Genomic DNA, 242777 nt, shown 5'->3' on the forward strand with positions numbered 1-242777 from the left:
ATATATATATATACACTATATACATTATGTACTGTATATGAAGTGTTCTTAACCCTTTTTATTGTACATACTGTATACAGTATACTGTAATATTTAATTTTTTTGAACCTTTTTTACCCTTTTTGCTCAGTTCAGCTGCTGCCGCTGTTACCTTGTGACTCATTTTTTGCTGAAGCTCACTCTCTAGGCTCTTGCCATTTTGATGCCGGACTATCAGGAGTGCCGGACTATTGGATGCTGGACTATTGGAGTTTTACTGTATTTTGGCACACATTCATGTTATATTTAACTGTGAAACAGAGTAAAAATAGCTTTAAAAGTAGCGCCATATCTTTTATGTTGGAGAAACACAGTTGGGATATTGCTCATGCATGCATACAATCAAACATGCAAATTAACCAGGGCTATTTCCAAGACTGAACTGAATTGAGACTGAAAGCAGTCTGTACTATATAGCCAGCAAATGATGACACTTTTTTTTTCATTTCGGTCAGGCTCTGTCCAGGAAAGAGTTCTAAATCATTCACATTCCCATGGCTATTTCAAGAGCTACCTGTGACTTACATAACTGGTCCAATTCTTTGGGACAGCTGTGATATTTTGCCACCCTGACCTTCCTTTAGCATATGGGGCTGAAGAATAGAAAGGACAACGTTTGTGTTTCACTACAATTACTGCATATTCTTATAGAAAAGTGCAGTTCCACAGGGAATGTATTCAAACTGCTTCAAATTTGGGCCCAGTAAAAAACATTTGGGAATCAAGAAGTGGATGCTTCAATATTATAAGGACCATTTCTGATGGTCATATCCTTTTTTTAATTGTAAGAATGGCACGGCAAATAGTGGCAAAAACCAGAGAAGCCAAAACTCTGTCATGGGGAGGGAAAAGGGCAAAATTCCATATTCAGGCCCTGGCCCTGCAAATTGTTTAGTGAGACTTTATATAAGCAAAAGGATCTGAGCTTACAGAACATATGGGAGGCCTTCAGTTTGAAATAACTGGCTTCTTTCTCTTTAGTGTTTTACCAAAGAGTCAGGACAGTGATGCCAAGTTTTTTGATATTATAAGAAACTTGCATGTACACATACCCCTGGTTAATTTGCATGTTTGATTGTATGTCCAAGGTTGTTTAGTAAGCCCAACTCCTGGAATCCTGTGATTGCATGAAGAATCTTAGCTCCCATTAAGAAAATAAATGTCTAGCCCTTGTGCTTGCGGAGGAAAAGCTTGAAAATATATTTAAGGGCTCAAAAATCCAAAGGAAAATAAAAACAGTCCCAACCTTATTATTTCTTTGGTTTCAGATTGGAAGGTTTTGGTTTTTTTTTAATTCCATGATTCTTGAAAACCTAATAGTGTTTTTTGTAGATTTGGGTTTTGTAATACAGGAGCCCAGTCTATATTCCTCATGTACTCTGCAGTCAGACAGATTTTTTTTAACATATGGTTTAAACATTAAACAAGTTATAAAATAGACTTTATCTGGACAGAAGTACAACTGATTTCTTTGAAAGATTGTCACTTTTTTTTTTTAAAGCAAATTAACATCTGAACTTCTAGCTTTTGAGAGAGAGATTTTTTTTTATATGTCCCAATTCCAGATGGTGCTTAAGAGTGTGCTTATGTTTTTTTCTGAATCCCAATTTATATACTTGTTAATCTCAAAATGTGACAGAGCGCCTTTAGAAGGTATTCAAGTATTTGAAGTATATGCATACTTATGTAGGATTTCTTCAGGGATTTTTTTAATATATGTCAAAGCAATCATTATTTACTTGTTAACACAGAACAGTTCCTTTTGGAGGTCTTGTAGTCTTCCAGTTAAAAATCTATGTTACCTATTTTTTAAAATGCATATTTATTTATCTATTAGATCAGTGGTCCCCAACGCGGTGCCCGCGGGTGCCATGGCGCCCACCAGGGCATTTGTGTGCGCCCGCCGACAACCTGGGCTGGCCCCGCCTGCGGCGCACAGGAGGCGCCGGCCCCAGGTGCACGACACGCACCAACGCCAGGTGTGCGGCGCTCGGGCGGCCCCAGCCCCGGGGCACATGTGGGCGCTTGGGCGTGCGGCGCTCGAGAGGCGCCAGTGCCGGCCCCAGGCGCGCGGCTCGGGTGGCAGCGCCGGCCCCGGGCCCACAGCACAAAGCGCTCGGGCAGCCCCAGCCCCGGCCCTAGGGCACATGCCGGCGCCGGGTGCAAGGGCATCCCAGTCCCCTGGTGTGCCCCCGGACGCGCGTCCCCGTCCCTGGGCGCCCGGCGCGTGAGTGGCCCCCACCTCCCGGGCACCCGGAAGCCTCTAAAGGTTGGGGACCACTGTATTAGATTCTGGTAGCTCTGTCCCTGCAGGTGGTTGTTTATGTACATAGGACTGTATACAGTATAAAAATATCAGTGGCTTCTGAGACCTATATATCCTGGCAAGCTATGGATGCTGACTTCATGGCAGGCTGAACTATGCAAGAAGGAGAGTCAGCCTGCTGTTGAAGTTTTTAAAACAAGACAATATATAGTTCCAGACAGAGGTGAGATGCAGAGGCAGGGACTAAACTGCAGTAGTTACTACAGCCTGAAGGCAGCAATTGGCTTGCACAGCCATGGATAGAGGAGCATGACTCCAGCTGACCAGGCTTGCAAATAAATTGCCTGGAAGTGCTGGGGAACCTTGTGAGAAAAGAAAATGGTTTTTTGGGGTAAAGTGTAGGATTGAGTTCAGAAATATGGGCTGTATTCCTAGGCCTGACACAGACTATGATGCTGTGGCCACTACAGGGACATAGGTGTAGCACTTCAGTGTAGACCAGTGTTTCTTAAACTTTTTGAGGCCATGGAACACCAAACAATAATTTTTTTTTACACGGAACACCTATGAATTCTTAAAAATTGTTGTCAAACAAAAAAAGACAATAACAAAGAAGTAACAAAATTGAGAGAGAGGTTGTGGCACACCTGTGAGTTGTTCACAGAACACCAGTGTTCAGCGGAATATAGTTTAAGAAACACTGGTGTAGACACTGCTACGATAGGAGAAGCTCTTCCTTTGTTGTAGGTAATCTGCCATCCTGAAAGGCTGATTACACCAGGTCAGTTTACCTGCAAGATTATCTATTCTTGAAATGCTACAGCAGCATAGGGTTCCCCTGTTGGATTAGGTAATCCATCTCCCTGAAAGGCAGTAGCTAGACTGAGGATAGACCTAGCACTGTTTACACAGGGAATTAAGGTATGGATTTTTCACACCCCTGAAAGATATAGTTATGCCACTTTCAGAAAGCTGCTTACAGGACATTCCGGTTTATTTGTCTTAAGGCTTCATAGCCACAGAGCCTCGCAGCTCTCATTGGCTCCAGTTTGCCCTTTCCAGTCAAGGGGAGCCACGGGAAACACTGACCTGTGACAATGTAACTTTTTAAGTGTAGATTAGCCCTTAGTTTTCCTGTAACAACTTTCTCCATCTGCATAGCAGGGGCAGAGTGAAATTTATTTCATCTTTGGTTACAGAGCATTTAGATAGTCTCTGATGGATGGCTCTATAGAAGTGAAAAACACTTAAGGTGATATACAAAGGGGGAAAATCATGGGTTTTTGTGTCTCTCTTAGAGCATCTTCCCTTGCAGTAAACAAAAATATGGGTGCTTTTTTTCTTTTAATTTCTTGGTTTCCTTAATTTAGAAATTAGGTTCATTGCTACCCTGGTGATTGGCGTGCTAATGAAACGTTGACATCACAAGAGCCAAGGCCTTGTATGCACACAAACTTGCATCTGTTTGTCTGTGTGTTTATAAACTGATATAGTTATTTGGCACAAGCCCTCTGTAACAGAGTGCAGGGAGTTGCATGCTGATCCTTTGGACAGCACTTGCTCCCTTGAGAAAGCTGACTGAGGTAATTTAGATGATCACACTAGCAGGCTGGGGGAGGTAAAAAGCCTACCAGCCCAAAAAGATAAAAACATAGGAAGGAAAAGTAGAAAGAGAGGAACTGGGTTAGCTGAGCCAGAGGTGAAAGTAAGAGGGTTCGCCGTGATGCACAGCTCTGGCAAGTGGGGAGCTGTTTAAAGAGTTGGCAGGGACTTGGGTTGCAATAGGACAGTACCGGTAAGAAAGTTTAAGTTACTTTCACCACTTAGCTGAGTCCAGTCACATGCAAGCTGCATGGAAGGAAGACCTCTGCTTCTCTCAGATCCTGAGGAGAAGGTCTCAAGCACAGAGACTATTGTAAATAGCCCTGTTGTATGGGTTTGTAAGGGAGTTTGTGGAGCATGGTGGATCCACTACCAGTAGAGTCTTAAGTCAATTTCTGTTGTGCAAAGGTGCATCAACTGACCCTATCCTGATACATCCTCAATAGACACTATTAATTCCATTTAACAGTGGCCTGTTGCAGTTTAGCTTAGGCCTTAAAACTGATAGGCATGGTATTTGGGGTGTGAAAAACGCTTTCTCCTGAGAAGCTTAACTATGCCGACCAAGCCCCCTGTGTAGACAAAGCTAGGTCAGTGGAAGTCTGTTTCTATTGTTCAGGAGGTAGAGTTCTTACAGTGATGGGAAAACCCCATCCATCACCATAGTCTGCATGTACACCGCAGGATTATGTTAGCAAAGCTACAGCTCTATAGCTGTGCTGCTCTATTTCCTGTAGTGTAGACATGGCCTTAATATCCTTTTTTTATAGGGTTAAGCAAAACCTAAATAGTAACAATTAAATCTAAAATAAGAGACTATACAAGGGTTTGTACCAGTTTAACTAGTTTAGTTTTAAAACACATCTTTAGTTAAACAAGCACAAGTTTGTGTGAAGGAATGACCCTGCAAAGTGATAGTTGTATTCCAAAGAGGGGAAGGGATTTTTTTCCCTTATGCTGACTATAGTTCTTGAGGGGACGGTTGAGTTTTATAGACACCTATTTGTCTTCTAATTAATTAACATTTAAGAGACAGAAATATTCAACACCTCCTCTCTTTCATTGAAAGTAGGGGGGGGGGAACTGTTTTTTTAAAGATTCAGGCCCTCTCTACACAACAAAAAGACACAAATATGCACAAGTCATATGCTTGATTGTTAAAAGAAAAATCCTTTTCAGATCATCTTTAAATTTCTCCTTTCTCCCATCCCACCCCCAGCCTCCCACAGGGGTAAGGGTTGAGGAGCTACAAAAATGCTTTTCTGTACCTGATAGGAAACCTCTTTAGTCCCATAATCTCAATTTGTGGCAGTAGAAGGAGTTACTGTGCCGTGTGCCTCTTTCTCCATTCTGCTATGTAGCTTGCAGTCGCAGGTAGGGATGTTACAGGTCTGTTAAATAGGTAACCCAGTAACAACTGAAAATCTCAGCAGTTACGTGCTGCAGGCTCTGCAGTATAAAGCTTAAATAAGCCCACAGAACCCACAGCGAAGCCTCTTGGGGAGCGAGGCCATGAGCCCCTGCCAGCTGGGCTCCTAGGGAGGCAGCTTCCCTGCACTGCTGCAGTGAAGCTGCCTCCACAGGAGCCAGCTGAGTGTAACCAACACCATTAACCGATAAACTGATGCTTATTGGGTTAAATGGTTAGTCGGTTACGCTCTAACATCTCTAGTCGCAGCCAACAACATTCCACTACCCTTTTAAAGTTTAAACAATCAACTGGGGAAGGCCTCTCCCTAGCGCTATCTCACTTCTGTGTTCGCATGTTGAGCTTTCCCGAGAATCTGACAGCTATCTGTGATTTCCTTGGAAATGGGGGTATTGCAGGATATTTAATCTTGCTTGGAAAAGCGTGCAGCTTCTGTGGTTGTGGAGAATGAAGCACTTGAAGGACTGTGTTTACTAGCTATACCTGTGGTGCAGACATCGTACTATGGCAGTGTTTTCCTCAGAATGACAGCTTAAAAATATCACCTGAATTCTTTGAGGAAAGACGGGTCCAATGAGATGGACTGATAAAAAATCTTGGCTGTAACTTGTATAATAGCAGTATAACTTGTATCTTATCCTGTCTGCTCTATATCTCACTTTTTAACTTATCTTTCACACTCTAATTTAATACTTATGCAACAAAATAACCGATACCATCAGTAATTCTGTTTACTTTTATCAAAATGTTAGTAATTAAAAAAAAAAATTGAGTTATACAAGCACCCAGTTATTTTCCCAAAAGTAAAAACTGATCATCCAATTTGAATGTTCTCTTACTTTGAGAAGTGTTTTAAAAGCTTTTTAAAGCCTAATTTTTTGTAATTTATTTATTTTACTTTGGTTAAACATTTTTTTTTCCTGGATAGAGAGATCTTGTGTATTTCACATGACCTCAGAATGAATTTTTAAATCCTATTGTATAAATTCCGTTTATATTGGAAATGCTAACTCAGCAGTAACTACATCTATATAAATATAGGGATAAATGAGCTTTTATAATAAATGTAGACTATAATACAGATATTTTAGGTAGATATTGAATATGTTTCATATGTATTAATAAGATTTTTCATGTATACTGGTTGTAAGTACGCATTGATTTCTGGAAGAGAACAATACATGTTTCATTGTAAATCTTCTGAATATATGTAAGAAGGGACCTTCTAGTTTTACTTTAAGATTAGCTCATCATAAGAATACATTCCCAATTAAAGTTCCCAAATAATGACATTCAAGATTTTTCTAAATAGTTAGCAACAGTATAATGATTTATTTAATGCTCTTCTGTTCATATTTTTAAGAATAGGCCTTTCTGAAGATTCTTTCTGGCAATCCCTTAAGCACACGATTAACTTTTTTCACCAGACTTGACTGGTACTACTTTGGTCTGCTGGTTAAAACAGTTCATTTTGACAAACTGGGCAGCAAGCTAATAACTTCCAAAATGTTGGGATCTCATTTTACTTCAGTTATAAACAATAGCATATCTGCCACTAATTTCAATGGAGCATGTTTTGATCCTTATGTTTTTAAAATTATTTTTCATGTTTTCTGACTCAAATCTCTATGAGTTAATGTAAATACAAGTCTTTCTAGAAGATAACTAAATAGTACTTTATGCCAAAATACTTACATTTTAGTTTGATAACTCTAAGGAATAACTATATTGTAAAAAAATTCTAAAAAGTTCAGGAGAAAATGACAAGAAGTGATGTATATGCATATAGAAAAATTTAAAATATATAATCCAAAAAATGTATACCTTCTCTATGACCAAAAGTCGCATCAAAATTACTTTGACTTCCATGGACTTTCTCCGGTATTGTATTGGCATCTCTGAGAACAGAATTTGGCCTGTAAATAAGGTCGGTCCAGTTGTTCCATATGAACACAACTCCAATTGAAAAAATAATTTGTCAGTACTGGTCTCCGTTATATTCAAATAAAGCTAATTGAGTGATTCTCAGACTGCGGGTTGGTAACGACCTCTCATGGGGTCACCAGGTTATTTAAGGGTTGTGAGTTGTCGGCCTCTTCTCCCAAGCCCCACTTTGCTTCCGTGGTTTATCATTTAAAAAGAGAGGCGTTCATCACGCCATCTGTCACAGAGAACACTTGAGAATACACTGGAAGACTTGAGAAGTCTGGGTCTGGGATGGGTCTAATGAATAAGGTGTCAGCCTCCAGAACCTGTGGCTGTAGGTTTGAGTCCTGCCCCAGAAGCAGCTGGGCAGCTGCCTCCAGCATCCCCAGGACTAGACTAGAACTGGCACCGGCTGAAGGTAGGGAAGTGGGTTACCAGCTTCCCCGGGGCTGGAGCCAGCAGGTGTGAGCAGCTGACTGTGCAGCTAGAGGAACAGTGACTAGTCGGGGGAGGGAGGGGCGAGAGCTGCCCCAGTTCAGGTGGGGGGCAATGCTGGCACAAGGGGGCTCCTAATCCTGGGAGGGGGAGGGTTGGTGGAGTGGAGACCCGCTGCAGCTCCTGATTCCCCCCAGGTCCCTCCCACCCCAGCCAAGACAGCTCCCAGGGTGTATGTTTAATTTATAATGCAGGGGGTTCACGCTCAGAGGCTTTGCTGTGTGAAATGGGCATGCTTGGCATGCTGCCCCACCTTGTCCCCTCCCCGTGAGGGACAGGGCCTCAGAAGAGGGTGCGGGGCTGTAGCTGGGGTTGGGGTCCTGCCTCCCCAACCACCCATGCCTGGGATCATTCTTTATTTGTCCTGGGCAGAAATATGGAGGGGAGGTTCCTCCCAGGAAGTTGCAGATGTCACTGTTCATTCTGCTTCGTCATGTCTTCTGTAATACAAGTTCTCCTGATCAGGTTCTCTCTGTGTTTTAAGAGAGACATTCAGGGCATTCCCTTCTGCACTGATTTGAGTTTTTCTGGTGCGTGTAAGTGCACAGTGAGCCAGACTTTGACCCTGTCTTTATCCTAATTTTTCAATTTGTTAAAATACAGTTCTGCTAAATTTGACGGTATTGCCTAGAGTCAGCACATAAAGGTGCTTGGCAAACATACCCATGATGCTCCACCAGTGACCTCCTCTGCAATATCCCATTCAGTTCTAGATCTCTGATAAGCAAAGCTTGCTGGTTACACCATATCTTCTATGATATGGGCAAATATCCATTAGGTACTAAGTGTGGAATGTTACAATGATTACATTTATAGTGTGATGTAAAAACTAGATTTCACTTCAGGGGACGGAAGGAGACAGACGTGAAAGTCACCATATCATCTAGCCTTCTGTCTAGTTGTATAACTAGCTTTCTGCTTATAGTTTAAGACCTCAGTCTGTTTGTCTTGGCACAGAATTTTAAAAACATGTATAAAAGGGGCCTCATCAATTTAAAAATGTCTAAAGTTCTGCTAATCTGGATAAGTATAGTATGTTTACAAAGTCTAGTCCTATGGAAATTATTTGAACCATCTGGCTTTTTCACAGATTTCAAACAGGTTAATATAAGGTGTCCTGCTCCATACAGTAAATACAGCATGTTTATTTACTTAGAACCCAGTCCTGAAATTGTCTTCCTTTGGGAAGACTCATTACAGTCTTGCGGCCTCAGATTCTACAGTGATAAATCTGGGACAGAATTTTCAAAAATAGAAGCCTAAAGTTAGGCTCTTAAATCCATACTTAAGAGACTATGGCTGGGATTTTCAAAAGCATCTAAATTACGTAGGAGCAAAGGTCCCATGGAATTGAAGTTGACTTTAATGGTACATTTCCTCCTGGGCCATGTAAGTGCCAGTCCACTGATGTCCACTTCAACTCAGTTGGACTTTCACCGAGGTGACTTAAGTGCTTTTAAAAATCCCGCTCTTTTTAAGAAAAAGTTGGCTATTTTGTGGTCATCTGCAGAAGTGGGTTTTGCCCATGAAAGTTCATGATACCATATATACATTTTTGTTAATTTCTAATGTGCCACAGGACTACTCGCTGTTTCTAAAATAGTATATTAATCAGATTTAAATCCATGGAGACATGTTAAGTCCTCTAGTTTTCAGGCTGCAGGTCAGAGCTCTAGGTGGGTGGTTGCAATGAGATTATCAGGGAGAGTGAAGTAGGGTGCTTGCCAGATGGGCAGGGCAGCCATGGGGAGATCAGGCAGGGAATCAGAGGAGTGTGATTCTGAACCAGCCTATTGAACTTCCCCTCCTGATTGCTGGGGGCTCTCTGTGCTCTGTCCCAGCTGGGGCTCTGGCCTGCTACACCCTATTTTAAATCATCTGGAGACCTGTGGAGTGAGAGGCTCTGGAGTGGGTGGAAGGAGTATGAGGAGCCCTTATCCTCTCTACTTCCATGGGCTCATCCAAGCATGGATCGAACTGGGTCCTGATGCCACCAAAGGTGTGAGCCTCCTGCTCCCCTCAGAGAGTCAGTTTCTATCCTGGATGGGTGAAACTTGGGTTGCAGGGACAATTATTGTGTAACTCCTGAGGAGAAGGTGAGGCACAGCAAAACTAAAGGTTTGGGAATACAGGCTCTATACTGCATCCTTTAACACAAGCTGTAAAAGACTTGCTTGGCTGAATCCTTACCACTAATTTTCTCTCTCCACAAATGGGAGTTACTCTACTTTCTCTGTTACTACAATTTATAAAACACCATACATTTCTCACCCTACTGAGCTGCTACAGATGCAGTGTCCCTCAGTGATGTGTATAATATTTTTTAGGTAGCCAAGAAAGCCATGAGGTAAAATTTTAAAAAGCACCTGCTTCCTTTTTAAAAAATGTCTTCGATGCTTAGAAGCCTAAATCACATTGATTTTCAGTGAGATTCTGGAGGGCCAGATTTGTAGGGTATTTAGGTAGCTGAAAATGGAAAGAGGCACCTACAGGGGTTTTCAGAAGCACCTAGATGTCTAAATTCCATGTCCATCATCCTTGAAGACCTTTACTCTTGGGTCTGTCATGAAAGTTGAGTTCTTCACACAGTAGTTTTGAAGACTCTGACCTGCCCAGAGCTTGCAAAATACCAATACTACAAAAGGAAATGGAAAATATGCCCCTAAACCAATGACAGTGATGAAAACAGAGATGTTTCCTGAACAGATGAGAGTGTTCTATGTAATTTAGATTGTGTTGACCACCAAGATGCACTAGGTTCCTTGGCACAAAGGAGGACACAGACCTTGTTCTGAATTATGTATAATCCTAAAACCCAATAATTAGCATTGCCAGTAGGCATGTGTGCTGCCTCCACACATATCTCAAACCCAAGTGCTAATTAAACACTCTTATCTGTAATACTCCCATATTTATTAAATAAAACCATTCTAAATACTGATTCCTAAATCAAGCGCTATTAAAAAACAAAGACATTCCTATTTATACAAGTTCATTGCCAAAGCCCAATTATCCAGTACACTCAGGTCTGCTCAGATTGATCCAGACTATGCTCTAAATTAAAGCCTAATATAGGAGTCCTCATGCAAACAAAGAGGCTGCTTGAAAGGTAGTTTTGTCCATAGAATTGGCCTGTTTCTAGCCAGTTGGAGCAGGAAAAGGTTCTGCCAATGGACACACCTTTGTGATAGGAAAAATAATGTACTGCCCTTTTACGGGGTCACTTGTTTGTGGGCATCCTACATTAAGTCTCCAGAAAGGATGTGAATGAAGAGCAGGCAGTGGTGTGGCAGAGTACAGCTGGGCAAGAATTCTGTGTATGAGCAGGGTGGAAGAAGGGAGGGTGATGTTTGGGGGAGAAGTGAATGAATGAGGCATTGAGATTGGTATCTGTGACAGAGCAGAGAGGGCCAGGGTGGTGCAGTCAGACAAGATTCAGGATGTAGGGGGAGACCCAATGATGCAATGCCTTGAAAGTGAGGACAAGCAGTTTCAATTTGATGTGGAGAATGGGGAGCCAGTGGAGCCATGTATAATTGTGGAGTAGGTAGAAGTGGGCATATCTGAGTAGGAAGTTAATGTTAGTGATGACCTCTTGAATAAGCAGGAAGGGGTGAAGTGCCTATCAGTGACGTCAGAGAAGATGGAGGTGGCATTTTTAAGTCATGGATGCAATTTCTGTAGCTGTCAGGGAAGAGAGAGGAATTTTTGGGACTTTAATATGTCTTGGAGGGAGGACAGAATTTGGATATTGCTTTTTCTTAATGTAAATCAGTAACTATTTCTCCCTCCATTTATCATGTCTCCTGTCTTTAAACCTTAGCAGCAGCATAGTCTGATCCATCTGAACCACACCCCACCACTGGGTCTGGGAAGGGAGGCTGTCCCCTCACTTGCTTAGCTCACCTATGCACCACTTTTGTCCTTTGAGGAGCTTGCATGCCAAGTAGTTATGATATGAAATTAGGAGCTTGTATATGTTAAACAGCATGGTGGTAAATTCTGTTTATAAAAAGTACTTCTAAGCAATGGCATTTTGTGAAGAGCAGTTCCTGAAGTCTTGGCCATCTAAGCAGAGAATGCAAGATATCACTTAAGATTGTAGAAGATATAACATCAGAAGTCTGGTGATAAAAGCCCAATTCTGCAGCCTTTGCAAAAGGCAGAGTTCCCTTTAGCATCAATGGTGGTTTGCCCTACGCTGCAGGAGTGAGTGCTGAACACTGAAGCCTTCTGACTTTCAAAGAGATGCAAGAAGAATATCCGATATGAAGCAACATATATAAATCAATAACTTTTTCCTTTCTTCATTAAGGTGAACACACGCAAGAAACCAATTCACCTCATTCACTAAAGAAGGATGTAGAAAACATGGGGAAAGGTAAAAAAAAAAAAAAAGCAAACGCAGCTTTGATGTTATTAAAGTGTTCTTTGTTTTAATAGAATATAAGGATAATAGGGAAGAATTTTTGTTCAGCGCCATATTTTAAGCTTGACAAGTAACATATGAATAATATATGGACCTTTGGGTGGATATAATTGAGATTAATGCATACATATCAATCAATACATGACACTGTAATACAATACTTTAAAATAATATATTACATTGATTTATATTCATGGATTTCTGCACAAAATCTATCCTAGGTCTATGCAATGCCTTTTTTTTTTAAACTACTAAAATATTTTTCTTATAATAATGAATTGCCACACATAACAGTTCTCTCAAGAGTTATTTATACACATTAGTAACACAGCTCTTCTTTTCTCTTTGTTAGAAGAACTTCAGAAGGTTTTGTTTGAGCAAATAGATTTACGGAGGAGATTAGAACAGGAATTCCAAGTGTTGAAAGGAAACGCTTCTTTCCCAGTATTCAGTAAGATACGTTTCTGTGTTTTCACTGTTGTATGTAGAATGTTATTGTTATTTATTATCAGCCTATAAAAGTATAGGAGTGATATTCAAAGTTGTGTTTGTCACTAGACATCTAAGATGGCCCCATAGAAATAGATGGGAATTTTACCATGATGGGAATTCTACCAGATTTCAGTGCCAGTAGATCAGGCCCTTAGTCATAAATTTGAATCAAGGTTATGTTTATATTTGCCAGAATACACAAGAATTTTGTCACGTTGCTTTTCGTAAATTTCCTCTACCTGAAACATTAGGGGTCCCCAAAACCGGATCCACTGCTTGTATTCTGACCAGGAAGGCAGCATAATTAGCCACACCCCATTGAAGGGGAACCTACAGCATTAGGGCCTGTGCCACACCTGTTCTTCTGGTAGCTGGCTAAAAGGAAATGGCTGGGGCTTCACTCTGCCCTGTAATGCCTGTCTGTTGCATCAATCCCATCAGGTCTTTATAGCCAGTGGCCTTCAGGATGTTCTAAATGATGCTGGGGGGGGGACTAGCCCCGCCTAAATTTGAGGCACGCAAAGGCCACTGCTGCATTTTCCATCCTGAGGTGGCTTCTGTGTTCCTTGACGTTGTGGAGGATCGGGGCCAGTAAAAGGTGATGGAATATGCCATATAAACAAATGATTATGAGGAACTTCATAAAACCATTGTGGAATTATCTCACCATGGGTGTGGTGAAAAACCAATTGCTTCAGGTCTTTGAGAATAGACTGAATGAAGCAATGGAAAATACGCTGCAAGGAAAAATCCTGCACTGGCCAGGGACGGACTAGACGACACAATAGGCCTTTTCTCTTTATGACTTCTATGATTCTCTAGCAGTGGGCAGGCCAAAGTGCCTCTGCAGCTCTCTGCTACTTCTAATGCCAGGCAGCACAGTGCTCAGAACTGCAACCCAGCTCTCTCCATGTACGGCCACTGTGCATAAGGAGATGTCACTGTTGTGCAGCTGTTCAAGCACACAATCCTCTGCTGCCATTTGCTCCAATGAAGACTGATGGAGCCAGGCTCAGTGTTAAAGGAAGCTTGAAAAGGAAAAAAAGAAACTGTGTGTGTCCTTTTCTGCTTCTTTATGTTGGTTAAGGAAGACCTGCAAGTTTGGTTGCATTTTTGTTTGCATTTTGGTTGCATTTTTTGTTTGCAAACTCTATTAGCTTTTAACTTTAATATCAGGTCTAGTCTATGCCCCTTTTGCTATAGGCTTCTGTAGATTGACAGAGAATTATTTGAATAGGATCTCACCAGAATCTAAAAGCTGAACCTTAATCAGCTGGGAGAGGAAGGCTTTTTAGTGGATGCTTGGTTTTTTCTTATCACTTATCTGGCAATTACTTGGGCAGAAAGCTCTAAACACACTACTGTTTCTTGAGCTGCAAACCCCTCCAGTTCTTTGTTTCTGCAAAGAGACCTTCCACAAATATCAATGAAGACAAGACTTGATATGCCAGATATTCACATTAAAAAAACAAGGAGAATAGGTCTTTGCACATCACAGAGAAGGGAAAAGGGAATATAAATAGTATTTTCCCCACCTTTAAGTAGAAAAGAGTAGAATTTTACCTAAAAAAAGGCATGATATTGGGGAGAATACAGAAAAGGAAAGGAATGCAAGTTAAGTCTCCCTAAATGTCTCCCATCTTTAGCCTGGACATAAAAAGATGTGCACATCTTCATAAATTAAAACAAAGAAAATCCTGAGACTATGTGAAATATGCCATAAAATAAGGGTGTCCCAATATGTAGTGCAAATTTAGCTACTGGGCTTGGAACTTGATGATTTTAAAGTAATTCGTGTACTTCAATTCATGTACTTGAAAGCATTTATGTTCCTGGGGTTGTAAAAATGGCATCTTGGAACCTTGCCATTCAGGTCTCACATTTATCCTTTTGTTCTGCAGTAAAATTAATACCCTATCATTGCCATGTAAATAAACACTGCAATTAAACCGCATGAAATACAATTCCAATGAAAGAAAATAATGCATACTTCTGACCAAGGAAGTGGCATCTGTGCGCACCAGCATGAAAAATAGGTGGTTTCAATATACCGCAAAGCAGTGGTCAACTTTACTCTGGTTTAAAATAGAAAAGAAATAAATTCTTGTGCTATATGCACTAGATATCAGGAACTGTAATACCTATTTACAAATTTAAATGTAACAAACAGCCCCCCAACGTAGTAAAATGAGAGAACAGGCCTTTCTAAAGCAAACATGTGTAGTACAATACTAGCTATGTTTTCCCCATCCCTTCCCCTCCGCCTTTGCTCTGCTGCTATCTGTGAAAGGAGCTGCTCTTTCGTTCTAGGTCCTAGGTTTGCTCCTCATTGATGACTGGTGCTGGGGCCATCACAAACGGACCAAGTGGTCTTATTAAAAGGTAGTTGAATTGAAAATGGAAAGGAATTAAAAGTACAGAAAATGAGTGGTTGAAGGAAGATGGACCTCTTCTTTCTGTCACTGATTCAGAGGCAGTAGAGTTGGAGAAAGAGCATGGAGCTGTGAAGCAGCAGGCCCTGATTTCCAATACCCTCACTATGTGATCTCGAGCAACTTGAAGGGTTAAATGGGCCATGGAGGTGAAACTGTGCTCCCATCTCTAGACCTGGCTGGGGTGAAGGTATACTAAGGGGGGCCTTGCACCTCCTTTTGCAAATCAAAGGAAAGGTATAGAACAGGCAACAGCAGCTCTGCCAGTCTAACAGGTCAGCACCTTCAAAAATCAAATGAATAAAAATAAAGAGGAGTTTATCATCTTGTCTCTGGCAACACATGAATTTGGAAAACCACTTCATAACAGCCAGGCAAGCCAGCTGAAGTTCTATCCCACAGCTTAGATTGTAAAGCCCACGGCTTGTATGTCCATAAAACACTGAGCGAATTAAGAGTACTGGCAGTGCCGTTCAGGGCAGTGCCAATATTCACATTGCTTCTCCCTGGTATTATGCCAAGTCCTTTGTTCTAGGTTATACAGGGAGTCCATGGTAGAGGAAGAAATGGAATCTGGTTTCCCGAGTCTCAAGCTAGTGTCCTAATGGCCAAGGTGTAAGCCTACTTCCTTTACTCATTAAGTCAATCCCTCCTCTGGTATGTTGGCATCTCTGTTGTTGAAGTGGTGTATGCAGTAATCTACATGCAATCTCACTTGTGCAGGGGAGGACTGTCACCTCCAGGACGGTGCCTTAGGTTCTCAGTTTAAAATGGCATATGTTTTGGGTTGATTTTTTGCCACACTATATTGAAAGTTCCTATCCAGTTGTCCCTTGTACTCCTGAGGTCATCTTCAGTGTTAGAACATAAGAACGGCCATACTGCGTCAGACCAGTGGTCCATCCAGCCCAGAATCCTGTCTGCCAACAGTGGCCAATACCAGATGCCCCAGAGGGAGGGAACACAACAGGTAATCCTCCCGTGATCCCTCCCCTGTCACCCAGTTCCAGACAAAATAGCTGTGTTACAACTATCTAAGTATTTCCCTTCTCATAAAGATCTTTATTTTCTGTTGTAATTCGTCCAATTTAGAATCTCATTTTTTCCCTTCTAAATTATGTGGCCTTCTAAATTAGCTGCCTCTAGAAATTTCCACTACATGCATCTGATGAAGTAGGTCTTTGCCCAGGAAAGCTTATGCTCCAATACATCTGTTAGTCTATAAGGTGCTACAGGACTCCTTGTCACTAAAGTAGGTAGGACTCTTAATCCAACAGCAAAAAATAGTTTATATCCTGGTGAGATTTTTCTTCAAGAGCTTTAGTGTGATCTGGTTATCAAGAAGGAAACCAAACACTGTTGCTTTATCTAAGGCTATGTCTATACCACAGCCAGGATCCACAGTCTGAGATCAATCCACTAGTGGTCGATTTAGCGAGTCTAAAATCAAATCAAGCACAGATAGCTCTGCAGTCAACCCCTGTACTCTATCTCCATCAAGAAGAATAAGGTAAGTCGATGGGAGAGTTTCTCCTTTCGACCCTGTACAGGATAGACCCTGTAGCATCTATGTAAGGTACGTCAACTCCAGCCACTTTATTCACACAGCTGGACTAGCTTACCTTAGGTTGACTTTCTGCAGTAGTGTAGACATAGGCTTAGAATCAAATAAAGGAAAGCCAGCTTGCACTGTAACTCAGCTGTCTACAATATGGTGTTCTGCCTCTTCAAAAATCTCCCTTCTCGTTATTTTATAGAGTTTGTTCTGTTTCCTGAGTCTTCTGGTTGGGATTTTAGTCTCCAGCCCTGCTTTATAAAGATGCAATGCTTATCTAATACATTGATTTAGAGCGTGGTGAGCTAAGTGTGACTCTTTAGTGCTAAACTGCCATGTGCTAAGCCATGTACTACATGTTCTGTAGTAGTCTTAGTAAGTTAGGGTACATCTAAACTACATGCCTCCGTCGACGGAGGCATGTAGATTTGTGTATTCAAAAAAGGGAAATGAAGCGGCGATTTAAATAATCGCTGCTTCATTTAAATTTACATGGCTGCCGCGCTGAGCCGACAAATAGCTGATCAGCTGTTTGTCGGCTCAGCGCGCTAGTCTGGACGCTCCCCTGCCGACATCAAAGCCCTTTGTCGGCAGCCCCGGTAAACCTCATCCCACGAGGAATAACGGGGCTGCCGACAAAGGGCTTTGATGTCGGCAGGGGAGCCAGACTAGCGCGCTGAGCCAACAAACAGCTGATCAGCTGTTTGTCGGCTCAGCGCGGCAGCCATGTAAATTTAAATGAAGCGGCGATTATTTAAATCGCCGCTTCATTTCCCTTTGCCTATAACCCTAATCTACATGGCTCCGTCGATGGAGCCATGTAGTCTAGACACAGCCCTAGTGTGCACTACGGTAGGCTAATGTTCTGTAGCCCACTCCAGCTTGCCACACACTAAGCTGCCATAGCCCTGAGTCGAATCTTATCCTATAACTGTTCTCTTATTGAATATCTCTATGGAAGTCATACATTTATACCAGTACATCTGAGAGCACAGTTTGACTCTTTTACATGATTTTGCTCTTCCCATTCAAGCCTATGGAAATTTTGCTAAGCAGTGCCTTAAGAATCTGGCCCATAGAAAGAATTACATGGGATTTCCAATTTCTTCTTTCCAGTTAGTACTGATTTGAGCACCTGAATGCTAGATACCTAGACGGAGCACCTAAACTTCGCTGCTAGCATTTGAAAACTCAATCTTTAATACAATGACAAAACTTAATTCATCCAAAACATTTCTGTAATCATCCTCCATATTCTGTCCCATCGCTAGAGGTGGATAATTTTCAGACACAGGACTGTGCCACATTTAACAAATTCTTCAGTGGCACTTTGACTTGATATGTGCAAAATCTGTGGCGCAGTTGATAATTTTAATTCATGTACGTGAACTTTCTCCCTCCCTTCCCCTATCTACACAGATAATTTTCAAGATCAAATGAAACGGGAGCTGGCCTACAGAGAAGAAATGGTGCAGCAGTTACAAATTGTAAGTTGTCCTTCTCTATAGGAAATGTTAAGAACCATCCTGTACTCTCTGATTTACACTGATAAATATATTCCTCCCATTTTGTTTAAACCATACAAGTGTGCTTTTACTGAACTCATATTAATTTCTATACAGTCAAGCTTGAGTGTGCAGTTCTCTCAGCTGGTTTGAAGTCTAATTACTAGGAGATTTACTGAGCAATACAGTCAGCAGATGTATCTGCACAATTCAGATAAATTGAACTACTTTCCATGGGTTGACTTAACAGAGAGACGTACATCTTCAGTGAAACTGAGGATTTACCTATACTACTAGCCTGGTGAAGAGCAAGCAATTAAATGTCTGCATATTGTGCTGGCAATGCTCCCCCGGGCATAGATGCACGCTGGGTAAAATTCATCCCTCTGCAAAGGGTTGGCACCAGGCCTAAGCTTTAAACTGTTTATAGACTTGTGGCGGCTGTTTGCACAGTGGATGAATTTCACCCGTTTGCAAAAAGTGATTAACTGTGGTAAGGGTCAGGTTTTGAAAACACAGCAAAATGTATGCGCATGTAACGGTTAAACCTTACTGATTCATGTAAAAGTGAATTATTCATGACTGTGGGTATCTACAGATCTGCCTTTAAATCTTTCTATGCAATGGGTCTCATTTAAAAATTTGACCCCAAAGCTCTAATTTAAAGTGACACAAACAAGGATATTAGAAGTTGAGGTTGCTCCATCCTTAATTTACAGAATTCTGCTTAGATGGTGCTGAAATCAAAGAACCATCTTTCACAGATGAAGAAGTATCTAGTAAATGGAAGGGTTTTAGTTAATGTTCATCTTGTAAGTGCCAAAACTTCTTAATGCAGTCATCAGTCTGGTGTTGTTTGACACTTCCATGAGGCAGGTTTCGCAGATATCCCTGATGATTTGGAGTTGTTCTGCAATAGATGATCTATATCTGGGGTCGTCCAACCTATGGTTACTGTCAAGTGCCAAAAGATGTATTGGAACTCTGAAGTGAAGCTGAAGGCCAAAACGATCAAACTCTTGTTAAATACCTTTGGGAGTGGTCTGATTATTATTATTATTTTTTTGACAGAGAGAGAGAGAGAGATGCTGAGTTCCCAAACTCCAGCTAACTTTAGAGAGATTGCAGTGGAAGCTGGGGGTACACAGTATCTCCAAAAGTATTGCCACTTATGTAGAAGCCCAAACTCTGGTAAAAGAAACCATGATGATGATTGAGATTATTTTCATGTTTTAGGGTTACTATTATTCTCCATCCCTTTCCTCCTCCTTCCCCTCCCCCACACATTTTGGAGGGGTGATTTGCTAAATACTCTGATCTTTTCCAGGAGACTTCCATTGAAGTCGGGCAGGATATTTGTCAGACCTGTATATAGTTTAGCAGCAGTAGCTGGAGATCAGTGCCCCATCTGGTTAATGCTTAAGCAGGTGCTTTTATCTTTAACACTTGAGTAGTCCCATTCAGCTCAATGGGACTAAGCTTGGAAATAAAATTTAAGCAAATGTGTAAGTGTGTGCACGTTGGGGGCCCAATTAGCTCCACTCCCAGCAGTATTCCCTATAAACTAGGAGGCAGCCCAGCTTCACAGGTGATTCATCAACCCCACCCAGTCCGCGTCTCAGGGCTCCATGCACAGAGCTGACTGGCCTGGGCTGATTAATCATCACCTGTGAAGCTGTGTTGCCCTGCCTCTTAGAGGGAACACTGAGCCCCAGTATTCTCTTCTTTTGGATGTACTTGCAGCAGACTACTATGGCTATTGATCTGCAGCTAAAAGAGCACCCCCCCAAACCAGAGTCTGAATGGATCACTTCTATAGTGTTCCTAATTATTGAGGAATCAGAGTTCTGAAGTTGTATGAAGAAGTAGCTCTTCTTGATTTCCTTCATCCATCCATCTAACCGACTATGGCAATTTCCTTGTTACAGCAAATGCAAAAATCACGAGGTTGAGTGCTTTGTAGTTTTGGGGGAAAAGGTTTGTTTTGGTTTTTTTATGAACAGGAATAGAAGTGTCGTCATGGTAATTTGCATCATCTTTGTTTCCCAATGCCTGTTAGAGATATACTAATAGTAACTTAATAAATGGTTAAATAGCACTGCATGGATGTATTTTTAGTGACAAGCTCTAGTCTGCATTTTTAAGTCCTGTGTGAAAATGTAAGAGTCTCTTCGCTATTCATGAGACTGTCTAAGTTCCATTGTTGTTTAATTTTGTCAGAGCTTTGGGGAAAGAAAAGTAACTGTTTAGGCCAAATTCTGATCACATGTGTAGCCCCATTGGTATCAGTGTGGCTGCCTTGGTACAACTTGGCCTTAATTGTACCAAGTATTAGCATAAAATAAAGTATTAGCATAAAATAATGCAGCAAATAGCTGATGATTTCTCTAAATTCAGTGTAAAAATCTTCATTAATGTTTTAATTGAGAATTTATACATCCAGTCAGTACATTTGAAGTTAAGCTTTCTACAGGAATGGTAAGCTATTTGCATACCAATGCATTCTGTATTGTTTACATGTTAAGTCCTTAAGGGCCAAATATATCCGTGATATAACTCCATTAACTTCAGTGGAATTACATCATATATTTAGTTTAAATATATGTACATTATCAGAGAATCATAATTGGAATTTCTTCTTTTTTTGCGGGGAGAGGGGTATATCCATTGATGGTATTGGATTAATGTAGTTGTCTGCACTGACAAGAAGAATATAGATGAGAACTATTTGTGGCCTATTCACATTATTTTCACTGGAGAATTTTTGTTAACTTCATAGGAGTTAGTCCAAATTTACACTTGTGTAACTGACTGCAGATTTTGACCAGCTATACTCGTTTAATGTAACAGTCACAGAAACACATCGAACAAGTTTTATATGAATGTTCTCACATGTATAGGATCATGTCATTCAAATATATTATTTGTGCATGTGTATTTCAATGGGCAGAACTCCAGAAGAACATGGTTACAGCTTTAGTTTCACACATCATGATATGAAAACAGTTCTTGGAAAATAATGTACCATGAATGCACTGTATGCTTTTCAAATATTTATAATTTTGCTCATTCTAAATCAGTGGCTCTCAATCTTTCCAGATTATTGGAAAGAATCTGATTTGTCTTGAATATTACCAAGTTTCACTTTGCTTAAAATCTACTTGCTTATGGGCTGTGACATTATTTAAAAAATTAATCGTAATCGTAATACTTTGATTTCAATAACAGTACAAAGAGTACAGTGATCACTTCATATTGATTTTTATTACAGATACAGCCACTATCCAAGTTACGAACAAGTTACGGACCAACACTTGGTCCGTAACTCTAACTGTTCGTAACTTGGACCCCATTGAGTTACACGCAACTGCGCTGTTCGTAAGCGTGGGTCGCGTTTGTAATTCGGGGACCGCCTTTACGACCGCTCCTTGGGAGCTTTGGTCGTAAGTGCGAATGGTCGTAACTCGACCGTTCGCAACTCAAGGAGCGGCTGTATTCACATTGTAAATGTAAGCAGGGGCTGAACTGGGGTTACAGAAAAAAAATAGTATTTCAATACAAGTAGTGTAGGGCAATTTATCATGAAAGTTTAATTTATAAACGTAAAAATACAGTTAACTCTCACCATTTGCAGTGGATGTGTGCCTGGTATCACCATGAATGGCAAAATCCGTGAATACTGGGGATAGCGGCATCTAGCCCCTGCAGTGAGTGTGGGTGGGCCTTGACCACTGCTGCTGTCCAGCAATATCCTCCCACTTGGAGCTGTGATCCCCACCCCCATCCTGGCCAGGGGATGGAGTGCAGTGGGTGGGGGGGACAGAAGAGACCCACAAATACACAACATCATGAATAGCAATTCCATGCAGAGTCTCCTGTATGTACAAAAAACTATGCTGCACTCAAAAAATAAAACAATGTAAAATTGTAGATTCTACAAGTCCACTTAGTCTGATTTTTGTTCAACCAACCACTCAAACAAACAAGTTTATTTACGTTTATGGGAGATAATGATACCAGCTTCTTGTTTACAATGTCACCTGGAAGTGAGAAAAGGTGCTGAAATGGCAGTATGGGATAGCCATCATCACAAGATATTTACATGACATATGCACTAAAAATTCATATGGTCCACCGTCCTTCAACCCCCATTACAGAAGACATGCATCCATGCTAATGACAGGTACTGCTCGATAATGATCCAAAGCGGTGCGGACCGACTTGTGATAATTTTCAGCATCTGAGTCAGATGACAACAGCAGAAGGATGATTTTCTTTTTTGGTGGCTCAGGTTCTCTAGTTTCCACTTGAGAGTGTTGATTTTTTTAAAACCATGTTCCACTGAAACCATGTTCCACTCCTCATCCTGCTCAGATTTTGTAAGGCACTTCAGATTCTTAAACCTTAGGTAGAGTGCTGTGGCTGTATTGAGAAATGTAACAGTGGTACCTTCTTTTGTGTTTTGTCAGATCTGCAGTATAAGTATTCCTAAAACAAACGTGTACCGGGTCATCATCCAAGATTGCTCTAACATGAAATGTATGGCAGAATTCAGGTAAAATGCGAAACAGAAGACATGTAGTTCTCCCCCGAGGCATTTAGTCAAAAATTTAGTTAACACATTATTTTTTTAAGGAGTATCATTAGCATTGAAGCATGTCTTCTGGAATGGTGAACAAAGCATGAAAGGGAATACAAATGTTTAACCTATCTGGCACATAAATTCCTGACAACATCAGCTACAAAAGAGCCATGTGAATGCCTGTTCTCACTTTCTGGCCTCGGGAGGCAGGCCAATCCTTGCCTACAGACAAAACCCTAACCCAAAACCATTTTTTCCAGCAACCACACATCAGACCTCAAACATACTTGCCCAGGAAAACTACCCCTGCAATAAACTCCATTGCCAACTCTGTCCACACATCTATACAAGCAACAGGACCTAATCACATAAGCCACCACATCAGAGGCTCATACAACTGCTCATCCTCTAATGTGATATGTCATCAAGCACCAGCAGTTCCCCTATGCCATGTATATTGTCCAGACTGGACAGTCTCTACAACAAAGGATTAATGGACACAAGTCAGATATTTGCAGTGGTAACATGCACAGATCTGTTGGGCAGCATTTTCACCTGCCTGGGCACTCATTAATGGATTTAAAAGTAGCCACTCTATTGCAAAGTAATTTCAGGAACCAACTAGAGAGAGACTGCGGAACTGGCCTTCATAAATTCAACATGTTTACCCAGGGATTGAACAAAGGCATGAACTGGATGGGCCGTTATATTCAACACCCAAATGGCATCTAAAGCTAAGTATCTGACATGTACAACCCACTCTATTAGCCTCATTTAGCACAGACCCTATCATTGACAGGTTTTTTTCCTCCTCCCCTCTTTTTCTGCTTCATATTTTGGGGTTTCTGTGCTGCTTCTCTTTGTCTATTGCTCCATTCATCTGAAGAAGTGGGTTGTGCCCACAAAAGCGCTTTTCCCCCCCCCCCCCCCATTAGTCTCTAAGGTGCTACAGGACCACTTGTTTTGTTTAAGTCGCTTTCAGGAGACTTTGTAAATAAGAAGTGGACAGCATTATTTCCCATACATGTAAACAAAGCTGTACGTCTTAGTAATTGGCTGAACAAGAAGTAGACTGGTAGGCCCTAAAGTTTTACATTGTTTTGTTTGAGTGCAGTTGTAGATTTTTTTTTTTTTTTTGGTTAAAAATTTTTAAATTGCACTTGTATAATATAGAGATTGCACTACAGTACTTGTGTAAGATGAATTGAAAAATATTATTTCTTTTATCATTTTTACTGTTGTCAGTAATTGTGATAAAGTGAGAACTGTACATTTTGTATTCTGTGTTGTAGTTGAAATGAATATACTTTGAAAATGTAGAAAACATCCAAAATATGTAATACATTTCAATTGGTATTCTATTGTTTAACTATTCAATTAAAACTGCGATTCATCACAATTTTTAAAGTTAATCATGTGAATTAATTGGGATTGACAGCACTGTCTGAAATAAAGATATGAAAGTGTCATAGCACACCATTACTAAAAAATTTCTTTCCAATTTCTATTATAGAATTATAAAATAAAACAGTTGGAATACCAATAGTGTATTTACATTTCAGTGTTTAGTTTATAGATCTGTATAAACAAATTTTGTATGAAATTTTAATTTGTACTGAATTCATTAGTGCTTTTATGTTGCATCTTGTAAAACTCAGCAAATATCTAGATAAGTTGATGTGTACCTATTGGAAGGACTCTGCCTATCCCCAGTCTACATGTGCCCTGCTTGAGAACCACTGTTTTAAATCTGAGGAGTTCAGGTCTGGTCATTGGTGACTAAGCCAGTGTTCATTTGGAATTTTAAAAATAAGTTCAGTTTGAGTTATTCAAGTGCAAAAATAACATTTTTGTGGGAAAACACTACTGGGCTGAGAACTAAGCATGAGAAAGTTTGTCTGAGTATTTTGGGGAAAGTTGTCAATTAAGTTTTCAGATGCCAATTATTATGACAGTTGTGTTTTGTTAGTTAATGTAGAAACAGTATTTGAAACTAGTGCTTCACAAATAGCTGGTTCTTACATTGACATACATTCTTTTACCACAGTTGTTGAATTACATTGTGAAACTGCAATGCAGAACCCATGAAATAAATTCCTAACCCAACAACACTGGATGAACTGGAGAGAGACGGTTATTGTGGAGCTATATATCAGTCTTGAAGTGCCCTCTGCTGTTTTCACATGATTCCTGCATTTTATAGCAGTCAGAATACTTCATCATTTTAAAGTTTTCCATTGAAAATTTCACTTAAATAATGTTCAATCAATGCATTTAATTTTTGTGGGTTTTTTCCTGCTGTGGACTTGTAAAGATTATTTTGACTTTCTGATAGGCAGGAGTAAAACTCCTAATTGCTGGAAAAAAATGTGGGCCCATTTCAGCTCTCAGTTACATTCTCTGCAATGAGTAACAACTTTGGAGGGAGTAATTGACTGCAGAATTTGGCCTAGTGTGGGTGGGTTTTTTTTATAGCAATTCAAACCCAGTGTGAGGTACAGCAACTTTTTTGATGAGAAGAGTTGATTAGCTTCACTATGTGCTTTTTGGTTAGTGGGAAATGTTCCAGTCAGATTGTTCCTTCTGCTGAGAAAAAATTGATGATCATCACTTCGAATGCGAAACTGGATTTTGAAACCCTGGATTCCTCCCCCTTGCCAAAAACTGACCTAGCATAGTAATTATGTTTGGAGAAAGAATACATGCTTGGTATAAAATACTCTGGCTTTAGCCAGAAGGATCATCATGCATTACCATCATGGCCCAGGAGAATGAAACTCTATGGAGAAGGGTGGAGTCAATTCATATCTAGTGTAAATGGGTGCTAACCCGTTGAGATGCTCTGGCTTATTGTAGGTCTGATTGTGGTGTAACTTGACCAAATTGATGGGCATCTCCAGACTTCAAAAATCTAACCTGGTACAGTCTGAGCAACTGCTTGAGACTCCAGGACCAACAAGTCTAATATATTCTTCTGAGCAGTTGCATATGTATTTGTGCGCCAACTGAATAAAGCCTGGGCAGCAATAAACAGTGGGAAACATCAAGTGATCCAAAGAGGGAGAAACCCCCAGTGGTTTTCATCAAATGCATCCATTTTTTTAAATTTGACTGTCATGTTTTTGCAAATGGTTTCTGATCAGAGTCTAGTATGGTCTTGCATAGCCTTGGATGTTTTGTCTGTCAAATGCATCCTGCAAGTGGGAGAGAATATTTCATACTGCCTTTTCAAGTGTGGAAAAGATCGGAGGTGACATTTTAGTCTGTTCAGTGCAACAGAAGATGTTACTTCATTATTATTATTCAGCTCTCCAGGAGTTCTGTTGGGTTACTGAGAGACTCTTCTTCACCCTACAATGTAACACAGAAATGCTTTTAAGAAAGTTAGAAATGTAAATCATTCAAATGGTGACCTAACTCTTCCTGTTTGCTTTTTATTTTATTTTATTTTATTTTATTTTATTTTATTTTATTTCAAAGTGACTCTAGCAAACCCCCTTCTCTTTGTTTGCTTAACTTTGGGCTGGTCACAAAGTTTAGATCCATAACTGGAGCCAACTTGAATTTCCTCAACGTTTTGAGATATCCTTTCCAGGGTATTTTGGAGTTGTGTCTATTTCTGGTCCCTTTGAAGAACTGAATAATTCAGTAACTATTTAACTGCAGAATCTGGTCTACCTTTCAGTCTTGCCATTCCTGCAGGTTTTAAAATGATCATGAGTAACTAAAAACCAAAATTCTGTTGAACATTAGATTTTTGAGGGAAGGAGACCGCACTTCTCATTGGAATCTTAAGGGACTACTATAATTTAAAAAAAGAAACACCAGTGGGGTTGCACTAAAATTAAATAGCTCACAATTTTATGATGTATCACAGATAGCCCCTTTGGATGATCAAGGTTCTCGGTATACATGTGAGTATATCTAGTTGTATGTGAACGAGTTCAGTTAGAGCCTGCCTGTCTGCCTTTCTGCCGTTCGGGATTCTTTGACTAGAAGCAGAAATTCAAATCAATGTGTCATTGGCAATACGAGTTTGTTTCTTTGCTTAATGTTTTTAGAACAGATTGACTTAGGTAAGGATATTAGAGGTGGAAATCAGTCTTAGAGTGGCTCTAGATTCCTTGAGCTCAGCCCTGTCCTCCCTCTGTTGGTACTTATGTCCATTGAAACACAACTGTGTAAAAAGTGGTTTTGTGGGGCCTATAGTTGTTTCTTGCTGATTTCCAAGACAGATTTCCTCACTTTAAAAATGAAAAGATGTTTCTCCTGCCTCCCCACGCATAATACCAGCCAGTCATGCAAGCTCAGCTCTCTCCATCTCATGCATTATTGTCAGTAATGAAGATACCATTGGCCAAATTCTGTGTTTAGTGACACAGAACAGCTCTGTTGTCTTCAAGTTCTACATCGAAATGACCTCTTTGGAGAGACACAAGTCTAAACAAGAACAGAACGTGGCCCCAGAGCTGAGCTTAATTAAGAGTTTTGCTGATTGAGCCAAAATAGAATCCAGCTCTCTCATCCAGAGTTGGTTTGGCTCTGCATGGTTATAGTTAAAACTTCCTTTTGTTACTGATGTCAGCATATATGACTCCATGCTCACAGCAAGCTGCTTTGTTGCGTGGGCAGGTACTATTTTTTTTTAGTTCTTTGGTTGCCAGGGGCCACTGTTTTATGAACTAACCTGTTACCTACTTATGTCCCAGAATGTATTGGGTGAATAAGAGGGAACAGTGCTGCTTCTCCATGGTTTAGTAAATCCAGACTGTAAAAGGATGTCATTGTGGAGTCAGTTGTTGCAAAAATAAAAATAGAGGGACAAACCAAATAACTTTCCTTTTAAATAATTTTGTCATAAGGTGACCCACACTATTTCAGTTGACTGAAAAATGTTTGTCCTGTGTATCCAGAGCCAGATTTCCAAAGGGGCCTCAAACTAGCGGCTGCTTGAGCATGTATGCAAAATCCTATATGCATGCAATTTTGTGTTTTATTACTTATATTTGAGAGATTATATACATACCATATCCAATTGTCACTTTTTTGCACTTTGTGCAATCAGTTTGCACTAATATCGGTGTATATTACTACCTAGTCATAATGGAAGAGTTTAATGCTTACTCTCCATAGTAGTTAAATGATTGCACAAGGTGGAAGACACTGGAGAAACACTCCCTTCCATTGCAAACCGATTTGCACTGAATTTGTTCAAATTGTCACTTGCTAAATGGAAGTTTGTGAATGGATCTTTTTTGGTTTGGATACCTGGTTTTAGGCAAAAATATCACATGCATAAATAGAGACTGTATTGAAAGTCTGCCTCTTAGAAACAATTTTTGCAGCATGTGTTTAAACTACACGTCACTTTCCCTCTGAATAGTCTTTGTGGAGGCTGGCTCTGTTGGCTAACCCATGTTCTCACTAATTTTATGTCTGGAGCAGTTTAGCTAAGCAGATTATTCAGATATAGAGTTAAAACAAGGGCATTGGACAAGTGGAGATTCCAACTTTGAACCAAACAGGTAGCAATTTCAAGTCAGCACCACGTGCATTTCACATGGTATTAAGACACAATGATGGAGCCACCCTCAGTGGATGGTGCACAGAAACGTCTTTACTGTTGCTGGTGCAGGTGCACATTCTTGTGCCCTTGCATGTAAGAAACATACCGGATCTTCATCCCTATTTAAGGGTCATTCCTGCTCTTCTTATCACTATCATGGCCACCATCGCAAAAGCATAAAAAGAGAACCCAGTTGTCAGAGAAGAGCATTAAACTCTGTTGACTCCACAGCTGCAGTGGAACTTTGAAGGAGAATCTTCCAGAGATGAAAGCAGAAGAAGGTTCGTTACTGGCCTACAGCTGAACAGAGGGTGTCCCTAGCCTCTGTTTGCTAGAAACTGGGAATGGACGACAGGGAATGGCTCCACTGATGGTTACCTGTTCTGCTCATTCCCTTAGAGGCTCCTGGCATTGCCACTGTCAGAAGACAAGATACTGGGCTAGCTGGATCTTTGGTCTGATCCAGTCTGGTTGTTCTTATGTTCTAACAAAATGAGAATTTCCTGGCCTACAATCACATTTTTAAATGTTAAGCTAAAATGGACAGGCTTACACACGTGGAGGAAAAGCTGGTAATTACAAATATATCTGAGAAATGATTTAAGAACAGGTAACTTGTGACAATATGAAACTGTTATGCTGTCTTGCTCTGTAAAACCTTGCCAGAGCACCTGCATTCCTGTCAGCTACCCAAGGGGATGTTGACTACTAGCAATGACATGTGTGGCCAAGATGTCTACACCTTCTCATGAGAACAGTGCAGATTAATTACTTATGAAATACTTATTGTATTAGTGTTTGGATATCTCACAGTCAGTTTAGCAGCATTGACTGTGAATCATCCAGATAAGTCACCCATTAAAGTATATGTATATAATTCCTGTCTTGAAAGGCTGCTAATTTACCAGCCTGGGTAAATAAGGGAAGCCTTTCACCCTATGCTGGAGATCACTAGGTTCAAATAGTACAGAGCCAGTGGAAAGCTCTCTACTGTGATCTGAAAGTAGGACATTCCAGTAGCCTTCTCCTGCCATGAATGGTAAAAGAAGCTTTTAAGACACCTCTTCCTGTCCGTCCGCCCCCTTATGTTGGGTATACACACCCTTCTCATGCAGTTTGCACCTGGGTGGGAGCGAGATTACTTCTTGAGTGACCAGAGCTAAGAAGGCTCATGCATTTGTTCTCTTTGATAGCTCATTGTCGTAACTTCTGGGCACTTTATGGTAGTATCCAGCCACTTTCAAACTGGCTTCTCTTCATCAGTTTCCAGGGTTAGCTCTTGAGATGAGGAAGCTTTAATTTGGTCTTGTCATGGGAATTACCAGGTCATTCATTTATTCCTAGATATGATTACAGTACAGGGCACATTCGAAGATGGATAACACTGAGGTATGGTAACTTTCCCAAGTACACTGATACCCTGAATATAAAACATAGAGATAATCTTGGATGCTGGGTGTTCTGTGTAATACCAGAACAGGGCCTAAATTAATACAATTTAGGACAACTGAGAGGGTCATATTTTTTTTCAAAAATAATTTCATAATTTAAGACTACAAAATGTATGTATTGGAGTGTAAATCCATGTCTTCCTGTGTCAAATTTGCAGATGCAAAGTGGATCATTGACTGCTCTCATACATTTGCACAGTTAGTTACTCTTTTGCTCATGTAACTTCAGGCCTGACTGATCTATCTCACATACACTGGTTTATTTGAAATTACTCTTGATTGTCACTAGTGTATCTGAAAGCAAAAGCAGGTCACTTCATGTGCAATTACCTGTTGGTGTCCTTACATGGCACATTTTGCAATCATTAGGAATACACTTTAAAACATTCCAGCCAATGTCAAATAATGGTAACCCTCTAATAGTTTTAATTTCCAAACATGACAAAATGTTAATGCTGGCTGAGTTTTGCTGTATTCTAAAGCCTATTGCACAAATCGTTCCCAGCCACAATTTCTTCTCATGTGTATCTCTTTATGTTCTCTTCCATTTTTCATTTAGTTATGGATTCCAATGTAAGGCCAGTGGTGTAAATCAAGGAGTAACTTATAAAGTCAAGCAAGTTATGTTGATTGAGTAGAGAATGAGACCTATGCTCTTGTTTGTTCCAACTGTAAAGAGGTAAATAGTTTTGTCCACTTTATTACACAGCAGCTGATTTTTGCTGCAAGGTTGGTTGGTGGTTTTTCTAGATGACTTGCTATAACTTAAAAAAAGTCTCTGATCTTATATACTACATTGATTTGCTGTAAGACATGGTATATTGTTTTCATTTTGTCTCTGCCTTGTATTTGTACCAACTGCTTAACAGCTTGTCCTAAAATATTACAGTGAGGCGCAAAATAAATTCGCTTCCAAGGATTCCATCGTATTGAAGGATCTGTCTTTGACACCTTATTATCAAATTTTTGGCTTACCACATTGGTTTTGTCTCTGTATTGTTGCAGATTCCCTATGCAGCAAGCTTGATCAGGAAAGAAAAGCTCGGTGCACACCTCAGCAAAAGCTAAAAGGTGAACTTTTTCAAAAGGAACATGTATTTTGGCAACTAACTCACATTTCTGATTGCTGCCTATGCAAGTATTAAAGAGATTTATTGTGTTAGGCAGAAGTATGCTAGCAGTACTATCCTGAAAGTTCTGACTATGACTTAGTCACCGCTCGGACAGTATTTGTATAGGGGTTCACCTATACATGTGGGATTTGGTCAGGATTTGGGTTTTCCTAGGGATAGCATGCTATAAATGCCTGGAAGGAGAAGGAAATCAATATATTGCTAGGCTACATGTGGTCTTTAAGGACTTCCAAAACTTAATAATTTTTTAAAAATAATTAACATTTGCAGTGGTGCTTTGTACCTGGCTAATTTAATTCCACCGTCTCTTCCTGATGTTGATCACAATGTTGTCCTGGTTTACGATTTTCCAAAGCCATTGCTAGGTGCTGCAATGTTCTCTAATTGTCAGTCTTGAACATTGCATAGGCAGAGTGGAGAGGGATTTGGACTCAAGGGTGCAGTGTAGACACACCCTTTGTCTTGAAATTAGCGATGCAATTTAAGCACACAAATTGTGTAGCTTATTTCAAGTTAATTTAGAAATAGAGTGCTATTCCAAAATATCCCTTAATCCTCATGGAACGAGGTTTACAGAGACATCAGAATAGCAAGCCCATTATATTTCAAAATAAAAGGCTTGCTCAAAAGATGAGGAATAGCTATTTCGGGATACGTCTACTGGAGTAGGAGACCTCTACTAGAGTAATTCAATAAAGGATTGATCTAAAAGAAAAGCCATGGCATTAGCCCTGTAACTCCTGTATGGATCTGAGAGAAAGGCAGTGCAGGATGAATAACCTTCCCAAAGTTGTGGGAAGATGAGGCAGCTTTGGAGATTTCATTACCAGGTGGTGGATGCCCCTAGCTTCTTATTTTTCTGGCAAAGAAACGAAGGCTGGGAGGGGGACAAAGCATGTAGGATCGGTGATGAATTATCATGTCACAAATTCTGGATTGTGGTGCTGCTGAACAAATCCCTAGAGAGGGAATAGGAAGATTAGAAAAAAGAGAGCTTCTATTTACACACAGCGGTCATGGAAATCCTCAATGGAAAGGAATTATGGCGAAAGTCTGGGGCATTTGAACAAGGTTTTGATAACATAGATTATTTAAAGCTTGCCAGTTCTTTGCTGGAAAAAACTGGTTTAAAAATAAAAAACTTAGACATAATCAGAGAGTTGCTAGACAGATAACTCATGCGCCCTGCCCCCAAGCAATTGCATAGCTGGTTACACAGGTTGATGTAACATTCATATTCTATTCTATATAGCTTCTTCTACCACTCTCATCATCATATTGAGTACCTTCCAATAGATTCTGTATGAAATACCAATTTAAAATATAATTAAAACATATTAATACATTTAATACTAAAAAAAATCCTTAAGTGGAGGAGACCTCTACTAGAGTAATTCAATAAAGGATTGATCTAAAAGAAAAGCCATGGCATTAGCCCTGTAACACTCTGGTGCTAGAGGTCATGTAACCCTAAACATTCCATGCACAGAAGCTCTTGGCACCAGTGAGAGGATGTTGGCATCAGAACAAGCATCACAATTGACATGCAGAAAGAGCAAAGGCCGGATGCATTTCTCATGCCGTTTTTACTTTCTGTGACCTCCCTGCAGACAGCAGGGATTTCTGTAAGTAGGCCCTAGCGCTTCTGAAAGATTAGCAGTTACTTAAATGCTAAGCTAAATCAGCCAAGCAGAGAATCACAATCATATTGGTAGAAGTAATTTCTGATTCTCTGTGTGCCAAGCCAAAAGGAGTTGCCTCAAAAGGAAATGCACACATGCAAAAATTGCTCTGAAGGAGGTGAAGCAACTTTGCATTGCTGAGCAGCCCCTGGCTACTCAATTAATGCCCAGTGTGTCTGATGAGGGTGGCCCTTGAAGTATCAGCTTTCCTTCCACTGCTGGCAGGTGTATTGTGAGCCTCCAGGGGGGGAAAGCTTCTTATAACAATGTTCAGCCTCCTTCCAATAAACCATCCTACAGTATTTAGAGATTGCTCCATCTCTTTTAGCAAACCTTTGTATGCTCGGTAACACTGCTACCTTCACCTGCCCTGAAATGGAAAAATTTCTGTGCTCTGTACTGTGGTGTATTGGCCACATGTTGTTCACAACTCTTTGCACTTCTCCTTTAGTGAGAGGATCTTAAAATGTTTTACAGACATTAACAAAATGCCTGTGAAGTGGGTAACTTATTTCTATCCCCCTTCATGGATGGCTTTAATTGAGGCATAAGAAAGGTAGCAGCTTGCCTGAAATCACATAGGGAACCAAGAATAGAACCCAGGAGTTCTAAATCCAGTCCCCTGGTTTAACCACTAGATGACCCCTGTAATGAAGAAGTGCGGTTTTACATGTTCCATTGTTGAATTTACTGTTGGGGAAATAAAAGGGATAGAGACATTTTTTGAAACTGAGTAAAGAAATAAAGTGCTGACATCGATAAATCCTCATTTTCACTCTCTCTCTTTTAATAACAGAAGTACAGGATCTTCTGAAGCTGTTATCTTGTAAGATACAACCCGCTACTCGGAAATCTGATTTGTATAAAGACTGAGAAATGGAAGGGCTTGGGAATTTAAAATGCAAGCAAAACATTCAGGTTCCTGTGAGCCCAAGGACAAGTGACCTCAAAGCATCATGGACAACCATGTTCAATAGAATGTAGCAGCCATTTATTAGTAAGAACAAATGACAAACATCAAAAATTGCCTGTCCTGGATCTTTTTGGTGGTACCAAAGTTTAAGTCTCGGTGTTTTTAGAAGGACAACTGAACTTGACAGTCTGAGAAAATGCTTCTGAATCATGTGGAGAAGCCGTGAAAGGAATTGCTGAACCTTTCAACGCCACAAACACTGGAAGCATCTGCAAGTTCATCTTTTGCTTTTGAATAGTGATTGTTTTGATGGAAAGAAATACGTGTCTTCTCAGATGGGCCAGAATCCCCTTTGGATGAATGGAAGGAAAAGCATTAGCCATACACAGTGCTTTTTAAAAGCAGACTGGAAATTCTAACACTCCCCACCCCACTTCCTCCCAGTCCCCCCCTCCTCATCCTCTGGTACTTTGCCTGCTGTATGAATTAAGATTGTACTCTTCTGGAAATATTTTACAATTTAATATTGAGTGTAATTAAGAATATAATCACTGTTATCAAAAAAGGTATTTAACTCTGTTGTAGTTTCTTTATCATTCATGTGGATAAAAAGTCTATAATAAAAAAAGAAAACTATGACATAATAGTTGTGCTTCCCTGTAGTTTCATGGTACATTGATTTGCTAAAACCATGGTATGCCCACATCTTGAATGCTGCGAACAGATGTGGTCGCCTCATCTCAAAAGATATATATTGGCATTGGAAAAGGTTCAGAAATGGGCAACACAAATGATTAGGGGTTTGAAATGGGTCCCATATGAAGAAAAGAGATAAAAAAGACTTGGACTCAGAGAAGAGGATACCAAGCAGGGGATATGATAGAAGTCTATAAAATCATGACTGGTGTGGAAAAAGTGAATAAGGAAAAGTTATTTATTTATTACCACAATATAAGAACTATGGGTCACCAAATGAAATTAATAGGCAGGTTTTAAACAAACAAAAGGAAGTGTTTCTTCACTCAGCACACAGTCAACCTGTGGAACTCCTTGCAGATGTTAGCAGATACTAAAGTTGTATTCTTTTTAGAAAGAAACAGCTTTTATCCTGTCATCCAAAACAAAAACATGCCCTCTGTGACGTAGTGGGGGTACTTGCTGGGCTGTGGTGACCTCTGCTGTCTGGAGCAAGACCCAGCAGGGAAAACCTCATTATGCAAAGGTGATGCCAAACCTGTTGAACCAGACACCCCCATGGAGAGGAACAAAGGAAGGTGGAATGCTACCCTGGCTGGGGGGCAGGGCTGGAAGAGTGTGGGTTAGTTGCTGTCTGGGAGCATGGAGGAGACAGCCTAGGGAAAGGGGCTGGAGTTTAGGGGCCCAGTCTCCCCCCATCTCAAGGGGGCCTGAGGCATCCTAGCCCAGCTCTGTGACCAGATTACATCTGTGCTGTGCTGTATCCTGGAGAGGCAATAAACTTCCTCTATTCCACCGGCTGGTACAGTCTGTTTGTGCCATTTTGGGGTGCAGGAGACGGGGGACCCCCAACGCGCCGTCACACCCTCTGCTTTGCAAGCTGCATTATAAACCAGTGCTCTCTTGTTTACTCCAAATGCACTGTACTTCTGACTTGCCAATGACCTGCAAGTTAGTTAGGTTTTATGTACTTTGTGGAATCATAAAATCTGGGAATACCTGATTGTGGGAGCATCATGGTATAAATATAACAAAAAGGCATCTTCAATGTAAAGTAAAGTGCTAAGGTCTTGCTACTGGGAATACTATCTTAAAACAAACCTATAAGATTTACTAGACCATAACAGATAAATGGATTCAATGAAGGATTCAAAAAACCTTATAAAATGCCTGACCAGTTGCATATGAGGGCATAATTTTTCCTGAGTCCAGCTTCTGATCATATTTTCTTGATTTGAAACTTGCCATATTCTATTGGAATTGACAGGTTAGGATGACATGGCACTAGCCAAAGAGGTCTGAATAGAGTTGATCAAAGATTTTGACGCAATACATTGGCATGGCTGTTCCAGCTACTGAATGTGTGTTGTGGTTTGGGCAAGAGGATTCTTCAGTCACAAATCCCATTCCATCCTGGAGTTTCAGAGGAAATGAACTAACCTTTCATCCTTCAAGAAAACTGTCACAGTGTCTGGAATGGTTCATCTGCATGAGTGCCAGCCTCAGAGAGATTATCAAAAACAGGACAGACACTCCAAACTGGCAGGTATGTTCCAGTAACAAATGTAAATTTCTGGATCTTTTACAGACCAGTCGGCTTAACTTGTGTACCAAGAAAGATAATGGAGCTAATACTTAAGGAATCCAGTTACAAACGTCTAGAAGATAATAAGATAAGAAATGGCATGGATTTGTCAAGAACAAATCATGTCATACCAACCTGATAGTTTTCTTTGACAGGGTAATGAGCATTGTAGGAAAGAGGTGGAAGAAGTAGACATGGTATAGACTTTAATCTAGCTTTAGATCCAATCTCATATAACCTCCTCATTAACAAACTAAGAAAATATAACCCAGATATGTACCTCTCTTATAGTAGCTATAACTAGTTGGATAACTTATCAGTGGTTCACACTCAAGCTGGAAGGATTGAGTGGCGCCCTACAGGGATCAGTTCTGGGTCTGTTCAATATTTTCATCAATAATTTAGATAATGGCATAGAGTACACTTATTAAATTTGCAGATGATACCAAGCTAGGAGGGGGGGTTGGAAGTGTTTTGGGTCTGTTTTGGGATTAGTTCTGTTCAATATATTCATCAACAATTTAGATGATGGCATAGAGAGTATGCCTATTAAGTTTGCAGATGATACCAAGCTGATAACAAGTGCTTCGGAGGATAGGGTCATAATTCAAAATGATCTGGACAAACTTGAGAAATGGTCTGAGGTAAATAGGATGAAGCTCAATAAGGACAAATGCATAGGACTCCACTTAAGAAGGAACAATCAATTTTACACGTGCAAAATGGGAAGTGACTGTCTAGGAAGGAGTACTGATGAAAGGGATGTAGCGGTCATAGTGGACCACAAGCTAAATATGAGTTAACAGTGTGACATTGCAAAAAAGCAAACCTCATCCTAGGGTGAATTAGCAGATATGGTATATAAGCAAGACACAAGAAGTAATTCTTCTGCTCTACTCTGTCCTAATTAGGCCTCGTGGTGTAGTGTGTCCAGTTGTGGGCACCATATTTCAGGAAAGATGTGGATAAATTGGAGAAGGCCCAGAGAAGAGCAACAAAAATTATTAAAAGTCTAGAAAACATGAGCTATAAGGCAAGATTGAAAGAATTGGGTATGTTCAGAGTAGAAAAGAAGGGACAAAACAGTTTTCAAGTACATAAAAGGATGTTACAAGGAAAGAGAAAAATTATTCTCTTTAACCTCTGATGATGGGACAAGAAGCAATGAGTTCAAATTGCAGCAAGGGAGGTTTAGGCTGGACATTAGGAAAAATGTCCTGTCAGGATAGATAAGCACTAGGATAAGTTACCTAAGGAGGTTGTGAAATCTCCATCACTGGAAGTTAACAGAAAGTTAGGCAAACAACTGTCAGGGATGGTCTAGATCAGTGTTTCCCAAATGGTGCTCCGCGGAACCCTGGGGTTCCGTGAAGCGAACGTAAGGGTTCCGCGAGAACCCGAACGCTCCCCTCCCCCCGCCCATAAAGAGACAGAGGAGCCTGGCGCGCAAAGACGCTGGCTCCTTCCCCGCTCCCCTTCCCCGTTGCCGCTCTGCTTTTACCACTGGACCTAGCAGCACCAACAGCTGCTTGTCCCGCTTCTGCCCAATCAACCCAAAATCCCTCTCCCACGTCCCCTGCTGCCGCTCTGCTTTTACCACCGGAAAAAGCAGAGTGGCAGCGGGGGATGCGGGAGAGGGATCTTGGGTTGATCGGGCGGAAGCGGGACAAGCAGCTGTTGCTGCTGCTAGGTCCAGTGGTAAAGGCAGCATGTGTGTGTGTGGAGGGGGCGGGGAGTACTATCAGTGAGTGGGACACCGGAACTCCTACTCACTGTGAGGATCGGAACAAATCCCCATACACACTGTGAGGACACGTGGCTCCTGTGTGTGACTTTAAGTTTAAAATTCAATCTAATATCAAAATTCCCCATGGATCATTGGTTAAAAGAAGGAACTTTAAAGAGAAAAGTGAGTACTTCAAACTCCAATATTTTTACTGAAACCAGCAAGGAAAATACTGAGGCAGCTCAAGTTAATTATGAAAAATTTCAGCTGACTAATAAGAAACGCAGGTATTCTGAGGACTATTTGGCATTTGGATTCACAAGCAATGGAAATGAAGATGCTCCCGGTGCCCAGTATGTAGTGTGCAACAAAATATTATCTAATAGTTGTTTAGTACCTGCTAAATTGCGAAGACATTTTGAAACAAATCATCTAGAATACAAAGATAAAGACATTAGTTTTTTTAAGCAAAAGCTTGAATTGCTTGAAAAAAGTAAACTCTTCATGTCAAAAATTGCCAAATCTGATAATGAAAATGCAACAGAGGCATCTTACAAAGTAAGCTATCGTATATCGCTCGCCGAAGAAGCACACACTATTGGGGAATCACTCATAAAACCACGCGCAAAAGATATTGTGATGTGTATGTTGGATCAGGAGTCTAGTAAAAAAGTTGAGGCTGTGCCACTATCAAACAATACTGTCACACGTCGTATTCACGATCTTGCTGCTGACATCGAGAAGGAGCTTATTTTTCGGCTGCATTTATGTGATGCATATGCATTACAATTAGATGAGTCCACTGACGTTGCAGGTCTTGCAGTTCTGCTTGTATTTGTCCGTTATGATTTTAATAGTTCTATTGAAGAAGACTTACTTTTATGTGAATTTTTGCAAACCAATAAAACTGGTGAGAATATATTCAATTGTATCAATAACTTTATGAAAACACATCAAATAAGCTGGGAAAAATGTGTTGATGTGTGCAGTGATGGTGCCAAAGCAATGGTAGGAACAGTGGCTGGTGCTGTAACACGAATAAAAAATGTAGCACCAAACTGCACCAACAGTCACTGCATTCTCCACAGACACGCTCTGGTAGTTAAGAATATTTCTCCCTCTCTTAAAAATGTGTTGGATGAAGCAGTACAGATTATTAATTATATAAAAACTCGACCATTACAATCAAGACTGTTCAAAATTATGTGTGAAGATATGGGTAGTCAGCACACAGCCCTGCTTCTACATACAGAAGTCAGGTGGCTATCATGAGGAAAAGTGCTGGTTAGATTATTTGAATTGCGTCATGAGCTCTCCGCAAATCTGATGGATCACAAATTCCAAATGTCTGATCGTTTAACAGACTTTTTGTGGTTATCTAGAGTTGCGTATCTTGCAGACATCTTTACAAAACTAAATGAAGTAAATCTGTCGCTGCAAGGAAAGAATGTAAATATTTTTAATGCGAAAGACAAAATTTTGTCATTGTCACGGAAGCTACAGTTTTGGATCTCATCTGTAGGACGAAATGATTTGGATTGTTTATCAACTCTGAATGATTTCCTTGAAGAAAATGGATACAAACTTGATGAAGATATTCGCAGCGACATTGCAGATCATCTCTGCGATTTATACACGAACATCATTAAGTATTTTCCAAACATCAATGACAACAATAACTGGATTCGAAATCCATTAAGTTTAACAGAAAAGCCAGTCAGTTTTTCTACACAAGATTATGAAAACCTAATTGAAATCGCTTCAGATGGCCAATTAATACAAAAATTTAAAGAAATTTCTCTGATTACATTTTGGAGTGACTTATGTCAAAGTCAAGAATATTCATCTTTATCAAGACACGCAATTCGTCAGCTGTTACCCTTTGCCAGTACATACTTGTGCGAAACTGGGTTCTCGAACTATGCAGCAATGAAAACGAAATACAGAAATCGACTGAATGCTGCGCCAGATATGCGAATCCAACTTTCTAGTATTAAACCAAATATAAAAAGAATTTGCCAAGAAAATTAGAAAAACCACTCTTTGCATTGAAAACTATGAATATAATTAATATTATTTGATAGATTTATTTTTTGTACATATTTAATATGATTTTTGTTGAATATAAATGAATGGTGTTATATTCAATATGTTGAATTTAAATGAATGGTGATCTCATGACCGTATTTAGCATCTTGTTACTACCAATTGTGTACTGGCAGTCTGTGTGTGTTTGTGTGTGTGGTTTTTTTTTTTTTTTGCTCGACAAACTTAATCCCTGGCTAGGGGGTTCCTTGACATTTTTCTGAGTTTGAAAGGGTTCCGTGGTCAAAAAAAATTGGGAAACACTGGTCTAGATGATGGTTGCTACTGCTATTAGTGAAGGGGACGGGACTTCATGACCTGTTGAGGTCCCTTCCATTCATATGATTCTATCTCTGTAACAGTCTTCTCATGGAATCACAGACGGTCCTCTTGGGCATTCCAGTCTATTTTGGTCCCTGGTTAAGCAGTCACTTGCATCAAAAATCACTAAATATTCAGATTGTTCCCCATTCCAAGAGACCACTCACCCCAGATAAATTTGTACTTTAGATCTCACACCAGAGACAAAGCTGGTATACAATCTAACCAAGGCGTTATTAACTAGGAAGAAGAAATGAGAGTTATTTAAGGTACATCTACACAGCAGGGCAAAAGTCAAATTAAGCTATGCAACTTCAGCTACAATTGCATAGCTGAAGTCAAAATAGCTTAATTCTCCTTTTGGTGCTGTCTACACAGCAGGAAGTCAAAGGAAGAACACTCTTCCTTCGACTTCCCTTACTCCTCGTGAAATGAGGGTTACCATGAGTTGAAGTAAGAAGTCCTCCAGCTTAACATTATTTTGAAATAATGGTTTGTAGTGTAGACCTGCACTATGTTATTTCAGAATAACGTCAGTTTTTCCAAAATAACACTGCTGTGTAGACATGCCCTTAGGGTACATCCACACTGCATCCCAAGTTCAGACTAGGGATGCAAATGGAGACGACCGAAGTAGTTAATGAAGCGGGGATTTAAATATCCTGTGCTTCATTAACATGATCTCGCTGGCGCGCTAGTTCGAATCACAGCTGATTCGAACTAGGAAGTGCGCACCAGGACGCGTTAGTTCGGACTAAAGCCCTTTTGGGCATTTTTTGAGGAGTAATGTTAGTTCGGACTAAGGGCTTTAGTCCAAACTAACGCGTCCTGGCGTGCACTTCCTGGTTCGAATCATCTGTGATTCGAACTAGCGCGCCGGTGAGATCATGTTAATGAAGCACAGGATATTTAAATCCCCGCTTCATTAATTACTTCGGTCGTCTCCATTTGCATCCCTAGTCTTAACTAGGGATGCAGTTTGATGTACCCTTAGAGATTAACGCAGGGAATATATATGCATGAATTAGTTCAGTCTGTAGTTCCAAAAGGTGATGTAGCTGAAATGTAGTAATCTGTCAACACTGAATGTCTTCTCAAGGTTAACCCAGAGTGACCCTCAGGATCTCTAATTTTTGTATCTTAGCTCCAGCCCTTGTAAGAATCCAAACAGCAAAGAGATGAAAAATTGTCACATCAGCTATCTTTATTTCCCTCTTCCAGCATTCAAGATGAGATGAGGCCTTCTGCACGTACTTCTCCATGGGCGGGTGGGGCAATCAACAAAGCTTTTGTCTTACAATGGCCCACTGAATTTTGATCATTCTCCAGGATGGGGAAAGGGAGCCACTCTTCCCATCTCGTTTCACAAGTGCAGAACAGGCTTTTTTACAATTATAAAACAAACTTATATTTTACCTTATAGTTTAGAATACAAGCATTATAAGTAGGATTAAGGAATGCAGCAACTTACAAGCATTTTATAGAGTCTGAACATTAAACACATCCTTATAAATCTACCCTTATCTTAAACAATATTAACATAGAGGGGAGCTGGTCTGGTTTCCAGCTATACATTTGTCAGTGCTGAGCTTGTGCCTACAGGCTTGGTAAGAGCTGTCACCTGATTTACCAGCATGACAGAGATACATCTGGGACCACCTGAAGTTATCTAGTTAGAAGAAAGTATCTAATTTGCCTATAAACCAGTGGTAAAAACCTAGGTAGCAAATGAGGAATTGGAATTGCTTATTTATGAATATAAATTTGATCTAGTTGGTATTATTGAAATCTGGTGAGTGATTTGCATGATTGAGATGTTAAAAATAATGGTTATAGCCTATTTAAGAAGGATTGAGTGGGCAAAAGAGGAGGGAAGTAGCAATCTATTGTCCAAGATGGCATTATTTGGTTCCAAGTCACTAACAACTCAGAGGCAAATGATCCTGAATGCTTATGGATCAGTGTTCTAACAGATAAACCAAATGATAGAGTACTAGCAGATGTCTGCTACAGAGCACCAAATCAGGATTACCAGGATAAACAGCTCCTTAAGCACCTACCTGTAATGTGTAGGGGAAACAATGCTGCCTTATTATGGGAGACATCAATCTGAGTGACATATGCTGGAGGGCAGATACTGCTGTCGTACTAAAATAGCCTCAGAATTTCTAAAAAATTATAGATGACAATTTCCTAAGTCAAAAACTGTTGCATCCATCATGGGGGGAGTCTGTATTAGATTTCATCTGGACAAAGGAATTGATCACTTTGCAAGGGTCTCCTGTCCTGGTCTGCAAGCAGGGTGGCGGGCCCAGGAGCCACGAGGAACTCATTGCAGCTGCCTGGAGCCACAGTGTTCCTGCAGCTTCTAGAAGTTGCAGAGAGTTCCCACATGACTCCCAAACTTGGGGTGAGTTCAGAAGCTGCAGGGAGCTCACCACGAGGCTCTCAGTATTAGTGAATTTTGCCATTCGCGGTGGTGCAAGAACACAGCCACTGCAAATAGAAAGGGTTTCCTGTACTTTTATGTGATTGAATAAAGTACAAAGTAGTCTAGACACTTGGTACTTTTAAAAGGCCCAATTTTACAAAGTGGAAAGTGAATTCTGAACCCCGTCAATTGGGAGAGGGATTTGAACAGCAAAATCGGAGTGATTATTGGGAAATGTTTAAGCACATTTTACTGGATACCCAGAACACTATAATCTAACAATTAGAAAAGAAGACTGCACTTGTGAAAGTAGGAAAGTGAAAGCAGCTATAAAAATAAACTAAACTAGCCCATTATATAATAAATTAAAAGGAATGTTGATAGTAAGGAATACAAATCAGAAGCTAGGAATTGTAAAAAACTGATGAGAAGAAAAGGACACAAGGATAAACTTAATGTCCTTGATTCTGTTGGCCATAGAAGGAGCTTTTTGAAATATATTAGAAACGAAAGGAATCCTAAGCATGGCATTGGTCTGTTGCTAGATGGCAATGGTAGAATTATCAATAATAATTCAGAAAAGGCAAATGTCTTAAATAAATATTTCTGTTCTGTATTTGGGAAAAAGATGTCATATCGTATGATAGCACTTCACTGGATGCCTGAAGGATGACGAAAACGTGGGAGGCCCAAGACAACATGGCGGTGTACTGTTGAGGCCGACATGAAGAGAATGAATTACAACTGGGACACACTGGAGAAAATGGCCAAAGACAAACAAAAATGGAGAACCTTCATTGCTGTCCTACACGCCAGCGGGCTTAATAGGTATTAACTAACTAACTATATTGGATGATGATGATGAAATACTTTCCATTGCAACAGTAACTCAGAAGAGCTCTCTGACCCATTAATGTTAAATTTAAATGTCTTGGAACACTTAGGAAGTTTCAGAGGACTGGAAGGAAACTAATGGTGTGCTAGTATTTAAGAAGAGTAAAAAGAACAACCCAGATAATTCTAGACCTGTTAGCTTGAACTTGATTTGCACAAAAATAATGGAATGACTGATACAAGACTCAATTAATAAACAATTAAAGGAGGGTAATATGCCAGACATCATGGGTTTATGGAAGCTACAGTTCTTTAAACATATATATTTTTTTTTTTTGAGACAAGAAGTTTGGTTGAAAATGGTAATAATATAGAAGTAATACACTTAGAACTTCTGTAAGGTTTCCGACTAGATAATGCATGACATTTTAACTAAACGATCAGAACAATCCAAAATGAACATGAAATACATTAATTTGATTTAAAAAATTGGTTACACAATTTGGCTCAATCTGTCTATATATTTTAGAAATGTGTGTTTGTCTGTCTATCCATCCATCCATGAGTCCTTTTGTTCAAGAACTCCTCCCAAATGGTAAGAGATAGGACCACCAAATTTGGTGTGTAGCTTCCTCTTGTCAAGGGTTGGTAGTGCCAGGATAATGGGATGTGCGTGGAATGTGAGTGTTTCATATCAAATGGAAAGAAGGGGGTGTGAGAGCAGGGGAGGTTATACTCACCTATGACTACAAGGGATCAGCAAGCACCCCAGTTAGCAGCTGCTGGACCCCACTGGCCAGAGCTCATCTGAAGAAGTAAGTTTTGCCCATGAAAGCTCATGATACTATATAAAGATAGATAGATATATTTGCTAGCCTCAAAGGTGCTACAGGACTACTCGTTTTCATCGTTGATAAAGTTTGCAGGTGACACAAAGATTGTGGGAGTGATAAAAATGAAGACGGCAAGTTATTGAGAAAATGATTTGTGCATGCAAACAATATGCATTTTAATGTAGCTAATGCAAAGTCATAGAACTAGAAGCAAAAAACGTAAGCGAGACTCACAGGAAGGGGAACATTAACCTGGGAGACAGTGGCTCTGAAGAAGACTTGGGGGTTGTAACATGTTGCAAGCCATGCAGTATATTTTGAGACCATTATGAATAGTATGAATAGTTTATTTACAATTGTATTCTACTTTATTCAAGAGTTACCACTGCTCCTATGGAACCTAAAAATAGTAGGCAATGATTACTGCTGTGATTGTAAACAACTGCAGAGAAGCACAGTGGTTAGCATGTACTGGTTCAGGATGGGTTTTCCAGAGACCAAGAAATAAATAACTTGGGCAACATAACATCTGAGGGTAAACAGACTCAGTCTGGGCCTTCATTTTGAGTGAGCAAATGGACAGACCATTCCGTCCAACAGGAAGCTCCAGTGAAGGGTTGAAATAACTTTAGCCTATGGGGGCCCAGAAGACTGATGGGCAATTTCGGGTATGTTTATTAATAAGTGTGTAGAATCTGTTATTGTTGTTATGTTTTCTCTATAATTCTTTTGCCGTCTAAATAAATGTACTGTGCTGAGAGAGAGCTTCATGGTGACTTGTAACTCAGAAAAGCAAAGTACAGATGCTGCTCTTTGGGCAGTCTGGCTTGCTAGGGATATCACAGCATAAGGCAAGGAGCTGTGCAGCCATAATACCTCTCCTTAGGAGGAAGGAGACACATGTCTCTGGCCAAGAGAGATGATGGCTGGGAGCCTAATGCCTTAAGTAGTTGCCTTTGAGCAGGGGTGGGCAATAAGTGGCACTGGGGCTGGATGTGGTTCATCAGAGTTAGCCTCTGTCTGGCTTCCAGACCCTTTATTTACATGAGCATCTGCAAGTATGGGCACTTGCAGCTCCCGAAGGTTGCGGTTCACTGCTCCCAGCCAATAGGAGCTGCAGAAGTGGTGGTCCGGCCCATGGGCTGCTTATTGCCCGCCCCTGCCTTTGAGGGACCATGTATGAGAAATACAGGTGCAGGTATCTCACACACTATGACAGGAGTCATGGTAGGAAATCATTTGAACATGAGTTTCCAGTACAATGCTGTGGTCAAAAGGGCTAACACCATCCTTGGATATAAACATAGAAAGGAGCATACAATCTGGCACATCAAACGTCAAAGAAAGCCAAAAACAAAGGACAAATACTGACTGCAAAATGTTTTTAGTACCTCAGAAACAAGAAGTCTGCCGAACCATGAATGGGACCGCTGGACAATCAGGGTGCATCTCGGGATGCTATTTCGGGATACTTCAGGTATCCCGAAATAGCATTTTCTGCATCTTGACTGCGTGCCTATTATTTCGAAATGCTTTTGAAAGAACGGGTGTACTATTCCAATGTCTCTGTAAACCTTGTTCCATGAGGATTAAGGAAATAGTTCTCTATTTTGGAATTAACTTGAAATAAGCTATGCAATTTGCATAGCTCAAATTGAGTAGCTTATTTCGAACTAAGGGTGCAGTGTATATGCACCTTCAAGGTGCTAATGAAGGAAGAGGAGGCTGTTGTGGAGAAGCTTAATTAATTATTTGCATCATTCTTCACTGCAAGAAGGTCTGAGAGAGATTCCCAATGATAAACCATTTTTTTAGGTGACAAATGTAAAGAACTGTCCCAGACGAAGGTGTTAGTATAGGAGGTTTTAGAACAAACTGATACTAAAAAGTCCCCAAGACCACATGATGTTGACTCAAGAGCTCTGAAGAAACTCAAATGATATTGCGGAACTACTAACTGGGGCATGTATCCTATCACTTAGCTCACCCTTTAACTAAAGAATAGCTAATGTAAGGCTGATTTAAAAAAAAAAAGTCTTCAGAGGCAGTCCTAGCAATTACAGACAAGTACCAGCCAAACTGGTTGAAATGATAGTGAAGAACAGACAGATCAGACATACAGATGAACACAATAAGTGGAAGGAAGAGTCAGCACAGCTTTTGTAGAGGGAAATTGTACCCCCCCCCCCCCCAAGCTGTTAGATTTCACTGAAGGAGTCAACACATAGGTAGACAAGGGTGAGGCCATGAATAGAATCTCACAATGTTTCCATTCCGCAAGATAAGGTGGGTGAGGTAATATCTTTTATTGGATCATTTTCTGTTGGTGAGATAGACAAGCTTTCAGGGGACACAGTTCCCATCTTCACTCTCAGTACCTTTCCCAGACCTGAACATTTGTTCTATTTATAAAACAATGAGTACAATTTTCAAATGTGCCTGAGTGACTTAGGAGCCTATGTCCAATTTTCAAAAGTGATTTAGAGACAGATTTCCAAAGGTATTCAGGTGCAGAGAGCATCTCTTGGGATTTTCAAAATCACCGACACAGGTTCCTAATGCAAATTGAAATCTATAGGAATTAAGTACCTATTCTGCTTGGGCACTTGTGAAAATCCCACTAAGCTCCTATCTGGAACATAAATATCTTTAGAAAACTGGCCCTTAGTCACTTTTGAAAATTGAATATAAAGGCCAGTTTCAAATATGGTGACCCTGGATGCCTAAGCCACTTAGGCAAATTTGAAATTTGTACACAAATTGTGTTATTTCTCATGATACAAATCTTGTCAACAAAATTTTCACTGGGTCATCATTCTAGGATCCTCGGTCTTTCATCCCTGTGTTCAGTCTATCAGACTTTATAGCATGTTTCAGAGGTAGTGCTGGCCTCTTCCTGATGTGGGGGGGGAGGCTGAAATGGGCTAGATAGAAAACGTGGGTCTGTGCCCCCCTCACTATGAAGCCCTATCCCCTTGTTTTTATCCCACCTCCTACTTCTCCTCAGGTAAGTACAAGCCATATCTCCTTCTTCTCCTATCCCCTGAGGCCACACCATACAGCCAGGTGGGAGGCTAGAAGCCAGCCAGCTGCTGTGCTGGCTGGTGTCATGGTGTGGGCAGCCATGGCACTCCCCTACCTCCTGCTGTTGGTCGTGTGGCCACAGGACTTCAGGTGCTCTTCAGCTCCCTTCTGCCCTTCAACTGTTCAGTCACCAAGAGCTGCCCAGAAGAGAGGAGTCATCTCCAGAGCCAGAAGAGCCCTTAGGAAGCAGTGACTGCAGGGGTGAGGTCCAGGAGCCCAAACTGAAGTGGGTCAGTCCAGGCCACTGTGGAGTGCCCCAGACCTCATGTAAGGACTTGGGCCAGGGGCTGCACTCAGGCATTCTACCCCCCTCCCCACCTGGGCTTACTCCTGCAGCAGCACTGCCTTCAGAACTAGGCAACCAGAGAGTGGCAGCTGCTATGAGGTGGCTATGGTGGAATTAAGGCATATTTTGAGGTAGTTACAGCCCATTCAGCTACCCGCCCTCCCTCCATGCTGGCCCTGATTCGTGCTCAAATTCAGTGGCCTTAGAATCCACATGGAGCATTGTTCTGACTTTAACCACAGGACTGGGACCTAGGTTCTGTTCCTGACTCTGTCCTAGCATTGCTATGTGGCCTTAGGAAAATGACTTAGTATCTTCATCACTTGTTTTTTCCAGATGTGGTAATATTGCTATGCCACACCAAGATGTAAAATTAATTAATAGTCCTAACGTGTATTAAGATCCCACAATGGAAAATGCTCTAGAAGAATAGTGCTAAGTGAAAAGATCTCTCCCTTTCATAAGTTCTCTCTCTCTCAAGTCTTTCTAGTTCTCTCATACGCTGAGTGTGTTTTATGTATTCATTTTTATGTTGTTACGTTATATAGTAATACGGGTGTCAGATTACTGAGGATTAAAAATCTCAAGAGAAAACTGTGTCAACAGCAATAATTAATTTTTAACTACTCTCTGATAGTATCTCACTTTTGAACTGTTTAGATGTGTTAATTGAATGAAAAAGCAACCACAACAAGGGTGTCATACCTTTGATCATAGGCCATAAACAGCATGGTCAGGAATTGCAGTTACAAGATAATTGAATGGTATTTTCCTGCTGAGCTTCATTGAGGAAGTACTGCCTGAAAAATAAATGTTGGTTAGAACTCCTCTAAAATCCCCAATTTGTGCTATGGGCTCCAACTTATCAAAACACTTAGAGCTGGATTCAGGAAATTTAAGCATGTACTTAAGTGTCATTGACTTAATAATGTAATGACAGCTGTATCCTGGATTTAATTATCAACATCACAGCCCAAAATCAGCAGTTCATCCATGTTTAGCAAAGCACTTCAGTATATGCTTACATTTAAGCAAAATACAAAAGTTTAAAACTTCTAACTGAAAAGCATTTTGATTTTGACAGAACCGCGTATTCAACCAAATATGCAGTTCTGCCAGGAATCCATTATTTAAAGAGAAACATGAGATTTGCCCAAAGACAACGTGGTGGGGGAGCCATGTGGAATCACTACTCCACCATAGTTGCTGCTTGCTCAAACACTCTGGGCATGCTCAGTAACACTGCTGAAGTTGGCTACCCTTTCGCAGTTCCCCTGCTATGAGCAGGCATGGATTGTCTCTGGCTTTGCCCTAACAAATCTTTTTTGAGTTTAAATGGTAGGAACTGCTAGAGCTCAGTTCCAGAATACGTGTCGCAATCCAAAGTTTAGTATTTGCTATGATTTCTTCCTTCTGACTGCTCCGCCACAGAACAGAATTGAAATCCTGTTAGCTAACACATGGTAAAATGAACCTTTTTTTGCTAGTGTGGACATGGACTGGGAATCCAATCCTGCATTCACAGGGCTGTCCCTACCAAAACTGGTGTCCTATGCAGCCTGAGCACACCTCTGAAGGGGGGCGGTTCCTCCACAGGGCGGGAGCTGCAGGGGGCAGAAGCAGTGGGGAGCAATGTCAGAGGTATGGGGGGCAGGAGCAGGACAGGGAGAGAAGCCCACCTGATATAGCCTCAGAGGTGCAGGCAGGAGGCACAGGCAGTGGTGAGTGGCATGAGCATGGGCCGGAGGACTCAGGCGGGGCAGGGGGCAGCCGGCTGCATGTCCACCCCCTGTTCCTTCTGAGTCCTCAGGCCTCCCTTCATATGCTTTCCACTGCTTAGTGAGCAGCTGCTGAGCACAGCCTGTAGTGAAGGGATGGGGCAGCCAGAGAATGGGGCTGGCCATGGGAGCCAGTAAAGGAGACAGCTGGGGGACAGAGCTGACCACAGGAGCCAGCACCTGTACACAGTTACGTAGTTGCCTAAGGAATCACAAAATTGGGGGTAATTTGGTGCTTCAAATTTCATGGTGCCTAACAGAGCTGCTTGTTTTGCATATCGGTAGGGATGGTCCTGTGTGTTTGTAGTGCCAACAGGCGGGACCAAACCTGGGACCTCTTGAGCTTAGAGCATGAGCCTTTATCACTTGAGTTAAAAGCCAGCTGGCTCTCAGCTAAAGCTGTAGAACATACTCAGGGTATGTCTACAGCAGAGCTAACGTCGAATTAAGCTATGCAACTTCAGCTATGTCAATTGCATAGCATATGTCGAAATAGCTTAACTTGGCTTTTTGCGCTGTCTACACAGCAGGAAGTCGAATGAAGAACATTCTCCCTTCAACTTCCCTTACTCCTCATGAAATGAGTGTTACCATGAGTTGGAGTAAGAAGTCCTCCAGGTCGACATTATTTTGAAATAATGGTTTGTAGTGTAGATGAGCAATATGTTATTTTAGAATAACGTAGGTTATTCCAAATAATGCTGCTATGTAGATGTACCCTCATTCTCTCTCTCTGTTAGCGGTCTAAGTGTCACTCCGTGGACAGTGAACAACACCCAATAGGTGTGTGGATCACACGTGCATTACATGACCCAAAAATCCCACCAAGGTCAGCTAGTTTTTGGTGTGCATGAAATGCAATCCCAGGCCTCCAGATGGAGTGTCTTTATTACCACATCCTTTCATATAAAGGAATGAGAGAGAATTGCCCAACAAAAAAGCTGTGAGTAAAGAATGTCTGTGATACACCTCCATATTTTATTGCTCTTCAATAAACAGCATAGAGCAATAGACCCTAACATTAACACTGATTAACAGAGGCCAACAAAATGAGTAATCAAGCCAGGTATACCTCATATGATACTCTCTTCTCCTCAGTCTGACAGAGAGAAGCCAGCCAAAGTATCATCTACAATAACAAGGTAATTCAGAAATTTACAAAATCTCTTCATGTTTTTTTCTAGTTGTTAGTTTTGAAAGTAAACGATTTTTCTTTTGAAGCAATGGGCCACCGGCCTCATCCTGAGAGGTGATTCTCCATTTAATGTCAGTGTTATAATAGAAAAGGAGAGTTTGTTCGGATATGAACTCACATTCACACTATGAGCCAACTGGAAGGGCAGGTGATCATTAGCTCTCAGGATCAAGCCTTTTAGTTGTGCTCTTCTTACTCATCTAAGTAGTTCTCACAGGATTCCAGGGAATTTCTCATTAGAGTAAGCAAGGGAGATCTGGTGCAACATTTCTTTCCTCAGGGATAGTCACACCTCCCAGTGAAGCCAGTGAGAATTGGTGGTGTGTTTGAGGGCAGAATTGGAAGACCATTGCAGAATCTGACCTATGTGATACAGCATTTCGCTATGAACAGGGTTCTTTATTCCAGGTTTCAAATCTGGTGTGTCAGATATGAAAGAGGATTGTTTGCTGGTGGTGTTGTTTTTCTCCTGTGGGCTTTTCCTCAGTCACTTGTTTCTTTAATATGTAACCTGTTGTGAATTGATTTTTTCACAATAAATCTATTTTAACTTAAGTTTATTGTTGCAGAGAGACTATTATTTAAAGTGCTACTTGCCTAACATTATGTACAAGCTCTTCTGATACCTGAGGATATACTGCAGACAGTTGATTAACATATTTATTAAATGTTGGATACGCATTCTGTGATTCCACAACTTATTTATATTCTGAATAAGAGGCTGCATAAATACCGGATGGAAACCAATATATTAAAAACACAAGGGAAAAGATATGTGTAAAAGAAAAAAGCAGCTCTGGAATTGGTAAATGGGGAAAAATGGGCTTTAAAGCCAGATGATTTAATAGAGGATCATGCCTGTGTCTGACTTAGGAATTATTTTCTATAACTTTTACCTGGTGTTTTATCAAATGTATTTTTCCAGTAACAAAATGTTATTTTAACCCTATTTTGAGGGACGGGGGGAGGGGGGAAAGCGGGGATGGTTCAGGATTAAGGCACAGAAGTGGAAACAGGGAGATTGGGATTTACTTCCAGGCTCTACCACAGATTCCCAGTCTGATGTTGGACAAATCACTAATAGCACTGTAGGGGCCATAATGCCTCTATACATTACAGGGATATTGTGACGCTAACTTCAATAATGTGTTTGAGCTCCTCATATCTTGGTAAGGGTCATGATAGCAAACAGATTCATTGGAAGAAATGGTATTTTGTTATTCTGCTGCAAACATGCCTTGTATATCACATTATCTCCAATGTGTAATAGTCTCTTCCATGATGGCTGAGATTGTCAAAGGAGCCTAAAGGAGTCAGGTATCCAACCACTGCAAAGTTAACAAAAGAGATGGCCCAGTGTTAGGGTGTTAGTCTAGGTCTCAAGAGAACAGGATTCAGTTCTCTTCACTATCACAAACTTCCTGTGTGACTGTGAGCACATCCCTCAGCCTTTCTGGACCTCAGTTCCCCATCTTGACAAAGTCCCGGCTTTTTTTTTTAAGTCTCGCCTTGACAAAGCCCTGGCAGAGATGATTTAGTTGGAGTTGGTCCTCCTTTGGGCAGAGGCTGGACTCGATGACCCAATGAAGTCTCTTCTAGCCCTAGGATTCTGTGATCTGTAAAATAAGGATAGCAGTACTTCCAGTCATAGATGGGGATTATTATGAGGATAAATACGTTGAGGCTGGTGGTGTGCTCAGATGCTGTATAAGTACCTAGGACCGACAGACTGAATTTCAACAATAACACCTGGTCTAAATGTCCTGTTTCATTTTGTTTTGCAGTATGGCCGGTGATAGTGAAGAGACGCTTCAAAGCACGATGGTTCTCAAGAATGCAGGTGCCTTTCTCTAAATTGTTCTCATAAGATCTTACTATTATTATTATGTATTAGTATTACAATAGCACTCAAAGGCCCCAATCGCTATTTGTATAACTGGACCACTCGGTGCAACAAAAAGAAGTCCACTCACAGGTTTGCAGGCTGGAAATTTGCTGCTATATTGAACAGCACTGCAACGGGGGGGGGGACCCTCTCACTGACTAAAATTTTAAGTAAGGAAGGAGTGAAACATAGCTCCATCCCATAACAGTCGGGGTAACCCACTTAACCCTCCCATGACTGCTGTACAACAAGTATGCACCCCATTCAGCTAGATGTTGAGCAAACACAAAGAGAGGCATCATCTGTGCCCTAAAGGGCTTGAAATTTAACTAGACACAAGAAATATATAATGTGTGGGCAGAGTGATTGGGTCAGGAACATGCTACCTTAGCCCCACATCTGTTGAGATTTTTATGGTTGGGGGGGAACGAGGAGGAGGAGGAGAAGGGAATGTTGGAAGAAAAGAGAGGAGTGGGGAACATGACCAGGAAGAAGACAAGGAGCCTGATTCGAAGCTCACAGAAGTAAATGGCAAGGCTCCCAGTGATTTCAGTGAGTTCTGGATCAAGCCCAAGCAGCCAAATGGGTGGAACATGAGGTTAAAGAGCAATGGGTCTACGGTGGCAAGAGATGAGTTGCTGTGGCTATTTAAAGGGCTTCCAGATACAGCACTACCCTTTAAATAGCTGCAGCAATCCTGGGCAGCTGCCAGCCAATGTGGTAGTGGCAGGGCCAGGAGCCACGAGCCCTTTGCTGTGTTTTTAATTCAAAGCCTCCGGCTTCAGATAACTATGGGAGTAGGCTAGTCTGTGGCCCCTCCCCTTACGCATCAGGCCCCACCCCTTTTTGGGGGTGGAGTTGGCCTGTGACCACCTACCAAAATTCATCAAGTGGCCACCCTGCAAAAATTATTGCCCACCCCTGGACTAGGGGCTTGGCATTGCCATAGTCTGTTCACTGTGATTTCCTCCTAGCTGCCACTGCTATACACAGAGAGGTTGCTAAACCTTGTGGGTTTTTTTACTTCTCTCTCTGACTAACCATCCTCTAAGAGAAGCAAGTTTGGGTCTCCAAAGCACCTTTTACACCAGGGGTGGGCAATAATTTTTGCCTGGGGGCACTTCAAAAATTTTTGAAGTAGCCCCAGGTAGGGTTGCCAGGTGTCCCGTTTTCACACCGTCTGTCCGGTAGAAAAATTCAGAAAATACCGGACATGTGCAATGTCTGGTATTTTGTGAATTTCCAGCTGGGTGCTGGAGGGAAGCCTGGCGGGGGCGAGGGAGCGACTGGGAAGAGGAGTGTGATTGGCTTTGGGAGCCCTGTGGTCGCACGCAAAAGCCGGGTGGGGTGGGGCGGGGGCCGGGACTTCCATCCACCCCACCCTCCCGGCTTTTGCTTGGGACCAGAGACTCCCAGCGCCAATCGCGGCCCGCCTCCCAGCTGGGAGCCTCTGGTTGCGAGCAGAAGCCAGGCGCGGGGAGTGGCTGGCCAGCCCCCGGAAGCCGCCCCCGCCAGCTCTGCTTCCCGCCCCCCTTCTTCCAGGCCCCCCCATCCTGCTCTCCAGCCCCACAGCCCCCGATCCTCCCCCAGCTCTGCTTCCTGTCCCCTCTTCCTGCTGGCCAGCCCCACGGCCCCCGGTTCTCCCCCCCAGCCATCTCTTCTTCCTGCCCCCCTCCTGGCTGGTCTCCACCCCAGGACAAGCGTGTCCGTTTTTTTAGCGGGGTCTACCTGGCAACCATAGCCCCAGGCCAGCCTGGAAGGGGTAGGGCTACCCACCTCCAGACCAGTTATGGTCTGGGGGTGAGGGAGCCCCTTTGCCTCTCCTTCCCACTAGGCACCCATGCTCTGGAAGAGGCTTGGCATGCTCCCCCACCCTCAGGCTAATCAGGGCCTGGGGGCGGGGGAGCACGGGAAGCCTCCTCCTGCCCTGTGAGGAGCCCGTGGCACTTTGAAATGCCGCGGGCTCCTTACAGGGCCAGGGCAGGGCAAAGGAAGTGTCATGCAGCTCCCCTGACCCGAAGCCCTGATTGGCCTGGGGGCAGGGGAACGCATGAAGTCTCCTCCACTCTCTCCCCCACCCTGAGAGCAGCTCGTGGTGCTTCAAAGCTCGCAGGCAGGGGCAGAACAGAGGCGGCTTCGGGTGCTTCCCTGCCCCCAGGCCTTAATTAGCCTGGGGTCGGGGGAGCAGTAGGGCCTCCGTGGGCCGGATCCACCCGCTTGGCGAGCTGGATACGGCCATGGAGTCTGTTTTGCCCACCCCTGTTTTACACTCACAAAGAAATGAGTTAACAATGAAGGAGACTGCTATTTACACTGCCAAACCAAGGCTGAAATTACCCAATAATGCACATGTGAAGAGGCTGTATGTCTAAAGGTTAGAATATAATCTGGGGAACTGGGTGCTGCTCCCAGCTCTGCAACGGACTTTCGGTCTGACCCTCTGGGCAGGTCTCTTCACTGCTCTGTGACATCTGTAAAACATCTGTCAAACTACTTATTATAGTAGTGAAGTGTTAATTAATTAAGCTGTAAAGCAAGTTGATATCTTGAATGAAAGGTACCAAAATCATTAAAGTATTCTTAAAAATGCCTCTTTACTATCTAAAATGACCAGCTTTTCAGGTGTTTGGTTGGCTGCAAAACTTACTCATACTTTTTATTCTCTGCAAGGTCCTTCCAATGCAATTTATGAGATCATCATGGTGTCTATCAGTGGAAGTATGTTATTGTTGGCAATGATTTATATTGCTGTGAAAGTTTTCAGGAAGTAAGTATTACAACTTCAGATGCATATCAAGTTACTGACGAAGTTCAAGGAAGCCAGTTAGAGTCCCGCAGATATAAAATGCAATGCTCCATTAGGTACTGGGAAAAGGCAGGATTTGGGTAGCCCATGTTGAGAGTTTGCCAACAACTGTAGTTTGTGGCACATAATTTCATAAAGGCTTCTGTGTTCCCGTGCAACCGTCTTTAAACTAAAGCTGGTTGAAAAACTTTGTGTGAGAATTTTTTTTTTGTACAATGAATTTTGTATTGTTTTTATTTGTTTTTGTTTTCTCATTTTTGTTGAAAAATTCTCTTAGAAATGTATTGTGTTTTGTTCTGGAATAACAGAAAACTCAGAAAACAATTTTGTTGTTCATAGCTGAAAATTGTTGGTGTTTTCAGGGTTTTTTAAAATTTTCCACAAAAATGTTCGTGTATACTTTTTAAAAAGCTGTTTTCTTTCTGGGGAAAAATGAAATGAAACAAAAAAAAAATCAGCCTTTTCAAACCAAAAACTCTGACCATCTCTAGTTTGGACAGGAGACAGGTGTAGCCAGTGGATCTATCATTATGCTATGAGGTAGAAAAATGTAAAAGAAACGGCGTTGTTGGTGGTCATGTCCAGAATAATATGTAAGCCAGATATCTCAAGATTTCTTCCTTTCCTAAAAGTTCACAGTTGAATAAATGACTCTCAGACGTATCAAGTAGTTAATATTTGTTTTGTTTTATTTCTGTTGTTCCAGGCAAAATAAATTATGTTGTTCCTCCAATGATCCTAGTACAACTGAGGTGGTTCTGGAAAATAGTACCATGAAACACAATAGCTGTGACAAGATTTCAACAGTAGATATTACGGGTCCTGCATGTATAAACTACTTCTCTGAACGGGAAACTCTACCCAGGGAGCTTCCCAGCTCCGAAAATAAATTGTCCAGTTGTGTGTTACCTTATTCTTTATTCACATTCTCTAGTAAACTCCTTGACAGCTTGCTAAAGCAATGATGGCAACAAGGTTTCTTCCAATAGTGAAGTTTTCATTTGGAAAGAAAAATGCCTGGAAAGCTCTAGGTATACATGAGCAAACTATTTGTTGCATGACACAGGCCATCTTATTTCCTTTGTCATAAGGGCAAAATGCTCATACATTGGGATGTGAACCCTCAACGCTCCAGGATTGAAAAATGCAGATTCTTCTCAGTGGTGGAGTGCAAGTTCCAACTTTCTTTATATGAACATATATATGGATGGTATCTCTGTCCACAGTTGTATAAATGGAGGTATAAATATATTACTAGAGGAAACCCAGGAATTGATCACTCCAAATAGAAATGCAAGCCCTCCTTTGCTGATATGTCCAGAGGTTTCTCCTAGGGTGTGTATAGACTACATGGCTCCATCAACAGAGCCATGTAGATGAGGCAGGACGACAAAGGGAAATGAAGCGGCAATTTAAATAATGAAATGAGGCTTACAGCATCTGCCGACAAAGGGTTCTGGGGTTGGCAGATCCCCATCTAGACTGATGCGCTGTGCCGACAAACAGCTGATCAGCACAGCGCAGCGGCCATTTTGATTTAAATGAAGCAGCGATTATTTAAATCGCTGCTTCATTTCCCTTTGTTGAGTAAACTAATCTACATGGCTCCATCGACGGAGCCATGTATTTTAGACGTACCCCCAAGGTTCAACTTGCCAAAATGCTGCAGAGCTTTGGGATTTGGGGGTCTGGCCCCACTTTGTAATATCAGTTCCTGTAGGATTTCTGCCCAGAAATCTAGCTTTGAGTACATACAGTATTTGCTCTAGCTAGTTAGCGACCACAGTTGCTCCTGAGTTGCCACAGAGGGACCCAGACAATGGCAGCAGGGCTTCTTTGGACACCAGAGTGGCTGGAGGCAGGAGGAGAAAAGGAACCAATCTGAAGGCCTTAGTTCTTTGCAAACTCTGTCAAGATCTATTCCCTTCTCTCTTCTGCAGGACATTTCACAGGAAAATATGCAACGGAAGCTTTTCTGAATTGCCCTGCCACTCCTCACGGGCTTTTCCCTCCTTCTCTCACACATGCATTATTCCCACACTTTTGAGTCAGTCTCAATATCCTATGAATGGTTTCTCATTGACTATAGCTGGCTGAATCTGTTGTTGTGCTAACAGGCATTTGCACCTCCATGTATTGCCTCAGTGCGAACAGCCACTGCCAAATGCTCTATTTTTTGAAAATCTTCTATCTGTCTGGATTTATGAATCTAATGTGATATGCTCTATTAATCTTTAAACTGAATCCTGTGACCTCCAAAGCACAAATGAACTATGCTCCCAGTTAATAAAGCTTTGCTGGCGGTTGCATAGCATCAGCTTGTTAAGGATGAAACACCCATGATTTCTTCTCTATCCAGGTGATAGTTACAAAGAGCTTAATTCATTCCTGAACTGTCACTCAGACAGGCATTTTTGGGATCAAGTGGGGCCCTTGGCCTAGACTGTGGTAGATCTATCTTGTGTTCCTGCTTCACTGGCTTTTCTGTGGGTCATTGCAGAGGCGCAGAATGCCCCCGGCATACCCCTTCCTACTAGGGCCTGTCTGGGACTGCCTGTCACATGTATCCTGGGCCTGGGAAGGTGGGTTCTTTCGGAGGTGGCACAGAGAACCTCTGCAGAAGCGTTCATACAAAGGCTCTTATGTCCAGTAGCGCCTTTACACCAACATGCCTCAGGACCCTGAAGGCCTGTGTGTACTTATGAAGAAAAGTATTAATCACTAATAGACAAAAGCTCACCCTTTGTGTGGCTGTGACCATCAGCGTCAGCGACCAAGGCGCACACCTTTATTTTTTACCATATCATTCAATATGTGGAACTGGTAACTCCAGGGAATGATGGGCTGTGGCTACCATAGTTTCCTTGGGATTTTTCCCCAGTGGGCTGATCATGTCACTGACACCCGCCTTCTTGATCCCTGGGGCTCCCCATCACTCTGTCTTGCTGGACCAGATACTCTGGTCTCCCCAGAGTCACAGGATTGGGGTTACTTCCCTCCCTAAGAACAATGCAGACACTGAACCTTTTATTAAGCACAAAAATATGATTTAAGTGGTTGCAAGTGAAAACAGACAGATCAAAGTAAGTTACTAAATTAAAGTAAATAAAAAACACATAGCTAGTTCTAAATTACTTAAACTTGTTAGATACAAATTCTTACTCTAAGAAGCTGTTCTTATTTCAGGTATCAGCTTCAAATCAGATAAACTCTTTTACTCTGATTTGGATCTCCAGCCTATCCAAATTCTTCAAGTGTCCTTTAAGGGCAGGCCTGGGCAAAATACAGCCCATGGGCCAAATTCAGCTCTCCAAGCCACCAGATCTATCCTGTGGAAGCAGTGGGGAGCCCCAGGCAGGCTCCTCTTCTTGCCCCGCAGCACTGCATGCCACTCAGAAATGCGGTTGCTGGGCTCTTTCCCTTATGAGTCCAGAGGGGAGGAGGGAAGATTAAGGCACTGCTCCTGCCTCCAGCACAATCCCATTGGACAGTTTAATGAGAACTGCCTGTTTGAATATCAGGCAGCCACGAAGCACAACCCTCCTGCTCAGTTACTCACTTAAGCACATTGCTGACCAGGCAGAAACATTTTAAGCTTTGCACGCCTTGAGCTTTGCAGGCAGGCAGGCTGGTTTGGTATCCTGTTACAAATCTGCCTCTGGTACCCTGTTACAAATCTGTCCTTCTGGGTGTGGGTTATCAGACCACTCCAGGGATCTTATAGAGGAGAGCCGAAGGATTGAGGGCACAATGAGAGCAGTATCCTTATATTAGTTTTATTCCGTATATATATCAACAGACAAAGATGTTAAGATCTCTTATATGTAATTGCGATATATTCTATTCCCCTTTTCAAGCATACTTACACAAGCGTACTTATCAGATGGCCAACCCTGATAGTAGCTGGAAGAGGCTGGAGATCTGACAGTGCATGCGCTGCCTCAGCTTCTCTGTTGATTCGTCTCTACTGATGTCCCGGGTGCGAAGGACCCTTCTACACTTCTAATCAGTAGTTCTGTTGATGATTCACTGAGAAACTGCTATGTAAAACTTTCCTCCGAAACTGCTGCATAGGACTTTCCTTTGGGTATCACACAAACAGTCATTCTCCTTAATCTTGCTTTTTTCATGTTGATTGTCCCATGGTCACTTTGCACAATCAGGTCTCCTGATGTTTTGCCTCTTTGCCTTCGGCCTCTTCTATCCACTCCACAATCATACCACATCTACACTTATTAATTCTTACTCCCATTAATTCATTATAATCAATATACAAATAAATAAAATCTGCGTGAATCATATCAACCCTAGCCCCTCCCTTCCCCAACCCTCTGCCCTCCACTCCTGCTCCACTCCTCCACATGCACCCATTACCTCTCCCAGATTTGGTACCCCAATCTCCTGCCCAAGATCACAATCGCCTCCTACCCTAGGTCACATCCCAAAACTCTGCACCCCAGTTCCCTGCCCAGTTTCCAGACACCATTCTTCTTCCTATACCCCAGTCCCTCGACCTAAGCTCCCTTGTGCACCCAATCTCCATTCCAGACCCTGCACCTCCTCCATTAATTCTATGGAAGAGTGCTGCCCTCTACCACTTTCCAAAATCTTGGAGTGGCCCCCTCCCTCCATCACAAATTATTGCCTACCCTGTCCTGGGATGTGTCATGAAATTTCAAAGGCAAAGGGCTGATAGCTTCCCATTGCTTAAACAGACTCTCACAGAGGGTGGGAATCTTTTGTTTGGCAACCCTCCTCCCCCTTCTCATGGAAAAACATCAGGCTCAAAATGGATTCTAGGATCGGGTAGTTTGGTCACATGTCTTTCTAGACCAACCACCTTTGGACTTAAAGAACAAACAAGGCTGTTTCCACATTGTTGAGTTGATCATCAAGCCATTAGGCTTCCAGGGCACCAGTAATGGCTCTCATTACTCTCATTAGAACATTTAAAACTATAAACAGATTCACACTTCATATACAAGAATGATACATGAGCAAAAATAGGATCTACAGACCAGCAGGCTGTAACTATAAAATTGATATGTTACACGAGATATTTTGCATAAAGCATCTTCATACCCATAAGTCAATATTCACAAAGCACAGGGGGTGTCATACAGGGTACATTGCTTTCGCCAAACTAGAGGCCTCAGCCCCAGCATGATTGTCTCATGCAAGAAACTAATACAACATTTTCAAATTGGCTGCATCTAGACTGGCAAGTTTTGCGTAAAAAAGCCCCAATGGCAAAAATGGCAATCGGGGCTTTCTTGCACAAAACCGTGTCTAGATTGGCACAGACGCTTTTCTGCAAAAAGTGCTTTTGCGGAAAAGCGTCCGTGCCAATCTAGATTCTCTTTTCCGCAAATGCTTTTAATGGAAAAACTTTTCCGTTAAAAGTATTTGCAGAAAATCATGCCAGTCTAGACGTAGCCATTGTGTATTTCCAAACATCCCAGTCCCAGTGGAGATGAAATGGAGAATAACAAAACCTTGGATTAGCTATCTTTGCATGGCCTTAACTCCATGGTGAAAAAAACCCCAATTGGGGACATTGCAGTGGGAAGCCATTAGCTGGGGAGGCCCTGATGACATGACTCCAGTGGAACCACCTTAAAGAAGGGCACTGGACCCAGAACTTACATACTGAAATCCCCATAAATAGTGGGAGATTTGCAGGTTTGAGTGCAGACCTATTGCCTCTCCCATAAGGGTTAAGTCAGCCTCTACCTTAAATCACTATTGTGTCCCGTCTCTGTTTGACCCTAAGAAACTAAAGTCCAGATCCTCAAAGGTATTTAGCTGCCTAACTCCTATTGATTTCAAGCTTAAAAGCTTGTGTAATCTTTCAACGAGAAGGGAAGTGAACTAGGTCTGATTTAATTTCTAAAGATACTGGAGACATTGCAGCCCAGCAGCATGGCACACACGCCATGGGAATGCAGGCATTGTGGTGGGGTATGATCACGGAAGTGCCCTTGGCATTATTCACTGGTGTGCTGATCATGCCACTGACACCCACCTTCTTGCTCTCTGGGGCTCCCCAACACTCTGTCCTGCTGGTCCAGATCCTCCAGTTTCCCCCAGACAAGGCACAGAGTTGGGTTTACTGCATCCCTGAAGAGCAATGCAGGCACTGAACCACTTCAGCTCTAGGAGGATCCAGTTCTAAAGCACAGCACCCAAGAAAACAGCCCCCAAAAGGGATCAAAACCCCAAATAAATCCATCTTTCTCTGTGTAAAGTTTTACATAGGGAAAGCTCATGAAGATGTTCACCCTCTTTATCAATGAAAGAGAGAGAGATGCACATTACTTGTTCTTCCAGGTAACAATTATTTACACTCGGCCTGATGATAAACCAAAGTATTTTTATGAAGTACAATCAGTAGGACATAAGAGGTTGCAAGTAAAAGCAGACGGATCAAAGTAAGTTACTAAATTAAAATGAAAAGTAAATGCATAGCTAGTACTAATTCACTTAAAAAAAATATACTGCAAGCAGATTCTTACCCTAAAAAGCTGTTTTTATTTCAAGCATAGCCTTGAAGCCAGAGACAAATTCTTTGACTCTGATTTGGGTCTCCCAACTTCTTTGTATATCTTTGGATTATTCCAGGCTAACTGAAGACAAAAGACTGATTATTTAAGCTTGTGGTTCCCAACACAGTGCTTGTGGGCACCATGGCGCTCACTGGGGCATTTATGTGCGCCCGCCTAAGGCACACTCTACCGCAGGGGCGGACTGGCCTGGCAGGACAGAGCCACCGGGCTCCGCACTCCTGCACTGGAGCTGGTAGGGGCGCTGCTGGCACTTACGGCCCCGCCAGAAGACCCCACCGGGCTGAGGGACTCCAACGAGGAGGCCGGCAAGCTGACCCCGGCCGGGGAAGGTACCGGGCCGGGGGAAGGGAAAGTGGGCATGGCTGCGAGAGGAGCAAGCGTGCGTCATCAACCCGGATGGAGCCAAGGCTGCACCGGGGGTGAAGTCATGTGCGGCGCACCGGAGGGGGTGGTGCCACGTCGGTGTGGCGTTGCGGCACCATTTTTTAAAACAGCCAGCTGTGGATCGGGGAAGGAGGTGGAAAGAGATGTGCAGAGTGGGGCATGGGGGAGCAGAGGCTGGCTAGAGGCGGGATGGCAGTGAGCGCACCTGGCGGGGAGGTCGTGTTGTGATGGGCTGGGGCTGTGAATGCTGAGCGGTTCGGCTCCAGGTCCAGCACATGGTCTGAAGCCCAGGCTGCAGGGACTTCTAGGGCCCAATCGCAGCAGACTCCAGCCCTGCAAACTGGAAGGCAGAAGGGAGGGGATGGGAAGAATAGGGGGAAAGGGTGGGAGAGGAAGGGGCTTGTGCTGAAGGGAGGGGGGCAGGTCAGGAGAAGAAGGGGGAAGGCACCAAGGGACAGGGTGGAGGAGATACAAATGCCGGGGGTGGGGGGGCAAGTGGAGACAATGAGGAAAAGGGCAGGAGGGGAGGTGTCAGTGGGAGGGGGGACAGGGTGATGCTGGGAGAGGAGAGGGTAAGGGTGTTGGGGCTAGAGTGGGGAGGTGCTGGGAGAAGGCTTGAAAGAAGGGGTGGTCATGAGGAAGGCGGGGATGGAGCAAGTCATGTGTGAGGGCACAGGGGCATGAGGGGAATGGGGGCAGAGGGTGGTGAGGGGGTTAGCATCAGGGAAAAAGAGGGCAAAGGGGGCAGAGGCAGTGAGGGAAGGGGAAGGCACCAGGAGGGTGCAGGGGTAAGGGAACGTGCAGGTGCCAGGGGATTCTGGGGGTGAAGCAGAAGGGCAGACACCTGCAGGGGAGGGACTAGCACCAGAGGAGAGAGGCAGGGCAGGTGTGTAGAAGGAGGTGTTAGGAGGGGGCTACTGGAGGAGTGGGCACAGGGGGGAGAGAAGGGCTGGTGGAGGGGGGCAGGTCTCAGGAGGGCTGAGGGCAGTGAGAAGGGCAGGAGTCAGGACAGCAGAGGAGGGTGAGAGGTTGGGGGGCAGCAGGCACCAGGGAGCTGATGGAGCAAGGGGAGGAGACATGGTGGGGATGGGAAGTGTGAGATTTAAAAGTGCCATGATTTTTTTTGGAGGGGAGGGTGCTTTTTTTGCTCAACAACATTTGGACATCCCCCCCTTTTTTATTAATGCAGAATTTTGTTTAAAAATGAATTACAATATAATTAACATAAAAATTATCCAACTAAATTAAGTTTCTATCAAATTTACCCAATTCACATTTAATATGAAAATAGCAAATTCACATGGTAAGGTGAAAGAGTAATTGCCTAATAATTTAATTAATACCTTTTACATGTAAAATTACCTTTTTTATCTTATGGATTCATATATTGAAAAACATCATATTTGTATTATTTAAATGTACAAATACAAAATAAGCCTTGAAAAATTGTTGGCACCTGCCACACTCTTCTGAAAACATGAATGTGCTATTGGCCACAAAAAGGTTGGGGACCACTGATTTAAGCAATGGGAAATTGTCTTTCCCCCAGGGAGGGAACCCTTTGCTCTACATCCCCCTTTCTGTGGAAATTTACCAAGTTCAAGATGGAATTCAGCGCCAGCTGATTTTCCTAAGACAAACCACTGCTTCAACTTACAGAACAAACAAGGCTGTTTACAAGTCCTTAAAGCCATTACTTGTGATCAACTTCATTAGCACATTTATAACTATAAACAGTCTCATACTTCATATTTCTATCTTTACATACAAGAATGACACATGCACCAAAATAAGATCTAGCAGACTGTAACATTAAAATTGAAAGGCTGCATGAGATATTTTGTCTAAAGCTTCTTCAAGTTATTCATATTTATATTCATAAGACAATTTTCATAAAGTATGGGGGGGATCATCACAGACACAGCTCAGATTGTTTAAAAACTCAGAGCCGTGTTACTCCCTGTCCTTCCCCCTACTATACACGGATGTGAATTCATTCAAAATATTGCTGCTGAGACCATTTTCCTGGGTCCTTGCTCTGAGCACAACACTCCCATCTTTGCATCTCAATTGCACCAAACATAAACTCCCTGTGTTGGCCTTTAAAGCCTTTCACATTTACCCAGCTATATCTCTCTGATCTGCTGATTGAGTTGTTGATCCTTGCCTTTGTTCTGCCAGTGATGGCCATTTCAATCACACCTCCACCACCACCATATGCTTTTTCTCTCTGCATGCCTCCGTTCTTTCTCCCAGACTGCCTACTGTGCATGGGAAAAGCTCCCTGCCAAAATTTGTAAAGCCACCACTATATTCTCCTTAAAACCCACTGCTGCTGTGATGCCTTCAAATCCTTGCTGTCTATTATTGGCTAAGCAGGTAAGAGCTGAGACTTTCACTTCTCTCATCAACTTTGTTCATATTGTTACCTCATCCTCCCCCGCTTTTCCATCCCATTTGTCTGCTTTGTTCATCTGTTGTAACATCTCTGACACCTAGACTGGGAAAAGACTGTCAAGTCTGCAAAGTATCTGTACAACTCACGAAATATGGACTGGGATACCTTAGCCCTGTCATAGTACAAATAAATAACAATAACACGTAAAGCAATAGATAAACTTACATATTTATACTATACACAAAAATGGCAAATGAGTGTTAAGGTTGCAAAGTCAAGCATGAACAAAATAGGAACAAAAGACAGGACTATGCAGCACTTTAAAGACTAACAAGATGGTTTATTAAGTGATGAGTTTTCATGGGCCAGACCCACTTCCTCAGATCAAATTGTGGAAGAAAATTGGCATGACCATATATACCAAAGGGATACAATCAAAAAAAGCGAACACATATAAAATAGACAAATCAGATTTTAGAACAGAGAGAGGATGGGGGGGGGGGGGGGGAAAGGCGAGTGTCTGAGATAATGATATTAGAGGTGATAATTGGGGAAGCTATCTTTGTAATGGGGAAGAATTAGCATCTTTAAAGCCCATTCATAAAGTATCAAATTTAAGCATGAATGTATTATGTCACAAATTACAAGCTTTTTCTGTATCCCTTAGACAACATTTAAACAAATATGTACCTTCAGACTTGGTGACTATTTGTCACCTACATAATGTTCAGAGAAGGTGGTTATCATAAGTGTTTGAAATTAAAGATGTGAAAGTGCAACTGTGTGTATGGTTAACTGATGAGCCTGAGGGTTAACCTTCAGGTTACACGTAGGCTCCCGGTACACATGGAGAGCTGGCTCCCTGAGTGCTCCTTCCCCTCCACCCCCAGCTGCTGCCTCTGATATAGAGGCAACAACGCAGGGAGAGGGGCATAGGGCTGGAGCCAGTAGGCATGGGGAGCCATCTCCCCACTCGCATGTAACCATACAACTGCTGGAAATTTCCAGCAGTTACACCATTACTTCTTTAAATGCATTTTAACATCCCTAAAAGAAACAAACTAAAAAAGCTGAGAGCACAAATAGATGAAGAGGCCAATCCCACTCCCAAATAAAGCCAACGATAAGGCCTCTTTTGCAGGCAATAGGTTCTGCATTTCATTATAATACGGATACAATGGGGCTGTAAGTGATTGCTGCTGGATGCAGAGGAAATTCCCATTCTAGAGCAGTGTTTCTCAACCTTTTTTTTTAATAAAGTACCCCTTTAAACAAATGTGTTGCAATAGTAGAAAATTGTGTGTCTGAAAACTGTAGGTACTGGGGGTACTTATAATTTTTTTTAAAAAGTGTTGTTTTTTTAAATTATAAGTACCCCCAGTACCTACAGTTTTCAGACACACACAATTTCTACCATTGCAACACATTTGTTTAAACAACTTAATCGTAGCTGGGAGGACGATGTAATTGTTGGGTGTAAAAAGCACAAAAAGAGTAAAGCGCTGTTAAAACTTAACACACACATTGGATGTGTCTAGACTGGCAAACTTTTGCGGAAAAACTTGCCAGCTGTCTACACTGGCCACTTGAATTTCTGCAAGAACACTGACGATCTCATGTAAGAAATCAGTGCTTCTTGTGGAAATACTAATGCTGCTCCCATTCGGGCAAAAGGGCCAGTGTAGACAGCTCAGATTTGCTTTGCACAAAAAAAGCCCCGATTGCGAAAATAGTGATCGGGGCTTTTTTGCGCAAAGGCGTGTCTAGATTGGCACGGACGCTTTTCCACAAAAAGTGCTCTTGCGGAAAAGCGTCCGTGCCAATCTAGACGCTCTTTTCCGTAAATACTTTTAACGGAAAGCTTTTCCGTTAAAAGCATTTGCGGAAAATCATGCCAGTCTAGACGTAGCCATTCAGTTTTCTCCACATTTTCAGTAGACGTACCCCCCCCAGACTTCTCTCTCCTAGCACTGGTTGAGCCACGCTGCTCTAGAGCACCAGCGTCCAGCACTTGCGATTGTATTAAAAGCGGACCCTTTGGGCTGAATTTTTTTTCAGCCGGCAGTCGGTGCGGCGTGAGGAGAGAGCCCGAAGCCGGGACGCTGTGAAGAAGAAAAGCCTCCCCGGCCCGGAAAGACGGACAAGGGCAGGGGGTCTCTCCCTCGAGCAACGGAGACGTCTCCCGAGCGCCGGGCCGCGCCGTCCCCTCAGCCCGCCCGGCTCCGCCCCCCGCGCGCAGCGCGCTCCCCGCCCAGCCCTGCCACGTCCCGGCCCGGCCCCGCCCCGGCGGCAGCGGGCTGAGCGCGGAGGCCGCGGCGATGGCCTTCACCCTGTACTCGCTGCTCCAGGCCGCGCTGCTCTTCGTCAACGCCATCGCCGTGCTGCACGAGGAGCGCTTCCTCCGCAACGGTGAGCGGGCCCGTCCTCCCCTCGGGGCGTGGCCGGAGCCCGCTGCCCCCGCGGGCGCCTCTCCCCGCCGGCGGGCGCCTCCCTTGGGCTCCCGGCTCAGCCCGGGCGGCCGCTAGCGCATCTCTGGTGCCTTGGGCCCGGGGGGAGCTCAGCGGCCAGGCCTGGCGAGGCGGCAGGAACGGGCCGCCAGCGCGGCGCAAGAAGGGGGGCGCTGGGCTGTTGCTTACCTGTGCAGTGCCCCCGCTGGCAAGCGCCGCGCGGCAGGGAGGCGAGATAGCCGTTAACCGCCGCGTCCAGGCGCCCAACGAATTCCTACCGGTTACCCGGCTAGTCTGGAGTCCTGGGGGCGGGGCCGGCAGCTGGTGCGCTCGTGCCCCACTCCCGAGGAACCCCCCCCTCCCCCTCACTCTGCCCAGGGTGCCAGGCGGGAAGTGGTGGGTGAGGACAGCCAGTTTAAAAACCAACTCCCCTCGTGGCCGCAGCCCCTGTCCAGAGGGGCGGGGTGAGGGAAAATCATGTCCTCTGTAGCGTTAACCTATACGCTTTTGCTTATTGGATAATCGATTAATCGACGACACTATCGACTACGTCCCTACTGTGTGGCGAGGGAGGGAATAGCTGATCTAGCACCAATATTGCACGTTGAAGGCTATGGTGATGCCCCTCCGGGAATCCAGGACTGCTAGACACTGGGGCAGTGTAGCTGCCCAGTCACTAGCTGGGGGCTCTCTTGCAGCTGGCGGGGGAGACCCCAGGACTCTCCAGCTGCCAACAGCAGTGCTGGGACCCAGATCTCTCCAGTCACTGGAGAGCGGGGATCCTCCCTCTCCCCAATGCTGGAGCTCTCCAGCTAAGGCAAGCAGTGCCCATCCCCTTCCCCCAGCTCTCAGCCTTGCAGCAGTGACTGGAGTGGCCGGGAGAGGCACTGGTGGCGATGGTTGGGGACTAGGGATGTTCAGATGTTTTTATTTAGGTAAATGTGTACCTGTGGGGTTACATGTTTACATGCAAGGGGGAGGTGGTTGCCCAGAAAGAAGGTGTGCATGAGGAGCTAGCTTTTAAGCCAGGGGCGGGGAACCTTTTTTGGTTCCGGGGGCTACTGACCCACAGAAAAAGCAGTTGGGAGTGGCGAGGAGTCCTGTGGCACCTTATAGACTAACTGAAGTGTTGGAGCATAAGCTTTTGTGGGCAAAGACTCACTTGTCAGATGCAGTTGGGAGTGAGAAGTAAAAAAAAACCCCTCACTGTTTTCCTGGACTGAGAAGGAGAAAGACATTCCCTTGGAATACCAGATCCTAAGGGGGCCCAGCCTAGTAGATTTTGTATGTTCCAGCTCTCAGGGGGACAGCTGGGGGACTTGAGCATCAGCACGGGATCCTCAGTACTGTGGGGGAAGAGCCCTGAACCTCAGGGACCAGACCCAGGCAAGCTGAGGGCCGCATCCAGTTCTTGGGCCTGCGGTTGCCCACCCTGGCATACTGACTCCAGCGGAGTCACCTGCCCCTTCCCACTGTCTCTTCTGCCTCTACATGTGGCAGGAGGGAGCTGATGCTCATGGGGAGCTGGTTTAAAAGCAGAGGCAGCAGAACAGGAGGCAAGTGGCTCTGGGGGATTTGGTATGTGCAGGGAGCCAGCTCCTCCTCCTCCCCCCCCCCCATTGCTGCCTCTTTTCAGAAGCAGCAGTGCTGGGGGGCAGGTGACCCTGTGGGAGTTGGCTCCCTGGGAGTACCAGCTCCTGCCTTCCCCACCCCCCTGCCTCTGATACATAAGTAGCGGGAGGGGGAGGGTGCGTGTAACCATTAGGGTTAACTCGTAAGCCCAGGCTTATCAGTTAACCATGCTCACGAATACACATTAACATACCTGATTTTCAAAGACTTTAGGGATATCAAAGGATTTTATATCTTAGTAAGGTTTGATTGTGGTGGAGAGTTCTCTTTAAACTAGTTCATCAAATAGCTGGACAAATGACTTTCCCTTTTACTTTTGACTATCTGGAAGAAATGGAATGTTGTCCTTTTAAGGGCTCTCTTCAACAGGGGAGTGAAAGGAGAGTAGGAATGGATAGGAAGGACAGGAAAACTTTGGAAGCAAGTTTTTGTAATACGGAAAACTTTGTTCATATGGAACATTTTAATTATTATATTTTAGATAAAGATGGTCTTTAGGATTTTTTTTTTTAATTCTATGTCTAAAGAATCAAGTACTTAAGGTCAAAGCTGAATACTCAGATTGTGCATCCAAATATCTATGCGTGGATTTTTGAGATGTGATTTTTATCATTTTGGCCACAAACTCATGAAATATTTAAAGCAAATTGTAAACTGAGGCTTTGTAACGAGTAGTAATGCACAACTGTGTTTTGTCACTAAATAGGGTTGGCATATGCTGTTAAATGGTTTCATTACTACTTAATGGTTCTTTCACAGGTTCAGTGTATTTTAATAGGTCTGGCATGCTGAAAGACTTTTCACTTTTAAGATAACAAATTCACTTCAGAAGAGTCACCAGTCTTCAAACTGCAGCAGGTGCTGTGGCAGCCTTCAGGAACCCTCAGAACAGGGATGGTAGGAAGAGGGGAGAGGTTGAACACTGGAACCTAAGGGAGGTTTGCCTCTTATACTCACCACCTGTGGTGGTTGGGGATCCTTCCTTATCTGCCAGCTGATGGGGAGAGGCAGGGGCTGCAGCTCCTGTTGCTGGAGGCACTATGCTGGATCCGATCCTCCTGTCCAGTACTCCCTATAAGCTGAGTGCTTGGGTGGCCACACAGGAGAGATTCAGATGTGCCCACCAGATATTCATAGCGCCCACAGCCACAGCATATGTTTCTGCTGGTAGTGCACATCCATCATGCCTTGATGCACATAAAATTTATACACATGAATGGAAAAAAATTAGAAGGAACACTGGTCCTGACACACTCTTGACTTCAAGAGTTTCTTGTGGCAATGGATTCCAAAGGTTGTGATGAGTATTTTCAGATCCTTTTACAAGTTTTAAATTTGCCTTTTATTCAGTCCCCCCCCTTATATTGCAATTCATTGCTTTTATGTGCTTAAGAGGTACCTCCTTTTGTGTTCTCTGCAAACTAAAAAGACCCATTCTTTTCAAACTTTGTTCATATGGAAGTATTCCATTCCTCACTTATTTATATCACGTGTCTCTAAACCCCTCTGTCAGCTATATTTTTTATTTCTGAGTGACTGATTCCAGATTTTTTTTCTGTTGCATTCTTTGTTTTAACAACTTGTTCCTTTATTAAATACTACTGCATGTTGAGCTGAGGTTTTTATTATGTTGTCCTCAGTGATATGCAGGACTTTTCTTCTAAGTGGGTAGTTCATTTAAAGTCCAGCTATATGTAAGAGCAGTTCAAATTATTCCTTTCATGGGTTCTGCCTTGCATTTGCATGGGTTCTGCCCAGAACTAAATTTCATTTGTCTTTTTGTGCTATGCATTTATCTGACTCTTACTTCTGGGGGAATTTTGTGTCATTGCACAATGCAGTTTTTCAGAGATTAACATGCTTGCAGAATTTCCTTTCTCCCATAGAAGTGGGCTGTAGTGCTGCTGGCCATCAGTAGGGGCTGCTGGATCCAGCAGAGCCCATCTTGTACATAGAAGATGCTGCTGGGTGGGGGACAGGGAGAAGGAGGAAAAGGAGAGAGAGGGACCTAAAGGGTACCTGACCGCTACAGTTCCCAGCACCTCCTGGGGAAAGGAGAGGACAGTGCACAGGAAACTCCATGCAAGCTTGGGATTAAGCATCAGGCTGTTTCACCCTCAGGATCCATGAGCTTTGTCAGGGGATGGGTGTGGATGTCTGGACTCAAGTTTGGGTTGGGTTCCAGGAGAGAAAGGGGACATTAACATCCGTAGCCCAGATTCAGATCCCTACTTTCCACACATCATTTCATCAGGTTTACCTGGTCTGGAAGTAAGGCTTACTAGTATGAAATCGGTTTTCATCATAATGTTAGGACTTGACTCGTGGCTGAAAGTCATCTTTTTTTCAAGATGCATCACTTTTTAATATTGCTAATAACATAAGTGTGTGGTTTTCAATGGGGTTTAATTATCTTTGTCATACAGTTGGCTGGGGAACAGATCAAGGGATTGGCGGATTTGGAGAAGAACCAGGAGTTAAAGCACAGCTAATGAATCTTATTCGATCTGTACGAACAGTCATGAGAGGTAAGGTGAAAAGAACAGTTTAGTTAGGTACTCACTGTGTGTTTTTATTGAACCAGGCACATGAATGAGGGTTTTTGCCTATTTAATATAGGCTTTATTTGACCCTTTTACTATTATACCTTACCCCCTTGTTACTGTTTTTACTCATTATTTTCAATCTGTCCTCTCCAATCCTCTTTTTCATGAAAAATGCATGGTCATCCTTCTGATTGTCTTGAGAGGGAAGGTGCAGGTTACATGGTTAATGGCCATGTATGGTACCCAAGACTTAATACAGCAGAAAATACCCACTGCCTTCCAGCCCATGCAGGCTTGTAATGTTGGCTATCCAACAGGTCATCCAAACCAAGTATTCCACCTATCATAAAAGCAAGTTTTCCCCCCTTTCCTATACTTCAGAATCCATGTGATGGAAAGCTCTGGAACTACCTCATGTAGAATAGTAATAGAAATGTAGCTGTGTTAGTCTGGTGTAGCTGAAGCAAAATGCAGGACTATGTAGCACTTTAAAGACTAACGAGATGGTTTATTAGATGATGAGCTTTCGTGGGCCAGACCCACTTCCTCAGATCAAACAGTGGAAGAAAATAGTCACAACCATATATACCAAACGATACAATTTAAAAAAATGAACACATATGAAAAGGACAAATCACATTTCAGAACAGAACACATTTCTGGTTGAAATGGCAAGAAATTGTTTTTTCTTTTTGATCCTGTCTGATATCTGTTTTGTGGGCATTAATCCTTTGGCGAAGTGTCTGAGACGTTTGTCCAATGTACATAGCAGACGGACACTTTCGGCACATGATAGCATAAAATATATTTCTGGATGCGCAGGAATATGTGTTCTTGATCTTATAACTCACTTGGTTAGGTCCAATAATGGTATCAGCATAGTGAATATGTGGACAAATCTGGCAACGGGGTTTGTTGCAAGCGAAGGTACCAGGGTTGGTATTAGTGTGGTATGTCCTGTTGGTTGTTGGTAAGAAAGGACACTGTCTCAACGACTTAACTACCTGCATTCTGCTACAAAGACCTTTCAGATCTGCACTTGAAAGGGAATCCTCTGAACTGTCATTCATGCTAAAATTCGATACTCTCCGGGGGGATTGAACAAAGACCCCAACTACCTTACCCATTACAAAGATAGCTTCCCCAATTATCACCTCTAATACCATTAGCTCACAGATATCTACCTTTCCCCACCTCTACTATCATTAATTCACAGACACTTACCTTCCTCCCCCCCCCCCCCCCGGCATCCCCCTTCTGTTCTGAAATGTGATTTGTCTTTTTCATATGTGTTCATTTTTTTTAATTGTATCCTTTGGTATATATGGTTGTGACTATTTTCTTCCACTATTTGATCTGAGGAAGTGGATCTGGCCCACGAAAGCTCATCATCTAATAAACCATCTTGTTAGTCTTTAAAGTGCTACATAGTCCTGCATTTTGCTTTACCTCATGTAGGACACCTTATTTTTCTATCTTATACACTTCATAAGTTGTGACCATCCAACCACCCTTAATTGGGGTAGCTGGAATTATTGTATCTCCATCCCCTGTATAAAATTAAACCATAACTGAAAGAGCTTATCCCACCATGAGCTGGATTCTTCATTTCCTCCCTTCTCTCCAATTCTCTTTTTGCCTTCCTCAGATCTGCTTTGGAAGTGGGGTTTTAGGACTCAGGAGATCAACAGGCAAGGAAATTGGCCATGTTACTGACTTCAACACTTTCAATGACTTTTCATTCATGAGGAAAAGAACCTACCTGTTTATTACTGTCATGAGTTATATGGCAACAAGATGACCTCAACTAGTTCCTAGTAAGAGGACATTTGTAGAATTCTAGGCTAGTAAGGGGATAGTCATAATTCAGTTGATTCACATACAAAGTGTGAGTGGTGAATGACATCAGAATAATTCATAGCAGACTTACATATAAGTGGAGCCTGTATGGTTAATGAAAACATAGGATTCCTTCACTTCTAGTTTACTGATACATGGACTGGGCATGTATGTTTACTGATACATGCCCAGTCCAGAGGCTATCATTATTTGATGGCTGTGAGGCTTGTACTGCTTCCTATTTTGTCCTTTGTATTTTGGGTTGTTAGCCCTCAGGACATTTCACAAACCCTGAATTACAAAATCAAATTAAATTTGAAAAAAGCAATAACTGTAACTCCCTGTTTCCAAGCTCAGTGATCATATTCCATTCTGTGTCTGTCCAATGTAAAATGAGAATTTCCATAATTTTCTGTTTTTGTTTTTGTTTTCTTCACAGTGCCCTTAATAGCAGTGAACTCCATTACAATTGTGTTACTCTTGCTATTTGGTTGAAGACCGTCTGTTGAAAATGAGTTTTTGAACATCTGGAATGAAGAGACTGCCAGCCACCATCATCATGAGTTTATTGGATCCAACATGGATTAGCTGTCAAACTTGGCATTCGATTTAAAATAATAAAGACACAATTTCTATTTATCTTATTTCTTAATGTTCACTTGCAGTTTCATTACACAAGATAATGTGATCAGTGCAACAATTCTGTAAATATATTGGACTGAAACAAGTTTTATTGCTGATGGTTAATAGCGCCAACTGTTAGTATGTTGTAACATGTAATGATTACAAAACTGCACCCTTTTAACAAATGTCTTATCACTCAGGGATGAATTTCCTGCCAGTACACTTAAGTTTATTTTTATTTAAAAAATAAGTTGTAGAGTTTTCAGTTTCGTAGTTAACTCAGTATTATTAAATAGACAGTTTGGCTATTAAGATGTGTTACAATGTCAGGAACAGATTTTTTTGTGTGAGTGCGCATGAATGGAGATAGGTGAAATCTGTTGAAGGCAGGAAGAGTTTGTCATCACTAGGATTTCATCCATGGTACATAATTTCATCAGATCAATGACTGTTGAAGCTAATGGCAAACAGTGTTTTGACAGTATGTGCAATAACTATGCAAAATCTAAACTGTATGTACCTAAGGCAAGGAAACCCAGTACCTGAGTGTTAAAATTTAGATTAGGAAGTGAAGTGCTCACTAGTATTTTTGTTTTGTCAAAGAGTTCTCAAAGTATTTGCTAAGCATATATGTAGTAAGTAGTATGCCTGCTGTGGTGATCTGTAGCAGTGTTTGTATTCTAAACTGCTTTGGGTAATACTGAAGGAAAATACTGCATCCTTTTTTTTTTAAATGCAGTTTAGTTTTTAAAAAGTCACACCACAGAAACAAACTTTGGAGGCAGTTATATTATTGTCTTGTTTTATTACTTATTCAAAGTGAAACACTGCAGTGCTTAATCAAGTAAAATTCCGAATTCAGTAAAGATCTTGCCTTGAAGTAAGATTAAAAGATCAGGCCCGTGTTCTGTAGTAAGTTTGAATTAAAAAAGACTGATTCTTGTATACCTTTAGAAAAGCCAAATGTGTATTTTGCTTTTCCCGTTTTCTAGAGTGTGATCCAAACTATTTTAACTTAAAAAAAATGGGGAAGAAAAGAAGACTGCAGAAACCTGGTAGTTACATTATTGTTTTAGAACAGTTTACTTTTAGTTTTATCACCTCTTCTTCTGTCATTGACTCAAGATAAAATATTTTTTATACAAGGATAAATCTGTAAAACAGCATGTGACTGAGTTTGGTGATCTTCAGTTGTAGGGTCTTACAGAAGCAGAGTTTATTTAGGAGAAAAAGATTTTTGTTAGTGAACATTTGTAAATAAATTTGAATTTCTAAACTAAGCACTCTCTCTTTCATAACTCACTTTCCATAAAGTGGAAGGTTCTTAGACCAATCTATAGCTTGTTTCAGGTAATTAAGATATTTATTTTGTATGTACTGTCCATTCTCAAGGTTCATAAAGCATTTGCTTCTACCACCATTGAAATACAGTTTCCTCTGTGTGGAAGGGCAGTAGTCAATCCAATGCCAGCTTGCTGTACAACTGTAGAGGAATGGCATTTTTGGCCAGAGTGGGATCAGTTCCTACAGGCTTATCTTGGAAATTCCAGGGAACAGGGAGAACATCATTTTAAAAAGAGATTAGCTGAGATCTTTAAAAATTACACAAAGGTATCAAGGTTTTTTTTATTACACCAATTTTATACAGATACCTTCCTTCACTAATGTAAACTGGATGACACTGGGCAATGACAGTGCAAGTCTCCCTACACAGCACTACCATTCTGTCAACTATGGCTACTGCTTTTGCTAACCAGAACAGGGAGTTCATGTAGAGTTGGTCATTTCAAATGTATATTTGGATCTTAATGTAGAGGTAAGTCATATTTTGGCCTTAACGAGTTCCAAGTGTTATCTATCTATCTATCTATATATATATATATATATATATATATATATATATTGATATTATACCCTTTATTGACTAAGGTTGTTATAGAACTCTAGTTTTAATTAAAGCAAAAAATAAAACTGCAAGTAGCAGCAGTATTTAAGACAAGGGGAAAGAAGCTGCCCCTTGCCCCCCAAAAAGTTATTAATGGCTTTCACTCATAATAGTTTCCAGTATGAGATTAAACATTAATCTGAAAGTAGGTGATTAGATGTCCTATAATTTAAAAAATTGAAAGCAATTGTGGCTACTTAAGAATGAAATTAACTTCCTGTTATGTGCCTGAACTGTTGCCAACTGAAGTCAATCAGAAGTCTCCAGTTGATTTCAGTGGAGCTGAATGAGGCTTTGAGCTTGAATTTTTTTAATACAGCATTTCTCCCTCTTCAGTTTCGTAATGAGAAACTGATCTGCCTGAAATTTCACATGCGTTATCTAATCCTCAAATAGTGCTCTTCTGAAAAATTAAGGAGTTTTAAAAGTATATGTTAAGTGTACAAAGTGATGTTTAAGCTATCAGCATACATATGTATAAACACAGACCTGCTGAGTACAGCTGGATGCTACAGCAACTGTTGGATTGAGCCAGAAGTGGGAGAGTTGTACACTTGGGGGTTATGAAATAAGGAAATTATTCAAGAGAGGAGGATGTAGACAAAGTTGTGGATTGGAGAGCAGGACATAGGAGCACGATGCCCAATCTGCAAACTGAGGAAGGCTATGATGGTTTTGTCAGTAGGATACTTGCTAACAGAAGCACAAATTGGGACATGAAAGCACAGAGGACAAAGAATGACAACTGCAAGATGATTGAAAAGGATGCTGCCATCATAGAAAAATAGAATCAAACATTTTGCTCTGAGTAGACAACAATGGGAAGATAAGTTGCCTCGTACCTCTAGGCACAGGAGATTTTAAGTACAGTATAAGTTTGAGCAATTCTGCAGAAGGCCCATAGGATCTATTGAGGCAAAGTTCCACACAATTTACACTTCTGTTTATTAAAAAAACAAAAAATAGTAGAGAGATTTCAAGAAAGTATTTTATTTAGCAGAGTTAATGTTCAAACTATTTTGATGGAGTTAAGCTAGCTCTAAAAATATGTAATACTAAAGAACAATACCAAATAAATCTTTCAACTCTTTTTTTTTTTTTTGGTCATTTAAATCAGTTTTGGGGGTGGGGATGAGTTCAGTATGGATGCTGCCCTGAGGAAAGACCATCACATCAGCAGCTAGGGACTAAGTGAAAAGTGCCTCACCAATGCAGTTCCAGTGGGCACAGCCAGGGGAGAAATGCATTTTCTCTGGCTGGGATAGGTCCAGGCTCATCTGCTCCCTGCATCCTCCAGCCAGAGTGAGGAATGCAGCAAATTGTGCGCTTTTCCCACACTCCCTTACGAAGGGGAAGAGCCAGCAATGTTCCTGTATGAAAAGGGGAAGGGGGAAGCTTCAGTTCCCCCTCCCCTGTCCCTAAAGAGCATCTGGGTGGGGTGCCCCAAACCAGCCCCTTTCACCTACCTGGTGATTTTGTGTCTCTTCTGTATGGTTTTATGAGAAGCAATGCCATTCCAGGTAAATACATACTTTCCCGGCACAACCAAACCCTTACCTTGCTTTAAGTTTTAGGAGTTAGCTATATACTACATCAAAGTATTTGTGCAAGAAGCACTGATTTTGTACATTACAAAGTCAGTGTTCTTGCGCAAATTCTCACGGCCAGTGTAGACAGGTGGCAAGTTTTTGTACAAAATCAGTGCTGCTTGCACAAATACTTTGATGCTCCCGCTCAGGCACAAGCCCTCTTGTGCAAGAATACTTGTGCAAGAGGGACAGTGTAGACAGGAACGTTAATTTCTTGCGCAAGAAAGCCTGATGGCTAAAATGGCAATCGGAGCTTTCTTGCGCAAGAGAGCATCTACACTGGCACGGATGCTTTTGCGCAAAAGCAAATCTTTTGCGCAAAGGCACATGCCAGTCTAGACGCTCTCTTGCGCAAATACTTTTAACTGAAAAACTTTTCCGTTAAAAGTATTTGCGCGAAATCATGCCAGTCTAGACGCAGCCCAAATAGTCTAGTAGCACCTTAAAGACTAACAAAACACAGGGACGGTATCATAAGCTTTCGTGGGCATAAGCCACTTCTTCAGAGTTCTTGAACAGACAGACTTGGACAAACTCTCTCAAATTTATTATATAATTGATTGTACAGGTTTTTATAATGAAGAAAGTGCTTAACTTTTCCCCATGTCCACCGAGAGTAGAAGTAGTAAATATTAGTTTGTAGCAAGGAATAGTTAGGTTAGTGTGATGGGCCGAGCCCATCCCTGACCCCGCTCAAGAGCGCGCCCGCAGCCGGCGATGCAGGGCGAGACCGGTGCAGCCTCCTCTGCAGCTGCTGTGTATGCACCCTCCTCCAGGCGCAGCGCTCAAATCTGGCGCCGGCTCAGCTGAAAGGGAGGAGCGCTGAGGCCGGCAGACGGCCACAAGGTGAGGGCGGAGCCGATGCAGGAGAGGAAAAGGACGCCCGGACCGGCACACAGAGGGGGGAGGAGGCGGTGGCAGGCTCTGAGCCGGGTGAGGACACCGGGACCGGTGTGAGGGCGACCAAGGGCGCCAGAACCTCCGCAGACTCCGGGAAGGACGCCGAAGCTGCGACCCAGGCAGGTAGGCACATGGGGGACCCCGCGTCGGGGGAGACGAGCCACCAGACCGGGCCAGGACCTTACAATGCTGCCAACCACGGGGGACCCTCACACGAGGAAAAACACAGGTCAGAGACTCGGGTCGCGGCAACGCCATCCCAGGGGCGAAGATCCCGAAGACAGAGCGTATAGGCCATATAGGAAGCGGGCCCAGGACGGGGATGCGGTGGCAGGGTCAGCAGGAAGCCCCCTTCACAAAGGTCCCCAAGAGTGGTGGTGAGCGAGATACACTGTGACTCGCTATTCGGGTAGGGGCTCGCAGGCTTTACCCTAAGGGTCCTGGGACCGGAGTGCAGGAGGGCCCGAGTTCCACTACTTCAACCCAACGTCCTGTGTTGTGACGCCATGGATAGCCCTCCAGAAGGACTTAAGCCTGGGGGCAGGGAGAAGCGTCCGACGGTGCATGGACTATAATTCAGGTCAGAGACTCTGTAGAGGCCTGAAGGTGAGGGGTCCGTGCCATGGACCTGATCTGAGTGCACAGGGCCCCTCCCAGCCCCTAAGGGAGAGGCCTAGAATAAACTAGGAGCGGGGGCTCTGTGAATCCAACGTGAGCATCCCCGTCCCCACAACCCCATGGTATGGTGGGAAAAGGGGGGAGGGAGTTGAGCCTTGACAGTTAGATATTAGGAATATCCTTCTAATTTTATGGATAATTAAGATGAACAGGTTACATGGGGAAATTGTGAATGTCTTGTTATTGAAGGTTTTTAAAAACAGACAAACATGTCAGGCAAGGTCTAGGTATACTCATCCCTTTATTACTGTGGGGGACCAGATTCAATGACCGCTTGAGACCCATTCTAACACTACATTTCTATGATTAACATACTCATGATAACGGAAAATGATGACTCCTGGATAAAGCCACTGAACATATGAAATCACAACAGTCAATAGAGAGTTAGGTCTGATGAAACCTGCTGCTCACATAGGTTTCACCATCATATGAGTATGCTCCTAGCACAGTAGCCCTCCAAGGTAGGGCCTGTTGTTTTGGCCACAATGAAATATGACACTACTCTAAATGGTAGACCACGATAGCTGTGATCTGTCACATTTGCAGTTTGCCCCTCCACCATCACCACCTGATAGTGCCTGTAGCAATACAGTACAACATGTGAGGGTCTTCACACTCTTGGCTCATATTCAGCTTGCAGTCCACTCTGATATCCAGATCCCGTTCCACAGTACTCCTTCCTAGGCAACCATTTCCCAATTTGTATATGTGCAGCTAACTGTTCCTTCCTAAGTGGAGTACTTTGCATTTGTCTTTATTGAATCTCATCCTATTTACCACCATTTCTCCAGTTGTCCAAATCATTTTGGCACATGCAGTGTGGGGACCTACCCGCATTACAGTTCACACTGCCTAGTTGCTAATCCTCTAAGATGGGTTCTGTATCACCAGGAACTACATATTATGCCTTGGGATTAAATTTGTCCACCCAAAATTGGCAATACTAGCACCGAAGGCTGGGCTCTGTCCCTGCTTCAGGCTGAGTGCCCTTGGCAATGCAGCCTGGCATGCTGTCTCTTGTGTGGATTGCACCGCCTCTGGTGATGCAGACCAGCATCCATGGACCACACCCTCCACAGATTGCCCCGCGCCCCAGACGAGCAATGGCAAGGTGCATGGCTGTAGGTTTCCCATAACTTCCTCCAGGGTTCACTTCTGCTTGCCTCTACTCCTGGGCGTAAGGCTGTCCCTCAAAACGCCTGTCTGTAATGCCAAAGTCCTTCGAGGGAGGCTGCATTTTTTTAATGCAGGAATGTGCATCATGGAGCCGCAAAACTGCAGCTTGTGAAAATAGCTCACGTCGCTTTGGTCTTTGGGGGGGAAAAAAATCAGGCGCTTGGCGTGGTCAGCCGCTCAGAGCTCGCGAGGACCTCGCCGCGCCAGGGCAGGTAGGTCCCTCAGGCACAGGCGGCGGGGTTCGCTCTCCCCTCCCCCGCCTGTGCTCGGCTGGAGTCGGGTTAGTCAAACAGCTGGGTGGGAGAGGGGCTAAAATGGGGATACCCTGAAAAACCTGCCTTCCCCCGCCTCCGCGAATGGACCGATCCAAATCCCGCTGCCTCAACGGCGAGGGCGGGACTAACTGCGTGATGAAGGGTGAGGAGCGAGGACGCACTTGCCCCTCACACTCCGTGTCACCCTCCGCGAGAGAATAAATCGATCCACGTCCCTATGTTCTGCGGGGAGAGGACGGTACCATTTCCTTGGCGTGGGGGGGGGGGAGGGGCTTCGCGCTGCTGCTTTTCACCCAGGGGTGCGGAACTGAGTCTCCATCGTCCGCCTGCTTCCTTTCCCTGTCAGGGGTGTCCGGTCCGCGAGAAGTTGGCGGGGCACTGAGTGGTGTGGGGATTGCAGGCGCCACCCCTTAGGGGGCGGGGCTCCACCACGAGGCCCCGCCCCGCCTTCCTGTCTCCGCCCATGTGGGATCTTCCCCGCGGGCTCTGATTTCCCACAATGCAGTGGGGAGGCCTGGTGGGGGGTGGTCTTGGCAACACGCCCCAGGGGCGCATGAAGGAGATGCCTGAGCATTGGCTCAGTGTGATGCTGAGTGGCCCACTCACCTGGGGCTCTGGCTCGCTGGTGCCTGTATAAACAGGCTTTTCTGAATGCTAATCCTCACTCTTGGCAGAGGATGTACCGTGGAAAGGGCCGTCTTGTGCACAGCGCCCTTCAAGGTGCATAGGGCGGATGTTGCGTCTTCTCCAGTCTATTATAGTAAGCCCCCTGCTGTGTAAGTCAGTGAGCATTGATGTCCCCCTTGCTGCCTCTATCTCAGAGGGAGCAGGAGGGAGGGAAGCAGGAGCTGGTGCTGGGGGAAGCTGGTTCCCCCCAGCACTGTCTCTGCTGCCCTCCTCCCCGCTGCCTCTGTCAGAGACAGTGGGGGGAGGGTGGCTAGGGAGGCTACTTTGGCAGCAGCCCCCTGGCTGCAAGGGTCCCAGCAGGAAATTGGGACCCTCCCCCCACATTCAGGGGCTGCTGTCCGTGAAGCAACCACTGTCTGCAAGGGTCCCAATTTCCTGCTGGGACCCTCCATGGATAGAGGCTGCTGCTGCGAAGCAGCCCCTGTTCGCAGCCAGGTGCTGCAGACTACTAGCTGGGCAGACAGCCCTGCTCAGTACCAGCTTGCACTGGGACTAAACCCTGCTGCTGCTCTGCAATTTAAAAGGAAGTAGGTGCTGGGCAGCTTGCCCCTTGGCTCTTATGGTGTTTTAAATTGCAGAGCCGCAGCTTTGGTCACCGACCTGGCGCGAGCAGGGACAGAGCTGGCCTGCCTGCCAGCCTGGTTCATGCTAAATTTAGGAGCTGGGTGGACAGTCCCTGTTTGTGCTGTTTCAGCAATTTAAAACACAGTAGCAGCTGGGCGCAGGCTACCCAGCTCCTACTGCCTTTTAAATTGTAGAACCACAGTGGGGTTTGGGCCTGGCGCAAGCCGGGAGTGACCTGGGCTGCCTTCCACTGTCGAGTAATTGATAAAAATTCTATCGATTACTTGATAACTAAAATAATCTAAATTTAGCATCCCTGATTGATGCCTGGATTTCAAATGCCATAGGATTGACTGGATTTTGAAACTTATTGTTAAATCACTCTACTTTTAGGTTACATTGAAAGGAGTTCTGTATATAACCCAGTTTATTAATTATGGGGAAAGCTTTCTGTCTGAGCACAGCCTGAGTAAATGGGATGCATACAGAGGAGTTAACAGGGATCAAAGGTGAGGGGGAGGGAAAGGTATTTCCTCCCTCTCATCAGGTTCTGGAGTGGCAGCATAGCCACTGTCTTTTAAGAGCTGCTGTTCATATGGCATGAGATATGGCTTATCAATTCATGTAATTACACTGGCAGATCCACCAATCTGCTTTTCTGTCTCCCTCAAAACCTCCTGTGCTAGGATTGTAGGGCCTCATGGAAAACAACTCTTTGGCACTTAGGTAGTGTGAAGTCATGCTAGTTCCAGTGTATTCAGGAACATTCGTGGCCTTAATTTGGGTCAGAGGATCTTACCCTTCGAGAAAGTCTTGAGTTACCCCCAGATGCCTGCTTTATAATGAAACTGCCAAAGCTCCCTAACTAGCTTTGCCAGTGTAATCCTTTATCAGCTTTTCATCATTGCAGTTCAGCCTTGGCCTTCCTAGTATCAGACTTATTTTTAAGATAGCATCCAGGAAGATTAAGCATATCTACCAGTGTGTATTAAAGAAAATTTAGGCAGATCATAAAATCATCTGTAGAGTTTACTTTGTACCTTAGATGACAGGCTCATTACTGATTTGGTCTCAGTTAAACATAAACGAGAGAATTTTTAGCCATCCAGATAGCAGCCCTTAAACAAAAAGCACCTGATTTCCATTTTTAGCAGGTTGGAGAAAATACCAATCAGGTACGTATTTTTTTTTTAACACTGCTGTTTATTTTCTATATAAAGAGGCCCATTTAATATTATGAGTAATGTTCTGAGGACTATCCGACATGGCACAAATGAGATGCCTAACAGCATTCCTTGTTTTTATTGTCCATTGTCTCCTAACTAGGTTTTTTGTTTGTTTCATTTGGTTTTTTCCCCCCTGCATGAAGGATGGCAGCGCGGCGCGTGTTGAAAGCAGTCTTGGTTGATCTCAGTGGCACACTTCACATTGAGGACTCAGCTGTGCCGGGTTCTCAGGAAGCTCTTAAAAGGCAAGTTCTCTTTCATGTTCCTCTGAAAGACAAAAATGCATGCAAGTCTGTTTTTATACAGATATCTCATTAGCTGAATGGGTGTCCTGAAGCTTGTGCCTCAGAATTGTATTCATACAGGATCTTTTGAAAAAGTGGGGGTTTTTTTCCCCCAAAAGAACAGTGTTCAAATGGCGGTTTAACTTTTGAAAAGCCCTTTTTCAAAAGACTGTGTGGCCATCATTATGCAAATGAAGTGCGGGAAATTCAAATCCCAGCTTTATTTGCAATTTCGATCTGTCTAGACATCCCTCTTTCGAAAGAGGGATGTAAATTAAACTACATCCCTAAGTTACATTGGGCTGGCTCCATAGTAACTTCACTGAAGTCACTGGAATTACAATGGTACACATCTAGGCTATGTCTACACCTGCAGTTTCTTGTGCAAGAAATATGCAAATGAGGATGTGTGGAATATCGCCAAACCTGATTTGCATACCTAATGAGCTGCCATTTTGCAGCAGAGGCTCTTGTGCCAGAAGGAGCTGTCTACACTGCCCCTTCTTGCACAAGAAAAATGCTCTTGCACAATGCCATTATTCCTGAAAATAATCAGCGTAGTGGCATTGCGCAAGAGGGTTTTTCTTGCACAAGGAGGGGCAGTGTAGACAGCTCCTTCTGGTGCAAGAGCCTCTGCTGCAAAAATGGCGACTCACTAGGTATGCAAATGAGGCTCTGCGATATTCCACGCTTAGCCTCATTTGCATATTTCTTACTCAAGAAGCTGCAAATGTAGACATAGCTTTAGAGTAGATTTTGGCTCATAGGGTAATCTCTGGGGAGCTTGCATTTAATTTGGCCTTTCTGCTTATTTTTTGTTTCATTGTATTATCTCTCTTTAAAAACTTGTACTGCAAAGAACAAAAGGCCAACTCTTCAGCAAATTAATTTACCATGCTATGGAAAAGTTAGATAATACAGCCATTGTTTTCTGAGAATGCTAGAATGTTAATGAATCCTCCCAACACTCCTGATAGACAGTATCATTATCCCAAGCACTCAGATGGGTGAGCTATAAAAAACCCTCTGTAAAGTTAGTGTTATAGCCACGTTGATCTTAAGATATCAGAGACAGGATGAGTGAGGTAGTATTCTTTTATTGGATCAACTTTTGGTGAAAGAGACAAGCTTGTGAGCAACACAGAGCTCTTAGTCAGCTCTTTTAGTGAGGTATATGCTCTCTGTTCTTACTCTAATGACCTGGAGGTAGGAATAGAGAGTGTACTGATCAAATCTGAAGATAATGCAAAGCCAGAGGGGTTGAAAATGCTTTGGAACATACAGCTAAACTTAAACGTTATCTTGATCAATTGGACCCCTTAAATAGCATTCAAGCCCATATGTGTCCATTCCTCCTGCGGTCTTTCCCAACCGTCCAGAGTGTTGAGCCAAGCCTCTAACCAGGCCTCTCTCTCTGGACAGTATGGCCTAGAAGCCGGACTCTATAACAACAATCTTCTCTCTATGGGCAGTGTGGATTTGCAGCCAGAATCAATAACAATGGATGTAGTTCCCCATGTGGGGTTGGTGAGAGTGAGGTAGGAGGACCTGGGCCCAACTTCTCCTTCAGGTCCCAGCCCAGGGCCCTGTCAGCAACGGAATGCACCACTACTAGCTTAGCAGGGACTCCTAAAAATACATGCTGAGTTCCCAGGGTACAGCTCCTCGTCCTGGGCTGTTTCCTACCCATCTCTGCCATGCAGTCTTCTCTGGCCCTTCCTTCCAGACTGAGGGTTCTCTTGCAGTTCCCTACTGATTAGCCTCCATGGCTTGGTCTGTTGTTGGCATCTCCTTCCCCAGTGGCAGTCATCCCTGACTGAGCAGCCCTTTATACCTGGCCTCCAGCTGGAGCATGCCCAATAGGGCTGTAGGGGTGGGGTCACCTAGGCCAGGTGAGCCAGATTAACCCTTTCTGCCCAGTGTGGGGTTGGTACATCCCATCACGCAGCATCACAGATGCAATACTCTGCTATGTGTCCTATCACCCTTTAGAGGCTGCCCATACAGAGAATGAAAACGCTGTAGCTACTGGCACATTAGTCCTTTAGATCCAGTGGAAGAGGTTATTTTTCTATTGAGCACTCTCGTTTTGTTGGACAGTGGGCTTAAGACTGATTATTAATCAAACTGAATGAAAAACAAAAAATAAACAAGCTAAATGATAGGAGGTTAACCAGCTGTTTGCAGTTCTCTTGGCATCAATAATGTAACATGCATCAAGGGAAGGGGATTGACTTTTAAGAGATTGCTTATATACAGGTTGACCTCCCTGGCTCAGCACCCTTGGGACCTGTCCCAAACAAGGGAGTTTGCCAGACCAGGGGAGGTCAACACTGGCCACCCTGCACTTGGCCTGGATGGGCTCCTACTCCTGCTGTCACCACCCTGACAGGCTCCCAACCCCTGCAGGACTGCCAGCCTGTTGCTTCCACCCCGGCAGGGCTGCCAGCCCGCAGCTGTCTACCTGGCTGAGGTCCTGGCTGCACTGTCACCACCCCTCCTATATCCCAGCCCTGGCAGGGCTCCCAGTTGCTTGTCCTCCTGCCGCCAGACTCCTGCCTGCTGAAGCTTTTCTGCCCAGGAACATACGTGGTCCAGCAGGATGTAGCCGGACTAGAGAGTCCCAGTTTAGAGAGGTTCAACTAGTATTGAGTGTTCCTTGGAGGAATGAAGATAATCAGTGGGACTCAGTAATACCAGGATACAACATATATTGGAAGCACAGAACAGGTCATGCTGGTGGGAGAGTGGCACTGTATGTGAAAGAAAGCATAAACTCAAGTGAAGTAAAAATCATAAATGAACCAAACTGTACCATAGAATCTCTATGGATAGTAATTCAGTGCTCTGATAATAAGACTATAGCAGTATTATCAACCTGAACAGGTTGGTGATAGTGATTGTGACATGCTCAGGGAGACTAGAGCAGCTATAAAAATAAAAAAATCAATAATGCGGATTTCAGTTACCCCTTTATTGACTGTGTACATGTTATCCCAGGATGGGATGCAGAGATAAAGTTTCTTGATGCCTCAAATGACTGCTTCTTGGCATAACTAGCCCATGAACTAGGGATGTAAAATAGTGGCTAGGAAGCTAATCAAATAGTTGATAGAATTTCCATTCACTACTCAGTTAGTCAATTAGGGGGCTCGCTGTGGCTCTGCTTTTAAAATGTAGTAAGACTGGTGGCTTGCACCATTTCCCCCATGTGCCTTTGCTTTCCCTTCCCCCAGCAGAGACAGTGCTGGGAGGAACCAGCTTTTAAGGCAGCAAGTGGGGGGAGCTACTAGTTGAGTAGTGACTCGACTACTGGATAAGCCTAGGCTTATCGGATAGTCGACTAGTCATTCACATCCCTACTGGGAACCCCCAAGAGGAAAGGCAATTCTTGATTTAGTCCTAAGAGAAGCCTAGGATCTGATCCGAGAGGTGAATCTCACTGGACCATTTGGGAACATTGATCATAATATAATTAGATTTAACACCCCTGTGGTGGGGAAAACATTACAACACTGTAGCATTTAATTTCAGAAAGGGGGTGTCATAATCAGGTGTGGTGACCAAAACCTGGGGACTAAGAGGTTAACTATGTCTCCTGTCCCCAGCCAGGTATCTGGTCAGCCAAGAGCAGGTTGGGATTTCAAACGGACAAAGGAATATTTATCTTTTCCCTCCTTTGTCTGGGTAAGAGTGGTTTCTTCCAAGTAACAGGGAAATGGGAGGTACGTTTCTCTAAGAGAAAAGACTTCTCACAATGTGTAAATAGGGCAAAGTTTAGATAGTCTGTCAGGTTTTATTGTTTTATGGTTTGGGAATTTGGAATTGATGTCTGAGCTGTTAAAAGTGTTTTCTCTCTCTCTTGTAATAAAGGCTTTCTAACCCAGGGACTTTTTTCCCCCCTGAGTATCTAAATCCATTGGTGGCTCTCTTTCATCTAGCCACTTTATTATGCTTGCAACTGTAGTTTTGTTTTGATAATAAAAGTTTGTTTTCTTTTTCTAATTAATCACTATTGAGGGATTGTTGTGTCCTTTGACTCAGTTCCTAGGTATAAGGGCAGAGTCCATTACTGTCTGTGTTTTTCCAACTCCAAGTAGAACAGAGGTTGGGGCAGGGGAGAGTTTTACCTTAGGGAGGAAGTTTCCCAAGTGATTTCTTCCCTGATTTTTCATGGAATTACTTGGGTGGTGGGAGTGGATATTCTCCAAAATCCGGGTATTAGGATTTTGGGGGGAAATTTTTGTACCAAAGCCTGTAGAGATACGGCTTTGGGGTGCTTTTACAGGCCCTCACTTCTGCATTTGTCGTACCAGTGTGGGGAACAGCTTTGACAGGGGGACTATACAAAAAATGAGTAAAGTTAGTTAAAGAGAATGGGCGACAGGAAGAGTCAATAATTATCTGTTCTGTTGATCCCCTCTGGGGCACCTGGCATTGGCTACTCTCAGAAGTCGGGGATATTGGGCTAGATGGACCTTAGGTCTGACCTGGTATGGTTGTTCTTACGTTCTCTTTAAACTAGAAGGAAAATGGTGAAAGGCACATTAAAAATGTATGCAGTACGTAACAAAATTCTCCAATCAGCTCAGCTTTGCTTTCCCTTATTAGATTGCGCAGTGCTCCAGTTGCCATTAGATTTGTAACCAATACAACCAAAGAGAGCAAGAGAGACCTTCTGGAGAGGCTGAGAAAACTGGAATTTGACATAGCAGAAGATGAGATCTTCACATCTCTGACTGCAGCCAGAAACCTCTTGGAGCAAAAGCAGGTCCGGCCCTTGCTGCTGGTAGATGACAATGCTTTGCATGATTTCAGAGGTAAGAGGGTGAACAGCTAAACTTGGAGGCAGCTAAACTGATGAGTCTTACTGAAAGAGTATTAGCTGATAGAACTTTTACGATTGTCTGTTCCACGTGAATAGGTGAGATCCCCATCCCTATCATTTTAGATGTGCAGCTGAAATTTTCAGTTGTTAAAGAGCCTGCTGCCCTTTTGTAAGAGTAATTTATGTAATTGTCATTTTGACTAGGGATGTAACCGGTTAACCAGTGGCCCGCCGTGGGGTGGAGGCAAGGACTGTTCCAGCCCGACCAGGCCCACCACATCATAGGCATTCCAGCCCAGCCGGACCCACCATGCCACAGGCATTCCAGCCCGGCTGGGCAGGAGCAGCTCCCTGCCCACAGCACAGTGCAGCCGACCCAGCCTGAGCAGCCACCACCCTCAGCAGGCTCAGCCAGGTCTCGCCGGAGCAGTGTGTGGGGGGGGGGGCTGGCCCATCTGGAGCAGCCCCCGTGCCTGTACTAAACTAGGGGGGGCAGGTGCACTCCAGCAGGGCAATCCCTCTGCAGCCTCCCACCCGCGGGATCTTGGTAACTGGTGAAATGTAACATTTAACTGGTTAACTGATTAGACAGGATTTCACATCCCTGATTTTGACCACCTTTCTAGCTGAGGAATTGCATTTCGCCTACTTACAATAATCCTTAGAGAAGTTTATCTCATTGATTATCTTCCTTTCCTGCAGTGTTGCTGCACCCTTAAAATAGCTGTTGTGTTGTTTCCAGAGTATGGAGTGCCTGTTCTTTCTTTATTCAGATGCATGACCATCTTTACCCAATGCTATAAATTGACCTAGTGGTACTTTTCTGTGTCATTTGTGTGTGCATCTTGAGATATCATCAGCCTGTGCTACCAGGGGCTGAGACTAGGTGATTTTTTGTTTCAGAGCTGTCAGGGTTTGGAGGCAGTGTAGGGTTTGAAAGATAGTGGTGGGAAAGGTGGTATGCTAAGACTTATGTAGGGTGAAAGATGACTGTGCAAGGTTCTCTTGGACAAATTCAGGACCAAAATTGGACCTTTGGCCCCAATAGCATCCCACTGTCTTCTTCAAAAAGAACAGGTGTGACCATTCAGGGCCTGTAAGTAGTGTAGGGATTAAATGAAAATAAGTGTCACACATGCTGACCTTCAGCTTCCTCCAAGGATGCTCCACCCCTGCTCTACCTCTTTCAGACCTTGCTCTACCCGTCCCTGAAAGTTTCCCTCCTTCCCCAACTTTTCCCGCTTCCTCCCCCGAGCACACCCAGCCCATGCTCCACCTCTTCCCACTCCCATTCCTCTCCTTCAGCACCTCTCACCTGCCACCAAAAAGCTGATTTGAAAATCACTCCCTGAAAGCTGGGAGGGTGGGTGAGGAGCTGGGGGCTTGTGGCCCTGAGCCCCCACTAATTTTTTTCTATGAGTGCTGCAGCCCTGGAACATCCACAGAGTTAGCTCCTATGATAAGGATGCAGAGTTGTTAGCACTCCAGGAAGTGTTCGGAGGACGCTCCCTCCCGCCTTTGGGGAATAAATGGGCTAATTTTATTAATTACTATAAATACCTAGCTACAGTTTTGTAATGTGTTTTTTGCTGATTTTAATTAAACCTCAGCACCATGAACTGTGCTATATTCTGCATAGTTAATGGAATGTTTGTATAAGTTAGCAAAATCATCACAGTCCATAAGCTACAGCAGTGATACATGCTTGAAACATGGGCTGCTGTACAGTCATTAGGAGATGTGTTTCTTTAAAGAAAATTAATTTTCAGCGCCCCCTCCCTCAAAGTCAGACTCCCTGGTTCATTTGTACTCTGTATCCATCTACAGATTCACACAGATAATCAGCGTTTTGTTGGGAGGGGGCAGCCAAAACCTTTGGATATGATAACATGCCATTCCTCTATACCAGGGGTGTCCAAACTTTTTTCAAAGAGGGCCAGATTTGATGAAGTGAGCATGCGTGAGGGCCGACCATTTTGCCTGACATTCTTTGAACCATTAAAATTAAATGCAAATTAACTATTTTATGCCAAGTTTATTGCAAACGGAATACTTTTCATTTCGTCACATGGATGACAAATCTAAACAGGTGTTAAATCACTTTGCCTTTCTTATCTGAAGGCCAGATGAAAAAAAAATCCAGGAAGCTGAAATATATGTCAGGAACATTGTAAAGTACATTACATATTATTGGTAATAAAGGTTGTCTGTCAACTTTTAAGTTCAAAAAATACGAACAGGAACATAACACCAAGTATACATGTTGTGTCCAAATATATTTATAACTGATTTAGACCAACTGACATTAACTGAGATTTTACAATGTATTCATATCAATACATATGGATTAGTTGGGGGCCATAAAAGATAGATATTGCCAAATTACCTGGGGGGCCGTATTAAACCGGAACACGGGCCGCAATTGGCCCAGGGGCCGGACTTTGGACATGCCTGCTCTATACATTTCAGATTTGGAGTACAGTTAAACTAATCTGATCTGAAATGTGGATCATAGAGTACACCCCAAGTCTGTAAATGTCAGCATGTTCTATAGAATGTGTGTACCAATGTATAGGGAAACTAAAGTTTTCTTGTAAGATTTTATAGGCCCCTTGTCTATGCTGAGAATTTTGAATGCGATTTGCCAGCTCTTAGTTTGGTACTGGTGCAGTGCATTTTTTTATTACCACTGCTTCGGGCAAGGTTAGACAACAGAGTAGTATAAATGCCCTGCACATATTTCTAGACACTGTTAGGAAAAGCTGCTGAAACTTTTCCGTGTAGACACAACCAGCAAGCTACTGCAATGGATTTGATATCATCACGTATCAGCTTTGAGATTATCAAATGTAAAACCTAAGGCATTTTACTGTAATTTATCATTAATTAATCAACACTTATTGTGTCACCATTAGGTCTTTATATTGAGAAAAATGAAAATATCTATATTCTAAATTAACCGGATTTGCAAACAATCAAAATGCTACTGTCCCTTAATTTTAATTCAAAGGGTGACAAATTTGTGGATCATTTGCTATTGTTCCCTCTCCTGCCCCTTCTAAACACACAAACCAAAAATTGCAGTCCTAAGAGGTTTATAATTTCAATAGGTCCTCGTCCTTTTGTGACAGGAGCTGGGAATTTTCTATTTAAATGTAGTCCAACATTTTATTGAGTATTCTTCAGAAAAGTCTCAATGAGCTGTGGGCAGTAAAACTTTATAACCTATTTTTTCTGTTTTTTTTTTTTTTTTTTTTTAAATCAGATTCCTGTTGCTGGGGACTGCTTCTGTATCCATGCTTTCACAACCCTTATCTAGGCCAGGAATTGCAGTTTGTTTCTAAATCAATTAAATCAGTTAAATCAGTGCTGTTTCTGTGCATTGATTAGACTCGACATGGACTGCATTGGGTATTTTCCATATGTAGTCTCTCATACTTACACTTAGTAGCATGCTTGAAACAGTTAAGTAAAATGGAGAATTTCTGTTAGTAACTGCTATTGAATTGTTCTTGGATAATCTTCCCCACATCAGATGGGATAAGTGTAATCCATTCTTTGGTTAATGGACCCAAATGCTTTCCATGACTGTTTTAAATCTACATGGTGTCTCTAAGAGCTGCATTTTGTGTTTGGCTCTTGGGTTAGCTGAAAGATGTGCAGTGAAAGACACTGGACAGTAATCTGTTTGGCTCCAGATCTGTTGATTCAGCAAGGGTATGGAATAAGCTGAATGTGAAAGCAGTGCAAAAACTCCAGCATGTGCAGGATACTGCTGCCTGTCTCCTCCACTATGGGCATATCACCATGGTGCCCTTGTCCCTGCACTGGCTCCAGCTGCTGGTTCTATGACTTGATCCTGTTCTACAAAGATATTAGTGGATACTAATGGATATTAGTGGATATTAGTGGATACTAGCTACTTGAGGCCATATCTACACTAGGAAATTATTTCAAAATTACTAAATTCGATTTAACTCCCAGTTTAACAAAATTGAACTAGTGTGTCCATGCTATGGGGAAGCCTCAAAATTAGTCTGAGGCAGACTCCATTAATGAGGACATGCTAACTCGGGCTTAGAGCCCCAGGAAACAATTACTCTGGGGAGTAGTTACTTCAGAATAGTAGTTACCAGAGCATCCACATGACCACTATTTCCAAATAACTATTTCGAAATTAGCGTTACTCCTGATAAAAAGTACAGATTTCAAATTAAACAGTCTGGTTTTTTTTCAAAATAATGGGCTTGTGGACGCTCTGCTTATAAGTGCGACCTAAGGGGGGTTATTTCGAAATATAGTCCTAATGTAGACCAGGGCTTAGAGATGACATCGCCATCTGAGAGCTGCCATGATAATTGTGCTCCTCTAGGCAGTGCAGGACAAAGCATGTGAGATAAGGTATTCTAAAGGAGGCCTTGGCCATGTAACAGTCTTGCACAAAAGACTAATCCAAAGTGTGATGGCTTTCAGGTCCTACTGCCAGGCCTTCCTCTCCGGATAGACCTTTTCCATCATAATCGGAATGACATTACAATACCGACAATCATGCTTGCCAAAAAATAAACCCCTCCCCAAAAGGAACTTTCCATAATCGGAGGAAATGAAATTCCATAATCAGATGTGATGAAATTTACTATCATGGTCAATTTAACATGCAGAGTACCTGGAAATTAACAATGCAGATTAAGCATTCAGAGATTTCTATTTCAGATGGTTGAGAAAAGTGAAGAATTTGTATCCTCTGACCCTGCACTAGCTAACTCTTTTAGTGTATGTGACTGTGTGAATCTGTGATTGCAATTACTGATCTGAAGTTCTGAGCCTTTGTGGAGAGCAGCAGAATCCTGACACACTAACCCTTTGTCTGTTGTCAGCTCTGAAAGAGATACACATAATAGGGATTAATGTATGTAACTATGGATTTGAGGACAGAGCTAAAGTATCTGTGTCAGGAAATGCTGTCTTCTGTTGTCCAACGGCTTACTGTGCCCATAATCCTGAAATGAAGAGGTGTCTGTGGGTTAGACCAAAGAAGATAACACTTCTTCTGAAAACCAAAACTAATACTTGCCTCCATGTTCAACAGGAAAGGGTTAGCCCCAGGTATATCAATTAACTAATCCAATCTTATCTGCCTCTGGGATACTGAGACTTTCTTCCATCAGTTGCAATTCATCTGATTGCCTACTTTTCCCCTGACAGGGCTCCTTGTGGACCGTAATCAGCAAGGGTAATGGAAGTTAAAACTGCACCATGTTTCAGAAGGTTATAATTTCCTGTTCAGATTTTCTAGTTAGTGTATTTGCGCAGAAGAGGGAATCCATTCATTTTTGTACTCCTCTTCTTACACAGGGCACTTGGTGCAAAGTAATCCTTTTATCTTTTATTCATAGTGGTCACCATTAAAATGTCTGTACATGTCCTCATCAGTTTTACAAAGGACTGCTTCCTGAGACGCTGTAGTTTCCCCATATACTTAGAATAGGAACTTTGTGATAACTGGTCAACGTTCATTCTTTATTTAATAGCCTCTGCCATAGTTAGATTAAGCATGGGCCAGATGGCCCATCCCCCCTTGGATCTGGAAAGCCTGGCACAGTGGAACTACTGCTGTGCTGCTGGCTGAAGAGGTAGGTTGAGAAGTAGCTGCACACTAGGACTGCATACTCCCTGCAGGCATGTGTGGAAAGTCTCTCTCTGGAGCAGTGTGAGGAAAGGAGCTTGGGGTTGCATTGGAGACCCAGTCACCACATGGATCCAAAAGTTTCTGATTCCCCTGTGTCGGGAGCCCCCATGGAGCTTGTCTGCTAATGCAGCCATGGGCTGTAGAAGTGACATGTCCATGCAGCCTCTCCACAAGCTGTAGGGGTTGTAGGCAATGATTCCATTTCCACCTGCCAACTCTTCGTAGCTGTCCTGCACAAAGCCCTTCTCTTATGACTTTGTAGAGGAGGTCCAGGGAAGCATGTAGCCATACAGAAGGCTGAACATATTGTTAAATATGACCAGTGAGTGAATTAGTCTTAATTTATAAGACAAAAATGGTTGTTTACATGTTTTTCAGAATCAGTAAATCTGAGGAGTTGTATTTTGGTTTTAATTTTCCAGGGATACCTACAAATGATCCCAATGCCGTGGTGATAGGACTAGCTCCTGAACACTCGAACTATCAGATGATGAATGAAGCATTTCGGTAAGTTGTGAGAAGAGCTCCCTCACTGGATCAGACCATGGACCATCTTGCCCAGTACAGGCAGTCCCCGGGTTACGTACAAGATAGGGACTGTAGGTTTGTTCTTAAGTTGAATCTGTATGTAAGTCGGAACTGGCATCCAGATTCAGCCGCTGAATCTGGACACCAGTTCTGACTTACATACAGATTCAACTTAAGAACCCCAGGCGTCCCCAAGTCAGCTGCTGCTGAAACTGATCAGCAGCTGATTCCAGGAAGCCCGGGGCAGAGCAACTCTGCCTCGGGCTTCCTGTAGTCAGCCGCTGGTCAGTTTCAGCAGCGGCTAACTTGGGGACGCCTGGGGCAGAGCAGCTCGGGTGCTGCTGGGTTGGTCCAGTAGCGCGGCCGCTCCTCGGCGCTACTGGACCAACCCAGCAGCACCCCAGCTGCTCTGCCCCAGGGGTCCTGATTCAGCCACCGCTGAAACTGATCAGCAGCGGCTGAATCAGGACTCCTGGGGCAGAGTAGCTGGGGTGCTGCCAGGGTGGTCCAGTAGCGCCAAGGAGCGGTGCTGTGGGACAAACCAGCAGCGCCCCACCTGCTCTACCACAGGGGCTTTGCTCCACATCTCCCTGGTCTGCTGAGGGGGGCACTGGCTGCGTCCCCCCCAGCAGACCAGAGAGACGCGGAGCAAAGCGGCGGAGGACCCGGGGCCAGACCCGCGGCGCTTCCAGATCAGCTGGAAGCGCCACGGGTCCGGCCCCAGGTCCTGCATGGCTTTGTTCAGCGTCTCCCTGGTCTGCAGACCAGAGAGACGCTGAGCAAAGCCGCGCAGGACCCGGGGCTGGACCCGCGGCGCTTCCAGATCAGCTGGAAGCGCCGGGGGTCCGGCCCCGGGTCCTGCGCCGCTTTGCTCCCCGTCTCCCTGGTCTGCTGGCTCCCGCAGCAGACCAGAGAGACGGGGAGCAGCTTTTCTCGCCCCGGAGGAGGCGGGCGGCAGGACCAGGCGTCCCGCCGCTCCAGTCCTCCGGGGCGAGAAAATCCCCGTTCGTATCTGCGGATCCGACATAAGTCGGATCCGCGTAACTCGGGGACTGCCTGTATCCTGTCTCCGACTGTGGCATGTACCAAAGGGTCATGGGGATTGTGTAGAACAGAGCAGTTAGGCCTGGTCTACACTAGGGTATAATTTCGAATTAAGATACGCAAGTCAGCTACCTTAATTGCGTAGCTTGAGTCAAAGCATCTTAAATTGAATTTTGGCGCCATCCACGCTGTGGGAAGTTGAAGGGAGCACACTTCTCCTTTCGACTTTCCTTACTCGTCATAGGAGCTGGATTACTGGCATTGACGGGGGCACCCTCTCAGTTCAGATTCGTGTGTCTTCACTTGACCCACTCATTCAAACTCTGGAAGATCGACTGCAGCTGCATCGATCTTAGCTGTAGTGTAGACATGGCTTTAGGGAGGGTTCCACCCCTGTCTTCCACTCCAGTTTCTGGTAGCCAGAAGTAAAGTATTGTATTATAGCAGCACCTAAGACTCCAGCTGCTTGGCACTGTACCAATATGACATCTTTGCTCTGAAGATGTTACCATCTAATTTAGGACTAGACACAGCCAGTGTGAGGAATTATAGGCAGGAAGGGAAATGTGAGGCACCAGAAGAAGAATGCTTAGTTACTTAGATGAGTCTCCAAGTGTCTTTCTCTGATGTCATTGGAGTAATATGGAGGGACAGCCATCAGGCTTGCTTGGTCTGGAGGCTTAACTACATATTTATTTTAGCATGTAATTAAACGGGTTTCACAACCTGCAATTAATCTGTAAAACTATTTTTGCAGGATGCTGTTGAGCACAAGAAGCGAGCAAGATTCCAAAAGGGATTAGATATTTGTATGAGTTATAAGAATATTCAGAATTAATACTTTTTGGAGCCTCAATAGTCAGGATTTAAAATAATCTATAATTGTTAGGGATTGCAGATCTAAAATGAGGTACAGATTCCTTCCCCTCCTCACCCAATCCTCCAGCATCTTCCTAATATGGGATTTCTTGCACTTTCCTCTGAAACATCTGCTACTGGCCACAGTGGAAAAAGAATTTTGGAAAACGTAGGTCCTTGTGTCTGATCCAGGCTGGTGGTTCCTATGCTATATCAAGGAGTAGTGTTTAGAGACAAAACCACTAGATTACTGGAGTTACAGCGTGGTTAAAACAAGTGATTGCATTTGAGTTTTTCAGTGGCTTGTGCAGTGCCATTTGACCTACCCATAGAAGCATAGAATACGACAAATGGAAGGGACATCGAGAGGTCATCAAGTCCAGTCCCCTGCCCTCACTGGAAGACCAAGCATCATCTAGATCAGGGGTGGGCAATAATTTTTGACTCAGGGGTCACACCAAGATTTTGGAAAATGGTTGAGGCCCGTACTCTTCCCGTACTGGAGTGCAGGGGTTTGGGATGTGACCTAGCATAGGAGGGGATTGTGATCTGGGGCAGGAGATTGGGGTGACAGATCTGGGAGGGAGTACGGGTGTAAGGGGGGGACAGAGGGTTTGGGTATGTTGAGTGGGGGGAGGGGGTAGAGATTTAGGAAAGGAAAGGGCTGGTACCAGAAGCAGGCTGTAGCCAAGAGACTTACTTGCCAGCTGCCAAACTAGCCTACGTGCCTGCAGAGCTTAAAATGTTTCCCAGCCAGCCTGCTTGCCTGGCTATGTGCATCATGAATAACGGAGCTCAGGACAGGGGGTGTGATTCTTCTTAGCTGCCTGTTAGTTCAACAAGCAGCTCCCATTGGCCGCTTTCCATTGACCTGGAGGGGGCAATGTCCCTTCCCTGCATAAGGCCCCCTCTCTGAGAGCCCATTGAAGCCTCTGTCTCATTTTCTACTTCCTACTCTGCTTTGAAACATGTGGCTTTTCGATGGATATCTACCAGTCTCTGCTCTGCCACAATTGTTTATTTGGAAATGAAAAAAAAAAATCTTTAAAACAACTGAATTGAAACCGACTATAATGATCATTCTTGGCTGCACCTCAGAGGTGGTATCTTCAGCAGGAAACTGGCAGGATCTTATCTGCATGCCAAGCTCCATGTAATAAAAACACTTATTGACCCGACACTTACTTTCTGGCTACCTCATTAGTGCACTTCACTAGCGGCATTGGGTTTAGAGCTTTGCAGTGCAGTCATGGGTAGGTTTTAATTTCCCCTCTGCACAAAGTTAACCTGTCACATATTCCCACTCCTGCTTCATAGAATCATAGAATAATAGGACTGGAAGGGACCTCGAGAGGTCATCGAGTCCAGCCCCCCGCCCTCAAGGCAGGATCAAGCTCCGTCTACACCATCCCTGACAGATGTCTATCTAACCTGTTCTTAAATATCTCCAGACAGGGAGATTCCACCACCTCCCTTGGCAATTTATTCCAATATTTGACCACCCTGACAGTTAGGAATTTTTTCCTAATGTCCAATCTAAACTTCCCCTGCTGCACTTTAAGCCCATTACTCCTTGTCCTGTCCTCAGAAACCAAGAGGAACAAATTTTCGCCTTCCTCCTTGTGACACCCTTTTAGATATTTGAAAACCGCTATCATGTCCCCTCTTAATCTTCTTTTTTCCAAACTAAACAAGCCCAGTTCATGAAGCCTGGCTTCATAGGTCATGTTCTCTAAACCTTTAATCATTCTTGTCGCTCTTCTCTGTACCCTTTCCAATTTCTCCACATCTTTCTTGAAATGTGGCGCCCAGAACTGGACAGAGTACTCCAGCTGAGGCCTAACTAGTGCAGAATAGAGCGGCAGAATGACTTCACGAGTTTTGCTTACAACACACCTGTTGATACAACCTAGAATCATATTTGCTTTTTTTGCAACAGCATCACACTGTTGACTCATATTCAACTTGTGGTCCACTATGACCCCTAGATCCCTTTCCGCCATGCTCCTTCCTAGACAGTCGCTTCCCATCTTGTATGTATGGAACTGATTGTTCCTTCCTAAGTGGAGCACTTTGCATTTCTCTTTATTAAACCTCATCTTGTTTACCTCTGACCATTTCTCTAACTTGCTAAGGTCATTTTGAATTATGTCTCTATCCTCCAAAGAAGTCGCAACCCCACCCAGTTTGGTATCATCTGCAAACTTAATAAGAGTACTCTCTATCCCAATATCTACATCATTGATGAAGATATTGAATAGTACGGGTCCCAAAACAGACCCTTGAGGAACTCCACTTGTTATCCCTTTCCAGCAGGATTTAGAACCGTTAACAACAACTCTCTGACTACGGTTATCCAGCCAATTATGCACCCACCTTATCGTGGCCCTATCTAAGTTATATTTGCCTAGTTTATCAATAAGAATATCATGCGAGACCGTATCAAATGCCTTACTAAAGTCTAGGTATATGACATCCACCGCTTCTCCCTTATCCACAAGGCTCGTTATCTTTTCAAAGAAAGCTATCAGATTAGTTTGGCATGACTTGTTCTTCACAAACCCATGCTGGCTATTCCCTATCACTTTATTACTTTCCAAGTGTTTGCATACTATTTCCTTAATTACCTGCTCCATTATCTTCCCTGGGACAGACGTTAAACTGACCGGTCTATAATTTCCTGGGTTGTTCTTATTCCCCTTTTTATAGATGGGCACAATATTTGCCCTTTTCCAGTCTTCTGGAATCTCCCCTGTCTGCCATGATTTTTCAAAGATCATAGCTAAAGGCTCAGATACCTCCTCTATCAGCTCCTTGAGTATCCTGGGATGCATTTCATCAGGACCTGGTGACTTGCTGACATCTAACTTTCCTAAGTGATTTTTAACTTGTTCTTTGTGTATCCTATCTTCTAAACTTACCCTCTCTCTGCTTGTATTCACTACGTTAGGCACACCTCCAGACTTCTCGGTGAAGACCGAAACAAAGAAGTCATTGAGCATCTCCGCCATTTCCAAGTTCCCTGTTACTGCTTCTCCCTCCTCGCTAAGCAGTGGGCCTACCCTGTCCTTGGTCTTCCTCTTGCTTTTAATGTATTTATAAAAGGTCTTCTTGTTTCCCTTTATGCCTGTAGCTAGTTTGATCTCATTTTGTGCCTTTGCCTTTCTAATCTTGCCCCTGCATTCCCGTGTTGCTTGCCTATATTCATCCTTTGTTAGTTGTCCTAGTTTCCATTTTTTATATGACTCCTTTTTTATTTTGAGATCATGCAAGATCTCCTTGTTAAGCCAAGCTGGTCTTTTGCCATATTTTCTATCTTTCCTACACAGCGGAATTGTTTGCTTTTGGGCCCTTAACAACGTCCCTTTGAAATACTTCCAACTCTCCTCAGTTGTTTTTCCCTTCAGTCTTGCTTCCCATGGGACCTTACCTACAAGTTCTCTGAGCTTATCAAAATCTGCCTTCCTGAAATCCATAACCTCAATTGTGGTGGTCTCCCTTCTACCTTTCCTTAAGATCATGAACTCTATTATTTCGTGATCACTGTCCCCTATACTGTCTTCCACTTTCAAGTTCTCAACTAGTTCCTCCCTATTTGTTAAAACCAAATCCAGAACAGCTTCTCCTCTGGTAGCTTTTTCAACCTTCTGAAACAGAAAGTTGTCTCCAATGCAGTCCAGAAACTTATTGGATAGCCTGTGCCTCGCTGTGTTAGTTTCCCAACATATGTCTGGATAGTTGAAGTCCCCCATCACCACCAAATCTTGGGCTTTGGATAGTTTTGTTAATTGTTTAAAAAAGGCCTCATCCACCTCTTCCACCTGGCTAGGTGGCCTGTAGTAGACTCCTAGCATGATACCACCCTCGTTTTTTACCCCTTTTAGCTTAACCCAGAGACTCTCTACACAGCTATCTCCTACGTTCATCTCCACTTCAGTCCAAGTGTGTACATTTTTAATATACAAGGCAACCCCTCCTCCCTTTTTTCCCTGTCTGTCCTTCCTGAGCAAGCCGTACCCTTCCATACCAATATTCCAATCATGCGTCCCATCCCACCAGGTTTCTGTAATACCAATGATATCATAGTTGTATTTATTGGTTAGCAATTCCAGTTCTTCCTGCTTATTACCCATACTTCTCGCATTTGTATATAGGCATCTAAGATACTGATTTGATCTTGCCTCCCTGTTGTGCCCTGACCCTCCTTTCTCCTTGCCATTATAGGCCGTAGTCCCCCCCATTTCCAACCCATCTCCCAGTCCCGCACATGCAGGCTTCACTTTGGTTATGGCTATTTCCAGGGGTTGACAAACCCGGCGAGAGCCTCTCACCAGCCCCGCACTACACATGTACCAGACCGGCACTATGCATGTGCGAAGTGCCGGTGAATGGGGTGCATGGAGCGACCGGCTGAAATCTACTTGCCACGCGTGAGTAGATTCAGCAGTTTGTCAAGCCTTGGTTATGTCTGTTGTGAACCTATTGGAAGCTGAATGACAGTAATTAGCTGCCTCAATCTAGAGCCCAGGATACTTAAAGCGAGTGATTGGTGACATTACTGCTCAAGGTTACCAGTGGATCCAGTCTCCATTGTGCCCGTGTGACAGAAGATAGGCAAAAAATAAAATTAAACCGGAGTGGAAGGGAGTGGAATTACCCCACAGCTGAATTGGGTACATTACTGTTAACTGTAGGGTTTGGTGCTTGGCCTGATTATTGTCATTGAGGAGAAATCCCAGCCCCCACCACTGCAGCTGTGACAGTCTCCCTCACAGCACAATGGGGCAGGCCCTGCTGCAAAAGAGAGAACTGAACTGAGGGTGTGGCATAGGGGGTATGCATCCTTGGTGCAGAACATGGGGGGGGGGGGGTAAACTTTTTGCTCTGAGTCACATTTGGGTAGGAAAATTGTAGGCGGCCATGAATTTAGGGATGGGATAGGACGTGCAGGGTGCAGAAAGGGGCTCAGGGCAAGGTGTTGGAGGGTAGAAGGTGCCAGTAGCTTGAACTCCAAAATGAATAGGCAGATATGGATTTACACCGTGTAAATAAACATGGGTGAAAACTGTAGATCTTCTGTTGGGTTTCTGCCCCAACAAATGTGACATTGATGCATATCTAAGGTAGTAACAGCTGATATTCACTGACTGTGAGCAGACTAGTAATGGCTGCTTTATTCTTGTTGAATCTGTTTTGGATTAAATTGATTCAGTGTAAGGATTTTTTGGCAGTTTTTTTACTCCATTGCATTATTACAAGTGAAATGTTATCATTTGTATAATACTGCAGGTGCCTATGGTGTTTTGCAAATGCATATGTAGGCAGAAGCATGTAGCCTAATCTAGACTAGGATGGACTGATTTAAAGCAGAGTGATTTGAATCCCCAATTCTAATTTTAATTTAAATCAGCAAGCAGAAACAGGGACTGATGCTTAGTAGTTATTTACCTAAAGAAAAGGTTGTTTTTCACTGATAGGCAACTATTAAAACGTTGATTTACAACTAGCTACAACCATTATACTAAATTTTGTCTTTTTTTTTTTGGCTAGCTAGGAGGATACACATTTTAAAGCTATTACATAGCTTAATAAAGATTCGGAAACTTAATTCAGGTTCTTAATTCTTATGATGCTATAAGAAAGGCATCATTCACCATTTTCTTTACTAGATCAGCAGTTCTCAAATTGTGGGATGGAACACCATTTTAATGGGGTCACCAGGGCTGGTTTAAACTTGCTGGGTCCAGGGCTCAAACACCTGCTGAGCCAGCAGGGGCCACGGGCTTCTGCTCTGGACAGGGGGGCTCAGGCTATAGGTCCCCTTCCTAAGGCTAAAGCCCTTGGCTTTGGCTATGGCTATGTTCCCTACATCTCCTGGGCAGGGGGAGCTCAGGTTCTGGCTTTGCCCTCTCTGCTCCCCTCTTCCCCCCGGGGCAGTGGAATTTGGGTGGGCTCAGGTTTCAGTCACAGTTTCTGGGATTGTGTAGTAAGTTTTGTGATCAGAAGGGGGTCATGGAGCAATGAAGTTTTAGAACCCTTGGACAGCACAAGTTTTGTTAGCCGGCGTTCATGGGAAATGGGAGTAGCCAGTTAAATGTGCTGGATACTCGAATTTTTAACTGTACACTAGTCATACTTGCAGGATGGGTTAGATAATAGCTGGTGACAGTTTACACAGAAGCATGACATAAACACACTTTACTGCCACAAGTTTACAAAAAACTTGGCTTCTGTAAGCACTAGAAAATGTCAAAAAAATGATGCTGGATGGCTATCAGAATTTTTCCAGTTAACTGAAGGAGGAAGTGTATTGCCATCTCTGACAGATGCCAGTTAACTGAGTTTTTCAGTTATTAAAGTGCCGGATAACACAGCTTGTACTGTACTAGATTATTACTATTTTACTTGTGACTTGTTTCAAACTGTGTGGGAATTTAAATTCAATGTAATATGCACAAAGCAATATTTAAATTTTAGTAAATCAATTTCTAGTGTGCTAGATAAACTTTTTGATAAACACTTTTTCTGCATTTAAAACCAATTGATGTATTAAACAAAGGAAGAACGATCTGTTGTTAATTAAATTTTCTTCTCACTGTGTTCTTCCAGATTTAAAAATAGTAGAGCTTCTCCTCCTCTCAAACCTAGTTTTTATTCATAGACTAGAAAAGGAAAACAAGCTTTTCTGCTTTTTTAGTGCCCAATAGTTTAATTTTTCCACTTTGAATGAACTGATCATTGAACCAAGGCAAATATTCTGATTGGAACTGCTGGCAAAAACTGATTTAGCACGTTGGCAAACTGGTTCTAAGTGCCTAAACTGTGACCCACACTACAGAACTGGTAGAACTTTACTTAAAATTTGGCTGCAAACATGTACTGCTTATATTCTATTTTGTATTTAATTTAAATAATTTTAATTGCTTATAATAAATTTAGAACTTAACAGGTCAGTGATTTTAAATTTTATTTTACCTCTTTTTTTTAAATAGTTTGCTTAATTTTAAATCCAATTTAAATGAAAAATCCAATTTCAAATGTAAAAATTGATATTTTTTCACTCCGATGTAGAGCAATCCAATTCTTTGGGAAGAGTTATAGCAGAATGTCATACAGGTATTAGTGTTGAAAGAATGTGAAGGGTCAGAAAGAGGTTGCTCTTCTACACACTGGATTTTTCTTGAAGGTTTCTGTACAAAATAATTGGGACTAAAAGGAGAATAAGTCCTCCTTGCCCAGTCCAAGGAAACTGCCAAATAGCATAGCTCAAGAAGCAGGAGGAGCTATTTCATTGTTGCTTTTTCCATTGCACTGGCTACATTTCTATTCATTGTGATTAAGTCTTGGAATTATCTCCAGTATCTGAAGAATTTGCTGTACAATCAAATGGGAAGCACTCAATGATCATTACCTCAGCTTTTATAGATACAGTCATTCTAGAGGGCTTTTATTGCAGTGAAACTAGAACTGGTGAGAGGATTGAAACAGCTGAGCAGTGCATGGTAGTACCAGGCCCCTTCCTTCAGATAAGCATTTAGGCAGATTTTCCAGCGCTACTGATTATGCTTTCAATGTGTATGGAGCTGTTGTGTCCATTGTGAAGAATTATAATATAGGTGATGGCAAAATGTAAACATAAAAAAATCTGATTGTAAGACAAGTGGAGTACCCTTAACTCCTAGGACACTCACAGGCATGCCCAAAATTAATTTAAGGAAACCTTCAACCACCCACTTCCCAAATTACAAACATTCCTGTTTAATTTATAATTTACTTGTGTTGCACTGATTCCTAGAGCTCTCCATTGGGGCCTCATTGTAACAGGCATTGTGCGCGCGCGCGCACACACACACACACACACACACACACACACACACACACACTCCCCTAAGACAGATGGTCACTGCTCTGGAGATGAGCCACGAGACTACTGATGGCTACTGAAGGCAGTTAGGTGGTAGAGCACAAAGTAACAGTGAGATTTTTAGGATTGTTGTAGTAAGCAGTAATATTCAGAATACTATTCCACTCGTGATTACCTGGATCTTTCCAAATGATGCTAGTAGCAGCTTTATTTTAGCCTTCTTAGCATGTCAATTGTGTGGCAGGAAGAATGAAAACTAATTTCATTCTTGCCTGCAGAAACCCAAGGTAGTGTTTTAAATTTCATGCTGACCTCTATAGCAAGCATTGGTAAAGAACTGGAATAATAATGTGGCTGAGGAAATGTGAGAACAGTCTAAAATTTGTGAGGGAGGAAATAACTCTTATTCTCCGAAAACAATTCTACATCCACTTTCTAAAGCCCCCAGTCGCTGTGGATTGCTGAGAGCTTCAAGTGGAAGGCTTTCCACTCAGTTTCTCAGTATTCTAATCAGAGATGTTAAGGATGTGTTGATCAGACATTTTCACTAATCCTTCATTCTGAATTTTTCTCTCCCTATAACAAAAGGGGAAAAAACAACTTTGTTTCTAAAATGTAACTTCTGATAGTATCAGTACCAAGAATCAAAGAAATGTAGCCGTGTTAGTCTGGGGTAGTTTCCTTTGGTATATATGGTTGTGACTACTTTCTTCCACTATTTGATCTGAGGAAGTGGGTCTGGCCCACGAAAGCTCATCATCTAATAAACCATCTTGTTAGTCTTTAAAGTGCTACATTGTCCTGCATTTTGCTTCAAGAATCAAAGAGTTACTTGAGTGTTGTAGTGAATATATGTGTGTGATGTTTATGCCCGTGGACATACTGATCTTTCCTTATAACTAGTGCATGTCTTTTATTTTAACATTCTTTTATTCCTATAAATAAACTGAAGAGTCCATGTTGCATGTTTTCTGCATGGAGTTCATTCAAACTAGGGCAAGCTGGAATCCTGAATGTCAGTCTTGAACTGTGCAGATATTGTGGGCAGTTGGAAGATAGAACAAGCAGTACCAAGAATTGCTCTGCTGAGTAATCTATATTGCAGAATTCCTATGCAGAGTAATTTTGGAAGCACTGCAATATTAATCCACCTAGCAAAGGCCTTGGAAGATTAGCAGGAAATTAAATGTGTGCATCCATCAAAATCACAAGCACTATCTACAGTTAATATCTAATAAAATATTTACAAGGATAAATCAAATGAGTTTTTACTTCGGCCATCAACAATGGAAAGTAACTCTTAGGTTCTGTTAGATAAAGGAATTAATTCCATCACTGAGTGAATATAAATATATACATAACTTTTTGAAAAAAAAAAAAAACCCTCTTTGGCTCTTGTAGTCATTTTAAGACAGTGGCTTCATTAGGTATTTTTATTACCTGGTTTGGGTGGCTGGAAGGTGGAGGAAGTAACTTTATTTATACAACTCACTCAGTAAAACATTAGTTTAATTCTCAACCCTGCTACAATTTGGGGCTTGATTCTGTTTTCATTTAAGCTAATGAGTTTTTGGCATGTACATCACTTGAAGCAGGATTAGGCCCATAGTAGCACATATCCATGAATTCAAGGCTTAATTTTTTTTTTCCTCTTCCCTTGTCTCTCTAGGTTGATCCTTGATGGTGCCCCTCTTATAGCTATACATAAAGCTAGATATTATAAGCGGAAAGATGGCTTAGCTCTGGGCCCTGGACCTTTTGTTACTGGATTGGAATATGCTACCGACACCAAAGCAACAGTGGTGGGGAAACCAGAGACAACCTTCTTCCTAGAAGCCTTACGGGGGATTGGCTGCAAGCCGGAGGAGACTGTTATGATTGGCGATGTAAGTATGAGGACTGAGTAAGCACACTGTTATCTACCTACCTGTGTGACCCCATCTCCACGGTATGTGAGCATTATGAGGAGTATATCCTTCCAGCATCTTGTAAAAGTAGGGAAACATTATAATAGAAATGTAGGGCTGGAAGGGATCCCAAAAAGTCAAGTTAACCTCACTGCACTGAGACAGGACCGAGTAAACCTAGACTATCCCTGACAGGTGTTTGTCCAATGTATTCTTAATCTCCACTGACGTAGTCCCATAAACTCCCTTAGGCTTAGTCTAGAGCTTAATTAAAATTCTCCCTGGTATCTAACCTAAAATCTTTTATTCCCCATTATTTCTTGTCCTACCTTCAGAGGACATGGAGGACAACTGATCACCATCCCCTTTATAACAACTCTTAACATATCTGAAGACTATTATCAGTTCCCCCCATTTCAGAGATAGAGGAACTGATACACTTAGGGCCTAATCCACCATCCAAGTAATCAATTCCATGGCCTCACTGAGTTTCCCCAAGGTCACACAAAGTCTATAGCCAGGAATAGAAACCACCCCTCCTGAATTCCAGCTCCATGTGGAACTCTAGGACCATTCTTCCTCTGTACAGCTTTGTCATAGATTCCCAACTCCAAATAAGCATTTCCATGATCCCGTACCTCTAACATCACTATTTTTTAAAAATCCCCTCCCCCAAAAGGAAAATAGTAACTCTTTAAAGGGACACTGGCAACTTACTCGTTTATTGTGAGGGAACACATTTCCTTAGCTCTGCTACTAAGAATAGGCAATTACAACACACTTTTAAAATCCAAAAGCTTGTTCTTACAAAATACACACTTGGGCCAGAGTGGAGTTGAATCCCTTCAAAGACCATCATTCTTGTGTGTCTGGCTCCTGAGTACTCTACTAAAAATTAGGTTGAAACATTCCATGTTTACAAACGTAATTACAATTCTGTAATACACTTGAGGTAGTAACCAAATTATCCAAGCCATGTTGTCAGGAGAAACCTGGGGTCTGATCTTGCAAATAACTGTCCATGGGAATTCTACCTCTAGTGAGTTCAGCAGGTCTCAATACAGGAATAAATGGCTGTGAATAATGGATCCTTCTTCATGATCAGACCTTTATGTTGTAATATATATTAGTACAGAGTAATTGGTTAATGTTTCAGAATGGCTTTCATCTTGCATTACATTGTACTTGGGGCTGTAGTGCCACTGGTTCAGGTTGTCCAACACTTCCCATTAAAATACTGTTTTCAGTTGCTTATAACTTTACCAACATAGCACTAGAATTTTCCATGTTGTCTGAGTTTGATTATATTTTGAAAAGTTCAGCTAAAACTGCTCAGGTATTTTTGAGACTGACAAGGGGCAAATACCGTATTTTCCGGCGTATAGGGCGACTGGGTGTATAAGACGACCCCCTATCTTTTTAATTAAAAGATAGGGTTTCATCTTATACCCCAGCGCCCCTCCGCCTCCTTTGCTCCCGGTGTCCCTGGTCTGCTGGAGATGGTCCCCAGCAGACCAGAGGCACCGGGAGCAAAGCCGCCAGGAGCGCCTGGGCTGCCCCCCCCCCCCCCCCCCCCGCCGGAGCCCCTCCGCGGCTTTGAAAGCCTCGGGGGAAGCCGGCGGCGGGGCATCCCAGGCGCGCATGGGCTGCCCCCCCGCCGGAGCCCCTCCGCGGCTTTGAAAGCCTCGGGGGAAGCCGGCGGGGGGGCATCCCAGGCGCGCATGGGCTGCCCCCCCGCCGGAGCCCCTCCGCGGCTTTGAAAGCCTCGGAGGGGCTCCGGCGGCGGGGCATCCGGCGTACAAGACGACCCCCGATTTTTGGGGGATGTTTTTTAACATCAGAGGTCGTCTTGTACGCCGGAATATACGGTACTCTGCTTTCCCCAAGCTAAAAAATTCTGGCACCTTTTTCTTTGAACTGCACTAGCACCCCATTAGCACTGGAACAGGAACTTGAAATTTGGCAAATGGGTGGCCTGAGTCATGTATGTGTCTTTTGCGGTCTTGGTAAAAATCTGCCCAAATTTGGGTGACTGTTCTAATTAAACATTTGGGGAAAAAAATCAAATTGCTCATGCTCAATAGAAACTTTGATTTTTAGCAGCTAGTGTTGGAAGCATCTGTCCTCACATTTGAAGATGCCCAAACCTTTCACAACTGCTAGCTCTGACCAGATTTTTTTTATATGCCATCCTCCTAGAGTGACTGAGCGTGTTGCCTCCAGCCCAGGGCTACAGAGGGAAAGCCAGAATTTTCCTGTAATGGTTGCTCCCAGATCTTTTGGGCCTGGGTAGGCTAAGGCACTAGAACTGAGAACAGTATTCCTGTCTCTTTTGCTTTTAGAGATTTGCTATTGGCACCAATGCTGCATGGAGGAGGAAGTTACATGATTTGCATACTGAGGGGACTAATGCCAGACCAAAAGGCAGGGAAAGAAGTGGGTTGAGACGAGGAGTCAGATATGATGCAGATGTGAGGAGAAACTGGGACAGGCAGGCTAAGGAATGGGACAAGAAGTCTGAGTGGGAGAAGGAAGCAGACATTGGGAAGTAAGCCAGAGCAGAAGAGGTCAATATTGGGAGAAATTGACAGAAGAATCTGTGCTCACTAGTCTATACTCCCTTCCAGGGTCTGAGTGGAACCCAAAATGTCCCTATCAACATTTTGTCAGCCAATATCTGTGAAACCTCCTGGCAAAGAATACATCTCATTCTCTCTCTAGTGCTGGTCCACTAGAGCAGAGTCGTCTATTTTTTGTCAAGGTCCAGATTTCTTGGTCAAAGATTTTGCAGTCCATTCAAGAGTATATGCTGGTCTGGATTTGCCCCATGGGCTGTCTGTTGACTTCCTCTGATCTAAGGATGACAATCATCTGTCCGTTAGCTCAAGTGGCAGAAGTCAGTGTGGTGAATCTAAGGCTGTCTACTTTCGCGGCTTCTTGCGTGAGAAATATGCAAATGAGGCTAAGCATGGAATATCACCGAGCCTCATTTGCATACCTAATGAGCTGCCATTTTTGCAGAAGACACTCTTGCGCCAGAAGGAGCTGTCTACACTGCCCCTTCTGGCGCACGAAAAACCCTCTTGCTCAATGCCACTACGCCGATTATTTTCAGGAATAATGGCATTGCGCAAGAGGGTTTTTGTTGCGCAAGAAGGGGCAGTGTAGACAGCTCCTTCTGGCGCAAGAGCCTCTTCTGCAAAAATGGTGGCTCATTAGGTATGCTAATGAGGCTAAGCGATATTCCATGCTTAGCCTCATTTGCATAATTCTTGTGCAAGAAGCCACGAGTGTAGACATGCCTAAAGGTTCCAACTTTATCGATGACCCACATAAGCATCAGATTGACATCTACATGATGGATTTTGGTTTTTTTTTAAAACCTAATAAATTACAAATGTGTGCACATTAAAAGAACAGTATTCATATTTCAATGTCAAGCACTCAGGTAGCCTGAATTCTGATATTTCTGAAGTTTTGAGTGCACCTGAAAATGCAAAGAGGCAGTCTTCCAAGTATCACTAGATGCCTGAACACCAAAACCCTACTAAGCATCTCTCTGCATCTTTAGGCACATACAAACTTTTTAAAAACTGGTCCTCAATTTGAGTATTTAAGCCATATATGAGATTTAGCTTAAATGTTGCAGTCCTTTCTCAAGCAAAGCTCCCATAGAGATAACTTTAGTGCATTTTGTCCAAGTGGTAATTTCAGGATATGGCGTATTATTGTTTTGATTACCTGGATCATGGCATGGTGGTGAGCACCACCGAATGCCCATAAACAAATTTGTTTCTGTAACTCTAGATTAACCTTGTTGCCTCTTCTGTCTGCCAGGATTGTAGGGATGATGTTGGTGGAGCCCAGAATGCTGGCATGTTAGGTATTTTAGTAAAGACTGGTAAGTACCGTATGGATTTTGACAATTCGTGATAAATTTGTTCACTGAAGTAGAGGGGGTTCAAATAACTCCATCACATAAATAATCAGTTGCAAAATTAGGTTGGGGTTTTGGTCAAACCACCTCTGGGGGAATCTAAATAGAGTCTTAAATGAATGTCAGCCTAACGCTGCAAAGATCATCTGTGATGCATTAGGTCAAGGAGTATGCCAAGTGGTGACGCCTTTTAAAGGGCTTTGTTTGTGAAACACATGTGATAGGAGCATCTGACAGAATCTGTTTTAGCTACAGGGAAGACTAGGCTGGCTGGACAGCCAAAGCAGCTTTTAAAAAGCACCTTTTTGTTCTTTTATTTCAGGTAAATATCGAGCAGCAGATGAAGACAAAATTAAACCAGCTCCTTACCTAACCTGTGAGAGTTTCCCACAAGCAGTAGACCATATCCTACAACATCTGCTATGAGAGAAGCATTTAGTTTGGAGAAACTTGACTCTGTCTTGACATTATTGCCTCTTTCCTCCTCACAAAATAAAACTCAAAGCACTATGTGCAATCAGGCCATGAACATGTCTCGCTGCAAAGCACTGAAAGGAAATGATACTAATATGCAACCCAGTGGCAAAGCATTGGTAAAACTCTCCTGCTGTCCTGAAGATGGAACACAGTGTGGAAAAGAGGTCTCAGGTATGCATCAGGTCAGATGGCAGGAGGAAGGAAACCAACCAACAGAAAAAATAATTTGCTTTCTTGTATTATGCAAGGATATGAGGGAAGTTCACATAGAGTCTTTGTTTTTGACTATTTAAAAGTAACTGTTTAAAAAGTCCATCAGAAATGTACAAGATAGTAACCATCAACAAAGCATAATAGCCTTTTTTAGCCTAAATGATATGTCTGTATGTTTGTTTTAGTTACCATGTGTCTTCTCTCTGCTGTGATATGACTAATTTAAATGTCGAGATGATACACATTAGGAATGACTTACAGTTTAGGGTAGTATCATTATTAATAGCCATCCCTGCTGATTTCTCTCCCTCATTTCAACCAGGTAACAATTGTTTGAATTTTATATAAAATTTGAAAAAAACAAACTATCAGTATTTTACAGATGTTTTAATTAGATACCGTTATTAACAGGAATGGTGTAGAAACAAAAATATGGTCCTTAATGGCTTTATAGGTCATGAATTTTTGAAGTTAGACTTCAGCAGGGTCCTATTAACTGTGCAGTTGTAAGGTTTTTTTTTTCCTTTTTAATGCTATGAGAAAAATCCTTCAAAACCCATGGGACCGCTTCAAGCTTTTAAGCACTTGGTTAATACAGCTGTAAAATGAAATCTCATTCTGTAGCATGCATTGTTCTTTCTGCATGTGTGAAATCCACCAAAATGAACTAACTTTGTAATGATGGTAAATGGCTTTCCTGGTCCATTTGCAAGCTGTAATAATCAAAGTCCTTTCCAGTTGTTTTACAGTGCTCCTATGTGTTAAATTATGAGACTGTAATTGTACATCATTGTTGTACTCACCTTATTGAAAATATAGTTGTATTACTAAGCCACACTGCTTCTAATTGAGAAAAAATATCATAATGAATATGTAGCAGCAGGCTCAATCTAAAGAAAGAAGCTTTACCCACAATCTTTGTGGCTGGTTACATTTCACTTGGAGTGAATTTCAGCAAGCTGTGCCTTGGACACAGCAAGCCGTGCCTCTTTGGTTGTGAGGCTGTCTCTTTGGTCTGTATTTGGGGATTTGAAATTACTTCTGCAAATGTGGTTGAGTTTAGTGACTCCAATCCAACCTCTCATTTCCTCTTCCCAAAATCTTGTGAAAGTCAAGGACTATATAGGGTAATAGAGCCCCTCCCTGAGCCACCTAAAAGATCTGCCTCCCTTACCTAATACACAGAGTGATGAGTAAATTCAGTCAGCCAACCACTCCCTGGGTGTGTCTACACTGGGCCACTTATTCCGGAAAATCAGCCGCTTTTCCGGAATAAGCCGCGAGCTGTCTACACTGGCCCTTGAATTTCCGGAAAAGCAACGATGCTGTACTGTACAAAATCAGCCGCTATTCTGGAAACCGTACGATGCTCCCGCTCGGGCATAAGTCCTTTTTCCGGAAAAGCTTTTCCGGAAAAGGGCCAGTGTAGACAGCTTTTCCGGAAAAGCAGAAGAAACGTAAAAAAGCGGTTTGGACGGCGGGAGACCCCGTAGAAGCCACGGACTTCCGCATTACCCGAGGGCTTAAAGAGCACGCACACTACTGGCCGCACGTGGCAGGAGGCCCTCAGACCTCCCTTCCCAGCTCTGCGACGTGGCAAGTGTGCTGCCCAGCCACCTCAGCGGAGGCATGGCAGCTCGAGGTGGTCAGCCACCGTCACCCGGGGCAGAGGAGGAAGCCCCCAGGGGCCGGAAGCGCAGGGCCCCATCCTGGACCCCCAGGGAGCTGGAGGCCCTCCTGGACCTGTGGGAGGAGGGTCTCCATGACCTCCAGTCCCGCCGCCGGAATGCTGAGCTGTACACCCGGATGGCCCGGAACCTCGCCCAGCAAGGGCACCCCAGCCGCAACTGCAAGCAGGTCCGCTCGAAGGTTAAGGAGTTGCGGCTGGGGTACGTGCGGGCCACGGAGGGGAGGGGAGCAGGGCCTGATGCCTGCCCCTATTTTGAGCGGCTGAACTCATTTTTGGGCGAGCCAGCCCCGCAAGGCCCAGCTGTCCCCGTTGACACCTGCCAGCACCCCCCGATCATTCGTCCCACCGAACCGGAGGAGGAAGACGAGAGTGGCGGCGCTTCGGGAGAGGAGGCCAGCGTTGCCACCCAGCAGGCCCCCTCCAGCAGCTCCTCTGTGGCCGGGGAGGAACCCACTGGTGAGTCTTTGAAGGTTACACTCCCAAAGGGCGGGGGGCGGAGGGCGGGGGGGAGCGAGACCCAAGTGTCCGGAGGGGGGAAGGGGAGAGCATGTCACTCAGGCCACGTGAGCTGCACGCTGCATAGCATGCGGCAGTTAGCAGCACGTGCAGCCTGGTGACTGAGCGGCAGGTGGCCGTGGCAGGCAGCTGCGGGCATGGCTGGGACCGTGCTTCTCACACACATTTCAGCGGGATCAGGGGGAAGGGTGGATGCCGGCTGGAACCGGACAGGGCCCGAGGGACTCAGCCCAGAGCCTGCTGCTCCACCAAGGGGTGCAGCACAGGGAATGGCACACTGTCCCAGGCCTGGCTGTGAGGCACAGCCAGCTGCTCCTGGGATAAGTGCAACGTCACAGTCCTGTGACCGTGGACCACCACCGAGCCGCTCACCTGCTCCCAGTGCCTTGGCAGGTTCCCCGAGGGAAGTCCCCACTGCGGCCACACCTGTCCCTGGGCTACCAGGCTTGCAGGAGGGATAGTGGGAGGGAGATGGGCCCCTGAGTTTTGCTGCAAGGATGGGACATCCCCTCACCCAGTCACCCTTTCTGGTTCTGACCAGGAGATATCGCACGCAATGGGATCTGAGAGCCCAGACTGCCACTGACAGGTGTGCTCCCAGGCACTGCGTGGGGATGCATCTCGCTCCCTGTCAAACACCAGTGATTAGCCCTAAGCTTTTCACAGTGTCCACCGGCAGGGAGTTCCACAGGTGAACGCAGCACAAGCACCCTCCTGCCCTGCACGGAGCCAGGATACAGACCGGTGCTTACAATACTGCAGGGAGGACCCTACTCCCAGGGGTGGTCCTTCTTGCCAACATACAACACCCCCCGGGAGCAGGAGGGGAACTGAGTGGGCCCAAGCCACAACTGTGCGGTCACCTGGGGCTCTGGGGTGGAGGGCATGGAGGTGTGGGGACAGTGGATGGCCTGCCTGACTGACCCGTCCTTTCTTCTCTTCCCTGCAGCGGGACCCAGCACCAGACCCGTGACTCCAGCAGCAGCGGCACCCCCAGCTGCCCAAGCCCGGAGGACCAGGCTCCGACACCGGGACCAGCTGCTTCGGCGTCATGTCACCGCAGTGGAGGGGATCCAGACCTCCATTGCGGAGCGTGTGCAGGGGGACCAGGAGTGGCGGCAGGAGGGATGGGCTGCGTTCCTGGAGGAATGCCGCAAGATGCGTGCCACAATGGGCACCCTGACGGCACATTTAATACATGCCATCCACTATGGCATGGCTGGACCGCATGCCCCCGCCATCCCTCCGGGAGCACAGCCCATGCCCCCTCCTATCCCTGCTCCTCTCCCAGCTCCTGCTCCTCTCCCTGCTCCTGCTCCTGCTCATGCTCCTGACCCTGCTCATGCTCCTGCTCCTGCTCCTGACCGTGCTCATGCTCCTGACCCTGACCCTGCTCATGCTCCTGCTCCTGACCCTGAAGACCGTGCTCCTACTCGTGCTCCTACTCGTGCTCCTACTCGTGGGCACCTCAGCGTGCAGGCTGCCCCAACGCGGTCTGCCCAGCGTGGGCAGGTCCGCCCCCAGAGGGGCGCTCGCAGGGGCCACCCGTCCCAGTAACTGCCCCTCCCTCCTTCTCCCAGTTAAAGGTCCCCCCCCTCCTTCTCGCAATTAAAGCTCCCCCCCCTTCTCGCAGTTAAAGCTCCCCCCCCCTCCTTTGTAAATAAAAAGTTCTGTTTTCATTTCAATCTTGTGTGGTTATTGTGTTCCTCTAGTAACTGTACAGAAATTATGTGAGATTCCAATTAGCCACTTCAATTTAAGAGGGTTACAACTGTGGACAACAAATTCATGACTCTATCACCGGGGGGGGGGGGGGCTTTTTCAGTGGTCATTGGTTCGCGGCGCATAAAGAAATACTGAGACTTTTCAGTAAAGATGTAAACCAGAAACTATATTTACATAGCAACAAACAAGCAGAAAAAAATGGTTACAATATGCAGTACAGTACAGATTCAAAAACATAAGTTAGGCGCAGGGAGGACGATTGTGGTGTTGCTGGCCACCTCGATCCTTTGGTCCTTCCGGGCCTCAGGAGAGGAACAGCCAGGAGATCCCTCGACGGATGATTGTGGTGTTGCTGGCCACCTCGATCCTTTGGTCCTTCCGGGCCTCAGGAGAGTAACAGCCAGGAGATCCCTCGATGGATGATCGTGCTGTTGCTGGCCATGTCAGTCCTTTGGGCCTTCCGGGCCTCAGGAGAGGAACAGCCAGGAGATCCCTCGACGGATGATTGTGGTGTTGCTGGCCATGTCAGTCCTTTGTGCCTTCCGGGCCTCAGGAGAGGAACAGCCAGGAGATCCATTGAAGATGGCACTGATGTAAGCCTTCCACACAAGTCCCAAATCCTGTTGGCTGTTCCTCAGGACGGCGATGGTGGCCTAAACCCTAGCCTAACTTAAAAGAAAAACCCTAACTACACCCGACGCACCCGACGAACAGACTCGATGACGGCCACGATGTGCTGTGACCCGACACTTTACTATACTATGGGGGGGGGGGAGGTAAGGAGAGGAGGTGGGGAAGGGTAGGAGCTGGGACGGAGTACTCTGGGGTGACCCAAGCGACCCTGCTACGGGGCTTGGGCAAACATGTCCACCAGGGCCTCTCTAATGCGCACCGCCTCCTGGCGCGCCTGGCGGATGGCAGCTGTGTCGGGCTGGTCCAAGGTCTGTGCCTCAGCTGCCACCCATGCAGGGAGGAAGGCCTCCCCACTGCACTCCACAATATTGTGGAGCACGCAGCACGCGGCCAGCACTTCCATTGCATTCTGCTCACCCATGTCGAGACGGGTGAGCAAACAACGGAAGCGGGCTTTTAACCGTCCAAACGCCAGCTCCACTGGGTTTCGGGCCCGGTTGAGGCGGTCGTTGAACTGGGCCCGGTTCTGGTCCGGCTGCCCCGTGTAGGGCCGCATGAGCCAGGGCATCAGGGGGTAGGCCGCATCCCCGACGATGCAGATGGGCATCGGCACATTCCCGACAGTCAAGTCCCGCCGGGGGAAGTAGGTGCCCGCCTCCAACCTCTGAAATAGTCCTGAGTTCCGGAGGATGCGGGCATCGTGTGCCCGGCCGGACCAGCCGCCGTAGATGTCCAGGAAGCGACCCCGGTGATCCACGAGGGCTTGCAGGACGATGGAGCAGTATCCCTTTCTGTTCATAAAGTGGGCTGCTCGATGCTCCGGGGCCCGGATGGCGATGTGGGTGGCGTCCAGGGCTCCCCCGCAGTTGGGGAACCTGAGGGCAGCGAAGCCGGCCATGGTCTCATCGACGTCGCGCAGGCGGATGATTCTTGGCAGCAGGACGTCGTTGATGGCGTGGACGACCTGCAGAAGGGTGCAGAGAAACACAAGGGAACACATTACATACAGCAAGGGGTGAGTGTGCGCTCCTTTGGGTCCCCCCCTTGATTCCCTCTGTCCACACACACACACACACACACACACACACACACACACCCAGGGCCCCCCTCGCCCCACGCCCCCCCCCACCAGTGGGCCGGTGCAAGGGAGGGACGGTCGAAACCCCTGAGCGACCCAGCCTGGAGTCTTGGGTGTCCCTGGGCCTGGAGTGGAGCACTCTCCCCCCATCTCACTCCCCCTGGGACTTACCTGGATGACGATAACGCCAACGGTGGATCTTCCCACCCCGAACTGGTGTGCCACCGAGCGGTAGCTGTCCGGTGTGGCCAGCTTCCACAGCGCGATGGCAACCCTCTTGTTGACGGGGATGGGTGCCCGCAGCCGGGTGGCGGTTCTCTGCAGCGCGGGGGTCAGCCAGGTGCACAGCATCAAGAAGGTCCGCTTTCTCATTCGGAAATTCCGGATCCACTGGTAGTCGTCCCATCGTCCGAGGACCACACGGTCCCACCAGTCGGTGCTCGTTTCCAAAGTCCAAATGGGCCGGTCTATCGTCGGGTGCTGATGCCACGTGGTTGCCAGGACCTCCCTGGTGAGGGAGTCCAAGGCAATCTCTGCCTCCTGGTACATGAACACCAGGGCACCAGCCTGCAGCACGAGCTCCAGGCATCTGTACAGGTCTAACAGGGGCCCGAGCAGGTACATGGCCACCCACGGCTCCATAGCAGACAGTGCAGAGCAGAAAAAATAAAATGCCAGGAAAAGCTGCTGGGGGGCCAAAGGGTGGTGTCCCCAAAACTCACAGGGCAACCACCGACCCTGTGAAGGGTGCCAGTCTCTGGCAGAGGTCACAAGGCACGGGAGCACGAGACAAACGGCTGCCCGGCGAGACCCCTTTAACCACGCGTCTGGACGGAGCTCCGGCTCCGCCCCCGGAAAGGTCTGGTGGCCTTTGCCCTTTTCAAAATGGTTCCGGGCTTTTTGCTTTTCCGGAAAAGCGCGCCGCCAATGTAGACGCGCTTTTCCGGAAAAGCGCATCGTTATCGCGGAAACTCCGTGGCCAATGTAGACGCTCCTTTTCCGGAAAAGCTGAAAACGGAATATATTCCGTTTTAAGCATTTCCGGAAATTCATGCCAGTGTAGACGTAGCCCCTGTGTAGCATCTGTGACATATAAGCCAACAGAAAATGTAACTGACAAAGAATGGGTTGTCCATCTGAGGGTATGTCTACACTGAAGAGTTTTTCCGAAAAAGCTACACTTACGTCCACACTGCTATTGCGTTATTTCAATAGAAAGTCGAAAGAATGAGGGGAGGTTTTCTGACAGCAGTAAACCTCTTTCTACAAGGAAGAAGCCTTTTTCTGAGAGAGCTTTTTCAGAAAAAGGAGTGTGTGGATGCGGAAGAGTGTTTTCTTGAAAGAGGCAGCCTCCAGGAAAAAGCACAGGTGCCCTAGTGGCCACTCCATCCACAGTAATCACAACTGAAATGCGAAATAGTGTCCACATTGGACGCTATCTTTCGAAAAAGCACATCGCTTTTTTGTTGCGCTTTTGCTGTATAGATGCTCTCTTTCAAAAAAAGCTTATTCCGAAAGAAGCTTGCAGTCTAGTTGTAGCCTGAGAGGGAAGTGTGGGTATGTTGTAGCCAATCATGTGACATTTATACACAAGAGCAGCTCACCTGAGACCACATAAGGGGACATCTGGAAAAGATAACAAGGAAGTGGCATCTACTGTTAGTAAGGCAGAGAGGATTAGAAGAGAGTTACAGAGGATTGAGATCTTTCTTCAGAAAAATATGGTTCCTAAAAGGGAATGCAGTCACTCAAAGAGCACATGGCAGTGATTTAACTCTGTTACTTACTTTTCCATTTTTAGAAGGAGAGGAAAGATCTCCATATTCAAACCTTGGATTCATACCCTACTCCAATCCAAAGGCCTGTTTAGTTCCCACAGGTGGCTGTGCAATTGCAGTTAGCTACTCCAAAAAGTATTTCAGGGCTGTGTTCGTGAACGACACTGCAATTCCCCACCACCAAGCTCCTCCTATTCTTCACCTTGTCTACTAAAAGCCACTTACTTCTTTTTCCTCTTCACTGGCCTCTTTGCTTAGTCCAAGACCTTTCCCCCTTGACTGTACTTTGTGTCGATTCTCCCCCCTGCTGTGTACCTGAGTTCATGCAGTCCCCTAGGACCAGAGACCTGTATGCCAAACCTCCACTCGTTACATCTGTGTAAAACTTGCTTCTTCAAAGGAGGCTAGTAACCTATGATCCTGGACAGGTTCTATTTTAAAAGTACAGTAGAGTCTGGATTAACCGACACCCGGTAAGTCGACACTCTGCTTTATCTGACCCTGCAGCTCCCGAGGATTTTGTCCCCGGGAGCTGCACGGTCGGATACAGCGCGGGTCAGGAGAACGGCCCCACTTGTTGCCACGTTGCTCTCTAGGAGCAGCTGCTGCCACTCCTGCCGGGGACAAAGCAGCCCCGGCAGGAGTGGCAGCAGCTTCTAGAGAGCAAGGGAAAAGTTGATGCTACTCTGCCGGGGATGCTTCATCCTCCGCAGGAGCGGCATCAGCTGTTCCATTGCTCTCTACAGTAGAGTCCGTATCATCCGACATATTCGGTAATCTGACCATGTGTCAGTCCCGTTTAGGTCGGATGATAGGGACTCTACTGTATGGTCATTAGCTCCACCTCTAAAGACGTGAAGTAGCAGATCTGGCAATCACATAATCTTTTCATCTTTACTCTCATCCACCTCTTCCTGTAGTGACATCCCTTTCTCTTGTGACTTTACTTGGACTGTGGATAGTTGCTCCATTAGGCCCTGAGCTGCCATCCCCAAATGAAAGCTACAAGATCACCATTATTTTGTGGCCATTTAGCCATGAGCTCTGCTAGCCCTGGTCTACACTAGGGAGTTTTTTTTCAAAATAACTCCCCTTATTTGGAAATAACAAATGGAGCATCCACACTATCAAGCCTATTATTTCAAAACAACCACCTCATTATTTTGAAATAATTCCTGTTTTCCACAAGGAATAATGCCTATTTCAAAATAACAGTAGTGTGGATGCTCCACAGCTGCTATTTTGAAACAACTATTCCCCGGGGTCATTCAACGTAATTACGCCCAAGTGCTTCCTGGGGCTTTAAGTTGAGGTAGCACGTTCACATTAAGGTAGGCTGCCTCAGACTAGGCTTCCCTGTAGTGTGGACATGCTATTTCGATTATTTTTTCAGGAGTTATTTCTAAATAATGTTATAGTGTAGACATGGCCCTAGGCAAGAATAGCGTGCACAGGGATGGGGACCTTGTGATTGAGAGCTGATTAGGGTACGTATGGAAGGGAACTCTATGGGTTGGGAGAGGCCCTGTCTCATTGTGGCTTTTTATGTATCACACGTAAGAATGGTTTCAGCTTGGTGTAGGCTTCCACAGTGCTCAAGTAGATCTTGGCCATTATCACTGCTTGACATGTGGATAGGTTTTGCGCACTGAATTCTAATAAATAACTAGCAACAGACCATATAACTCATTCCCCCTCTTTAAAAAAGTGTTGTTAGCGTCACAGATATTCTTAGCCCTATGAATCATCTCAACTGTCATCCACTTACAGTTCCTCTTCAGCATATGCCTCTTCAGTTTTGGAAAAATCCTGACTTCTAAAGATACCAGTTAATGAACAAACAAACAAACAAAAAAAGAAGGAGGAAAGACCATTAGAACAGAATATCTACCGGAGCTGGGCTCCATGTACTAAGTAAGTAATTTAAATTAGCCCAGATTCTTCAGCAAAAATGTACTGATACGCACTACACTACTCTAGTAAAAGCAAACTTACATTGGTTGTAGTTGGGTAAAAATGAACCAAAAAACAAATGGGGTGGAACACACACATCAATACATGAACAAATTCTATCCCAGACCAAAACCGCTTAACCTGACCATGACTACATGGTAATAAGAAGATGGTGAATTTAATCCAAGATGGGAATTTTTAAAAAGTCACTTACACTTCATTGGCTAGTAAATGCCCGATTGGTTGTGATGATATAGTTTCAGTACAGTAAACCCATAAATCTTGCTATTTCTGACACAAGCTTTCTACTTTTGCTCCTCTCCCCCTAAGTAGTAAAAATCACTTGCAGTGAATAAAGATGATGCAATATTAGTCAATTTATAAGGCTTTATGTATAAAGTTAGTGCTAGTATCTTCATTGCATATTCACAGTAGACATACATTTTCCATGAAGAACAAATTCTAATTGTCATTGAACATGGTAAATTGAAAAATGTACCTTGCAGATTGAATATACAGATTCTCTCTTTCAATTTTCTGAAACAAACAAGTAATTGTTTTTCCATCATAGTTCAGTCCTAGCTGTAGCAGAACCACAGTTACAGATGTCATTTGGATAGTGGGTGTCTTTGATTTTAAAGTCAAACTATTTCAGACAGATTCAAAATCTCTCTGCCAGGCTATATACTTCTGACTTAAATTCTTTGCTGAAGGCTTGGTGTGAGCAATCACATCCAGGAAATCTGCTGTTGTGACAGTTTCCAGTCGGAGTTCGGGTAAATTACTGCTACCTGGAGAGAGAAAATTGACCAAATGCTGAAAGCGAATGAGATCAGTACTAAGAGATGCACTTTTTAAGCCAGTGCATAATGCAAAATACTTGGTTAATATGCTAAACAGAAAGCTGGACATAGCAGGAGAGGAAATGATTTTTACCGTGTTCACTGCACAGAGACTGATAGCCTCAAGAGATGATCTGATTTTTGGAAATGTTGGCTTTAATTAGATTTTTACAAATGCAGGTTAAAACTTTTCTAAGCGAATAAGAGCACCACCTGCTGGCATGTGAAACTATAACATCTAACAGATCAGCATTTCTTAGATGGGATTCTCTGACAAGGCTATTGTACCTGGCTGATGATTTTCAAGAGCATTGAAGATTTTCCTCACTGGCCGCATAGCTGCCTCCTTGCAAACCAGTTTAATGTCCGAACCAGAGTACCCTTCTGTCTCCTAATACAAAAATCACAATTCACAGGGTTACCAATCATTGCACATGATATATAAATGCTTGTGTTACTTAAAACTTGCTTTGATTGCAGAGTTGCTATATGCAGGTGCAAATCAGGCATTTGGTTTCTTAAGGACAGTCTTCTGTCGATCAAATAAAATCTTCATCTCACTCTGTTTCCCACCTCATCTTGCCTGTTTTGATTGTAAACTCATGGGCTGTGTCTACACTGGCACGATGTTGCACAAAAGCGGCCGCTCTTGCGCAAAAACTTGCTGCCTGTCTACACTGGCCGCGTGTTCTTGCGCAAGTAAACTGACGTTCTAATGTATGAAATCAGGGCTTCTTGCGCCAGAACTCTGATGCTCCTGCTCAGGAATAAGCCCTTTTGCACAACTGTTCTTGCGCAAGAGGCCAGTGTAGACAAGCAACATGAATTTCTTGTGCAAGAAAGCCCTATGGTTAAAATGGCCATCACAGCTTTCTTGCACAAGAGAGCGTCTACACTGGCATGGATGCTCTTTTGCAAAAGCACATCTCTTGCGCAAAAGCACGTGCCAGTGCAGACGCTCTCTTCTGGAAGAGTTTTTGCAGAAGAACTCTTCTGCAAAGGAGTTTTTGTGTGAGAACACCTCAGTGTAGACGTAGCCATGGACTTCTTCCAGAGCCCACTGAACTCAATGGGTGTCTTTTCATAGGCTTTATGTCTCTGTCTCTTGCCTAGTGCAATGGGTCTCCAGGCACCACTGTGCTAGGGCAAATTTTCAACATCAGGGCTGGTCTACAAAAAATGTGCACCCAAATAACTGTTTTGCTCCCATCTTTTGTAAATGAATACTCTTATTTTGAGTTAAGAGCATTCTGTTGCCATTTAGCTAAATCACTCAATCTAAAATAAAAAGTGCACACACGAAAACAAGAAGCAGTTTCAGTATTTTGGTGCTGGTTTGTGTGTGGACTCATGAGAATCCACAGCTGATACTACAACCTTATGTTTGCAGTTTGAGTGCACTGTATTTGTTAAATATTAAGACTGCTTTATTCGGTTTCATAGACAAAATGGTTTTGATGTTGTGTGTCTTTATAAACTATTCTCAGCAGAGTGTAGGAGCTGATAATGGCCTGAATTCAGGCTCTCAGGAAAATAACTGAGTTCTTGGAAGCTGATGCCCTAATGACTCTTCTCTCTATTGATGCTCTTTCATACTGCACTAGATCCACAACAAATGCTTCCTACTCAGTGGAGTGCTGTTCCAGGCTTACCTCCAATACAGAAAGACCCCACTGTAGTGTTAGGAAAACTGGAAGTGTATAGTTATGGTAATTTTTTTCTGTGTCTGTCTGAAATAACCAAAAGTCGATGCAATCATTGCATCAAAATACATCTCTGACTTACAAGTTGAGTCATACAAAACTGGTGATTTCACCAAGTAAGACAAGTTCAACACTTCAGCTCTCATTGATGTTCCCTTGTAGGAAGAGTCCCCTCTTACCCACATTCAAGCTTTCAGCTTCATAATTTGAGCTTTCATCCCCTTCCTCCCAGCTACAGGGTTTACAGAAGCTACTTACAACATTTAGAGTTTAAAGATACTAACCCTGATTCTCTGCTTAACACTAGTTCACACTTGTGTAATTCCCCTGACTTCAATTAAGTAACTCTTCATTTACATCAGTTTCAATGAGAGTAGAATCAGGCTTACCACATTGCCACAATTCCCTTGCTGAAAGACTGCAGGCTGAGTACCCAGGGGTGAATTACAGCTGCTTTGTTCTCACCTGACCCAGCAAGCTGTACTCCAGATCGGTTCTTAGCTCCACTCCTCCACTGTTACTCACAGGGGGCAGCCAGTGCTGAATCATAGCCTGTCGGGCCTCTTTACTTGGGAGGTCAACCAAAATCCTCTTCTCCAGCCGTCGCAACATGGCATAATCTAATTCCCTAGGGAGAAGGAAAACAGGGATGAAGTTCTCAGCAAGATTATGTGTTTGCACAGATGGGTGCACTTCTGAAAAACTAAGCTGCTCGTAGCAGGAAGCCATTTCATATTTTCAGAGCTCCTGGTGATCCTTACAACCTATTTTATAAAATAGTAACTCATCATCATCATCCATTGTTGCCAATTAACTCTGTTTGTAGTAGATTAACTGATTAATTCATAAGTGAAAATGTATAGGTTAATGCTGTAGACTACATGCATTTCCCTTTCTCCTCCCTTGCCAGTACATTTTTTACCAGTCTGGCCAGCAGCTTGGCTCAGTCCTGGCTCACACTGGGTCTGGGACCTACCGCTGCTGCAGCTCTGCATTTAAAGTATATTAGGAGGCAGGCAGCTCAGCTCTGTTCCAACTCGTGCTGGGTCCAGGAGTTCCTGCCTGGCACCCACGCTGCTGCCTCTGATACAGTGGCTGCCAGCCCTACCCCCAGGGCCTATAGAATAGCTGACTAGCTGCTAAGAACTCATGAGATTACTCAACTATTCAATTAACCAATATTTAACCTCCCTATCCCACACTGCATAGCAAGTAACAGCTTGCTGTTTAAAGTGGCTCCAGTTGCTCTATAATAAGACTGGTGGCAAGGTTGCTGTGGGCCCGATCCAGTGAGTTAGTGGGCGTAGGCCACATCTGGCCCGCTAGCCACCTCTTGCCCACCCAGACTTAGGTGGAGTCCTTAAACAGACAGACTCTCTCAAATATATAGTAGATAAACAGCATTTTCCAATGATACAATTTTAAATGGGTGCCTAAATCAAGCTCCTGTGCAAATGTTTAAGTACTTAAGTTTTAATAAGATGTTGAAAAATGGCTAGTACCCAGTGCCTCCACTGAAGTCAATGGGAATAGTAGTACTCTGCACCTCAGAAAGGTCCTATTCATAAATGTTTTAGATGTGACTGCAGGCAAAGATGGAACAGACACAGTATTTAAAAAAACCCATACAGCCAATTCAGAGCTTAAAGAGCTGGAAAATACATTCACGTACACTACAACACCTCTCCTCGCGGCCTGAGAAATAAATAGGAGCTGTGAAGTCCTGACCACACAGAGCTGGCATGAGGTGTTTCTGGGGAGAGGCAGCACCTGTTTTGATACTTATTTGGGGTCTTTTATGCCTGGTTTTACTTATATTTGCTTCCATCTCTTTCTCACAACAGAAAGTGGCATAGGACCCTGCAATCTACTCAACGTAAGGACCTTATTAGCAGAAGGTAGCTCTATGGTCTAGCTGTACGTCATCCCATCTTTGTGAACACACTTATGGAAGAGAAAGTACTTCTCAACGTACCTTTAGTACTTAACTCTGAGGGAAGAAGCAGCCTGTTTGTTAATCAATGCAATGTCCCTGCACCAACCTTTGGACCATTACACAGCTGGAAAGGGAAGGGGAAATGACACTATTCTGTACTAGCAAATTAAACTAATCAGTTAGGAAAGACTTCAAAGCTACTGGGGAGAAAACAGCATAGTTAAGGATCACTTTAGTTAACAAAGCCTTTATTTTATTTAATTGTTTAATTATTTCAACAAGTAACTTGTCAATAAACTACACTGCTTTGTGATGAGCAAAAGGAAGCTGGGCTGGCAGGGAGGAGTGGACTGCTGAATGGAATGGAAAGATCAATAAGCTTTCTAACAAATACTGCAGTGTAGATCAGAGTGCATAAAGCGCTTTGTTTTGACTTCTTTTCCACTCAACTAAAAGCAGCTTGGTATTAATTTTTCATGGGATCAACAGCCATTCAAGATAAACAAATCTTTTAAAATCTAGTTCAGTACAAGGCTGAAAAAGTGAGGAATAAAAACAATTATTTAAAATGACAGGGCTGTATCCTGATTTTTTGCGAGACACACGGTATAACTTGGAACTAGCCAGGTATCTCCTGCGCTATAAATCCCAAGAGCAATTTAGGACAAGTGCTCATGATACTGTCCCAAAGGGAAGAGTGGCTACTGATTTAAACAGCTGTCCTCATTAGAGATAACCATGGCCTAGTAGGCTGAGCATGGGGCTGTGATTCAGGAGCCCTGGCATCTACTGCTAATTCTGCAATTGGCTCTGTATGATCTTGAGCTAATAACCTTTCTGTCACCCCCATCTGTAAAATGGGGGGAAAGGGCAACTCCTCTTGCAAAGCCATTTGTGATCTACCGCTAAGCAAACAGCACTACACAAGTACAAATCATTGTCATCAACTTTCTTCCTTAAACACAAGTACCACATTTGGTGGTATTTCATGAATTTGTCCCAACATACAACCCACTAAATGCACTGTTGGGTAACACATTCTTTGATTACATAACTAAGGGAAATCAACTGACATACAAGAGCTAACAAATAATACTTGACATTTATATTGTGTGTTAACTGTTCAGGGCCTTCTACATGCCTGAACTAGTTTACCATGTGTCCAGTATCACCTGCTAAACATGTGATGTGGCTAGTATTATCCCCAATGTAGATTTCTTAGGGGACAGCAATGGGAAAAGGACACAGAGATGCTGTGACTCTTCCCAAAGCCACAGGGAGGTGTCAATATGATAACTAGGACTAGTATTCTGCCATTCATGTTACCACTACACCAAACCTTCCCCGTCAGTGTATAAAGATAATCATGAATCCAAAGAAAACGAGCAAGAACAATATTCCAGTTCCTTCCCAAATCTATTACTTCCTGTTTGCCCTGTTGTACTACTTTATTCACATTCTTTCCTCTCCACATTCGTTCTACACTCCACTACCTTCTAGGGCCAAAAGCCCATTTCACTTGCAAAACTACTCATTTTCAAATTCAGTCCTCACATTAGTAAGCCTAACTCAACTGAACTCAATGGTTTTACACTGGGATTGTCTACAGCCCAACAAGTATTTAAGAAAAAAAAGACCAATGTACACAGTGCTGGTGTGAGCAGGCACACTAATTTCAATGGAATTTCATCAACTTGAAGCAGGTCTCTGCAATAAAAATTATTTATTCATATTGACAGAAATCTCTATTTAGTGCCCTAGGCCCTGTTCTTCCCTTGTTTGTATCTATGCAAGTCAATGAGATTACTTGAGTTTCTGGAGAACAGTGAAGGGTAAAATCTGACATATTTAGAGGTGTTTAAAAATTCTGAAATGAAATTCTAAAACTTTAAAAAGGCAAGACTTTCAAAACTGGGGGAGGGAAGGGTCAGAGTCTGAAAAAACAGCAGCTCTCATTTTGACACCAAAAATAAGATGCCAAGTTTTCAAAAGATTTCAGCCCTGACTGCTGAGTGCTTTTGCAGACCTGGCTGCAGAAAGTCTCACTGGCGACTGCTGGCTGTAGAGATCTTTTGAAAACATGATCCTGCCTACCTAAAGTTAGAGGGTGAAATCTGGGCCCCAATAAAAGCAGTGAGAACATTGTTACTGACTTCATTTCAACCAGATTTCATGCAGGCTTTTACAATCCTTATTTGTGTCACAGTCCTCCAAACATTTATTCATAAATAACTTGACACGCAAGTAGTCCCATTGAAAATGTCTTGGAATTTTATTTAACCTGTTAGAGAACTGTTTAGATTTCAGGGTTTTCTGCTTGCAATTAAGACTTTAGGGGGTGAAAATGGCTGTAGTCTTTTTTCCCTGAAAAATACAAATATTTCAAATTCCAAGTTTCAAAATCTACTTTGAACACAAATGAATTTTGGATTCAGTAATATGTAATTTTGAATTGGATATGTTTTTAAAGTGAAAATGGCTATTTTGTGCAAACTTTACAGCATTTCTGGATTGTGAAAGGGGTCCAAATTAAATGCTGAAATAGTCAAAACTGTGTTGACTGTTTAGCCCAGCTATTCTCATAATGAGATTATAAATCCCATACACAGATCAGGCACATCTGATGATCTTTTTATAGAAAGCAAGCCCATTGAGGAGGTCAGCCTCATGACTGCCTCAAAAGAGGTCTGCAAGGTCCATATCTTCAGGCAACCTGCTGTCTCCTGACTCCATCTTATGGCTTCTGACAGTCCCAAAATTCTCCTTTTGCACTAGTGTGCAAGGGCATGAGGACTTCACTCTTCTGGAGACTGAACCCTCCCTTAAAATTGTACAGGTTGAAGTACAACCTGGTCTGAGACTCTCTGGTGCAGGAACATCTGTGGTTTGGCGGCCTTAGGGCTGGCTGTGGAGCCAGGAGCTCAGTGGTCTGGAGGCAGAGGAGCCTGGTGAGCTGAATGACCCTGGAAGAGCCCAGAGTCCATTAGCAGAGGGGCCGACCTCCCTCGTCCAACAAGGTCCCGCCTTCAGGACTGGTCAGGTCCTGAGGGTGCTGGACGAGAGAGGTCCAACCTGTACTGCTGCATGAAGCTTAGCTATTAGAAGGATTACTTCAACAACTGCGCATGAAAAGGAACTATGGGTTGTTCAAAACCTCTCTTTTTAAAGGGTAATGATGCTGTAATAAATTACCATTTTTATAGAATGTTACTAATGAACCACGTAAGGAGAAACAAGTTATTAATATACTAACCATTCACTTCCAAAAGATAATTACTTGCATGTGTAATAGCTACTTATCTTGAAGTTGTTTTTTTAAACAATTGGAATATTAGTAGTTTTAGAATTGAATTAATCCTATTCTGGGTCTATTTTTCATAAAGGCATTGTAATACAAAACAGGACTGATTCCACACTGATTTCTACAGGATTTCCACACTGATGTCTACAGGATTGCCCAAATGGTAAGTCAGCACAGAATTTGCCATAGTAAGTGCTGCTATTAAAGTATGGAGAAATGGCAAATGGTGGCTTTGGTGGGTTTTTTTGTTTGTGTGTGCGCGCATGAAACTATAGAATCACCATTATATATAAAGATGAAAGGAGAATGTAGACATTTTTTGTTAATAGATTTGTTCATTTTTATTGTTGATGTAATGCCCACAAAAAGGGGCTGTTCTGAGACTGAAGTTGTCTGTCTATCCTTCAGAAGGTAGAAAACATGCACGATAAAATCTTCAAGAGCACCTAAGTGACTTAGATTTCTAAGTCACATTGAGTTTCAATGAGATTTAGGCTTGTAGGTGCCTACATCACTTTGAAAACTGGACAGGCATTTAAGTAAGTAAGGGTACGTCTACACTACAGCGCTAGTTCGAACTAACTTAGTTCGAATTAGTTAATTCGAACTAAGCTAGTTCGAACTAACGCATCTAGAACTAAAAACTAGTTCGAACTAGCGTTTTGCTAGTTCGAACTAGTAAGTCCACATTGAGTGGACTCTGAACAGGGCTTAAGGATGGCCGGAAGCAGTGCCGGCAGGGCATAAAAGGAGGACTTAGAGCGTGGAGATACTGTCTCAAGCTAGCCGAGGGCTGCGCTTAAAGGGTCCCGACCCCCACCCCGGACACACAGTTCTAAGGGGTGCCCCGCTTGCAAAGAAGTTCTGGCTTGGAGTGCCCTGAGTGCCCACACTGGGCACATCACACCACTAGGCCATCAGCCCGGCTGCACTTGCCGCAGGCTGCCATCTGGGGAGAGGGGGCAATTGGGGGGCTGCAGGAGAGCTTCCACCCCCAGAAGCCCGCAGAGCCAGCCCAGTCCTCCCCATCGGGGGCTCGTGCCCCATTCCTCCCTCACCTTCTTCCACTTGCCCTTCCCTAGCCCCCCTTCTTATTGATGTACAAAATAAAGCTAATGTTTCTTCCAACATTGACTCTGTCTTTATTGAAAAAAACTGGGGGAGACTGGGAAAAGGAGGTGGGAGAGGGGAAGAGAAAGGCTGGGAGAGGGGAGGGCAACTAACATGATCAGGGGTTGGGAACAGGTCCCAGATGAAGAGAGGCTACAGAGACTGGGACTGTTCAGCTTAGAAAAGAGGAGACGGAGGGGGGACAGGATAGAGGTCTCTAAAAGCAGGGGTTGGGTGGAGAGGGTGCATTCAGAAAAGTTCTTCCTGAGTTCCCATAAAGAAGGACTAGAGGACACCAAAGGAAAGGAATGGGTAGCAGGCTTGAAACTAGTAAGAGAAAGTTGTTGTTCTTGACAAAGCAAATAGTTAACCTGTGGAACTCCTTGCTGCAGGAGGCTGTGAAGGCTAGAACTAGAACAGAGTTTAAAGGGAAGTGAGATAAAGTCATGGAGGTTGGGGCCATGGAGTCCTATTAGCCAGAGGGTAGGAGTGGTGTCCCTGCCCAAAGTTTGTGGAAGGCTGGAGAGGGATGGCACGAGACAAATGGCTTGGTCATTGTCTTCGGTCCATCCCCTCCAGGGTCCCTAGGGTTGGCCGCTGTTGGCAGAGAGGCTACTGGGCTAGATGGACCTTTGGTCTGACCCAGGACGGCCATTGTAAGCTCAGGGCTCAGGGTCGGGGGTCTCAGTGGACCCCCTTGATTTTCATGCACACCTGCTCCTGGGTGGCCAGGCTGGCAGCTCTCCTGCCCTAGACGGCCACTTTCCTGTGCCTAGTGCGGAGATCGTGGACGAGGTCCACGATGTCCGCACTAGCCCAGGAAGGTGCCCGCCTCTTGCGGTCCAGGGCAAGCTCCCGGGAGCCGCCAGCCTGGTCCCGGCAAGAGGGGGTGGGCTGGGAGGCATCGGGTGGGTGGCTCTGTGCCGTGCCAGGTGCAGGGTCTGCTAGCTGGGTGCTGGCAGGCTTGCACCTGGCACGGGCACCGTAGCCAGCCCGTGCCCCTTTAAGGGGTCCGGGGCCGGGAGGGGGGCATAGAGTTTCCCTGGTGTTGGCCAGAGTGGCCACCAGGGAAACCTGGGGAGGGCTAGCCTCCCACTAGTTCGAACTAAAGGGCTACACAGCCCTTAGTTCGAACTAGCTAGTTCGAACTAGGCGTTAGTCCTCGTAAAATGAGGTTTTCCTAGTTCGAACTAAGCGCTCCGCTAGTTCGATTCAAATTCGAACTAGCGGAGCGCTAGTGTAGCGCATAGGAAAGTTAGTTCGAACTAACGTCCGTTAGTTCGAACTAACTTTCTAGTGTAGACATACCCTCGGTGCATTTGAAAACTTTACCTGCTTCAATCCTGATTTGAGGAAACTACTTCCATGCTGAGAGGGAGTTCACTCTCTATATCCATTCTGTCTTTGGCCTCTCTGATGAAAGGGCTACAAAGGGCTCCATTAATTCCACTGGGGAATAAAACATTAGTTAAAACTTTCCAAGATAATATTAAATGTGTCATGATAGAGATGATGTAAAACACAGATTTGAATACTTAAATTACAATGCATAATTAACATGTAAGGTTTTTTCACATACATTTGAATGGAAGTAGTTGTGGATATACAGACTGCAGTTGTTCAGACACAGTGTATGCTGCAATAGAAAAGGCAGCTCACCAATTGTAGACCAAGGATCTCTAGTCACAGAATGAGGCTCTTCCAACAAATGTCCCTAGGGCGTCCTTGTGAAAAATCAGCCAGAGAACCACCAATCAAAATAAAAAACCCAACAACAAAACATGCACAAAAGCTTCAGAGGGTATCCGAGTTAGTCAGTAACTAGAAAAACTTAAACAACAAATAGCCTAGTAGCACTTTATAGACTAACAAAACATGTGGATGGTATCATGAGTTTTCATGGGCACAGCCCACTTCTTCAGGTGACTGGAGTAGATTGTAACTACTTGAACAATCTATTTGCCATCTTTTTTCTCCTTTTTTTCCCTCCCCCCCTCCTTCCCTTATTTATTCTTGGATCTGGACTTTCAATACTCCAGTCATTTGAAGAAGTGGGCTGTGCCCACGAAAGCTCATGATTCCATCTACATGTTTTGCTAGTCTGTAAGGTGCTACTAGACTATTCGTTGTTTTTTAAAACAAAACGTGGTTCTTATGGTTGTGCAGCCCTCACTAATCTTGAGCTACTTTCAAAAGGCATCATTATGTGGTTGTCACAAAGCATAGCTAAGTAAATGCTACAGAAATTGATGTGCTTGTCAGTCAGATTCCTTGTGCTGTGTAAACAGTGACCAGTCATTTATTAATGGTGGGACATTTTGGTGAACATCTGTTGAGTAAAAACAGAAGCCTTCTGTTTCACTAAGGGGTTCTCACCTTTTTTATTCTGTAGGCCATAATTTAATACAGATTGTCTTGCGCTTGCCCTGCCCTTTCAGTTATGATCCTATGGACCACCACTCCTTCAGTTCATGATCACATATCAACTATAGCACTTTCTCGCAGGGAAAAGTAATGCTAGGGAGGTATTCAATACATTTGCCATCTTTTAAATTCATTTCAGTATAGGAAATAAAGGAGGAACCAACACCATGGGAACTAACAGCTCTCTGCAAACCTCCTACCAGTGTAAGGGGAGGGATAGCTCAGTGGTTTGAGCATTAGTCTCCTAAGCCCAAGGTTGTGAGTTCAATCCTTGTGGAGGGGATTTGGGGCAAAAATTTGTTAGGGATGGTACTTGGTCCTGCTGTGAAGGTAGGGGACTAGACTTGATGACCATCCCTTCCAGTTCTAGGAGATAGGCAATCTTCATTAATTTAATTTCACAGACCACACTTTGAGAACCACTGGCCTAGTGTATGACTACAACAGCTTTCTTCCTGCGTCCTCGTCCATCATTAGATTTGGCATATAAAACAATATAGATACGCCGCCTCTGATAAACTAAGTTCTGCAGGAAAATATTGCACTGATCTGAGTAGGTGTACCTATGCTGAGTAGAATCAGAACAGTTCAACTATCATCTCTTTCTCTTTGGCTGAGGCCAGATCAGTCCCCTTCTGCTTATGGGACTTGAAGCAAGTCAATTCAGGTGAAATGCATTTGGGGCCATAGGAGTGGGGAAATATTAGTTCTGCTTTCATGTTACCTGTATCTTCACTGGAATCTACAAGAGACCTTTTGTAGGTGCACAACAGGAATTGGGATCACGATAGCTGGGGGCAGGAAGATGCAGTGGAGTTAGGAATCAACCACTACCTGTAACACTGTTCCCCAGCTTCTCCTGGATGTATCCCACTAGGAGCTGGTGCTGCTTCTTAGACCATAGGAGGTCACTGCTACAGGTAAGCAGCATCCTTCATCCAGCTATTTCCTACCTCCACAAGCCTCTTCCCAGCAGAACCCCACTCTATATCCCAAGGGCTTTCCTGCAAAGTCACATTGCTCAGGCTTTGTCTTCAGCCCCAGATGGGGTAGCTTGGAGCCCAGGGCTTTGGCATCATGCAGTGGGGTTCTGCTTTCTGCCCTGAGCCCCAGCAAGACTAATGCCTGTCTGCTTGGCAGACCCCTGAAACCTGCTCACGCCCCACAGGGGACCCCGAACCTCTGGTTGAAAATCACGATTATATTTTCTAACAACAGACCTTTTATTCTTCTAGATATAAATGAAAATAAAGAAACTGAAGGGTTTTATCCCTCAACTTTTAAAAGTCACATATTAATACCAATGAAATCCAACCTATTTATAATGTATCTTTCTAAGCAGTGAACATTTTAAGCACCTTACAGTTTTATGCTGAAGCCCTTCTTAGCGTAAACATAGTAAATAACTTGGGTATAAAATCAAATACTCCATTTTAAATATTAGCAGCTGGTCACACCAGCATATGTCAACTTGATTATGGATTAGTCTCATGTGGCACAAATAGCAAGAATTGTAGAATTTAAAAGTGAAAGCTCCAAATTAATCTTTAAATGCTTTAACCAAATATCAAGGCTTTCTCTGCAAGAGTCTAAATAAAATCTTTATCTGTGCTTAGAGGCTCATGCAAATGTATTCAAAATGTACTCTCTGGATCTCTTACCATGGCAGATTGGACGCTGCTAAAACGAATACAAGATCATCAGATCGCGCTAGGCCATCCATCTGCACCAATAATTCTGTTTTCATCCGCCGACTTCCTTCATGTTCACCACTACCAAGATTCAGAGAAATATTGTTTGCTTGGTGCTTTAATGCAATCACCTTTATTTAGACTGAGATTCACAGCAGCTGATCCCAGTCACAGTTTTGTCCCAAGTCAAAGCATGATTAAGTGCCCTTCGCTAACATCCAAGCATTAAGTCAAGCTCCTGATGACTACTTAAATGTGCTCACTTCAGTGCATTAGCCTGGAGTTAATCCACTATTAATGGAGTAAAAGAAAATACATATTTTGTTTTATCTGTGCATAAAGATTAATACAGAAGAAATGAGTAAATACTAGAGTTGGTATTTAGAGGAAAATGTTGCTAAGCCTTGTGTTGGCATTATGTAGGAGTTGTGTATGGCATTGTGTATGGCAATATTTTCTTTCCCTTTTCGAAAGAACCACATCTAGACCATGGTTTTACTTTTGAAATGGCGCTTTTTTGAAAGAGCGCCATTACGTGATTATGCAAATAAAGCGCAGGAAATTCAAATACCAGCTTCATTTGCAATTTCAAAGTGCCTAATTTACATCCCTCTGTCAAAAGAGGGATGTAATCTAGACGCACCCTTAGAAGTGTTAATGTATTCAGTGCAAATAGTGGAAAGAGGAAGAGTTTGAGAGAGAAAAACGTTTACTACTGAATTCAGTATATTTCCATCTTCTTGGGAGCAAACAAAAAGACATGAAGAACTTAAACAGTAAACGTGAAACATGTTCCTCTTTCTTTGAGTCAGAGAGGATTAGGAATCCCAATGCTAAAGAAATATGAGATTTAAGGGCTTGTTCCTGCTATGTGCTAGGAACTCTGGCCTCAATACAGAAAAACATTTTAGCAAGTGCTTAAGTGCTTTGCTGGATTGAGGTCTCGGATCCAAAGTGCTCTGTATTTGCAAGTTCAAACCCTCAAAAAAGCCTAAATTGTATGCTCTGCAGTTCAGGTATTAGGTCCTATTTCTGTTAAGTGTCATCTTGATATACGGTGCTATATCAATATTTAATCAAATAACTTCATTCTTGGATATGTACACCACTTTGATGGATCACTCACTGAAGTCAGGGCGAGCTATAAAGGAAAGTATGAGGGCCTATAATTTATAGCCATTAATTGACAATGATTATAAGTTGTATCTTTATAATACAGTGTACTGTATACATTCTTTATGAGCACATATAAACACCCGGACATGGTATGTAAAGCATCTAGAAAACTCTGTGAAGGACACCCGATACATACAGCATCTATATATTTGTCCCTAATGCCATCAGTTTTCTGATTTGTCTTAAACTTTTAACTACTTGTATTGCCATGGATGGGAGTATTAACATTGCTTTGTCCTCACTGCTACAAACACTGTCCATGCCTTAGTAATTACATTACATAATGATGCAACTACTTCTTACTGCCTTGCATGGTCATCCCAACCAGTAAAGCCAAAAGGTTGCAGTCAAAGATCACCTTATTTTCCTCTCTGAACCCCTTCACTGTTTCCCCATTGTCCAGTCTAAATTTCCTATTTTAAAGACAGTCATAATTGCATTCTTGTACTCCTACTCATATTCTTCCCAGGCCAACATATCACAGTTAATCCCTTGCTATGTTTTACCCACTCTGGCCTTCATGCATTCTTCATGCACCACCCTTTATGCTGATAGCTATGGATCTACTGGAATATTGTTGGAATGATTGAGGTACGAGCCTCATAGGTTGAAAATGGGTTTGAACAAAAGCTATATTTTAAAAATTAAAATTTAAAAAAGTGGTTATCAGCCTTTTCATAACCATTCTGCGAGATGTGTTGCTCATGTCCATTCCAATTAGGTGTGTGCATGCACAGCAGCTGGAAGATTTTCCCCTAGCAGCATCCATCAGGTTGGCTTCAGTATCCCCAGGAGTCATCCCCTTCATGGTGCTCAATATAGGGCTCTGCCGACCCACATCCCCTTAAAAGATTAGTAACCATGTTTTCTTTTTCAAGTGACTGCTCATGTGAATTCCAGTTAGGTGATTTACAAGCCTAAATTTTTTTGAGGCGGGAGGGGATTGGAGCTTAAATGTTCACTGATTGAAGTACTGTTCTACACAAAACTGCATTGTCTCTGGTCTGCTGGGCAATGGCACGATGCAATGTGAACATACAAATGGGGGACCACATTGCCACTCTGCACATTTCCTGGATTGGAATGTGAGCCAGGAATACTGCTGATGAAGCCTGTAGTCTGTGGAGTGCACTGTTAGCAAAACGGCAGGTACCTTTGCCAGGTTCTAGCATTCCCAGATGCAGGACGTGATCCATGGCAAAGTCCTTTGGGAGGAGACTGGGAGTCCTTTCATTCTGTCTGCTACCACGATGAACATTTGAATGGACTTCAGAACAGTGTGATTCACTCAATGTAAAAGGCTAATCCTCTGTGAACACCCAGGGTGCGTCTAGACTACATGGCTCTGTCGACGGAGCCATGTAGATGAGTGTACTCAGAAAAGGGAAATGAAGCAGCGATTTAAATAATAGCCGCTTCATTTACATCAAAATGGCTGCCGCGCTGTGCCGATCAGCTGATTGTCGGCATGACAGTCTAGACAGCGATCAGCCGACACCAGAACCCTTTGTCGTCAGATCCTGTAAGCCCCGTCTAGACTACAGCGCTGTGCCGACAATCAGCTGATCGGCATAGCACGGTGGCCATTTTGATGTAAATGAAGCAGCGATTATTTAAATCGCCGCTTCATTTCCCTTTGCCAAGTACACTCATCTATATGGCTCCATCGATGGAGCCATGTAGTCTAGACACACTCCAAGTGAGTGAAGTCTTTGTTCCCTATTTGCGCACAGCTTAGGATAGAAAACTAGAAGAAAGATTATAGAATCACAGAATACAAGGACTGGAAGGGACCTCGAGAGGGCATCGAATCCAGTCTCCTTCTCTTATGGCAGGACCCAGTACTGTCTAGACCACCCCGACAGACATTTATATAACCGACTCTTAAATATCTCCAGAGATGGAGATTCCACAACATTCACAGGCAATTTATTCCAGTATTTAATCACCCTGACAGTTAGGAAGTTTTTCCTAATGTCCAACCTAAACCTCTCTTGCTGCAGTTTAGGCCTATTGCTTCTTGTTCTATCCTCACAGGCCAGGAAGAACAATTTTTCTCCCTCCTCCTTGTGACCCCCCTTTAGATACCTGAAAACCTCTATCATGTCCCCTCTCAATCTTCTCTTTTCCAAACTAAACAAGCCCAATTCTTTCAGTCTTCCTTCTTAGGTCATGCTCTATAGACCTTTAATCATTCTTGTTCTTTGCCAATTTTTCCATATCTTTCTTGAAATCTGGTGACCAGAACTGGACACAATACTCCAACTGAGCTAGCTAATCAGTGCAGAGTAGAGTGGAAGAAGGAATTCTCATGTCTTGCTCACAACACACCTGCTAATGCATCCTAGAATCATGTTTGCTTTTTTTGCAACAGCGTCACACTGTTGATTCATATTTACCTTGTGGTCCACTATGACCCCTAGATCCGTTTCAGCCGTACTCCTTCCAAGACAGTCGCTTCCCGTTCTGTATGTGCGAAACTGATTGTTCCTTCCTAAGTGGAGCACTTTGCATTTGTCTTTAGTAAATTTCATCCTGTTTACCTCAGACCATTTCTCCAATTTGTCCAGTTAATTCTGAATCATGACCCTATTCTCCAAAGCAACTGCAACCCCTCCCAACTTGGTATCATCTGCAGACTTAATAAGCGTACTCTCTATTCTGATATCTAAATAGTTGATGAAGATATTGAACAGAACCGGTCCCAAAACAGATCCTTGCGGAAACCCACTTGCTATACCTTTCCAACAGGATTGTGAACCGTTAATAACTACTGTCTGAGAATGGTTATCCAGCCAGTTATTCACCCCACCCTATAGTAGCCGCACCTAAGTTGTATTTGCCTAGTTTATTGATAAGAATATCATGCGAGACTGTATCAAATGCCTTACTAAAGTCTAGGTATACCACATCCACCACTTCTCCCTTATCCACAAGACTCGTTATCCTATCAAAGAAAGCTATCAGATTGGTTTGACATGATTTGTTCTTTACAAATCCATACTGGCTGTTCTCTATCAGCTTACTATCTTCCAAGTGTTTGCAGATGATTTCCTTAATTACTTGCTCCATCATCTTTCCTGGCACAGAAGTTAAACTGACTGGTCTGTCGTTTCCTGGGTTGTTCTTATTTCTCTTTTTATAGATGGGCACTATATTTGCCCTTTTTTCAGTCTTCTGGAATCTCTCCTGTCTTCCATTACTTTCATGAGGTCCTGATGACTTGCAGACATCTAACTTTTCTAAGTGATTTTTAACTTGTTCTTTTTTTATTTTATCTTCTAAACCTACCCCCTTCCCACTAGCATTCACTATATTAGGGAGTCCTTCATCAGACTTCTCGGTGAAGACCAAAACAAAGAATGTCCTGGTTGACATGAAACTGGAAGACAGTCTTGGGGGTTGGACCTGATGACCTTCTGAGGTCTCTTCCAACCTTCTAATTCTATAAATGCTGGATGAGGTCTGAGCTGAACCTTGTCCTTGTAGAACACACTGTAGAAAGGCTGTGATGTTAGTGCCTTGAGTTCAGACATCCTCTGGCTATGGTTACAGCCAGTGTTCCCTCTAAGGTGCGCAGGTAGAAAGGGGGTGGATCCAGTAGTGATGCTGGTGCACTGGCCTTGAGCACAGCTTCAGAAGGCCTGTTTCTGACCTGAAGATGGTTTAGAAAGGCCAGAGCCCTGACCCAAGGAAGGGTATGACCTCATCCTCCTCTGGGCCATCCTGTCGAATCTGTGGCTGGTAGAACTGTGGAGGAGGTTGTGGCCTGAAGTGCTTCTTCTGTGTAGCTGGGGTATACAGGTGCAGGAATTTGAGGGTGGCCCTTGAGTCCTTCAAGCTATGAAATCCCTTATTTCCAAAAGGAGAGCTGGGCCTTTGGTAGGGAGGTCTTATACAGACTGCTGGACCTCATAGGGGAGACCACAGACCTGCAACCAGGAGCTCCTCGTTTCCACTCCTGTAGTCATTGCATGCGTTGATGCATTTGCCCTGTCCAACATTGCCTTTAGGAAGACCTGTGCAATCCATTTCCCTTCCTACACCGGTGCAGAGAATTCTCTGTGGGAGTCTTGTGGCAGCAGCTCCACAAACTTGGCTGCCATGTCACTTGTATTGCAAAAGTATCTGCTCATCATGACCAGTTGGTTTGATATGCAGAACTGCAACCCTCCCATTAAATAGACCTTCATCCAAAAAGATCTTGGTTTTTAGCCTCCTGATTTTTAGGGGAGGGTCTCTGGTAGTCTTGCCATTCACAGTGATTGGCTGCATCTACAGGGTATTGAGGGGTCTGTAGATGTTCATATCCCCATGGAGGAAATGAAATACTGCCTCTCAATCCTTTCGGCTGGGGGGGGGGGGAAGGGGCAAAAAGACTGGGATCTGCCACAAAGACGTAGTGGCCTCACGGATAGTTTTAATCAGCGGCAGAACAATGAGGGAAGTCCCAGAGGAGGCAGGATGTCCACTAGAGTCAGTATCTACTGACTCCTCTGCCTGGATCCCAAAGTTCTGAGCCACCCACCACAGCAACTGGTGCAAGACCCTGCTGTCCTCTAACACTGGGGCTGTTGATGTGTGTGAAAGGGCATTTGCCCTATACTGGGCCTTTAAGGGCAAAACCCCAGCCCTGAGCAAGGGCTGAGAGCAAAGCCCCAGCTGAGGCAGTTCTTGCTAATGAAGGCTCAGCTGGGGGCGATATAAAGAAGGACTCCTGGAGGGATGGGAGAACTGACTGCTGCTCTGGCTAGAGAGTAGTAGGGAACTGACTGCCAGGGAAGGAGGCGGCTTCCTGGAGGTAGAGCAGTGCTGGTGAAGGAAGGCAGGGGTGGGGAGGCTGTGGCCAAACAAGCTCCCAGGCTGCAGGGCCTGAAGCAAGGCCTGAAGCTACTGGGGCTGCAAGGCAGGGGCAGCAGGTCCACACCCCTTTGCCAGTGATGAGTGGCCATTGCAGACTGCAGTTTGCCCCTGAGGCAGGGGCTAGATGAAGACTGGCAGTGGGTCACTGAGGCAAGGTGGGTACAGGGGAACTAGGTGTTCCCTGGGAGGAGAACAGGGTGCCCTGGGAAGGGAGGACCCTGGAGTGCAAGCAGGATAAACACCAACCCCCAGAAGGGTGGCTCAGACACTGGCGTGGGTACTGCCGGAGGGTTCCCAGAGCAACCAGCTGGAGGCGCCATGGCGGTGAGTCTGCCCCATGACAACACGCCTGCAACAGCCATGCCAGTCTGGAGAGTGGTGAGGGCCTGGACTCAACTGGATCCCACAATGGGACAGGAATCAATGGGACCCTAGTAGGCGACAGGGCCAAGGTGATGTGTCCCAGTTAGTGTGTGTCTGCTCCTTAGGGTTGGATGAGTGATCAACCCCTTTCTGGTAGAGATGTTAGATAGCAGGTAATAGAATAGTCGACTAACCACATGAATTCTTAGTGGTTAGTCGACTATTCTGTAGTCGCCAGAGGCAGGGCCAGAAGCCAGTGCACTCCGACCCCACTCCTGAGGAGCCCCCTGTCACTCCGTACTACTACCTCTGTGTCAGAGGCAGCAGCGCGGGATGCCAGGCAGGAGCATGTCCGTAAGGGGAGCTGGTTTAAAGGCAGAGGCAGCAGCGCAGGGTGGCAGCAGCGCCCCATGGACAGAGGCTACTTCTGTCTGCCTCTGTCTGTGGGGAGCTTGGATCTTCTGCAGACGGGGCTGCTGCTGCAAAGCAGCCTCTGCCCATGTCAAGCCAGAGCCCCCAGCAGCCTCCCCGGCACACCCCTCCCCCGTGCTGCTGCCTCTGATAAAGCTTTCAAGCCAGCTTCCCCCAGCACTGACTCGTGCTTCCCTTTCCCTTGCTCCCTCTGATACAGAGGCAACAGGTGTGCATTGGGGGGAGGAAAGGGGGAATGCAAGTAGTTGATTAAATTAACCAATAAACCTAGGTGTATCGGTTAATTGTCTAGTCAACTACTCATTCACATACCTACTTTCTGGTCGTTTCTTCTTCTAGGGCACCAGGGCCTGAGACCAGTGCTTCACAGAAGGTTGTCTATAGATGGAGCTGTGGTGGTATCCAGTCTCCCTGGAGTCCTTCTTTGATGCTGGTTCAGATGCTGATGGTGCCAGCACACCCTGTACCAATAAGGAGGTGCTGGGGTTAAGTTCTGCAGATGTAGGGTTGGATTGTGGCCAGACTTCAGCCTCCATGAGGAGGATCATGAACCTTTGCTCCTGGTGTAAAGCCTCTTTAGCTCCTGCATCTCTCCTTTTAGTTAGTGTTTTCAATCACCAAATCAGCACAATTTGCTGAGTCTGAAACATCTTTTCCACTTGCTTGTTGGAATCCATGCAGACCCTTCTTCTGCTGTGAATCACTTCTAGCCAGCCAGCTCACTGATTAAATGTGTACTTGTGACTTAACGGAGTGACTGGTTAAAGAGAACTGCTGCAAAATGCTTCTGGGTTAGGGACAATGGCCTGCTTTCTGCTCCCGAGCTCAGCTTCTCCCAACTCGCACATGGCCCTTAGTAAAGCAGCTACCTTGACTGCTTGCCCTCATGGAACCTGACCCCAGCAACCAAGAGAATCTATTAGCGCAGACCTCAAAACTACCACACCCAACTCCAGAAGCTTCTGGGTATGGAGTACTATATCTGCCTAGCAACAATGACCCAGATACAACTCACTTCTGCTTCCCTCCTTCAGGTCTCTTAGGGTACGTCTACACAGCAGCGCTATTTCAGGATAACCTCCATTATCCTGAACTAGCATTCTGCATACCTTAACAACATAGCCATTATTTCGAAATACATTCAAAATAACTGGCTTCTTATTCCGGCTTCCTACAAACCTCGTTGCACAAGGATTAAGGAAGACACCGGAATAGCGATTTATTTAAAAATTAGTGTTGTGTAGATGCTGCCAAATTTCAAAATAAGCTAAAGCAATTTGTGTAGCTCAAACTGCGTAGCTTATTTGAGGTATGTGCTACTGTGTACAAATACCCTTAGGGAGATATCTCCCTATTAGGTACATGCACTACACTAGGAGTGGTCAATAAGACATCAGCAGTTCACCGGGGTTGCTTGTTGGCAGGCCACCACCACTATTATTTACCTGTGCCTCCACAGGTACGGGTGCTTGCAGCTCCTGTTGGCCGGGAACAGCGATCCACAGCCTATGGGAGCTGTGGGAAGTAGTGTCCTGGTCTGCACCACTTCGCATAGCTCCCATTGGCCAGGAACAGTGAGCTGTGTCCAACAGGAGTTGCAAGCATACCTGCAAAGGCACAGGTAAATATAGCAGCGGTGGCCTGCCTCAGGCTAACCCTGGCAAACCAGATATGCAGGCTAGTATTTGCCCACCGCTGGGCTCCACACACATCTAATAGAAATAGACATGAGCCAGCGCTCAAAAAAGAACAAAATTACTACAGTTAAACCACAACCCAAACTAGTTATACTGTCAATGGGACCCAGTCTTTCTCTGGGCTCAGTCATGCTCCTATTGAAGTTAACAGAGTAGGTGCAGGCCAGTGTTTCCTCTAAGCACAGCTTCCAGGTGAGTAATCAGCCTCTCCCAGTCAGAGGCCCAGGGCTCCATGCACCTATGAAGCTGTGCTGCTGCGCAACTTAGAGGGAACACTGACACAGGCCCTATTTGAGTTAAGGGTAACAGGCTCAGAGCATTGGTAAGTGTTGATTGGCACCCAAACAACTTATTGACTATAAATGAAAAGTAATATTTTGAAGCTATCACAAGATAAATCATCCATTACCCAAGAGCATTGCCTCTCTGACTCATTACTGACTCCAGTTCATCCAAGAAAATTGTGGAGGGCGCATGATATCGGGCAAGTTCAAATAACACCTGTTCAAAGAAAAGAATCCATATAAACTAATTAACAACTGCAGCAAGCAAAAACGTGATATGGGTCATTGTTGATACGAGAACTAGATAAGGATTCAAATTAGTATACATGTCACAAAAATCCTTGGGGGAAGGAGAAATTGAATCAGTATTCTTGTTAGAGGGTCCTAGAGTCTTCCTTTAATTCTGAAAGGTTTATATCAAGAGAAGAAAGCACACACACAATCCTGTCTTTATGTTAAAATCTTTCCCTTTAAATCCTAGGCCACTACACAGAGAATAATGGGATAGAAGAATGTTTTTCTTATTCCATTTCCCCCCCCCCCTTCAAATCCTTATTTAAAAAATTCACAAATTCGGTAAAAAAGTAAAAAATATTCTCTTAATTAGAATAAAAGCAATTATTTTTGTTTTCCTAATGAGAACATTATTCTCATCAACAGAATGCTGTTGGTTTCTTTCACTGGAATTTTCATGATTTTTTTTTTAAATAAGTATGTCATGGCTGTTCCCCACTCTGGCACTTCGAGTGCAGAAGGTAGGGGCCCACGAGACTTTAAAATACCCTACCACTAAAGGCTTCTACTTAAAGAATTCCCCAACATCACAGATTCCCTAATCTTAGCTGCCACTACCAAAATGCAACCCCCCCTTTTGAGAACCCAGGAAAATGTACTTGAAAACTTCTTTCTGTGGCGTACCCTCAAACTGTTTACTCCTCCCTCAGGAGAGGGAGCTTGAAAACAAACTATCTATCATTCCTAATAGCTGACCTGGCAGTTTTAGGCACATGCACACAAAATCTCTTGCCTTCTAGGACACAGGAATCAGATCATGGTCTTAAAAAGATGATTTAATAACAAAACAAAGATGACATACTTGGTAAAGCATTACTTGGTTGCTAGGTCTTACCGAGCAGCTGAAAAGGGCAAGATTTAAAAAAAAAAAAAAAAAGGAATTGCTTCCCTGGAATTCAGTTAAAAAGTTACAGTGTGCGGCAGGATAGTACCTGGGCTCAGCACAGAGAAATAGAGATGCCGATTGCACATGTGCGGTCCAGCTGAATACGGCTCTGAAAAATCTCCGACCTGCAACACCAGGACAAGCCCAACACCTACAGTGGAGCACTCACGGGGACCACTTGAAGAAGAACCACTGCCTTAGAGTAACCTGCCTTTAACTATAAGGTCTAGATAACATTTTTCAGTATACACACATAACTTTCAGTACATATTTTAGATGGTCTCTTTTGGTGAGCCCAATGGATCTCTTTACCCTGGTGTACTTCTGTGCCTTATGCCAGCTGGCCTCAAGAACTTTGAGTCATAATGGCAAGAGAATGAAACAGACCATGACAGTTGCCATTCCCAGAGGAGCTCCGTAGCTGACCATATCAGAAAGAAATGGAACCCAAACATTCTAGGGGATGGGGCACACTGAGGACTTACTGCCAAATTCTTACTCCTGGTCTCAGAATTTAGTATGCCTACTTGGGATCAAATATGTCAAAAATCTTTAAGTGCTAGGTGAAGATGTGGATCTTATGTTACAAAGCTGAAACCCACTCCACAGATCCAGTCAATATGATAATCTCATCCAATATTAATATTATTCCCATTTGACAGAAGGAAATCGAAGCACAGAATGAAATAATTTGCCCAAGATTTCAGAGTGTGTCAATATTCGAGGAACCACTCAGCATTTCCTGGCTCCCAGATCAGTGTTCAGTCTAGTAAACACCTATTCTCTAGTTAGTTACATGACACCTGCTAGAGTACAATGAATATGAAGAGAACAGTTCTTACCCGGACAAGTTTTTCTGAATCACCCCTCCATTTGCTGACAATAGTGGATGCTGAAATGTTGAAGAAAGTTGTATTGCATTCAGTGGCAACGGCCTTAGCAAGCAAAGTCTTTCCAGTACCTACAAGCAACAGGGATGAGGAAATTCACTATGTAAATAAAATAAAAACATAGGAATGATACTCTTTATCATCTTACTTGTCAGAAAATGACCACTGACAGCAAGAGTGGAAATGCAATTAGAACTATTTGGAGAAAAGCAGCTAACATAGGACTTGAGTCACAGAACTTTTGACAAATACACTCATCAAACTGCACATCAGTGGACTATCTTGCAGCAAATAAATGCAAGCACATACAAGATCAGATCCCATGGTGTTTTACTGGGGGGCATAGAGCAGCTTGTCCAATACACTTACTAGTCCTACAGACTCCACAGATGCTCTCAGGTAAAGGTCTTTACTAAAAATACTATAGTGTAGACACTTGGTACACTGATGGGAAGAGTTCTCCTGTCCCTGAAGTTAATTCATCTCCATTAGACTCAATAGGTAGGTCTAATTCTTCCTAGTACTATCTATACTGGGCATAGCAGGTACAGCATAGCTGTCTCTCTCAGGACTGTGGATTTTGCATGCTGATGAAAATTTTCAATGTAGACCAGCCATCGGTGTCTAGGCAACTTTCTGGTCCTGTTGGGTGGTGATAGAGAGTGTTGGGAGCAGTCTAAACAGTGAGAGCATTTGGAGAAACTGCAGAAAAGTTAGTGAATGGGACAAGGTTCCATCTCAGCTAGCAGGAGACCAACACTGTTTTCAAAGCCAACTCCTAAATGAAGAAGAGGGCGAACTGGGATATTTTTTCAGAAAGGGATAATCCAAGCCAGATGTGTGTTTTTGAAGGTCAGTCCCAGCCAAATTTGAACTACTGACAATCAGTGTTCACTGTAAACTGGGCGCATGGGCACCCCACCCAGGAAAGATTAAAATGCCGTCCAGCTGATTGGCAGAGCGCCCACAGCTGGCAGCATGTGTTTCTACTGGTGATGCACATCTTTATATGCATTGGTGCACACAACAAAATATTTTCTGCACATAGATGGAAGAAAGAAGGAACACTACTGGCAACTGTGGCAAACGGTACAGCAATATGTAATTGACATGACCCAGGAAGCATGACTGCTCTGATTGCACCTGGAGTCAAGAGTGGTGAGAGATAGATTGACCCTAGAGATGTGGGAAATCTGGATGTGGCAAGAGATAAATTGAAGGACTAAACTCTGTGTCGCCAAATAAATGTATTAGATTGGCTTGAATGTGGGATCAAATCAGCATGACGCTCTTAAACTGCATTTATAATTCATCTGTTTGGAGAGAAAAAAAAGTAGCAACATAGGTAGCTACACCTATATTTCTTAGAATAAAACTATACCTACCTGGAGGTCCATAAAGTAATAATCCTTTCCAAGGGGAGAGGATCCCTGTAAATAGCTGTGGATACTGTGGAAACAAAAGAACGACAAGGATTAAAAATACAAATTCAGAGTCAAAATGCTATTTTTTGCTGACAATCCTGTGCATGCGGGAAATCTAGCAAACTAGAAGAGAAGCAAAATAAAAGTTATATAATAGGTTTTAACCATACAAAATGCTACATATAACCAGATGAAATCTATTTTAAAAGGTATTTTTCATGTATTTATTTTGTACAAATGGATATAACCTGCTATTCTCTCTACTAATTCATTTTTCTGTATCATGATTTGTGATTAATCTGGCAGCTTTTATTTAGGCAGAATTCCCACAGAATAAGTACTAACATACTGGTCTTTTTCTACCCAGAATACTGTGGAATATTCATATATGAAAAGCCACATGGCCTTGTTAACTTAAATTCCATTTGCTGACTATGAATTGCATTCATAAAAGGATAGATACAGTCAGAACTATGGGCTACATACAAGACAAATGTTAAGTAGCTGGTGATATCTTGACTGTATCAATGTGCAAAATGGTATCCAGTCCTGGTTCTCTCAAAGCTATTTAGATCCTTACCTTTATAGGATACACAACTGCTTCCTTGACTAACCGCTTGGCTGCATCAAGTCCAATAATGTCATCCCACTTTATATTTGGATTATGAAGATAAATATCCTGCAATGCACATTTGATCTTTTTAGAAAGAAATGTTTCCTGTACAAATAATAAATCCTGAAGTATTAGAACAGCCCACTTATACCAAGATGTGAAGTAACAGTGATATGAAGTGATGCAAACTTTAATTTATAGCATAGGTTCATAACTGTTAGCTCACAAAAGGGAAGCACTGGACACACACAACAGTAATTCTCAGGAAAAAAATACCCATTACTTATGGCTCACTCTCATTGAAGTCAATGATGGTTTGCCATGAGCTTTAAGGGGATCATAGTATGGGCCATAGTGGATCAGACCAATGGTCCATCACTATCCTCAACAGTGGTTATCATCAGATAATTTAGAGCAAGGTGCAAGAAACGTCCTAATAAATCATTATGGAATAATCTACCTGGGGGAAAACATCTATACAATAATTAGACTATACCCTGAAGAATTCATTCAGATAACGTGATTAATTGAATGAAATTATCTAATCCATTTAAATCCTACTAAGATCTTGGCCTTGATAATATTTTGTGGTAGTGCATTCCACAGATGAATTTTTGCATTTAAAAAAAAAAAATCGCACCTTAATTTAATTCATTGGGCCAAAAATCTGTCAGATACTCACAGGCAGTATCCATTGACCAGTATTAGAGCTTCAGGCTCATATTCAGGGAAAATTTGCTCTAACACATTTTAAAAAAATATTGGTAACTAGTAGATTATACCTTCCTTTCTGTAAATAGCTACTTAAACTGAATCAGATTTGTGGTGCTAATCAGACTTCTATACATGTCTCCAAACTAAATGAGGTTGTGCCGTTAGTTATTGCGTGCTATTTATTTTATTGATTTACAGAACACATATTGCCAGAGGCACCACTGGCAAAGTTTAAAAAGTACCATAAAGAGCATTAAAGAATTCCAATTTCTGCTTCCGACAATAGTAGCAACTATGTGATTATTTTGTAGGAACAACATAAAAATAAACACCAGCAAAAGCTAAATGAACTAAATTACTCATAGTTCAAGCTCTGAGGCTTACTGGAGTCAGGTTTTACTAGACTCCTAGGAAGAACAGATCTGCTGTGACAATGTACGGATTGTCTCTTATATTAGCGAAATAGCTGAATTCAAAAGACATACTATGCTTTCATGCTAAGTGCCAATACTCTGGATTGAGCCCCACTGAAAACATGGAGCTGCTACAAAGACTGGAGTACATGTATTATATGCAGACTCAGACTCCTTTACTTTATTCTTTAAATAAACTTTAGTATTTCACTACTAAGAAATACAATACTTAGAAATAAATTGCTTTTCATCCCAAATGATCACTGAACAGTCTATCTTAGCACTATGTTGGTATAAGGCAGCAAGTACTGAGAGACAGGGAAACATCTGCAAGTAAGGGTATGTCTAGACTACAGGCTTCTGTCGACAGAAGTTTTGTCGACAGATACTGTCGACAAAACTTCTGTCGACAAAGAGCGTCTACACTACATTGAGTTCTGTCGACAAAGCAAGCTGCTTTGTAGACATGGTAGTGTAGACGCAAAGGACAGTTTACATGCAATAACACCTTCTGTCGACAGAAACTCTGTCGACAGAAGGCGTTATGCCTCGTAAAATGAGGTTTACCAGCGTCGACAAAACTGCTGAGTTCTGTCGACGTTATGTCGACAGAACTCAGCGGTAGTGTGGACGCAGGTATAGTTTTGTCGACAAAAGTCCACTTTTGTCGACAAAACCCTGTAGTCTAGACACACCCTAAGAGGCATATAAAACAGTATTGAATTTTTCTTTAAAGTAAAACCCTGTTAGTTTTGGCCCTGATTCACCAAGGTACTTAGCACGTGCCTAACTTTAATTATGTGAGTGGCCACAATGAATGGGAAATGAAACTTAATTGGGACCACATTGCTGAATCCAAGTACTTTTTCAGTCATCTTGGTAATATATTACTGGTTTTCCTTACAGCTGACTAACGTACAGTTTCTATAGTAAGGATATAGGGAAACACAATGCTGATTGTATTGTCAGTACAATACCAATAGCATGAACTGGTATCTTATGGCTCTAATACATTTTTAACAAATACTGGTAACTAGTAGATTACACCTTCCTTTCGCATTTTGAAATAATGGGCATGCTGTGAAGACACGGAAAACGCTATTTCGGGATACTGGACGTATCCCGAAATAGCGCCCACTGTCTAGACGTACCCTAAATGACTGAAATGAAGATCCAATCTTACTCTGCTTACAACCGTTGCAAGTTCTCTCATCTCACCAGTCATGCCAATAAAAGCACTCAGAGGTTTTAATAATCGTTCCTAAAAAAACCAGAAATAAGTGGGTGTCAACAGTTTATTTTAGCAATTTTAATACAAACTTTGAAGCAATTTCAAAACAGTAACATACTGCAGGAAAAATGGTAAAGGTATGAATACTGATAAAAACATTGACATAAGTCATATTTGAGATATCCCTATAGCTTTTCACTATAAGGAGAAGCCGTTATAGGGCTCTTCCCTAAGTCCTAATGGGCAAAATTATGGCTCAGGACTGGATTCTGCCACCCTTATTCACAGCAATTAGCTCCCTTATTCCACAAATAGTCCTTGTAATCTCAGCATAAGGATAGCAGAACCTGACCTGCAATGATTAAGACCCTTGAGGAAAATAAATGACTGTTATTACATTTTCTCATGTGCTTTTTTAAAGGATTTAGTTCCTTTCAAGTATAAGAGGCAGCCCCAGACAGTTTGGCACTGGGTGAGAAGGGGCGATTTGGCTGGAGGCTTTGGCTTGTGGCAAGTAGCAGTGGCCTTAGCCCCAGCCCAGCACACTAAAATCTGTGGGGTAGAAGTTTTGGGGTAAGATAGAGAGACTTCGGTATACTGACATAAATTTGGAGACAGGAGAAACTGCTAGCTTGAATTTGAACATAGAGGGAAATATTCTGTCCCTACTGAAGTCAGTGGCAAGTATTTCTCCCAGATTTGTTTTATGGAGCTCTAAAAATTGTGCTACATTTATGAATTATAAGATGTGATTTTGATCTGCCACAAACATCCCTGTTCAGAGAGTATATACATACCAACAGATTTGACACTAGATACTAGTCTGTGTCCATACATTTGCTCTTTCAGCAAGAACATAAGACACTCCAAAAGTCCAAATGCTTCTTTACCACTTGAAAGTTGGGACCATGTCAGTTATAATATTTTATTTTAATTTTGTTCCCTGCCGCATAGTTCAGTGCATAGTTACTTCTATATTTAATTTTGTGAGAGGGAAATAATAAACCCTTACTGAAGGATCTGGATCACAATTAAGGCTGTTTGAGGCTATTTCATTTGATGCACCTTTGATAGCATCTTGGATCATCCCACGGAAGTCAATTATTTGGCCCTGAAAAAAAAAAAAAAAAAAACAAGTGGTATAACAGACTTTATCCTACCTGATTTTACAGTTAAAACCTTATGAATTACACAATACAAACTGACAGGATGACAACTCTCCAACTACAACAGGCAACAAGCCTAATTCTGCCCAAGAAAGCCCACTGACACTTGCCCAAGAAGCCAGTGGAAGCAGAAGGAAAAGAACCATGTATCCTAACTCTCAGCACTGTGCTTTAACTGCAGAATCATCTGTCCACTGCTTTCAAGCAGCAGAAAAAGAAGTTATATGTTCAGCTTCTGTTTTTACAATTAGAAATGGGCTTTGAAAAAAAATGTGCTCCTACTTTCTATCCTATTTCTACATTGTTCCTTATTTCTATGTAGAGCCCACTAACAATGCCAAATAATGGGTTAAGAATAAAAGTTACAGTCCATCAGCAGATACAGGAGAGCCCTCAGACAGCCATACATAAGAGCTACGTCTACACTGGCATGATTTTCCGAAAATGCTTTTAACGTAAAAGTTTTCCGTTAAAAGCATTTTCGGAAAAGCACGTCTATATTGGCAGGATGCTTTTCCACAAAAGCACTTTTTGCGGAAAAGCGTCCGTGGCCAATCTAGATACGGTTTTCCACAAAAAAGCCCCGATCGCCATTTTCGCGATTGGGGCTTTTTTCCGGAAAATACTACTGTGCTGTCTACACTGGCCCTTTTGCGCAAAAGTCTTTCAGAAAAAGACTTTTGCCTGAACGGGAGCAGCATAGTATTTCCGGAAAAGCACTGACGATCTTACAAGAGAGCCTTTGGTGAGGGACCTTGTCAAAGGCTTTCTGAAAATCTAAGTATATTATATCTACTGGATCCTCCTTGTCCGCATGTTTGTTAACCTCTTCAAAGAACTCTAACAGATTAGTAAGACAGGATTTCCCTTTACAGAAACCATGTTGACTTTTGTCCAACAAATTATGTTCTTCTACGTGCCTCACAATTTTATTCTTTACTATTGTTTCGACTCATTTGCCCGGTACTGAAGTTAGACTTACCGGTCTGTAATTGCCAGGATCGCCTCTAGAGCCCTTTTTAAATACTGGTGTCACGTTGGCTACCTTCCAGTCATTAGGTACAGAAGCTGACTTAAAGGATAGGTTACACACCACAGATAATAGTTCAGCAATTTTCCATTTGAGTTCTTTTAGAACCCTTGGAAGAAAGCCATCCAGTCCCGGAGATTTGTTAACATTAAGTTTTTCTATTTGTTCCAAAACCTCCTCTAATGACACTTCAATCCGGGACAGTTCTTCAGATTCATCACCCACAAAGGAAGGTGCAGATTTGGGAATCTCCCCAACATCCTCAGCCATGAAGACTGAAGCAAAGAAATCATTTCGTTTATCCCAAATGGCTTTATTGTCCTCGATTGCTCCTTTTATATCTTGATCGTCTAGGGGACCCACAGGTTTTTTAGCAGGCTTCCTGCTTCTAATGTACTTAAAAAACATTTTGTTATTTCTTTTTGAGTTTTTGGCTAGCTGTTCCTCAAAATCTTTTTTTGCTTTTCTTATTACATTTTTACACTTGATTTGCCAGTGTTTATATTCCTTTCTATTTATCTCACTAGGATTGGACTTCCACTTCTTAAAAGATGCCTTTTTGTCCCTCTCTGCTTCTTTTACATGGTGGTTAAGCCACGGTGACCCTTTTTTAGGTCTCTTGCTGTTTTTTAATTTGGGGTATGCATTTAAGTTGGGCCTCTATTATGGTGTCTTTAAAAAGTTTCCATGCAGCTTACAGAGATTTGGCTCTAGTCATTGTGCCTTTTAATTTCCATTTAACTAACCTCCTCATTTTTGTGTAATTCGCCCTTTTGAAATTAAATGCCAGAGTGCTGGACTGCGGAGGTGTTTTTCCCACCACAGGAATGTTAAATGTTGTTATATTATGGTCACTATTCCCAAGCGGTCCTGTAACGGTTATATCCTGGACCTGATCCTGCACTCCACTCAGGACTAAATCGAGAATTGCCTCTCCCCTTGTGGGTTCCTGTACCAGCTGCTCCAAGAAGCAGTCATTTCAGCCATTGAGAAATTTTATCTCTGCTTCTCTTCCTGAGGGGACATGTATCCAGTCAATATTGGGATAATTAAAGTCCCCCATTATTATAGAGCTCTTTATTTTGGTAGCCTCTCTAATCTCCCTCAGCATTTCAATATCAGTATCGCTGTCCTGGTCAGGTGGTCGGTAATATATCCTAACCTTCATGTATAACCTTCATGTACAACTTCTTTGTTTTTCTTCATATACATTCCTATAACGTAGATGTGTTTTGTGCATAGGAAGTTTCTACTGACCCTTCTTGGGTGAGTGCTTTCTCCTCCACCACCTCTGTTGAGTGCGGATACATTTAAACCAAACTCAGCTTGCTCCCGAGTAACTGTATTGTCATTCTCCTAAAGAAAAATTAGTTAAAAAAAAAAAAAAAAAAAGAATTTGCTTCCAAGCAGATAAGTGTTAGACTTCACATATGCCTAGATGGTCCCATTTTCCAGAGATACTTTTACAATCCAATTAACTTGTACCAATTATGTCTGATGTTACTATGTAATATTATTATGTGCTCTTCTAGGCCTCAACCTGGCTAGCTGTGTAAAGCAATGCTGTAACACTCAGCATTCACTTGTTTCCTCTCCAGAGTTTTCTATACAGTATGGAGAAATCAGCATAATGCTCAGAATGAGAAGAAACCTCAATGCCCACCATGAACTGAGTGCTAGGATACAGAAGGGATAACAGATGTGACTGGAAAAAAAGAGGCAGAGAATGAGCACTACATCTGTATTTAAACAATGGGCCATTTTAGCATTTTAAATTACTCCAACATGGATCAATGATTAGTGGCTCCTCCTGTATACTAACTTTCTTGTACTTACAAAACAGTGAGGCATAAAGAGCCAGCCCCAACACAGAAATATGTCCAAGGATTTTAAGAAAACAAAACTCAGCCACCTACTCAATGCCTAGACAGAGTTCTGCCTCGTCACAAGTCTGCTGTTCTTGTTCCCTTTGGTTTATTTCACCTTAACACACAGTTAATAGCTAAGCATCATTTCAGCAGCCTTGCCAGAATAGACCCCAAAGAGCAAAAACCATAGTGACAAATTATAGTTCACTGTTGGTCCACTTTGTCATCATCCATCTCTTCACAAACACAAGATGATGCCACACCAAAATTACACTTTCAAACTCAAATGTCTTAGACTGGATTGAATGAATGTGTTTATGACTGAGACACGACATATTATTTGACCTTCTTTGGTCTGTAATCTTTCTTATCTCTCATATTATGGGACCAATCCTTAACCCCAGTGACATTATAATGAAAAGATACCTGTCGACTTCATTTCCTGCTGGATCAGGTCCCATGCAAGATGTTCTTTTCCTCCATCTCCTCTCTGTATTTTTCCCCTAACATTTTACCAAGGTAGCATCTTCTAGGGTGTGTCTATACTGCATCCGTCGCTCAAAATAAGCATAGCTTATTTTGAGTCAATTTTAAAATAAATTACTATTCTGAAGTGTCCCTTACTCCTCGTGGAATGAGATTTACAAGGACATCAGAATAGCAAGCCCGTTATATTTTGAAATAACGGGCATGCTCAAAAAATGCAAAATAGTGCTGCAGTGTAGATGTAGCCCTACTGGACTCCTGTGTTGTTATACTTACACAAGCAATATAACTTTTTACCTACAAATCTCCAAACGTTTTCTCAGCATCTTATTGACTATATCATAGTCCAAAATAAAATAAAATCAATCCCAATTGCAATGGTAACATAGTCAAACATATTTGAACCTGTTTGAGGCTGTCCTTGCTAGATGCTTTAGGCTCAGTTGTCCTCCCAGATGAGGTTTTTGATAATGGCCGCTGCATTGTTTGATGATTGTTGATCCTAGGAAGATTATGAGAAGAGCTACTTGCCGTCCTAGGATACAAAAAGCCTTTCAGGATATAATTTTTCATGTCTAATTTTGTTTCCAGCATGCTTCTGATACAGAAGGATGTGATTACTGGTGGGATTTTCATGAAAGTAGTATTGGTCTAATTTTCATTCCACTGAACTCAGTGAATTGAGGTATGCTTTTAAAAATCCCATTTTAACCCTTTATGCATGATAATAGAGGAGATATTGCAGATAATTTTTTAACTTGATTAATAGATTGCTAAAGTAAGAGAGTCTTACCTACTATTTTAGGAGCTTTTAAAATTCCCCCATTTAGTTTCCACATAATTTCATACATGCTCACTAGTATAGCACCTCTAGGGTATCACAGCATAAGTGTAACAGTACAGGCTAAACCTCTCTAGTTCAGTACCCTTGGAACCTGACTGGTGCCAAACCAGAAAATGTTCTGGACCACAGGAGGTCAATATTGTCAAGCAGCATTACCAACATTTCCACTGCTTACCGGATTGTTAGAAGACATTTAGGGGTAAATTAGAGCTAAATAACAACACAGAACCTTGAGAGCCAGGATTGATGGCTGTATACAGACTTTATGGGACCATGAGAAACTTGGCCACACCTATGATAAGTAGACATCTGGTAACAAAAAGCATTGTGGACTACGGATATTACCGTATCAGAGAGGTTCAACCTATACCATGTTTTACTCATAAGGGAAAATCTTCTGCTTAATGCCCAACCCAAATTACTTTCCCTTACCTTCTTTGTTTTCCTCCATTTCTTGGTTGCTGTTTATTTTCTGCTGTGGCAAAATAAATATTGAAATTAGAAATAAATAGAGTGGGGATGCCATCATCAAGGAAGATAGAACACTGTATAATATTTTTTCTTTTAAAAATGTTTTTGAAGGAACATTGTGCTTGTAAATCTGCAAGGTTATAAAGCTCAGTAACTAAAGTCACCTTATATAACAGGTGCAACATTGGCAATAACAGAGTAAATCTGCCAAAGTGCCTGAGCCCTGAAAAGACTAGTGGAGAGAGTAGTTCGGACTTATTAAGATTTTTGTTCCATTCAGTCTTTGGACTCTCTCCCGAAATTACAAACAAGGTGCCAAATTGATACTGGTTACTATGATACAGACCTTTCTTCACTAGGAATTTGACTGAGCCCACTAAACGAAACTAATTTCATACACAGCATTGAATGGTAATTGGATAATAATATCTTTTACCCTTGGCCAAATTAGAACAGATTTAGTGGTGCAACCAATAACACTTAAAGAGTCTGTCCTTAGAACAAAGGTGCTCTCACACACCATTTTCATCACTTTGCCTTAACACAGCCAGATGCCACCACAATACAAATGTCACACCCAGAAGATGCTCTATTAAGCCTTAAATTATTGCAGGCATTTTTAAAAAATAAGCTTTATACAAGCACACACAAGAACATGATACCATGTTCAAAAGACCGCCTTGGCTTAACCACGAGATCTTGAATGATCTAAAAATAAAAAAGGAGTCATATAAAAAATGGAAAGTAGGACAAATTACAGAGGATGAATATAGGCAAACAGCACAGGAATGCAGGGGCAAGATTAGAAAGGCAAAGGCACAGAATGAGCTCAAATTAGCTACGGGAATAAAGGGAAATAAGACGACGTTTTATAAATACATTAGAAGCAAGAGAAAGACCAAGGAGAGGGTAGGCCCACTGGTCAGTGAAGAGAGAGAAACAGTAACAGGAAACGGCAGAGATGCTCAATGACTTCTTTGTTTTGGTCTTTACCAAGAAGTCTGTAGGAATGCCTAACATAGTGAATGCTAGTGGAAAGGGGGTAATTTTAGAAGGTAAAATAAAAAAAAGGACAAAGTTAAAAATCACCTAGAAAAGTTAGATGCCTGAAAGTCACCAGGGCCTGATGAAATGCATCCTAGAATACTCAAGGAGCTGACAGAGGAGGTATCATCTTTGGAAAATCATGGGGGACAGGAGAGATTCCAGAGGACTGGAAAAGGGCAAATATAGTGCCCATCTATGAAAAGGGAAATAAGAACAACCCAGGAAACTACAGACCAGTTAAGTTTAACTTCTGTGCCAGGGAAGATAATGGAGCAAATAATTAAGGAAATCATCTGTAAACACTTGGAAAGTGGCAAAGTGATAGGGAACAGCCAGTATGGATTTGTAAAGAACAAATCATGTCAAACCAATCTGATAGCTTTCTTTAATAGGATAACGAGTCTTGTGGATAAGGGAAAAGCGGTGGATGTGATAAACCTAGACTTTAGTAAGGTGTTTGATATGGTCTCGCATGATATTCTTATCAATAAACTAGGTAAATACAACTTAGATGGGGCTACTATAAGGTGAGTGCATAACTGGCTGGATAACCGTACTCAGAGAGTAGTTATTAATGGTTCACAATCCTGCTGAAAAGGCATAACAAGTGGGGTTCCGCAGGGGTCTGTTTTGGGACCGGCTCTGTTCAATAGCTTCATCAACAATTTAGATATTGGTATAGAAAGTACACTTATTAAGTTTGCAGATGATACCAAGCTGGGAGGGATTGCGACTAATCTAGAGGATAGTGTCATAATTCAAAATGACCTGGACAAATTGGAGAAATGGTCTGAGATAAATAGGATGAAGTTTAATAAAGACAAATGCAAAGTGCTCCACTTAGGAAAGAACAATCAGTTTCACACATACAGAATGGGAAGCGACGGTCTGGGAAGGAGTACGGCAGAAAGGGATCTAGGGGTTATAGTGGACCACAAGTCAACTACGAGTCAGCAGTGTGATGCTGTTGCAAAGAAAGCAAACATGATTCTGGGATGTATTAATAAAGAAGGATAATCATCATCATACTCTCTTACTTACTCTTATTCCTGTAGGAATGAGAGGCAAAAAGGGAAACAAGCCATAGATCTCCTGAATCCCAGTCCCATGTTCTAACCACTAGCCCTCTAGCTCTATAATCATTTGAGAGCATGGGGACAGGGAAAATAACATTAAATAAGGAGAAGCCAGAGAAGTGTTGGGTATTTTAGTACACAACCAATTTTAAAACTATGAGAAACAGAAGTTCAAAAGCTTTCTTTATGAAACATAGTCACGTACCAGAGTCTAAGGCCTTTTTGGTAATTTTAGGGTATTTTTGAAATTTTACATAGTAATAGCTTTCATATTCCATCAAAATAGTCTCAAGATCAATGTTGTCACAGACTTCAAAGCGACGTAATGCTGATTTGGTTTCTTGTTCCAAAGCATTTGCAGCATCAACATATCTGGATATTTACAAAGAACATACAATTGAATGTAATTATTTTATAATTTGAGAGAAATTCCATACAAGGAAACATGTTATAGTTCCAGCTGTAGAAACCCTACATAACTAATAACCAGAAGCAATTATAAGCACTTTTTATTTACAGCAGGGGTCGGGAACCTTTTTTCGGTTGAGGGCCACCGACCCTCAAACAAACCTTCACTGACGTGGTCCCCAACTGAGAAGGAGAAAGACACCAGAGTCTAAGGAGGCCCAGCCTGGTAGATTTTGTGTGCTCCAACTCTGCAGTGGGGCAGTGGGGTAGAGAGGCTGGTGTGCCAGCATGGGCTCTCTAATCTTGGGGGGACCCTTCCGGAGCCTATGGGGCCAGATCCAGACATGCTGGGGGCTACATCCAGTCCTTGGGCCTTAAGTTTCCCACCTGATTTACTGGTTTCAAAGTGCTTCCAAAAAGTTAGTAACAAAACTGTGACAAGGCACCAGTTCTGCTGACATCCAGAATTGAATCTTATCTACCTAAACTTCCTGCCACATTATTATTAGCTTATATCAATTAATTTAAAAACAAAGAAGAATAATCAGTGTGGTATATCTGGCCCTTTATCTTCAAACTTTTGTGCAAATATTAACCAGTTAAACTTTACAATGTCTCTGAGAAACTTGTCCCCATTTTACTGATGGGGAAAAAGAGAGAGCCAGATTCAGATGTCAGCTACACTATTGTTTACCTAGAGTAACACTATTTGAATAAATTCATAGCTATATGAGATTCATACTTTTGCAACTGAGATCAGAATCAGGTCTGCAGAGATGAAGGGATAAAACTGCTATGTCTCTAGCTGGTAATTTTGTATCTTCCCTTTTGTACCCAGAAACTCAAACCCAAGTGCAAATCATACTGCCTATACTTCTTACTTCATTTCAATGCAAATCACAACTACAAACGTAAAAATGCAGGGGCAAATTTTTGCAATTGCATCAGAAAAAGAAAAGCCAGAGCTTTTGAAAATTTTACCCAAATACTTATTCAAAACCACAAAATAAAATCAGTGAAAGTCAGGACAAAACTGATCTCTAGTCCCAAATGTATTCCATTAATAAAATTATGCTTTTCTACAAAACACATTTATGGCTTTAAAAACCCATATATGAACCTGCCTCAGTGTTACTGTAACATCCATTAAAAATAATGGAAATTGTACACAATGCTGATATACCTGATTTAAGCTCACTCCCAGACTTCCATTTTGTCCATGTTCACTAAACAAAATAACCATTTGTACTTCCTCAAAATAGTATTTCTACTTACTCCTGGTTTCTGTGAACAGCATTATTTTGATCTTATTTTTGTTTACACCTATTTAAATCCAGCATCTCATGAATATTTGGGAGAAAAGAGGTCTTGGTTAAAAATTCAGTTAAAACTTGAAAACTCTCAATTCTCATTTCCTGAGCCCAGAAATACCTCTCCAATAAAAACAAAAGACCATTCCTATCAATACAAGGAATGTCAACACACGGAGGAAGCTGTTTTTTTAAAAAAAAACCTTTCAGATCTTTGTTACACATCATAAAGGTCAAGCAGCCCTTACAGAGCATTTAAAAAATGTCTAAGTAATACCAGATACGTTTTTTTTATTCCATAAACTGAAATAAATATAAGCAAAATATCCATATTATATGCTCATACTAAAGACACTGCAGCCACTGCAGAGCCATATAATTAGCAGAGCAGGGTTTCCATTGCATCCACCAGAAGGCAGAATTGCACATGAAAGGCCAGAAACACACACAACTATACAACTGTAGTGTATTTTTGTTTAGATAACATACCCTTCCTCTGTTAAGTAATGGAAAATTAGAATGAGAAGATTTTTTCTACGAGCGTCTGTCCGCATGTCGTCCTGTGAATGAAGACAAAATTCTAGATCAAATGTAATAATCAGCTTCTATTTATAGTTACAAAGAGCATCAAAATGTAGCCTGTCCAAATAAATGCAATTAAATAAAGACAACAGCATGTAAGAACTGTGAAGCAGCATGCTTTATCTTATATATAGTAGCCCAATGCCTGAGAGTCTGTAACGCTGTAGCGTTACAGTCTTGCCTCTGGCGGGCGCTCTTGCCTTTCACCGTGGTGCTCAGCTGAATTCTGCGCTGCTCAGCTGGGCTGCAGCGGGGGAGCAAGTGGCCGCGCTCCCCATGCAGCACTGGGGTAGGGTGTAAAAAAACAAACAACAAAAAAAAAAAAACAGACACCCTTGATCAGGGGCGGGAGGGGGGAGGGACCGGCCGGGAGAGGAACAGGGGAGGGGCAACCGGCGGAAAGCAAAGCTGGTCGGGGTGGGAGTCAGGGTAGCGAGGCTGGCTATGGAAAATCAGGAGGAGGAACTGGCTGGCTGGGGGTGGGGAGAGGGAATCCACCGGTGGGGAGCCGGATTCACCCAGGTGCATGCAGATCCCAGGATGCTGCCTGCCCCACTCATGCATCCCCGATGGAGACAGAGGAGAGCAGAGAGAGAGTAACAGACAGGAGGGGGAGGAGAAGAGAAAGAAAGACGGAGAGAGAAGCAGAAGGCGGAGGAGAGCTGGGGGGGCGGGGGGAGGCAGTAGGAAGAGGAGGAGAGAGGGAGAGAGACGGAGCGAGAGACCGGAGGCTCAGGAGAGAAGACCGACATGGAGGAGAGACCTGAAAATCCCGTCTTATGACGGGCTAATTGGCTAGTATATATAGAAAAGGCAAAAGGATAGGATAAAACACACCTCTTCTAGCTCTCACCACTCTGTCTCATTGTTCCCCCAGGAAGTGGGCTTAGGGTTGCCAAGCATTCAGTCGAAAAGAGACCCTGGAGGTTTCAACTGGCATTGCTGATCAAATCATTAAAATCCCTGCTGTTGGCACAGTGAGTACCAGGGGTTAAGACCAGTGGGTTCCCTCCCATCATGGCTCTGCTTAGCTCCTGGAAACAACCTCAAGGTCTCTGCAGCCCCTAGGAAGTTCTGCACACTGCCCTTGTGACCACAGATGCCAGAGCAGTGAATGGAGCCTCCCTGGCTACCAACCATGGCTGCGTCTAGATTGGCATGATTTTCCGGAAATGCTTTTAATATCAGCAGAACTGACTTAAATGGGGCCTGTGTGTTGTGTAGTCTTGGCTTAATCTTTGTATTCATGCCTGTCAGTGTGAGAGAAGCTATTTGTATATATTTGCTTGCATATGCAACCACACTTAAGTTGAGACCCTCAGCATGTTCTGCAAGTATCAGTGTGGCCCCTGGGGCTTCCAAAGTTGAGTTGCCCTAGCTCATCCCTGACAGGTGTCTGTCTAACCTGGTCTTAAATATCTGCAATTTAAGCCTATTGCTTCTCATCCTAACCTCAGAGGCCAAGCAGAACAATTTTTCTTCCTCCTCCTTATGATACTCTTTCAAATACTTGAAAGCTGCTCTCATGTCCCTTTTCAGTCTTCTCTTTTCCAAGGTAAACAAGGCCAATTTCTTCAGCCTTGCCTCATATCTCATGTTCTCTAGACCTTTCCTCATTTGTGTTGATCTTCTCTGAACTTTCTCCAGTTTCTCCACATTTCCTGAAATGTGATGCCCAGAACTGGACACGATACTCCAGCTGGGGCCTAATGTAGATGGCTCATTCCCTGCCTAGGGGACATGAGACTGGGTGGGTTAATTTCCAATCCTCCTATTTATTCTTTTCCTAAGTTAGGAGGGCACAGTAGTTCTGATAGGAGTTGGAGAGGGGATGGAAGCCAGATCCAAGATCAATGAGCCCTGGGGAGTGGGCCCATTGAAAGGAGACTGGACCTGTGGATGCCGTGGGAGTCTGCAACAAGGGCCTGCTTTGGGAAGCCCCCTCTTTGGAGATGAATGGGGCAGCATTGAAGCACGACCCAAAAGCAGGCGCCACAGACACTAACTGCAGATTCATGGGATGGCTCTCACAGATCTTGCACATGCATAAGATGATAGATCTGCAGGGGGGGCAGTGGCGTAGTGAGGGGGACAGAGGGATCAGTTGCCCTTGAGAGAAAAATAATATAAAATTTAGTTAAAAATAGATGTCACACGTTTTTAAAAGGAATACCATATCTCCTGCCTTTTGTCTATTTTTGTCTCTTTAGGCCCCCAGTTAAAATTTGCAAAAGCACTTGAGTGACTAAAGTCATTTTTGAAAATTGGACTTGGAAATCTAAGCTCAGATTTTCAAAGGCAATTAAGCTCCTAAAGAGACAGTTCCCAACTCGGATCTTCAAAGATATCTATCTGATCTTTACACACCTTTGAAAATCTGATCATAAGTGTCCTAGTCAGTTCTGAACATGAGATGTAGGAGCCCAGTCCTTGGAGTGGGGAGACTTGGAGCTGGGAGAATGAAATGTTGTTATCCATATTGTAGGATTAAAAGACCTGAACTTAATATTACCTGGCTTAGGGTCTACCATAACTTGAACACTAAGCAGAGGATAGTGAGTCACATCTAGCTAAAAGTCACAGAAGATGGAAACAGGTTTTATTTCTGGTAGTGTAGAGTCTATTTGGGAGTCCTCAATTATATCTGACACTTTACATCCAGGCTGTGTCTACACTGGGCCACTTATTCCGGAAAATCAGCCGCTTTTCCGGAATAAGCTGCGAGCTGTCTACACTGGCCCTTGAATTTCCGGAAAAGCAACGATGCTCTACTGTACAAAATCAGCCGCTATTCCGGAAAAACTATTCTGCTCCCGCTCGGGCATAAGTCCTTATTCCGGAACATTGTTCCGGAAAAGGGCCAGTGTAGACAGCCCAGTAGTCTTTTCTGGAAAAAAAAGCCCCGATCGCGAAAATGGCGATCGGGGCTCTTTTCCGGAAAAGCGCATCTACATTGGCCACAGACGCTTTTCTGGAAAAAGGGCTTTTCCGGAAAAGCAGCCTGCCAATGTAGACGCTCCTTTTCCGGAAAAACTGAAAACGGAATAGTATTCCGTTTTAAGCATTTCCGGAAATTCATGCCAGTGTAGACACAGCCCCAGTATTTAAGGGCAGAGCTGACTAGAATCAATTGAGAGTCCTTGTCTTGTCTCAGTGATCGCTTAAGCAAAAATCATTGATAAAATCTTGTGTAGACTGACCTTGAACTCAACATGCAGGCACTGTGGTGAAGGGCAGTGCAAAGGAGGCAATGGTGGTGAGTTACCATATTACCTAGTGAAATAATTGGTGCTGAAATCACTAAGGACTGGAATTTGACCACAGAACTGACTTTCTTAACAAAGACTCCATTTTTGCTATTTAAAAAGTAAATCAATGTAACAGAAAACTGCAACGCTCTCTGGTAACTTTTTAAAAATCAAACTTTAAACTTTATTGAAAAAATTGGATAGTTCGCAATTGAAAATATTTGACCTACACTTAAGGCAACTGATTTAATTTTGTGTAAAATTTTGCATAACAAAGGATGGCATTTTTTTTAAATGTTCAATTATATAGATACACATTTTGATCAGATCTACTTGATGTGATATTTGTGGGTGGTTGTGGTGGTTTTTTTTTTTTGGCTTAATAAAAAATTCTGGGGTGGAGGACCCCGCCAAAACAGTTCAAATTGGGCCCCGCACTTCCTAAAGCCGGCCCTGATGGTAACAACACCTCATTAAAAAGGACCTTGGTACTCACATACTCCCTACAGATAACAGGGACATACTGGCCCAGGTTCAGGAAAGGGTCTAAAACAGGAGTGGGCACTAGTTTTTGACAGGGGGGGGGGGGACGCACTCCAAGAATTTGGTAAGGGAACAAGGGCTGCCCTCGTGCATTATATTAATGTAGTAGGTGCAGGGGTCTAGGATGGAGGTTGGGTGCAGAAGGAAGTTTGGGGTAAGGGATTGGGGTGTGGGATATGGGAGGGAGTTTGGTAGAAGGAGGGGACTGATCTGAGGCTGTGAACTGGGGTACAGGATGGGGTGCAGGATCTGGAAGGGAGTGTGATCTGGGATAGGGGTTCAGGTAGTGACCTATGACAGGTGATTGAAGTGCAGGGTCTGGGAGAGGTATGGGTGCAGAAGAGGATTCAGACCTGGGGAAGGGGTGTAGAAGGAGGATATGGGAGGGGGTCGTAACCTGGGACAGGAGTGCAGGAGGGGGTGCAGGGATTTGGGCTTTGACCAGAGATAGCGGATTGGGTGCAAGGTCTTGGAGGCAGTTGTGGCCTGAGGAAGAGCATAGGAGGGGATGCAGTGTCTGGGAAAATGTATGGGGGCTGGAGAGGGGTGCATAAGGTTTGGGTTACATGGGGTGGGGGAGGGAGGGGTTTGGGTGCCAGAGGCAGGATCTGGCTGGGAGTAAGGATGTTAAATATTGAGTAATTGACTAGTCCAGTAGTCGATGAAATTTGCATCAACTACTCAACGATAAACACTTCTGCAGTCCTGGGGCTCTTGTACATTTCAAAGAAGGAATGCAGAACTCCGTATGCAGCCCCCAGGAAGTCCCACTCAGAGTCCCCCACTGACCCTGGGCTCCATGCTGCACTGCCGCTTTGAAATGCCATGCAGAGCCCAGGGTCACTCCCCAGCTGATCCCAAGATCTGTGCACCACACATCATATGACTCTGGCTACAGCTTGGGCCACTGGAGCAGCCTGGAGTGGCCACCTGCCACATGGCTCCAGCTCTGGCCCCTGCCAGGGGCACTGGAGCAGCTGCCAGCCACCTGCCACACGGCTCCGGCTCCTACCAGGGCCTCTGTAACAGCTGCTGCTGCCCATCATGCGGCCCGCATCTCCAGCCCTAGGGAAGGGCTGAAGCTAGGACTAAGGCCATGTGGTGGCTGCTTCAAATTCTCAGTGCGTGCCCACGCAGGTAAGCACCTTAGAGGGAACACTGCTGGGTGGCTCCCAGCCAGGAGTCCAGCAGGTTCCATAACCGGGGTCCCTGCCCTCCACACTCCTGTACTGTTCAGAGCATCTACAGGGTCCTTGTTTGCTGCTGCAAACACTGATCCTGGGGGATGAAGTGGGAGGGTCACTTCACATGCTGCCTATCCTACCAATAGGCAGCTACTATTGGCCAGAAACCGGCCAATGGGAGCTATTGGGGCTGGAGCAGTGTGAGAAACCTCTGCCCCCTCTCGAGAGGGGTGGGGGGAAGGGAGGCTCAGCATTCACAAAAGCATGTGGCTCTGCAGCTGGCCTCACTGCATGCCGAGTGAGGGTGGGGGACGCAGGGAGTGCGTGAGACTCTTGTGGGCCAGACCCGGCAGCTTGGTGGACTGAATCCAGCCCACAGACCATATTTTGCTCAGCCTTGGTCTAAAATGACAGCATGATGGATTGAATCACTTGGTGCAGGATGGTGGGTGGTATCTAAGTAATATCAGGGTATTGACTTATGTATTTGAGATAATTTGAGCAGCTATTTTATTTTAAAGATGGTGACTATCCCTTTCTGTATTTCAGAAGGCTTTTATTAATCTGTAGAAAAGCTGGGCAGCAGGGGAGGGGTTTGACAGGGCTATCATACTTTTTTCCCTTGGAAGTTTGATATCAGTGCAGAGCCATCTAGTGGAAAAAGAGGAATTTTTTACATTACATTTTCCCAGGATTTGAAAATTTATGTGTTTCTCATTTTACTTAAGTAATGGTGTATAAACTTTCAGATTACTAAATGGAAAAATATGAGGCAGTTTAAAAAGCGGCATTAAATTGCAATTTGAATTCTAACACACCCTACTTCTGTTGCTCAGGAAAGTTACAACTCCTTCTGCCTTAGTTTCCCAGTCCTTAATTCAAGTGCAACAATACTTTCCTGTATCCAGGTGGCATTGTGAATATTAATATTTTATATATAACTTAGAGGATGAAAAGTACAGATTATTATTATTAAATCCCATCTGAGATGTGAATGAGTAGTCAACTAGACGATTAACCAATAAACCTAGGCTTATCTAGTTGACTATTCACATTTCCCCCTTCACCTTGCTGCCTCTGTATCACTGAGCTCCTCAGTGGGGCCTGCCCTCCCCCACACTGCTGCCTCTATCAGAGGCAACAGCGCAAGGGGGTGTTTGTCGGGGGATGGGGAGGAGGGACAGGGGAGGTTGCCGCAAAGCCCCTGTCCACAGGGGGTCCAAGCGCTGTCCATAGGGAACTGCTATCAGAGGCAGCAGTGTGGGGCAGCAGGGGGCTTCCCAGGAGTGGGGCCGAATTGCACTGGCTGTTGGCTCTGCCCATGGGGACTACAGAAGAGTCAACTAACCACTAAAAATTAATCGACTATTCTATTACCCTCTATCTGTCTAACATTCCTAGTCTGAGGTAACATGCCTGGACAATCACAAGTACATTAGCATGGGTTCTGAAAGAGAAGGTGGAGCAACTTTGACATATTCTCAGAAAATTAAAACAAACTGTGGAGCAGATGGTATGAGCAGTTCTCTCAGACAGTGTTTTACAAATAATCTTAAAATTGGGGCCTTTTTACAATTCATTCTAAGACTTGTCCTCTGTAATTAGAGCTTGAGAGGTAAAAAAGGAGTTGTAGTTATTAGTACTGAAGATGCTCATATACCTATTAGCTTGGGGCTGTAGGGAGACTTGTGTTCAAATCCCCCTCTGTCTGACCTTAAACCTCCCTCCTCCGAAGAGAATTCCTTAACCACGGGGCTGTAGTGTATTGGGGAGGAGGGAAAGGTTTGTCTCAATCTCTCCTGATGATGTGTCTCTATTTTATATAAAACATTTAAATATTCACTGGGCCAGAGACTGCATGAATTGCTTTACAACCTAGTGGTTAGAACATTCACATTGGAAACCTAGGTTCCTGTGGCAATACCACTTTCTCCACTGTGAGTATGTCTACACTACAGAGTTTTGTTTGGTTTTTTTTTTGAAAAAACAGACGTTTTTCCAAAAAAAACTTCAATTACATCCACACTGCAATTGTGTTCTTTCGAAAGAAAAAGAGGGGTTTTTCTGACATTGGTAAACCTCTTTCTACAAGGAAGAAGCCTTTTTTCAAAAGAGCTCTTTCGGAAAAAGGTGTGTGTGAATGGGGAAGAGGAAAGAGGAAAAAGCACAGGTGCCCTGGTGGCCATTCCTCCCCTAGTAATCACAGCTTACATGCGAGATAGCGTTCATTCAGTGTGGATGCTATCTTTTGAAAAAGCAGATCGCTTTTTCAATGAGCTTTGGCAGTGTGGATTCCTTCTTTTGGAGGAAGTTTTTCTCTTCCAGAAAAGCTTCTTCCAAAAGAAGCCTGCAGTGTAGACATAGCTGTGTCTTGTACAGGTCTGGATCCGGTAGGCATGCTGTAAGTGTAAGGCAGCTTACATTACTGTTGAAAGCAGCTGTAGGCCTTTTTGCCAAAAATTCCCCAGTGAAGAAACCTCCTAAAAATGGGAGAATAGTTTTCTATGGTCCAGTGTTTGTCCTTTGGTGAGACTGATAAGAAGATTGCCCATTGTGATGGTTAATTTTGTGGTGTAGACCCTGTCCAACAAGAACTCAACTAAGGGCCTGTCTACACAAACAATTGTGAATATACCCATTGCTAGCCTGCTATGAACCAACTGTCCATGTGGACCTTCCTGAGGCATGACTGTTCATTAATGTGCTCTGACCTAGTCCTATTTCAATGAGGAAGAGATCAAAGTGCACTAATAAACTATTAATGCTCATCAGTAGGGTTCACACACAGTCCACAACAGCAAAGTGAGAAATAGTTTGACACTCCAGCTTGCTGCAAATTTAAATGTTTGTGTAGGCAAGCCCTAAGACTACCAAAACATTTCATATTATCGCCCTATCAGATGATAGCAACTTTCATTCACAATCAATTGAGGTTGGATCAGAACCAAAAATATAAAGATGATGACCTCAATCCTATGACATGCTAAGGAGTCCCGCTCAAGTCAAAAGGAGCTGAAGCTACTGAAAACCTTATAGAGTGGATCTTCTATTGCAGTGTTTCTTAAACTGTGTTCTGAGGTACACTGGTGTGCCGCGAGGCAGTTGGAGGTATGTTGCGGACAACAGAATTCAAAATGGCCACCCTTAAAGGGGCAAGCAAACTTTTTTTATTTTTGTGCTCAAAGTAACTTCCCCCTAGACCTTTTCCACCCCCCACCCCCAATAACTTCCCTACAACCCCCTTTTTTTCCCCACTCAACCAAAAATCCTTGGTGTTCCTCAGTCTTAAAAAGTTTAAGAAACACTGTTCTATTGCATAACAAGTCTAACGAACCTCTCAGTCACCCTATCTGTCCCATACAAACAACCAGCCTGAAAGCAATATACTATCACATAGGGACTTCAGCTCTGGTTATTAAAGAAGCAGTACATCTTATGCATGTGTGAAAGAAAATCAGCACTTACAAGTAAAAAGTTATTTAAAATTCAGTTTAGCTTTATAGTGATTTAGTCTTGCTGTTTAATTAGTATTTAGAATAGCATATTGTTTATAGTCATTGGTATTTCAATAGATGTTTAAGTGTTTAAAGTTTAATAAGCTCCTATGCTTAGAAGAACAAAAAATGCATGTAATTACATTTTCAATTACTATCCAGGATTTTTTGGGTCCATGCAATTAATAAAAGCTTAAGGCACTTAAACACGATCTTGTTTTAAAAGCTAAATAGTTGAGCACTTCACTAATTAGCTCCAACACTTAGTGTTTTTTTCTAAATTAACAAAATAAAAGTGTCATGTATTCATTTCTTTGTAGCTGTAAAAGACATGAGTTTGTGTAATCCAGTTTAATTTTAAAACGGAACTGTTCCCACACTTAATTCCATTTTTTTAAAAAGATACAGTGTACGGTCCAAATTAGTTTCTTGTGTAGCTCCACTCATTTCATTGTAACTCCATGTGTACTGGGGATTAATTTAACTCTAAAATTCTTCATTATTATGCAATCCTATTCCTACGCAATCCTATTTCTAAATGTTGTATATGTAGGATACTTTATAATGTAAAATACTAATTGCAAAGTACTTCAGTCAAAATGTCCTTGCCACTTTAATTCTGTGCCTGTGTGCATCCAGCCTATGCACTGAATAAGGCAAAGGTCTGGTGGAAAAAAATAGTATGTGATCTTGTAATTAAAGATTGTCTCATAATACATATACACAAAGGACCTGAACTGAAGTTGCATGGGCAACAATAAGCCTGGCATTTACCAGCATTCTAATCCTTAGCTTTGCAATCTAGGTATCCCCATGGATACCTGTCTATTTGTATATTTTTAAACAAAAAGGGTAAAAAACAAATTATATGATGTAACAACTGCCCTCCCGCAATCATGTCAGTAGGGTGCAATCCAGAAACTTTAGGACTGTAGCACAGCCTCTATCACTTGAGATACAGGACTCACTAAGTCAGTGGTCCCCACGCTGTGGGGCACACCTCCATAGAAGGGCATGGAGGAACATTTGTGGGGTGAGAAGGAGGTAAAGTAGAGCCTGGGCCAGCTCCTAGTGGGGACAGGAAAGAAGCACCACTCAGCCCTGCTCTGGCACAACTTAACTCCAGCCCTGGTCCCAGTTCTACTCCTTGCCATGGCCCAAAGCTCCCTGCTCTCAGCCCCACAACTATGGCCACAGTCCCCTAACCACAGCTCCAGAAGGAAGGGTGTGGACCAGGTAAGGAGGGGGCCATGACCAAAAACAAAAAAAACCCCACAACTTTGGGACCATTTCACTAAGGGTACATCTACCCTTCAGCTAGGGATATAATTTCCAACTCAGGTATCAGGTACACATGGTAGTTTTGATCAAGCTAAAGTACTAGCAATAGTAGCATTGCTTTGGATAAGCTGCCTGATTACTTTGCTACAACCAGACTATTTGGCTGGATATCCCTCACCACTGCTTGTGCTACTGCAACTATATCAGTGTTTCTGACACACTAATTTGATCAAAGCTAGCTCATGTATGTCTCCAGAGATAGAAATTACACCTCCAGTTGCAGGGCATCTTCCATTAGCTAGCAGCAAGACAAACCTGTAATCTCAGAGGCAGAACAGGCCACTGAGGACATGCGCTAGGTCCACAGTGTGGGTGGGTAGGTAGGTAGAGCTCAGCCTTTCCTGGCTCCTTTTCTGTTCTCGCCATACTAGGGAAGTTAAAAATCATGCAATAAGGTAACCATGTAACTACTGAAAATCTCAGTGATTAAACAGTTACCCACGCTGCAGGCTCTGCAGTATAAAGCTTAGGCTCTGCAATATAAAAGCTTAGCTATATATTGTGCAGCAAAACCTCCCTGGGAGCAGAGCCATCAGCCCCTGCCAGACCAACTCCTGGGGAGGAGGCTTCACTGTGGATTTCTGGGGGAGATTGGCCCAGTTCTCCCCTCTTCAGCCCACAGGAATTGTGAGAGCTTCTTCCACAACTTATGCTCTTATAGGGGTGGACAGGGAAGAGGAATGGAATGCTAAAGCCATGTGTCAGTGTAGTCAGACTCCACCTCCCCAAGGATACAGCTGCTCCCAGGTATTCCCAGAACAGTACAGGCAGAGAATGGAAAAGGCAAATGTTCAACAGTATAGAACAGTTAAACATGAATAGTATTAGACAAAACAAATAAAAGACTCTTCTCTAGCCCGATAATTTTCTCTCTGCCAAATTGAAGAGGCCTGCTGGAAACAATGGCAATATTAGAATTTGCATAAAAGGTTGCAAATGTCTTTTATAATGGAAAAATGTAAGATAGCCTAAACATAGGAGTCACAATAAGAATGCCATGTAATAGTAATGATGATGATAATACTTAGCTTTTATATAGTATTTTTCATTAGGGCTGTGTCTACACTGGCATGAATTTCCGGAAATGCTTAAAACGGAATACTATTCCGTTTTCAGTTTTTCCGGAAAAGGAGCGTCTACATTGGCAGGCTGCTTTTCCGGAAAAGCCCTTTTTCCGGGCAAGCATCTGTGGCCAATAAAGACACGCTTTTCCGGAAAAGAGCCCCGATCGCCATTTTTGCGATCGGGGCTTTTTTCCGGAAAAGACTACTGGGCTGTCTACACTGGCCCTTTTCCAGAACAGTGTTCCGGAATAAGGACTTATGCCCGAGCGGGAGCAGAATAGTTTTTCCGGAATAGCAGCTGATTTTGTACAGTAGAGCATCGTTGCTTTTCTGGAAATTCAAGGGCCAGTGTAGATAGCTCGCAGCTTATTCCGGAACAGCGGCTGATTTTCTGGAATAAGTGGCCCAGTGTAGACACAGCCTAGTAGTTCTCAAAGAGTTTTAGGGTATGTCTACACTACAAAGTTAGTTCGAACTAACGGACGTTAGTTCGAACTAACTTTAATAGGTGCTACACTAGCGCTCCGCTAGTTCGAATTTGAATCGAACTAGCGGAGCGCTTAGTTCGAACTAGGTAAACCTCATTTTACGAGGACTAACGCCTAGTTCGAACTAGCTAGTTCGAACTAAGGGCTGTGTAGCCCTTTAGTTCGAACTAGTGGGAGGCTAGCCCTCCCCAGGTTTCCCTGGTGGCCACTCTGGCCAACACCAGGGAAACTCTATGCCCCCCTCCCGGCCCCGGATCCCTTAAAGGGGCACGGGCTGGCTACGGTGCCCGTGCCAGGTGCAAGCCTGCCAGCACCCAGCTAGCAGACCCTGCACCTGGCACGGCACAGAGCCACCCACCCGATGCCCCCCAGCCCACCCCCTCTTGCCGGGACCAGGCTGGCGGCTCCCGGGAGCTTGCCCTGGACCGCAAGAGGCGGGCACCTTCCTGGGCTAGTGCGGACATCGTGGACCTCGTCCACGATCTCCGCACTAGGCACAGGAAAGTGGCCGTCTAGGGCAGGAGAGCTGCCAGCCTGGCCACCCAGGACCAGGTGTGCATGAAAATCAAGGGGGTCCACTGAGACCCCCGACACTGAGCCCTGAGCTTACAATGGCCGTCCTGGGTCAGACCAAAGGTCCATCTAGCCCAGTAGCCTGTCTGCCAACAGCGGCCAACCCTAGGGACCCTGGAGGGGATGGACCGAAGACAGTGACCAAGCCATTTGTCTCGTGCCATCCCTCTCCAGCCTTCCACAAACTTTGGGCAGGGACACCACTCCTACCCTCTGGCTAATAGGACTCCATGGCCCCAACCTCCATGACTTTATCTCACTTCCCTTTAAACTCTGTTCTAGTTCTAGCCTTCACAGCCTCCTGCAGCAAGGAGTTCCACAGGTTAACTATTTGCTTTGTCAAGAACAACAACTTTCTCTTACTAGTTTCAAGCCTGCTACCCATTCCTTTCCTTTGGTGTCCTCTAGTCCTTCTTTATGGGAACTCAGGAAGAACTTTTCTGAATGCACCCTCTCCACCCAACCCCTGCTTTTAGAGACCTCTATCCTGTCCCCTCTCCGTCTCCTCTTTTCTAAGCTGAACAGTCCCAGTCTCTGTAGCCTTTCTTCATCTGGGACCTGTTCCCAACCCCTGATCATGTTAGTTGCCCTCCCCTCTCCCAGCCTCTCTCTTCCCCTCTCCCACCTCCTTTTCCCAGTCTCCCCCAGTTTTTTTCAATAAAGACAGAGTCAATGTTGGAAGAAACGTTATCTTTATTTTGTACATCAATAAGAAGGGGGGCTAGGGAAGGGTAAGTGGAAGGAGGTGAGGGAGGAATGGGGTACGAGCCCCCGATGGGGAGGACTGGGCTGGCTCTGCGGGCTTCTGGGGGTGGAAGCTCTCCTGCAGCCCCCCAATTACTCCCTCTCCCCAGATGGCAGCCTGCGGCAAGTGCAGCCGGGCTGATGGCCTAGTGGTGTGATGTGCCCAGTGTGGGCACTCAGGGCACTCCAAGCCAGAACTTCTTTGCAAGCGGGGCACCCCTTAGAACTGTGTGTCCGGGGTGGGGGTCGGGACCCTTTAAGCGCAGCCCTCGGCTAGCCTGAGACAGCATCTCCATGCTCTAAGTCCTCCTTTTATGCCCTGCCGGCACTGCTTCCGGCCATCCTTAAGCCCTGTTCAGAGTCCACTCAATGTGGACTTACTAGTTCGAACTAGCAAAACGCTAGTTCGAACTAGTTTTTAGTTCTAGATGCGTTAGTTCGAACTAGCTTAGTTCGAATTAACTAATTCGAACTAAGTTAGTTCGAACTAGCGCTGTAGTGTAGACGTACCCTTACAGAGGCAGTCAACATCAAAATCTCCATTTTACAGATAAGGAACTGAAGCACAGAGAGAAATGTGCATGACAGTTCCTTTATAGATTAAAGATAAACATTAAGGATGTGATATTTTTATAATTTGACAATACAAATACTGCACATGAGAACAAATAGGGATGGGCAACCTTGGCTAAGAGTGGGCCACACAAATGGCCCTCCTTCATCTCAGTGGACTACAAGACTGTCATAACCAAAACCGTCTCCTGTGATTGTGTACTTTTGCTTACTGCACTTGTGTACCTAGAATTTGTAGGGTGTGCTGATTGAAATGTGGCAGCACTTTGGATGCAGAGAGATCTCATGACTCTTACAGTCAATGTTGGATGCAATCAGCACACACATATGATGTGCCCTTGCTTTACATTTGTATCACTTTAGCGATACACATAGGAAAAAAATATGCAGACAGAAACCAGCAGAATCTGGCAACTCTCCATATGGGCAACAGTAAACAAAGTGTCTTGTAAGTCACATATAGAACCCTGTTGGGTTGCAGGTTGCCCACCACTAGGCTAGGGCCATTCTAATTTGAAATGTAAAATTACAAATATGAATTATGATCTCTAATATAAATAGAGCCCTATTCATTCTCACTTTACTAATCCAGACACTCCACAATGGGCATTCAGAGAACTTTGATCTCTTCCCCTCCTCAGTAAAGATATGATCAATTTTGCTGAAGTCATGTCTTACGTTACTAAGACTTCATTAATTTAACAAAACAAAAAACAACAACTATGATATATTTATTATTGTAATATGAACTTACACTTAGGCTATGTCTACCCTTGTATGTTCTTGCGCAAAAATGGCTACTCTTGCACAAAAACATGCCACCTGTCTACACTGTCCGCATGTTCTTGTGCAAGTAAACTGATGTTATACTGTAGAAAATCAGGGCTTCTTGCGCAAGAACTCTGATGCTCCCTCTCAGGAAGAAGCCCTCTTGCGCAAGAGCTCTTCCAGAAGAGGCCAGTGTAGACAGGCAACATGAATTTCTTGTGCAAGAAGCCCCTACGGTTAAAATAGCCATCAGAGCTTTCTTGTGCAAGAGAGCGTCCACACTGGCATGGATGCTCTTGAGCAAAAGCACATGCCAGTGTAGACGCTCTCTTGTGGAAGAGTTTTTGCACAAGAACTCTTCTGCAAAAGAGTTCTTGTGCAAGAAGCTGCCAGTGTAGATGTAGCCTTATGGCTGTGAATAAGCCACCCCCTGAATGATATAAGTTACACAAACATATGTGCAAATGTGGACAGCACTATGCTGGTAGGAGAGTGTCTCCTGCCAACAGTTTTTGCCACTCAGAGAGCTTTTGTTATACCTACAAGAGAGCTGTCTCTTGTTGGCACAGTGATAGAAATGTAGCCGTGTTAGTCTGGGGTAGTTGAAGCAAAATGCAGGACAATGTAGCACTTTAAAGACTAACAAGATGGTTTATTAGATGATGAGCTTTCGTGGGCCAGACCCACTTCCTCAGATCAAATAGTGGAAGAAAGTAGTCACAACCATATATACCAAAGGATACAATTAAAAAAAAATGAACAAATATGAAAAGGACAAATCACATTGCAGAACAGAAGGGGGATGCGGGGGGAGGGAGGGGGAGGAAGGAAGGTAAGTGTCTGTGAATTGATGATATTAAAGGTAGAGAGAGTGGGATGTTTGTGAGTTAATGGTATTAGAGGTGATAATTGGGGAAACTGTCTTGGTAATGGGTGAGATAATTCAAATTCTTGTTAAGTCCTTGTTGGCAAGTGTCGAATTTTAACATGAATGACAGTTCAGAGGATTCCCTTTCAAGTGCAGATGTAAAAGGTCTTTGTAGCAGAATGCAGGTGGCTAAGTCATTTAGAGAGTGTCCTTTCTTGTTGGCACAGAGTGTCTTCACTAAACGTACTGCAACGCCGCAGCTGCACTGTTGCAGAGCTATGGGTGTACCCAAACCCCTTATACCTCACCCTTTGGTGGGTGATTTAACAGTGGAACGGTTCAAAGATTAAGTATAGTGGAAAGCAAGTACAAACATTCCATTAACTGTATTAAAGGGACTGTGTAATACAAGTACTTACAGGAAACACATTTTGTAAGGGGGACATCATTACATGTCCCACTCGTGGAGAAACATTGGCCTTACTGAAATAAGTGTGAGTTGTAATACCATCTCCAATGGGATCAGAAAAGGATTTCATGCCTTGCCCAGACTGATACAAAGGAGTCTGGAGCATAAAAATTGTATCAAATATTCAATGGAGGCTACATTTGCTGTTAAGCAGCAGATGGCGATAAAGGGACAGGTGACAGAATGCACTCAGCCGAACAAGCTCCTGTGTTAGTCTGTAAAGGGGGGGGGGGGGGGGGGGAGAAGTCACACAGCGAACTGGAGTCTCTGCTTGAGCAGGAGGATGGATTCCCACAGGTGTACGGACACCGGGGACTCCCCCCAGCCATGGGCGGTGAGCCCAGTCCTGAGGAGACGCTCCACGACTGACAATACCGCGCCCCGAAACTGAAAGGCGGACGCACGGACACCTCCCGCTGCTGTTATCTGCGCCTGCGCACCGAGAACGCCTGCGGCAGGGCGGTCTCTCTTTGCGCGTGCGCGGTCATGGCGCTCCCAGCTGCCCCGTCTCCATAGTAACGGAGAAGCGCAGCGGCCTTTCGGGGGCACTCACCGCCTCCTTGGCCTGGTGGGTGGTCTTCAGCGTCTGGTAGGAAAGCTCCATGGTTGCGGGGTACGCGGAGAGAGACCCGCTTCTCTCACGGTATAAGCGGGAAAGTAAAACCCACTCGGAGACACCGGGCACCGACCCCACAACGACTCATCGGCACACCGCTCGGGTGGAGAGGGAGGGCCTGTCTGAGGCGCTGACCAATCAGCGGGCGGGGTGGCGGGCGTTGTCCGTTGTCTTGACCTATCAGAGTGCCGGGAGGCGGGGATTGTCTTTAGAACTGTCCAATCACAGAATTACAAAAAAAACCCGAGCGGCTTGACCTACTGGCCAATCGTCATATAGGGAGGCAAGGCCCGCCGGGGATACTGGCCAATCACCACATCGGACAACGGCGCGTGCCCCTGTCTGCAGCTGAGCCTGGGCTGTGCGGAGAACGTGCGGGATAGAGCCCTGCTCCGCGCTGCCTGTCCCCGCTGGGCGCGGAGAGCAGCTGGGGGCAGGCATCCCTCCTCCACACCGGGCCTGGGCACCGGTCTGAATGAGCCTAGACCCCACCCCATCATGCCTTTATTCCATGCCCAGCCCACCCTGCCATTAGCTCAGTGCCCAGGCCCAGCCCAACTCCACTGCCATTAGCTTCTTGTTCCGTTCCCTGTTCCCCCCATTAGCTCCTCACTCCATGCCAGCTGTCAGTACATGCCCACTCTGCCATTAGTTCTTTGCACGTCGGAGCAGAAGCAGCATAGGGCCCTTGTCAACAGTTCCAGCCCTGCCCTTATCTCCCTTCCTAGCAGGGCATGGTCTCATGGCCCTGGAACATCTCAGAAGGCACTCGCCCCGGCTGTGTCTCGACTAGCAAGTTTTTCCACAAAAGCAGCTGCTTTTGCAGAAGAACTTGCCAGCTGTCTACACTGGCCACTTGAATTTCCGCAAGAACACTGACGATCTCATGTAAGAAATCAGTGCTTCTTGCGGAAATACTATGCTGCTCCCGTTCGGGCAAAAGTCCTTTTGCGCAAAAGTGTTTGCGCAAAAGGACCAGTGTAGACAGCTCAGATTTGTTTTGCGCAAAAAAGCCCCGATCGCGAAAATGGCAATGGGGGCTTTTTTTGCACAAAAGCACATCTTGATTGGCACGGACCCTTTTCTGCAAAAAGTGCTTTTGTGAAAAAGCGTCTGTGCTAATCGAGATGCTATTTTTTGCAAATGCTTTTAACGGAAAACTTTTTCATTAAAAGCATTTGCAGAAAATCATGCCAGTCTAGATGTAGCCCCTGTTTTCATCCTCTGTCCACAGCAGGTATATTCAGAGGTATATGGGACATCTCCCAGAACATGCCCTCATTTACAAACCACTACCTGCACCTGATAAACCTTGATGTGGTTTATCAGCTAAGGAGATGAGATGTCCTAGAGATTAGTGGTTAAAGAGGCATTTTTGATAGGGAGTGTTAAGGGTGGAGTGGGGCTCAGGCAGTTAAGAATAGAATAGAGAATAATGTGAAAGATATAATGGGGGCTGGAGGAGTGTGTCTTGACAGACCATATGTAGGGGGCACAAAAGCTAAATTGGTTTAGGAGAGTACAAGTATAAATGGCATGAATTTATCCAAAGATAATTAAGGGTGGTGGTGTGGAAGCACTGAACCAACTGAATTTAAAACAAGTTCAGTACAACTGATGGCTTAATTAAAAATGTTTCAAGCCACTAGCATAGAAATAAGGCCCTACTGGTAAAGCCAATCTTAAATCTCTACTGTGCATCAGATAAGACTGCTTATGGAAGTAGGAATAAGAGATCCTCCGGAATAGGGCTTTATTCCGGAGGATTGGGCCAGTCTAGATGCTTTTTTCCGGCTTTTCCCCAAGCCGGAAAAAAGCGGCGGACATCTTTATTTAAATCCCCCGTGGATTTCCCTATTCTGAAGTTGAAAATTAGCATGCCCCTTTCGGAAAAGGGGCCAGTGTAGACGTAGCCTATGTGTCTAGTAGAGGACATGATTGATAAACTTCACACAGTCCACTGTCTCCCACATCCTGCACTAGTTTCCAAGGGCTCTAATTTCCAAAGATTACATGGCCTTCTGACTGATGGGATAAGCAGGAATTCAACTATTCAATAAACTTTTTCCTGTGGTACTGGGAATAGTGGATGGCATGGATATGAAAAATCGTAAACTGAGACAGCTGCATCAAGCATCATTGTACTTAAACTGTGAAACATGATAGCAGGATGCAATGCACAACCGGAATCTATAGACACATACAAAATTCCATACATCCTGCCATTACTCATAAATGTGGACACTATCTACCAAAGGTGAAGGTTGCTTGGTAAGGAGAAGGAAATAAGCCATGAACCATCGAAGTGTTTCCCTCTTCCCGCTGTTCCTATCTCGAGGAGTTGGACCCAGTTACCTTACTGGAAACTTTAAAGGCCATAGAATCTGGGACCTGAAGAATTCTGAATTATAGCAGGCACTGTTGGCAGTGCCCCTCTACTATATATATTGGTCAAACTGGATGTTCTCTACGTGAAAGAATCAATGGACACAAATTGGATATACATGAAGAAAATACTCAGAAGCCAGTGGCAGAACATTTCTGTTCACCTAACCATAATCTCACAGTTCTGAAGGTGGTGGTCTTGTCACAGGCCAGTTCCTCAAGCCAAATAGACAGGGAAGACTTGGAATTACAATATATATGCAAATTCAATTCAATTAATTATGGACTTATTCAAGATATGGGGTGGTGGAAACTTTATCAATGAAGGTGCTAACTACTTTCTAAATGGTATCCTTCTTGACTTACCCATCCACTGACTTTCATCTTTATCTACTCAGGTTTAACACCCTTTCTCCTGATACTTTATGCATAGAGATAGGGGGGTAGGTGACAGGTTTAACACACTTCCCACCCCCTTCCCTTCTCCTATTTATTTCGAGTTTCTTTATCCTCTAATCATAACTCCAGTCATCTGAAGAAGTGGGCTGTGCCCACAAAAGCTCATGATACCATGTTTTGTTAGTCTATAAAGTGCTACCAGACCATTTGCTTGCTGGTTTTTTTCTATGTTGTAAAGTATTTGTAAAAACTCAAACCCCTATCTTGCAGATGGTTCTGCAGATGCAAGTCCCTGTAACTATGCAGAACAAGTTGCAGGCTCATGGTTGCAGTTGGCAATTTAGTGGCTTACAAGGAAGTGGGCAATCAGGTAATCCAGATGAGTAGAGGAGAAAAACATATGAAACCATTTAATATAAATATTTTACTTAAATTAATAATGGTCAATATAACAATTGTATTTCTTGACAGTAAACATTTTCCTGGTGTTTGCAACTACTACTTTGGAGCACTGTATGAGAACAGGAAAGAGAAACAGAGCTCGCGTGTTTGTCAAAGCCCATCAAAGTACAAAAAGTAAGCAGTGACGAATAAATATAAATTAACTTTCTTTGTAAGCTGTTACTATTAGTACTATAACTAAGGAAATTTTACTTTAACCTGATAACATGCCTAGTTTAGAACAATACAGATTTTTTTATTGGTTCATACAACAGACACAGGGTTGAGTTATGCTGCTGCCTTCCATTTCTAAGTTTTGCTGTTCCAAACTGCAGGGCCTCAGTCCATTTCAGAAATTAGACGCAGTGGGTGTATTTCCAACAAAAATTGTTTTCTTCAGCTATAGATAATAGAATAATAAGGCTTCTAAAAGCCAGAGCACAAATTGAAAATAAATGAGAGTAGGACTGTATCTCCACCAGGCTTTAAAAATGTTAGCACCTGTGTAAAGAGGGTGTTAAATGCTACTGAATTAGAATTCTCCTCTCACCTTCATTTGTGCTAATATGTTACACTCTCTTTCCACAAGACAATGGATCTGATGCAGAACTTGCAGTTTAAAGTCTTTATGACTAAACATAATCCCATATAGACTTAAAACACAGTCTGTCCCCACTGCTACTTTCTTTGTATCCATCATTCAGTAAGGCTGGATAACACAGGGCTTAAAATGCTAATAAGCCTAATTTGTGAGCAGCTGTGTGGTTTCTAACTGCCTGCCCCAAGGTTTAAACCCTGGCTTGCAATCACCCATTTGGCTTTCCTGGTGCTATCAGTATTTTATTAGGCAACAAAGCTATGGTAGACTCAGTATCACCAACATGCATGGCAAAGGGCCTTGAAAAGATTATTATTATGCTAATGATGTATGTCCCTGTTAACCAGCCTATCCCTATGAGGTGAAAGAGCATCTGGCTTCTGGAGAGTTTGCTCCCCGGTATGAGTAGTACTTTGGTATAGAAAACCCTGCATTATTGGCTTCCCTAGTAAGAGGTACTGCTTTGCTGATGGCTACTTCACAGCAAGGCAAGGTGTCTGCTCCACAGAGAGCTGCCTCATCATTCTGCTCTGTGCCTTTCACTACAAAACAAGAGAGGCCAGAAGGCCAAAGTGTGGGAGATGCTCCTAGGGCTGTGCCAGTGGCCCCAAGGAGGCTGAGAAGAAGGAGGAAGTGGAAGAAGCTGCCAAGAGAAGTCACAATTGAGGTAAGCTTGTTTAAAGCTTATAGAAGGCAGGAGAGGCTGTCTTTTTAATAGGCTTTGACACCCTCAGCAGCCTGAGTGGCTTATTATCTGTGGTTGATGGCTGGTCAATACATTGTATGCAGGGGCACTCAAAAGCTGGGGTTTATCTGTGAGCACAAAAGGTAGTTTAAAACTCTTTGGGAATGCTGATGGGCTGATGCACCAGGAATGGGGGAAGGGAAGATTTCCCCCAGAAGAAGAGAAACTCAAAGGGGAGAAACTTAAAAAACAACAAATAGTCAGGTATCACTTTAAAGACTAACAGAGAGACTGTTCAGGCCTGGAGTAGGAAATGAATGGGGAAGGCCCTTTGGGGGAGGGGGAGAAAGGAAAAAGGGAAGGGGTCCCTGAGGAGGAAAGGGGAAGGCAGCTTTGGGAGGAGGACCTTGGAAGGGGAAGAAGACTTGTGAAAAGTGGGGCCTGGAAAAGAGAGAGCATTGTGGAAGGTGGAAAGTAGGGAGGCCGATTAAGAGAAGATCTAGAAATGGTTGGGGTGGAAAACTGGAGACAGGGCGAGAAGGAGGAATGTAGAGAAGGAGGAAGAGTTGAAAAAAGTAGTTATCGAGGAAATTGAATCCAAAGGACAAATGGGAAACAGTAGACTAGAAAGTAAGGTAGATTAATGTCCTTTCTAATAACCTGTTAGGTGTCAAAACATTGCAAAAACAGTCTGTTTGCTTAGCTCACCTGATATTGGAATATGTGATTCTGTGGGTTACTGGGTGGATAGACAGACATAGATGTGAATTGGAAGGGGATAGAGAAGCCAAATATCCCTCTGTGCGAAGGTGAAAATATCCTGTTTTGTGGGTGTTCTATAGATCTGATTCTGTTTTCATATGTAACTGAAGTGAAAGATATGAGGGTGTGGTGTGTGTCTACCATGAGACTGACCATAATGGGTCAGCCTTCTTTCCTCCAACTCCCTCACCCAGACCAGCCACAATGGGTTTGTCTTTTGTTTTTGAATAGGGTGTGTTTATAACAGAATTGAACAATTGTGACAACTATCATTGTTAAACATGAGTATAAAGTCAGTGTAGATAGCACAAGTCATCCCTGATCATTTCATAGAATACTAGGACTGGAAGGGACCTCGAGAGGTCATCGAGTCCAGTCCCCTGCCCCCATGGCCGGACTAAATACTGTCTAGACCATCCCTGATAGACATTTATCTAACCTACTCTTAAATCTCTCCAGAGATGGGGTTTCTACAACCTCCCTGGGCAATTTATTCCAGTGTTTGACTACCCTGACAGTTAAGACATTTTTCCTAATGTCCAACCTAAACCTCCCTTGCTGCAGTTTAAGCCCATTGCTTCTTGTTTTATCCTCAGAGGCCAAGATGAACAAGTTTTCTCCCTCCTCCTTATGACACCCTTTTAGACACCTGAAAATGGCTATCATGTCCCCCCTCAGTCTTCTCTTTTCTAAACTTAACAAACCCAATTTTCAGCCTTCCTTCATAGGTCATGTTCTCTAGATCTTTAATCATTCTTGTTGCTCTTCTCTGGACCCTCTCCAATTTCTCCACATCTTTCTTGAAATGTGGTGCCCAGAACTGGACACAATATTCCAACTGAGGCCTAACCAGTGCAGAGTAGAGAGGAAGAATGACATTTAGATCCCATGGGTTCAGCAAGGTTTATCTTCAACCAGCTGACCTATTACACACAAAGGTCTCTGTCTGAATTGACCTCCATTTTGTATTGTACACCGAATAAATGTGACTCCTTGAGGTAACAAAATGACACAATCTTCTAGAGTTGTCAAGCCAACTAGAGAGCATAGAAGTAGAGGCTGCCTATGGCATAGCTCTATGAGCCTCCCCAGAAGAGTAAAGGCTGTGCAATGTTTTCAGTCTTCAATGGCCAACAGAACTGATTGGGCTTGAGGAGGAATTTTGCATGTTGTCTCCTGTGCCAGTGCATTTGAAGTCTAACTTTAGTATGCACTTCCCAGAAGGAATTATCCAGAATTCTACCTGACAACTCCTGCTGCAAGTGGCCTGCTGCACAAGCGATGGCTAACTCATGTAATTCAGAGCTCTTTGTCTTAATGTTTTAAAGCCATATTTAACTTCTAACAAAATATAGAAAAAGTGCCTCTGCTTGCTAACTGCAGGACACTATTTGGAATTTCAAAACTTTCTGGGGCAGGAAGCCTGTATCTTTGCTTTCTAATGTCTCTCCAGGTCTCTTCACTTTCTCCCTCCTTGAGCTGGCCTGGTTGGTTGGTTGGTTGTTGATTCCATCATTCCTTTTTTATTTTAGCAAATCAGTTTTTGATTTAACAGCAGTATTGTCAACCAAACTGAACATTGTGACTGGGCAATTATTGTAACTTGAGATTATCTCTAGCTACTTTTGAAAATACACTTTTCAGTTGCACCTCAATGTTAGTTTTGCTGTAAATGTCTCAGCGTTTCCTTTGCAGCAGGAGACCCATTTTTCTTTTTCAGATTTACTGCTTTGTGACATTTTCTGCTTCATTTTTTATTAATAAAATGAATCTCATTGTCGCCACTTCTGTTGTGATGAGACTGTATCCAATAATAAATGGAAAAAACTGAGACCAATGATATCATTCTAGTCCATATATATTATATACACACACTGCACTTTAACTTGTTCAGACTCAAAATGTTCACTATACTAGCTCTCATTAATAGAATAACAATGCTTCTTATAAAAATAAACAAAAATGTGTGCTTCAACTTTCGCATTTGTGTCCAAAAGAATAATGCTTATGTTAAGGTACTGGAGAAAGGTTCAAGAGATCTGGATTTTAATATCCGCTCTACCAAAGTCTTCCTCTTTAATCATTTTTGTTACTCTTCTCTGGACCGTTTCCAATTTCTCCACATCTTTCTTGAAATGTTGTACTCAGAACTGGACACAGTACTCCCATCGTGGCCTAATCAGTGCAGAGTAGAGTGGAAGAATGATTTCTCTTGTCTTGCTGTTAATGCATTCCAGAATCATGTTTGCTTTTTTTGCAGCTGTTACACTGTTGACTTCTGTTTAGCTTGTGGTCCACTATGACCCCTAGACTCCTTTCTGTAGTACTCCATCCTAGACAGTTACTTCCCATTCTGTAGGGCTACGTCTACACTGGCGCGATATTGCGCCAGAAGTATGCAAATGAGGCTAAGTGTGGAATATCGCTGAGCCTCATTTGCATATCGAATGAGCTGCCATTTTTGCAGAAGAGGCTCTTGTGCCAGAAGGAGCATCTACACTGCTCTTCCTTGCACAAGAAGGGGCAGTGTAGACGGCTCTTTCTGGCGCAAGAACCTCTTCTGCAAAAATGGCAGCTCATTAGATATGCAAATGAGGCTTGGCGATATTCCACGCTTAGCCTCACTTGCATACTTCTGGCACAAGCTCGCGCCAGTGTAGACATAGACTGTTCCTCAGTGGAATGCTTTGCATTTGTCCTTATTAAACTTCATCCTGTTTACCTCAGACCATTTCTATAGTTTGTTCAGATCATTTTGAATTATGACCAGTATTCCCCTAAACCAGTGGTCCCCAACATTTTGGGGCTGCTAGGCGCCTGGCGCAGGGCTGCTCATGCGCTGGGCGTACGGGGGCGGGGCCGCTCACAGGCCACGTGACTGGAGGCGGGGCCAAGCACGCGCGGCGCGCCCGGGGCCGGCGCTGGCATATGCCTGGGGCTGGCACCTGCCGCATGCCCCGGAGCGGGGCCAGCCCAGATTGCTCTGCGGGCACAAATAAATGGCCCAGTAGGCACCATGGCGGGGACCACTGCCCTAAACTGTCTGGCCGTGCAGCTTCACAGGTGATTAATCAGCCTCTCCCAGTTAGAGGCTCAGAGCATGGAGCTGACTGAGTGGATGGGGCTGATTAATCACTTGTGAAGCTGTGCTGCCCCAGTAGGGAACACTGATTATGACCCTATCCTCCAAAGCAGTGGTTCCCAACCTTTGTTATGCAGGGGACTGGCAAACCCATTCACAGACTTTTGGCAGACCAGTAACATTTGTCTTGGACTGGTCAGAGAACATCACAAGAGAATGGACAGTAGTTGAGAAGAGGGAGGGTTTGAAGGCTGGGGATTATTAGAAGTGGTGGGTTTTACAGAAAGATATGCAGGGGAGGGACAAGAACAGGAAAATATTCCAGGCATAGGGCACAATTTACAGTGTGACACAGTAGATTGTAAATGAGAAAAGGGACTGTCTCTTGTTTTGTCCTGTCCACCTAGCACAGATTGGATGCCATGTACAATCAAATACTTATTTGGAGGTTGTGTTGTGGGGATAGTCTGGGACAGTGGGGGCAGTAAGTGATGTTGTGCAGATATGTGAGGAGAACTCAAGTATTGAACTAGACTGACACTATGGTGGGTGGGTTCATATTTTGAGGGGCTAGGCTGTATAAAGGCTGAGTAATGTGGAGGGACAGTGTTTATGGGGTGGGAGAGGACAACAGTGACGGTTGTGTTTTGGACAGCCACAATGATGTCCATGGGGTGGCTTTGTTACAGGGGAGACTAGGCTAGGTGGTCATGCCATTTGGTGGGGGAATGTAGCATCTGCAAGGGCGAGGGTGTGGTAAAGAGGGTAGTGCATGCAGTAGGGGCAAAACTTGATGATGCAGGGCACAGAGTATACGGCCTGGTGAGTGGTAGGGGAGAACAGTGCCAGCTTTGGGGGTACTGTAGGAGCAGTTGGGTGTCAGAGGGAGGACAGTGTGAGGAGGATGCTGTGGCGAAGAGGCGGCCTGAGTGGTGTGGGGAGGCTGTCCTAGACACACAGGGTGAGAAGCGACTGCCAGGGTCACACGGTCTAACTCCTCCCAAGGCAGATGTCCCTCCTGCTTTTTGCAGCCCTCCCGTGACGGGTTTCCACACGCTGCCTAGGCAGTGCGTAGCCCTGGTGTTCCCGCTTTCGGCAGGGTGCGTGGGGAGAGCCCGGGAGGCGGTCAGGTGGGGTGTGAAGGGGCACACGGGAGGGGGGGGGGGGTCCTGTCCTCGCAGCCCGGGCGCGGAACCCTCCCCTCCCCTTCTCGTCCCGCCCCCCTGCGCAGCGGGGCCGGAGGGCGGCGGAGCCCGCCCCGTCACGTGGGGGCGCACAGAGGGTGCAGGATGGTGGCGGTTGCGGCGGCGCCCGGCGGCGGCAGCGGGTAGAAAATGGCGGATTTCGAGGAGCTGAGGGTGAGGAGAGAGCCCGTCGCCGCCTCCCAGCCGGTATCGCCACCCCGCGCGCCGGCCCGCCCGCGCCCACAGCCCCGGCGGACCCCGGCTCGCCGATACGGGGTGTCGCCCGCCCCCTCGCCTCCCCTCACCCGCCCCCTCGCTCCGGGGGGGGCACCCCACATCTACTCCCCCCCCAGCAGGGCGCGTCCCTCCAGCCCCTCAGGATTTGCCCCCCCCCCCCCCCGCGTTCCTGTCTGGTCTTGACCCACTGGCCCGGATTCGTGCCCCCTCTCCCCATCTCCTTCCCAATCTGACGCCTCAGTCTCCCCCCCCCCCCCCCCCCCGGGGCTGCGGGCCACGTTTTATTCATGTGTCTCAGCCTGCAGGCGCCCGGTCCTGCTGCCCAAATCTGAAGCTTTGTGTGGTCGCGTGCCTCGGCTCTGCTCTCCCGAGCTATTGACCGAAGTTGCGCGCGGGGAGCCTTGCCCCCTGCCCCACACAAGTGAATGTGGCTTTTGGGGGTTTTAGGATAACAGTATATAGTATGAAAATGGCCGGGGGGGGGGGTATTGGCCAGTCATTCTTACCTGAAAATAATAATGACTTCAAAAAGGGCGGATACTTGAGCCATCTTCTAAATGGGACTTGAAGTTGAAGATGAATGCGGGCCTCCGGTTTTTGTGCGCACACAGCATCTTTCATTAGCAGATCTCTAGGCGCTTGCAGTCTTCACCTGTGTGTGCTCTTGACTTCATACAAGGAAAATCCTTTCATTGTCTCTTCTAGAGGCGTGGGAGTGGAAAAATTTGCAGAATCTGGTTTCCATTTTCATGTTGGAATTGTATTCTAGCATCTTAATGCCATCCTCGTGATTACATACAGTTTACACTAGTATAGTTCTGCCTACTTTGGTGATGTATTGCAGTTGAGATCTAAAAGGAGACAGTTGTGCAGTCATGTATGGCACCTTTTTTTTTCTCTTTCTCAATACAAATATTTTGTATTGGGAACCGGAGGGGGTATGAACCCCACAAGCTGCTTTTTAAAAATCAGTTTAAAATTAAATTTGCCAGTATATTTAATTTAATTCTAAGTTTGTGAGCAATAGACAAATGAAAGGGTTATGGAATTTGGTATTTTTGAGACAGACCTATTCAATCTATTCTTTCACTTTTTACACAGTTATAATGAATTCCTATGAATGCTTTCAACATCGTGATTTTTTTTCTTTTGTAGATTAGACTTAAGCAGATATTTCAGAGCTGGCTACTGCTTTTTAAAAATATAAGCATCTTTTTAATTAAAACATGCAAACATCTTTTTATTATTCGGATGGTGTTTTGCTTCAGATTTTTATTACAAGTAGGGCTCACATCTGCAAAGGTGCCAGGCTTGTGTAACATGGACAGGCGGAATTGAACCTTTGACCTCAGACCTTCTGTGTATGATGCAGTCTTGCAGTGGGAGTTCTGTGAGGATAGAGTTTGCAAAACCGAGCTCTTAAACTCTTGTCTAGTAGGGATTTCTGCCATTACCAATTAACATTGAACAGTGCGAGCACTGGTGGAAAGCCCTAGTATAGAGAAGGCTCTAGTACAGGGCTACTCAACAAGCGGCCCACGGTGCGGTTTGGGTTTACAGGGGACTCACCATGCGCCCACGAACAGGATCCTTTGAACATGGACACCACTGGGAACGCACTCCACAATGGCGAGTCAATATAATGGTCTTCTGTTGATATGAGTTTTAGTAGATAAATTTCTGAACTGTCATTGCTCATTAAAAGTGCTGTCATATGGGTGGAAATCTGGTAAATATTGCATTTTATTAATATCAGCAGACCTGACGTAAATGGGGACTGCGTGTTGTGTAGCTTTGCCTTTGTATGCATGCCCATCTGTGTCAAAGAAGCTATTTGCATATATTTGTGTGTATATGCAACTTAAGTTGCGGTCCTCGCCATTTGCTGTATCATTGTGACCCCCCACAGCTTCCAAAATTAAGTAGCCCTGCTCTATTGGCTAGGACCCTCATTTCACCAGATTTAATTAACATGTGGGAAACACTAGCAGTTGCCAAAGTTCTGCTTACGTTATGGTTCTCAGCAGTGCTAACGTTTTGTTCATTCGAATTGGCCATAGCTTTGGTGGTGGAATTGTTTCACAAAATTTTTTTAATCTAGATAATATCTGAAGTAAGAGTAGAGGTTCGTCTTCCTGAAAATAGGCTTGCTTTCTGAATTGATATAGTAAGACTTAAAGGCAATATAGACATTTCTTTTTGTTTGCTTGCTTGCTTGTTTGGTGTTCCAGCTCCTCAGTATCATGCTATGATAGTCTTCTCTCTACAAACTCTCTACAGCAGGACTCCTTGTTTTAGCTACGCCTACACTTTGCAATAGAAATGAGGATGTATCAATATAGGTGTTCTCAAAGCAATGATAAGATAGTATGAACTTGCACTCAGAAAATAATTTCCATTAAGGGAAATTTGCATCTGGAATATCTAGTGTGGAAGTGAATATCTTGAACTTCTTTGCTAGTCAGGATAATCTTTGATACAGCTTATTTTAAATAGTCTGTGGAAGGGGGACTTCCTTCTCAATACTTCTATAGATGGAGATGATTTACCAAAGTGTTGGTTTTGCTGCTTTATCTTCCTCATTTTCTATCTCCTCAGCTCACCCAATAGCAGGAGGTAAGGGGTGTGTGTGTGTGTGTGGAGATTATTGTTACTGTGTGGGAGCATGGCTAAAGTAGCTTTAATTGTAGGTTTTTGGGAATGGTAATGTGATTTGAATGGTGCACTGATGAACCATATTTAGCTGTGTAGATAGAGGGCTGTGATACAAGAAAGTTTTATATTATTACTAGTGTGACGAATTTAATGGTGCAGTAAAGCAGTGGTTTTCAAACTGGAATATGTGTACATATAAGACTGGCCAGCCTAGGTCAGACCAGACGCCCATCTCGCCCAGTATCCTGTCTGCCAACAGTGTCCAATACTTGATGACCCAGAGGGAGGGATCACGAGGTAATCCTCAGGTGATCTCTCCCTTGTCCACCCACATGCAGAGAAACAGAGGCTAGGAATACCATTCCTACCCATCCTGGCTAAAATCCATTGATGGACCAAATGTTCCTGAATCTATCTAGCTCTTTTTTTGAACCCTGTTAAAGTTCTAGCCTTCACTGCATCCTCTGGCAAGGAGTTCCACAGGTTGACTGTGCGCTGAGTGAAGAAAGACTTCCTTTTTTGTTTTGTTTTAAACCTGCTGCCTATAGTTCTTTTATTGTGGGAATAAGTAACTTTTCCGTATTCACTTTTTCCATACCAGTCATGATTTTATAGACCTCTATCATATCCCCCCCCCATTAGTCTCCTCCTTTCTAAGCTGAAAAATCCAAATCTTTTTAATTTCTCTTCATATAGAAACCGTTCCAAACCCCTAATAATTTTTGTTGCCTTTTTGTGAACCTTTTCCAATGCTAATATATATATTTTTAGATGAGGCGACCTCTTCTGTACGCAGTATTCAAGATGTGGGCATACCGTGGTTTTATATAAAGGCAATAAGATATTTTCTGTTTTATTCTCTATCCCATTTTTAATGACTCCTAACATTTTTCAGGGGGTAGCCAAGTTAGTCTGTGCAGGATAAACTTAAAAAACAACAAATAGTCTATAAAGTGGTACCAGACTAACAAAACATGTAGATAGTACCATGAGCTTTCGGGGGCACAGCTTGTTACATTTCAGCTTGGCTTTCCCCTTGATATTTTTATGCCCACTAACTCTTCTTGTCTCCCCCCCCCCCCCAATTTATTTTAATTCTGGACATCCAATACTCTGGTCATCTGAAGAAGTGGGCTGTGCCCACGAAAGCTCATGATACCATCTACGTGTTTTGTTAGTCTTTAAAGAGCTACCAGACTATTTGTTGTTTAAGATTATCCTAACATTCTATTTGCTTTTTTGACTGCCTCTGCACACTGAGGCTACATCTAGACTGCAGGCTTTTTTCGGAACAAGTTTTTCCAGAAGAGATCCTATAAAAGAGAGCATCCACACAGCAAAAGCGCATTAAAAAGCAACTTGCTCTTTTGAAAGATAGCGTCCACACTGAATGGACGCTATCTCACATTTAAGCTGTGATTACTATGGACAGAGCGGCCACCGGGGCCCCTGTGTGTTTTCCTCTTTCCTCTTCTTTTGAAAGAACTACCTCTTACCTGTCCACACGTGCCTTTTTCCAAAAGAGCTCTTTCGGAAAAAGGTTTCTTCCTTGTAGAAAGAGATTTACCAATGTTGGAAAATCCCCTGTATTCTTTTGGTCGTGGTGGTGTTGAAAGAACGCGATTTCAGTGTGGACGTAAGTGAAGTTTTTTTTTTTTCAGAAAAATGGCTGTTTTTTCTGAAAAAGAACTCTCTAGTGTAGACATAGCCTGAGTGGTTGTTTTCAGAGAACTATCCACAATGACTCCAAGATCTTTCTCTTGAGTAGTTGTAGCCAAATTAGTCCCCATCATAGTGTGTGTGTGTGTGTGTGTATATATATATATATAGAGTTGGGATTATTTTTTCCAATGTGTATTACTTTACATTTATCAACATTACATCTGAGGGTTCACAAAACTTTAGCAGGGGTACATGAGAGAAATCCTATAATGACATATAACATATTGTGTTAGTCCTTAGAGACCTTTCCCTGACCCATTTCATAAGTATATTATGTCGCTATCTCTGATGAGGTTTCGAGGTTTGTGAGTGGTTAACTGGTAAGCCTCAGTTTTAATGGGTGAAGGTTACTGGTTCTGGTTAATCAGTAGGGGCTGGAACAGCTTCAGCCCCGTGGGGTTCTCTGCAGGCAGAGGCTCAAACTCCAGCCCGTCCCTGTTTGATCAGTTAACCAGTTAAACTAAACATTTAACTGGTTAACTAAACAGGATTTTACATAGGAAACTGTATTATTTGGAAGGGCACCGCATCCTCCTGTAAGGGAAATGGTATTATCACTGTTTTACAGATAGGGCAGTGAAACATTGAGAGACTCAGGCACAGATTTTTGAAAAGTATCTTTGCGATGCTGAGCAGAGGATGCTGAAATAAGTACTATTGACTTCAGTGAGACTTAGGCTTTGCATCACTGAGTGAGCAATGCCCAGATTTTTAGCCATTTAGGTCTTAGTGACTTGCCCAAGATTAAACAAGAAGTTTATGATGGAGCTGGGAATTGGGTTTCTTAAGTTCTAGGCTAGTGCCTAACCATTGGTTTTTCCCCTAAAAAATAAAGTTGTAGGATATGGTGGCAGGCTGTTCCAGAGTGCTGGATCAGATGTTTCCATTTCTGTTTAATCTGTAAACGAGGGTGTCATGTTCTGGACCAGCGGATCTAGATCACAATCTTGATGACTGTTCAGCACAGGGAAGGCAGTGGTTTATGATCCCTTAATGTGATCCTCTTGATGTTGCTTCTGGAGAAAGACCTGCACTGCATTGCACAAAGCCATAAAGGCCTTTACTTCCATTGATAAATCCCACTTTAAAAGACTGAGCATGAAATTCACCTTCTTTGGATTAGTGGATTTGACTTGCAGAAATTTAAATTCAGAGGTATGAAACTTCTGTGAGATTCACTCCTGCATGCTCTGCAGACACTGTGGAGAATAGCTTCTTCTCAAACCACTTTTAAGGATTAATCTCCAGAAATTTCCTTTGTAAATTACTGTTTTATGAATTAATCTACATTGTCTCTGGCAGAGTTAGTTAATGCATGGATACGGAGTAACCTGTTCACCTCAATATGTGGTCTCTACCTCTCTTGTGAGGGGACATTAGGGCAGCTTGGAAAGCTTAATTTCTATTAATAAGATCATTGGCAGTCTAGAAGCAGCAGATCAGACTTCAAGTGTGATTCTGGGTTTGTTTAGGCCAACAGACTATGGCAGGGGTGGCCAACCCATTCTAGGCTAAGAACCAAGATATCAGTGGATCCAGCGTGAAGAGCCGGAGAAAAGTTGTTGAGCAAAACAAACAAAAACAAAAGGACTGCCCCTTTTGCCCCTTAAAAGGAGCCCCCGGCCGCATTTGGGTGAGTGCAAAAAAAAAAAAAAAAAAAGCTTTGCTCCTTTAAGAAAATGAGAGGCTTTTTGGCTGCATCAGGCTCCCACCGGCCGACACCATCTAGAATGGCTGTGCCGGACGGCTCCCCTGCCCAGGTCAGCACAGGGAGCCAGGAGAAGAGGGCCATTTTTGGGGGTGCGGCTTTGAGTCATGGTGAGGGGTTCATGAGCTGGGGGGAAGGGGAAGAGCTGCATGCAGCTCGCGAGCTGTGGGTTGGCCACGGCTGGACTATGGGAACGGTGCAGAGAATATTGCACTCAACTTTCTGGAATGAAACATTGTTTTTATAGTTATGGTATTAACATTCAGCGCAAGGAACCATGATCAAAGGTCTGGGACAGGAAATCTTTCATTGTGATTAAAGAACTCCAGGAGACCTTGTAGGAGCCCTCATAATTTTTTTTTTTTTTTTTTTTTTTTATTGGAGGGATTGTAATGGTACTCTATTTTAGTTTGTCAAATTGAATGCTTTGTATTACATTTTAAGACAAACTTCGGTGTTTTGTATAATATAAGATGCTGTTGTCTCTTGTAGAAATGGTCATTGTCGTTCCTGTTCAAAATAATTCTATGAATGTAGTTCCAAGAAATCTTCAGAAAAGTTGTCATCAAACCCACCCAGAATAAATCATACCTCTCATCGACCTTAACATTCTGGAAAGATGAATTCTGATCAAGATGGTTTAACTGTACAATGTTTCTATTAAAAGCAGTTTCACAATCTGAGGAACTTTATGGTTTAGTTTTGAAAAGTACAAAATTGTGAATATCTTCTAATATTTTGTATCTTTAGACACATGACTGCTAGATTGGCTTTGCATAGAAGTTCTTGAACACTTACTTGACTCTTAAGTAGTCCTATGAATGTTGAAAAGGTGACTTGGAACAGAAGTTTACAATATCAGGCCCATGTGTAATTCTTGATAAAGCCTCAGTTGTGGAAAGCAGCTGTGGCTAGACAGAGTCCCCAACTGACCCCGGGCTCCATGTGGCGCTGCCGCTTTGAAACACCGCTGGGAACACGAGGCCAGTGGGGGACTGCTTGAGTCCCCCACTGGCCCTGTGCTCACCACAATGCTTTCGCAGTGTAGCAACAGTCCTGCCCTTCTTGACAAATTGCATTGACTATTCGATTAGCCAATTAATCAAATTTTACATCCCTATTTGGTTAACCAATTAAGGGGGGGGCTGTACCCTAAGGATATTAAATTGTGGTTATCTGGCTAATCATGTAGTCAATAAGGACTGCTCTGCAGAGCCGCAGTGGGGTAGGTCCAGGAGGTGGTTCAAGCCGGGACTGAGCAGTCCTGACTTGTTCTGGCTCTGGGAGCCACCCATGCTATAGCTCTGCATTTTAAATGTAGAAAGAGCTTCTGGACTCTTCCTACATTTAAAATGTAGAGGCACAGCATCCTGGACCTGTGTGAGCTAGGACTGCCAGAGCTGGCCATCGCGAACAGGGCCTGGTGCTGGAGCAGTCTCTGTTCATGGCAGCCAGGGTTGGCCATGGCCTGGTGCTAGAGCAGCTCGTGTATACAGCCAGCCTGGGCTGCTGTGAACTGGGACTGCTACTATCAGAGGCAGTGGGGGAGAGGAAGCAAGATGGAGATGGTGCTGGGGAACCAGCTCCTGTCCTACCCCCCTTCCCTGATGCCTCTCATAGAGGGCAGCAAGGAGGGGGAAGCAAGTAGTCAATACGCCAGTATACTGTCCGATAAGCATAAGCTAATCCGGTAGTCAACGAATCCATGGTTCCCAACCTTTTCAAGCATTTGAACCTCTTTTTCAATCTATCAAAATTTTATGGACCCCCCCCTCCCTGGGGGGGAAAGGAAAAAGTATGGTGGGCCTGATCCTTACTCTTAAACCTTCCATGGACCTCCTTCAGTAGGATCACATGTTGGGACCCACTGGACTAGTTGACTACTCACTAACATTCCTACTCCCCACCCTTATCTGCAACGTGCCTGGGCTGCCATGGAGAGGGGCTGCTCTGGACTCCCAGAGCAGCCCTCTGCCCATGGTGGGGCGGGGTGCTGTTACAGCTCCCACCAGTGAACTGGAACTGGTAAATATCACACATTAAGGGTGATGCTTATTGGTTAACCTTTCACTTCTCTATATTGGGACTTCATCCCACTGTCCCTCCATAAACACACACCACTGATTTGAACAGAGATTTTATGTTTACTAGAGTTACAGGCTTGGTACTATTATTTTTTTTAATTGTAATTTGCTAGAATTTTAAGATTCAGTAATTGACACAAGCACTATTTAAATAATGCTAAGAGTGGGTAAAAATGACAGTTCATTTCATAGGATTAAAAAAGCCATGGGTTGCTCCCTAATACCTGAATGGTGGGCATGTAAGACCAAAATTTCAGAGATTTGTGTGCATCCCACATGAGTGTGCAGTTATGGTTTACAATACCATGCAGTGGGATGCATGCAGCTTTGAAAACCTAGTACTTAATTTATCTGTTTCCTCATTAGCTATACATTGCATTGTTCTTCTTGCTCTCCCTATTACAAGGTCCAGATAATCAGCATTTATAAACAAGCACAGCTACATTTATTTTTGTACACATTTATTTTCAAGTTAAGCTTGCTACTGTACTTTTTTGTTACTTCAGTGCAGAACAGAGAATGGGAACCAGGAACCCTGGTTTTGTTCATGAGTCTCACAATGTTCCTGAGTCACCTTGGCCAAATCACTTAAATTCTCATTGCCCGCCTTCCAAAGTCATGACTGAAATGTGTCAGACCATGAAATCGGATCTTCCCTGTGAAATTTAGCTTTTGGAGGGGAGGATCAGAGCTGGCAGCACCGTAAGCCCCTGGCTATAGCTGCTAGTCCTGTCTGGAACCTGCCCAGCTACTCTGATGTGGGGTGATTACTCACCTCTGGGTGCCTGCCCTACCTGCTGGAAGCTCTGGGTCTGGGCAGAAAAGGGCAAACCATGTTCCTCCCCAGCTGGCTGGGACTAATAGCTAGGAGCCCCTGGTTGATGTACCTCCACCAGCATGGGGGAGATCAGATAGCCCCTCTTTGCATCCCTCACCTCTGACAACCTCCTGCAGCTGCTGGAAGCTCCAAGGCTGAGCTGGGATAGTAGTGCACTAGTGAAGTTGGAAATCCTGTGGACCTCATGCCCCTCCCCACACACATTCACAACAGCTTTGTGATCTCTACGCAGATGACTCCCTTTTGGGCCCAGACCCTGTTTACAGCACACTGAAATTTCAGATGTGAAATTAGTCAATGGCTGTGAAATTGACCAGAATGGACTCTGAATTTGGTCAGGTCTACTCATTGCCTGTGACAGCCTTGAGATTTTTGGATGAAATGTGGTATGTGAGGGTACGTCTACATTGCAGGGTTTTTCTGGGTTACTGGAGGCCAAATCATGGAAAAACTCCTGCAGTGTCCAAGGAAAGTGTTTGCTCTTCTGCATGTGTGGTGTGTGTGTGTGTGGTGTCTTTTTTTTTTTTTTTTTTTTTTTTTTTTTTTTTGCGGAAGAACAAACGCTCTTTTGGGGAGCACTGTATCCCTCATTCTATGAGGGATAAAGGCTCTGCTGAAAGAGGAGGCTTTTCCGCCATTTGGCTCCATCTAAACCGTGGTGGAACAGCCTCTTCCAGAAAAGCAATCAGAAAAAGTTACGCAAATTGCGCAGAACAATTTGTGCAGCTTTTTTCCGAAAAAAAAAACTTATAGTGTGGACCTAGTCTCACTGGGTCAGCAGCACTATTAGCAGTTTACAAACTAAATGGTGAGTTGGGTCCAGGAGGGAGGAGGAGAAAATAGAGATTTAAGTACCTGTTGGTTGAGGGTTTTTTCAAGCACAGTAGTGGATTTAGACGTGTGCCTTCCATTACTTTCAGTGGAAAATACTTACATTCCCTAGATTGTTTTTGAAAGATCATTCCATGGTCAATTGCTAACCTTAAGTTCTAAATTAGAGCAACCATGAATAGTTCTTGAATAGTAAATACTACTTGGGCAAAGAAGGAACTTCTTTGATTTCTGCTTATTTTTAAATGGATAACGTTTTCCTGTCTGCTTTATTTGGCTCTAATGACCTTCAAAATCTTGTTTTGAAAAAACACATTTGAATGATAAAAGCACAGGAAAACACTTGAAGTTCCCAGACTATATTTTTCCTGTTTAAAAATTAAACATGATCCAACAGAACTTCCTTCAAATTTTCTCCAAAAAAAAAAAAAGGCAAAAAGCTGACTGGGTGTAACTTTGACAAAGCATGAGGTCCTAGCTCAAGAGATTTGATTTTACATCTGAAGCTTGCATCCTTGATTTAAGAATGATAGTGCTTATATGTACAATAAAGTAGCAATGAAGAGAAAATCTTGAAAGCACCATCAATAGCTCATATCAGATCAATGTGAAAAGCATACTGGTAACCAGGTGTTAGTATTTCAGTGGCTAGAGAACAAACAAAATATGAAATAGTTTTTGGCATGTACAAGGTTTAAATGGAAATGTTTACTGGAAATTACTGGAGCTTTTAAAGCATGGTCTTACAGTTAGATGCCCAAGAGTAGATGCTTGCACACCTGCAGGTTCCAGTTTGATTTTAATGGGAAGCCACAGAAAAATAAGATCTTATCTGGCAGATCAGGGAGTAAATTATGAAATGGGGACATATTCCTCCATTCTTTACACATCCAAAACTACCGTTACTTAAAAGGAAAGCAAAATCCAGCTCTAAGTGAAAGACTCTGTTATAGGGATGTTAAATTTAATCAACTAATTGACTAGTCGATCGATTTTTCTTTTTTTTTCCATCGACTGGTTGATAGCGGGGGAGCTAATCCCACTGCAGTTCTGCCTTTCAAACGTATTAAGAGCCTGCTGGCTCTTAATACATTTAAAAGGCTGGTGTGCAGCATGGGAATCGGCTGTCCTGGCTTGCATCCCCCCCCACCCCCTTGAGCTTCTGATTTTTAAATTTATTATAAGCTGGCAGGCTCTTAATAAATTTAAAAAAGAGGCGCAGCTTCTGGAGCCAGGCGCGAGCCAGGAATCAACTGATTCCTGGCTTGTGCCCGGTCCCTGCTACCCCACTGCCTCTCCTGCCCCTGCGGAGATGGTGCTGGGGAGAACCAGCGTTTTTAGCTGGCTCCCCACAGCACCGGCTTCTGCTTCCCCCGCCCTCCCTTGCTGCCTCTGAGAGGCAGCAAGGTGCGTGGGAAGCGACTAGTCAAGGGACAAGTCAACTATCCAATAAGCAAAAGCTTATAGGATAGTTGACTAGCCACTTACATCCCTACTCTGTTAGTGACAGTGTTTTTACTGCAAATGATTAAACTATGTTAGCAGTATTTTTATTCAAAAGCACAAGTTTTGTATATCAACACAGTGTACATACTTTTCTACTTAAAAGCTGATGCTCCATTTAACGTGTGGGTGGTGATATTTATACTAATAGGCAATAGCAAAATGCTACTCTTCAGAATTTCCACATTAAATGTGAGTTGTATCTAGGCATATTTAACTGCAAATATTACCTTAATTTTCGGGAATGCATACAAACAGCAATGAGGGAAATGCAAAGGGTGCTGCAAGGCACAGCCTGTTTCTTTAACCTTTGATCAGAAGAGTTAGGTTTTCTTGGTTTAAATCATGTTAGTCATGATGGATTCCACTACTAACAACAAGTTTTGTTCCCTAAACCTAAAATAAGTATTTGACAATATTGCTAAATATCTTTGTTGCATTTTGCATATAACACACTATTGGAGGTCAGAGTATTTAAGTCAATTAAATATTTTTCTTTTTCTGTTTTTTAAGATGCATATTATAAGACTGTTGAGTTTACTTTCATAAATCTCCAATAGTCTCTTTAAATCTTCATCCCAGATGCAAAAATAAATCTTAATTTAATTGTAGTTCCAATTGTGCTCCCTATGAAGGAGGGAAATATGTCAAAGGATTTTTAACATATATTTATACCACAAGATTTACCTGACTTTGCTTGGGTCCTTCAGGGCAGGGGGCTAGTACTGTGGAGAGTGCAGGAATGAGGGCGAGGGGCTTGCCTCAGGGCTGGGGTTGTGGTGGTACAGGAGTTAGGGTTGAGTGAGAAGGGGCTCAGGGCTGGGTGAGTGGGGGCTGAAGGAGTTGGCAGGAAGTTGGAAGGTGTGGTCAGGGTGGTTGGCAGCTGCTGCCTGGGGACCATGTGGTCATTCTGGACTGGAGTATAACTGTCCCTGCTGTCACAGCCATCTGTTTCTCATCAATTGGAAATAATCACATTCCACATGCATCCCAATGTCAGACAGAAGCATGAATTCTTTCAAATCCATTGTGTGTGTGTGTATGTGTATACATGTGTATATGTACATATAAAAATTGTGTGTTTATAGGTCCTTTTGACAGTTGGACCACCATTTCTGGTTGGATATGTATATCTAACCTATTTCTTTTATGCATGTTTTGGAGATTTTTCTGCTTTAACCAAAGGCAGTGAGAATTAGGGATGTGAAATCCCATTTAATCAGTTAACCGGTTAAATGTTATGTTTAATGGGTTCACTGCTTAAATAGGCACAGCGGGGGCCACTTCAGCTAGACCAGAGTGGCCTCCCGCCCATGGCGTGGCTGGGCTGGGGCAGCGCCCTGCCTGTGGAAGGCTGCTTCAGTCCAGCCGGGCCAACGGTAAACCAATATCGGATAAGCATCACCCAAGAGGGGTTACTGGTTAACCATTGACATCCCAGTGAGAATTTGAAGAGACAGAGTTTTTTGGTGTGTGCGTGGGGGATGTGTGGGTTTATTATTATTTTGGCAGTCAACTTGAGAATTGCATGTGTGCTAGTTTTTAGCAGATGAATTCTAGTGTGAGAATAGTTACATAATCACAATAAACTTATTTGAAAAATAAAACTTCAAAGATCATGTGTCTAACTGCAATGTGGCTAATAACTGCTTACAGCCAATTTGATTATAGTTATTCTAATATCGAGGTGTTGCTGAGAAATAACTGGGTAGTGGGTGTAGGGATGTAAAAGAGGAGTCAGTCAGCTACCCAATAAGCTTAGGCTTATCAGGTAGGTAGTCAAGTCAACTGCTCCCATTTCTTCTCTCCTCCCCACCTTGCTGCCTCTGATATAGAGGCGGGGGTTGAGCAGGAACCTGTGCTGGGAGCAGGAGCTGGCTTAAAAGCAGTCCCGGCTTGTGCTGCCCCAGGATCTAACCCCACTGCAGCTGTGCAGTTTAAATGTAGTAGGTGATGAGTGCTCATCGACTACTGGATTTAGCTGATTATCTACAATTTAACATCCCTAAATGAGTGGTATGAATGAGACATACAGAACTGGGAGTCCTGTAACTATTGGTGGGGAACAGGGAGTAGGATTGCAAGTCAGTAATTGTTACATCTCTGTTCTGGTGTAGGCAACTGTGGTTTAGACAAAAATAACTTTTTCTTACCTGCCAAGTCCACAATTATCTGATTTAGTTTATCTGCTTTACTATCAAAATAAGGGATAGAACTAGCTTGAAATGTAATTATAATAGTGGAAACGGTGGACAGTATTTTATTCCAAAAATTGAAGACCATTTATGAGTTGGCAGTAAACAACTAATATTTTATAGAATCCTAGGTTTCTGCCATGTAATACTGCTATTTAAGATATCCAATTATCTCTCTGCTAATTAGCTTTAAATGTACTATAACTGTCCTATCCTGGAGAAAATACTAGAATGCGTCATACTCTCTCTGCTTTCCCTGGAAGACTTCCACATTCCACACCTTACTGTGTTTCACTACCATGACACTTCTCCTAATGTTCACCCTAATTCTTCCCTTCAGCAGTTTTGATTCTATCACTTCTAGCAATATCCTATATCATTCTGCGTAAGTCTTCGTCATTATACTGGTCAAATGACTGTAGCCAGTTATGGTAAAGTTGAACCTCTAGTCTGGATGCTGGACAACGGATGTTGCTGGAAAAGAGAGCCCCAGTAGATGCAAGTGGGGGTTGGCTGGGAGTCTGATAGTCGGGAGGGGAACTTGGAGGCCAGCTGAAGAGGGTTGGCATTGACCTGCTGTGGTCTGGCAAACTTTCTTGTTCAGGATTGGCAAGGTCCCAAGGATGGAAGGTCTGGCATCTCTTAGCCAAGTATTAATAGGAATTCCCATTAAGAAGATGACTGTCCAAGATTTAATTGCATACCTCTGAGAAACTACCTTTCCCGTCACAATTACTGTCAACTGCCAACAGTCTAGGAAAAACACACAACCCACTTCAAACATTTAGATATTCAAGATTAGTAGTTAAAGTATAAAATTAAATTGAGTATTTAATGCTGATGGAGAAGAAATAATAGAAACCTAGGTTCTGGTTTCCTGGTTTTATTGCACCTCAACTCCCAGCAGAAGTCAATATGAACTGTGGGTGCTCGACACCTTTGAAAATAAAGCCCTTAGTCATCAGAGAGGCATGGTTTATAGAGCACTTGTCTGGGAACCAGGAATAAACTATAGTAGAACTCTGTTTAACCAAACCTCCATTATCTGACACTCAATATTTATTGACTCACCAGCTGTTTGGAACAGGCAGTGGCTGGGGCTCAGACAACCACTCTTGGATTTATCAGGCATTCTGGTTAGCCAGTCTGGCTACAGTCCCAATTAGATCATACAACAAGAGTCCACTGGAGGGGTATTGTGTTTTTATTAACACCAGCTCAGCAACTGGTCCCTCTTGTGTTGAGAGTCTCTTTAAGGAACTCTCGACTTGCAATATTTTTAAAGTGATTAGATTCCAAGTAGCTTCCATTTACTGACCTACCACTAATTTTTTCCCTTGCCAGTCTTTTGGCTTTGCATACACATTTCCCAGTTATGTTTCCATCTTTCCTTAAAAAAAATAATCTTCTCTGTCATTGTAGAATAGTCCCACACAAACAGAGAAACTGACCAATAAACAAAATATTCAGAAGAAATAGTAAAACAATCTATAAACACAGAGGATGCTAAAATTCACAAAGTAAGCAAACTGAAGAGAGTGGGTTTTTTAAGCTATTAGAATACTTGTGGAAGGGGGAGAGAGGTGTGAATTTGACCATTTCCTTTTAATTTTCTAGAACATAAAATCTGACGGGTATGAAAGTATAAAATGCTGTGTAATAACTATTGTTTGGAACTTAGATGCACTCTGGATACTTTAAAAAAGTGATCAAAATTACCTTTAAATGAGAGTTTATCCTTTAAAAATAATTTTTACTTTGCAAAAATCAATTACATTAAATGGCAATAATTCATAATTTTGTAACATTTTGTAACTATCTTAAGGATGTTAAATTTAGATGAATCAACTAATTGAATAGTCGGTGTAATTTGCATTGACCATTCGATTAGTTGATGAGGGCACCTCCACCTTTGACATGTAGCAAGAGCTGGCAGAGCTCTTGCTACATGTCAAAGGTGGAAGCACTATGGGGAGCATGGCCAGCAGGGGACTCAAGCAGTCCCCACTGGCCCCATGCTCCCAGTGGCACTTTGCTTTTGAAATGTACAAGAGCCCTTCAAAAGCAGGCTGTGTAGGTCCAGTGGAGGACTATTTGAGTCCCCAGCTCGCCCCAGGCTCCCCATAGCACTTCTGCTTTTGAAATGTAGCAAGAGCCCCACTCTTGCTACATTTCAAAGGCAGAAGCACCGCTGGTTTCCTGCTGCACCCCTACTTCTTCTCCCCACAAAAATGGTGCTGGGGGGAACCGTTTTTTAAGTCGGCTCCAGCCTCTGTCCTGATAGAGGCAGCAAGGGCGGAGGAAGCGACTAGTCGAGTCACAAGTAAACTATCCAATGAGCGTTTGCTTATTGGATAGTTGACTAGTGGCTTACATCCCTAGACTATCTAACTCATGATTTCGTGAACTCTGGAAGTCTGAGCCCCTCTTCAGAAGAATGTAATCAACCTCACCTCCTTTTGATTTTGCTAGATGTTTAAAGCCTAAAAAATGATCAGTTGCTCAAATTGAATTGAGCAGATCTTCAGCATATGTTACTGTCTCTCCTTTTTTAGCATGCTTTAATGAAGTGTGAAATGGATACTGGTTTGGAGAACTATCGTTGTCTGAGTTAGTGCCTGTTGAAATGAATTGTGCATTTTGCATCTGTCTCGTCATTTCAGGCTCCCTACAAACTCAGGCAGACATCACTGCATGGCTTATACTCGGGTCACATTTTTCAAGCGTTGGTTGTTTTGGGGGGAAGGGGAGGTTTCCACCACAGTCTAGAGACTTAAAAACCTCAGACTTCTGGGAGCAACTGAAGTCTACTACTGGTTGAACCTCTCTAGTCCGGCAACATCCATGGTCCAGCAAGACCCCGGATATTGCTGGACCAGAGAGCCTGACTGGGAGTAGGAACAGCCAGGATCAGGAGCGAAGCCCTGGCCAGTGGCAGCAGACCCGGTGGCCGGGAGCCATGGCCAAGGCTCGGGGTCTGATTGCCTGCTAGTCCCTTGCACTCACCTGAGGAAGTGCATCCCACTTTTTAGGAAACACTGGTCCAGTTGAATAGGCAACATATACTCAATTTGGAGATATGCCGGGGCAAAGCTACACTTAGGGAGAGGCACTACCTGTTTAAAAAAAAATAATTAAACCTGAGCTATAAAAATCTATATGTGAATTTCATATGCTGTAAGGGAGTAGTGTACTAATCTTAACTTTTTTTTCCCTCCCTTTAGAATATGGTATCAAGTTTTCGAGTTTCTGAACTACAAGTGTTGTTGGGCTTTGCTGGACGTAATAAAAGTGGGCGCAAACATGACCTCCTGATGAGGGCACTGCATTTACTGAAGAGTGGCTGCAGCCCAGCAGTTCAGATTAAAATCAGAGAGCTCTATAGGCGTCGGTACCCCAGGACAATTGAAAGTCTGTCTGACTTGTCACCTATAAAACCGTCAGTTTTCAATTTAGATAATAGTTCCTCTCCTGTGGAATCTGACTTGGCTGTTGCTGGAATTCACCCACTACCTTCTACTTCAGTCACCCCTCAGTCTCCTTCATCGCCTGTTGGTTCTGTGCTGCTTCAAGACACTAAGCCTCACTTTGAGATGCAGCAACCATCACCTCCAATTCCACCTGTCCATCCTGATGTTCAGCTGAAAAGCCTCCCATTTTATGATGTGCTTGATGTCCTCATCAAACCTACGAGTTTAGGTAAGTGTTTAATTTGTAGAGTGTGGTGTTAAGACTGACTGAAGCAATCCCCATTTTGATCAATAAATCCAGGTCCATAAAATAGTGAGCTTTTCATATTAGACACTTGTCTAAAGATCACCATTTCCACTTTGTTAAAGACAGTACGTGCTACTTGGTATTTCATAAATTGCTCTAATTGCCACTCCCAGTAACAATAATGTTCTTTGACTGCAATCAAGTAACTCTCCAAAACATGGTTCTTTTCTGCCTTTGAAAACACTGATGAAATTAATAATCATTTGTGTCACTGATCATAGGTTTGCTCCTCACTTAAAGATCATATATCTATATGGGGCAGTAGGAAATTATTTTTGGAAAACCAATTTTTGATCCATGTGATCATAAATTGTAGTTTCACTAGAAGTAAGGTAAACTATCTTCCAGCTATACAAAATTTTAAGGTGTTTGTTTTCATAGTAGGGTAGGCTCTTAATATCAAAATCATTATGGAAGAGCTATCTCAAATGAGAGGTGTAAATTTAATCATGCATTGGATATTGGTTTGGCAGAAGTGATTGGTCATCTGATCTTTTATTGACTGACGGGACTGCTTGTTATTGTTTTGTTAATCGCAGACTAAAACAGCTACTCCTCTGAAACTTGTTTTGATAGAGTACAGAATAGAGGTATGTGTGCTTTCAGTAGGGATGTTAACATGTACTTGAGTACATCGTTAACTGATGTGCCCAGGCTTTGCTGGGGGATTCAGGCAGGAGGTAGTACTCACAGGGAGCAGGCTCTCAGAACTGCCTCACCTTCCCCCCCCCACACACTTGGGGGGCTGCTGTCTCTGATATGGGGGGGACGGTTATTACTTAAAAGCTAGTTCCCTGTGAGCACTGGCTCCCGCTCCCCCAACCCTCCCTTTGTAAACATATGACCGCTGAATTTTTTCAGCGGTTACAAGTTTACGCAAATTCACACACTTGAACATCTCTAGCTTTCAGCTGTGTGAAGTCCTACTTGTCCTCAAAGGCCCAGATTTTAAAGCATTTTGGACCTTTGTGCACTTAATGTTGCAATGCTTAGGTGAGTTAGAGGCCTAAATCTCATTTTCAAAAGTGACCTATTCAAGGTCAAGATGTAAGCACCTAGATCAGTCTTGAAAATAAGATTTAGGCTCCTAAATCACGTAGGCATTGCAAAGCTGAGTGCACCAAGGCCTGAATTCCCTCAAAGTCTGGGTCAAAATCCAGATCCTTGAAAACATATATTGTATCTTTGTGAATGTTTTGGTTTTTTTGACATTCAGTTGCATCAAATTTAATATTCATGTCTGCAAAACTGCACAGAAGTTGACCCCTACCTTCATGTTTGCTCTCATTTTCTCTCCATGCTTATTGTGAGGATTTTTTTGTCTAATTCCTTTCTTTTCTCCTTCCTTCTGCTGCACCTACAATAGACTGTTTTATCCTTCACTAGCTGATCTATTTAGTGTTGCTCTGGTCCTTAACTCTAGTAATGTTTGGGGGCTTTTAAAGAAAAACATACATGATTTATTTAGCTTATCGGGTAGTCCACTAGTGACTTGACTAGTTGTCCCACCTCCCCCACTGCCTTCACCAGAGAGAGATAGTAAGGCAGGGGGAGCTGGAGCTGGTGCTGGGAGGAAATGGCTTAAAAGCTCAACACCGTCTGGGGGAAAGGAGAAGTGGAGGTGTAGCTAGGACCAGGCACAGGTCCGGAATCAGCGGGTCCCAGATGCTGATCCTATTAATCTTAACTGTATTAAGAGCCACGGGCTCAAGCCAAAACAGTCGAGTCCCAGCTTGCGCCCAGTCCCAGAGGCTGTGCTTCTCCCCCTTCTCCCCCCCCCCCCCCCCCCCGGTGGAGATTGTGCTGGGGGGTCTGGGGGAGATGGGACTGGCTTTGAAGCCAGTCCCTCCCTCCCCTCCTCAGCACTGGCTCCTGCTCCCCACCTTGCTGCCTTTGATAGAGGCAATGCTGAGGGGTGGGGAGGAACTAGTCAAGTAGCGATTCGATTACCTGATAAGTTTAGCTTTATTGGGTAGTTGACTAGTTGCTTACATCTCTACTCAGATAGGGAGTGATGGTGCAGGAGCCAGGGCAGGGAGTGGAAGTGCCAGGGTCAGTGCAGTAGTCTAGGAGGTGGAGGATTCAGAGCAGGGTGGGTGTGGGTGTGAGGGGAACGGGCTCAAGGCAGGGGGCTCGGAGGCACAGGAGTCAGCACAGGTGTTGCGGGGACTTGGCAAGGAGTAGGGATACATGAGTTAGGGCAGGGTTCTGGGAGGAGTGGCGGGCTTAAGGCAGAGTGGGAATGCAGAAGTCAGGATCGGGCTTGGGGGTGCAGGAGTGAGGGCAGAGGGTGGGGGCCGCAGAGCAGGGTTCAGTGTGTAGTCAGACTCAGAGCCACTATCAGATATTTGAGGGAATGAAGAGAATGGCAATTGAATGATCCGTTCCCTGTCATCTAGTCCCAGTTTGTGGCAGTCAGAGGCTTAAGGACATTAGGCTGTAGGGTTGCTTCCCTTACCTAGGTTAATAGTCATTAATGGACCTATCCTCCATAAAGTAACCTAGTTATTCTTTTGGCCTTCACAACATCTCCTAGCAATGAGTTCCACAGATTAACTGACTATGCACTGTACAAGAAAGTACAGAGTTTGTTTTAAATCTGCTACCTATTAATTTCATATGGTGTCCTCTGGTTCTTGTGTTATGTGAAGTGGTAAATAACACTTCCTTATTCACTTTCTCTAAACCATTCATTATTTTTCAGACCTGTGTGATATTGTCCACTCCCTTTAGTTGGCTTTTTCCTAGGCTAAACAGTGCCAATCCTTTTTAATCTCTCCCCTTATGAAAGCTGTTTTATAGCCCTAATAATTTGTTGCACCTCTCTGTACCTTTAAAAATTGTATTATATCTCTTGCGATTGAGTGACTAATATTGAGCATATGGTGGATTTATGTAGTGGCATTATGTTTTCTCTTACGTATCCATTTCCTAATGGGTCTTAACAAGGGCCACTTTTGCTTTTATAATAGTCATGCAAATTAGTAATGTAAGCATAAGAAACCTTTTCAGAGGTTTCTAGGGTCAAATTTTGCTGTACATGTAGGTGGCTTGTTGGAGAGAGAGCATTTTCCTTACAGTACATTCTCTTAAAAGATTACTCTAATATTCATTAGAATGAAATGTCACTTATCTTTCTGCATTTGTATGTCCTTGAAAACAAGGTGAAACCATATATTGTAATTGCAGTAAGACACATAACTAGCACTGTTCAAAACAGAGCTGGAATAAAGTACAGTACGGGGGCGGGGGTCAGGGTCGGCACCGGCATGCGCGGCGCACCCGGGGCTGGCCCCTGCCGCACGCCCAGGGGCGGGGCCAGCCCAGATTGCTCTGCGGGCGCACGTAAAGGGCCCGGCGGGCACCATGGTGCCCGCGGGCACCGGGTTGGGGACCACGGGCTTAGAGGGAACACTGGTCAGCAGCTGCCTTGAAGGTGGACCATGGCTTGAGCTCCGCCCCCTATTCTCTCCCCCTCCCCCCCACAGTAGGGAAACTGTGCTGGTACTCTAGCCTTGTACACAAACCACCTCCATGAGGTTGGTGCATCAGTGCAAGCTTACCCACTGTGGGAGGAAAGAGAGAGCCCAGACCTCCTCACCAGATCGAGCTCACGGGGAAGAAACTCCCCTGGCTGGGGGGAGGGGGGACAACAGTGCACAGATGCACTGCCTGGAGGCTTTCCCTGCTGCTCCCATTGAGACCCCACACACCCTAGCCTTCTCCTACACCCTCCCCCCTGGCCAGACATCCTCCTCACACCCAGACCTTGCACCTTCTCCACTTCCTGCACCACAGCTCCCACCCAGATCCTGCACCTTCATCCCTATCCCACTCACTGGCAGCCCCATCCCGCACATTGAACCTCTCATTTTTGGTCCCACTCGGTAGCCTAAGGAGAATCCACAAAGTCCACTAATCCTGAAACTTCAGAAGAGTTAATCTGGCCTATGGGAAGACCTGAAACGCAGTCTACACTTCTTCTCCTCCTTACACACACCTGTAGGGTGGGAGCACCAGGGGAGTGAGGTGTCTTAATTGCGGGGTGACATCAGTGAGGGTTGGGGCTTTTGGTTTGGGGTTGGTTTTTTTCTGCTTCTCACTTGTGTAGTCCGACTGATTTTTCTGTGGGATAGTGGCCCCCAACCCAGAAGGGTTCCCCACCCCTGCCATAAATAAAGATAATGTAGAAACCTTTTGTGTTAGACATAAATGAGGTTTGCTAAACTAACAGAGTTAAAGCACTTAATCTGTTTAATAATTTTGATTAATATTTCCTTTCTTACTGGTTAAATTAAACCGTTCTCTCCAGCTGCAGCACTAGCATAGTGGCTCAGGTGTAATTATGTGATTAATGGCACGTTTCCATTAGCAATTGGCAGTTCATGGAAAAGTTTGCATTGAGGAAAAAGTTTAAGAACCACTGGTTTGGTGGCATCCTATTATCAGCTGCTGTTTTCAACTGAAATGTGTCGGGGAAGGGAGAAGAGATTGGTGTGTCTGGAGCATGGGAAATAGCAAGTTGTCTGACCTATCCTGTGGCAGGAGGATGGGGACCCCCTTCCTCCAGCTGAGAGCTGCCTCCCACCACAAATGGCTCTGCTCAACACAGCAGTCTCTCCCCAAGCTGCCCACTCTGCCTGCCTGCATGTGGCTGTATGATTCCCTCAAGTTCTCCCACAACTAAGGTGGTCTGCCCTCCAGGAGGCCTGAAATCGGCTGTCTCCTGGTGACTATTGAAAGCTATCTTGGAGCTTTTAATAGGCTATTTTAAGAAAATGATGTGTGAGTGTGAGAGAGAGAGAATCTCTGAATAGCTTCAGTCAGACTTGGCAATAGCTGGGAGCAGCTCTGTGCTGAGGAACGTCAAAGCTGTTCTTCTTTCCCACCCTACCCTAGCAGTCTTCCTGCCACTGTGTTCCCAGAGCAGAACAGGAGCATTCCATTCTAACCATTTGCTTTTTGTTCCCCAAAGGGAACAGCAAGATCAGCTGTCAGATACTTCCCTGAGCTTTGAAAGGAGAGGGGTTCATGCTTGCTGGGCAATAGATATCAAAACAGTCTGGGAAGGCATTGTGGGATACTGGAGAAATCTAGTTATGTCAAGAAACAGCAATGTCTATATTGCTGCTTGGTTGCCCTACTTTTCTGCCAAAAGCTTTCTTCCTCTCCTTGAAGTGGTTTTATTTTGTCAGCAAAACAGCAGTTTTGCCACCAAAAGTAGCTTTTTGGTCAGCAAAAGGAAGCTTTCTTTGACAAAACTTTGTAATGTAGAGGAGGCCTTAATAGAGATGGGTTTTCTGTAGTATTGAGATCCGATATGTTTTGATATGTTTCAAAGGTGTAACTTCCTTCTCCACTCATGAAATTAAAACAGTTTTCCAGTGAATTGTTGTTCTCAAGCAGGCCCATGTGCACTTGCTTCTCTGATAACTACTTAGAGTAATATCTCAAATTCTTTGCTATATTGTAGTGAGGATATGTGGGAGGCAATGCAGTGTTGCTATTTGCTTTGCAAGTTCACTTGACAACCAGTGAAAATTCTGGGACATTTCAACTCTGTATAATCTCTTGTAACATCTAAGAATAAAATAAACCTTATTTTCCAAGCTTCTGAAGAAGGCAAATTGCTATTTTAGTACTGGGCTTAATATTAAAATTACACTGACTAGAATTGACTCATTCATAGCTGTTTCTCATTGACAATTGTATACAATTAGCAGCAATTCCATTCTGACCTTTGTTTTGTCCAAGAAAGCAGAACTGTGGACTCTCAAGTCATCATCCCTGTGATCATTTGAACTTTTATTAGTGGACCATCCTGTTTTAAAGCTGTTTTTACATGTTTTCTCTCAGTACAGAGCAGTATTCAGAGATTTCAGGAGAAGTTTTTTATCTTTGCTTTAACACCTCAACAAGTCAGAGAAATCTGCATTTCCAGGTAAGAGGAGTGTCTGACATGTATTAAATCACTACATTTGCAAAATTGCAGGGGTGGGTCAGAAAAATCTTCCTTCATATCTCTTAGCCTGTGGCATGATCTTTTATCTAAAGTGGTTGGAGCCGATTATTCAGTACACCTAAAATTAGTCTTTGTACAAATAATAATGGTTATGTTGGGAGACAAATCTACATAATCAGGGAGTTAGAGGAGGAGATGATGGGACCCGATTGTTTGAAATGAAATAGCTTTCTTGACTACTGAAAGAGTGGCAGACTGTTTTCTTTCTCTGTGTTCCCTGGTTACTGGGGTGGGAGGCTGTTTCTAACCTCTACCCTTGTTTGTCAGTGGAGCACAGTGGGAGGACCTCCTTTGTGCTGATTCCCTCCTCAGGTGGTGTCAGATTTTATTTTTTTTTCCTCCCCTCTCTACACAACCACCTCTGCAGTCCCAAGACCTTGCTGGAGGGAAGGTAGAGATCTAGTTTATTATTTTAATTAATACAAATAAATTGTTTTGGTTAAAAGTGCTTTGTCTTATATTGCATGGGTAGCTTAGTAATGAGAAACATACAAGTCTTGAAATTAACTAGAGATATTGGAGCAGATTTGTCATCCCCCCCCCCCCCCCCCCCCCCCCCCCCCCCCCCCCTCCCCCCGCGTGAGAAAAATTGGGATGTGAGATCGGGGGTAAGAGCGGAACAGTGAACTGTCTTTTTTTCCCTTTTTTCCCCCCCCAAACAGGGATTTCTTGCCAGGAGGCAGGAGGGATTACACAGTACAAGTTCAGCTAAGGTGATTTAGCGTTTTTCTTACATTGTTTGTACTTGGCTATTTTAATCTAAGTATATTTTAATGTGTAAATAGTTATCTGAGTGTAACGTCAGTTAAAAATCAAATTTCTTTTTGAAATAGGTTATGCCTTGCAGAGACTAGTTGTCCTCAGGAAGATAACTATCCCAATAGTTTATGCATTAAAGTAAATGGGAAATTATTTCCATTGCCGGTAAGTTATTAAAATTCTATTCCACCATGTAGCTTTTTCTCATTAGCTTGCTTAATGTCTAAAATGGGTGTGAAAAAGGACCTGACTCTTTTTTCAGAAATATGCTCACAACTTTATGTCTAATAGCCTGTGCAGTTATTGTGTGTGCATTAGGCACTGACAGTCACTAAGACACCAATACTAATGTTTAGCATTTTACACATGGAGGGTCTTTTTTTCTACGTTTGGGTCATCCAAGACACAGCTAAATTGCAGCATGACAATTCTTCCAAAAATTCTAATTCTGGTTGTATGGGAAACCTCTCTAGATAGCATCTGTAAAATCTTAGATATCAGCTTTGGCTGTACATAACCTGCTTTTAATTTGGGCTGTCTTTTGCTATTCGTTCTTGGAAGATCTCATTCCATAACTTGAATCTTTTAAAGATGTGAGGAAATAGCAATTTTCCTGGTGAGGATGAAGGATAAATAATAGGGCTCCAAACATGTCAATAGTGGTGGAGCCTAGCAGTTGTAGGGATTTTTTGGGGGGAAAAAGTTTCCTATCACAGAAATGGCTGATGTGAGATTCATTTCTACAAGCAGGTGTTTTCTTATCTGTTAACATTTGAGCGGTATTGTGATGACTCATATGAACTATAACTCTGAAACTTGAGGGTAGATGAAAAGGGAGGAGAAATTTATCCAATTAAAGATAATCTTTCTACAGCTCTGTAAAGCTGTACAAAATTTTTCTATATTGGTAACACAGTATAGTCCTAAAAGGGAAGTGAGGCTTATTGAGTTGAGAGAGGTGAGGCTTATTGAGTTGAGAGAGAGAAGGATAAGTACATGATTTGTGATGGCAAAATCTAAAAGGCGTGCCAAAAATAAATGCCAGAAAACAATATTTTTAACTTTGTATAAAAACTTCTGCTATCCAAAAACTTTGTAATGGTGTCTTTGGTAGATTTCAGGGTACAGTCAGAATTTCTAAAAAATTAGAGAGAGGTTTCTTTTCCTTATTTCAGGGATATGCTCCACCACCAAAAAATGGGATTGAGCAGAAGCGCCCAGGCCGCCCTCTGAATATTACATCTCTTGTTAGATTATCATCAGCAGTGCCAAACCAGATCTCCATTTCTTGGGCATCTGAAATTGGAAAGGTAAACTGGTCTTTGTACTATGAGAATAACCTTACTCAGTATTACTCCTTTTCCCATTTGATTGTTGCTGGCAAGAGAGGTGCTAACATTTATGTTGCCTGTATTCCTTCATTGTAAAGATTTCAACTCTTTCCATCCAGTAGCTTGCTAGGAAGAAAACATTTATTTTAAAAACTTTAATAAAAAGTTAGTTTACAAGAATGTATGGCTTTCAAAAAAGTTCCATAGAGCTTGCACGTGATTAAAGGGACGTTATTTAGGGCCCAAAAGCACACTCTTCCACAGCATAGGAAAGATAGTAAGTATGGCAGGAGATTACCTTGGATCAACCGGGAGCTCTTATATGATCTAAAAATCAAAAAGGAGTCATATAAAAAGTGGAAACTAGGTCAAATTACAAAGGATGAATATAAGCAAACAACACAGGAATGCAGGGGCAAGATTAGAAAGGCAAAGCCACAAAATGAGCTAAATCTAGGTGGAGACAGAAAGGGTAATAAAGAAGACGTTCTACAAATAGAAGCAAGAAGACCAAGGACAGCATAGGCCCATTGCTCAATGAAGAGGGAGAAACCATAACAATTGGAAATGGCAGAGGTACTTAATGACTTCTCTGTTTCGGTTTTCACTAAGAAGTTTGATGGTGACGGGATGCCTAAAAGAATGAATGCTAGTGGAAATGGGGTAGGTTTAGAAGTTAAAATTACTTAGAAAAGTTAGATGTCTTCAAGTCACCAAGGCCTGATGAAATGCATCCTGGAATACTCAAGTAGGGGATAGCTTAAGACTCAGATATCTGCTCTATCATCTTTGAAAAATCATTGAAGTTGGGAGAGATTCCAGAAGACTGGAAAAGGGAAAATATAGTGCCCATCTATAAAAAGGGAAGTAAGAATAACTCAGGAAAATACAGACCAGTCTGCGCCAAGGAAGATAATGGAGCAAGTATCTGGAAGATAAGGTGATAGGAAACAGCCAGCATGGATTTGTGAAGAACAAATGTCAAACCAATCTGATAGCTTTCTTTGATAGGACATCAAGCCTTGTGGACAATGGAGAAGCTGTGGATGTGGTATACCTAGACTTTAGTAAGGCATTTGACACGGTCTTACATGCCCTTATAAATAAAGTAGGGCAGGGGTTCTCAAACTTTGTGATACCACAACCCCCCTCTAATTTGCTTGCGATCTCCCCCCCCCCCCAGGGGGTCAGGACCCACAGTTTGAGAAACGTGGAATTAGGAAAATACAACCTAGATGGGGCTACTATAAGGTGGGTGCATAAGTGGCTGGATTACTGTTCTCCGAGAGTAGTTATTAATGATTGTCATGCTGGAAGGGCATAACAAGGGGAGTTTCACAGCGGTCCATTTGGGGCCAGTTCTGTTCAGTATCTTCATCAACGATAGATGATGGCATACAGAGTACGATTATTAAGTTTGCAGATGATACCAAGCTGGGAGGGGTTGCAAGTGCTTTGGAGGATAGGGTAAAATTCAAAATGACGTGGACAAACTAGAGAAACGGTCTGAGGTAAATAGGATGAAGTTAAAAGGACAGATGCTAAGTTCTCCACTCTAGGAAGGAACAATCAGTTTTATGCATACAGAATGGGAAGTGTCTGTCTAGGAAAGCATACTGCTGAAAAGGATTTAGGGGTCATAGTGGACCACAAGCCAAATATGAGTTGTGTGTGACACTGTTGCAAAAAAAATGCATCCCAGAATCATGTTTCTAACAGGAGTGTTGTGAACAAGACATGAGAAGTCATTCTTTTGCTCTACTCTGCACTGATTAGTCCTCATTTGGAGTATTGTGTCCAGTTCTGGACACATTTAAAGAAAGAAGTGGAGAAATTGGAGAAGATCCAGAGAAGAGAAACAAAAATGATTAAAGGTCTCGAAAACATGAGCTATGAGGATAGACTGAAAGAATTGGGCTTGCTTAATTTGGAAAAGAGAAGACTGAGAGGGGATATGATAGCAGTTTTCAAGTATCTAAAAGGGAGTTACAAGGAGGAGGGAAAAATATTGTTCTCTTTGACTTCTGATGATAGGACAAGAAGCAATGGGCTTAAATTGCAGCGAGAAGTTTAGGTTGGACATTAGGAAAAACTTCCTAACTGTCTGGGTCATTAAACACTGGAATAAACTGCCTGGGGAGGTTGTGGAATGTCCATCACTGGAGAGCTTTAAGCGAAGGTTGGATAGACATCTATCAGTGATGATCCAGATGGTGCTTGGTCCTGCTGTGAGGGCAGGGGACTGGACCTGATGACTTTTTGAGGTCCCTTCCATTTCTAGTATTGTATGATTCTGCGATTAATGGCTATAAAAGACATTCTGATCCCACTGAAGTTCATGGCAAACTTCAAAGAGTTCAGCGGTGCCAGCATTTTACGTGAAACTTTTAAAGTAAAACCAAAATGGTAAAAATTTAGAATTGCTTCAGAGAATTTTTTTATCCTTAACTGTTTGTAGTGAGATGAAGATTAATAAAATGACTCGTAATGAGAGAAACTTGCCATTTCCTAGGTTGAGACAAAGAAAATGCTCTCTAGCATGAGCCTTCTATAGACAATTGGCCATTAAGACCAGTAAGGCTATGTCTAAACTACATTCCTTTTCCGAAAGAGGAATGTAAATGAGCCCAATTGAAAATGCAAATGAAGCGCGGATTTACAAATCTTATGCTTCATTTGCAGAATCGTGTGAGCGCTTTTTCAAAAAAAGGGTTTTTTGAAAAAGAAACTGCTGTCTAGACGGGGTTCTTTGGGGGGGGAGACTTTTTTCGAAAGAACCCGAGATGTATGGGTTCTTTCGAAAAAGGTTATTTTTTGTTTTTTTCTCTCCAAAAGAACCCCGTCTAGACAGCAGTGTGGTTTTTTTTTTTTCTTTTCAAAAAAGCACTCACGCCTTTCTGCAAATGAAGTGCGAGATTTATAAATCCGTGCGTCTTTGGCATTTTCGATCGGGCTCATTTACATTCTTCTTTAAGAAGAGAAATGTAGCTTACGCATGCCCTAAGAGACATTAGAGAATGCAGGAGCAGACGTTTTGAAAATGCCTTGTCTCCAGCCACCCTCATGCAGACATGCATTTGAGTTTCCTATTTTCTGTCCAAATGCTGTTCATTTTTAAGTAATGTTTCAATGAAATCAACTTTTATTTAATAAACTACAGAAATTTACTTGACAATAGCTGTTAAGTCTCCAGTTATTCTCTTACAAAGTTCAATTGCAGTTCTCATTACTGAAACAGGGCAAGTACATAATTATCTGGGGTTACAATGAGATGTATATCCTCTATTGCAAATGGAGCCTCTTCCCTCAAGGGGCTGAGTGAATTCAGGGTAGGTGAAGAGAAAGAGACATGAAGTAAAGGTGCATAGAAAGTTTCTCTCATTTCCTAGTCTCCATTTTTCTAAGGGAGCTGTATTATCCCTTTCAATTTTATATAAAACCTTAATTGTTTTTAGCAGAAAAACGTATTTTGAACTGCCAAGCATCAAGGAGGTTGAAGTACATGTATTGAGACCTGAAGCCCTGTGGCAATTCTAGATGAAACTTGTGTTCTTTTGAAAATACAAAGGCCACTGTCAAGTAGTTTTTAATCCCAAAATTTAGGCTTTGAGAGTTTTTTCAGCAAAGTTGTGTATATATTAATAGAATTTTTTCATAATCCTGTTTAAAACTTCAAGTGAAAACTGTTAGAATTAGGGATGTCTGCGGTTATCTGGTTAACCTTATGGGGTGATGCTTGCTGGTTAAGAGTGCGCCAGCCCAGCAAGGCTACTGACAACAGTAGCCCATTTAAGCAATTAACTGATTAAATGGGATTTTACATCCCTAATTAGAATTTAAACTCTTATCTTCAGTGTCTGCACTTCAAATATTATAGCATTCTACCGAGGCATGAAAATGAGAGAGAAACTCATTAGTCTATCTTCACTACCCGTGCTGAGAGAGGAATGCAATAAGTTAGTGACATAAATTGTGTAAAATGAGACTAGCAACTGCTAAAAGATGAGGCTGATTAATTACAAAAAAGAAAACACTACAACTGGGAAAAGAGGGAGTCAGCCATACAAAGTATATAGGCTCATGTACAGTTTTCATGGAGAAGACAACAAAAAGAGCAGAATGAGTTTGGGCTACACTGCAACAAAAAGGTGTTCTTCCTCATGGGATAATAACTTTCATTAGCCAACGTGGGATAAAGTAGCATGAAGACATGACAACTCTGCCTTGAGTTTGGGTTAGTAGTTCAAGTTGAGCTCCAGGGTCCCTTAAGGGCTTTAGCTTAAATTGCTAACCTGAATAAAAGCAGAGGTGCCGTGTCTTCACTGCTATTTTTATCTGAAGTAGTACTTTTTATTTGTAGTGTAAACACACTTTCAGAGGTTAAAGGGAGTAAAGATCTTAGAAATAAATATATTAGAGGTAAAATGAGTATCAGAAGGAAGTGGATTTTAATAAAGGAAGGAAATCGATGGCTGTAAAAGGTTGATACTGAATTTATTTTTTTTAAATGTCTTTGACAAGAAAGCTAAAGGAAAGCAGTCTGGACATATAGAAGGTGAGGAAGATCATATTAAAATGGCTATTGCTAAAGAGCAGGTAAGGGATACTTGAAAAAAAATTCAATACCTATAATTTAGTTAGTTTGGAAGATAATTACCTATGATATAAACGCTTTGTCTACACGGGCGCACTTTGGCAACTAAACAGTGAGAGCATTTACACTACAACGTGACTGTTTGGGAAAAACAGCCAGTTTTGGTGACAAACTTCCACCCCGAGAGACGTTTTTTTCTTCCCCCTCCCTTTATTGTCATCATAGCCAATGTGGACTCTGCTGTTTTGTTGAGAGAACTGGCTTCTGTCAATATCCCATAATGCCTGCCCGGATGACTGTGCTCAGTGTTTTGATCTCTGCTGACCTGCAGGCAGTGCATTCCTTACCTTTCAAAGCTCCTGGGAAGTTTGACAGCTCAGTGAGTTACTCCATTTGGGGAACAAACAATAAATCTTTGGAATTCTCCTGTTTTGCCGTGCCAAAAACACTGCGGGCAGATGGCTGCTGCAGGGGGAGGGCTGGAGAGACTGCTGCCCTGCTTTGACATTCCTCAGCACAAAGAACTCACGGAGCTATGGGGGAATTCCAAGAAGTGCAGGGATCAACTCTGTCTTCCCGCTGCAACTCACTTTGGAATGCTTATCAACATTGCTAGTATCCTGTCAACACAGAGAGCAAAGCAATGTGGCCATAAAATGTGGACAGTGAGGCAGAAAAACCAGTTTTATCGGTTTTCACTGTTGGTGACAGCATTTTTGTTGCCAAATTTTTCCAGTGTAGACATTGCCTATGCAATCAAGGAATTTGCTGTGACTGACATTTTAGTATTCAAGTTGGGAGAACTGGTGAGATGGAGAACTGGTGAGATGCCAGAAAAATTTGTATCCTTACTCAAAAAAAGGAATGGGGATTGATCCCAACAGCAACATTCTATAAAATAAATATTAGAGGAAATCAATGAGATGTAGACAAGCAAGCCCATAATGGTTCCCCTACATTATTCAGGCTCTGTGTGAAGCCAGTGGGAAAACTAGTGAGACGACATGGTCTGTCATGTCACTAGACCGCTCTCATTTCAAACAAACTTGGCATCAGTTGTAGTATAACTAATGTTAAACACATCAGGCCATCCGCATAGCAACATGGATTACTGCAGCTACATCAATGCAGTATTCTGTCTACATTGGTTCTCAAAGCTATTTTGTGCAAGGTGTGAAGTACTGACACTGAAGCGCTTGTGGGACTACTTATAAGATGGATGGAGCAAAGCACTTCACAATGTGCTTAGATTACAAGTCAGCATCTTGCAGGATTGAGCCCTGAATTCAGTAGTCAAGTTCAAGGTCTGTCATCAAATTGGAAACCTTCCTTGGTATTGGTCCCAGCTTCTAAGAAATCCTCTCTCACTCAGTGATCATAAACTGCCATAATAGCTACATTTATTAGTGATAAATCGGTTACTAGGTAGTGAAAGCCTCATGAATGCATAACTTTCAAAGGAGTTGGATCTAGACTATTGAACGTGTTCCTGCAGAGATGCATGATCAGAGCTTACTCCTTCAGAACTCAAATCTTTTTTTGTCTCCTACTTGGCTTCCCCCAGTTTCCTCACATGCATGGAGACAACTTTTTTGTCTATTCCGATGAACTTCAAAGGAAGAAATGCCTTTGTTTAATTTTTAAATGCAGAGGAGTGTTTAAGTAGGAGACGCTCTGATTCTACAATGACGGACGCCATAAGACAATAGCTAGAATGAAAGAAACCTGGCTGAAGAATTGTAAGCCAAAGGGTTATATGCAGCAAATTATGTTGGAAGGGAGGTGTCTAGGGGGGATACTGTAGTGTCATAATCTTCATCTGTGATCTAGAAGAAGTGATAAGTGAGTTAGATCTCAGTTTGCAATTTTCTGCTGGCTTCTCTGATTTAGAAAGTTCAAACCAATATTACCAAGAAAAAGTAGGGAACAAACATCAAAAGTAGTAATGGTATTAGGGATGTAAGTGACTAGTTGACTATCAGTTGATTAGTCGCTCCCCCTCGCCTTGCTGTCTCTATCAGAGAGAGGCAGCAATGGGAGGGAGCAAGAGCCAGTGCTGCGGGGAGCCAGCTTAAAAGCCGGTTCCCCTCAGCACCATCTCCACATGGGGAGGCTGGGGTACAACGGGGAACTGGCAGCGATTCTGCCTTTGAAATGTAGCAAGAGGAAGGCAGAAGCACAGCAGGAGCACAGGGTCAGTGGGGGACTGCTTGAGTCCCCCCACTGGCTCCATGCTCCCTTTGGCACTTTAGCTTTTGAAATGTAGCAAAAGCCGTCAAGGCTCTTGCTACATTTCAAAGGCGGAGGTGCCCTTATCGACTAATTGAATGGTTGATGCAATTTGCATCAACCATTCGATTAGCTGATTAATCTAAATTTAACATCCTTAAATGGTATGAATCTAGTCCAGGATACTCTTGAGTTTGCTATCTGATACATTAGTAATGAAATGGTTGCTCTCTTCTGGTTTGACCAAAAAGATGGTGACAAATTGGAGGGTGTTCAGAAGAGAGCATCAAAAGTTATTTGAGGCCAAGAGTGCTTAATTTGCAGAAAGGGTGACTTAACTTTCACTTAAATAAAATAATATTTATGTGGGGACATGACTTTTGACGTTGCCCGGGTGTAAATAACAAGAAAAAAGGGATGTCTTTTGACATAAGTTTTCCCCTTCTTAACCACAACCCTTTATGATCAATCAGGACAAATTTCTGATGGTGAGATTTGCAGTGCTGAGGAATAGTCTTTCAGGTGAAATATTGGAGCCTAGTTCTTGTAATCCAGTTTAAACTGCAGGATATTAATGTCTGTATCTCAAAGAACTATCGAACATTAGAGGAGCATAGAAGAAATTGCATAGTCTTCTATCTTCATATTATTACTATTTCTCAGATGCAAACTTCCATCTTCATCTGTGATCCACTGTATTACAGATATTGGAGATGTATAGACATAAGATTACTCTCCTTCTGTTCACTTGGTGGCTGTTAAAGAAAAGAAGCGGGGGAAAATAATAGTCTGAAATGTCCACCAGGAATTATATGGGCATATGTCTTTTTTTTTTTTTTTTTTTTTTTTTTTTTTTATAAACAGTTTTATATTCTCTTTTGAATCACCGTAAGAGATGCCTCTCATAAAACTGTCAATTGCATGACTTGTCATCTGGCCTATTTCTCTATTGGTGTAAGAGGGTGAAACTTTATGAAGAGGTGCTCTGTCTTAAACCAGCTGTGAATTTATCCCACTGATAGCAATAGATTCGTACTTCGGTCAGCAAACTAATACATGGCTCTATTTGGGAATAAATTCCATTGCTGCACCTATGTTAATCTTGGGGTATAAAATCCTGTTTAATCAGTTAACCAGTTAAATGCTTAAACAGGGGCAGCTGTGCTAGAGTGGAGATGCTTACTGGTCAACTGTTCACATCCCTTCATTAACCTATAGTAATATTTTAAAAAGTGCGGCCATTTGTTTCATTGAATCAGTCTGTTTTATTCTACTAGTATATCGTGTGTGTGTGTGTGTGTGTATATAGATAGATAGATAGATAGTAGCCCAGTGTCTGAGAGTCTGTAACGCTGAAATGCTGGTTGTTCCCTCTGGGAGGCGCTGTTGCTGAAATGCTGGCTATTCCCTCTGGGCGGCCCGTGCTGCATGGGGAATGCAGAGCCCAAATGGCCGCTTGCACTGCTTGCTCCCCTGCGGTGGCTCAGCTGAGTGGTGCAGAAGTGAGCCGAGCACCACGGCGGGAGGTGAAGGGGGACGGGACGGTGACATGCGGTGTGACAGCGGCTCTAGGCCCTGCCCCCTGACCGTGAACGTCACCGCCCCGCCCTCCCTTCGCCTCCCGCCGTGGTGCTCGGCTGACTTCTGTGCCGCTCAGCCAGGCCACTGCAGGGGAGCAAGTGACACAAGCGACTGTTGGGGCTCCACACCCCCCCATGCAGAACGGGAGTGCAGAGCCCAAACGGCCATTTGGGCTCTGCGGCGCCCTGAGTGAGAGGCAGGAGGGGGAGGAGGAGAGAGAGTGAGAGAGCGGGGGAGACTAGAGGAGGAGGGGGGAGAGATGGAGCGAGACACCGGAGGCTCAGGAGAGAAGACCGACATGGAGGAGAGACCTGAAAATCCCGTCTGATGATGGGCTACTTGGCTAGTATTTAAATAATCTTTCTGTGTAGTGAAGTGTTTGTTTATTGCATGAAATAAAACTGATTTTTTTTTTTTCAAATGAAAGGTAGGAAAACTTTTCAGTCCTTAGTCATTTTTCTTCCTTTGTAGAATTACTCCATGTCTGTATATCTCGTTCGGCAACTCACTTCAGCCATGCTTTTACAGAGGTTAAAAATGAAAGGTATCCGAAATCCAGACCATTCGAGAGCACTGAGTAAGTTGGTTTAATTTTTCCCAATTTGTTTTGAAGCAATCTAGAATTGGTTAAAGATACCAGATTTACAGCACTGCGCCTATACCAAAGTCTTCTATCCCCAGTACAGAGAAAGAGCTTGCATTGCTTTTGCTTATTCTAGACCATGAGAGAGCACCTACTCCACGTCTGAATAGTCTCTTAATATTGCTGAAAGTATCTCTAGTGGTGGAGTGCAAGATGCAGCATTTGTGTTGACATCAATATCTATTTCTCTCTCCACAGGTATGAGGTGTCATTCACCTTCCTGTGAAGTTTAAAGACTTTCTGGTAGATCCCCTTCAAAGGTTCTATTTGATTCAATATGTATATAGATTAGCGTCTGCTCATGCAAACACCACTGTGCTTAGTGCTAACTAGATCATCAGTGGGATTACTCTTGATGGCAGTAGGTACTCTGCCTGCCAGTGTTTGCAGGATTGGTCCTTAAGACAGGAAATCAATGCCAATTTGATACTTGCTGCAAGCAGCTTTCTCGGTTTCTTAATTTAGATGACTTTACATGAAAATTAAATAGATGTTTGAATAGATACTCATTAATATACTGAGTGGCAAGAAAGACATTTTTAACAATGGTTATGAAATTAAACTGCTTTTTTCATTTTAATAGTTAAAGAAAAACTGACTGCTGATCCTGATAGTGAAATTGCCACAACCAGTTTGCGGGTATCTTTGATGTGTCCTGTAAGTAGACTTGGGAAGTATAATATGCAATTAATTTTTTGGGTGAGGTGGGAGGGGAGATCATTCTTCATTTTTATTCATTTTAAATTCAAACTTAGGTTTCCTGTAAAAAGGCCCACAACTCAGAACTCTGTAAATAGCTTTTATTCTTGGTGGAATTTCTATAATAAGGGGTGTTTTTTTTTTTTAAATACAAACAGTAGTCAACAAGTTACAGAATAAAAATATTGTGAGATCATCCAGTTCAACATACCTGATCATGTGTATCTTTCAAGACTTTTAAACAGGAGAGGAAGCATTGTTATTCCTCACCCCCTTTTTTTAAAGAGTGAAACTGAGGCATTGAAAGTTGACATCACCCCCGTCAGCAAATGGTAGTGTAGACCTAGCCTGAATGCTACCAATCGTAAGATGTACAAATAATTTTGGGATTCTCTTTGAGCATATTTAGATTGATTTCCTTCTGGAAATAATGCCTCAGGTCTGTAGTAGTGTAATCTTTTAACGCAAGCAAGCTGCCTGGGAGCCGAAACTCTTCGGTTTCATTCCCAGCTCAGTCACGGTTTTGTGTGACTGCCAAGCTATGTTATAGACTTTATTATTCAGTTCACCCTTTTGAATTTATATTAAACCAACTTTATAATTCAGACTGAACCATTTAATGTTTATAAAGTGCTTTCAGATCCTGGGATAAATTGTATGAAATATAATGGATGCTTCAAACATTTTACTATAACAAAATCACAGCAATAGAACACTGACCTAGGACCAGCACAATCTGCTATAAAAGTCTGTACTGGGCCTTGACAGGGTATGTCTAGACTGCAGGGCTTTTTCAGGATACTGGAGGTAACTCCGCTGCGTCCAGGGAACACATCTGCTCTTCCTCAAAAAAAAAAAAAAAAAAAAAAAAAGTGGAAGAGCAGATGCACTCTTTCGGAAGCTCTGTGGGCTCTTCTGAAAGTGGGATTTTTTCCAAAATTTGGCCCAGTGTAGACAGGCCAAGTTTTGGAAAAGCCTTTTCTGGGGGGTGGCACAGAAAAAGGTACGCAGATTATGGAGCACATTTTCTGTACGTTTTTCTGAAAAAAAGTTGTAGTGTAGACATAGCCGCATTTAGAGACATTGGTTTTTGCCTCTGTGTGAATAACACAATACTTTCTGCACATGCAACTCCTTTTGATACTGATAGGATTTATGGGTATGACAGAATGTTGGACTGGGCTTTTATTTACCAACAGAGAACCATTCTAATTCCGAGTCTTTTTTCATTGTTACCTCTGAAAATGTATACCAGTTCCTCTTGTCTGTCATGCTGATACTTGTTTCTATTGCATCTCCTGCAGCTGGGAAAAATGAGACTAACAATTCCATGTCGTGCTGTTACTTGTACACATCTGCAATGTTTTGATGCTGCTCTTTATCTACAAATGAATGAAAAGAAACCCACCTGGATTTGTCCTGTCTGTGACAAAAAGGCAGCTTATGAAAGTCTAATATTAGATGGGTAAGAGGTTGAGCCTGTCAATTTACCTTTTTTACAGTAGTTCTGTTTCTTGGAATATAAATACAGTTAAGTACAAATCTATCCTATGGCTTCAACATTGAGATCTACAGCTTCTGGCTATTTTTATTTCAATTGTATTTTATTAGTTTGAATATTCAGAGATGTCAGGGCCAGAAGGGACCATTTATGATAATATAAAATGACCTACATAACATCAGACCAAAGAACCTTCTCTAGTAATTCCTGCATCAACCCTATCACTTCTGGTTTGAACTATAAAATACCTCTTAAGACATCCAGTCTTGATTTAGATTTCAGAATTCACCTTGTCGTTGTGCCCTGATCTACAGTAGGATCTTTGTGCAAAATAACACCCCCAAGTTTGAATTGATAAGTTCTGTACCCACACTAGGGATGTTAGATATCAGGTAATTGAATACTCATGTAACCGCATGAAATCTTGGTGGTTACTCGACTATTTGATAGTCACCAAGAATGGGGACGGCAGCCAGCGTGCTGCCATCCCACACTGCTATGTCTGTATCTGGGAGGGGGAGCCAGTTTAAAAACCAGCACCTCGTGCAGACCAGCTGCCTGCTGCCCTGCACTGCTGCCTCTGATACAGAGGCAGCAAAGGTGGGTGTGGGGGAAAATGTGTGTAGTCAAGAAGATGAACTGATAAGCACAGGCTTATCGGTTAATTTTATAGTCTACTACACGTTGATATCCCTAGTCCACGCTATCATGCCCATTATTTCAAAATATACAGAGATAATATTTCTCAATACCTTAAATGACTGCTTCTTGGAGTAGCTGGTTCTGGAACCCACAAGGGAAGAGGCTATTCTTGATTTAGTCCTCAGTGGATTGCAGGATCTGGTTCAAGAGGTAAATATAACTGGACCGCTTGGAAATAGTGACCATAATATAATAAAATTTAACATCCCTGTGGTGGGAAAAACACCTCAGCAGACCAACACTGTGGCATTTAATTTCAGAAAGGGGGAACTACACAAAAATTAGGAAATTAAACAAATTAAAAGGTACAGTGTCAAAAGTAAAATCTCTGCAAGCAGCATGGAAACTTTTCAAAGACACAATAATAAAGGCCCAACTGAAATGTATACCCCAAGTTAAAATGACAGTAGGAGAACCAAAAAAGTGCCACCCTGGCGTAACAACCAGGTAAAAGAAGCAGTGACAGATAAAGAGATTTTTAAAAAAGCGGAAGTGAGATCCTAGTGAGGAAAATAAAGGGCCATAAACTTTGTCAAATTAAGTTTAAAAAAATATAATAAAAAGGGCCAAAAAGGAGTTTGAAGAGTAGCTAGCCAAAACCTCAAAAAATAATAGTAAGATATTTAAGTACATCAGAAGCAGGAATATAATATACTTACATTTCCAGAAAGCCTTTGACAAGTCCCTCACCAAAGGCTCTTAAGTAAAGTAAGTTGTCATGGGATAAGAGGGAAGGTCCTTTCATGGATTGAGAACTGGTTAAAAGACAAGAAACAAAGGGTAGGAATAAATGGTAAGTTTTCTGAGTGGAGAGAGGTAACTAGTGAGGTCCCCCAAGGGTCTGTTCTGGGACCCATCCCATTGAATTATTTATACATGATCTAGAGCAGGGGTTCCCAAACCTTTTGGCACGGGGACCAGTAAATCCATTCATGAGCTTTTGGAGGACTGGTAACATTCGTTTGCATATTTGCATATTCATTAAGCAAATGATGAATATTCAAATAAATTGTTTCTGGTCCTCCCAAAGCCCCCAGTGCCAGCTTTAGCAAAGCTTTTGATATGGTCACCCACAATATTCTTACCAGCCAGTTAAGGGAATATGAATTGGATAAATGGACTGTAAGATGGATAGACCAGGGTTTCCCAAACGTTTTACTTTAGTTGGAAACCGGTTTTTTTTCCAGTACTGTTTTTTGCAGCCCAAAAGTACAAATGCATATTAAAAAAAAGAATTAAAAATGAATAAATTTTCAGTGTTTCATCTGGCTGCATCCTCCGCCCAGCCTGGGCCAGGGCTTAAGGGATCTGGTGCCACATGGACACTCCAGGAGGCGGGAGCAGGAGCAGATTGGGGGGAGGGTATCTGGCTAGGAGGGAAGGTGCAAGGAGGGGTAGGGTTGCCAGGTGTCCAGTTTTGTGCCGGACAGTCAGGTATTTGAGGGTTCTGTCCGGGAAACACATTGAGAAAATACCGGACATATAAAATGTCCGGTATTTTCTAATTAGGCAAGTTTTATTTTTATTATTATTAGGTGTATCAGCCCATAGCTGCGAACTGCCTGGCTGGTAGATGTGCTCATGCTGCATGAGTGTGTCTGCCAGCCAGGCAGTTCACAACTACTCGAGGGAGGGTATTGGGCGGGGCGCATGGGGGCAAAATGGAATCCCCAGGGCCGGACCCACTCGTGCCTGGGTCAGTCCCGCTTCCCACGGGCCGATTCGCTCCCCCGCCCCACTTCTCCTGATCTTCCCTCGTCCAGCCCTGCTGCCCCCGTCCAGCCCTGCTTCCAGCAGCCAGTTCTTACCTCCCACCCCCAACCCCTCACCTTCCCCCCGTCCCCCACCGATCTTCCCTGGCTAGCCCTGCTCCCCCCGACAACCCCCCTGACCAGCCCCACTGCCCTCCCAGCCGGCCAGTTCTCTCCCACTTCCCCTCCCAATCTCCCCCGGCCAGCCTCGCTGCCCCCGTCCAGCCCTGCTTCCGGTGGCTGGTTCTCCAGTCCTCCTCCTCCCGATCTCCCCCGGCCAGCCTTGCTGCCCCCAACCTTGCTTCCCAGTTGCTGGTTTCCCCCTCACCACACACATACCTCCTCCCAGCCCGCCCCGCCCCCCTCCAGCCAGCCACACTGAGGCCCGGTATTTTTTTCCCGCGGTCTGGTACCAAGCCACGGCCCATAGTTTGGGAAATGCTGATCTAGAGGAAGGGGTAAATAGTGAGGTGGTAACATTTGCAGATGATACCAAACTGCTCAAAGTAGTTAAGACCAAAGCAGAGTGTGAAGAGCTTCAAAAAGATCTCATCAAACTCTGTGATTGGGCATCAAAATGGCAAATGAAATTTAATGTTGATAAATGTAAAGTAATGCACACTGGAAAAAATAATCCCAATTATATATACAATATGATGGGAACTAATTTAGCTACCACTATTCAAGTGAAAGATCTTGGAGTCATTGTGGATAGATATTTCTCTGAAAACATCCACTCTGTGCAGCAAGAGTTAAAAAAGCAAATAGAATGTTAGGAGTCATTAACTTCAGAGGGATAGCCGAGTTAGTCTGTACAGGATAAAGTTAAGAAACAACAAATAATCTGGTAGCATTTTAAAGACTAACAAAACATGCAGATGGTATTATGAGCTTTGGGCTGTGCTTTGTGTTAAAGTGCTACCATACTATTTGTTGCTTTTTAAGGAGTTATTAAAAAAGGGATAGAAAATAAGACGGAGAATATCTTATTGCCTCTATATAAAACCACGGTACACCCACATCTTAAATATGGCGTACAGATGTGTACGCCTCATCTCAAGAAAGATATATTGGCATTGGAAAAGGTTCAGAAAAGGGCAACAAAAATGCGTAGGGGTTTGGAACAGGTCCTATATGAAGAGAGATTAAAAAGACTTTGACTTTTCATCTTAGAAAAGAGGAGACTCGGTGGTGGGGGGGAGAGCGGGAAGATAGAGGTCTATAAAATCATGATTAGTGTGGAAAAAGTGAATAAGGAAAAGTTATTTATTTATTCCCACAATAAAAGAACTAGGGGTCATCAAATTAAATTTAATGGGCAGCAGGTTTAAAACAAACAAAAAAAAGTTTTTTCTTCATTTAGCACACAGTCAACCTGTGGAACTCCTTGCTGAAGGATGTGGTAAAGGCCTAAAACTTTAACAGGGTTCAGAAGAGAGCTAGATAGCCATTGATGAACCTAACCTCCAATAATCTATTAGCCAGGATGGGTAGGAATGGTGTCTCTAGCCTCTGTTTCTCTGGAAGTGAATGACCGGAGAGGGATCACGTGAGGATTACCTGTTGTGATCCCTCCCTCAGGGGCATCTGGTATTGGCCACTGTTGGCAGACAGGATACTGGGCTATATGGACCTTTGGTCTGACCCAGTATGGCCGTTCTTACATTCTTAATAATGCGCTGTGGAATTTGAACTCTAAACTCATGTTTTTCATCAGGAATAATACTAACTCCGAACTTGTAAGTTTGAAATAACACTAGTGTGGACACTCCAGTGCCGCTAATTCGAACTAATGGGCTTCTGGGAGGCCTCCTGCAGGTCCCCAGAGTGCTTCCTGGGGCTCTGAGCTCAAGGTAGCGCATCCACGTTAATGGAACCTGCCTTAGACTAATTTCAATGCTTCCGCGTAGTGAGGACACGCAAGTTGGAATTTAATTGGGAGTTCTTAAATCAAATTTAGCAATTTCAAAAAGATTTCCTTGTGTAGACACAGCCTAAGAGTTTCCATAGGTAGGCTGTACTTCTGAAATCTTTTTATGGAATTGAGACACTAAAATGTTCTGTAACTGCTTCAGCCACGGTCAGGCTTTTATTCCAAGGATATAATTTTGTCTCACTCCCTTGTAACTCTGTAAATACTAGTAATGCTTCCCAGGTAGCGCATGTGTAGGCTGTAGTATTCTGTAAAGATATGAAATCCAAAGAGAAGGACAAATGCAGTGGTGTGATTGTACAGTAATGTAATATTCCAGATAGCTGAAACTTTCTCTCTGTAGCTTCCTTGATGCAATTCACACTCCATCATAGCTGGCTGTTAACTTCATCACTTCTGCTTTAGCTTGGGACTGGAAACAAAAACCAAAACAGCTCAACTTTATTTTCCAGGCTCTTTATGGAAATCCTTAATGAATGTTCAGATGTGGATGAGATTAAATTCCAAGAAGATGGTTCTTGGTGTCCTATGAGGCCTAAGAAGGAAGCGCTGAAAGTGTCCAGTCCTCAGTGTACCAAAATAGAGAGTATGTATATTTGAGTGCTGAATATCAAACTGGTAAAAATATCCAAACATTGTAGACTCTTGGATGTAACTACGATAATGCTTTAAGTTATCAGCAGTGAGTTTGGGAGCTTAGTATCTTGCCCTTCACCTGTTTAGATTTTAAATGAATGGCTCTTTCTCTCTAAAAATACTCTTTCATCTTGATTCTTTTGGGGAATTGATTGTTCATTATTCCTGGGAGACTCCCAAAAGGAAATGTGTCCCCCTGTGTTAACGCATAAATGCATTGGATGATTCAGGTCTCTTTGGGCTTGTCTTCACTCTGGATCTGAGTTGGTGTTGCTGCAATCAATTCAGTGGTATCAGTTTAGTGGATGCAGTGAAGACATAAGTCGACAGACTGCTCTCCCGGCAATGGTGTGGTGCAGACACTGAGGTGTTTTTTTGCACCCCGACTGATGTAACTTACATCATTTTAAGTGATAGTTCAGTAAAGGCCTTTGTGGTTCCCAGCTTTTGGTGCAGGAAGTACTAATCCCAAAGTTGCTTCTGAGTTCTGATTTCCTATACAGAGACTAGAAGGGCCATGTTTCAATTCAGTAGCTTAGAATTGGAGAAGCTATCCGCACCATAAGTGGAAATTGCTTATTAGGGATGTAAGCAAATAATCCACTACTCACATTTCCACTCCACCTCTCTTCCCCCCCCTCCCCCCCCAACACCCCATGCTGCTGCCTCTATCAAAGCTCATGGTGAGCCCAGGCTGCTCTGCCTCCTGCAGAACAGCCCCTGTCTGCAGGTAGTCCTGGTTTCTTCTCTCCCTCTCCCCCCCCCCCCAATAGGAGCCGCTGCTGTAGCAGCCTCTGTTCAGTCAGCCTGGCCTGGGCCCACCGCAGGCAGAGGCTGGTTCGCAGTAGCCTCCCCTGCTCAGTCTTGGCTCGCACTGGGTTTGGAAGATACTTCCACTGTAGCTCTGCATTTTAAATGTAGTAAGATCTGGGACCGAGCTGGGCTTGCTCAGTTCTGGCTTGCACTGGGTCCAGGATATACCCCTGCTGCGGCTCTACAGTTTAAATGTAGTAGGAGCCGGGCTGCCTGTGTGCCTAGCTCTTACTACATTTAAACTGCAGAGCTGCATTGGGGGTAGCTCTTGGACCTTGGTGCTAGCCAGGTCTGAGGGCCTTCCCTTATCAACTAATTGTATAGTCATTACAATTTGTATCGATTACATGATTAGCCAATTATCCATCTCTCAGCTTCCTTCCTGCTTATATTAACATTGTTTAAGCAATCATGCTTTTTCTTTAGGTTCCAGTGTTGTCAGCAAACCATGTTCTGTGACAGTGGCCAATGAGGTAAACAAGAAGAAAGTAGATGTTATCGACTTGACAATAGAAAGCTCTTCTGATGAAGAGGAAGATCCTCCTGCCAAAAGGAAATGCATATTTATGTCTGAAACACAAGGAAGCCCAACAAAAGGGTTTGTTAATTTTCAAGTTAGTTGTTCTGTAATGTCTCAGATAAGCTAACATGGATGGATTTGTAAATATCTCTTCTGGATGCAGTTTCAGATTTCCGCAGGGGAAATTCTGTTAGGCTATTCCTGGTAGAAGTTTGTATTTTAATACATGGTATCTTTGTTCTGGTGATAAAGTTCTTTGTATAATTTTACATCACACAGAGATTTGACCTAACTTGCTGTGTATGCAGGACTGAACTCCCTCCCCGTGATAGTTGGGGAAGGAAGGGGAGTTCTCCAGTGCAAAATGTTAATGAATTCCTGCTAAACTTGTTTTCATTTAAGGATTGAAAACACCCCAAATAGTAAAGGGCCTGCATTCTGAAAGCCTACATTGCTGTCTTATTGATATGCTGAAGTCCAGCCTGTTAGCTTTGGCAGGGAAACACTATTCTGTGTTGAATCAGCTCCTAGATTTCCTTTTCAAAGCCTGCAGACAGCTGAATTTTTTTAAATACGATCATCAGCCAGAAGAGAGAGATGGGTAACACTGTGTGTAAAAGGAGAGTTAAGTGGGATAGTAGTAAAGGAATGGGAGTTCAGGATCGGAGGGGAAAAACAAAACACCCAGAAGATAGACAGAGATGGCAAAAAGCCATCACTACTAAAAACAAGGCCGTGTTAATTCCTGATGTAATTCCATTGCTTTAGATTTACAAGAGGGGATGGATTTTGCTCAGTGGCACATGCCAAGGACAGTTAGAAGTGCCATTTCCTAAAAGTTTTCCAATCTCATCAATCCCATTTTTTTCAGGAGACACAGGATTCCGAACTTCCAATTAAGTTACTAACCATCTTTACCAACATTTTTTTCCCTTCTGGGTCCCTCCCATTTTTACAGCACTCAGCATCAGCCCCTGACTACCTATTCTCATAAGGGGTTTACAGTTGGAGTACTCTGGGGGTCTGAGAACTTGAGGTCTTGCCTAAAGGGGAGCATTTGCTAGCCATCTGTTGCTCTATGAACCCGCTCCAGAGGGTCGGGCTTCTGGCATCATTGACTGGTCATGATCAATTTTCCTACAGCATCTGAGTCACAGTATACTAGTTCATGTCCTTTACTCAAGTAAATTCTTCACTACATGCCCAAAATTTACTCTTCTCCTTTCTGCCACCGGCTGCAGTATTAAGCATGCTCTGGTCACTCTGCAACAGGTGTTTACTGCTCTTTGGCAAGTGTTTAAAAAGTACTCTCTATTATAGAGGGTCATTGCTGGAAATCTAAGGAGTTCCATCACATGTTGTGAGAGCAGCAGGGGAGTCCTGTTGCCAGACTTCCTTTCTCATTACTTATTGCAAATGTAAATAGTTCTAAATCTCTTTAGATCCGAATTACCTCCTTCCATTTTAGCAAGATGGGTGCAACCTATATTTGTTCTATGTTGGTCTGAAGTGTTTCTGTCTGTGTGCTGAGCACAAAAAATAGCAGACATACTTACGTCTTTTTTAAGACCATCGTTTTCAGCATCTAGAAGTGCATGCCTTCTAGCATGTTTCCTGTATAATTTTCTACCACTGACATGGGGTGGCCAAACAATCTTATTTAAATATTTGAGGGGATAGCTGGCCCAGTGAATTACTGTATTGTTTGCACCTTCTGGAGGCTGAATTTAACTCTCACTTTGTTGCAAATGAAGATGAATTTTGGTCTTCTCACACCATATATGAGTAAGGACTGATATGTGCTGGACCAGCTCTGTGGCACTAGAGGTCAGCATTGAGAAACATGGGTGTGGGGAAGCTTCAACAACTAGTTCTGTCAGTTCCTCATTTCCCCAGAGTACGTACTTCACTTACAAATATCCATTTATATTCCTGGATGATAGATTGTTATAAATGACTCCAGCACTGTACTTTGTTTTAATGCCAACTTGCTCTTATGTCACAGCTGCTGTTGAGAGCCACGATACGTTCATGTTATAATGAAGACTGTTATGAAAGAGGAGATTAGAGTGGAGTACTGTGTAGTGAGTAGCCACGCTATAGTTGTGTTGTAACATAGTGACCTTGTGAATGAGTGCGCACTGTGGTGCAGAATTTTTTTCTCCTCTTAACTAACAGCCAGATTGTCTGTTTGTAATTTCCCATGCTGTTTAAAACAGGGTTCTCATGTATCAACCATCTTCTGTAAGAGTGCCCAGTGTGACAACAGTTGATCCTGCTGCTATTCCTCCTTCATTATCAGACTACTCAGTACCATTCCACCATCCACAAATATCAAGTATTTCATCAGACTTGCCAGGTACGTGGGGGGTGTGTGGGGGGGGGGAGGGGGGAGTGAGTGAGGAAAGTAGGGTTTGTGGGTTTTTTGTTTTGTTTTTTGTGTTTTTGTTAAGCATATCCAAACAGTCTCATCAGTAACTGAGGTACTTCCCTATTGAGCCAGATTGTAACCTCAGTATATCTACACAAGAATAGCGCAAGCTGGTCACTAGGGTGTATTTCCATATTCGGATTCCAGTCCTGTAGCTTCCAAAATGAAGTAAAAAAAAATAAATTGTCTGAGTACAGACTCAAGTTCATGTGTTGATAAATCAACTAGCGGAGAAGTCTCCCTGGAATGGATTGTTTCATTTGTGCGATGTGCTTTTAGAACACAAAATAGGAAGAGTAAGCATCTGACATTGTGACAGCTCACCTCAACCTTACCTTCTCTCTAGACAAGGGGAGAGATCTTTTACCTTCAGTCTAGCTCAGTGGTCCCCAATGCAGTGCCTGTGGGTGCCATGGCGCCTGCTGGGGCATTTATGTACGCCTGCCGAATCATCTGGGCTAGCCCCGGCGCATGGGCGATGCCGGCCCCGGGTACCCGGCAGCCCTGAAAGGTTGGGGACCACTGGTCTAGCTGGGTGAGGTTGTCCCTGATGTTACTTTGCGTAACCTAAGGAAAAGGTTAAGGTGAGCTACAATGTATAAGCTTTGACCTCTGTTGCCTTTTTTATCTAGACATGCCCTAAATGTCCATGATGCATTCTTCAACACTGCTGCTAATAGCAGTCGGAAGGTGGGAATGGTGGTATTTTCTGTCCTCACTTTTTACAAGAATGTTGTTTGTGAGGATACTTGGGATTCTTTCTATCTATATCAGTACACAGAGCCTCAGAAAATGGTTTCTGCCAACACCCACCCCTTTCCCTGTCCTTCCTGCTACACTTGTGGCTTTTTTCCTGTTCCAGTTCCCACCTGGCTGATGGCATTGGGATAAATCACCTTCTCTGTTTCACTGTGGTTCTTTTATTGCTCCCTCCCAACATCCTTCCCTTAGGACAGGGGTGTCCAAACTTTTTTCAAAGAGGGCCAGATTTGATGAAGTGAACATGCGTGAGGGCCGACCATTTTGCCTGACATTCTTTGAACCATTAAAATTAAATGCAAATTAACTATTTTATGCAAAGTTTATTGCAAACGGCAAACGACATAACACCAACTATACATGTTGGGCTCGTCTACACTGGCCCCTTTTCCGGAAGGGGCATGTAAATTTCACCTATCGTAGTAGGGAAATCCGCGGGGGATTTAAATATCCCCCGCGGCATTTAAATAAAAATGTCCGCTGCTTTTTTCCGGCTTTTAAAAAAGCCGGAAAAGAGCGTCTACACTGGCCCCGATCCTCCGGAAAAAGCGCCCTTTTCCGGAGGCTCTTATTCCTACTTTAAATATCCCCCGCGGATTTCCCTACTACGAAAGGTGAAATTTACATGCCCCTTCCGGAAAAGGGGCCAGTGTAGACGTAGCCGTTGTGTCCAAATATATTTATAACTGATTTAGACCAACTGACATTAACTGAGATTTTACAATGTATTCATCTCAATTGAAAAAAAAAACTTGCCTACACTAATGTGAAGGGTGAAACTGAGATCTGGACTGCAGCACATAGGCTAGGTCTGGTTCAAAGGCAGTCCCTGATCTCAGCAGCTGCGGAGTCCGTCCCTGATCTCAGCAGCTGCGGAGTCCGTCCCTGCACTCTCAGCCCCAAGGTAGAGGGCTTGCAGGGTCAGAGGCGGGCGGAGAGCGCAGGGCACGCTGGCCTGACGGCTGCCCGGGGCAGGGCGAACCCGTAGCCAAGCGGGGGAGCGGGGCTGCGGACGTGCCCTACTTGGTGGACTTTAGGACCGCAGCAGCCATGGACGGCGGCGGCACGGCCGGAAGCGGCGTCAGTCAGAGGAGCGCCGGGGAGCCAGGAGAGGGGGAGGAAGCGGGGGCTGTCCCTGCACTCTCAGCCCCAAAGCGGAGTGCAGGGGCAGGGTTTGGGACCGCAGCGGCGGCGGCGACCCGAAGCGGCGCGCTGAGCGCGCCGGTTAAAAAAAGCACCGGGGAGCCGGGAGAAGCGGGGGGCCGTATTAAATCCGACCGCGGGCCGCATTTGGCCCGCGGGCCGGACTTTGGACATGCCTGCCTTAGGAGAATCCAATGTCTTTTTCTGTGGAATAGTTAGGAGAGCTCATAGTTTACTTTAACCTTAAGGGGAGCATTATAGGTGAACTGAAATCCTAGAGTTTCACAATGAGAACTGTGGGTCCTTGATGGATTCTATAGTGAAGTCTTCTGAATCAAATCTCCCATATGTTTTCTCAGAGGCTTTGGGGGTGGGGAGAGACTTCTGGTGAGGGAACACCATTGCCTAGAGCCATGGAGGCGAAGGCTGGCTGGCAAGGGAGGGCATAGGAAATGAGGTCTTTCCATTCTCTATTCTTTTGCCTTTCATTCTGTTAATATGGGGAAGATAAGGCCAGGATTTTAAAAAATACCAGGCTAAAAATCTCTAGCATTAGTAGGCTTCTGTTTTTATAAGTTCTGTCCTAAGTGCCTAAGCATTGAATGTAGGAGGTGAAAGAAATTCAGCCTCTGCCCCTTTGAGCTTTTAGTTTGAACTGCTTCTCCAAAACTAATGTTTCCAAACACAGAATAGGCCCGATTTTAGAAGTGTTTCCTTGCTGGCTGCCTTTGGATATGGGGCAGTGACCTGCTGTTTGGTGGTGGACATGGTCATGTTGTGATCTGATCTCATGACAGTATGCTCAATATTATGAAGCTTTGTCCCAGTTGAAGTCATAATCACACTGTGAATCTTGAGCTATGCTAGATTTTCGTACACTTTAAACAACTACAGTTAGCTACTTCCATCAATGCAGCTAGCTTAAAATCATCCCAGTATATCCAGTGAATACATAATCATCACTCTACCTTCATGTAGGGGGGAAAAACCCACTGGTTACTAGATAACTTTTTTTTTCCTGGCTCTTGACAATGTGAGACAGGTGTTGTGTCCTTCACAAAGTACTTTATAGCTAGCACTGAGCAATTAACTATTTCTTGACAAAATGTTTCTTAAAACTGCACGTCTTGATTACAGAAGTGACAGGCATTGATTTCTATCTTTCTAGGTTTGGATTTTCTTTCACTAATCCCAGTTGATCCACAGGTATGTTTCCTGATTATATTGGGGTGTGGGTGTGTCTCTCTCTCTCTCTCAAAATTTTAAGTGGTTTTTGTTTCTCATGGCTATCCACTTCTGAAAAATGAATTGCAAACAATTTGGACCAGCTAGATGGTCTGATTAGTCAGGAATCCTGTCTCAGACAGTGGCTAGTACTAAACATTGAGAGGAAGACAAAAAGCATCCTATGATAGATCAGTGTAGAATAACTTGCCAATGAGGGAAGACTCCCTCTTCCCCATCACCTCCAAAATCCATAGAAAGACCGTGTCTTTTTCCCAGAAATATGAAATTTTCCATTCCCTTGAAATGTATACTACATTTGATTTTAATTAAATGGCCAAGACAAGAACAGGATTTGAGACAGATTCTGGTTCTCTCCTGGGCTGCAAGGACAGCTGTCATCTGTCCAGCCTTAGGTGGTGAGGTAAAAGAAGTACTTACTGTTGCTATGTTGGATAGTGCTTTGTATATCAAATAAGCAGAGGCATGTGCAGGAGTTTTAAATTTGAACACTTTTGGAGGGACATTAAACACCGACAAATGACAGGGTCCCTCCTCATTTCTCAGGATGTCTCTGAGATGCCCAGCAGCTCCTCTTGCAACAGTACTCTGTGTCCCTGCACCCCAGGTTGTGTGGAAGTAGTAGAGAAGTAGTAGAGAAGCTGGTTTCAGGGTCCTCCCCTCATTCCTACAGTTGTAGTCTGCTACAGTTTCCTTGCTGCTGGAGTCCCAGCCCTGCTGTTTGCTCTGCAGATACTGCTGAGGTGACTCAGGCTGGAGGCACAGGCAACATGTGGGACTCCCAACAACAGGCTGCAGCTGTAGGGGTGGGGGCAGAAGAAACTTAGCCACAGCCCAGCTGCTTCCTACAGCCCCAGATCAGGAGGAATACATGGAGATATTTTTGTGGCGGTAGTGCGCCTGCTTTGTCCCCTTTTGTGCAATTCCATGTAAATGAGCCATATAGCAGTGGACTCTTGATGGTCTTTGGATCCCAAATCAAATTGAGGGTGATAGAGACTGTGTACATACAGGATATAGATTGAATATATTGCGACTTCTCTAGCCTATTCAGACACGATAGTCTGGATCCCAAACTATTTCTATGACCTGAGGTCTCAGGTTGGGATGGCTTATAAAGCATCACAAAAGTAAGGAATGTATCAGTTTAAAACTTGTATAGTGTGTTTGGCTTTTTTTAGGGTGCATCAAGTAGGTAAAGGCTGAAGATGTTCTCATCCTTTTGGGGGATGGACTCATTAAAACCTACTAGAAATTAGTAGTGTCTTAAACACACCTGTCTCTGTATCAACTGTAATAATGATAGTTTAAAAGCAGATTTTTGCCAATTCAAAAAACATTTTGAATTTGCATGAATTTAGTTTAAAAAAATCAGACTTACAATTCACTTGTCATAGGTAAAACGTTCTTAGAGTAATGTATCTCTTTTTAAGTGACTGCACTTCAGTGGTGCGGATGGAGTGATTCTTGTAGCCATAGACTTTGCAAACTACTCTTGTGTCAGTCAGGACTAAAGATGCTATAAAATAAAAGGTAATTTACACAAGTGAGAGGAGACCCTCTTATACTTGCACATCTGCCAATTATGAGGTACATTTTCTACTAATGAGATGTCATAGCAACACATAGCTACAGCGCCATATGAAGATTTCACAGTATGCTTGTAAATGTTCTGTAGCATATTTTAGAGGTAATGAGGTGTTACTAAACTACCCTAGCCTTCTCAAGTAAATGAACAGAGCATAGTTTGCTCTTTGCTTTTGCTGTGTTCTGCCTTCAGGTTTGTAAAAGTCTGGTTCTTACCAAGCATGTATTGGCAAGTTTTTGTTATAGTTAACTAACTTGTGGTAGGGAAGAGGCATCCTCAGAGTTTACTTTTTCCCTTGTGCAGTTAAGTCTCTTCCTTATCGGCATCATTGTTTGTTTCAAGCAGTACTGTCCTCCTATGTTTTTGGATAGTCTCACCTCAACCTTAACAAGCAGCACCCCTGGCAATATCATCACATCTACCAGCCACCATGAGAGCAGCACTCACGTTAGTTCTTCAAGCAGGAGTGACACGGGAGTCATAACAAGCAGTGGGAGCAGCATTCCTGACATCATCTCATTGGACTGAAACACTGGCAGCACAAAACTGAGCAATTGCACAAAGTAGCTCATCATGACTAGAAAAGGAACTGCAGTGTCTTGAAAGCTATTTTGATATTTATTGAAAAGACAGATCGATTCTGTTGCCTTCTGAAAGTTGAGTAAAACTACATGTACAGTAAGAACTGAAATGATTAGAACTTTTTTTTTCTTGATCTCAAAACATTTGGAGTAAAAAAGACCCACTTGGAACAAATGTACTGTTTGACTGACTTGTTCTGGGGAAACTAATTTTGTTTTGTTGTTGGATGGATTCCACAGAAGGTTTTTAATTTTGTTGTAATACACAGCAATAATGTAAAAAAAAAAAAACCAACCCCAACTTTTTTAAATAAAAAAGGCACTTAACCACTCTAGAATGAAAACAGCATATGTTTATCCTGGATACAAGAAAAAGGTGCAGAGGTCTGCGTTGCTGATTTTTTTTTCCACTGAGGCCTGTAATAAACTTCATTTAAAATAATGAAGATTTGTCAAATAGCCATGACTTATGCTATATTTGTTTGTTCCTTACATTCTTAGCGCAAAAAAAAAAAGAAATCTGTAAGTTTTCCTGAACATGTGATGTTCACTTATGAATGCAAATTCCTAAAATGTGACTTCTTCCTAGTGTATCTTGGAGAAAAACTATGCAAAACCTTCATCATATAGATGTTAATGTATGCTGTAAACACAACAAACTGCTATGCAGAACCTGGCTGTAGTCCTTTAACTTCTGGCCAGGCCTTGTATAAGGTGGAAAGTAAAAACAAAAAACAAACAAAAAAAACTGTTCAGACTATGAAATCCTTGTTGTTCCTTCATGTAAATTGCCTACCCATACTATTTCATAAAACTAAACTGAGTCCTTCAAATGCAGCTGTTGAAATTGCAAAGTAGTTACTGGTCTGGTCTGGTCTGTCCTTTTGTCTAGTACAAGGTTGTTCTCTGTGCATATTTGCCAAAGTGTTGTCTAGTGGAGCATGATTCAAACAGCTTCACCTGCTTTTTTGGCAACTGTATAGTTTGACACTACATTTGGGACATTTTCTTCACTCTTTCAACCCATTTACTCTTTGTTATAACTTCATGGTAGACTAGAGGGTTTCTTTGTGGTGGTGATGACAATCGTCAAACAGATGTAGACATTGTCTCTGCCTAGACATAAAGGGCCCAATCCTGCACGATTTCTTAGCAGACCCATTGTGTATAGTGTCTAGAACAGTGATATTCAGACCTCAGTGGCTTAGGTACCAAATTAGCAATCAACATTGCCCAAAAGAATCAGTTATGTGAATTCATTTAATTCACGGTAGTGCTATGTAGTCACATTTAAACAGTATGAGGGGAAAATGCATATTAGTCTCACAGCAAAATAACTGACCAAATATTATTTATCAGCTACAATTGGTTGTTAATATAGTAAAAGCATGCTGTTTAATAACATCAGCTGGTTATGAAAAGTGTCTTAAATGATACAAAATGCAGGACAATGTAGCACTTTAAAGACTAACAAGATGGTTTATTAGATGATGAGCTTTCGTGGGGCAGACCCACTTCCTCAGATCAAATAGTGGAAGAAAGGAGTCACAACCATATATACCAAAGGATACAATTAAAAAAAATGAACAAATATGAAAAGGACAAATCACATTGCAGAACAGAAGGGGGATGCGGGGGGGTGGGGGGGGGGAGGATGGAAGGTAAGTGTCTGTGAATTGCTGATATTAAAGGTAGGGAGAGTGGGATGTTTGTGAGTTAATGGTATTAGAGGTGATAATTGGGGAAACTGTCTTGGTAATGGGTGAGAGAGTTCAAATTCTTGTTAAGTCCTTGTTGGCAAGTGTCGAATTTTAACATGAATGACAGTTCAGAGGATTCCCTTTCAAGTGCAGATGTAAAAGGTCTTTGTAGCAGAATGCAGGTGGCTAAGTCATTTAGAGAGTGTCCTTTCTGGTTAAAGTGGCAAGAAACTGTTTTCTCTTTGTGATCTTGTCTGATATCTGTTTTGTGGGCATTGGACAAACATCTCAGACACTTCGCCAAAGGATTAATGCCCACAAAACAGATATCAGACAAGATCACAAAGAGAAAACAGTTTCTTGCCACTTTAACCAGAAAGGACACTCTCTAAATGACTTAGCCACCTGCATTCTGCTACAAAGACCTTTTACATCTGCACTTGAAAGGGAATCCTCTGAACTGTCATTCATGTTAAAATTCGACACTTGCCAACAAGGACTTAACAAGAATTTGAACTCTCTCACCCATTACCAAGACAGTTTCCCCAATTATCACCTCTAATACCATTAACTCACAAACATCCCACTCTCCCTACCTTTAATATCAGCAATTCACAGACACTTACCTTCCTTCCTCCCCCTCCCCCTCCCCCCCCGCATCTCCCTTCTGTTCTGCAATGTGATTTGTCCTTTTCATATTTGTTCATTTTTTTAAATTGTATCCTTTGGTATATATGGTTGTGACTACTTTCTTCCACTATTTGATCTGAGGAAGTGGGTCTGGCCCACGAAAGCTCATCATCTAATAAACCATCTTGTTAGTCTTTAAAGTGCTACATTGTCCTGCATTTTGCTTCAACTACCCCAGACTAACACGGCTACATTTCTATCACTATCTTAAATGACACAGAGCTGCAGGAGATGCATTAAAGAGATGCTTGCAGCTCATAAGCCTCAGTTTTGAGTATCACTGGTCTAAAAGGGTTTGCTGATCAGGAAGACTGTAATATATTTTTCCTCTCGATCTCTCCCTTTAATATTTTTTATTATCTTCTTCCCTGATACTTTCTTTGGTGGTACCCAGACTTTGTACGTGGTATTCTATGGATGATCTCAGTTCTGCATGTGAAAGGGGTAACAGGCCAGGAAAATGATAAGGAAACACTTTGCTTGAGAAATGGAATCTTGGTTTTGTCTGTATATCTTGACATTGCACCTCTTTCCAAGTATTGTACTTCTGTTGACTATATTTAAGATTTCCCCCCTAGCAACTAAATTTCATTCTTTCCTTTCTCTTCCCCAATATCTTTAATTTCTCTTTCCTACTTGGTGGGGGAAGTGTTGCATTTAGTTCAGTATGGTTTGTCTTTCAGTAGCCACAGCTATGGCATTTGCTACTATAGTATTTGAACTAAGTGTAAATACAGGAGATGTTAAAACAAGGTTTATTGCAGATGCCTTTGCCATTCTCCATCCCCACTCCAAATTATCAGCATTACTGTTACTTGTAGCTGCTTTTTTTGTATGCTCTTTCAGCCAGTCTTAAGTTCATATCAGTCTTAATACACCTCCCACTCTTTTTCCCTTTGACCACTAATTGTGTTCCTATTAAATGGGCAAGCTTTTTATGGCATGATTTGTCAATAAAACCAAGCTACTTATTGTTTCTAATTTCCCTTAGGTGATTAGTGTGTTTTCTCTATATTAATTGCACAGTTGAAGTAAAAATAGCGCATTCTTGCTAATTTTGGGACACTAAATAAGCTTATTTTAAAAGTTCTCTTGTACTAAGAACAGGTTGTACTTTACAGATCCTCTAACTCACTGGCCTGGATCAGCATTTGTCTCATGCTAATGATCCAACCATCGCACCACATTCGGTGACTAATCCTGGTTGTGTGCCAACTGAGACACGTTGTGCGTGCTCTAAGAAAACCAGAGTGGAAGTAAGGGACTGATACTGGCATGTTGAGACAGCGGGTCACAAACTAGCACATGAATCACTGAATTGCATTGTGCAGTTCTATAATTTTCTAATGTGTTGCATCTGCTCAATTGGAGGGAAAGGTTATTTCTTGTCTCAGTAGCAGACAACATACCTAGAGTGGCCTATGACCAGCTAAGTTTTGTTCAATGTCTGCATTGTATAGCGTACCTGTACCTCCTGTGCTTGCCTGGAACGTCCATATTGCAACGGTGAAATGAGTGACATGTTGTTTCTTCACAATTTGAGACCATATGCAGAAGACTTTACCATTGCTGCATGCAATTCTACAGCAACTGGTATAGTCCGTCTGTTTCACTCCTTCTCAGGCAGAAGTTTAATGCATTGGCTTCAGTTGACAGAAGCCAAAGTCATGTGGTGTAACTGCCTTAGTCCCTCTCCAAAAGGTGATGTCTGCTTTCACCTGTTGAATGAAGATTCTTTCCTTTATGTAAAAATGGATGGAAGGGAAGCCAAGAGCCCACAAGGACCCTGGAAAGGTTTTGTGTAGCAATGAAAAATGGCTATGTGTTGAAGTCTATAGGACAGATTCTGTACCATATCTCCAGGAGTTGCAGCACAGAACAACCCAAGAGGCACAAGGTGTCTTTAAGACATACTTTTTATCTCTGCCCAATTCTTGGTTGGCAGGAAGCCTGCTGTGGGTCCCAGTCTAAATTTGAGCTGCCAGTGTCTACACTAGTAGACAGCCCTTTAGATCCCTTGCTCTGCAACCTGGGACAAGAAAAAATGACTCACCTGAAAAACCCACTCTTACTCCCTATTGCAAGTAATGATGTGCTGCATATGTGCATGAGGGCCTTTGTATCCTGCCAAAGCACCCTATAGAGCAGGGGTGGGGAACAGCCCCGGGGGCTGGATGTGGTCCCTGGCCTGTCTGGATCCGGGCCGTGGGGTTCAGAGCTCTCCACAGCATTGGGAAGCCCATGCTTGTGCTCCAGTTCCCCACCATCCCCCCACGAGGCTGGAGCATACACGATCTACTAGCCTGGGCCCCCCAGGGTCTGGTGTGCAATGGGAATCCGGGGAGTGTCCTTCTCACTCAGTGAGGGTAACTTTTTTCTTTGCCTTCTCACTTGTGTGCAGCCCCCAAATAATTTTTCTGTGGGTCAGTGGCCCTCGACCCAAGAAGGTTCCCCATCCCTGCTATAGAGGCTGCAGTAGAAGTGATAGTCCCTCTCTGTTTTTTCTTATGCTTTGATCACTACTCTGTTTCTGAACAGTATGTTCCTTGAGAGACTGAGCAATGGAATTTATAATAGAATGGAATCATTTCTTTAGCACCCCTAGGTAGGTATGTAGCAGACACTCCATTCATATAAATCAGGTGCATGGGGGAGTGGAGCTGTTCAGTCTTATAACAATGATCATTAAGTGAAGGGTAAATGTAGTCTTGACTGCTGACAGAGCAAGTCTCTTGGGAGCTTATAAACACAGAGGGAGTCAAGTTTGAGCTGTGTGTGATTTAGCTTGATGTAATTTAATTTTATTCATCACTGTTTTCAGATGAGATTAATCTCTGTATAAGCAGTTTCAAAAAAGTGTGGCGGGGGGCGTGGTTTGGTTGTGAGGAGACAGTGTTTAAGTGCTGGATTACAAAATTCTCTCACTGGTTACAAATTTTGTCCTTATGTAGACTTGATTGTGATACATCTTTCTCATTCATCTTCCCACGTGTCAGTGAATCGTGTTTTACCTGCTTTACATACCAAAGAGTCTGTCAGTGATTTTTTTCCATGATCAACATGAGAAATCACAGCATTGTTCCTGCTATTGGCCCTTTAGTTCATGATCACTCAGAGCTGGTTTACAGTGAAATTCGCTGAAACACGAGAGGGGACCAGTGCTATAGATGACTTTTATGGCAGGGGGGAGAAGGGAAAGATAGTATTGTATACTGCCATGACAATGCAAACAAATTATCCCCTCAGGAAAATAGCCTATTTTGATCAGTAGTGTAATTGTGTATGACAACATTTAAAAATATCATTCTTAAGCTTCAGAGTTCAAACACAAAAGAGCTGAATGGAGCAGTTCTTAACTGAGTTATGAACTCTCATTGAAATATACTCAGGTCACCTTTTGCAGATTGTTTTTGTATCGATAAAGGCTAGAAACTTCATTTTAAAATTTACTTTGATTATGTAGCACAAAGTAGCAACTTCTAGAAAAAACTATCAACGTGCTGAGCCAGCATAAGCTGGCCCACTGTAAGATTGTGCTGATAAGGAAGTCAGTTACAGTGGAACACACACATGGCTGTATATAGCAAATAAAAGTAGTATAAGGTGTGCTCTTACTGATTATATGCCCTTTCCTTCTAAATGTGTAGATACCCTCACTTGCATATTGTAGGAATCTAGGCTAGGCCTCTACTAAACCATTTGATTATGTAAATGTGGTATCTTTATTTCCTCCAACTTTTTCATTTCATTTATAAAAAATCTACATATTTTGCTCACCCTTCCCAAGTACAATGCTTTTATAAGTAGAAAGTTCTTTCCACATACACACATGCAAACAATGTATAGCACATTCTTCATTTATCCAAAGGCCATGAGGACACCAAATCTTTTGGATAACTGAACATAAGAATGGCTGTCTTGCATCAGACCAGAGGCCCATCTGGGCCAGTATCCTGTCTTTGGACAGTGGCCCATACCAAGTGCCCAGATGGAGTGAACAGAACAGGTAATCATCATGTGATCCATTCCCTGTTGCTCGTTCCTAGCTTCTGACAGAGTCTAGGGACACTATCCCTGCCCATCCTGGTTCATAGCCATTGATGAATCTATCAATTTAATTTATGGGGGCGTTCAGATAAACAGAAGGTTCTAGTAATTAACATGGGGTTTCACATGGATTCAGATAACCAGGATTTCTGGACAAAGGGAATTTGGAGATCTGCAACTATACTGTATGTGTTTTGATTTATTTTTTTGAAACAAGGGTCAGAGCTCCATTAACTGTTTACGTTAGCGTTCTCTAACCATTTTAGGCACAAGATCACTTTTTGAATGTCAGTCCAGGATCTACCTCAAACCCAAATACCCCTATTCCACCCTTTCCATGAGGCCCTACTCTCCTCACTCTGGGTATGTCTACACTAGCCCCTTAGTTTGAACGAGGGAGGCTAATGAGGGTGACTCCTCGTGGAATGAGGTTTAACAGATAATTTGTTAGGGGTTTACTTTGAACTCCCATTTTACTGCTGCATGTAGACACAGTCAGTTATTCCGGGTTAGTCGGTTTCCAAAATGGCGACCGCCCGGGAACATGCTAATGTAGCACGGGATATTTAAATCCTGCGCTTCATTTGCAATTTCGGTTGCCCTCAGTAGCCTCCCTAGTTCGAACTAGGGGGCTAGTGTAGATGTACCCTCTGTGAAGAGGGGAACAGAGAGACATCAGTGTCTCGCTGCTTCTGTCTTCTCTCCCCGTCCCCATCCTGCACAACAAGCAGGAAGTTCCGAGGGGTGGCTCTGGGCAGGAGCAACATGGCAGTGGGAGGAGGGGCACACGAAGTGCCAGCACTTGATAGGCTCCCACCCAAACTAGTCAGGATCACCTGTCAGAGGCTCCAAGATCTACTGGTTGGTGACTATTGCTGCTGTAGAAAGGGAGCTCTCCCATCTACATAACAGCCACCTAAACAAAAGGCAGTAGGTCAGCCAGCAGAAGTAACCTTGCACACAAGTGCTTGGCTGTGTCTAGACTGACATGATTTTCCGGAAATGCTTTTAATGGAAAAGTTTTACGTTAAAAGCATTTTTGGAAAAGAGCGTCTAGATTGGCACGGACGCTTTTCTGCAAAAGCATTTTTGCGGAAAATCGTCCGTGCCAATCTAGACGTGCTTTTCCACAAAAAAGCCCCAATTGCCATTTTCGCGATCGGGGCTTTTTTGTGCAAAACAAATCTGAGCTGTCTACACTAGCCCTTTTGTGCAAAAGTTTTGCGCCAAAGGACTTTTGCCTGAATGGGAGCAGCATAGTATTTCCGCAAGAAGCACTGATTTCTTACAGTAGGAAGTCAGTGCTTTTGTGGAAATTCAAGCAGCCACTGTCGACAACTGGCAAGGTTTTTCCGGAAAAACTGGCCAGTCTAGACACAGTCCTTATGTCAGTGAAACTCAGGTCACTTGGGGAAGGTTTTTTCCCCACACTTCTGAATGACAACACAAGTAGTAGTATCAGCATGGCCTTACATTTCCTGTTTGCTTTAATGCACTTGCTTTTCATGTCGCTGTTCAGTTTTTCAATATTAGTGCCAGCATGACTAATAGCAGTACAGTTCACACACTTCGTTCGCAGGACTGGATGTTCTCTAAAAGGCGTTAAAGCTGTTCCTATAATTTAAGTTGCACTGATATCAGTGAGAAGATTTGTACTTGACAGATTTGAAATACTGTGTATTTCCAACATCACTATTCATGTTACAGTAGCAACCTAAAACT

The 242777-nt window shown here is 43.3% G+C and overlaps 5 protein-coding genes and 1 long non-coding RNA gene across 27 annotated transcripts in view; 4 read left to right on the plus strand and 2 right to left on the minus strand.

Moving 5' to 3' along the window:
• The window catches only part of SKOR2 (SKI family transcriptional corepressor 2), a 50517-nt gene extending 16962 nt beyond the window's left edge, over positions 1-33555 (plus strand). For 2 of the 3 annotated variants that reach the window (XM_075932705.1, XM_075932704.1), the window contains exons 5-9: positions 12073-12138; positions 12539-12637; positions 18085-18152; positions 30775-30840; positions 33381-33554. In XM_075932705.1, coding sequence (XP_075788820.1) covers positions 12073-12138; positions 12539-12637; positions 18085-18152; positions 30775-30837 — 296 coding nt within the window. In that variant the 3' untranslated portion in view covers positions 30838-30840; positions 33381-33554. Of the gene's footprint in view, positions 1-12072; positions 12139-12538; positions 12638-18084; positions 18153-30774; positions 30841-33380 lie in introns of all 3 variants that reach the window. The other variant, XM_075932706.1, reaches the window with a different exon arrangement.
• LOC142829991 (uncharacterized) lies at positions 25796-67151 on the minus strand. 3 transcript variants are annotated; one of them, XR_012904990.1, is made up of 4 exons: positions 67027-67120; positions 50229-50285; positions 48084-48178; positions 25796-26103 (listed from the first exon to the last, which is right to left on the minus strand). It is a non-coding gene; the product is annotated as an uncharacterized LOC142829991 (long non-coding RNA). The 3 variants fall into 3 exon arrangements; XR_012904991.1 differs by lacking the exon at positions 25796-26103 and adding an exon at positions 33567-33847; XR_012904992.1 differs by lacking the exons at positions 25796-26103; positions 50229-50285 and adding an exon at positions 33567-33847 and having other exon boundaries at positions 67027-67151.
• On the plus strand, positions 66641-73498 carry IER3IP1 (immediate early response 3 interacting protein 1). The gene is made up of 3 exons (XM_075932709.1): positions 66641-66799; positions 70896-70997; positions 73294-73498. Exons 1-3 carry the CDS (start codon positions 66709-66711, stop codon positions 73347-73349), a joined length of 249 nt encoding a protein of 82 aa, XP_075788824.1. The 5' UTR covers positions 66641-66708; the 3' UTR covers positions 73350-73498.
• A 6377-nt stretch (positions 73499-79875) lies between these two features.
• Positions 79876-110985, plus strand: HDHD2 (haloacid dehalogenase like hydrolase domain containing 2). 4 transcript variants are annotated; one of them, XM_006136754.4, is made up of 7 exons: positions 79876-79981; positions 82665-82766; positions 87417-87625; positions 93745-93829; positions 105286-105502; positions 109361-109424; positions 109783-110985. In XM_006136754.4, exons 2-7 carry the CDS (start codon positions 82666-82668, stop codon positions 109884-109886), a joined length of 780 nt encoding a protein of 259 aa, XP_006136816.1. In that variant the 5' UTR covers positions 79876-79981; position 82665; the 3' UTR covers positions 109887-110985. The 4 variants fall into 4 exon arrangements, with proteins under 4 accessions (XP_006136816.1, XP_006136817.1, XP_006136818.1 ...); XM_006136755.4 differs by lacking the exon at positions 79876-79981 and adding an exon at positions 79999-80186; XM_006136756.4 differs by lacking the exon at positions 79876-79981 and adding an exon at positions 80009-80049.
• Positions 110986-120148: 9163 nt separating this feature from the next.
• On the minus strand, positions 120149-174214 carry KATNAL2 (katanin catalytic subunit A1 like 2). Of its 7 annotated transcripts, none has more exons than XM_006136758.4 (16): positions 174009-174207; positions 158006-158076; positions 156004-156170; positions 153637-153679; positions 152766-152862; positions 151264-151362; positions 148823-148921; positions 147763-147840; positions 145420-145518; positions 144801-144864; positions 143368-143486; positions 141471-141562; positions 132501-132611; positions 122534-122696; positions 120654-120756; positions 120149-120314 (listed from the first exon to the last, which is right to left on the minus strand). In XM_006136758.4, exons 1-16 carry the CDS (start codon positions 174057-174059, stop codon positions 120175-120177), a joined length of 1596 nt encoding a protein of 531 aa, XP_006136820.2. In that variant the 5' UTR covers positions 174060-174207; the 3' UTR covers positions 120149-120174. The 7 variants fall into 7 exon arrangements, 6 of the variants coding, with proteins under 6 accessions (XP_006136820.2, XP_006136821.2, XP_014435905.2 ...); XM_006136759.4 differs by having other exon boundaries at positions 153637-153676; positions 174009-174206; XM_014580419.3 differs by having other exon boundaries at positions 152766-152895; positions 153637-153676; positions 174009-174206.
• A 4046-nt stretch (positions 174215-178260) lies between these two features.
• On the plus strand, positions 178261-235060 carry PIAS2 (protein inhibitor of activated STAT 2). 9 transcript variants are annotated; one of them, XM_075932717.1, is made up of 15 exons: positions 183569-183781; positions 185405-185473; positions 200605-201079; positions 207014-207098; positions 207842-207892; positions 208013-208103; positions 209114-209248; positions 218145-218250; positions 218900-218973; positions 220320-220480; positions 225355-225488; positions 226778-226949; positions 229091-229230; positions 232373-232410; positions 234341-235060. In XM_075932717.1, the coding sequence occupies exons 2-15, from the start codon at positions 185471-185473 to the stop codon at positions 234563-234565; spliced, it is 1890 nt and encodes a 629-aa protein (XP_075788832.1). In that variant the 5' UTR covers positions 183569-183781; positions 185405-185470; the 3' UTR covers positions 234566-235060. The 9 variants fall into 9 exon arrangements, with proteins under 9 accessions (XP_075788828.1, XP_075788825.1, XP_075788826.1 ...); XM_075932710.1 differs by lacking the exons at positions 183569-183781; positions 185405-185473 and adding an exon at positions 178267-178561; XM_075932711.1 differs by lacking the exons at positions 183569-183781; positions 185405-185473 and adding an exon at positions 178268-178561 and having other exon boundaries at positions 234380-235060.
• Positions 235061-242777: the final 7717 nt, after the last annotated feature.

Source organism: Pelodiscus sinensis, chromosome 6 (genome assembly GCF_049634645.1).
Source record: "Pelodiscus sinensis isolate JC-2024 chromosome 6, ASM4963464v1, whole genome shotgun sequence".
NCBI classification, from domain to species: Eukaryota; Metazoa; Chordata; order Testudines; family Trionychidae; genus Pelodiscus; species Pelodiscus sinensis.

Bases quoted from the DNA above. Each gene is read 5' to 3' on its own strand.
- PIAS2 (XM_075932710.1), top strand. From the start codon at position 178,364: ATGGCTACTTCACAGCAAGGCAAGGTGTCTGCTCCACAGAGAGCTGCC. The intron at 218,974-220,319 runs GTAAGTAGACTT...CATCTCCTGCAG, and splicing joins GGGTATCTTTGATGTGTCCT to CTGGGAAAAATGAGACTAAC. The intron at 232,411-234,340 runs GTATGTTTCCTG...TCCCTTGTGCAG, and splicing joins TAATCCCAGTTGATCCACAG to TTAAGTCTCTTCCTTATCGG.
- IER3IP1 (XM_075932709.1), top strand. From the start codon at position 66,709: ATGGCCTTCACCCTGTACTCGCTGCTCCAGGCCGCGCTGCTCTTCGTC. The intron at 66,800-70,895 runs GTGAGCGGGCCC...TTTGTCATACAG, and splicing joins GGAGCGCTTCCTCCGCAACG to TTGGCTGGGGAACAGATCAA. The intron at 70,998-73,293 runs GTAAGGTGAAAA...TTTTCTTCACAG, and splicing joins TGTACGAACAGTCATGAGAG to TGCCCTTAATAGCAGTGAAC.
- KATNAL2 (XM_006136757.4), bottom strand. From the start codon at position 174,059: ATGGAGCTTTCCTACCAGACGCTGAAGACCACCCACCAGGCCAAGGAG. The intron at 152,896-153,636 runs GTAAGGGAAAGT...TTTGTATCCTAG, and splicing joins AATGGAGGAAAACAAAGAAG to GACGGCAAGTAGCTCTTCTC. The intron at 147,841-148,822 runs GTAAGGGTTTAT...TGGTTTTTTTAG, and splicing joins ATTGTGATCCAGATCCTTCA to GAACGATTATTAAAACCTCT.
- HDHD2 (XM_006136754.4), top strand. From the start codon at position 82,666: ATGGCAGCGCGGCGCGTGTTGAAAGCAGTCTTGGTTGATCTCAGTGGC. The intron at 93,830-105,285 runs GTAAGTTGTGAG...TTGTCTCTCTAG, and splicing joins ATGATGAATGAAGCATTTCG to GTTGATCCTTGATGGTGCCC. The intron at 109,425-109,782 runs GTAAGTACCGTA...CTTTTATTTCAG, and splicing joins AGGTATTTTAGTAAAGACTG to GTAAATATCGAGCAGCAGAT.